This window comes from Tenrec ecaudatus, chromosome 14 (genome assembly GCF_050624435.1).
Source record: "Tenrec ecaudatus isolate mTenEca1 chromosome 14, mTenEca1.hap1, whole genome shotgun sequence".
NCBI classification, from domain to species: domain Eukaryota; kingdom Metazoa; phylum Chordata; class Mammalia; order Afrosoricida; family Tenrecidae; genus Tenrec; species Tenrec ecaudatus.
The window spans coordinates 42828678-43117035 of NC_134543.1; the positions used below are offsets into that span (position 1 = coordinate 42828678).

Here is a 288358-nt window from a genome sequence, read left to right on the forward strand (position 1 = left end):
GGGTGGGTTGGAACAGCTGGTCTTGAGGTTAGCAACCCAACACGTACTGACTACACCACCAGGGCTCCTGGTTTTCTCATTGATATCCACTTTTTATCTTCTCTCCCTCTAGTCGTCTTCTAAAAGCACACCATTTTAAAATGCATGCACTTTTTTCCTCTACATTGCGAAAGAAGTCATTAAATTCTCCATCATCTTATTACTCCACAGCGTTGATTCTATGTGAACGTTTTGTCCTTCGTTGTCTCCAATTCACTGCTACAAAGGGAGACAGAAAAGAGTTTTCTGGGACACAAAAAGACAAACACTCGGGAAAGGTTTATGTAGTTTGTAATTTCTATTTTTAATTGCTATGCAATCTTTTCTCAACGTCCCCAGCTCCAGTTTCACTGTAGCAATTGAGTTCGGACCCTCTTTGCTCTGTAACTTATTTTATTGGGTTTTGGGGTTTTTTTAATAGCTATCACTCTTTCTTACAGCTCTCTGTCACCATCTCATCTCTGCCACACCTTTATGCTTGCTATTTCCCGGTTTCTTGGATAAATCATTTGAAGAAATTGCTTTTCCACTGGGTTTTAAGGCTTATGTAACATTTCTCTTATTCTAAAATTGTTTTATATGTTGAGCAACACCCCAGCTGTGGTTGAGGTCTGTTCTTGTTTTTCAGCTTACTCCTCTGGGAATGAGGAAACATGTATGTGGCGCCAGTGTTTGCCAATAGGCAAGGATTGTAGCTGAGCTTTAGTCCCGCTCACTGCTGATAGAAACAGCATCTGACCCAGTTTCCAGGATTTAGTTGTTCCTCTACTGGGTTTCCGTAAGAGCATTAATCACCCCCACGCAGGGCATTGGGTTCTCTGATAATCTGAACCATTCGTATATTACTGCTAGTCTTTTTTTCACTGCCCCACCAGTCTTTCTGGACCGAGACTGGGAGGTCACCGGCAGAAGGCAAAGCTGTGTGCTTCATCCCCCCTACTCATTTCTTGCATCATTGTTTTCTAGATTTATTTTTAATCTAAATGATTGTCAAAGAGACGTGCGAATGAGGGAGGTGGCGTTGGCAAGGGGAGAGGAAGGGTGTTCAGAAGAAGGCCCCTAATCAGAAGGTAGGCAGGGAAAGGGGGAGGCTAATCCACAGCAAAATAGATGCCAACAATCAGCATAGTTCCTTTTTCTTAAAAAAAATAAATCTCCTAGTGGTCTTACAGCACAGAACTGCCCCTGTGGGTCTGCGAAGCTCTAAATCTTTTTTCCCCCAATCATTTTATTGGGGGCTCTTACAACTCTTGTTACAAACCATACATCAATTGTATCTGACACATTCGTACATATATTCCATCATTCTTTTCTAGACATTTACTTTCCAATGAGCCATTGGGATCAGCTCCTTTTTCCCCTTCCCTCCTCCCTGCCCCCCGCCCAACCCTCGTGGCCTCCTGATAGATTGAGGATTGTTAATTATTTTCAAATCTCACTCTTACCCCTGTCTCCCTTCCCCTCTGGTTTCTGTTATTCTTCCCCCTGGCTGGAGGTGTGTGGTTATAAGCCATTCATTGCCATCAGTGCCCCGCTCCCTCCCCACCTCCCCTCCCCTGCTGGTACCTGGCACTCTTTATGGGAGCAGAAAGCCTCATCTTTCTCCCTTAGGGCAGCTGGTGGGTTCTCGTTGCTGACCTTGGGGTTCACAACCCCGCCGGTAACTTCCCGCATCACTAGGGCTCCTTTGCATTTGTCTTTGGAAATAGAAAACATTCCCCAGAGCTTCCGAGAGATGGCCTTCTGTTTAAATCTGAAGGTATTTTGAATTTGAGGTCTTTGTGTTTGGGGTGGGGGGCCCGTGGTAAGGAGAGGAGGTCTGGGTGTGTCAATATGTAGACCATGTATTGAAAAGTAAGAGCTAAGTCAAGGAATTCTTCATAGGTGCATCTCAACCAAGAAATCTCTAACCTACATTATTTCCTCAAAGTCGATGTTCTCATTCAATAACCTAGTCCCAACCAAACCCACTACCATAGAATTCCACAGCTAATTAGTCCGTAGAGTTAGGCACTGTTCTAACAATGTTCTGACATGAAGTCCAACTGCTCTGTTGGGTTTCCAAGACTGTAACCCTTCATGGGGGTAGACTACATCATCTCTCCCATGGAAAAGTAGGGGTGAGGGTGGGGGTGGGGTGAACTGCCAATCTTTCCATTAATGGACCAATGCTTAACCATTGCACCACCAGGGTTTCTTAGCATTCCTGGGTAAATCTAAGGAAATGCTGAGATTACTCATTGTAATGCTCCAAGAGAACAGTTGCTTGATCAGCCCCAAAGAAAATACACATGCATCCAGTCCCAAGTGGTATCGAATGAAAGAGGATGAAGAGAGAATGAATTAGTATGTTAAATGCATTACTATCTTATGTTCAAGTCATTGAAATTACTCACATTTATTAGTCACGCTAATTACTGCAAGTTGAGTATTCCCTTTCCGTGCGGACTTGTAAATGGAAGCAGAAGCCCAACCGAGTCTGTCATGGATCAGGGGAATACCATGATGTTTCCTGAAGTTCACCAGATGAATTTTACATTTTCAGAAGCACGTGTTCGCCACATGGTTTCCGGGACATCTACAGAGTGAGGGTCATGGAAGATGCCGCCGAGAACGACGGAGACATTGTCCAGCAAGGACTTTGAAAGGAAACGTCCTCCAAGAGCATAGTCGAGACCATGGATTTTGACTCCAGCGTCACACCCTGGAGCCAGAAATGTGCTCTCTGAACCTCACACTTTCCATTGGATAGCCCATTCAATATCCTTATCCTCGACTGCTGCCTTCTCCTTCCTGCACCGCTGGCGCTCTGTCACTTCTAGCAAATGAATTCTTTCCCATCGATCACGTTCTTAAATGCGCTCAGTCACCCTGCGCACCTATCAGAGTCTACTTATCAAAGAGGGGACGATGTCCTGGGCTGAAAGTGATGATATTTTTACAAGACTGACTTTAACTAGAAAGTGGAACAGTTCCTCTTTGAGCTGCTTCTGTGTTGGTGGATTTCACCTAAAGCCACTAAAATCTATACTCTGGAACCTTGGCAGGATAGACACAGGGTCGCAATCCTCCCACCTACTAATATGATCCCTTGCATTGTCATATTACTAAGACAAATGAACATAGAATACATCTACCGCTTTGACTAATTTCATCTGGTCTAGTGCTTCTTGTTTGAAGATTTGCTCCGTGTTTGTCTCCCACTGGAGCCAGCTGTTTCCCAGATGCTGCCTACAGAGATTTGGAATTAGGGTCTCCTGCACAGAAAGTACCCTCTGTAGCAGCCCTACCCCGACTGCCATGCCTCCACATTAACATCCACATTCATTTGGCAGGTCTTCTGCTTGATGATCTCCTTCGTCTGTTAACTATTGGTGTGCAATACTGAGTCTCCGCTACGATCGGCATTTGTTGCCGTGTGTGCCTTTGAGTTTCTGGCCGCTCATGGCCACCCATGTGCTACAGCACCGAACTGCTCCTGGGGATTTTCTGAGCCATAATCTTTGTGGAAACACCTTGCCAGGCCTTTTCTCTCACAGAGCTACTGGTTGGGTTCAAATTACACTTTCAGTGACCAACCAAGTGTAAATTATTTGCACCATTCAGGGACCTCTATAAGCAACAACCAAAAAAATCCTTCCCTTTGCCAATAGCTCACTTTTATAATTAAGTAGGGGCCAACCTGTGTTTTACTATATGAAAAAAAATTCAAACTCATTGCCATCAAGTCAATTATGACTCATGGAAACCCTAAAGCAGTGCAACCTTCCTCATGCTGCGACCCTTTCATACAGTTCCTCATGCTGTGGTGACCCCCAACCATAAAATTATTTTCGTTGTTGCTTCTTAACTGTCATTTTGCTACTGTTGTGAATCAGGCAACCCCTGTGAAAGGGTCGTTCGACCCACAGGTTGAGAACCGCTGCCTTAAAGGATGGGGGAGAACTGGCTATGTTGGATTTCTGAGACTTTTAAGGGAAATAGAAAGTCTTATCTTTTTCCTGAGGTGCAGCAGTAGCTAGTGATCTTGAACTGCTGACCTTGAAGTTCGAAACCTAATGTATAACCCACTACAACACCAGGCTCAAAGTCCTACAAATGAAATCTAACGTAAAGATTCATATCTATTCCTTTGTTGATTCAAAGAAACAAAGAGAACATTTAGTTCTTAAGAATTTAGGGAAGAACATCGATTATCTAACCTCTCATTGTGAAAGTGACAAAAATCAGTGATGCAACAATGAATTATAGGGCTATACAACTCACTGGTGGTGTTGTGGTTACACGTTAGATGGTTAACACCCAGGTCAGCAGTTCGAAACCACCAATTGCTCCACAAGAAAAAGGTGAGGCCTTCTACTCGTGGAAAGAGTTATAGTCTAGGAAACCCACAGAAGCACATTCTACCCTGTCCTACAGGGTAACTCTAAGTCCAAATCGCCTCCCTGGCAACGAGATTTTTTGAATTTTGGAAAATGTGCTTAAAATAATTCTGAAGCTGAACCTCGAAATTTCAATTTGTTGCTAATGGTGATGTTATAAGCCTACTGAGATAACTGTGAAATAATGTATTATTATCTTACAATGTTAAAGTCTAGCAAGGAATTCAATGTCTGGTTTACAATTTGAATTTCAGCCTTAAGTCACTTCTTGGGATATGTTCTCTTTATAAAATGAGCTAAGCAAGATAGTGACCAACTTTCTGATGGCTTTTGCTGAATGCATTTGAGTGGATTCTTATCCACACAACCAGGAGTGACGGCGCAGCACTGCCTACAGTGTCCCAGGCGGTAATCTCTATGGCAGCCAATCATCAGGTCTCTCCTCCCATTAAGCTCCCAGTGAGGTCAAACTCTAGGGCCTTTGGTTAGAAGCCAAATGCTTAACCATTTCACTACCAAGACTCTCATCTGAGATTAACACACTCTTAATCCACTTTCACATACTGTATTACCCAAGTCGTGGTATTTTCAATGGCCTCGTCTGCATGTGAAAGTTGGAAGATGGAAGAAGAGCCAATGCATTTGGTGGTAAAGAAAATTGAAAGTACCACGGACGGCCAAAAGAGCAAACAAATCTTGTCGGAATCCCCCATATGAACACAGATGGCCAGACTCTGTCTCATGTGTTTTGGCCTGTTTTCAGGAGAGAGCGGCCCCTACAGAAGGACATTGTGCTTGGTAAAGTAGAGGGGCCGAGAAAAGGAGAAAGGCTCTAGACAAGATGGCCTGACACAGTGGTGCCACATGGGCTCAACCACACGAACAATGGTGACGACGGCACAGGACCGGGCAGTGTGTCGCTGTGGTGTCCGTGGGGTCACCATGGGTTGGAACTGACCCCTTGGCCCCTACCACCGACAACATGAATCCATGGTTCCAAGGCTGTTGAAGAAATTCTTTTCACAACTAGTCAAAGCTACAGCCTCTGGGTGTATTTTAAACACACAGCTTAAACGTGCTGATTCGCGGCCAGCTTACGTAACTATGCGGCTCTCCTCTCTGGATGAGCTGCCAGTGTGCAACCAAATGGCCGACTCCATCATTGGTGACCGCCCAAATTCCTGTGCCTCAGACTGAGAGCAATCTGAGTCTGGAGTGTGTTTGAAACCACTGCCACGCCTGAGCTAAGCAGCAGAGCCACGGGATGGAGTCAGATCTGAGTCCTTGGTCGGAAGGAAGTTGATGCTTGGAAAGAGTGCGGGTGGAAGTGTAGTTGTGGTCCTTGCTTAGCTAAAGGGGAAAAGGCCTGGGAAATGCACATGGGGGACACTCTGGTTCGTCTTGACTGCTCTCCAACAACAGCAGCAGCAACATTAGCTGCTCCCAGTTCGTTTATGAATGATGTACGTGAACTGCATTCCTGGGAAAGGCTATGGAAAGGACCATGGACTGACAGAAGAGCCAACCCACCTGTCGTGGAAGATGTGTGGCCAGAGTGCTCCTTGGCCACAACAATGGCAAGAGTTCGTTTTACATACTGTGGACATGTTGTCAGGAGAGCCCGGCGACTGCAGAAGGCACCATGCTTGGTGAAGTGGAGGGGCAGCGAAAGAGAGGGAGCCCCTGAAGGCTGGACACGTGGCTGCCACACAGGGGGCATGCTCAGGGACAACCGCGAGGCTGGCGCAGGGCAAGAGAGTGTTTTCTTCGGTTGTGCATACGTTGCTATGAATCGGAACTGACCGGATGACACCTAGCAATCACAACAGGCACTATGCGTGCAGGCAATCCTACTTACGAAAGGGGGCCAAAGGGAGGAAAACGATAATGAAATGAATCCGAAAGCAAAAGGGAGGTGGAGACACACTCTCCACATATCGCTCGCAAAGGAACGTGGAGGGCAGAGAAGACCACTTATCGATAGGCGAGATGAAGATAGTGATGTTCTCTACTCCGACAATGGCTGGATTGGGACGGGGCTCTGGCCCTGGCACGGGCTCCGCATGAACTGGCAGTGCATACACCTGGAAAGGGAGGTACACTGCACAGAGCCAGCCAAGAGCAGGCCTGCCATTAGTAAAACGAAACCTTCGGTCTAAATTCTCCTGGGTCTTGGATTAACTGGGGGGACTTTGGCGCTCCACTTCAAGTACCCCCTTCAGTAAATTCACGTGTTTACTTGTTCCATTCAAACCTTTTCTCTGACTGTGGACTGAATGCTGTCCCTCCCTTGACTGCTTTCTTCTGAGCGGCTCAAGAGACAAGTGAGGACACTGAGAACCTTGAGTCCCCTCCAGTGGCACTCGACAACCCCTGCTGGCCCTTCAGTGCTAGGTGAACCTGCCCTCCCTTTGAAAGGACGAACCAGCTCCTCCTCACAAAAAATTCTTCACCACGATCACCTTCATGACAGCGTGTTCGGTTTCCAATCACTGAAAGGGGGTTACCTTACACGACACCGCACGACAGGTGATTTGATCCCAACTCAGAGCCGGCCCCCTGGAACAGAGAGAAACTGCTTCTTTGGGTTTCCAAGCCGGTCCGTCTTGACCAAAGCAGATGCCTCATCTTTCTCCTACGCAGCTGCTTGTGGAAACCGCCCGCCAACCTGGTGGTTAGCAGCTCAAGGCTTAACCCACTCTGCTTCCGGGACTCCTTTATAAACCCACAGCCATCAAGCTGAATCCTACTCCTAGGGATGCTACGTGGGATTCCCGAGACTGAGCGTCTGTATGGGAGTAGACAGCTTCATCTTTCTCGGGTGCATTAGCTGGCGGGTTTAAATTGCCCCACATGCACCTAACCCACAGCTCCACCAACACACCTTCCTACACAATGGAAGGTAAACTAAGAACTGTATGCACCTGGTCGGACTTAGCTACAGGCTTTTAAAGGTGCACTTAGGAATAGACCTTTTCATAATCCAGGGATTGACTGCACATAGCTTGGGTTTTTCAGCTTCTTGGAAGAAAAATGACCTTTTATTTTGAAGTATGTCTCCCTCCCCAAAGCGAATTAAAAACCTGCACGTTTGCTTAGGGCAATAGGACTGCCGGCTTTTGGACGTCTCCAAGAAGCCTCACAAGGGCTCAATTGGAACTATTTTGTACTGGTCTGTTAGTGGCGAGTGAGGAAGAGCCAGGATCATTGAAAAACTGAAGATTACTCATTAATTTTGAATTATTCTCAGAAACGCACTAAACTGGGCTAATGTATGGGCACTCGGCTTGTGTTCCTATTGGTTTCACATAGCTAACCATTTGTGATCACGGACTTTAGACAGGACATGTTTACACACGGATTTGTGTGATTCCCCCACAATAAACCTAAGCATTAGGTGAAACAGGTTTCTTAGTTGAGAGATGAGAGAAAGACCTGGCAGAGGCCCAGAGGAGCACTCCCCCCAAGGGTCCACAGCTGGTGGCGGTGGAGCAAAGATTTGAACTGGAGTCTTTTGGACCCTGGAAACCATTTCTCCTAAGCACTAACATAACACTGCCGCTCTGAAAACGCTGCAGCCAGACCGCACCACACAGGTTCAAATGATGAGTCTTGTACTAGCTGAATGGCACTGGACAAGTGTCTTCTGTGTTCTCATTCCCACTCTGTTTCCTCTTCTATGTGTTTGGAAATAATTGATGAAGCACTGGAAGCTCTCGCCAGTCTACTCCAAGAAATTTGGAAGGCCAGGCCAGCCACAGGAAGAGATCCACAGGTGTGTCTCCTCCAAACAAAAGTGACCCAGCAGAATTCAGAAATCACTTCATTATTACTATCACATGCAAGTGAAATCTTGCTGAAGATAATTCAAAAATCGACGCCACAGTACATTGCCAGGGAGCCGCTGGAAAATTCAAGCCAGATTAAGAAGGGAGTGGAAAAAGCGAGGGATATATTTGCTATTGCTATTGTTAGATAGACCTTGGTTGAAAGCAAAGAACATCAGAAAGAGTTTTGCTTGCATTTTAGTGATGATGCAATGGAATTTGGCTCTGCGGTGCATAACTTCTTGTGGCTAACTGTGAGTTATCCACTGTGGATAACAAGCCATGGTGGCTAGCTGGGAAATCTAGAGCCCTTAATTACATTATGTGGAACCTGTACCCAGACCAAGAGGCAGCGTTTTGAACAGAACAAGGGGACACTATGTGGTTTAAAATCAAGAAAGATGTAGGACATGATTTTATCTTTTCACCATGTCTATTCAATGTGCACATTGAACAAGGATCCCAGAAACTGTAAGCCATTTCATTCTGCTGTGAAAAGCCCTTCAGAAAATGTCACTGACTTATTTTATAGCCTCATTTCATCCCTCCCTACAAATAATTTGAACTTTTGGTAAACCAAAACAAGTTTTATTTCCCCATCTTACTCCCTACGGTCTCAACCCTGTCCATTCACCACTGATGTCCTTGTGGACTATAAAAAATTCTACTTGTTCTTCAAAGTTGTTGAAACTCTCTTTTTTATTACTTCTTGCCTGTTATTCCCAGCTATATAGGATGTCTGCTCTTTCTCAGCACAACCTACTGTTTCTCATGTACAGCATGGACAAATCTATTTTGATTAGAGACACATAGATTTTTCTCTTTTCTAAATATTAGCCTTGGATGGGTTGAGAGGGTCTCATAAAAGTCTTAGTATCACAGGCAGCAACCCAACCAGTTCCAGGAATCTACAAATGAAGCTGTTTAGAGGCACACATCTCTGAGACGCATTAGTGAAGATAACAAAAGTGTGGAAAAACAAATTTTGAAATGGATTTACATTAGCCCAGAAACAAGAATTATCCAGGAAGGCAAGTAGGTCTCATGTGATAAGTTTTCCCCATAAATCTGAGCTCTGAAGTTTGAGGTGAAAGTCAACACGCCCTGCAGGCGTTCTTTCTAGACTGACATCAAACATAGGGGAAGAGTTGCTTCAGAAAGTGCTAGCTAGGAAAGAAAGGGCTGAATCCATGACTGAAGTCCATCATGTTATAATTCAGATATAAAATCACAAACATTCTCACTGTCTCGGGGAGCATTGCTGCATTGTCCCAATACTATAATTTTGCTTGGGCTGAAGATAACATTTAAATTCTCCTGAGTGTTATCTAACTTTATATCCAGAGCCATTGCTGGAACTTACCACAAGATAACAGAACACAAATTGATACAGCAGTAGAGCACTGGTATATGAAGAAGTGTACAGATTTCTTCAGATGAAATGAAGCCAATGAAAGTACATTGTGCAAGATGCAAAGGAGGGTGGCCATTATTTCAGCCTTCTGACGGAAGGCACTCTGGAGCAAATTCACAGAAGGACGGTAACAGCATTGTCTAAGTTTTAAACGAGTGCTCAGGGTCCATTCCTTCCGAAGATTAAAGTCCTATTTAAGTCATATTTGCACCTGCTGTCCACACCGCCTCCATCCAGCATGTCTGCTTTGTAACTCCAGAGACAAGGACTCTCTCCATCCATGCTGACCGCATCAGTTTGACGCCATTCAATTATGCAGGGATTCAGGAAAGTAGGTATAATACATATCACAGTGAATTACTTAACTGTTTCAGATTGTTTCCCCCAGTTCCTAATGGCCTATCACCTACATCAAAGAGCAGAGGTTTTGCAGTTGGCTCATTTTGAAAGCTAAACAAAAGCAACAGTTGTTGGCTGATTTATGCCTCCTAATTATTTCATATCAAGCAAAGATATTTCCTTGGGAAATTCTACATGAAAAGAGAGGTTAACCCAAATGTGTTCTATAGAAACAGAGCAATCAAGGTAAGCTTCCATTGTGTACGAAAGGAGACCCGTTTCCCTAGCCACAGAAACTTAGTCACCCTTGTTTCCATGGTTACACTCAGCAAAATGCTCGTGGCACTGCAGTTTCTATTGCCACTGGAGCAAACCAAGGCTAGCCTCTTCCAGGGGTCATACTCCCTCTGACATTCTAGCTGGCTCGTGGCCAGTGAAAAGGGCTACGGAGGATGTTGGAGAAGACTTTCCCAGGAGGAGCAAGGTCAGTGAGGGCAAGTGAGAATGAAATCATTTGACTTTGGTTATTAAAGGACCGCAGCCTGTTTTAGTGCATGGACTGAAGGAAGAGGCCATTGGAGAACTGTTGTTAAATTTTTGGTGTTTGGCTTTTTCATAAAGTATAGAAAGGCTAGGGTCATACTTGTGTAAAATGGCACATTCTGCATGTACCTAGGAACTAGTAATTGTTCATCTGATAGATCTTCTTTTACGTTGAAAGAGTTTCATGTAACTGATGTTTACCCAAGGAGCCCTGGTGGTGTAGTGGTTGCACATTGTGTGACTCAAAAGTAGGGCACAAAGGAGGGGGGGAAAGTATATATGTGTAATTTTTCATATATATATGAAAAACTAAGAGTCAGTATTTGTTACCCCAAATGCATACCAGGCAGTGACTAAGGAGGGACCTACACAGCATTTGTGATATCCTTACTTCTGAAAAAGACCACGTTGACTCTTTGTATGACCATCTTAGATGTGTTCATCCATAAGTGTTTACATTTCTGCTGCCTCATATATACAAGTTTCTGTCATTTATATGGATAATTTGTTCCAGGTTTGCTCAAATAATTGTACACATAAGCAAGCCCTTTTTTCTTGCTGGATCTACACAGAAAATTATGTTGTTCCCTTGGAAACACCTTACACTTGGGCACTGGTGACCCAGATTGGTTAATGGTTTATAGGAAGCTGCACAATTGAGAAACACTAGCTCCTGCTAGTGACAGAGGGGTGCTATCTCCTAGGGCATTCACCTGCCACCCTCACCTACAAAGGTCATAGAGGAGTAGGGGGCATGCCTGCTGGCTACTGTGCTGCTCTTAACTATGAGATGTAGCAGTAAGGTGTTTGGATAAGGCCTAGGGAGCCAGACTGTTGCCTCATGTTGTCATCACTCATGCTGCCCAGCACACATTTTCAGAGTCCATTTCAGTGAAGAACCATTTCTAGGACATAGGAAGCATCTTCCAAATGTATAGTGAAAACAAACTGCTGATGGGTTATAACCATATGCTCATCAAATGAGACCTCTGGAACTAAAGGTCCACTAACCCATTTTGCCAACTCACACCAAAAAAAGTGCCTATATTTCACCAGGGGTAAAAATGTATTCGGGTCATATCAAATGTGTTCTAAAATTCAAAGTCCTTTCTTCTTCCCTCCATTTAAAAATCAATCCCATAGAAACTCTAAACCACGATCCAGAGACTGTTGGGTAGAAAAAGACATATTTCACGTTACATAACAGATACACATTTCCCCCAAAGAAGTGTGGTAGAACCCCATCTGATTGATGTTTAGGCACATGGCCACAGAAGTATATGTCTCCTTTTCTTCATTCATTAATGATTGGGGCAAATTTATGACTCTATATTTCACAATATCTGCACAAACAATTTATGGTCGAAAAGGAGCCTGATAAATATCCGTTGGCAGGCTCAGGCGGGACAGTTCATGCAGCTTCTCCTTTGCAAGACGCCTCCTCCAACCTGGCTCAGACCCGGGCACACAGGGCCAGGCCGGAGAGCCAGAGCAGAGGCGGCAGCGCTCAGAAAACAGAGCTCAGGGAAGAGTTCACAACAAGGAGCTCAAGGTCTTGGTGCGCCTTTTAGCTCCAAACCAAACTCACTGCCCTGTGGTCAATTCTGACTCACAGCAAGAGCTGTGGGCAGAGAACTGCCCCTGGTTTCCAAGACTGCAACGCTTCATGACAGTAGAAAGTCTCATTTTTCTCCCACTTTTTAGCTCAGGTCATAGATCTAAATTTAATATAGAATGGCTTGAAGTAATATTCTCAGGTCTGACCAAGCAACAAATCTCCAAACTCTTGTGAACTACGAACAAAATCTCATCTTTATGTTAGGGCTTCCAAATAGAATTCCTTTATCTGGCTCTAATCAAGAGTAAACTTCAAGAAATATGTTTATTGCCTATCATCTCTTGACCAACAAGAATGGTACATGACTGTAAAATTTCTTTTCTGAACTTGGCATAGATGCAATTCACACTAGAAGTAATTATCTATGTATTTTACTATCTTTATTATTTGAGACCAATTTGGGAAGCCGGGTTCCTGGCTACATGATATTTAAGTTTCCTTTTGCCTTCATTCCCTCTGGGGGGAGGGTTGGTTTGTTAGAGAAATCCATTGTATATATTTACACAGCCCACCTCAAGAAACCATGTTTAATGACCATCTCGCAGTTTGAGGAAGAGAGTTGCAGGTGCTGTGATCAACAGAGAGCTCAGCCTTTGTACCCCCAAACCGAGCGGGCTCTGTGCTCTTTCCTCTCTTTTAAGTTTCTCGGGCAAAGGGAAAGTGCATCGCTCACCTCTGTGTTACCAGCACGGGCGTGTTCTTGGCTCGCAATAAATGGTGTTGAACTCTATTTATCTCCGAGTCTTCTAGCACTGGATTTGTAAGTCTTGAGAGTACTGCTGGAATCGGATATTGCTTTGGAATGTGCCCACGTGTACACATTCTCACCCCAGCACCTCTCTCCTTTGCTTCATCACTTTCCATTGTCCATGGCAAGTCCAGTTCAGGGATAGTTTCACATAATACTCATTTCTCTTAGTGCCAGGGCTGAGTGGGATGTAGTCTTGGTGTGCATGGGGGTTGTTCTTGGTGAATGAAAGAGAGGATGTATTGAGGAAAGGATGAATTGAAGCAGAAAAAATCCAGCAAGTTAATGAGTTGCATTAGGCAAATCTCCTTCACCTCTTTAGCATATTGAAAAGTCAGGATGTTACTTTGAGGACTAGGGTGGCATGCCTGATCCAAGCCATGGTGTTTTCCATTGCCTCTTATGCCTGTGGAAGTGGGGCAGGGAAGAAAGAAGAAGGGAGAAGTATGGATGTTTTTGAATTGTGGTGCTGGAGAAGACTGAAAGTCCCATGAACAGCTTAAAGAACAAACCGATGGGTCCCTGAAGAAGTATGACCAGCATGCTCCTTAGAGGCAAGGATGGCGAAACTGAGTCTGACATACTTTGGACATGTCGTCGTCAGGAGAGACCAGTCCTTGGAGAAGGACATGATATCTGATAGAGGGACAGTAGAAGGGGGAAGGCCCTCCAGGAGATGGATTGACACCCTGGCTGCAGCCATGAGCTAAGCACAGGATGAAGTGTGAGGATGGTGTAGGACTGGGTAGGGTTTCACTCTGTCGTGGAGAAGATGGCTATGGGTCAGAGCTGACTCAATGGTACCTAACAAACAATAATCCCCCTCATAGGAAACAACCTTCTCTTTCCATTACCAATCCTGTTCTTAATTCTCTGCCCCATTTTTCCTCCTATTGTCTTCATTTTTCCTATTCTCCTTGCCACCACCCCCCAACACACACTCCAAAATTGTTTATTCATTTCTTTCTTAAGTCTTTAAAGTAGTTGGGTACCCAGAGGTGGAGTGGTCAGCATTACCAAAGGCACTTGTATTTCCCGTTCCTCCATGCTTAGCCTACAGGTGGCTTATGCCATCTGACAGAGAATCTTCAGGTTCAAAAGCATTCCGACGGGGTCCCTGCCCTTTGTACCTCCCATAATGAAGTCTGTGAGGGGGTAGGGATGTCAGAAGAGCAGACGTGTACACAGTGACCCGATATATCACTTCTTCATGGTAAAAATGACGATAATCACATTGCCCAGGTAAGATATGTCTAATTGTTTAAAATAAATGATTGTTTTTCAAACAATTATCATAACACCAGGCAATTCCTTATCTAACAGCTGTTTATTGGGGAGGAAATTAAGTGCTAAGAAGATGGGTTTTTTTAAGGTTACTATTTCAAAATCAAGAAGCCCTGATGGAACAATAATTAAAGGGCTCAGTCACTAACTGAAAAGGCGGGGATTTGAACCCAGGAGTCACTCTGAGAGAGGGAGATAGATATGACAGTGCGCTTCCTTAGAGATCTATAACCTTTGAACGCCTGTGGGCTCTGTTCCGTGGGGTCACTGTGAGTCAGAATCACTCAAGCACACCAGGAGTTTGTTTTGAAATCACATTTTAAAAGCAAATTCACAAATACCACTGATTTCTAAGACAGTTGTTTCTCTCCAGACAAATGCATGAATAAGCGAGCTCAGTTCATGATGCCATCACACAAAGCAGACTTTGACATCTGCTGCTGGTTTATTTCCCAAGCGCTGTTGCTTTGCTTAAGATTTCTTACATACAATAAACACAATTTCAAACTGTCTTGGCAATTTCCTTTCTCGACCTCTCTTTTCTATTCAAAGGTATGCGTAGCTTTATCCTCCAGCATTTTTAATATATGGCTTTTTTGGTGAGGCCTATCTTCTAGTACTTGTGTGTTTTTCCTCATAGACACTATCACAAACCAGGCCAAATGATCCTCTCAGAAAAGAAAAACCTGAGACTCTTAAGGTGATGATTCTACTTAAGAAATTATGTTATAATTTCTCCTGTGATATTTGGAACATATGCAACTAATATCCCATTTTAAAAATCTATGTCTTTTTAAAGTGTTCTGAGAAATTAGATATTTTTTAGATGTGAAATAAACTCTTTGAAAGCAATGCCAAATTTTGCTCTTAAATTAATGTTTAAAATCTTATACTTGTATTTCAAAGCTCTCTTCCCAGTTGTACGTCAGTTAAATCACCTTAAAAATGACTATCACTTACAATGTTTCCTTTTGTTCTAACATTCTCCCTAATTTTGAGCAATTAAATATAAAGTATAATTAAACATATATCTGATACTTCTACCAATTATACATCTACAGTTTTCAACAATACATGCCAATTAGGGCACCAACATTCCTGTACCAGACATATCTACGTTAATCACAGCAGTGGTTCATTAGAGAGAGTAAGTAATGAATCAAAATTTTAAAAAGAAAAATCTCTCTCAAAAAAAGGAAAGAAATAAAGACCCTCTTAGTTACAAGTTGGCTTTAAATGAAGAGGCTATTTAATAAATCACCGTATATAAATTTGCAAAGGCATATGATTACTGAAGACCTATACATCTTCATATAAAGCAGTATCCTTGATTATCATCATTATCTATAAAGTGCCCTGAAACACATTAGTAATCAAGTCGTTCTGAAACCCTTTCATAAAGTTCTTCTCTGCTGGGCGAGCCCTCCTTTCACCTGTTATTTTCATTGCCACGGTCTCCCGCACACTCATCTTTAGGTCTTTGGTATTGGGGGGGGGGGCGGGGAAATACACCTTTGGCACCTAGTTTTCCCAATCTGTTTGTTCAGTCAACAACATTTCTTTAAATGATGTGCTCCCGTAGGACAGACCTCCAGACACTGAAATCAGACACCTCACTCAAACCTCAAAGAACATCAGGTACCACTTCCAACAATTTCACAAGTCTATCTAACTTGTCAAGTGAACATCTTTCAAATTGCACAATCCAGAGAGTTCTCTAAGCATCACCACCAAGGCCTTCGTAAGCATGTCCAACGGTGACTGGCCAGCTCTCCTCTGACAATCCGTGCAAAGCGTCCACGGGGCAATCCCGACTGCACTCGCGGCTGGAGGAGGAAGTCCTGTCGCAATCATCCATTTCTGCAGATTAGCTTTCAAAAAAAATACCGACCTATAAAACAAATTTGACTTGCCTACCCCTGTCCTGAGCTTCACAGCCTATTTTTAAAATGACATCATGAATAAAATTTAAACTCTTAACTAATGGCCGACTACAAATACTAATAAACCCCTAGAATGTAAAAGATAATTCCATCTATCCGGCTATTTTATTAAATTTCACTTTGAAAGAGAAAAGCCTACCAAGCCAAAAAGACAAAAAGAAAATAGTAAAAGGAATCGATTTAGAATAGTCCAGTTGCTTTCATTCAGCAGTTAAATAGCAATATATGTTTACCCCACGATGAATGGCTGCTAATGGTAAAAGGAGAGTGCCATTACACCCTTAGTTGGCACGATGCAGTGGGTTTCGTGGATCTGGGCTGATAAGACAAAGCATTTCAGAAAGAGCCTACCCTTCCCAGATGGTTTACAAATCATTACACTCGTTTTAACCTCAATTCTCGGGGCCATAACACGATCAATTTTGTTACTCTTTTTTACTTTCCACTCAGAGTAGCCACATTTGGAAACAGGTGTCTTGGAATATTCAAATGAGTGTAACAACTTGATATAGGTTCTTCCAACAGGCCTTATCTAAAAAAAGGAATCCCCGGGGGGGGGGGGGGGCAACAACTCTGCTTCTAAAGGACTCAGTCGCCAGCTTTGTAACATGTACGCAGACTTGGTGATACTCCGAATTGCTGAATAATTACCAAGATTCCTCTCCAATCAGATCAGCATGCATCGCTTCTTGGATGTCAGGTGCATTGGCAAGTAGCGCCTTAAATTAACATCATCATTATAAACAGTACAGGCATTTAGAAACAAAGTATCAATGGACTTAACAATTACTTTAATTCATTTTATAAATCAGCAACTGGGAATTTTGCCCCAGGTGGTGGCTAGTGTAGCCCATTCCGTAAATGGCATTCCCCGCAGCATAAGGCACGATATGATACGAATGTAGCTCTTCAAAGTAGAGAGGCTGAGGACAGCATCCCTGTACCATCAACTTCAGCCGTTTTCTTGAATCAGAATAAGAAGTCTTATAACAGGGGGCTTCTTTGAAGTATTCATAGCTCTCTCTCTCTGTCTCCAGATGTATCTTCCGCAGCAGATTGTTAATTAACACAGACCTTCTCAGGTAGGTTTCTGGGTCTTCAAGAAACCTAAGCTTCTCCAGAGAAAGCTTGAGGATGCAAGTTCGGTCCTCAGGCAGTATCAGGTGCTGGAAAGCAGAGACAGCCATTAAATCCACATGGAGGGGAAAGGGAAGCCCACCGCTTAGTGCCTGTGACCGGATTCATAAAAATGGAAAAGAAGAAGGAAGAGGGCCTTACTTTTGGAAAATACCCTTGGTAACTTTGATGTAAATCTTCCTCTTCTGCATATTTTCTCTTAAAGTACGCTACTTTCGACGTTGTTAATGTTCAGGGGAAGTACTTTTTGGGATAAGCTAGAGAAATAAGACAATTGAGAAAAAAAATCAGATGTTATTGTGGCAGCGAGTAGTTTATGTTTACGAGTTTATGAAAGTGAAGGCAAACAGTCAAGTCGCTGATAGTCTCTCTGCATTCACTCAACAACATGAGACAGAAAGGACTCTCCAGGGACTGGGAAACCCGGAAGCAAGCACATGCCACCCTGCAGACCCCAAACACATGTTCTAGTGGGAGATGTGTGCTTATTTCCTGACTCAGCCTCCGGGAAACTAAATATGCCCACACTCCAGTTCCTATCAGGCCCAATTCATGTCACAAAATTCATTATTCACACAACATAATGAAAGAAGAACAGTGTGGTTTTTTTCCCCCACCCTCCTTTTAATTTACCTGGCTGATTTACAGAGGGACCTTAGTGTGGCTTAGTCAACCAACCAGCCATCAGTTTAAAGATCAAACAGTACGTCGATGGACAGAACCCTATGACCAGGTTACAAGCTCTCCATCACACGTGGCTTAACTGAAATGAACCATAAGAAATTTTAGGGAGCCCTGGCGGTGCCGTGGTTCCACATTGGGCCGTGATCACGTGTTGGCAGTTGGAAATCACCAGGGAGAAAGGCCGGACTGTCTACTCTGTAAACTGGAACAGCCTCAGAAACCACCAGGGTCCGCTGTGAGTCAGCACTGACTTTATGGCAGTGAGTTCTAAAATAAGATGTAAGCAATGCTCCCAGGAGCGAGAGAGAGCATGCTGCGATGCCCAGGGGTCCAGAACTTTGTTTCCATAGTTAAAGCACTGTTGTTAGGGAAGGTTCAGACTTGTTTAGTAAGGACAGTGATTCTCAGATGCTTGCCGTGAAAGCAGTGTACACTAGGTGGTGCTCACGCCACAAGAGAGGAGGCAAGCCACGCCAATCCCTGTGTAGCGCATTCAAAATTCATGAACTTCACATGCAGATTGAATCCAGTTCAGTCCTCATTCAACCTCGAGGGCAAGACCAGAGGTAATGTTCAAACATCAGCTATATTTGCCCTCAATGCATACTCTCCCATAGGTTGATGTGTTGAAACTATTTGATTGGTAAAGCTATCTGTAGTTTATTAAGGCATTGATTTCGTGAATTTCTCTCGAAGCATTCAGTGATTGCCCTCTAAAATATTTTCCTCTAAAATATTAGTTGCTTGTGTTTTAAATATTAACAATCTGCTCCTTAAAATATAACTTGTTTAGTGTGCTTTGGTTTTGTTTTTTACTCCGGTATGGTGTAGAACTGCCCCCACAGCACTCACTGTGCTCTCAGGGAACAGAGTCTGCCTTGCTGATCAATTCCAGGTCAGGTGACACTGCGGGGCACTCTGAAAGCACCAGGCAGGTGTAGCAGGAGAACAGCAGCGGAAGCAAATTGAAAAGCAAAACGTTCAATCAACTGATTGCCTTCCCATCCAAATGCCAAGTAATTTGGCTTGATTGATTTGGTGGTGGTTGCTATTGTTTCCCTATCTTGGCTTGGATGCTTTCGCATCACGATCAAAGCCAGCAGACTGCACTGTAACTAAAAGCGAAGAAAGAATGAGGTCAATTTTCAACATGAATTCCATTAATTTCGGTTAAGAAGCGTCCCAGGCTAGTACTAGCACCCGAGTGGACAGGCCACTCTTTCTTTCCTTCTTCTTCAGGGCCCGGTGAATTGCTACGTGGCAGAAGAGGGTGAGGGGGGACTTGGAAATGAGCAGAGCAGCGCCCCCATAAGCAAACACCATTTCTTTCTATGTATCTTTTTAAAAATGTCCGTTCGATTTATTTTTCAAAGTAATGCAATGTCTGCAGCCTTTATGACCAATTAAAAACCTTTTAATGCATGACACAAAGGAGGGCAGGTGACAGCTTCGGGAAACAAATGTCAAATAAACTTATTCCGAGTCCCAGTGCACCTTCGGGGAAGATAGTTTGATTTAACAGATCAAGGGCATAACATTTATACCACTGTCTCCGAGATAGGCAAAGATTCTGTCTGGCTATTCAAGCAGGAAGCTTAAGCTATAGAATGTATTAGACACGGAAAACGTTAAGCGTGTGTTCTCAGGAGATGCGGAGTGGCGTCTCGGCTCCACGGGCAACATACTTAGCCACTTAGTTTATTGCTCTCCAAAAGACACCCCCGGGGTTGCTGCAAGGCTGAAAAGCTTTCGCAGCTGGTGTTGGTTTGACAATTACCTCTTTACAGGCTATTTAGCTATTTAGAATGTTTCGAGTCAAATTTTGGAGGAGGCTTTTAAACATTTTTAGGCTAAAACACATAGCAAACGTAAGCGCCTACACTTGTTTTCTTGGCTGGGTTCAGGGCTGGAAAGGATTGATTCGCTGGATCGACCCCCTCCATTTACGGATGAGGAAACTGCAGCTCAGAATGATTCCTTGGTTCAGTCTGGTGTGTGGCTGTGGGTTTGGGCTGTGAAGTCAAAAGGAAATCGGTCTGAACTCCGGCTCTACCACTTCCTCGTTCTGTGACCTTGAGCCAATTACATCAGCACTCGTAAGTCTGAGTGATCTCATTTTAAAGTGGAAAGAGAAATAAGGCTGGCTCCTGGGATTGCTGACATAATTCATGGAAAGTTGTTGGCCCAGTGCCCAGCCCCTAGTAAGGACCCAATCAAAGATTAGCTCACATTTGTAACATAGATCTATCTCCAGCGTAAAGCTCAGCCCTGCCTCTGGGCCCTGACTCGATGACGCTCCGAGCACCAGCCTCCTAGGGGTACGGGACTCTGATGATACAGTTGAAGGGCTGCACGGATGATTTCAGATGGCCAAGTTGAAAACGGCAGACAGATAGTGTAACAGCTTCAAGAAAATGTTTTGGGCAAAGGGAACAGACACTACTTTTTGAAAACCCAGATAATCTTTTGAGAATTAACATTAACCTGACATTGGAATTTGCCTGCTATAGTCCACTAAACAGGTGTAATTCCCTTTATCATTCATTCTCCGAGACGTGTATCTCAAGCCAGCCTGTCATTTAAATCAAGCTGATGAAATAGACCAAAAAAATCATTTTGTCTTCATCCTTAGTGTCCTGAGCCCTGAGAACAGCATATAAATTAATGAAAATGAATTAAAGTGAGGCTAAATTTATCTCTGAAAGTGAAATGGCTTATGCTGGCTTGAATATTCAAATTGTTTTAATACTGTCACCTTGGGGCACATTTTTAAAAGTATCTGTCCCAGGCAACAAGCATTTCATAGGAAACTTCACGAAGCATCGCAAGAAAAGCCAGAGAAGCGTGACCACCTCTGTCGTTTGGAGTTCTGGCAGCACAAATTATAGATATTTCTTTAAATAAATGTTTCAAATGCAATTACAAACGATTGCTCAACTGCTTTTCCTTATTGTTCAGCCTCCAGACAACAAAAATCCTATTATTGTACAAGTGATTTCATTTGGTCCCTGGCCCAGGGGCAGTACATTAAGGAAAGATCATCAGCAAATTAATTTACAAACACTTTGCGAGAACAGACAATGCCGAAAAAGAATAACTCCTCTCAGAGTAATCCATTCTTTGTGAAACCCCAGGTGAGGGGAAAGCCAGGAGGAGTGGAACATTTCCTGATGTCAGGAATGGTTTTCAGGTTCTCCCTGCAGTGCGCAACAAAACCTGAGTTGACACTTCCTTCTGAGCTGTGTGTCTTGATAAACACCAGCTGGAGTGAGAGGGGACTGACAGAATCAGGAGGAAAAAAGATGGGTTCTAGGTACAGAACTGACTGTGTGCCTCAGTTTCCCACTCTCTGATTAGTTGTCCTTTCGATGCTGCATGCCCGGCCTAAGTCTGTAAATAGCTCACCTGTCCCTAACCATCTAAGCCACATTTTGCTGAGGGTAACTGTTACCAGGTGTGGCTCCTTAAGAGCCATGACCACTTCCGTTTGGAAAGAGCCGTGTCATCTGCCCCGGCTCTGTTCCCCCAACCCGGAGCCTTGCATCGTAAGTACATCGGCGTGCCTTCTAGTGCTACGCCACCACACTCGCTCATGTCCCTGCTCTCCAACTGGTGTGCTTAGTGATGTGTGGGGCAGGGCATTTCTTCTCACGGACTGGGCTTGGGTTTCCCCAACTGTTAAATGATGGTAACAATATCAAGTTCATTGAGTTTTGTGCAAATTAAACGTGATACTCTGTTTTACAGCCCTTACTCAGTGCCCATCAAATGTTCCTACATCCTGCTCAATAAAAGTCAGGTATTCTGGGTCTTTTGTCCTCTCTGCAGTGGCAAGCATGGGTAACATGAAATGTTAATGAGTGTGTTCAAGGAGGTAGAGAAATGTACTGTTCACAGGTGTGATGCTGTATTGACCTGGAGCCTCTTGGTTTTGTTTGTCTGTAGCAGTATTCTGCCCGCCATCTTTCCTGTCCCGCACAACCCCTTGCCTAGATCCTTTCTGGACAGGATGCTTGACAGGAGCAGAACGCAGTGCCAGCTTGTAGCTCTGCATCGATAAACCAGTCTGTTTCTTCAGCTTTACCATTTACGCAGAGCACAAAGCAGGTTAGGCTTAGCAACAAGTTGAAGTTCATGGAAGTCATTCTTAGGGATGCACGGGGACACTGGGACGTTAGAAGGATTTCTCGTGAGGGCAACTGTGTTGCTGGTACTGGATTTCCTGTCACTTAGGACAGCTCCAAGAGTGACAGGGGACATTAACTAACACCCCACAAGTTTCACGGGCGATGGTCACCAAATCAAGACCACCACCATTAAATGAGTCAGGGTCAGTCCTGGGATCGTGAAGGACATGCGTTACCTGGGATGCTGCACCAACATCCAAGATCTGCTGGTCTTATTTTAAATACTGCCGAATGCCTTCAGTGCTGCTGAGTTTCTGAGGGGTTCTGAGGTATGTTTCGTGAGGTATTGCCCTCCCCTGCCCCCCTTCACCTGCCTTTCCCCTGGAAAAGTGCAATGAATAAGAACAAAAAATTAGTCGTGTTACCAGACTGAACCACATTGGTAAGAAATACCTTACCAATAACACCTGAGGAGATGCAGTCACTTCCCTGGACCGACTGGTGCTCAGAGAGGTGGGTTTTAAAAGCTCACACATGGACAGCAGTGGCCTTTCAGAAAAGCACGTGATCTAGGTCGCCCACGCCATCTTCCACTTGAAGATCACCAACCCCCCTTCAGGGGGGTATGTCACCAGCAATAGCTATCCAGTCTCTTTTGACATCCCAGACAGGTTGCAATAGAACACCAACTAGAAGTAACCATTCCCTTTTCTAGTAAAAAAGGTCAGCACTTTTCTGATCTTTGGCTGACTCTTTGCCCAGGCTCATCTGGTGTCTTGTGTGTGTGTCACCAGGAGTCGCTTCCTTCACAGGGCACCTTCCCTCTAAAGAAAAAAAGGTGCTTCAGGAGAGGACACTGAGCTCCAGCTCAGCCATAGGCTCCCGCGTGGGAGATGGGGAAACTGAGGCATGAAATGGTTAAAGGCACGTAAAGACAAACCTGAAGTTCCTGGCTCTTGAGTCCTCATTCCAATAGCAATATCCACACTTTTCTGGGCATTGTTAAGCCCGTGTTCCCTTCTGATAAACATTTAAGAACTAATTACCTCTCAGATACATTCCTGCAGAGGATGTTTCCCAAAGTCAAGTCTTTCCCCCTGTCCCTTTTTAAGAATCACTGAGATTTGGAAGTATTAAGTGTGAACTTCCCCCAAACACTGTTTGGTGTGCTTTACTTTCTGTAGTTTACAATACAAAATAATGATGTATGTGGGCGGGGGGGGGGGGGGAGGGGATGAAACCCTTCACTGCCATCAATTCTGCAATCCTATAAGATGGCGTACAACTGTCCCTTTGGGTTTCCGAGGCTTTAACTCTTTATGGAAGCAGAAAGCCTCATCTTTCTCTGTGGCTGTTGGTTTAAACTACTGACCTTGGGGTTAGCAGCCCCCCATGTAATTCACTGTACCCCCAGGGCCACTGAGTTGACAATAGGCATGACTTTACTTTCTACGTTTAAATTTATAGTCTAAGATTGAACATAACACTCTCAATCCTTTAGTGATCTTCATTGATCTCTCCCTGCCACTCTGCTAAGAAGTACGACAGCGCATTTGATGTCTGCTGTTACCCCTTGGTATAAATTGAAGCACAAACATATCAAAGAATGTTTACATTAAAATTACACCTAATGATCTAAAACCAAGCTAACCTACTGTGATGAAGTCAATTCCAGATGTCTCTTAGGATTTCCAAGGCTGTCACATTTGTGGAACAAGTCCTAGTGGTGCAATGATTCAGTGTTGGCCTGCTAACCTACCGGCGAGTGAGTCACCCAACACCCTCCCTCTCCATCCCCCCACCTCAGCTGCTTGATAGGAGAATCTGGTCCCATAAAGAATTCAGTCTAGGAAATCCTACGGGGCCATTGTATTCTGTCCTACAAGGTAACTGTGACTTGAAATAAATTAAATAGCACACAACAGCGACAACAATCACAACAAGCTTTACAGAAACCAACAACCACACCTTTCTCCAGCACAGCAGCGAGTGGATTCAAACTGCGAATCCTTTGGTTAGCAGTCCAGTGCTTAACCACTATGCTACCAGAGCATCTCAATCAAGATAATCAATTATTAACACATTTTCTTTTTTTAAGATAAGAAGTGACAACTGGCAAGACAACTCCTTAAAACCTGAAGGTGTGTGTCTGCCTTAGATTTAGTGATGAATGGTTATGCTAATTGCCTCCCACCTCTGAGCTTCGGGGTGGTTATTTTAGTTTAGTGTTTTTGAGGATTTTGCAGCATATTACTTTGACAGAGAGATCTGAATTGGTTATTTTATGATGATGATGATGATGATGATGATGATGATTTTATTATTATTTTGGCTCCAGAGCTGTTGTTGGGATGTGTTTTGATGGCTAAAACCAGCTGTCATGAGTCATCAGTGAAGTGTGAAGGTGTGGGGGGAAAGGACATCCACATCTTGATGCGGTTCTTCAGCATGTCTGTGAGTCTCAAAGGAGCGCCCAAGCCTCATGAAGCTAACATGGCACAACATTAAGCCTGGAGGGTTCGAACTGACCTGACAACTCCCAAAGAGAGTGCAGGAGTAAAGAAGACTGAAATCCGAACTCGGCTTCACTTTCAATGTGCTGGATGTTGGTTTTATCTAAGCTTTCTTACCCCAAGTATATTCCCTCCTTAGAACTGAGGCCATGCAGGAGCACAACTGCATGCACAACGGTGAGGGGGCCTACACCCTTAGTGTAAATTGGAGAAATTATTTTTTTCATAATTTAACATTGAATCTTCTTACATCTCTCGGATTAACTGTCTCTATCATCAGCACACCATTTGACTTATTTCTCTTTATCCAAACCTGCATGGCATTATGACGTTTTCTGTGGAAGGATTTGAAGCATCTGTTCATCAGAATTGCACATATATATGCTGCAAATTATGCATTCCTGATGGAATCCAAATTTAAATTTAAGAACCACTCTCATTTGGCCTTTTTGATTTGACAGTGGTCTCAAAGAAAGAGCAGGCTCAGTCATGTACATTAAAGGGCACTGAATGATTTTTTTTTGCTTCTATGCATATTACATAAGAGATGTGTATACATTACTAATGCACAAGACTCCGGCATATAAATGAACCAATCATCATGGTTGCTTTACTCGAACTTCCTGCAGATTGAGAGCATGAATAGAACTCTGTACACAGATCATAGCAGATGGCAGTAAATCTTATTGGTCTCCTTGGATTTCCTCCTTACCATAAAATATGATCATGATCACGACAGAAAGAATACTGGGCAGCAAGGCAGCTAAGGAAACCAGCCGGTGTCAACAGCCCATCATATTTAAAATGGCAATCTTTAGTGTTTATGATTGCTAAACTAGATACATCATTACATGACTACAAAGACAGAGATATTTTTTTAAATCTCATGATATCCATCCAAACAATCCTACGCCAATATACATTTTCCAATAGGTATCTCAACTTAAGCAATTTATATTTTTAAAATAAAGGTAGGGAAGAAAAGGGGGGGTGCAACATGATGTATGTTCATGAATTTGCAATTTCACTGTAACTGGCTGGGCTGGTTACTTACAGGAGCTGCACATGGATAATTCAGGGCATGTGAAGATCATACAAGTGGGAGGGCCCATTGCTAACGAGAAGAGAGGACAGAGTAGAACTGCCCCTAGAGGTTTCCAAAGCTGAAACCTCAGGCTGCCACAGCTTTCTCAAGTGAAGTGACAGGGCTGGTGGGTTCAAACTGCCAGACTTTGGGTTCACAGGCAAGGGCTTAGCCTCTGAGCTGTCCACACATTAAAAGCCTACAGTTAGTCTTCAAAAAAACTGGTTCTAACCTGGGTTTCTAGCATCATGGCCCTAAAGCAACATGAATTTAAAACAACATCACAATTTCTCGTCCCTGGGAGAGAGCCCCGCGTTCCTTTACTTTCTTTCCTTCAGACATGCAGCAGTGTGCTCACAGGGCACCCACCGGACAGGTGCCCGGAGCCAGCCCATCTCATTTGGCCCACTGGATTCTCTTGGGTCTTAGAGAAAAGTCTGCCAACCCACACATGTCCTTTCTATAGAAAACTTGTATACACTCCCATGCCACATGAACACTGATTTTGCGGAATACAGGTGCAAATAGCAGTATCTTTTAAAGCTAGTGGTTACCTGGCAGCGCCGAGTCAGTCTGAGGAGCGTGTCTCGCAGAGAGCTGCAGAAAACCTGATGAGAGCCGCTCTCTGCTCAGGGAGCATTTCTCAGTCTCGGGCGAAAATGAAAGCTGCAGGCATTCGTCTTGTGCATTAGTCAATGGTTACCTACAAGAATGGGACAGGGAAGATCAGGACTGGACTGCCAAGCACTGGTTATCAAGGCAGGAGAGACATGTGACATAGGAGGACACTCGCTAAGGTGTTGGGGGTGGGGCAAACCCCGATTCGATGGATGGAGAGATGGCTAGAAATAGAGACCCTCAAACACACAGTTATTTCCATCGACTCCCGGCTTCATTCTAAACACCAGAGGAATCTCAGGTACCTTGAGCAATGTGGTAAGAACTAATCTCACCAGATAATTTACTGGGAAATTATCTTTAGGGGATTACCAGTGGGTTGATTTTGTTTTTAAATCGGAGGCAGATAGCTTTAGTTTGTTTTTTAAATACCAGGTTTTGTATAATGTCCCGGAGTATTTCCCTTAAAGTACCAATTCAGCAGCTTACTCGAAGCAAAAGAAGTCAGTCTTTCTCCCGAAAACACCATTTCCGACAAGATCTGAAATTGCTAAATACCATTTCTCAATTTGATGGCAGTATCTATTTTCTCTCCCCTTCCTTTCTTTCTTTTTTTTGTCTCCCCGTGAAGGGCCATGCTTAACGGCGGCGTTTTACATCGATGGATGCTTACAGATCTCATCATCGTCTATATTTAGAGAGAATGGCTTTCCAAAGGAGGATGGGCAGCCAATAAGGAGGATCCCACCAAAAGAGAGGTGAGTTACTATGGTTACTTTTCAGGAGGCTGAGTAGCAGGGAATGCCGGTTCGGGGCCAAATGGACCCTTTCCAGAGCAGGACCCCAAAATGCAGGCTGCTCCCCAATGGGTGTTGATTCCATTCGATGAGACTATCCACACTGCCATCTCAGCCTTAGACACCTGCCGTCAGCGAGCGCGTGTGTGCTCCTGGCCCCACTCGCCGCACACAGGCAGCAAAGTCCAAGGGAAAGCAAGCCGGCGGCAAAAAGAATGACATAAAAACTTCCGAACACAAACCGAACAGCGATGGGCAAAGGAATCCTGCAGGACCCATCCCAAGGTGGTGCTGGGTCGTGTCTGTCTGGAATCAAACCAGGTGACGCAGGTGGCCCCTTCCCCGCGGTTGAAGTGGGGCTGACAGCCCGCCTGGGCTGTTCTCAATGAATGGAGTCCTGCCTGGCTTCCGAGATAGGGATAGGCACCTGACGGGTGGGTCTGGACGTACCTGGGGCGCGGGGTCCACTCACCCCGATCGGAGCGGGCACCAGTGTCGCCCAGGCGAGGGGCTCCCTGCTCGCTCCGGCTCTGGCGGCGCGGACCCTCTTCAGGCTGGAGCCCGCAGCGACGCAACTGCAGCCTGGCGGGCAGCGCCAGCTCCCGCAGCTCCGTCCTCGGCTCGGACGCGCCGCTCGCTCGGCTCGGGCTGGCAACGCCAGGCAGGCGCTCAGCTGTTCTCCGCTCGCATTGGACCAGAGGGAGCAGATGTTACTCGGTTGCTAGGAGCGTTGCTAGGAGGCGCTGACGCCCCTCCACCGCTCTGGAGCAACTTTCCCCGCAGGTCGGGGAGTCTGGCGGGGGCTGCCAGGTGGAGCGCAGGAACGCCAAGGGGTCTGAGCAAAGGAGAGCGGGAGGCCGAGAAGGGGATGGGGGTGCTGTCGCTCTCCGCAGTACGCCAGGGCTTCCCTTTCCTCCCCAGGGTCTGGGATGGCCACGGGGCCAGCACTTCCCTTCCCGAGGAGGGGTTGTTCCGGTAAGCCTTAGCTGGGAGAGCTTTATGGGAGATGGGTTTGGGGGCTGCAGGCGAGGGGCGGGAAGGGTCTCATTCTCAAAGCCTCCCAGATGTCCCTAAGGATGAGTGCTATTCCTCATCTTGTAACAGGAATCTGGCAAGGGGGTGGGGGAGACCTGAGTGAGTGTGACCAGGGGTTCAGCTGGGTGGGGTGAGCGGTGTGAGGGCCTCTGTCTTCCAAGACTGGTCCTCCCGTGTGTGTGCGCGCGCGCACGCGCACATCTGTGCCTGTGCCTTTGAACCAGTGATACGTTTCATAGAGGAGACTACGAACTAAGCCACAGAATCAGTCCCCGAGTAGAAGTCATTTTGGCGCTAGTTGTGGCTGCCTCCTGGCATGGTGCCAGACAGTTGAAGCAAGACCCCATGATCTAAAAGACTTCATTGACACTGTTTAAAAGTCTACATATTGATCGAAAGGCTAATTAAAACCTCAGGCGAATGTGCAGACGTCTTTAAAATAAGAATGTACCCCAAGCAGGGTGCTTTGTTTCAAAATGATACTGGAAAAGTCATGCATGTTTCTGTCTTTGACTCTTTAGTAGTTTCACCAAAAGGATTGCATATCTCTGAGAGTTCAGTTAACATGTGCTTTCTTTCTTTTTAACTATGGCACTTGGTTATTGTTGTTCAGTTGGGTTGGTTGCCTTTCAAGGGAGGGGATCATGGGGAGATGAGGTTAAGGCCACAAAGAGGTAGCCAGTGAACTAAACTAAACAAGGGAAGGTCACGGAGCTAGCAAAGATGGTTGGCCCTGAGCTAGAACCACACAGAGGGGCTCTCCCTGAAGGAGGCAGTACATCTTTTCCCTGCTGCCTCCCTATAGGGTCAGGCCTGGGCCTGGAAGGAAGGGAACACCACTGGGAATCAATTAAAAGGAAAAGCTGCAGTCCTTGGGGCCACAGTATGTTGACTACTGTGGCAGGCTACCCAAGTGCAAGGCGAAGGAGATGCCACAAGGTGACCCTAAAACTCTCAGGTACCCTGTTCCTTCAGACCTTGACACCTTAACAAAATGCATTGTGATGGCTTCAATTTTGACTCCTAAAATCCTTCAAGTGACAGCATAGAACTGCCTCCTGGAGTCCTCTCGGTTGCCATCTTTACAGAAGATTGCCAGGCTTTTCCCCTGGGGGTGACTGGGTGGGTTCACACCCCTAACCTCTGGCTTAGCAGCTACAGACCTCACCATTGAGCCACCAGGGCTCCTTCCCCAAGTTAATTTGTTAGCCCTCGATCTTAAATGGCTCTATGTTAACATCTAACTCTTTGGGAAGACGACATGAAAGGGCAATGTTAGTCGGACATCTGATCATGTTTAACCCTCTGAGTCTAGTGCACCTCTAGTCTAGCAGACAGCCACAGGCAGAATTACGCCCCTTTCTTACGCATCATGAAAGAAGGAACTCCATTGCTCCCTCCTTGCCCTCCAGCTCAACTCGGGAGATTGTTCACCTGACAGTTGAAAGTCGTCACTCTGGACTATTTTCAGATTCCTCAAATGGGAAATGGTTCCCACTTGCCTCACATATTTTGTCCTTGCCGCCCTCACTTCCTTAATGTGCCCCCTTACACCTGGCGGACTCCTATTCACCCTTGAGGTCTCAGTTAAAATACTACTTTCCTCACGGCAGCTTCGCCTGTGCTCTCAGTTCCTATGGACTAGATTAGCCCCGTAATTACATTTCCAAATCTTTCTGTTGCTCCTATTCCACATCACCATCCCACAGGATTTTAAGCTGTGTGTCCAGGATCTACAAGTACCTGGAACCTCAAAGGTAATCAAGAGCACTTGTGAGTGGTGGAGCCAACCTGCCTAGTCTGAGGTCCCTATTCCCCGTTAACCCTGCAGCTATCAATTAACTGACGTGAACAAAAGATGAACACAGCCACTAGTGGCTGTCCAGTTTAGTTATTCGAGAAGAAGAGGAAGCGTATTAAAGCAGAGGGGAGGAGGAGGGGGTTACTCATAAAATGGTTTGCTAGCCATTAATGAGATATTGTGTTTATATAGCAACTTTTTTTTTCCTTCTCAACGCATTTTATAAAGGTTACAGCCCCAGTATTAATGGCATTAGAAAGTAACCTAGTTGTCATTTATGTTTTTCCAAATCCTGTTCAATCCATGGCCTCCAAAATGGTGTGAGTCCTCTGAGGTGAAGCACCCGCTTCCTTAAAATACTCTTCTATAGCAGGGAACCAACAGAGAGGTCTGAGGGGCCCCAATCCCAACAATGATGACAGCCTCCCCTCCTCCCAGAAGAATTCACTTCAGAGGACAGCACCTAAGCTCAGCTCAAGGAGGTGGGCAGGTCTGATCAGAACACATCACACGGGAGCAATGAAGAGGGAGGAAGAGAGAGTGGAGCATATCCTGGCCCACCAAGACCCGAGGACAATATTCCCACTCAGAGCAGCCAATGCACAGAGAGGACCATAGGGCCAGTCCCACTATGAGACACGATGTCCCTCACTACTGGAGACAGTGCAGGAATTGCACCCCATCTGACCCCACCACACCGAGGAGAAACACTAAGGGCATACAACAGAACAGCAAGGGGAGCAGAGTGGGAAGTCCCCAGGGAATACCAAAAATAGACTTTGGGTCATCAGAAAACATTCCTAAAGGTCAACAAACAGACCTTGAACTATTTGTAGCCTTTTAAATATTTTTCCTGTTGGGTTTTTTTGTTGTTGTTTTGTTTGTTTTTTTGTTGCTTTGTTTTGCTCTATGTAGATAAGATAGGCGGGATAAACAATCTGGAGGAGAAAACAACAGGACTGATGGTTCTAGAGGACATGGGAGAGGTGAAAGGAAGTGGGTGTTAAAAAACCCAGGGACAGGGGAACAACAAGTGATCTAAAATTGATGAGGAGGAGGGAGTAGGAGGCCTGGTAGGGCTTGATCAAGGGCAATGTAACCGAGAAGAATTACTGTAACCCAAATGAAGGCTGAACAAGATAGTGGGACAAGAGGAAAGAAAAAGGAAATAGAGGAAAGAACTTGAAGGCAAAGGGCATTTATAGAGGTCTAAATATAGGCATGTACATATGTAAATATATTTATATATGACAATGAGGAAATAGATCTATGTGCATATATTTATAGGTTTAGTATTAAGGTAGCTGAAGGATATCAGGCCGCAACTCAAGTCCTCCCTCAACAGAGTAATATTGTATTCTATTAACCTGGCATTCCATGACGCTGACCTTCCCAACACAATCATTGAAGACAAAATGTGTGCATAAGCAAAAGTGGTGAAGAAAGTTGATGGTGCCTGGCTATCAAAAGATATAGTATCTGGGGTCTTAAAGGCTTGAAGAGGATAAACAAGTGGCCATCTAGCCAAGAAGCAACAAAGCCCACATGGAAAAAGCACATCATCCTGTGTGATCACGAGGTGTCAATGGGATCAGGTATTAGGCATCAAAGAACAAAAAAAAATCATATAATTGTGAATGAGACAGAGTGCAGAGTGGAGACCCAAAGCCCATCTGTAGACAACTGGACATCCCCTTACAGAAGGGTCATGGGGAGAAGAGAGGCCGCCGGTCATGGTGCAGTATAGCACCGATGAAACATAGAACTTTCCTCTAGTTCTTTAATGCTTCCTCACTGCCACTATTAAGATCCCAATTCTATCTTACAAATCTGGCAAGACCAAAGCATGTACACTGGTACAGATAAGAACTGGAAACACAGGGAACCCAGGACAGATAAACTCCTCAGGATCAATATTGAGAGTAGTCATATCAGGAGGGGAAGGGGAAGGTGGGGGAGATAGAGGGAACCAATCACAATGATCTACATATAACCCCCTCCCAGAGGGATAGACAAAAGAAGAGTGGGTGAAGGGAGACATTGGTCAGTGTAAGATATGAAATAATGATAATAATTTATAAATGATCAGGGGTTCCTGAGGGAGGGAGGGGAAAATAATGAGAAACTGATACCAAGGGCTCAAGTAGAAAGAACATGTTTTGAATTTGATGGTGGCAACAAATGTACCAATGTGCTTGCCACAATGGATGGATGGATGGATGGGTGGATGGATTGTGATAAGAGTTGTACGAGCCCCCAATAAAATTATTTTTTTAATATTCTCTTCATCACATGCACAATAGAAAGAGGGCCTTTGTTGGTGAGGAGGTGTTGGCTAACTGAAGTAATATGGACAGCATTTCTAGGATACTTTATAAAAATAATTGAGAAACCTTTATTTCTGTTGCCAATATAATGCACTAAATATTGACCAAATCCCCTGTTCATCAGGGACTACCTCAAGAGACACAGAATATGTTGAAGGGAAATCTAACCTTCAGGTACTGAAGATCACAGGGCTGCTAGAGATAGAACAAGGGTAGGAATTTGACCTTCATTGGGTTATTGTCTATAGATGCAATTGTATAGATTACTCATTTGGAGAAATAACATTTGTGAAGTAATTAGAACAAAAGATTTACTAGAAAATGTTGGATTTTAAGATTAAACATCCAAAATGACATACAATTCACATTACAATTCAATCCAATTCTAACCCTCTCACAGTTCAGTCATGGCCCTCCCGGTAAAGATCACAGGTGTGATGTTAATCCTGTCTCCTACCTCCTGCCCCTTCCTTCTCTGTTGACTGAAAAGGATGAGGTGCTTTATTATAGAACAGGATACATATTGACATTCACCAATGCTCTGACATGGTATCCACATTTCTTCTGAGAGAATCTCTGGATCTTGCTGGGGGAGCCCCCGAGGATATAAGGACTCCATGAAGCCTATAAGACATGGGATTTAATTTTGTTCATCAATAAAATACAACTGAAGGTGATGAAGTCTGCTTTTTTGTCTGCTTTAATGACCTCAAAAGATTTTAAGGGCCAGAGTCATGGATGGCTTGGCTCAATTATTTTACCATTTTAGCATAGGCGTGTGGCTGTTCAAACCATGTAAAAAGGTCGCGCTCACTGATCAGGTGTTAAACAATGCCAACGATAAACTCCAAGATTAATAAACTGAAAAATTATCTGTACAATATGTGCTTTCATTCATAGTGTTATATATACCTTTACTTTGGTGTTTTCATATATATATTTCATAGACATACACACACTGTGTGTGCATTTGCTACTGCACATAGACACATAAAAGCATTCAATCTTATCCAGGCTACTGGAACAAAGTCCTTTGCCCTGGGGTTTCAGAAATGTGAACTCAAATGGTCTGGATTCGCAGCAGTGCCCACCACCCTTAGCTGTTGAAATCCTCGAAGATGTCTGAACGTGAACAAGTAAACTCCTTCATCGGCCCATAATGCTCTAGAGCCACCATTGGTGAGGAAGAACTCAAGCAACACATGAGTTCAAAGCATCACATCCAAAATGAGTCTCCTCATCTAATCACAGCACCACAGCATTTCAAATAGGAAAGAATTTAAGAGTGCTGTTACTGTCTAGATGATTCTCACCAAGCTGTTTCATGTCTCTGCGCACCCAAATCAACTACAAGTCCGGGCTTTCTTCAGTGTAGATGAGGCCAATACCTAGTTCAGGTCAATGAAGTTTGGACAGAGGTGAAGATGGCCGCGTCAAGGCCTCAGCCCTTCAACCATCCACTTGATTTGTGTCCTTTCTTCTTCCCCTATGTGCAGTCTAATATGTCCCGCAAGAGTCCCCGCAGACTCCGAGCTGGCCAAGTCACAGAAGGAGCTTGATCAGAGATAGTGTTGTAAAGAGAAGTACTAGGCAAAAGCATTGGCCTTGAATTTAAGACCGGGGGAAATGAACCTTCCTTAGGCGAATCCATGGACATCCGGAGTTACCGCGGCAGCAGGCGAGAAGCTCTGTAGCACAGGGTGAAGCGCTGAGCGGCTCACAGGAGGGTTAGTGGTTTCAACCACCAGCTACTCTGGGACAAAGATGTGATCTGACACTGGCTCCTGTAAAGACTACAGCATTGTCTTGAAAAGCCTTCGAAGTCTTTTCTACTCTATCCTTCAGGGTCCAAATGAGCTAAAATCCAGTTAACAGCAGTGAGTTTGTTTGTTTTAATTAAACTGGGTAGCCATCATTATGTCAACTAATACAATAAGCAACAAAAATGAGACTAAATTTTCCATGAGATACTTCAAGAACTTTTCTGTTTTCTTGTTTTGGGGGTGTCATCCAGGTTTTTTTACTGTTCTAGAGTAAATCTGGTTACAGTCAATCTGTTCCTTCCACTTTGAGTTTGCTCCGTCTTGCAAGGGCTCTGAACAAGAACCTCTCTCATGAATCATTACCTCAACCTTTGTTTCTGTATCTTTTTGTTTTCTGTCTCGTCAGATGCCATTCAGTTATTTCAGCGGCTGTGTCAACATTTATGCTATCATTTTTATATTGTTGTGTGCGAGGTTCTGACTCGTGACACCCCTGTGTGTTTCAGCGTGGAGCCCACCCAGAGGGTTTTCAACGTTGGCACCGTTAGGAGACGACTCCCAGGACTTTCTCCTGCAGCACCGGAAGGAAGACTCACACTTCCATCTGGCCTTGCGGTTCATAGCGGAGCGCTTAACTGTGCACCACCCTGGAGGTGCTAAATAGCTGCTTACTTATTCACTATTTTTACTTTTTTGAATCCAATACTTTAAACTAGCGTTTAAATGGATCATTATCAGTCGCTTGTTTTCTGATAAAAGCCTATGCTAAATTCAGCCCTCTGTAAAATATACATGGCAGGGGATCGTAAACGCAGTACTTAGTTGTAATGTGTGTGTGTGTGTGTGTGTGTGTGTGTGTGTGTGTGTGGTTTTGTTGGTATGGTTTTGCAGGTAATAATTTTTATATATACTAAACTAAGCATGATCATTCAGGCCCATCACATTTGCATGTTGATGCTGCAAAACTGAATCTTTTTTCACATAAAACATTTTTTCACACGTACATATAGAAGCCATCTGCTTACATTTTATTGATAAAATCGGTAGCAGCAGTTTTACAAAATTGGAATGACTTTCGGTTTCAAACCATGTTCTGCAGCAGACTCTTTGTACAAACTGGGGCTAACGTTTCTGCTGTGTTTCTGTTGTAAACGAAAAGCAATTAGGATTTATTCTCATGCATTTAAATATCTAATACAGAAGTAGTGGTTGGGCTGCATTAAGTAGGCTTTCCAACATCACCGTGAGACCGAGTCTGCCATAAGCCTGATTTATACAAGGAGGGAAGAGGTATCATTCATCTAAGCATGAATTTATTCTTCACTGGCGTTAAACAACTGTACATTTTCTAACATCTTCAAAGGTATTTGTAACACAAAAGTATTCCCAGTAAAGATTTCACTGACTTTCCCAGTTGAAACATGAGAAATAACAGTCATGAGACCACTGTGAGGAAACATCAAACATTACAAGATGTAGAAAGGCATTCTAGTGTTGTTGTTTTTTTTTAACAGTTGGAAAAGTTTCCAAGCCTTTCCCTGTACACTAATTATTCGCTGATAGAGGACATCCAGGAATGGGGGGTCATCACCTTCTGTAGCTGTTCGTTCCAGTAACAGCTGGGGGAGGTCCATTCATGCTTCATAAACAGAGGCCACGAGAAGTCACATTGTGAGGATCCAAAGTCCACCTACATGGAATGTTCTGAAGATTTTTAGAAGTCCCAAAAAAAGACCAACCCTGGTGAGGAGAGTATACCTGCCCTCCACCTCCATCTCCTGGACCATCCAGAGAGGGTCTGCTGCGACACTCTGGAGGAGAGAGTACAACCACAGCCTGGGAACCATCGTGGACAACGCAGAGGCTGGGCGCAGCCCCGACTTACAACTCGTAATTCTGGCCCTGACAATCACATTACCGATGAATATCTTCTAGTGCCTTCAAATCAAAAGGCAGGTCAGATGGTATACTAAACCTCTTTAAAATAAACTATCCCTCCCCTGCCACCACCACCCCCAAGATAAATCCATAAACACACTGCTCGCCATTCACAACTGTCAAAAACTACGGACGGTCTAGTCTGTAGAAGGAATGCAGTTAAGGAATTGCGCAGGTCGTCCAGGTTCCTTATCTCAGCATCTAGCTGTGAGTGGAACAGCGAGAGAAAGACCATGCACTCGACGTCTGGGACTTTGTGCTCCCTGCAGGGTACGTTTCGCCTCCTGGAAATAGTGACCTGTGTTCACGATGAATGACTCATTCCCATTTCCTTCTTTTTCCCTGCAAGTTCTTCAAGGACACCCGTCAAAAGTTGAGAAATAAAGGAAAACCAATAAAATATTTTAAAACAACAGAGTTGACACCGGATGCATATGGTGAAACATAAATGTGTGAATGTGAGCAACTGCTTCAGATGCTATATGAAAAATCACAAGAAAAAAATCACAGAACCCCGAGAGTCGGATTTGTCATGCTGTGAACATAAATGAAAATATGAAATCTTGGATGGACCTTGAAATAATATACCTATATTTGTTCAAATCCCTACCTTATTTGGGAGGTGCGAAAGGGATTGAGCGGGAGCAAAAATACTTGGGAGGGGAAAGATGGGGAAGTCTGAAAGACAGTAATGTGGACTGAAAAACACGTTTTGGTAGGGGAAAGATATTTTTCTTTTTTAGGTACTGTTTTCAAGTTTATTTTTATGGGGGCTACAAAGCACTGTTCAACGGAGTGCATTCTTTGTACTCCAAGTTGGTTCTAAAGAGGAAAGGTCTGGGTTCAGCTCAAAGATTGGCAAACAACAAAAACCAGAGCATTGCTCCCTAGCCAATTCATAGTGGCTTTACTGGACAGTCTCGCACTGTGCCAGAGGGTTTCCTAGGGTACACACCTTCACAGAAGCAGATAGCTACAATTTCTCCCACAGGGCTTCTAAAAGCCTGGCAAGCTCACTGACAAGAGCAACTTGTGATTTCTTGGTGCAAACGAATGAAAACTGGACTGTTTGGGGTTTTGTGTTTTGCATCTTCTCAAAGGCAGCAAATCTGAAGACCATTCCAGCTGTATTTTCCGTCGACCAATACCCGACCTTCCATGAGGATCGTCAGTGACCGGACGAGATCTGAAAGGGTCCATTTCTTGATTACTGGCATCAAGGGTTGATCCAATTTTAATATAACAATAATAAGATACACCTATCTTTAAGAACTCATAACTGAATGTTTTCAATCTATTACAACATACCGATGGTGCTAATGCATTGTGGGGATTCAATGGATCTGTTACATTCATGAAGATTCAAATGGATGGATCCTATTCTTACAACAACCTGGTGAAAATAGGTAAAATTAGTACTAATATTTCCATCTGATAGATGTAAAATTATAGTGTTGAGAAACTTGGGATTGCCATTCATTTTTTATTTCATTATAGGAAACATGATACTTTTAAAAATAGGTCTCATTAATTTTCATCCAATATTCTTTCCAGAACCACACCTTCATCTCTGTAATAATGCCGGATCACAAATGGTTGAGGCTACAAGCAAAGGACAGTAAGTACACTGGAAATAATGTCAAAATGTTCGTCAGATACTGATTATCTAGCAATCCTCTCCAATTACACATCGTAATTATTATGGTATCTTTCCTGCATCCATCTACTTCCCTCATTCAGCCTATGCAGTGGTGCGGGTCATCCTTCTATCAGACTCCTAAGCTGCTCTCTGATCCAGATGTTTCTGTACCACTTCTAGTTAATTTGCAAAACGGTCCGTGGGGCATGATCACAAAGTTTCCTCTCTTGGCAGGAGTGGTAAATGTAGGCATATAAACTAACAGCAGAAGGTGGTTTTCTATCATGAATCAGTAATAGCATAATTAACACCTTTGATCAATGCATATGTCAATCTTTGCTCAACAAAAGAAAACAGTACAGAGCTGCTGCATTTGACGATCGGTCATATCCTGACACCTGGAAGTCCCTGGGCAGTGCTGGGTAGTAATGGAAAGTTTGGCAGCTCAAACCCACCCTAAGGCACATTAATGTTAAGACTTGATGACCTGCTTCTGAAAGGTGTCAGCCTTGAAAATATGGACCAGTGGGCCGCACCCGTGGGGCCACCATGAGTCGGAATCAGCTTGATTCCCACGGAGAATAACGAGACTGGCAGACTTCACAGCATTGGAGTTAGATTTCAGTAGAGGGAAGCAGGCTTAGATCTCAGTGGAGGGAAAAAGATTAATCAAAGAATCCCTGGTGGCACAGTGAGTGATGAGTGGGCTGCTAATTGCAAGCCCAGTAGTTCAAATCCACCAGTTGCTTCTTGGGAGAAAGGGGAGACTTTCTGCTCCCATTAAGATTTACAACCGCGGAAACCCACAAGGACAGTTCTGCTCTGCTCTATACAGTCACTGTGAGCCTGAATCACCTTGCTCGCAGTGAGTTTGGTTTCTGAGGTTTTGAAATTAATTTAAATTATAAAATAATGTGATTCTTTTCATAAAACTTCCCCCATATATAAGGTCAACCTACTACACACAGGTGAAATTGATTCCAGGTTGGAATTAGCTACATTGTGTTTGATGGAGCACAGGATTAGATCTATTTATTGTTCCTGAGAACATGCACATTGACAAAATTTATCATAGCAATTTGAACTAAAAATAAAAGTAAATAGAACACAAAGACCATCATAAGTCTTCCTGAAGACGATAGCCTCTTATTCCCAACTATATTATCACAAGTGTTGACAATTCACAATAAAGTATACAAACCCTGATTTATAATAAACAAGTAAACAAAGCAAGCATTATCTTTTGAATAATGAACTCTACAGGAAAGTTAAACCCCAGAGTTTGGAAACAAAAACTGGTCATAGTTAAACAACATACTAAATGTTAATTGCTGTCATTAAATTGTACATTTGGAGAAAATTGAAAGGCTAGCTGTCTTGTTACAACTATTTATCTATCACAATAGAAGTAAAAACCTAATTCTGGAAATATTAGGGGTTATACAATATTTATGTAGACTACAGTAGCATGGTGGCATAAGAAAATATGCTAATGTCATTTGGTGGAGCTATGAATTAATAAGATTATCATGGTCCACAGGAAAATAGAGCAAAACTAGTAAACTAAGTGCAAGGGGCCACCTAGAAAGAACTTGCCTAATCAGAGCTTTCACTGGCAGTGTGCTCATATTTTTTTTTCCTAAACAAAAACTCTTTTATTTTATCAAATAATGAATAAAATCATCTTATTTTATAAAATAAGAAAAGCACACTTTTGTATTATGGACCATCACTGGGCAGCACTACAAGAAAAAAAAAATCTGCAGTAAGTGTTTAGGCCACCAGAGATTCTGGTTTAATTTACATAGGATTGAGACATGTTTATTTCCTATTTAATATGAATTTTGAAGTGTTAATAATTACAAGCAATAAACCCACTGAGCGGAAAGTTTCCATTTTTTCCCTCATGTGAGAAAATTGAAAGCATCAAGAATTAGATTTATACTGACTTAAAAGTCTATTTTGAAACAAAAGAACAATTATGGGTCTCTCTGCTAAGGTGGGGACACTCTCGGGGTTGACCTTTACCAATTTCAGAAGAATGCCAAAATGTGTCTACTTTTTCATATCGCTGACAAGCTTTAATCAAAAAGAATCAGAGAAGTAAGGCAGGACTCTGTTCATATTGTCATACCTTTATCTAGAAACTACCGTCCTAAGTTCACTTTTCAAAAAATAAAAGGCAGAAATGCCCTTTACTATTAAAGCACTGAGCTTTTAAGATTGGTGTTACATTAGTTTTTAAAACCTTATCATTTCAGCATCTAATTTACTTCTCTATAAAGGGCTTTCAACATTCAATTACAAAGGTTTAAAAAAACCCAACAACTAAATCTCCACCCTCACTTTTATGCTCTCAGAGATTTGATGGAAGGAAATGTTACACTATTCCCTCAAATACAAAGCATATTCATTTATTCTGAAGTAGAGACTGACAAATATATTTATGTCCTAACTAAAGGTACAATAAGAACTTTGACTTTCCCTAAGTCCTTTTCCTTCATAAGGGGAAAGAGACTCTATTACAGAACTACATTGAACTGAAAATTAAAAAGATAATAAAGGATTGTATTGTTTATGTAGAACTTTTATCAGAATCAATTTTTCTAAAGGAATATGTATTTGGAAAGAAAGACAATTGCTGACGAAGACCCCAGGGAATAGCAAAAATAGACTTTGGGGCCAGGGCATGGCACCCCATCAGACTTAACCAGAAAATACTCCTAAGGGTCAACAAACAGACATTGAACTATTTACAGGTTTTTCTTGTCATTGGTTTTGTTGGTTTTTTTTTTGTTTTCTTTTGTTGCTTTGCTTTTCACTGTCTGGTTTTTTGTGTGTGTGCATATTATTATCTCTGCAGGTCTATATAGATAGGATAGGAAAGATAAACGATCCAGAGGAGAAAACAACAGAACCAACGTTTCAGGGGAGAGGTGGGGGGACATGGGAGAGGGAAGGCAGGGGAAAGGAAGTGTGTGTTAACAAACCCAGGGACAAGGGAACAACAAGTGATCTAAAATTGATGATGAGGAGAGTGTAGGAGGCCTGGTAGGGCTTGATCAAGGACAATGTAACCGAGAATTACTGTAACCCAAGTGAAGGCTGAACAAGATAGTGGGACAAGAGGAAAGTAAAAGGAAATAGAGGAAAGAACTAGGAGGCAAAGGGCATTTATAGAGGTCTAAATACAGGCATGTACATATGTAAATATATTTATATATGATGAGGAGGAAATAGATCTACATACATATATTTATAGGTTTAGTATTAAGGTAGCAAATGGATAATGGGCCTCTACTCAAGTACTCCCTCAATGCAAGAACATTTTATTCTATTAACCTGGCATTCCATGATGCTGACCTTTCCGACACAATTGTTGAAGACAAAATGGGTGCATAAGCAAATGTGGTAAAGAAAGCTGATGGTGCCCAGCTATCAAAAGATATGGTGTCTTGGGTCTTAAGAGCTTAAAGAACAAGTAGCCATCTAGCTGGGAAGTAATAAAGGCCACATGGAAGAAGCACACCAGCTGGTGTGACCACGAGGTGTCGATGGGATCAGCTAACAGGCATCAAAAAAAAAATCGTATCAATGTGAATGAGGGGGAGCACGAAGTGGACCCAAAGCCCATCTGTAGACAATTGGACATCCCCTTACAGATGGGTCATGGGGAGGAGATGAGCCAGCCAGGGTGCAGTATAGCACCAATGAAATATATACAACTTTCCTTTAGGTCTTTAATGCTTCCTCCCCACCACAATCATGACCCCAATTCTATCTTACAAATCTGGCTAGACCAGAGTATGTACATGGGTACAAATAAGAGCTGGAAACACAGGGAATCCAGGACAAAACCCTCAGGACCAACATTGGGAGTAGTCATACCAGGAGGGGATGAGGAAGGTGCGGGGGAGATCGGGGGAACTGATCACAACGATCTATATAGAACCCCTCCCAGGGGCGATGGACAACAGAAAAGTGGGTGAAGGGAGCCATCAGTCAGTGTAAGACTTGAAAAATAATAATTTATAAATTATCAAGGGTTCATGAGTGAGAGAAGGAAAAAAATGAGGAGCTGACCGAAGGGCTCAAGTACAAAGAAAATGTTTTGAAAATGATGATGGCAACAAATATACAAATGGATGGATCATGATAAGAGTTGTACAAGCCCCTAATAAAGTGATTTTTAAAAAGAAAGAAAAACAATTTCTGAACGCAAGTCCTTTTCCTCATTTGCTAATCTCAGATCCAGCCCAGAGTCCAGGGTATAGGCTCAATAAGCATGTTGTGAATGAATAGTTTGTCTAGATTGAGACGATGGAACGAAAAAAAAAGACCAACAGATAATCTAAGAGGAAATTAAAGTAAACAAAAATAATGTACAACTATGACAATGGCAATGGAGAGTCAAGGAGCCCAGGTGGCATGGTGGTTAAGCACACGGCTGCAGCCACAAGGTTAGCGGGTCAAACCCACCAGTCAATCAGTGGGAGAAAGATAGGGCAGTCTGCTTCATAAACAGGTGATTTACAATCTTGGAAACCCTGTCAGGCAGCTCTGCTCTGACCCATGGGGGGTCTCTATGACTCAGAATTACCTCAATGGAAGTGGGTTAAGGACCAGTCAGCCTTCACATCATCCCCAAAGTACATCGGTCACCCGGGAACTCCAAAGCATCAAGTAAAATCCCCATTGAGACTCCTGAAGGGAGCATTAATGAGCAGTGTCGAGCAGCCCGCCAGCTCCGCTGGTTTTATTCTCAGACTTCCCACAAGCCTCCATGACGATGAGTTTGTTTTTTAAAGCCTCAAGCTGTTCCACAGGTACCACGGCGGCGATAAATATAGCTAATGATTATCTGTGTGTCTAGGAGACTGCTTTGTGACCCAAGAGAAACAAAGGCAGTCAAAGCGCCATAGGAGAGGAAACTCATCCGGAGCCTCCAGGCATCCTCAAAGTCACCTACACAAAGTCCCCACAGCCACTCTCCAGGGAAAACCTTCTGCGATGCAGAGAGAAATCAATGAGGGGGAACAAAAGTCCAGTGGGGTGAGAACAGGCCTACAGGGTTGTTGTTCCTGATTCTGCTGCGAGGTTATATATAGAATAGCAGACTTGGAAGGAATTTCATAAAAGCTAGCCTCCTGGATGCTCCCACTCTCCTATGGATAGAGCCAACACCTCATGTAATTGTTTGTTTTGGTGGGGTTTTTGGGGGGAGTGTTTTGTTTTCTTTTTAAGAGCCTTACACAGATCATGGTTCTGTGGCCTCCTTTGGCAATTGCTTCACCAATAAGCCCCAGTCCCACTCAAGACCTGAGCTTCCTAGAAATTTTTTCAGTAACATCAGCTATACATGTCTCCCCCTCCCAATGACCCACAACAAGAAACTCTTTTTATGGAATACGATTAAGCCAATTTAACAAGCATACACACCAGTACACATTGTTTTAATTATGATGACTAATGGCTTCTATTCGGAGTCCCAGCACTCCAAAAAGATTTTAAATTCTACTCTGCCACACACAAGGAAACCCAACACATTTATATTGGATTAATGATAATCATCAGTCATATAGCCCTCCTTATATCTAAGCTAAACCTCTCCTGAACTAATTTTGGTAGATGCTCTGATTCTGTCTACATGACTGAGAAGAGAAGCTGTGTTTCATCCGCTTGCTGAGAGCGCTTTATGGTCTTGATAGAAGTCATCCTAAGCTCACTCACCAATCATTGAGCTCCCTTAAATGGCCTACCCCCCACCCCCAAATAATCAAACCCACTGTCTGACTGGATTCTAACTCATGAAATACCATAAGACAATCTTGTCTTATTTCTCCCTATTTGGGAAATCCAAAACTTGAGCCAGTGCTTTGTTAAGGATATGTTGGGAGGGGAGCTTCATGATTCTGTATCCCAGAATCATGTCAACTCCAGGACCCAAGAGTATGTCACTAACTCAGGGTGCTTAGTTACAGCGCACTTGTGGAAGCTTATTCTGATCCCCTCTCCAGACTAACTACATAGAAAGGTACTTCTCAATTCTCAGGGAGCTCTTCTCTTCACTCAAGGGTTGAAGCACTTAAGTCACCTGGCTTTTTCCTCTATCAACAAGTTATGCTAGAAAAATGTTTTGATCAGTTATTGTTAATTTTGATGGGTTCCTTTTTATTATGATCTCTTAGGGGAAACAGTGATAACCAACTGGTTCTCAGTCCATCACTCAGATAAGTTCTGATAACTTATTAAAAACCATTACCTATAAAGATATACTATTGATACATAGATCATAAGGGAATTTTCTATATAAGTGTCATGATACTGTCATATCAGTTGCTTTAATTGCCAGATAGAGATAGAAAATGTACTCATGGTGCCACCTTTGTCAGTTCTTTGATCAGGACAAGAGGTGCCCTGCCCCCATATAAATTGTAGGGCTGAGGTGGGGGCAAGAGACGCATGACAAGAAAGGCGCAGGGAAGCCTCGTGTATCATGTATCAGAAGGTGTTCATAAGCACCACGGTTTTGCACACCCTCAGAAGGAAGAATATCCCTTGCCTAAAGCAAACTGAGACAAATACCAACCTAAAAACTCAGTTGGGATTTAATAAAATCCAATTATCTCTACATAGCACCCTTATCTCTGATTAGATTTTCCTAAAAGACCTGTCTATCTTCTTTACAAATCCAGGTGACTTCACGAGCCAATCTTTTTTTTTAATGTACCTGAAAATTGTTTTGAGGTTTTTCTCTAGTGTCACTATCGTTTTCACTAAAAATATAGAAAACCTATCATAATTTTTGGAAGCAGAATTGTGAGGGGGAATGATTGGCTGTTTGCTATATGCCAGGAGCTGTGCTGGGTACCACACGTTTGTTATTTTACTAATAGTTCTCCTTTAAAATCGTATTATTTGCATTTTCCACTTGGAAATATTAGGGCACAGGTTGATGAAGTAAGTTTCTTAAAGCCACAGAGTAAGCAGAATTCTATTCAAACTCAGGCTGTGTAACTCTCAGACTCATTAATTTAGCCAGTTCCATTTCCGCTCATCTTCAAATATTTTCCAGAATTTCACAAGTTGTCAAAAAATGATAGCAAGTCAACTTGAAAATCCTTTCGTCTGTTAGTTTGCTCTTCTGCTTATATGCCAATGGACACTGAAGGTGTCCAGCACATTGGTTTATTCTTTATAAAAAATCTCACCGCCATTGAATTGATACTGACTCATAGTGAATCTACAGAACAGGGTAGAACTGTACCAGGGGGTTTCCAAGACTGTAACTTTTCATGGGAGTACAAAGCTGTATCTTTTGAATGGCTGTTGGTTTCAAACTGCTGACTTTGTGGTTAGCAGCCCAACTCGTAACCACTATGCCACCAGGGTTCCTGGTTTATTCTTTAAATCTTCCATATATATACTTTATGGGGGTTTTTTGCCTTTTTTGCTAATTATTTGTTTTGCTGAGAATTTCCTTTGGGATAAACTCAGTGATTATATTTTAAGACAATTAAAATACTTTTAAAAGGATAAACAGGTGAAATATTCTTTGAGTCATAAGACTATTGTATACGACTCTGTAATGGTGTATATGACATCATAAGTTTGTCAAATCATAGGGAAGTACATAATACAAAAGGTGAACCTTACTGTGAACTATAGGCTTTATTTCATAAGAAAAGCTCTTAAATTTAAAATTACCTCTTAAAATGCTTTTGCCATTACAAGGTCCTCTCTCATTAGCTTTATGTCTTGCATCAAATAAAAGTTTCCTCAAACAATGTTTATGAAAGTTGGATGTTGACAAGGAAGACGAAAGAAGAATTTATGTATTTGAATTATGGTACTGGCAAAGAATATTGAAAGTAGCATGGACTACCGAAAGAACAGACAAATTGGAAGAAGTACAGCCTTAGAGACAAGGATGGAGAGACTTCATCTCATGTCCATTGGATGTGTTGTCAGGAGAGATAGATCCCTGGAGAAGGACACCATGTTTGGTCAAGTAGCAGGACAGCAAAAAGGAGGAAGACCCTCTGGGAGATGGACTGATGCCGAGGCAGCCCTGATGGTTCAGACCCAAGAAGTGTGAAGAGGCACAGGACCAGGCAGTGTGTCCATAGGGTCACGCTGAGCTGGAACTGGCTCAATGGCAACTGACAACAACAAGAGATGTATTACATGTTTTCTAATGGATCTGATTCTCAAGTCCCATAATCAAGGACAGTGATTAACTAAGAGGTAACTGTGATCTGTAAAGTATTGGGAGATCTGCAGGTTGAGAAGCAGAGGTTGTGCTCACTGTCGCACCTAGAGCTTGGGAAATGTCCCTGTTAGAGGTCCAGCCCTTTGGCTGGCATTGAAAGAGGATCAGGGTTAAGGTTAAAGTAAAACGTGGGTCCCTGGGTGATGGAGAGCATCAACTAACATGCTCAGATGTCAACCAAGAGGTGGGAGGTTCCAGTCCATCCACAGGTACCTCAGAAGAAAGGCCTGGCAAGCTAATTCTGGAAAAGTATCTACTGAAAACCCAATCATGTATTAGTCCACCCTTTACACATATGGGGTTGCTATAAATCCAAACTGACTCCCCAGCAATTGGGAAAAAAAGTGAGTGAAATGAGAGTCTACATTTTTTTCTTTTAATGGTATTCATGATTCTTTCTCCAGCATCTGCGCATGTGGAAATCCCAAGGATAATCCATCCGAAGGCACTACAGAGCCTGCTTCCACTAGGGAAGGCAGAGCCTCCCCTGACGGCAGTATCAGCAAAAACAGAGTCCAAAACAACTGCGCATTACACTGGAGCCAGTGAAGGGCAGGGGCCACGCGAGCAGGTGCTTGGCTGCCTGGTGAATGGCCCATTTAAAAACCCAACAATAGTCAGAGGAAACCAAGGAGCGCAGCCACCACCGCAGTGATGAGCGAAACCAGCTATTCCCCATGCAGGGTGAACATGTGCCCTGCGAAGGCACCCTAGATAGCAAATCTCCACGGACTCGGGCATCATGCCCTCCCCAACAATAGTATTTTAAAAGCCTGCTCTTCAGAAGGAAAAGGGGGAGGGGATCACTGAGAGAACTCATGTAAGAAAAATCACTGCTTCTTCCATTTCCAATGTCATCGGCTAGACAAGCAGGCAGGACTTCTATCACTGCAGAACCATCTAATTCTCTTTTATAATTCTTTTGAGAAGCAAATGTAGATGAAAAAGCTTGAGGCAAAAATACGTTAAAGTGTATTTGTGTCTAGATTTTTCCAAGAAAATAATCAGAGAGTTTGAGTGCACAAAATCAAACGAACCTACTAAACTAGAAATTCAAATCAATGTGAACAGAAAGAGCCAGGCTCCTGTTTGAATGAGCCCTGTAAACAGTATTTTCTATTTGCACAATCCGCTCTATGGTGAATATTGTTATGTCTTTAGGCACACATGCATCTGACATGGTAAATAGCACCGGCGAGGATCTTGGTAAAATGATACAAAGTAAAAGATGTCTCCCAGGCCAACGTGCCTGTCCTCCATGGATGCACGCTCCTGTGACTGTGGCTTAGGCAGCCCATGGAAAAGCAAAGCAAACATGCAAGGATGTATCTCCTTCCCCTGGAAAGAAGAAAGGAAAGGAGGGAGGGAGGGAGGGGAGGGGAGGAAAATACTTATAAATAGGTGGGTCAAGGCAGCCAAAATGAAGGACAGGTGATTAGTGGGCAGTGTGAAATGAAGCAAAATGTAGAGCAGAAAAATATGAAGAGGGGGCGGGAATCCAGGGCTGCCTCTACAATCGATGCAGATTTTTTTCAAATGTAAATTTTACAGTGAATGCTGCTTTTATGTCCCTGCATAAAGGAAAGCATAACTAGGCTGCCTCACTTCCCCTCAAGCACAAGGGCGTAGAGACAGAAAGGATGTGAAAAGCCGATTCTCTGGGCCACCACTTCATCGATTGCACTCAGTTGCTGATGTCACACAGCCAGGCTGTGGAGCGTCTATGCAATTCATGGATAGAATGTGGGGAAAGCGACCCGAAGCCTCCTCAGAGAAAGGTGGGCCAAACCCCAAAGGAGCAGGGCTTTTGACTTCTCAGCAACTGAGCAGCGTTACAGGTAAAACCCCGGTGGCCTGCAAAGAAAATGAAAAGCCTCATTTATTTTGCTAATTCTTCCATACAAACCCACAACTCTCGCGCATCGACCGAAGCCTGAAACCACAGTAAAGTTAACCAGTGCCCTGGTCTGGACTTGTCAGGATAGCCATCATGCACTGTAAGGCATAAATATGTTCTTCGAGTGGTACAGCCTACGCTTACAAGCTGTCAAAATGTGGAGCCGAGGCGGAGTTCTATGTTTTTAACTGTATACATCCGTCACTAGCTATCACTCTTCCCACAGACAGGAGAAAGTCAACAATGAAACATACAAGCTAAAAATAACTGACTGAGCACTTGCTGGAAGAGCTGCGGGTTGGGCACGACATGAAATGCACAAGCGCTCCTTCCCATTTCTGATTTCTGTCCATTCAAAGCCATTGAGATTAAGGGCTCACCTGGAAGAATAAAGAAATGCAAACATGCACTGTATAAATACATTAGAGTCACTCATAAGGAAAGCTCCATGCTAACAACCACACAATATCAGTGCTCTGGAGGGCATGTACCCAGGATGCCAGTCAGGACTAATAGCTGTTGCTGAAAATGCCATGAGAAAAGACAGTTGTAGGCACTTCAAATGCTCAAGGACAGATTTTGTTTCATTCCACAAACTCTGCATCCATGTCTTCACTCATTGTAACATACTCATGCCTAATAGCATGTTTAGTTGATACTGATTAAGGATCCATTGTGTGCAATTTATGAAGCTCTAAGGATTGAAAATCTTACACAAAAATAATCTGGTTTACATGCAAAAATACATTCAAAGTACCCATGTGACTATGTAGAATTGAATATTGAAAAAGCATAATCCACAAAGAGGACACTGGATTCAGAAAATTTTTTTCAATAAACCCATGACTTAGTATTTTTGGTTTTCTGCTTATTCAGTAAGAATTCATTAGGTGAAAAAGATAGCATAAAAACCATGGAAGCTACATGTTTGAAATTTCATATATCCCAAAGGAGAAGAATTGTCTCATAATAGTGGTTTTTGAAGTCTCTTTTAGCTTCAAAAAGATTCATCTAAATGCCATAGGAAAACCCCACATATACATGAAATAGAAGAGGTATTTGATGCAAATCTGTTTTCATAAGTGCAAGTTCAGAATGACTAAGTACTTATGAGGTAAATAAATGAGGATTTTTCTGATAAAGAGAACAATATTAAGTAGGGACTCGGGGATGCCAGCTGCATTCTCCTAGCAACCTCAGAGCCTAATTCATGTCTATTGTTTGATCTTTGCATCATATTGAGAAATCTCATGATTTACAGAAAGGAAGTGGTTGTAAAGAGTAACATTTGGCACTTCCCCAGCAATCTGGAGTTGCTCTTCAGCAGATAAGAGTAAGAGGAGCTTTGCTTCCTAATCTGAACTAAAACTGAAACATTCAGCACAAATTAACGCATCATCACTCACCTCAACTGGGGTAGCATTTCCCATATAGCACACTTGGCTGGATAGGTAGCTTTGTTTTGGATTCAGTATTTAAATCCAAACCAAACCTTTGAGAACCCTAACATAGTTGGCCACCTAGCACTCATAGGGAACCAGAATTCCTCTTGGAAAGCCTGTCTCTTAACAGCATGCTCGGGTGTGCTGACTTGGTGTCAGGAGTCAACAATTCAGGTGACCAATGAAGACGTCTGTCACAAAACTAGGACTCCAGCAGGGTGTGCCATCTGCTGACTTGCTGCCCTTTGGTCTTCTTCATTTCCTCCCAGTGGTCTTGCTCCTCTTCTCCACTGCTGTTTTGGCCCAGAGCAATCCAGCCGATCATCTCTTTACGTTTCATAGTCCGCCTGTTATAAACGGAAATCATCAACGTAACCTCAGAGAGCTGGAAGAGGGCCACCTGGAAAACCAAGGTCTCCTTGTAGACGGGATTGGGCTGGCCACGGCGAACGGACGTCTTGCAGCGGGACATCTCTTGGCCCACAGAATTGAGAAGAAGGAGCTTTCCATATGTATCTGAAAACATTCAAAAGACAAGAGGAGAAATATTAGTGCTTTCTGTTTTGCTAATTTTGTTGTAATATTGATGCCGGCTGCAAATCTCCAATTCTCCTTTGAACACACTGATCAGGGTCCTAAGGACTGGTACTTACTGTTGGACTAAGACATCTTACATGAATTAATAAGGAGAAGGATTATTACCTTGAATGCTTAATGTTGTATGTTGCCTCCTAGCCAGCACCTTACCGACACTCATGAGAACCCCACAAGTCAAGGGTTTGTGTATATATGCCTAAGCATGTATGTAGTAGTATTCACAGACATGCAAGTTTGCTGGTCCATGTTTTGTTCATGTAACACAGAAATATATACTTTTTGTTTTATGTTTGTTTCTCTTCTCACAGTCAAAATACTGATGAATGCCTGAATTTAAAAGTCTCTTCTCTCCTCATTCTCTCTTCACACTCCAGGTCACCTTCTCAATGCCCCCGGATTCACTGACAATTACCAAAGCTGTAGCTCCAGCCTAGACATCTGTCCCCAGCTCAAGACCCAGCTGAATCCCAAGAATCATCTCTTGAACTCCTCACCCTCAGAATAACACCGCCTACTCCAAAATTTGCTGCTTCAGCATTCATCATCTCTGTAAATGGTAGCACTGTCTCTAATTATGTAAGCAAGAAAGGAAAAATTCATTTTTTCGACAAATCTAGCTTCCTCATGCCTAATCCATGCAAAGTATCAAATTCTCCTAAATAGTTCCCTACTCTGCCTAATTCTTCCCACCCCCAAGGCCACTGAATGCTCATGGACGCACACGGGAAGTTCAGGGCACTGGTACCTTAGAAGCACATCACTGCATGTTTTCTAACTGATCTCCCAGGCACTAGATTGTCCCAACACAAATGTGATCGTGTCACGCTCGCTAGTAGACCAAGACCAAGCTTTCAATGACTTCCTACTAGTCTCAGGATAAAAGCCATGTGTAGTCTGTTCCCCTCTAGATCCATTGCTCGTGACTGTTGCTCTTACATAGTGCAAGCCTCTGATTGTCAACTACCTTGTGCCTCCCCTGACCTCTGCCCTTTCACTTCTGTACATGCTACTTCTTTACCTTAATACCTAGGTCCTGATGCCCCACCTTCACATAACTTCTATACATTAGTTGTGGAATGTCATTTTATCCAAAGGCCTTTGCCCAGCACCCCAGTTCTGTAATCCTCTACTAGGCAACGTCAAAACCCCACTATAACCTACCTGAGCATTTGTCATTCAGTTGCCTGTTGACTTGTTCCTAAACTCTCCAATGGCAGGGAGAGGGGCGGCCTTCTTTGCCACTGCATCTCCAATCCTGTACCTGGTGCCATGCCTGTGATTGTTGTGATTAGTTGCCATTCAGCTGGCTCTGACCCACAGCAACCTTCTGTATAACAGAACAAAATGTTGCCCGACCTCTATGGCTGCTGCTGTCGTAGTTATATACTCATTTGTCAATTTGAGAGGATTAAGAGTGAAGGGGTATAGTCTAGCCTGTCAATCAGGTCATAGCCCATGAGGCCTCCGTGTGGGCATGGCCTTCTCCTGAGGATTCTGGGAACTCCGGGATTCCTCCTTTAGGGTGGGAGACACACTCTCTCTCTGCTCACTCTCTGGGAGACACTGCAACTGACAAGACACATGGAATTACGCTAGTGCCCTGAGCTAGAGGAGCCACATGGAGACCCCTGCAAGTGCTGAGACGCTTCACTGTCACTGGATCCACAAGAATTTTCACCCACTTGCCTGTGATCTTCCTGCATTTGGCATCAATGCTTGTGTTTCATGAATCTGAAGAGGACTTTATAGATTGGACATATGGGCTAATATCGGACTTATGGGCTTGGACTGGACTGGCTGGGAAAGCATTCTTAATGTACAATTGCTCTTGTTTGTTTTTTAATCATTTTATTGGGGGCTCATACAGCTCCTTTCACCATCCAAACATACATCCATTGTGTCAAGCACAATTGTACATTTGTTGCCATCATCATTTTCAAAACATTTGCTCTCTACTTGAACCCTTGGCATCGGCTCCTCATTTTTCCCCTCCTTCCCACACCCTCCCTTCCTCATTCATGAATCCTTGATAATGTATAAATTATTTTTTTCATGTCTTACATTGACCAATGTCTCCTCCATTCACTTTTCTCTTGTCCATCCCCCAGGGAGGGGGTTCTATGTAGATCATTGTAATAGGTTTCCCCTTTCTCCCTCTATCTTACCCTTCCCTTCCTGGTATGGCTACTCTCATTATTGGTCCAGAGAGGTTTCTCTTTCCTGGATTCCCTGTGTTTCCAGCTCTATCTGTACCAGTGTACATGTTCTGGTCTAGCCGAATTTGTAAGGTAGAATTGGGATCATGATGGTGGAGGGGAGGGGGTCAAAAAGACTTTGGAGCCAGGGCATGGCACCCCATCACACTTGACTGGAAAACATGCCTAAAGGTCAACCAAACAGACCTGGATTTATAGGCTTTTCTTTTGCTGTTGGTGGTGGTAGTAGTTTTTTCTTGTTATTGTTTGGTTTTCTGGTTTGCTTTTGTTGTTTTGTTCTGCCTTGTTTTCATGCTTATTATTATCTCTGCATGTCTATCTAGATGAGGTTGGCAGGGTAAATAATCCAAAGGAGAAAACAGGGGGACCAATGTTTCTGGGGGGACATGGTAGAGGAGAGGCAGGGAAAGGAAGTGGAGGCCTAGGGACAAGGGAAGAACAAGTGATCTAAACTCAATGGCGAGGAGGGTGTAGGATGCCTGGTAGGGCTTGATCAAGGACAATGTAACTGGGAGGAATTACTGAAACCCTAATAGAGACTGAACATGATAGTGGGACAAGAGGAAATTAAAAGGAAATAGAGGTAAGAACTAGGAGGCAAAGGACATTTACAGAGATCTAAATACAGGCATGTACACATGTAAATATAGTTATATATAACGGTAGGAAAATAGATCTGCATACATATGTTTATATGTTAAGTATCAAAGTAGCAGATGGGTGTTGGGCCTCTACTCAAGTACTCCCACAGTACAAGAACACTTTGTTCTAATAACCTGGCATTCTGTGATGTGCAACTTCCCCACATGATCACTGAAGACAAAATGGGTACATAGCAAATGTGGTGAAGAAAGCTGATGGTGCCCAGCTATCAAAAGATTTAGCATCTGGTGTCTTAAAGGCTTGAAGACAAACAAGCATCCATCTAGCTCAGAAGCAACAAAGCCCACATGGAAGGAGCACACCAGCCTGTGTGATCATGAGGTGTCGATGGGACCAGGTATCAGACATCAAAGACCCAGAACAAAAAATCATATCAATGTGAATGATGTAGAGTGCAGAGCAGAGATCCAAAGCCCACCTGTAGACAATTGGACACCCCCATACAGAAGGGTCACAAGGAAGAGACGAGTCATAGTGCAGTATAACACTGATGAAACATACAACTGCTCTTGTATATAAAGCTCTTTCTTATACACATAAGATTTTCTATGAATCTGTTTCTCTAGTCTACCCAGACTAACACAGCTGCTATGTTGGCGTCCCTGGTTTCATCCACTGCATCAATCCATCTCACCAAGGGTGCCGCTCTCCTCTTCTGTCCTTTCATTTCATCAACCACGGCATCTGTCTCTAGCCAGCGTTCTTTTCCAGTGATAGGTCCAAAGCGAGTGAGCTGGAGACCTGTAACCATCACTGCCAAGGAGCACTCCGGTTATAACACATGTGAACTACCACGTGGTAGACCTCTATGAAACATGCCATAATGGATGTTGATGACTAGTGAAAGAGCTCAACTTCGTTTCTTTTAGCCTTCTGCTTTCAAATGTGCAAAGGAAGCTACACTCCTGGTTTTATAGCCTCTGCTCTAGACTGCTATAAAATAATGACTAAGATCAGAGCTATAGTCCTTAATGTATATTTAAAAAAATCACAACGCTGCCAACATATTTGACTATACTTACTAAAACTCCTGAATGAATGTTCACAAAGACAATCATTACAAATCATATTTATTATTTTTTTAACACTGATTTTAGTCAGGTCTTGACTATTCCCTCTGCAGTTTTCCTCACTAACTGATATGAGTACTAGACAGCAAACATCTACATGGAAGGGTGTTTCCTCAGTCCAATCATTCTGTACATTTGGTTCAATGCAGTCTGCAGGCTGATTAGTGTTTACTTTCCCACCTAACAAACAAGCAAACTTTTTTCAGCATAGACCCAGATCTCTGTAATTTACTGTTCTCTCCAAGAGCATTGTAAGATCGGAAACAAATTACAACCTGCCTTTTTCTTTCTATGTTGATCTTTTTTCTATTCCGGTTTGATGTGTTATTTTATGCACTTATCTGCTGAGAAACACAAGGTGTGAAATTACACTTCAGGTGTGAAAACACTTCTCTGTCTCAGAAGCAGGGCTCTCTACTCTTCAAACTGTGCTACAGAAAAAGCTGTCACAAAGCCGACAATGGGGGAGTGGGGTTTTGTTTCCACAGCTGCACAGCTACCTGATTCCCGCAGGAAAATTCCAGTCCAGTCACCAAACTGCTCTGGCCATTCTGCTGCCAGGACAGCAGCAGGAACTGAGTTCATCTTGCAAACAAACTCTTGCTCATTTCCTATTAGAACAATTTTGAGCTTTATCCTATCACAAGATCATTTTCTAATGATGAGAAAGGCCATTTACTATAAAACCATCCTCACTGAAGATGGCTTATACATACATGATAGAGATGAGCAATAATAGTGTTATAAACAGCCCCATCTCAGGATGCTGGGCTCGCGGAAGGGAAATATGTGTATAGTAGTTATATAATTTCATGTAACTTGAAGATATATAAAAGTGTAGGGATAGAGTCTAGCCTGTCAATCAGGTCACAGTCCGATGGTACCCCCTTGTGGGTGTGGCCTTCTTATAAGGAGGGCCCTAGGAAACTCCCTCTCTCTGCCTTCACCTTGCTGCTGGCAAGCTACTTTGAGACGCGCCAGAGCCCTGGGATGGAGTCACCGCTACTGGATCCACACAACGTTGCACCCACCAGCCTGTGCTCTTCCTGCATTCTGCATCATTGCTCTCCATTTCCACTTGATTATTATGGAGCTCTGGCTCCTCGTTCTGCTGCTGCTCCTCTGATAGCACACTTATCTTCTGGATGTGCAGGGCTTTGGGGGTCCAGAGGATAACCTCTACTTCTGGCTCTTGTTGATAAGAAGATCCCCTCTTCTGCTTCTCATGTTACACCCAGAAGCATGGCATCTCAGTGCATTGGCTCACAATCACTCCCAGGTGCATCCTATCAGTATCTTCCCCCGTGCAATATCTTACCAGACCCATGCAGGAAAAAGTCATTTGGGGGAGTTAAAGAATTTGGCTAGACAAGTCACATTCAATAATTCACAGCACCGGCAATTTTTATTTCCATAAGTAGTCACTTCTTTGACTACTGTCGCAGTTATTTATGTAATCTGTGCATATTTAGGTTTACCTACATGTTTATCAATTTCTTTGTTTATTATTTCACCTTGCATCTCACTATTCCCCCACTAATTTCAAAGTCAAATTTTTTTCATCCTTAAATATATCCTTTAGAGAAGTTCTGCTCGTGATGAACCCTTTTCAACTGTATGGAAATATCTTTACCCTTCACTCAAGCCACAGGATGCTAATTTGGGAATGTTTTTCCTCTGAGGAAAACCTTGACTGTGTTATCCCAAGATCCTCTGGATTATATACTTCCCAATAAGAAAGGTGTCCTCAGTCTTAACTGCCATTACTCTGTATCTAAAATTATCTCTACATTTTTGTTAAAGCAAGTCAATACTGACTCATAGTGACCCTAAAGGTCAGGGTAGAACTGCCTCTGGGCGTTTCCAAGGCTAACTGTTTACAAGGGTAGAAAGTCTCCTGATTAAAGCTTACATGAGATAAAATTCACAAGCCATGTGGTTTCCTATGTTCAGTCTGTCTTGGAATATTCCTGTGAGAAATAAATGAGTTCAAGTAGGTAAGGGATATCACATATGTACGCAATAAATCAGTACCATGTGTAAATTTTGAAAAGGATATAGAAGTCGGTCAAGATTCTTAGTAGCTGTTGTTAGTCAAGGCACTTCCAATTCACAGTGACCCCGCGCATCACAGAACAAAAGACTTCTCGTCCTGCACCGTCCTCACAACTGTTATCACAACTGAGCCCACTCTTGTCACTCCATCGTCTTCTAAATCCCTGCTCTTCTACCAAGCATGATGTCCTTTTCCAGGGACTGGACTCTTCCTAAGAGCCTGTCCCAACGACACGAGATGAATGGACTCTTTTTATCCTCACTTCTTAAAAAAGCTTCCTGGCTGTGCTTCTTCCAAGACAGATTTGTTTGTTCTTCTGGCAGTCCAAAGCACATTCAAGAGTCTTTGCCAGCACTGTAATCTAAATGCATCGGTCTTCTGCGGTCTTCATTATTCATTGCCCAACTTTCTCATGCATGTGAGTCGATTGAAAATAGTATGATTTCAGTCAGGCTCGTGTTAGTTCTTCATGCATGTGAGTCGATTGAAAATAGTATGATTTCAGTCAGGCTCGTGTCCAAGTGACATCTTTGTTAACACTTTTAAAAAGGTTTCATAAGTAGATTTGCCCAAAGCAATACACAGTTTGATTTCTTGACTGCTGCTTTCACGAGTACTAGTTGTATATCCAAGTAAAATGAAATTCTTAACAAATTCAATTTTTTCCCATTTCTCAAAATGTTGCTTATTAGTCTAGTTGGGAGAAAGTTTACTTCCTTGATCATGAGGCATAATCCATACTGAAGACTGTGTTATTTTATCTGTATTAGTGCTTCAAGTCCTCTTTGTTTTCGGCACTTAGTGTTCAATCACCTGCAGGTAGCAGGTGATTGTGAGTAAGCCTTTTTCCAATCCCGATGCCAAGTTCTTCTCCAGTCCAATTTATCAGATTGTTTGCTCTGCATACAGATTGGATAAGTGTCGTGAGAGGATGTCCAGACACACACCTTTCCTGATTTTAAACCTCACAGGATCCCCTTGTTCCATTCAAACAACCGCCTCTTTGTATAAGTACAGGTTATACACAAGCTCAATCATATGCTCTGGAATTTCAGTTCTTCACAATGAGATCCATAGGTTAGGCCTGAGTCATCAGCAGCATTAAAGTATCACTCATGGCTGTCAAGTCAATTACAACTCATAGCACACCTCTGGGGCAGAGTAAAATTGTTCTTATGTTGAAGCCCGTTGTGTCAGCCACGGTGTCAATCCATCTCGTTGATGGATCTTTTGCTTTTTTTAATTGATCCTCTACTTTACCAAGCATGATATTCTTCCCAAGAGAGTGGTCCTTCTTGATTAAATGTCTGTGGGCCAAAGTCTAGCCATCCTTGCTTTTAAGGAACCTTCTGGGTGTACTTCTTCCAAGAAGAATTTGTTTGTTCTTTGAGCAATTCAACTTATAGTCAACATTCACCAACACCATAATTCAAATTCATCTGTTCATCTCTCCTCCTCATTATTCATTGACCAGCTCCCACATGCTTATGGGAAATTGAAAATGCCATGGCTGAGGTCTTACACACCTGAGTCCCCCTAGTGACATCTTTTTATCTTAACATTTTAAAGAAGTCTTTTGCAGCATGTTTGCCTAACGTAGCATGCCATACGATTTGACCGCTCCTTCCATGAGCGGTGTCCTACACTCCATTTGTGAAATGCCTCCTTCTAAACTTGATAAGTGCTGTTTCCCTTCCCCTCTAGTAGCAGCCACTGTGGATGTCTAACAAGGTTAATACACGAATGCTCTAAGTATTGTCATTTGGGATGTAATTATGTGGGGCTAATCATGCGCATGCTGAGAGCTGGGGGACTTGTTTTAGCAAGAGGGGACATCTTAATGATAGTTTCTGGCAAGGACGATTATGTGTAAACAATGTAGTAACACACTGTGGACGTGGTTTAGGGCAAAGATGAAGATAGAGAGAACCTGCCAATAGAATAGCTAATATGGTTTCCTTTATGTTGTTTAACATAGCACTTCAATCCTTAATGCTAGCATGTTAACCTCATTTAATATAGAAGAAAATTAAATTCAGGGAGGTGAAATGAAATGTCAATGCCGTGCAGCAAAAGATATGCTAAGTGTTGGATAAATGACCTTTCCTGTGAGTCACACTAAAAAGATCATCATGCATTTCTAATTTTTAATGGCAACTCTTTCAAAGATATCAATAAATTCACACTGAAATTTTGGATGTACCTAGAAGTGCATCCCACAAGAAGATGGTTTTCACCTGGACAGCCAGCTGTGTACAGGCCTGGCGACTGCTCTTTGCCATTAGATTTCTAGACCAGCTGAGTTCGTTCTATCAGCAATAACGACAACTATATTATTAGACACTGACCACATGTACTAAACGAATATTACTTTGAAAGTCCCTAGAAGCATCCTTGAAACATTTTTACTTGGCTTTAGCTAAGACTAGTTTTATCCTCCTTTTTCATTATCCAACTTTATCGTCCCAAAAAAGAAAGACAAGAGGAATCAGTATGTTTGTATGTTGGCATTTTCAAAGAATATGCAAGAACCCATGGACTGCCAAATGAATGGGCAAATCAGCTTTAGAAGAAATTCAGCCATAAGGTTCCTTACAGGTGAGAATAGGGAAACATTGACTCTCTTAAGGGAGACATCACATTAAGAAAGAGCAAACACTGGAGAAAGACATCCTCTGACAAAGTGGAAGAGCGGGGAGAGAGGACATCAATGTAATGTATTGACTCAATGGCAACAATGGAGTCAAACATATCAAAGAGCGTGAAGGCAAAGCTTTCTCCTGTTCCACATAGAGAACCCAACCAAACTCACTGCCCATTCACATGTTACTTAGGGAGGATGCTGTAGAGGAGGCCCTACGGCTAGATGTTTGGCATCCCGTCTATCTGGCAAAACTGGAGCCAAAGGACCAGGGTGGGATCTTGAGCTGTCATTCTAATAAAGAGATGAACCATTAGCTGCAGATGCCCCTACCGATGACCAAGACCTTTATTTTACCCACTTCATACAGCTGACCTAGACCAGACCAGACAACATTTTCTCCTGTATTTTACAACTATTTTTTCAAATGTACAGAAAATTTGAAAAAGGCATACGGTAAGCTTCCATATGCCCACCTAAATTCTTCAATTATTACATTTGCCATCTGTGCTCTACCCTTCTTCATCGTAGCCATCAATGTCCTTTACCCATAAATATCTTCATATGCACATCATTAACTAGCACTCTATATTTTATTTTTTATTTAAAGCTACAATTTACACACCAAAAACTGCATAAAGCTTAGTGACATTTGAGGAATTGTCATCCTTAGGAAGATACAGGGCATTTCTATTACCCTGGAAGTTCCCTCATGCTCCTGTCAGTTCATCCTAACGCCCACCATCCCTGAGCTCAAAACTCTGCTCTCTGTCACTGTAGATGAGCTTTGCCACTTCCAGGCTGTCCTACAAACAGAATTGTGCAGCAGATTCCAGGCCGTCCTACAAACAGAATTGTGCAGCAGGTTCCAGGCTGTCCTACAAACAGAATTGTGCAGCAGGTTCCAGGCTGTCCTACAAACAGGATTGTGAAGCAGGTTCAGAGACTTGAGGTGCTGAAGGCCTCCATTAATTCTAACTTTTATTTCTGAATAATGTTCCAGTATAGAAGCAGATCTTAGCTTGTTTATTCCTTCATTTGTTGCTGAGTCTCCTTCCCTTTTGCCCCGATGGTAAAGCTGCGGTGAATTGTCTTGTCAACCTTTTGGGGTGGGGGCATATATTATTAATTTGGGGTAAATGACTAGGAATGGAGCTGGCGCATTCTTAGTGCATGTCTAGTTGAATTAAAAATGGGTGGGGGAGCCAAGCCTGTTCCCAAAGTGCTTGCTTCTTTTGACAATGTATAGTCCCGCTGCCCCCGCAATAATGTTTGTTCCCTATTGTTACGATGCTCGGGGAAATGAGTCTTGTTCATTTTACCCCTGAGTTGGGCATGTGGTAGCGCCACCCATTGTTAAGAGTGGCTGCACCATCCCGTGTGCATCAGATAAGTGTCTGTCTCACAGTGGGCTGTCCTCTCACAGAGCTCACCGCACAGGGCGGGGTCCAGGTGGGCTCGCATCTCAGTGGCTTCTCTCTGCCAAGACCTTTACCGAGCACCCAGGGATGATGACTCAAACGTTTGACATATCACAACGATCATGTGCCAGAGCCAAGTTGGTGAATTCCAAGCTTCGAGATAACTTTAGAAGCAAAGCACTAGATCACAAATGGTGTCCGGGTTTCCAGCAGCATTCAGAACGTCCCTATTATTCGGGAGAAGAAACACTGCTAACACTCAGGTTCTGTCTCTTCTCTCCAGAAACTTTCCGTGAGCTTCACCTCTACGGCAGGATACTTTCACAAAGAAGGTCAGTGAACCGGAGCTGAGGCTCAAGTCCAGGATTTATGGCCCTGCTCCTCCTAAAATGCTCCCCACACATTTCAGAAATGCTTGACCCTCACAGGCAGCTTTCTCACAGGGACATAGGGGTGTGGGACTCCGGCAGCCACCTCCTGTCCTGCCATGACTCCACTGTGATTTCCTACTGGCTTCAGGTACCAGCCCTTCTACCCTGCTTTCCTCGGAGCCTGCTCAGTTCTCTTCTGAAATTCATGTTCCCTCATCGGCTCTCTCTTGTCTCTTCCATATGGACACTAAAAATCTATTTCAAGCTCGCCTGAAAACTGTGAACACAGTGCTAGTGATGTCATGAAGTGAGACATAATGAAGAACGAATGGCAACGGCTTCTGAAGCACTCAGAGCACCGAGGTCCCTTTCCCAGTCTCCGCAGAAGGAGTCCGTCCTGTCTCACTCCCTCCTAATCAAGCTGGCTTCTCCTCAAGCACCAACATTCTAGATAAAGAAAAGACCAAACAGAACGACTTCTTACGTTCACTGTTGAATTTTCTGTTTTAATTACTTTCATTGCAACAACGTGGTTTACTATTGCTCTGGTTGCAAGGGACCCACCAAGCCCACTGCTTGTGAAGCTGAAACGTGCCATGTACTGAATGACAAGCTGGTTTAAACTTCCGGAATAAAATAAACGCCTGCATAAAGACTCGCCCTTTTTTCCATTCAGTTTTAAATGCTTGTTGCAAGTATTTTCTTTTCTTTGGAAATCATGAAGACGCAGTAGCACCATCCTCAACATCACACTTTTCTATATTATCATCCCTGCCTAGAGCGCACTGCTTCGCACCCATTCTGCGAAATAGGATGGTATGCTGCTTGGACGTTGCACAAACACTTGTGTCTGCAGGCGGCCCAGGACTCCGGATCACACTGACCTGGGGGCTGAGGACCCAGCAGCGCCTGCTCTCGGGGCCTCAGCAACCCCTGCTGCTGAGCCCTGCTCCATGGTTGCTGCCTTCTTTCACAAGCCAACTGCTAGTAAGCCCAGCTCACCATGAGAATCTTCCCAGGGAGGGAACGGCCTGGGTCAAAGGGGGCAAGGGGCCCAGAACCAGGACTGGAGTGCTTTCCATCTGTGTCCCGTTGGACCACACGAGACAAACACAGAGACCAGAACTGCTGAATCGTAGGAGCTGAAGGGGAGCCTGGGTTAGGGGCTCAGGCCCACAGACTTGTATGTATTGGACATTACCCGAATGGACATTAAGCAAACACAAATCTATAGGTGTAATTATGACTTCCATTTTACAGATATAAGAGCCGAGACTCGGGAAAAATGAAAACTGTGGCAGCGAGGAGGTGGCAAAGCCTGGATTCAAAATGCCATCATTTTCAAGCCCCCAGACAAGGCGGTCTTAAGCATCATATTGTGGTTTAATGGTGGAATTCCCAACTTCTGTAAAGGAGATGGTGGTTGCTTCCCATCCGAGACACCATGCGGACGACTACCAGTCATCTGCCCATGGAGACCTGCCTGTTGCCATGATGATGAATGGGGTTCCGCAGAGCTTCCAGAACGAGGGAAACTGAAAGGAAAGGGTTCGCGATCTCCTTTCATAAGGCACCCAAGGAAAACACTTGTGGGTCGCAGCAGACCAATGGAGTCTCCCCAGGTCTGGGCCCAGCTCAATGGCATCTAAAAACAATAGGCTTCGCGTGTGCTCACTGGTACCACCGGCATACAAATGAGAGCTTCTCAGCCTGGGAAGCCACCATGGCTGTGCCATTCCCCCAGCCCCATTCCATCCATTCACACCTGGCTCAACGGTTCCAGTCAGCGCAGTGCAGAACTCACCAGCTCCCAGGAGAGTATGAAGGAGACTGGCCAGAGGTCTGCAGAGAAAGAGGTGACTCCAGATCTTAAGTAAATCCAGAGCTATTTTTTAAAAAAATCAAACTTTGTCTGGTAAAGAAACCCTAGGAGTGGAGTTAATAAGCATCATCTGTTAAATAATTTGAATTTGAATGAATCAATCTCTCTCTCTCTCACTCTCTTTTTCTCTCCTGGCTCTCAGCAGTGATACAGAATTTGGTGTAAACACCTGCTTTATTCTGTTACTCAGGATTCTGGGACTCTTTTTTTTTTTTTTTACTAACTAGCTTTAATGGCATTAATTCAGCTTGCCTAAAGAGCCGCCCTACTGCACAGAAACGTTGTGGACTGCGGCAACATTGAGAGCAAAATAAAGAGTGAACATCTATATTTGGTTTAGGTGCTGGCTTTTAGCTACTATCTCTGCTAGCTCTTGATATGCTGACAGGAGTCCAATGCACATTGACTCAGTCTACCCCATACACATTTACTCATTGCACCTTTATTTCAATAAGACCTTGGTACCTATGATGGACGAGCTCATTCAGCCTCCACTCCACCTCCTTCTGATTTACCCGTCTGTACTTGAGAAGCTGGAAACCCGGCACACCGGCAAGCCCTCTTTCTGCCAGAGCTCTAGATATGAATTACATTTCACCAAGTGGATGCGCTCGCATGAGCTGTGGGTACCATCTGGGCTCGGCAGATACCATCTCCTCTTGGCCTCATTTAATCTGTTTTTGCCAGACAAGTTAGCTCATAAAAAGGTAAGCTACGTGTTTAACATTATTCCAATAGTCACACTCCAACCTTTTGTGGGTTGAGAGGAACTGAGGTCATGGACAGAGGCACCAGGTATTTGATTCTGGCTTCCTGAACCCTGTGCTGTGCTATGCAGTGCTACCCAGGGGTGGTTTCAGAGGGTTAGCTCCCCTGGGGGTCCATTCCATTTAAATCCAAAAGCAACTCCGAGAGATAGTTACAAATACTCTTAGGCTCTGAAGGAGTCAACTGATATCCAGAAAAGATAAGTCAATGGCACGGCCTCAGAGAAAATGGTAGAGCATGAAGTTGAAGTCATGGTCGCCTATTCAACGCTTGGACTCGGCCTTTCTAAAGCAGATTTTACTTGCTCTTCCATATCATTTTTACTAAGAGGACCTCTTCTTTCCTCCTAAATAGATCAATTTATATAGAAGCCAACCTCTTGTCCCAACACGTGCCTCCGAGTTGAAGAAGTCTCCCATCTGACTAACTAGAAAGGGACTCAACCCTCAGGGCTACCGCTTCCTGAGAGCTGTTGTAAACCTGCCCAAGAACTTCTAAACTGAAGCATTCAGGTGCAAGCAGGGAGGCCTCCTCCTCACTGGTGGAGCAGACAAGCACTTACCAGGCGCTCGGTTCACAGCGAGGTTTCGGAAATGGCTGCCTTTGATGATTTCCACGGATAATCGCCCCGTTGTAGCATTGTAAGACAGCCCCACCAATAGCTCCGGTGCCCCTCCATAGGCCAAGGACCGCGTAGAGGAAGCACTGTCACTGTGCGCGGCTGCAGATGCGCTGAGCTGAGCCTCCCCACTCTGGAGGGAAGAACATCAAAGACTCCATTGGCCCACACTGCACTCCGCTCTCTTTGACAGCCAGTCGGTAGTATGTTTGGTGAAATTGTCACCCAATCTCAACAGCTGCCAAAGATTACTCAGGGCGCACTCGGTGTGAATTATAATGGGCCCGGGGAACACAGTCATGGATGAGATCCTCTGCATTATTGGCTGACATATTTGTTTCAAGAGCCGTTTCCCCTTCAGCATTTCCTCTCTGAAGGCAAAAACGGACAAAGACGTGATTCCCAGTGTAACTCAGACCCTCTAAGATACATGGAGAGCTAATAGTACAGTTAATAAAGATGGACACTCCCTCCTGTGCAGTGTGTGCTGGGAGGTGTCCATGGTTATTCACTCTGGGCGCGAGTTTTATTTCTGTTCTCTGTGGCGTCTCAGTGGATATGTAGCCGTACAGGAGGCAGTTTGTCTGGCTACTACAGGACACTTGCAGCGAGTTCTTTTGCTTGAGGTTGTGAGGTGTGTGCCAGATGCTAAACTTTGCTTCCTAAGGAAATGAATCAAACGGAAAATGACTCCTTGACAACTGTTTGGGAGAGAAACTGACACAGGGATCCCAATAGCTACAAGGTGGGCTCAGGGAGTGAGTCCCCAGCTTCTGGTCATGAAGACCCACCCACCGTATGCTCCAGGCACAGCAGGAAGAGAAGAGAAAAGACCACCAGGAGCTGAAGCGAAGTTGAGACCTGGAGGGAAGCAACTCTGCTGAGATTGGCCAGCCAGCCTCCCTGACCACCATCTTCTCCACCAGAAACGAGTGCACTGCCTTTTGCTTAGACCTTTCTTACCTCATATCATTTCCTAGAGCTCCTTATAAGAAACCCCGATAAGTAAAAGTGTATGGGGGTGGTGGTGGTGGTGATAAAACACCAATTAAAAAGAAAAGCAAATGTACTGTTATCGAGTCGATGCTGACTCAGTGATGCTATAGGACACGATAGAACTTCCCCTGGGAGTTTGAGACTGTCACTCTTTATGAAAATAGAAAGCACCATCTAAAGAGATGTCAAAAAAAAAAACAACCCTTACATTTGTAGGAAACTATCCCATGTACCAAACCACCGGCATCTTCGCAGAGCCCTGGGCTTTCATGGAACACTCTGTAAACCACGGGGCTAGGTGGTTTGGGCGGTCTCTAGAGCCTTGCTGTGTAAGGGGTAAGAGTCCAACGTTGAAATATTTGCTACTTTCGGGTAAGGGTCACGTCCTGAGTGTTCTTTCTCCTGGTGTAAATCACTCAGGCCTTAGTGCATAGCCCAATGCCTGGCATACCATCCAACCCAGCAAATCACTGGTGAATGGGAGAACGCTTGCATGCAAAGTTACTGGCATGTTTTCCCAAGTAAACTCTGCCCTCAGGATCCTGGGCATGGTCATACCTAATGTGTGTTTCCTCATACGGGATTCCTACTGACCTCTGTGGCTTCCGTTTACCAGGATTTCAGATCAACAATAAGCACAGTTTAGAGAAGGGAAGGCTCTGAGCAGAGGGGAGGCATGATCTGACTTATGTTAGGAAGGTTCCTTCTGGCCTCTCAATTAGGTTCTGGATATCTTTTTAAGAGAACGCCAATAGAATTTCAAGTAGAAAAGAGAGAAGTAACTTCTAAGATTTCTGACCTGCACAACTAGAAGAATCAAATTTCTCATCACCGGGGATGAGATGAGGAAGGCTGCAGGCAGATCTCTTATTGTTGTTGGACCCTAACCGGTCAATTTCAACTTATAGGGCAAAAATAGAGGGGAAATCAACTTAGAGTGCAGCGAAGTATAACCGCGCAGTGGTGCTTTGGGCTGTCATCTGTACCGACGTCTATCTTGCCGTGGAGCCACGGGATGGCTTCTAACTCATAGACTTTTTAGTTGGCAGCCAAGTGGCTAACCATTGTGCCACACCCAAAATCTGGATTTCAAAGCTGGGCCCGCTCCTTGTGGGATACCTGTGGCACTATGGGTTAAGCATTGGGTTGCTAACAGACAGTCTGGGGATTTAACTCCACCAGCTAATCTCTGGGACAAAAAGTAGTCTCCCCCATACAGATTCATGGCCTCAGAAACCCTAAGGACGAGTTCCACTGAATCCTACAGGGGAACTCTGATTCAGAATTAACCCTGTGGTGCTGGGTTTTGGTGGGATTTATTATAAATTCAAGTAAATGAATCCCCTCTGATTTAGACTCAATAAGACCCTTCCCAGCCATAATCACTTATGGGAAATATTATAACTCTGAATTTTACTTGCCTGTCACTACTGTCCCATTTTGAAGGGCACTGTCTACTAACAAACAGGAATAAGGTGAGATGAGGGGTGACTAGGACCACATTCTTTGTTTTATAGTTATCTTGATTATGGTTACGTGTGTTGGATGTAAGGAATTATATGCTATAGCTGAGAGGAGAAACAAACTTGTTTCTGGAGTGGTCTGAGCAAAAAAAAAAAAAAAAGAACCCTGGCTGATTAAGATTAATAGGTGGTCAGTGCCTACTGGAAGCATTCTGCCAGAAGCCCAGGTCATATATGTATAAATAAAATACAGTCTAGGGGCAGAGAATAGATTCTTATATTTGGGTGAAAGTTGATTGCACCATGTAATCCCCACCAAACAATCTGCCCCTGAATGAGCCTGGTTAGAAGGTAGGGGAAGATACTGATAGGATTCACCTGCGAGTAATTCACCTGCGTGTGAACAGGATTCACTGACAGGCCATCCTCATGTATAAAGGGAGCCCTCTGAGAAGTAGTGGGTGTGAGTTCATCACCAGAAAGAGCCAGGAATGGAGTGCATCCCCTGGCCCCAGCAACTGGCTTACCCCTGCCTGGCCTCTAGATTTGGGACCACATAGTACCCACAACCACTCAGGACATTTCCTGAGATGCTGTGAATTCTGGGGAACACTGCAGCAATCCCTAGAACTTAAAAATGTGAGAGACTATTCCCAATGGAAGATTGGGGAGTTGGGGGCGGGGGTTTGGGGAAGGGAATGGTGCAGACTACCATCTTGGACTTTGGAGACATCTTCAGTCTCCAAGTCCTCGGGTCTAGTTTGTTATTCATTCTTACAAAAGAAAGGATTGCACACCTTGCTCACCTCACTGCAGTCTCTGTGGCAACTGTGCCTGTCCTCAAGCGTGATGCCCTGCTTGCCAGTTCCAGATGCCCCCCACCCCCACCCCACCGCCCCCTGGACTTCCTCTTCCCTCTGTCTGTAATGCTTGTTCCCAGTGCAGGACCACGCTTGTCTCCTGACTGCCTCCTCGGTCACCTTCCCTCTTTGCCCACCTTGTTTATTGATTTGTTCCTCCTCCTCCTCCTCCTCCTCCTCCTCCTCCTCCTCCTCCCCCACTAGATCTTAAGCTCCATGAGAGCACGGCCATCCGTACCTTGTTCCTTCCTTGCCTCCATTTGCCTTAACAGTACCCAGTATACAGCAGGGGTACATTCATCCTTGTGTTTGGATGAATGAATGATTGGTCAATATAGTTACCTGACCTTTTATTCTTCTGTGCATGATTCCTTTTAAAAAGATACCCTCACACTAGATGCAATAATGCACATCAATAGTGACTTTCCCATCTCATAGACATATAAACTACAAGATCTTTCCTCCGAACCTTGGGGGAAGCAGAGAGACGCCCACTTGGGAGGAGCCCGTGTAAATGGCAGGTGGGTAGACGTGGCTATGGCTCAGGGCTGCTGTTGCAGTCTGCTCAGGTGACCTGGCACAGGCCTCTATGCGAAAGTCTCGCTTCTGAGATATAGCATAACATTGATGGGGGAGGGGGCAGAAAACATGCCCATCCTCAATCAGAAAGCCAAGCCACCTCTCCTGGTTTGCCCAAGCCCTCCACCACACTCCTGCTGTCATTTCCTAAAATGGACAGAAAATACATTCCTGGGATTATTGGGAAGACGGGCATGAAAACCTCATGGTGCCATGAAGTGCAAGTCATGGCTTCTAAGGATGAGGAGAGCCAAATGGAACATTAAATTAAGGTGTCTGAATTCACCGTCTGAGTGCACTGAATCACAGGCTGACAAGCCCAGGTCATCCCACCCCGTTTCAGTAGCAGCACCATTTAACATACTCACATTGATATTACTTCGTGGCTCTAGGACCAGGGTCACTTTCCTTTCCCCTTCGGGGTGCAAGTGGCTAAGATGGAAGAGCTTCTCGGCCATCATTCTTTCACAGGTGCCCCTGCGGGCAGCGTACAGGCGGAAGCGGACGGCGCAGGCCGCCACATCGCGGGGCTCCAGTTTGGAGAAGGTGACCTTCTCCTTGAAGACGGGGTTGGGCCCTCTCTGCGTGTTCGTCCGGCCCCTCTGCTTCTTACTGGGCAGTAGCACGATGTGAACTTGCCAGGAGTTAACCCCGCTTCGGTCCTTGTCCGGGAGGCCCTGTGCTCTCACAATGGTCACTGTGAGTTTCTGGCTGGAAGCTCTATATTCGAAGATGACGTCAAGGTCACCGCACTTTGAGATGGGATGCAGGGACACAGGTGGCCCCTGCAAGTGGGCTTCCTCCGGTTCCTGTTGCAGGCAGAGGAAAAAGATTGGGATGGTCAATGGCAATGCCCAATTCTCCTTCACTGAGATGATGCTCCACTGGGCTTGGTGGAGGCCCACGGTCTGACGGCTGGGGCCTGCCCCTGGCAAGGGAAGAGACTGTGGCATGAGCTGCCTTTCTGTTAGACTGTGAAAACTTTGAGGACACATGGACTTGTACACGGTGACTGGGACATGTCTGCTTCTAAGATGAACGAAGCTTTTATATGTTACAAATTGTTTAAGTATGCACCGTCTCTCCAAAAGCACAATTGCCCACTATCTTGAAACCCAACAGAGATTCTAAGCCTGAAATTAAGTCAATCCTGCAATTACAAAGAGCTACTGCCGATGGGGAGGAGTTCTGGTGGCACAATGGTTAAGCACTTGGCTGCCAAGCAGAGCATAATGGTTTCCGCCTAACTGGTGTGAGGGAGAGAGATGTGGCCGTCTGCTTCCATAGGCTCGATGGCCTTGGAAAGCCTATGGGGCAGTTCTAGTCTGTCCTCTAGGGCCATCATGAGATGGAATCAACAGGAAGGCAATGGGTTTGATCGATCGCCAGTGGGTGACTTTTCCTTGAGTCTCCCAGAGAAATGGCCAAGCCTGGGCCTGTGCTCTATAAGCCAGTAACTCTTGCAGGTAAGGGTCCTCATGGGAAACCTGAGTGGATGGCCCTGCAGTCTACTTTCCATCTACATGGGAGAAAGAGCTGAGGACTGGGCTTCTGAAACTGCAGTGTGCATCTGTATCGTCAGGACATGCTGACTCGGCAGGACTGAGGTGGGGCTTGAGGTTCTGCTTGGCTCAAGAGCTTCACAGGAATGCCACTTCCGCTACTCCTCAGACCACCTTCTGTGGAGAAAGGCATTAGGAGAGCGTCCCAATCAGCTGAAGATCCATGTGTGCAGCCAAGGATGGAAAGGCTGACTGCTCAGCGCTGCAGTAGCCCCAGCAATGCCATGAAGGAAGGAGCTGGTGATGTGCTTGCATAAAGCTGAAAGCCAGGAGCACTCTGTGGGGCTCACTTCTTCTCCCAGGCACACGGATTGCCGTGAGTCAGAAGCTGGTTAGCAGCAGAGAGGTTGGTTTGTCAGTCTGCCCCGGCAGCCAGTTAGCAAACAATCATGCTAAACTTGAAGCCAGTGTCTCTGACAGGTGCTGATCCTACTCAAAGAGCCCCATTTCTTTGGACTCTGACAGAAAAACAAACGCTAATGTGCCAGCGTGGTTGCTGCATTGTTGCAGAGATTTGGTAGATATGAAAACACCTGGCTTAGAGCAGGCTTCCTAAAAAGATCTATTCCCATTGCTGGATTTTTGCTACTGATTTCAAACCCAGAGTAATTCACCTACAGCCACTCAAATCTGATCACCTTCAGTGAGAAGACTGGACTTGATGCATTGATGGTAATGAACTGCTCTATCCACAAATTAATAATATTGACATAATATTCTTTCCCTCTATAACGGTATGACTCTCACCTCTAGTGACACTTTGGAGAGATTCTCACTATGTGGATGTTTTGGTTTTATTTTGGTTTTAATGTAATTAAATAAACTTATAATGTAGTCTTCTGTGTTTCACAAATTATAAGATCAAAAATAGGTATTCATTGGTGATACTTCCCCTAGAGTTCCAGGGAAAACACAATTCGCTAGAAGCAAACATCCTTGGGAATCCTAGCCTTGCCACCATGAGCCCTGTGACACCGGGCAAGTTATTTCATCCTTTCTGAATTCAGCTTTCCTCCACAGTAAAATGGGCATACCACTCAGTCATTCACCACCAAATTGAAGCTGACCTATGGTGGGATAGCCCAGGTGTTTCAAAGAAGAACTGCACTTTATCATGCTTTCAGTAGCCGTGATCTTTGGGAAAGAGATCACCAGGCCTTTCTTCCAAGGAGCCTCTGGGTGGATTATTAGCCTTTTGGTTGGTAGCCAAATTGCTTAACCATTTGTGCCACTTAGGGACTCATAAAACTAGGGGTGGATGGCTACTTTATTGATTGGCTGTGAGAATTAAAGGAATTTTCCTAGAGTGAACACCTAACGAATGCCCTTCTTTTGCAAGTCAAATAAATCTCCCAAGCAAATTTGGGCTTCTTGTGAAACAAGGGAAGTTTCTTATATGCTTCCTCTGAGCATGCATTCATGTGTGAGTGTGTCTATTCAGAGGCTTAGCTTCAAGTGATAAAAGTGGTTGCTATAGTGATGTTTTGAGTACAACTGACTAGTGTATTTAATATTAGAAGCAAATCTCCAAGGAGTTAGACTTTTCAACTCAAATATCAAGTCACAGCCTTCTGTTAAATTCTCATCTCTTTTAGACTGCTCCTAACTGTCTGTATATTGCTTGCTTGACCGTGAGTAGTAGCAGCTATCTTCTAAGAGTAACTCTTCCGTATTCCAGGTACCTTATCAGCTCCTTTACAGACTATTGAGGCCAACTCCTATGTACCTCTATACTCGAGTATAAGCCGACCCAAATATCAGCCAAGGCACCTAATTTTACCATAAAACAGCATTAAAAATGTGCTGAACATCACCGCATGTGAAGAACTGGAGGAAATCATGCTAATCAAAGTAAGCCAAGCACAAAAGGACAAGTACAACATTAGTCCGCTGAGTTAAGCTTTAAAAAACTGCAAAGGGGACATAGAGGAAACGCTACTGCATACAAACATTCCTGAGGTGAGGTCCAGGTAGTATGGCAGGGGCCAGACCGAATCTAGGAATACATAGGGTAGCCAACTAAAAAGGAAGAGTGAAGGGGGGAGGGGCGGGAAGAAATGGGTAGCAGGGGAACAGGGCACTAACCCACCCAAGGGTAGGGTATTGTTTATATCTCCACAGGGAAAGAGGGACCAGACTTCAACCCAGTGCTCCAAGATGTGAATGCAACATACCAGCATGAAGCAGAGAACCAAGGGGCTGGCCCCATCCCAACTACATGGACAGTCAGCCTTCCCCCCAGAAGAATTTACTTCAGAGGACAGCACTGAAGCTACAGTTCAGGGAGAGGGACAGGTCTGAATGGAGCACACAGGAGCAAATGAAGAGGGAGGAAGAGAGAGTGGAGCACATCAAGCCTTGACGACAATATCCCTGCTCAGAGCAGCTAATGCACAGAGAGGACTATAGGACCGCCCCACTAGAAGATACAACACCCCTCACTGACCCATAGCCCTACAGAGAACAAGACTGAAAACACCGTGTGGGAATTGCGCCCAATCTGACCCCACCACAACAAGGCAAAACACTAAGGGTGTGTAACAAAACAGCAAGGGGAGCAGAGCAAGGAAGTCCCAAGGGAATGCCAAAAATAGACTTTGGGGCCAGGGCATGGCACCCCATCAGACTCGACCGGAAAATACACCTAAGGGTCAACAAACAGACCTTGAAATATTTACAGGCTTTTCTCTTTTTTTTTTCAGTCATTGGTTTGTTGTTGTTGCTGTTGTTGTTATTGTTGTTTTGTTTTCTTTTGCTGCTTTGTTTTGTGCTGTCTTTTTTGTGCACATTATCTCTACAGGTCTATCTAGACAAGGCAGGCGGGATAAACAATCTGGAGGAGAAAACAACAGGACCAATGGTTCTGGGGGATATGGGAGAGGGGAGGCAAGGAAAAGGAAGTGGGTGTTAACAAACCCAGGGACCAGGGAGCAACAAGTGATCCAAATTGGTGGTGAGGAGGATGTAGGAGGCCTGGTAGGGCTTGATCAAGGGCAATGTAACCAAGAGGAATTACTGAAACCCAAATGAAGACTGAGCATGATAGTGGGACAAGAGGAATGTCAAAGGAAATAGAAGAAAGAACTAGGAGGCAAAGTGCATTTATAAAGGTCTAAATACAGGCATTTACATATGTATATAGATTTATATATGATGATGGGAAATAGATCTATGTGCATGCTTTTATAGGTTTAATATTAAAGTAGCAGACAGACATTGAGCATTCATTCAAGTACTCCCTCAATGCAAGAACACTTTATTTTATTAAACTGGTATTCCATGATGCTCACCTTCCCGATACAATCACTGAAGACAAAGCAGGTGCATAAGCAAATGTGGTGAAGGAAGCTGATGGTGCCTGGCTATCAAAAGAAAAAGCATCTGGGGTCCTAAAGGCTTGAAGATAAACAAGCGGCCATCTAGCTGAGAAACAAGAAAGTCCACATGGAAGAAGCACATCAGCCTGTGTGATCACAAGGTGTCGATGTCATCAGATATCAGGCATCCAAGAACAAAAAATTATATCATTGTGAATGAGGGGGAGTGCAGACTGGAGACCCAATGCCCATCTGTAGGCAACTGGACATCTCCTTACAGAAGTCGTATCGGGGAGGAGACGAGCCAGTCGGGGTGCAGTGTAGCAATGATGAAACATACACTTTCCTCTAGTTCTTTAATACTTCCTCCCCACCATCATAATCCCAATTCTACCTTACAAATCTGATTAGACCAGAGCATGTACACTGGTACAGATCAGAGCTGTAAACACAGGGAATCCAGGACAGATGAATCCCTCAGGGCCTGTGGTGAGAGTGGCGATACCAGGAGGGTGGAGAGAAGGTGGGGTAGAAAGAGGGTACTGATCACAGGATCTACATACAACTCCCTCTCTTGGGGATGGACAACGGAAAAGTGGCTGAAGGAAGACGTCAGACAATGTTAAACATGACAGAATAATAATAATTTATAAATTATCAAGGGTGAAGGAGGGCGGGAGAGTGGGGGAGGGAGGGGAAAATGAGTTGCTGATACGAAGGATTCAAGTAGAAAGCAAATGTTTTGAGAATGATGATGGCAACAAATAGACAAATATGCTTGCCACAATGGATGGATGGGTGGATTTTGATAAGAGTTGTACAAGCCCCTAACAAATCTTTTTTAATGTGCTGAAAAACTAGGCTTATACAGGAGTATATATGGTAATTTAGGTGTGTGGGGTCTCATCTCTTATTCCAACTTCCCCTACAGGCACAAGCCATTTAGATTTCCCAGTGGATTTTCTCTGAGAGACCAGGCATCTCTTGGTTTCTAACATGGGCCTCTCTGCTGATGCCATGACTTGCACATCTGCAGAGCCCCACTTGGCACCCTGTGCAGGCAGAACCCAGAGCACAGGGATGTTAACACGCTGTGGAGGAAACCTTTCTTTCCTTGGACAGATATCCTGAGATACAGTTTACAAAGTGTCTTGGAGTATGGTCCCACAGATGTGGTGGCCTCCTTAAGGACAACTCTCATGTTGCTTCCCTCTTTTTCCTTTCTCTGCCTCACTCCTTCGCCCTGGAATTGCACTGCCTAATGAAGTAGAGCAGTTGCCTTTGTCTTTCAAAAACCCAAACCAAACTCACCCCCCTCAGGTTGATTTTGACTCATCTTTCTCCCAGGGATCTCTTTCAATAAAGACATAAACCCAATAAAGTAGATAGTTGAGTTATCTTAATAGCTTTACGATCTATTTTATGGCGGAGTAAATGAGAGCTGAGCAGTCACAGACTGACTCCAGAGCCTGTGCGCTGAATCAATAGTCAATACTCCGAGTCCCAAGTCTCATGCTGGACCATCACATCACCCTTCTTTGACAACTCTGTCACCACACCTGTCATCCATATTGAGTGAGTTGGGTGAGGAGCGACTAAGGTGGGGGAAAAGGTCTGGATTCCCATGCTTCTGTGAATACCCATCCTTTTAGGCCCTTGCTCTTAATATTAGTTAATGGTTCCCAGCTTTGTCATCCCCTTCAATGTCAAGGTAAAAATAATCTGGTGACTTAGCAACTCTTATCTATCAGGTCATCTCTGCAGCTAGATGTGCACTCTGCCTGCAGGCATCTGGAGAAGTCATCCATCAGGAAGCCTGTGCAAGAACAGCTTTGAATAAGACGGGGCTCTACGCAGCATTCCAGCTCTGAAGGGGGGTCGATTCAAGCTGTGGTTCATGAAAACTGGGTTTTGTAGCCCCTTCCAGGGTTGATTGGAGACAAAGCTTTGTGAGGCTGGGTATTTTTTGCAACAATTCATTATCTCAACACACTTTACCTATCACCAGGCAACTGAAAGCGGTCCTCATGTGGGTACTGCTAATACTGCTCCTAATCCACCTGACCTTCCTGCAAGGTAGAAATCTCTCCATTTTTATCCCCATTCGGCAGATTTTAATTAACTTCCCAAGGCCAACCAGTTACTCAGTGGAAAGCAGGGATGAAAAGTGGGACACCTGCCTCCCTGTGCACTCAAAGTCACCCTCCACCCTCCTCTCATCTTCCTTGCCAAGCCTTAGGTCTGCAGGAAAAAGTCAATGGTCTTTTACCAGCAGCAAAGAACAGGGCTGGAAAATCCATCAGGCTAACAGATCGTCACTCAGCATGAGCTGAGCCGTTTCCTGATGAGGCCAATAAGCGATTCCTTTAGCTCCCACATCCTGTGTTTTCTTTAAGATGGGGAAACTTGCATCAAATTGTCAAAACCCATGTAGCTTTAAAGATTTTCTGTCAAAGTGAAAGCCTTTCGGTTTTAGTAAGATAGTGTTGATGTCATCTGAGTGGCCCAAAGTAAACAGACCCACACTATATTCCAGATGCCAGATCCACGGGGTTCTTCATACGTGCAGCTAAGAGGCAAATAAATCAATTCTTAAACGGTGGGCTGAGCCTGCCAAGCAGGCAGTTACAGGAACTGCCTCCCAGTTGCATTTGAGGTTCTACTGTCAGAGCACCAAATTACAGTTTTTGTCTCAAAATAGAGAGGAGGTTGAATGGAGCATGCAGAGATGTCTGGATATTTTAGGAGCCTGGGAACATTTAGTGCCCACAGGGCCAAGTCTTCTTTTAAAGCTCCATGAGGCAGACAAATAGGAGGTTACCTGGAGAAGTCCAATGGCACAATTATCCAGGGATAGGGCATCAGTGGGCAGGTAAACAGCTTTGTTTTGGTTTGGTTTTTTGTTGTTTTTCTTTTGTGGTGAGCCAGCTAAAAATAATATTTTCAAAGCCATTATGGGGGCTTTGGTCTGACTCTTAGCAGTGCACTAACAAGAAAGAAGAATTGTTTTACAAAATGCATCCAGTTAATGGTTGTGGTGCTTGTATATGAAGTGATCCTTGTAAAAAGCCACAGTCCGTGCACCTGAGTGATGGCCACCTTCAGTCCCCCTGATCAAATACACCAACATGCAGGCAGACATCCACACACGCGTGCTGCTGTATACAATCTCCATCATGCCCCAGCTGTGATGACCAGCTTTGAAACATGCTTCAGGGGCTCATTCTTTTATCTCCCCCTTGGTGAGTCTTCAGGGTCTGAGATAGTGAAAAACAAAAGCAGAAACCCCTCACTGCCATTATGTCAATTCCAGCTCATAGCAAACCTGGAAGGCAAACTCGAACTCCCTGTGTGGGTTTCTCAGGCTTTAACTCTTTGCAAGGACTGAAGGCCTCATTTTTCTCTCATGGAGTGGATGGTGGGATTTGAACTGCTGACCTTGCAGTTAGTAGCCTAATGCCTACCCAAAAGGATGACGAGGGAGCTACTTTGTTTATTTTCTTAGTCAAAGTGATGCCAACAAAACCCATTCATTCTTCTTCTCCTCTCAAATTATATGACTCAAAAACTTTAGATAATTAAATCTGACTTATTTCCTCAGATTGATTTAAAATTAGGTATTAAACTCCACTAATACTCACTATCATCAAGTCAACTCCATCTCATGGTGACCCCACATGAGTCAAGGTAGATCTTTACTTTACGGGATTTTCATTGGCTATCGTCTTTTGGGAGCAAACTGCCAGCCCTTTCTTCCATGGTACCACTGACTGTCTTTGAACCACCAAACTTTCCGTTAGTAGCTGAATACTTAATCATTGCTCTGCCCAAGAATCCCGCTATTAACTCCTTCAAATCCAAGGAAATCATAATAAAGAGGCTACAGCCAATGTCAAAATAACTATAAATTCTTGGAAGCTAAAGCATGTTTATAGAATCCTTTTCAAAATGTCTGGCACACAGACACTGCTCAATAAATGGCAATTACTACTTTCACATCCAATCTCTGATTATTTCTGGTTGACTAGGTATATTTACCACCGAGCTTTAATTGAAAACTAAATTTAGAAGAAGCATCTTTTACCAATGATTTACTCTACAAAGTGATCTCTGTGACCAAAGAGTGTCGTTACAGATTAATATAGTCTCCTAGGCCTTCAAGTCACTAAAAAGATGGTCAGACTAAACAGTCCTCATCCTAATACCTGTGATGTTTCATCCAGACGCCATTTTATTTGAGGTCAACTTTCATATCATCATCAGAGTCAACCATAAATGAACACTTTGAATTAAGAAAGAAATAGACTCCCTTAGATGAAACCATGAAAGAAGAAATTCATTGTTTGAAACCATGAAATAAATCATTCATATTATTTTTTATATTTTTAAATCCTGGAAAAAGCATTTATAAATATAAAAAGGAAGCCTGCCTGTCAGGAAATCTATTTTGTGCTGCCACCACCCCTTTTTTTTTTTTGGTTATGAAAGAAATTTATTTGTGATTCTTTTACTGGTATAAAAAATTGGAGTTTTGGTTATCAAATTAAAAACACTATTTGGCAGGCTTTTTAGGAATTTGTTTTTTAAGACAATAGTCTGGAAGGTTGTTGGTGGTGGTTGAGTCTGGGACGGAAAAGTCCACACAAACAATCACAGAAAGGAAAGGAAAGAACTTGCCTCTGGACCCCACACTGAGGAACTGTCAGTGGCATAGGAGTCTTCAACCCCTCGGTTATGGAATGCTCTCTCCACCTCCAAGCTGCCCTCTGTGGACTGGCGCCTGAGGCTCCGATTTGCACAGCTCTCCTGATGAGATGTCCCATGGTGCCTGACATGCCCTCTCTCACATGTGGGCTGTGAGTGGGCAGGGACGGGGTCATCTTCGTCATAAGAGAGATTCTCAGCATAAATCTGTTGGCTGGTCCCATCCAAATCTAAGTTTACAATAAGAAAATCATTTCAAATGAATTAGTTTTTTTAACATTTATTTTGGCTATAAGAATCCAACAGTAAAATAGCACAATAATTGGGGGCTTCCAGGAAGATGGTGACGGAATAACACATACTAGAGAGACTCCGCAGAATTCAGCCCAGGAGAGTTGCTTAGAGAGAAATTCAACACTGCTGGACCACAGGAGGAGCATCATAAAGATAAGTAGGCACAGACCCACAAGGTTTTGAGGGGCTGGGGGCTTTGGCTTACCACAGTCGAGGCCGGCTAAGGCTTGACCTTAGTCCCGCCACTATCTCTGCCAGAGCCAGGACCATTTGGAGCCTGTGCCGGGGCTTAATCTCAACACAGCCACAGTTTGCTGCCACCCGCCTTGGGGTAGGGACTAAACCCTTGCAGCCATCAGCCCCAATGACCTCAACAACAACAACAACTAAAAAACAAAGGAGAAACAGAAGGCAATGGCAGAAGATTTCCCAAACATAATGACATGCATAGAAGAAGCAGACATTGAGCTGCGACATAAAGAAATTTTCAGAATGCTGCTTGGGGTCATGTAGGATATGAGGGAAACAATACAGAAAAAGGATGAAATGATAGAGGAGATAAAGGCCACACAACAAAGGGAAATACAGGAGCTTAGGGAAGAGATAACAAAAACCAGTAACCGAAACACGGGCATCAAGAATCAACTGGAGGAAGCAGAGAACTGTATCAGTGACTTGAAGGACAGCCAAGCAGACTTTAACAAACACGAACAAATATATAATAAGATCATCAGAGAAGCTGAAGAAAATCTAAGAACTATGTCTGATGCTTTGAAGTGGAAAAACATTAAAATTATTGGCATACTGGAGGGAGAGACAACAAAGAAGTCATTTGCAACAAAAGTGAGAGAATTCTTGGAGAACTTCCCCAGCTTAATGAATGAAAACCAGGCAACCATTCAGGAGGCTGAAAGAACACCAACTAGACTGAATCCCAAGAAATCAAAAGGTACATAATAGCTAAACTATCCAACATTGAGGAAAAGGAGAAAATCAAGAGAGCAGCGAGGGAAAAACAAGCAATCACATATAAAGGTTCCCACATAAGAATATGATCAAACCTATCAGCAGAAACTATGAAGAGGCGAGAGTGGAGTAACATATTCCAAAAATTAAAGGAAAACAATGCAAACCCAAGAATACTCTACCTGGCCAAATTCTCGATCAAGATAGATGGAGTTTTTCCAGACAAGGAAAAACTCAAAAACTACATTAGAAGACACCCTGCCCTACAAAAGATAATTGCCAATCCAGTATGGGCAGAAGAACAACACTCACCAAGCATAAGTAAGAGACCGTCACATAGAACAACCTCACCCAGAGGGCAACAAAGAAAAAACAGACCCAAAGATAGCATTGGCTTAAGGATGGAAAGTCAAGAATGATACATATATACACACACACAACGCACTAACGAGAAAGGAAAGTAGGAAAACTCCCAGCACAAAAGGTATAAGAGAACATCACAGAGTTTGCAGATGGAGATAATAACCCTGAATATCAATGGCCTGAACTCAGGCATTAAAAGACTGAGACTAGCAGACTGGCTTAGAAAACACAGCCCATCAATCTGCTGCCTACAGGAGACACATCTTAAGGCTACAGGCAAAAATAGGCTGAGAATCAAAGGCTTGTGAAGGTCCTACCAAGAGAAACTTAAAAAAAAAAAAACATGGGTTGCAATACTAATCTCAGATAAAATTTACCTCAAAGTGCAAACCATAAAAAGAGATAAAGAGAGACACTACAATGCTCAAGGGAATGGTAGACAAAGAACCACTAACCATTCCAAACATATATTCCCTTAATGAGAGACCTACTGAATACGTCAACCAAACACTCCAAAAGATGAAAAAAGAAATCCCAGCCTCACAATTATAGTGGGTGACTTCAATACACCACTCTCTAAGAAAGATAGGTCAGAGGGAAAGAAACTCAACAAGGAGGCTAGAGATCTAAACACTACAATGAGACAATTTGACCTGATAGATATTTACAGAGCTTTTCATCCAAATATAAAAAATTCATTCTTTTCAAGTGCGCATGGCACATATTCAAAGATAGACCACACATAAGGCGAATCTACATAAATTTAAGCACCTTGATATCATGCAGACTTCTCTCTCTAACCACTGTGACATAAGGCTGGAAATCAACAAAAGGAAGATGAAGAAAACAATAGGAAACAATTGGAGGATGAATAACTCTCTACTGCAAAAGGAGTGCATACTCTCACAGATCAGAGATGAAATAACAAATTTCTAGAAACCAATGAGAATGAGCACATGACATACCAAAACTTATGGGACACAGAAAAGGCAGTTATCAGAGGAGAACTTTCATAGCAATGTATGCCCACCTGAGAAATGAAGAGAGACTCATGATTGATATGTTGGCACAAATTTTACAACAACTAGAGCAGAGTCAACAGGACAATCCTACTAATAGCAAAAGAAAAGAAATTATAAAACTCATGGCTGAGATTCAGGAGAGGGAAAATAAAAAACTATGGGGAAAAATTAATGCTGCTAAAAGTTGGTTCTTTGAAAGGATAAACAGAATCAACAGACCACTGGCAAACCTAACCAAAGTAAGGAGGGAACAAATTTCAATAGCAAGAATAAGAGATGAAAGAGAGAATATAATTGTAATAATTACAACAGACCCTAGCAAAATCAAAAGAATAATTACTATGAAGGATTGTACTCCAATGAATTCAACAATTTGGAAGACATGGACAAATTCTCGGAAAAACAATCCCATCCTAGACTATCCTCGATGGACATCAAGAATCTCAACAGATCCATAGCAATAGAAGAAACAGACAAGGTTATCAAGGGATTACCAACAAAAAAAAATCCCCTGGACAAGACGGCTTTACTGGAGAATTCTACCAAGCATTTAGGGAAGAAATAACCCCAATACTATACAAACTCTTCCAGAACAGAAAAAGCTGGCAAACTCCCGAGCTCCTTCTATGAAGCTAGTATAACTCTGAAATCAAAACTGGTCAAGGATCCCACAAGAATCAAGAACTACAGACCAATATCCCTAATGAACATTGATGCAAAAATCCTTAACAAAATATTGGCCAATAGAATACAAAAGTATATAAAACAAATAATTCACCATGACCAAGTGGGATTTATACCACGGATGCAGGGATGGTTCAACATATGAAACACCATTAGTATCATTCTCCACGTTGACATGAAAAACTATAAGAACCACAGGATAATACCGATAGATGCAGAAAAAGCATTCAACAACAACCAACATCAATTCCTGTTTAAGCCACTTGAGAAGATAGAAATGGGAGGAAAGTTCCTCAAGACAATACAAGCTATATATGAAAAACCAACAGTCAATGTGGTAGTCAATGGAGAAAAGACTAATACAATCCCATTGAAAAAGAGGACCAGACAAGGATGCCCACTCTTATTTGTGCTGGAGGTTTTAGCTAACAGCATAAGGCAAAGAAAATACATCTAATATATTCATCTGGGGAAGGAAGAGTTGAAACTGTTATTTGCAGATGATATGATTTTATATGTGGAAAATCCCAAAAGCTCCACAATGGGAGTATTGGAAGCAATAGAGGAGTTTGGCAGAGTGGCAGGATACAAGATCAACAAACAGAAGTCCATAGGACTGCGATACACATCGGATAAGACCACAGAAGAGGAGATCAAAAAGGTGGTACCCTTCACAATAGCCAAACACAAACTGAAATATCTAGGGATATACCTGACTAAAAGAACAAAAGATCTATACGGGGAAAACTATAGAATACTATTACCAGAAACCAAGAGCGACCTCAACAAATGGAAGAATATCCCATGCTCGTGGATTGGAAGACTCAATATAGTCAAGATATTAATTCTGCCTAAGACACTATATAAGTTTAATGCAATCTCGATAAAATTACCCTCATCTTTCTTCAAAGAAATGGAAAAACTGATTACCAACTTCATATGGAGAGGGAAAAAGCCCAGAATTACCAGAGAACTTCTCAAGAAGAAGGACACCGTGAGAGAGCTTGCTTTACCTGACTTTAGCTCACACTATATAGCCACAGTTGTCAAAACTGTGGTATTGGTACAGTGACAGATAATCAGGAAAATGGGGGGAAAATACTGAGAACCCAGAAATAAAATCATTAGCATACAGACAACTGATCTTTGATATGGGCCCAAAAATATTCAATGGGAAGCAGATACCCTCTTTAACTGGAAAAAATTGATATTTACCTGCAGAAAAAGTGAGACCCTTATCTTACTCTATGCACAAGAATAATCTCAAGGTGGATTACAGACCTTGAAGTTAACCCCCAAACTATTAGGGCCATCAATGAGAGAGTTGGGATCAACTTGAGAACTTTGGCACAGGGAATACACAGCCTATCAGAAATAGGGAAAGACACAAACACAGAGGAGGTACAAATTGACAAATGGGATATACTGAAGACAAAACACCTGTGTACATCGAAATAATTCACCAAGAGAGTACTAAGAAAGTCCACGGACTGGAAAAACATCTTTAGCAATGACACATCAGACAAAGGCCTTATTACAAAAATCTACAATACTCTGCTAGCTTCCAAAAAGAAGAAAACTAATTGTCCACTGAGGAGGTGGGCAAAGGACCTGAACAGAAGTTTCACAAGGGCAGAGATCCGAATGGCCAACAGACATGATAAAATGTTCCTGATCTTTAGCCATAAGAGAAATGCACATTAAACAATGAGGTACCACCTAACACCCTCAAAGGTAGCCCAATTCAAAATATCAGAAAGCAACAAGTGTTGGAGGGCTGTGGGGAGACAAGAACGCTCATCCAGTGTTGGTGGACCTGCAAGTATGTACAGCCACTATGGAAATTGATCTGGCGATATCTAAAACAGATGGAAATCGAGTTATCATACGACCCAGCAATCCCCCTACTGGGCATACACACAGAAGAGGCACAAAAGAAACCAAGGCCAGACATCTGTACTCTAATGTTCATTGTGGCACAGTTCACAATTGCAAGGAGTTGGAAACAACCCAAATGTCCATCAATGGACGAGTGGATTAAAAAGTAATGGTACATACATACAGTGGAGTACCATGCATCACTAAAAAGCAGTGATGAATGTATGAAGCACATTGTTGCATGGGAAGAACTGGAGGGAATCATGCTAAGTAAAGTAAGACAAGCACAAAAGGATAAGTACAACATGAGTCTACTGAGGGAAAGAGGGACTAGACTTCAACCCAGTGACCCAAGATGTGAGTGCAACATGCTGGAGTGGAGTACGTCTCAGGGGCCGGCCCCAATCCCAACTACCAATTGAACACCTGCCCCTCCCACCAGAAGAATTTATTTCAAAGGACGACATTGAATCTTCAGCTCCGGGAGGGGGACATATCTTATCAGAGCACACAGGAGCAGATGAAGTGGGAGGAGGAGAGAGTGGAGCACATCCTGGCCCACCAGGCCCTGAGGATGATGTTCCCAATTAGAGCATCCAGTCCAGAGAGAGGACCACATGGCCGGTCCCACTATGAGACATGACATCCCTCACTGACCCATAGCCCTACAGGGGACAACACTAGAGACACAGTGTGAGAATTGCTCCTGATCTGATCCCACCACACTGAGGCAAACCACTAAGGGGGTGCAACAGAACATCAAGGGAATGGAGCGACAAGGGAATGCTGAAGGTGGATTTGGGGGCCATGGCTTGGGTGCCCCAACAGACTGAACTGGAAAACACTCCTAAAGGCCAACAAACAGTCTTTGAACTAACTATAAGCTTTTGTTTCTTGTTGTGTTTTATTTTTTTGTCATTGGTTTGTTGTTGTTGTTTTGTTGTATATTGTTGCTTGATTTTGCTCTGTCTTGTTTATGTGCATGTTATCTCCACAGGTCTGTCTAAATAAGATAGGCTGGATGAACAATCTGGATGAGAAAACAACAGGACCGACAGTTCTGGGGGGACATGGGAGAGGGGGGTTGGGGGGAAAGGTAGCGGTGTTAACGAACCCAGGGACAAGGGAACAACAAGTGATCCAAATCAGTGGTGAGGAGGGTGTAGGAGGCCTCGTAGGGCGTGATCAAGGGTAATGTAACCAAGAGGAATTACTGAAACCCAAATGAAAACTGAACATGATAGTGGGACAAGAGGAAATTCAAAGGAATAGAGGAAAGAGATAGGAGGTAAAGGGCATTTATAGAGGTCTAAAGGCATGTACATATGCAAATATATTTATATGTGATGATGGGGAAACAGATCTATGTGCCTATATTTATAGGTTTAGTATTAAGGTAGCAAAAGGACATTAGGCCTCCACTCAAGTACTCCCTCAATTCAAGAATACTTTCTTCTAATAAACTGGCATTCCATGATGCTTACCTTCCCGACACAACTGCTGAAGACAAAGCACATGAATAAGCAAATGTAGTGAAGAAAGCTGATGGTGCCTGGCTATAAAAAGATATAGCATCTGGTGTCTTAAAAGCTTGAAAGTAAACAAGCGGCCATCTAGCTCAGAAACAACAAAGCCCACATGGAAGAAGCACACCGGCCTGTGTGATCATGAGATGCCAAAGGGATCAGTTATCAGGCATCCAAGAACAAAAAATCATATCATTGTTTGCTGACCTCCCTGATACGATCACTGCAGACAAATGGGTGCAGAAGCAAATGTGACGAAGAAAGCTGATATTGCCCAGCTATCAAAAGATACAGTGTCTGGGTTCTTAAAGGCTTGAAGGTACACAAGCGGCCATCTAGCTCAGAAGTAACAAAGCCCACATGGAAGAAGCATACCAGCCGGTGCGATCATGAGGTGTCGAAGGGTATCAGGCATCATCAGAACAAAAAATAATATCATAGTGAATGGTGGGAGAAGTGCGGAGTGGAGACCCAAAGCCCATTTGTAGGCCACTGGACATCCCCTTACAGAAGGGTCTCGGGGAGGAGATGAGCCAGTCAGGGTGCGATGTAGCAACAATGAAATATACAACTTTCCTCTAGTTCCTAAATGCTTCCTCATCCCCCACTATCATGATCCCAATTCTACTTTACAAATCTGGCTAGACCGGAGGATGTACACTGGTACAGATAGGAACTGGAAACAGGGAACCCTGGGAAAAAGACACAAACAGACACTTTACCAGAAAAACACATAGATACTAAATACATTAAAATATGCTCACAATAGTTAACTAATAGAGAGATGTACCTCAATACCATCTCATCCTGGCACTAATTATAATTATTTTTAAAGCAACAGAAAATAATAAATGTTGACAAGGATGTGGGAAAATTGGAACTTATACACTGCTAGCGGGACTATAAACTGTGAGGATAAGCCACTGGGCTCAAGAGCTAAGAACCATCATCTCGAGGGGAATCTGGATTAAATGGCGTAACATAGCTCCATGAAACCGTATTTTACATCCTAAGCTGGTAAGTGGTGCCTGGGACTTTAGAAGCTTGAGGGCAGTCATCTAAGATGCAAATATTGTTCTCTTCCCATCTGGAGAAGAGAGAAAGGAAGAACACCTTAAAGGAAGCTTGAGTGTAAATGACTAATGACCCACACGAACCCCAGAATCCTTTCACTCGGGTCCACAAGAATGAGATGGCACCCAGCTGCTGACCCCTCGGACCAAGAACCCAGTAGTAAGAGTGGGAGTAAAGCACAGAACAAACTTCAAATTCTTCTGAAAGACAGAGATTACACGCCTTTAGCAACCGTCTAATTGATAACTGGCGCTGTTTCCAGAGATGGCCTTCCAGTCAAATAGTAGAATAATCTAGAAAATAAATAGCACTCAAGAGAAATCCCTTGAACCATCGACTGTAAAAGACCAAAAGGACACCTATTCAAAAGCAAGAATGAGAAGAGGGAGCGGCAAAGAAACTGGCCAGATGGCAATGAACTCCAGGTGGGAAAAGGGAGAGTCCTAATCAGTTTCCAAGACTGTCCCCAGTGACATGGCACAGGTGCTAAACACAGGATTGAAACTGAAGTTGTTAGGTAAACTTACACCTAAAGTACAATAAAGTTCCCCAAAATTCATCTACCAAGTTTTTCATCTTTTAGCCCATGAATGCCTGAACTTTTCCTGACTCTTTCAGACTCACAGTTTGTCTCTGATCTGAAAGTTTGCTTTTGCTCTCACTCTGGCCCTGGCCCTGGCTCTGACACTCGTCCTGGCGCTCACTAGCCCCTCCCCAGCCACTCTCAGTGCTCCTCCACCACCTTCATAGTGCTCTCTCCCTAGTACTTGCTGATGGGGAGGACCTGTTGGCAGTCTTCCTAAGCAACAGCCCACCCTCTGGTTTGCCTTCCATTCCCAGAGAGCCACTAAGGGTCCCTTAGGTCTTCGTGCTCCTAGTCAGCTCCTGCAAGGCTCACCCTGGACAAAGGAAAGCCACGGCATCAGGGAGAGTAAATAACACAAGTCAAGTTGCAAGAAGGAGACAAGGGAAAGGTGATTCACGTGAATTACATGAAGCTGTTTGCCAGACTTTTAAACTTCGCTCTTAAACACACATTGGATGGCGGCGATTTGATTTCTGAGTTAGCCTTACAGACTCAACGAGAGCATACATTCATCAAAGGCGCAAAAGTCTATCCATCTGACAGCGCAAGGATGAGCATTTAGTAGAGGCTTTCTAAACTCTTCAATATCTTTGAAAGTTAGGCAGGTTAAAAAAAACATTGGAAGGATTCAGGTGTGCAGGAATAAGGAGTGGTTGTGATAAAAGTTTACCCAAGAGTATATGCCCCCTCTAGAATAAACATTCCAATTTTAAGATATGTGTTCGCTCCACGCATCCATGCAAGAGCATCTTGAGGTTGCTTTGATCTTCCAGGTACCACTTTGGCCTCCTAATTGAGGACTCTGCGGAGCCATGGCCGTGGAAAACCGGCTCTCTTCGGCCTTGATAGTCTTAAGGATTTGGTTTATGTCCCCTAGAAACATTTCAATCAGATGCCACCAACTTTATTATATTCAGGCTGTATTTATTTATTTGGTAGACACACTGAAATGCACTACAGAAAGTGACAGAACCAGGGGAAATGCCATATGTAAAAAGTCTACAATGTATAGCAGGATTTTCTGCTAAAGCTCTAATTAGCACACCCGCTCCTCCCATACATGAGCGCTAAAATGTCCTATTAAACAGTGGGTCATCCCTCAATGTGTGTAGCGCTCAGCAGGCTTTCAGTATAAAACTGAACTTGCCCAAGAAATTACCCCCATAAAATTGTCTCATGACTTTAACTCCTACCGTGATAATACCTAGATCAGTAATAAGGGAATTTTCACAAGCTACATTAAGTCCTGAAAAGCTATTCATCACTGAAAAACGTAAGAACTATATTAATGTAACAAACCATTTTCCTTGACAGACAAGCAAGGAATGAATTACAAAAGCAAATCTGGGGTACACGTGAAGCTGCAAGGAGGAGACGGGGGAAAGGTGATTCACTGTGACACAAAGGCATCATCCCAGGCATTGAAATGAAAGACTGTGTCTCTTTAAACCCATATAAAAAAAATGAATTGACTATTGTCAGAGAAATGCATCCTGGCTTCTTAGAAATTTAAGGCATAATTACATCACAACAACCATATTTACGTTGGTAGAGAAATCCCTGTGCTTGTTTAGGGTATATCTGATGATGTGAAATTCCATCCTACACTGTTCAATTCTTTTCTTTCACACTTACGAACAACCTCTCTCCCCCACACCCATATGAGAATACTTCTGCTTCCTCCTGTAAAGGGTGAAAGTCTCAGAAACTGACAGAGATGACGCTCTCCTGGCCTGGAGGCTCACTGTGATTGAGGGTGAGCTCGGGGGCAGTGGGTTTGAGTAGGAAGCCAGATTGGCTGAACTCAGCTGCTGTGGTTGCTGTGGGCCGGTGCTATCAAACTTATTCTAACACACGGCGACCGTAGGCACCACAAGAGGAAATACTGCCCTGGCCTGTCTTCTTTGCCACAAAAGCAGGAGAATCAGCTAGAGCCCAGGGACCAATATTGAGTGTTTTAAATCAAAGTTTCTATAGCAAAATCCTGAACATAAGGGAGGAGGGGCCTGAGAAATCATATGAATTCTTCTAGAATCCTGATTTGGGGGGGGGGGCAATAGAGTTTGGGTGATCTAATCAGGTCATTTTCCCTCAGGTGCCCTGTTAAACCTTGAGCCAAGAAGAAGCTGGCTTCCCAGCCACCTCTTAGTCACTAACCCTGGTAAGCAGATTAGTGGAGACCATTTTCTCCAAGGCATTTGCGCTCTCTGGAAGATTTATCTGTGCACAACTTCCTGAAAGAGGAAACTCTAAAGTCTGACAGGAAACTATATATCAGGGGGTTATTTGTCAGTGCCATCAGCTGTTGGTTCTGAGGAATAGCAACCGTAGGGACAAGAGAATGAAATCCTGCCCTGTCTTGGGTCACCCTCAACTTTACCAAGCATGATGTCCTTTCATAGGGACTGGTCTCTTCTGATAAAATGTCCAAAATATATCACACAAAGTGTTGCCATCCTCATTTTGAATGACCATTCTGGTTGTACCACTTCCCAGATAGATTTTTTTTGCTCTTCTGGAAAAGTACTTTCCATGCTCGTCACCAGGACCACAATTCAAATGCACCAATTCTTCAGTCTTCCTTATTTGTTGTCCAACTTTCCCATGCATGTAAAGCACCATGCTTAGGTCTGATGCACCTTATCCCTCAAAGTGACATCCTTTCTGTGGTGGTTACATAATCTGTTGTCAATTTGAGACTTAAGAGTGGAAGGGTGGAGTCTAGCCTGTCAATCAGGTCACAGCTTGGTGACCTCATTTGGAGGTGCCACAGACATAAATAGCTATCTCACTGGAAGCCAGATCCAGACAGACTCTCTGCTTGATATTCCTGATGATAAGACGTATGGAGCTATGCTAGAGCCCTGGAGCTGAGGGAGCCACATGGAAACCCATGCCAGTGCTGAGATACTTCCACTGCCACTGGATCCACAAGACTGTCCACCCACTGGCCTGTGATCTTCCTGCATTCAGAGTCATTGTATATGTTGCATGAGTCTGAATAGGAATTTATAGATTGGTATCGGACATCTGGGCTAATATCAGATTTGTGGACTTGATCTGGACTGGGCTGGGATGTTTTCTCAATATTCAATTGGTCTTGTATATAAAGCTTTTTCTTATACACATATGAATTTGTTTCTCTAGTCTATCTGGACTCACACGCTTTCTTTCTCACACTTTAAAGAGGTCTTGTATGGCAGATCTGTTCAATGCAATATAGCATTTGATTTCTTGAGAACTGCTTCCATGAGCACTGATCATAAATTCAAACAAAATGAAATCCTTAATGACTTCAATCTTTGCTCCCTTTATCATGATGTTGCTACAGGTCCAGTTATGAGGATTTTTGCATTCTTTACATTGAGTTGCAACCCATACGAAAGGTTACAGTCTTTCATTTTCATCATTAAGTGCTTTGGCTCCCCCTTGCTTTCAGCAAACAAGGTGTGTCATATGCAGAAGGCACTCACAAGATGACTAAGGAAGAACCTCCTCCAAGTGGAGTTGACCTTGATAACCAGATGGGGTAAAGCTTTTCAGACCTTCATTTATTGAAGGGGCATAACTCACAATGAGCTATAATCATCAATTAATAAAGGAAAAGATAGTTAGAAATATGGCATTGGGGACAGAAATTAAACTGGAGATTTCATAATAGAATTTTGCAAGACCAATGACATGTTCATTTCAAATATCTTTTTATAAATATACAATATAAATATACAATACAAAAAACAATATAAATGGCAATTGTATACATGCTTAGATTGAATACATAGGAAATCAAATTCTATCTATCGAAAGAGACAAAGGAGGAGCTCAAATGTATCAGCCCAAACAAGGTTAGGGACCAACTATGAGACATACTGTCAATTTCTTATATATGAATCCAGGTTGAAGCTAAAGGAAATTAAAACATGTCTATGATAGCCAAAATATGATCTTGAATATATTTCATCTGAATTTAGAGAACTTCTCAAGAACAGATTTGAAGCATTGAAAACTAATGGCAAAAGACCTAATGGATTTCAAGGACTGCATACATGAAGATAGTCATTAACAAAACAAGAATGAATAGACCCAAATGGATGTCAGATGAGACTCTGAAACTTGCTCTTGAACAGAGTAGCAAGAGTGGATAAGAGAATGAAGCAAAAGAACTGAACAGAACATTTGAAAGAACAGCTACGGAAAAGGAAATATAATAAAATGTGAAAAGACATGGAATTAAAAAGCAAAAAAGAAAAGAAATAACTCATTCAATATATCTCTAGCTGAAGTAAGTGAAGAATAAATTCAAGCCCTGAATTGCAATGTTGAAGAATTCTATGGGCAAAATATTAGAAGTACCATGGACTGTGAGAAAAACAAACAAATTTGGCTTGGAAGAAGTGTAGTCAACATAGTTCTTTGAAACAAGGATGATGAAAGTTCATCTCACGTCTTGTGGACGTGTTCTCCGGAGATACCAGTCTTAGCAAGGGCATCATGCTTGATGAAGTCCGTGATCAGCAAGGAAGAGAAAGTGACTCGACAGGAGGGACTGGCATGGTGGCTGTGACAAAGGGCTCAGACATAACAATTGTGAGGACAGCGCAGGACTGGGTAGTGTGTCCTTCTGTTATCCATGTGGTTGCAGTGAGGCATAATGACTAGAGAGTGCCTAACAGCACAGGCAAAGCATTGAACACAGCAGGAAGCATCAGAAGAGGGAAGGAACAGTCACTGTAACAAACAGCACTGGTCAATGTTCAACCATTTCAAGAGGTAGCATATGACCAAGAACAAATGGTATTGAATGAAGATGTCCGCGCTGTACTGAAGACATTAAAGAAAAACAAAGCTCCAGGAATTGATGGAATACCAACTGAAAAGTTTCAACAAGTTGAGGATTCACTAGAAACACTTTTCTATGCCAAGAAATTGGGAAGAGAGCTAGTTACCTGACAAACTGACCAGAAGAGATTCATATTTGCATTCATTCCAAAGGCAGGAAATGCAATGGGATGCAGAAATTATTAAACAATATCAATAATAGTCCATGCAAGTGACATTTCACAGTAGATAATTTAAAAGGAGTTACAGCAGTACATCAATAGGGCTAGAAATTCAAGCTACCTCCAGAAAAAGACATGGAGCCAGGGACGTCATTGCTGCCATCAGATAGATCTTCGTTCCCAGCAAAGAATACCAGATAGATGTTTGTTTGTTTGTTTTTTATTGATGAAGCAAAGGCATTTGGCTATGTGAATCATAATACACTGTTGATAACATTGAGAAGAATGGGAATTCCAGAGCACTTCATGGTACTCATGTGGAACTTTTTATGAGCCAAGAGGCAATCATCCAAATGGAACCAGGGAATACTGTGTGGTGTAAAATCAGGACAGGTGGACATTACTCTGTCTGTGCTAAACAATAAGGGCCTTTCAGCATCCTTATTCAGCCTGTGTGGACTGAACTGTAGGGCCAAATGACACATTCCGACACTAATCTATATGTTCCGTATACTTAATTAAAGGCCATATTCAGTTGACTTTTACTATTGAGATGATTTGAAAAGCTTTACAGACAGTATTGAGGCTTACATGAAGCAGCACAGTTTGACCTGCGGACTACCACCAGAGTCCAGTCTGATGACTTGCGCTGTGGATTTTGGACTTGCTTAGCCAGCCTCCACAATCACATAAGCCAATTCCTCACAATAAATCTCTTGATATATATCCCCCAGAGGTTATTTTTCTGGCTATACTCTGATTAACACACCACTCCAAGCAAAAATGAGCACAGAGTTTGAAAATAATTGAACTGCTTTTGATGATACCAGGAGGGTGACGTCTAGATTTTATAAAATATCCTAAAAACTAATTCTCCCAATAACAAAAAATAATGTTATTGACTAAAAATAAAATACAAAAGGTCAAAAAGGCTAAAAATTAGACTCTTCTGCAGCCCACATTGCATGCTGAAGTCCTCTGACCCAGAGCATTCAGACCCAACTCTCTTTGGCATCAGATGTGAGGTAAAAATGTATAAACAATAATGCTAGATCTGATGGGTGGGACAAGGGAGAACTTGGTTGCCTCATGAAGACAGCCTTTCCTGTGGTCTAATCATCTCGCTGCTGAATCTGGACTGAAGGGTCTTACTTAAGAAGAAACATAATATAACTTACCAGTCACTTTCTTTCTTTCTTTTTAAAAAGATAATTTAAGTGGGGCTCTTACAGCTCTTATAGCAATCCATACATCAATTATATCCAGCACATTTGTACATGTTGCCATTATTGTTTCTAAACATTCATTTTCTATTTGAGTTCTTGGTATCACCTCCTGGTTTCCTCCTTCTTTCACCTTCCAGCCCTTGTGAACCCTTGATAAATTATAATTACTTTCTGTCCTGGGTTCCATGTGTGGAGAATTCTTATCTGTACCAGTGTACATGCTGTACTCTAGCCAGATTTGTAAGGTAGAACTGGCATCATAACAGTTGGGAAGGGGGTGGGGCAAGCATTAAAGAAGTAGAGAAATGTATGTTTAGTCAGTGTTATTCTGCACCTTGGCTAGCTCTTCCTTTTCTTGTGACCCTTTTGTGAGGGGATGTCCAATTGTCTACAGATGGGCTTTGGGTCTCCACTCCGGTTCATATGGGTATCATTGTTTGGGGTCTTCTGAAGCCCGATACCTGATCCTGCTGACACCTCTCGATTTGCTTCCCAGGTAGATGGCCACTTGTTTATCTTCAAACCTTTAAGACCCCAGATGCTATATCTTTTAATAACCAGGCACCATCAGTTTTTTTTAACCACATAAGCTTATGCATCCATTTTGTCTTCAGAGATCTTGTCAGGAAGGTAAGCATCACAGAATGTCAGATTATTAGAACAAAGTGTTCTTGCATTCAGGGAGGATTTGAGTAGAGGCTCAAGGTCCATCTGCTATCTTAATACTTAACATTTAAATATATGTACATAGACCTTTGTCCCTATAGTTATCTAAAAATATATTTAAAAATGTACATGCCTGTATTTAGACCTCTATAAATGTTTTTTGCCTTCTAGTTCTTTCCTCTATTTCCTTTTACTTTCCTCTTGTCTCACCTTCTTTTCAACCTTATTTTGACTCAGTTATTCCTCTCGGCTACATTGCACTTGATCCAGCCCCACCAGGCGTTCTACACCCTCCTCACCATCAATTTTAGATCTCTTGTGGTTCTCTTGTCCTTGGGTTTGTTGCCCACTCCCTCCCTTTTCCCCACCTTCCCCTCTCCCATGTCCCCCCAGAACTGTCGGGCCTGTTGTTTTCTCCTCAGGATTGCTTATCCTGCCTATCTTACATAAAACAGACATGGAAACAAAAGAAGAAGAAATATATAAGGGAAAATGTCTATAAATAGTTCCAGGTATGTCTATTGACCCTTATGAATGTGTTCTGATCAAGTCTGATGAGGTGCCAAGCCCTGCCCCCAAAGTCTATTTTGGAGATTACTCAGGGACTTCATTGATTTTTAAAAACCATTTTATTAGGGGCTCTTACAGCTCTCAACACAATCAATACACCCCTCCATTGTGTCAAGCATATTTGTACTTATGTTGCCAGCATCATTTTCAAAACATTTTCTTTCTACTTGAGCCCTTGGTATCAGTTCAATTCCCCACCCCCCTTCCACATGATCCCTTGATAATTTATAATTTTTTTTCAAGTCTTGCACTGTCTCTCTTCATCCCCTTTTCTATTGTTAATCCTATTGGGAGAGGGGCGGTTAATATGTCGATCATTGTGATTGGTTCCCCTTTTCTGTCCCCCACCCTTTTGGTATTGTTATTCCTCTTGGTAGTCCCCTCCTGGTATCATTACTCTCATTATTGGTCCTGAGGGCTTTATCTGTCTTGGATACCCTGTGTTGCAAACTGTTATACGTACCACTGTATGTGAGCTGACCTAGCTGGATTTGTAAGATAGAATTTGGTTCATGAGAGTGAGGAGTGAGGAAGAATTAAAGAACTAGAGGAAAGTTGTGTGTTACATCAGTGCTATACTGCACCCTGGCTGGCTCATCTCTTCCTGTGACCCTTCTGTAAGAGGATGTCCAACTGTCTACAGATTGGCTTTGGGTCTTCACTCTGCCCTCCCCTTTTCACATCAATATGATTTTTTGTTTGGGGTCTTTGATGCCTGATACCTGATCTCATCAACATCTCATGATCACACATGCTGATGTGCTTCTTCCATGTGGGCTTTCTTGCTTCTCAGCTAGATGGCCACTTAGTTATCTTCAAGCCTTTAAGACTCTAGATGCTATATCTTTTGATAGGCAGGCTCCATAAGCTTTCTTCACCACATTTGCTTATGCACCCAGTTTGTCTTTAGTGACCATGTCAGGGAAGGTGAGCATCACAGAATGCCAGGTTATTCAAACAAAGTGTTCTTGCACTGAGGGAGTACTTGAGCAAAGGCCCAGTGTCTGTCTGCTGTGTTAATACTTAGAAAATATATGTACATAGATATACTTCCCTATCATTATATATAAATGTATTTACATATGTACATGCCTGTATTTAGACCTCTATGAATGTCTTTTGCCTGCTAGTTCTTTCCTCTATTTCCTTTTACTTTCCTCTTGTAAGAAATTAATTGCTTTTCTCCCTTTGCTGCTCTGTTATGCTCCCAGTATGTGTATGTGTGTGTGTGTGTGTGTGTGTGTGTGTGTGTATAGGGGGGGTGTCAGACCAGGTACACTGTGTCTCCAGTGTTGTCCCTCTAGCTCTCTAGGTTAGTGAGGGGACGCTGTGTCTCTTAGTGGGGCCAGCCCTACTGTCCTCTCTGTTCATTGGCTGCTTCAAGCAGGAATATCATCCTTGAAGCTTGGTGGGTGGGCCAAGATACTGTTCTTCTCTTTTCTCCTCTCCCTCCTCCTCCTCCTCCTCCTCCTCCTCCTCCTCCTCCTCCTCCTCCTCCTCTTTCTTCCTCCTCCTCCTCCTCCTCCTCCTCCTCCTCCTCCTCCTCCTCCTCCTCCTCCTCCTTCTTCTTCTTCTTCTTCTTCTTCTTCTTCTTCTTCTTCTTCTTCTTCTTCTTCTTCTTCTCTCTCTCTCTCTCTCTCTCTCTCTCTCTCTCTCTCTCTCTCTCTCTCTCTCTCTCTCTCTCTCTCTCTCTCCCTCTTAGTTTGCTCCCATGTAGTCTCAGCAGACCTGCCCCTGTCCCCAGGCTGTATGTTCAGTGGTGTCCTCCGTGATTCATTCTTCTGGGAAGGGACTTCCATGTAGCTGGGATTGGGGCAGACCTCTCTGTTTGTTTGCTGCTTCATGGTAATGTTTAGTCTTCAAGGCATGGCACCCGAGGTTGACCAGTCACTCTCTTATAGGTCAAATTTTACCTGGATTTCATACGTTTCATTTCACTGGTCCAACCCTTCTGAGTGCCTTTCTAAAGCAGAAAAATGCCTCTAATTGTTCTTGATCTTAAGAAACCTTTCTTAAGCTAGAGTGAAAGACAGCAGCAACAACAAATCCTCTCTAGAGTACTAGCGTCATCTCTTTGTTATTCTTTATTGACGAACATATTCACTGATCAAAATGAACAAAGAGAAATTACACAAAATAGCAATGCAATAAAATGATATAACACATCTATGGCATTTTGATAACTTAAAAAGTGACAACAAAATTATGGATATCCTGCTGCTCTTCTCCAAAGGGCAGAGTCATTTCACTCAATGTACTGGCCTTTTTTCCTCTCTTGGGTTGAAAAGAGTTTACCTTTTATTTGACATCTATAAAAAACGTAGTCTCGACAGTTAAGACAAAAGGTAGACTGCTTTAAATTCCCAGAAGGATGAAGATTAGCATGAATGTCAGAACTCTAAGAACATTGGCTGTTGGTGTAAATCAGAAACTAACCCGTTGGAGTTCTGAAAAGTAGGATCATTAGCTGGAGAATTAAACCAGCTACTCCTAGAGACTCAACTGCTTTTAACGTGCACTAGCTAACATTTGCCCTTTTGATGGAGACAGAATTCTGTGATGTAATACTAGAGAAAGATCAGAGCGGGAGGGGAGTGCAGAAATGACAGAGGGTCAATATGTACTGATAATGTGGCTTGGTTACATAGGTATTCATTTATTGGCTTAACTTGGGCTAAAAGGAGAGTAAAAAATGCATTAGTATGGTTTGTGCCCGTGTGTAAATGTGCATGATATGTAAATCTGCAGGTTATCACATTCCACTTTTACAGTTTTTTCTTCTGCTGCTTGCCCTGTTTGCATTAGAAAACTAGACAATTCCTGTTGTATCTTCTCCCACACTGTATACCTTTTCCAGTGCTAGTATTAGTACTTTTTAGGAAAAAATCTTGGGAGAGCTACACCTTTGTCCCACTAGATGACTTACCCCCTTTGATCATTTGTCCCCCAAAGAGAGAGTAGAAAACCGAGGTAGGTCACTAAGACTGGTCACCAAAGTAAGAGGAGTGGCATTTTCTCTAGCTTTTCACTAAATAAAAGCACAGAATCTTCCTGTTCCAATGCCCTGCATTTATTGAAGGTTCTGGACATGAGGGAGACAGGGAGCTGCCTGTCCGTTGCTCAAGAAAGCACAAAGAAGTTCTGTGCTGTTCTTTTTGCATCCTTTCACCCTACTGTTTTGGAGCTGGAGAGGACGGTTCTTGAGCCTTATCCACCATCACACATTAGTCCTTCCTTAATTCTGAGTATTTAACTCTGATTTTATAAAAGGCAACCCATTTTGTAAATAAGCAGAATATGATGCTACTATAGGATGAATGCTTTAATAATAAAATCATAAAACTATGGATCTTAGCTAAAGGCTGAGAATACCAGAAAAAATGTTTACCGGTGTTTTATTAATTATGCAAAGGCATTTGACTGTGTGGATCATAATAAATGATGACATTGCAATGAATGGGAATTACAGAACACTTAATTCCCCTCATGCAGAAACTGTACAAGACAGAGAGCGATTGCCCAAACAGAACAAGGAGATCCTGTGTGGTTTAAAAGCAGGAGAGATGTGCATCATGGTTCATTCCTTTCACCACACGCATTCAATCTGTATGCTAAATGAATAGTCTAAGAAACAGTGCTCTATGAAGAACACCGCTTCCTAATTTAAAGAAGACTCATTAACAACTGCAATATGAAGCTGACACAATCTTACTTGCTGAAAGCGAAGGGGGTTTTAATCATTTACTGATGAAAATGAGAAACTATGGCTCTCAATATAGATTATATCTTAGTATAAAAAACAAAACAAAAATCTATACAATTGGATCCATAAGCAATACCATGATAAACAGAGAAACAATTGAATGTGTCAAGGATTTCATTTGACTTGGCCTGCAATCAATACCCATGGAAGCCGCAGTCAAGAAATTTTAAAAAGTATTATATTGCACAAATCTTCTGAAAAAAAATCTTTAAAGTATTAAAAAAAATTAAGCTGTAACCCTGAGAACTAGGGTGCACCTAACATAAACCATGTTACTATCAATCACTTCATATGCATGAAAAATATAGACAGTGAATAAGGATGATGAAAGAAAAATTAATGGTATTAGTGGCATTGCTGAATACCCATGAATTGCCAGAAGAACTAACAAGTTTTGGAAAAGTACAGACAGAACACTCTTTAGTAGAAAAGATGGCAAGACTTTATCTCACATACTTTTAGGAGGACCGGTTCCTGGAGAAGGACCTCCTGCCTGACTGAGGGTTAGTGGAAAAGACGAGATGACTGAGCCTGCAGCCACAAAAACGGTCACAAACAGGGGACTGGTTGTGAGGCTAAGCCAGGACCAGGTAGCATTCTGCCTGCTGCGTATCAGGTCACTGAGAGTGGAACCAACTCAATGGCACCTAACAATACAACAGTGACCATCACGTGGATTTTGACTGTTGGCCCCTCATTTGTGTCAAACTAGATCTGTTCTCCATCGTGGGTCCAGTGGTTGATTTTTCCGAAGATCACATGCTCTTCTTCTGAGGGGCCCCTGGGTAGATTCTAAGCACCAACATCTTGGTTGCCCGCCTGGTGCATTAACTGTTTTCATGGCTCAGGGACTTTGTTTTAAGAATGTTACTGATGTTGCTTTAAAAATACAGGCTATTAATAAAATATATCAAACACATGTTCAGGGGTAAAATTGATATATAGAACTCTATTTGTAAATTATTGGTTGTATATAAAGAAAAAAAACAAGGACCAGTCTCAATGTCAATGGATAGGGATGAGAAATAATTAAATTTATCAGATAGGAATTTACAGAAGTTGATGTATATAGTGCTGGTCATTAGCGGTCCAAATGAAAAGGCTGTCACCTGCAAGGTGGCGTCCTGGGGTGATGCAAAGGACGATCATGCTCAGCTGCTAACCAACAGACGGGAAGTCGGGGTCTACCCCAAGGAGTCTCGGAAGGATCATGAATAGTGATCTACTTCCAGGAAGTGAGCCACTGAACCCCCTGTGGAGCACAGTAACACTAACACACATGCGGTCACCACAAGTAGGAAATGGCTCACTGGCAACCTTTTAACCTACGCGGAAGGAAGGGGTTCCACTCAGCAGGAGGCAAGGCTTACCTTACCCATACCTGGTTCACCCCTCTTCCAATTCCCTTCATCATGGCTCCTTGCCAGATGGTTTTCCCTATCCCGCTGCCAAGCACCGCCTCATCGCGCTGCCTCCCTGGACTGGACTCTCAGGTGCCGAGCGGCAGTAGTGAAGTGATACCAACATTCCTTCATATAGTCACACTTGGTCTAGATAAAAGATTCCCGGTGGCCTAGTGGGTGATGCATTGGGGTGTCACCTACAGGGTCTTCTGTTTGAATCCATCAGCTACTCCTTGGGAGAAAGCTGAGGCTGCTTGCTCTTCTCAAGATTGACAGCCACAGAACCCCCACATGAGGGGACTCTGAGTCAGTCAGCAGGATGGGCAGTGGGATTGGGTTGGGTCTAGCTAAGGAAGGGCTGGTGGTGCAAAGTATACCTTCGCATGCTGACACGTCAGTGTTATCCTCTTCCTGGTTCGAGAGGACACGGCTGAATCTGGGTTTCTGCTCCAAACCTGTCTGCTTTCTTCTCTCGGGTGGTCCTCCAGAACGAAAACTCTGCGAGCGTGACACAGAGATCTCAAACTGCTTGATCACCTCCTCGTCGCTGTCAGAAGATGTGGACAGCTCCTCATCATGCCCAAAGCTGCTCACTGCAAAGAAACAAAAGGGTATGAGTCCCGGCATGCTCAGGGTGCTCCAACGCAGAGGTGGACACTCTGGGGAAATGGGAAACAAATATGGACAACTTGCCCGGATGAAAGCAGGCCCCAAGTGGAGAGAAAGGATGTAAGCCCTCTGGAAACACAAGTGGAAGTCCAAAGGCATGAACCTAAAAAAGAACGCTCAGAGAAGTAATTACAAATGCATGGCTAGAACCCAGGAGAAACTATTGGGACATCCACAATCAGCATCCTGAGGCCACTCGGTGAGCCAAGTAGCCTTGCTCATTTGTTCTGTTGCTTCCATGTGCTCCTAACTTGGAAGAGGACAGCGAACAGCACATTTGCCTTCTGTGCATTTCTAGTCAATGATGGGGGGAAATATGTTCTTTGCCACACCTTCTTTATTAAAACACACAGAACCAAGCCCTTGGCCATTGAGGTTTTCCAAAAGTTTTCTAGTTTTGAAAACGAGAGCACCATATTATGCATGCATTTAGCATTGCTTTGGGGGCACTGAGATTTTGTTCAGGGTCGTGAACAAAATTGGAAGTGGTTAATGGCAATGATTCCACAATGTGATCAATGTAATTAAAGTTATTTAATTGTACGTGCAACAACAACAAAAAGCCAAATTGGCAAAAAAATTATGCTTATACTTAAATAGAAAATCCAACCAATCCATTGCTGTCATTTTTATTCCCACTCAAGGCAACCAAATAGGTTACGTACGGCTGTCAGTGCCTGTAAAGAGTTATAGCCTCATTACCTGATATAAGGGCCCTATGAGTTTGAATCAACATGGTGGGCAGTGGGATGGGGTTGGGTCTAACTAACAGAAGGGTGGGGGCCCATATGTGAACGAGCAGAACGGCTCCATAGGGTTTCCTGAGCTAGAAACCCTGTAGAAGCAGGTTTCCAGGCACCAGAGCGGGGCGGGGCAGGGGGGGGGGGGACTGCTAACATTTACGTTAGTTGTTGAGCACAAAATGTCTGCACTATCCAGAGACTTTATACTTACCACAATTATAATAATAAGCTAGTTTGTGCTAGAAGTATCTCAGACCGTTCTCTGTGTCCAACCCAACCCACGGTACTGTCAATATTCTTTCCAGTACCATAATTCCAACGCATTGATTCTTCTTCAGTCTTTCTTTTTCAATGTAGGAATTTCACGTGCATGTGAGGTGACTGAAAATATCATGGCTTGGGTCAGGCTAGTTCTCAAAGTAAAATCCTTGCTCTTCAACATTTTAAAGAGGTCTTGTGCAGCAAATTTACCCAAAGCCACGTACCATTTGGTCTCATGACTACTAATCCCATGAGCATTGATTGTAGATCCAAGCAAGACAAAATCCTTGACAATTTCAACCTTTTCTTTGTTTATCATGGTGTGTCTGTTACCTATTGATCCAGTTAAGAGGATTTTGGTCTTTTTTTAAAAAAAACATTTTATTAGGGGCTCGTACAACTCTTATCACAATCCATACATATTTTGACATTGAGTTGTAATTCATACTGAAGGTTACAATCCTGGATCTTCATCAACAAGTGCTTCAAGTCCTCCTCACTTTCAGCAATCAAGGTGCCATCCATGAAAGTACCATGGACTGACAAAAAAAAATCTGTCTTGGAAGAAGTTCAGCCAGAATGCTCCTTAAAGGCAAGGACGGCAAGACTTTTGTCTCACATACTGTGAACATTTTGTCAGGAGAGACCAGTCATGGAGAAGAGCATTGTGCTAGGTAAAGTAGATGATCAGCAAAAAAAAAAAGCCCTTGATGAGATGGACAGATGACATAGGGCTGCAACTATGAGCTCAAATACAAGGACAACTGTGAGGCTGGCATGGGACCAAGAAGTGTTTCACTCCATTGTACAGCACCTAACAACCACCACCCAACCCAAATGCTTTTGGAATGATTTGCACCACTTTCCCTGCACCCTCCAGACAGAAGCACACTGGCCTTCCTTCAGTTTCTCCAAGTGGCAAAATTGTCCCTGCCTTTAAGGTTGTTGCCTTCGTTGTTCCTTCTTGAAACTTGCTCCCACAAAGTTTTGCATGGCTGCTCATCCTCATTATTCAGATCCCACATGGATTTTCATTTCATCCTGAAGGATCTTCTGAGCGTCCTACCATAAGCAGTTCTCTGTGTAGCACTTAACATCTGCTTTCTGGAGTCTCCCCGTTCACTAACAGGAAAATAAAGATGGTGCCCATGTTTTTAAAGCAATGCATCTCGACTATGAAAAAGAATGCCCGGGTAACTACTTGATAAATTCTTGTTGGTTGCTGAATGTCCTGTGGTCTCCCAAAGTGGAGCACCCACCCTGACATGTTCCCTGCGCCTTGACTGTTCTCCAGTCCCCTCTAGGCCTGACTCTAACTCATCATTCAGGTTTCAGCAAAGACATCGCTTCCTCCAAAAAGCCTTTACTTGGCTCCTTAAATCAGATTAAGGGCTCCTTCCATGTATGGGGAAAAAAATCTCTCTGTTCTCTGATCATCACCTTTCTGCCTGTGGCAGCATGGCCTATCTAATGGCCACTCCTTCCCTGCACACACTGGGAGGCTACAGCCACCGGCTGAAACATGGCAGACAACTCTGTACACATTTGGGAAGTTGGAAACGATGAGGGATTTTAAAAAAGTAATGTCCTCCTTCCATCCAAAAGTCACATGATAATTTCAAGGGAGAATGTGCTTGTTGATTCACAGATGGTCTATGAAGATCATTGCTGAATCAGAAGCTTTGAAACAACTTTTAAAACTATATTTTAAGTGAGAGAAAAAATGCTTCTAAAACACCAGCTTGGCCAACACATTTATTCTGTGACTCAGTTTAAGAACTGATATTCTTATGGTTCTTTGGCAAACCAGCTATTAAAAGCAGCAAATTCTTACCGAGAGTTTGCCATGTGCCAGGCAGTGTCCTAAATGTCTCTCACCTATCATCCCATTCAGTCCACAGAAAACCCCATAGCCCTCCTTTTTCAAGTAAGAAAAGTGAGGCTGTGGGGCATACACAGCTGACTGAAGAGGATCAACTATTAGCAAGAGGTGGATTCAAGACAGCTTGTCTCGAACTGCCAACCTCACTGCCACTGGGCTGACCCTGACTCACAGGGAGGCTATAGGGCAGAGTAGAACTGCTCCCTAGGGTTTACCACGGCATAAATCTTTACAGGAACAGAAAGCCTCATCTTTCTCCTGTGCTTCAAATAGCAGTTAGGAACCCAAAGTGTAACCAACTAAGTCTCCAGGGCTACCTAGCCTGCCCCTAGAGCACATATATTCCTAACTACTTGGCTGGAGATTAGTATAAAGAAACAAAAATCCTCATAGCTTGACCAAGAGACAGCATGGTAAATGGAGAGAAGAGTGAAGTTGTATTTCGCTTGAGCCCACACTCACTGCCCATGGAAACAGCAGTCAAGAAATCATGCCTCAGTGTGATGTGCGGGTCATCACATAGGAGAGCGTCAGGCCAGAGGCTGAGTACCATTGAAGAAGCAACACATTTACGATGGGCTCAAATCCAGGAGTGACTCTCAGGAGGGTGGAGGTGTGTGGAGGGCTTCGTCTGCTGTCCACTGACTCAATGGTACCTAACGACACCAACAAGCACCCGGGAGGTGGTCAAAGGATGCATCAGGGAAGGAGTGCTCCAACAGACATCTGTTGGAGCTCTTTCCAATGCTGCTTCCCCTGGATTTGTTGGCCTAGGCCTATTTTAACACACATAAGTTGTCACGAGTAATTCATTTCAAATTGAGTGAGCTGAACCATGATATATCTCAATCTGCAAAATAATACAGGTTGCCAACCACGAGTCACTGGTCATCCACAGACCACATGTTCTTTTCATGATACAATATTTATCATGATAATTGGAGCAGTTCCCATTTGCTAAACATATAATATTCTGTCTGTTCATCTCAGCGATACCATCAAGTAAGGGACGATTTTTACCCCCATTGTATTGACAGGAAAAAGAGGCACAGAGAGGTTAAGCAACTTGCCCTAGGCAACGAAGTTAGCTGAGTAGCACTGCTGATCATTTAACCCACAATCTGTTCCATGAGCATTGTTCATATCATTCACAATATTATACCAGATAACTAGAGCCAGACTTTGCATACTTTTCAGAGTGAGGTGAGATGATGCTCTGCCACTTCTACTCTGAAGTCTCCCCAGAGGCTGCTTGCTTTGTGAGGATTCAGAGCCGAGAAGCCTGGTAAGAAAGGCAGTCCATGCCAGCAATGTGAGGGCCCCTGGGCAGGCTGTGGAGTAACTGGCCTCATCGAGTGATAAATACAGTAACTCCTGCTATTCTAGACCTTACTTCCCTAGGCCCTTGTGGCACTTTTTCTGAAATCAGATGATATTTTCTTGGGGACAGAAATAGCAAGCTCCACTCTTTTTCAAGTTAAGTACTAATAATACAAATAATACAGTGGAATTTTCTATTAAAAGTTTCGCTCTTTTACTCAATCAACTTGCTAACCTGAAGGGAAACAAAAGGTTGGTTGATACTATCGAGGTGGATAGCTTAGAGTTGACGGTTCATATCACGTAATCACAGGATGGAGACACGTTTTAGCTATCATCCAAACATCCATTATCACAGAGAAGCCAAGGTAGTCCTCACCCTTTCTGATACATAGCCACCCAGGTACCAGCAAGATGCCTCTGTGGGCTTCCTAAACTGACAGGGAGTGTGTACCTTGGACAGGAGAGAGGAGGTCTAACCATGGCCTATCAATAGACAGTCACTACAGGAGTGGAGCTGAAATATCCCCCTCTCTAATTTACGTTAGGTATTTGGTTGTTTTGTTTCCTGAGCCAAGCTAAGAGTTGCAGAGAAAATCCCATCTTCTTCCTCCACATCTACATCCTAGTGGGACAGGAACAGCCTGTTAGATGAAGCAGCCGCCAAAGCTAGAGATGTGAGTGCAGAATCCAGGGTCCAGCTGTCTGGTTTAGAGTCTCTGAGATCGTCCATTTCCTGAGACCTAGGAAAGCTCCTTTGTCACTTTGAACTTCATTGACCTGGCTTTGATGTGATTGCTGTGAGCTGCCATTGAGTCAATCTCCAACTCACAGTGACCCGACACATAACAGAATGCAAAGTTGCTTGGTCCTGCACCATCTCCTAATGGCTGTGGCCTGGACCACCTCTATCATCCATTGACTTTTTATTGTTGGCTGTTGAAAGTTGATTGCCATGTCTTTCTTGTCCGTCCTAGTCTGGAAGCCCCGCTGAGATCTATTCCAAACCATAGCAGCACACATGCCCCAGGGACAGGCGGGGAATGGCTGCACAAGAGGTGAATTGACTGAGAAATGAAGCCAGGTCTCCTGGATGGAAGACAGAATTCTACCCCTATACTACCAGCACCTCACTCGTTTGGATAGCAGTTATTTCTTAAAGTTTTCTGAGAGAACTGAGATACACCACCATACCTTAACAAGGAGGTCTCTTAAGGAAACCAAAGGCATGTAAAACAAAACAAACAAACAAACAAAAAACCACGTAGATCCAGGAATGGATTGTGGGCTCATACTAAATCTTAGCTCCAATGTAAGAGCAATTCATTCTTTCATCATGGCCCTGCTTGATGGTCGCCCTCGGAAAGGAACACAGAAGATATGGGTGTTATAGCAAAGGGAGGTGAAGAAATTTATCAGATAGAACAGCATCTGGGGTCTTAAAGGATTATTTACAAACAAGCAGTCATCGAAGTGAGATGTTAGTCTTCATGGAAGAAGCACACCCACATCCGTGACCCAAGGATTAGAAATCCTATCATCTAAAGCCAACCAAGGGAATAGCATCAGAGCCTAAATTGTGAGATTCTTGTTGGCAGAAGGCTGTGGAGGACCTTGGAAGCCCAAGTGACATTTGTGAGATCTACACAGGAAACAAGCCTCTGGTGATGTGCCTCTCTCTCTAATGGAGGGATGGGAAAAACTGGTTACCAAACAAAATACTGGATACAGATCAAAATGATACACCTGACTTGAACAGTTCAAACCTTGTCACTTGATACCCGTCAGATACATATTGGGCCTGATCTGTTTTGTTTTTAACATTTGCTGGAGTTTTGTTGTTTTCATATTGGGGTTTCTGTCTCATGTATTGTGTCATTGTGGGTAGCAGTCTTGAATTTTTGGTGTAGGTTTTTCTGGGTTTTTTTTTGGTATATGAAACCCAAAATTGATGAACCTCTAAAGACAACAAGTTGAACAAGGGATCCTGGAGGAGACAGCCACGTGGGATTGTTTACAAGTGGGGGAAAGGGGAGCTGATATCAAGCCGTTCAAGAAGGAAGAGAATGCTTTGAAACTGATTATAGTAGCAATTGTACAATACTGTTTGATGTGATTGAACTATGGAATGATGAGATATCTGTATTAGCTCCCATTAAAGTGGCTTTGAAAAGAAAACCAAAAAGGCCCTTGACACATGGCTGACATGTGAAATATTCAAAAACTATGAAACTTGTCAACAGTTTCCCTGTGCTGGCACTGCCATGTGCCCAAACACTTTTATGCCACCCGAGTGTCCATCCAGGGGAGACGCTGACTGCTCCTGCAGGGTCTGACTCCAGAACTCAGCATCATAGTGCTTTTCAGGGGAGGGTGGAAGAAATGGGGCTGGGGAGGGAGGCTTTAAGCCGATTCCACAAGCTGGAATTGCCCACGCGACCTCTTCTTTATTTTTCCTCCCGAAACTGGGGGTGGAACCCTCTGTAAGAGTTGGCAGCACCGTCTGGAAGTGGGCAGTGCCCAGCTCCTGCTCATTTTGTTGCTTCTTTTACTGCAACAAAGCTACCAACTGGTGAAGCAAAGAGAGGGATTCTTAAGTCTGTCGGCTGCGACTTTACTGATGGGGGAAGAATTTATAAGTCATCAGTGCAGCTCCAAGCTTATTAATTCCTTCCCACCCACATGGGAGCAATTAGGTGGAGGCAAGCATTACTCCCATCTTATAGACGGAAGGGGAAGACAGGTGGGGGCGGATTGTACTCAGTGGTGCAGCACCGAGGTGTTACTTAGAGCTACAATTTTAGGAAATCCCTAAATTACCAGATCTCACAAGTATTCAAAGAAAATGATGGCCCATGGTGTTTGCTATAAAAAAAATGACAAAGAAACTGGTGACAATGAGAGAAAGGGGCGGGGGGAATGCTGAGAGAGGTCAAAGGTAATAGCTAATTGCCTGTCTCAGATCCTAGGAAGAAGAGGCACATTATAGATGCAATCCAAGAGCTTGGGGGTTCAAGTGAGTTTGGAAAGGATTTTCAGAAGTCATCTGGCTTTGGTCCCCCTATCTCACCCTCTGAGGACCTTTGGTGACAGGATGAAAGTAGACGTGGGAGGAGATACACTGAGCGGGTTGAGCCCTAAGCCCTCGACAAACCAAGGCTAGTGTGTTTGATAATTTCATAAGATTTTACTGGGACTGGGGAGTTTAAAAATAATTGGTATAGCTAACTACATCAGGCTATCCACTGCTTGCCTGTCAGGTTGGCATCGATAGTGAGCTTACATGGTGCTGCAATTCTAGAAGCTATGCTGGTGGTATTTCAAATGCCACCGGGGGCACCCTTAATGACCAGCTCTCAGTGGGGCTTCAGACCAACACAGAGTAGGAAGGAGGACATGGTGATGTATTCTAGAAAAAGCTGGCGAACAAAAGCCTTATGAATCATAGCAGAACGCAGTCAGCTAGAGTGCTGGGAATGGAGCCCCTGCGCTTGGGAGACACTCTAAATACAACTGGCAAAGACATCCATCACTCACTGCCACCGAGCCAATTCCACATCAAAGTGACCTTCCAGGACAAGGGAGAACTGTCACTCTTTATAGGAATCGAAAGCTTCCTCTTTCTCCCAGGAAAGGCTGATAGTTTCCCATGTGGACCTTGCAATTAACAGCCCAACCTGCAATCACTGTGCCACCAGAGAGCCTCAAAGTACAGTCAACCTTGAACGACATCTATGGAGTAAAGCTTCCAGCACCTTCATTTGTGGATCTGGCTTAACAACCAGAAGGATCATAAATAGCTGCAGCTTCACAATGGGCACTTGAGATGTATGAAATAAAAATCTAATAAACTCAGACACTGTCAAAAAAGTTAAATGGAACATTTGTAGATCAACATCCTCGGCATTAGTGAGCAGAAGTGGACTGTCATTGGCTGGCCACTTGGAGTTAGACAATCATATGGTTTATCATGCTGAGAAAGACAAATTGAAAACACATAGCATCGCATTCACTGTCACGAAGAAGATTTCAAGATCTATCTCTAAGTATAAAGCTGTCAGTAATGAGATAATATCCATAAGCCTATAAGAAGCACACTACCATCAAGTCAGTTCTAACTCATAGTGACCCTCGAGGACTGGGTAGAGCTGCTTCTGTTCCCAAGACTGTAACACTTTACTGCTCTTTCTCCCAGAGGGGCTGGTGGTTACAAATTGCTGACTTTAACGTTATCAGCCACACACATAAGCCCTATACCACCAGAATTCCTACATGCCTACAAGGAGGACCAGCTAATAAAACTACGCAGGTATAACAAAAAAAAAAAACCCACCCTCCAAATGAACATGGAATTGCACTGGGCAGAGTGGAGCTTTCATAGTACACATTTCCCCCATAGGCAAGCATCCAGCAACTTGCTCCACGTTAGTGCACCCAGTGGCATCACCTGGGGAGGTCCTCCCTAGTCACAGTGAATTTTTTAGTAAAAGAAATTTCACTCAAACCTCATTTTTTGTGATGGCTGATTTAAGAGAAGTGTGTGGCTGTGAAATTTTGTTTCCTGCCCAGGAAGAGTGCCACAGAGATGGCTGTGATGTTGAACACAGCTTACAAGGACAGTGCTATGGGAAAAACACAAGCGTATGAGTGGTTTTCTTGTTTCATAAAAGGTGAAATGCTGATTGATAATAAACCTTGCTCTGTGCGTCTATCAATTACCTGAATGAAAGAAAATGTTGATTCGTGATGTATTTGGAATTCATTCCACCAGGTAACTCTTTTAATCAAGCTTTCTATTTAGAGGTTCTGAAAAGAATGTGTAACAGTGTGTGACACAAAGCCTGATTTGGGCAGACAGGAAACTGGTTTTGCCACCACAAAAATGCACCTGCTTAAATAAGCCATCTCAGTTCGCCAGTTTTGGACAAAAATCAGCATGCCTCTTTGCTCCATCCACCTTACTTGCCTGACCTCACTGCATGCAACTTCTTTTTGTTTCCACGAATGAAGAGGGACATGAAAGGAAACTGATTTGACAACAATGAAGAGGTGAAGGAAAAAATGAGGGAGGTGCTGTCAGCCATACAAACAGATGAATTTGAAAAATGTTTCCAAGAATGAAATCACAGATTTGGCAATGTACTAAGTGTAGTTTTGTAAAAAAATTTAAATACGTAGCTTTGAAAAAATTCCATTTTTTGGAGGGGGTACCCCCTCGTATTATTCAAATTTACATGCCAATCACTAAAGCAAAAGACGAAGCCACCAATTCATGTGTCTAAAATTGATCAAACATACAGTCAAGATGTAATAATAGATGTTGCTAACTGAAACATAAAAGTTGGAAACCAAAAAGGATTGGGAATTGGAAAATATGTCCTCAGTAAGAGACACTACAATCGCTTCTCGGCCTTTTGGCTAAGAGCAAGTGTAAAGAGACACTACACGGGAGATCACATGATAGGATTTTGTAAGACCAACAACTTATTTATTCATTACATTCCCTTTTCTCAGCAATATAAAGAGTAACTACATTTTTTACTTGAATCCACACGGAAGCAAGAGTCAAGAAATCAAACTATTTATTACTCTGGGCAATTCTGTACGAGATCTCTTTAAAGTGTTCAAGAGCAAAGATGTCCCTTTGAGGACTTAGGTATGCCTGATCGAAGCAATGATATTTGCTATCATTTCATATGCACATGAAATCCGAACATTGAATCAGGAAAACTGGAGAACAATTTATGCCTCTGAATTATGGTGTTGGTTTATGAGTTACTTAAAAGTTTATTGTGCCAACCTGACCAATAAACACGTGTGGGGTTAAATGAAGGGCGGAAAGATATATGGCTTGGTAAGCCTCGCCTTTCTAATTCTCGGATCTCTTGCTTTGTGATGTTTGGACCAGGTTGCAGCTGCCTTAGCCAGTTCCCTGCTTCATCTGCCAAGGTTTACTTCCTGCAAGACATCCCTGAGGAAAAGCCTCGTGGACCTACCCCAATGCAGCCCTGTGGTGACCCCTGAAAACGCTGAGATACTTACACATTCACTGACTCAACTTTTTTCCTGCAGTCAGCATCACAGTGTGTGTTTTGTGAGATGGAAGAGGACTTTGTGCATTGGTGTTGGACATATGGGTTAATGGATTAATGTTGGACTTGTGGGCTTTGGCAGCAATGTTTTCTTGTTGTACACTTAACCTTAAAAATAAAACTCTCTTATATATGAGTTTTTGTGGATTTGTTTCTCTAAAGTACCCAGACTAATACATTATGGTACCAGGAGTGGGGTACTGGAGAAACAAATCATAAGATGGAGAGCAGATGTTTGTTTGTTTGACCTCTCCCTCGTGGTAGTTTTTCTTCTTTGTCTAGCCAGAGGTCAGATAAAGCCACACTGTTTACTTGGTTGTTTTCTGGGGAAAATATGAAAATAGAAAGTTTATGAGCCCACTTGCTTTCAGCCATTAAAATTTGATCTTAGATGGGTTTAGGCTATGCCTGCATAGAAAGCTTTGAAAAGATATGCCCTGCCTAGGGCTTTGGAGTGCTCAGGAACCAATGGTCTTTGTCAGAAGCTGGAAATCATCTGGAACCATGAAGAAAACTCCCCTCTATGACTGAATGTTAAAGGGACCATGAGAGCAGGCGAAGATGTGCTAGGTGACCACCTGGATCAAATTGTTGAATGGAAGTGGGAAAAATGCCGCAATAAAGAGATGGGTTGAATTTGGTCACTGAAACCTGTGGACTTGGTTTATAGGAAAAAGAGAAGATGAGAGGGTGTTGACTGGTCTAAAGTTCATAACATAGCATGAGGGGGCTAGGCTTGTTGAGTATTAGTGAGAGCCTATGGTCTAAAGGCAAAGCGACCAATGCACACCCTGTGGAGGCTGAGTGAGGCAGCTCACATTGCGTTGACCAGAACCTGACCAGATGGAGATTTTTGAACCTGTGAACAGGTGCATATTGTTGCTGACTTTATGGATGGCCTGTTCAGATTTGACTTTGCTTATGGATGCAGACTTCACAAGGTTCCAACTGGAATGAAGACTCTTCATATCGGAAAATATGATTGTCCACTCAAAGCACTGGTTGATGTAAGGGGCAAGTATATAAATTGGATACCCAAAATTGGGGGGATAAAGGCATGAAGTGGTTGGTTTACAAACTTTCATAAGTAGGGGGAAATATCCATAGGATTATAGGATTAAGGTGTAGGTGTTTCTTAATTGCAATTGTGAGGCTAAAGAATTATGTACATGTGCCAAGTTGACACGGGGTGGATTGAGGTAGTTAGCTTATCATGCCAATCTGGCCAAAAAACACATGTGGGGTTCATTGAAAGGCAGAAGGATAAATGGCTCAGTGAGCATCACCTTTCTAGTTCTTGGGTCTCTTGCTTTGTGTTGGTTGGACCAGGTTGAAGCTGCCTTAGCCAGTTCCCTGCTTCAGATGGCAAGGCTCACTTCCTGCAAGACATCCCTGAGGAAACACCACATGGACCTACCCCGATGCAGCCCTGGGTGCTGGAGCAGCCATGTGGAGACCCTTGGCAGCACTGGGATGCTTACATGTTCACTGACTTGGCTTTCCTCCTGCAGTCAGCATCATTGTGTCTGTTTTGTGAGCTAGAGGAGGACTTTGTGGATTGGTGTCGAACATATGGGTTAATGTTGGGCTTGTGGGTTTGGGCAGCACTGGGTTGAGATGTTTTCTTGATTTGCACTTAACCTTTATATAAAACTCTCTTATACATGAGTTTCTGTGGATTTGCTTCTCTAAAGTACCCAGGCTAACACATTTAAAAAAGAAAGAAAGAAAGAAAGAAAGAAAGAAAGAAAGAAAGAAAGAAAGAAAGAAAGAAAGAAACCTGAATATGCCATGAACTGCCATATTGAACAAGTCACTCTTGGATAAAGTACAGACAGAATGTTCCTGAAGGAGTATTGTGAGACTTAGGGATCAGTCCCTAAAAAAAGGTTATCAAGCTTAGCAAGTCGAGGACGATCGAACGAGAGGACGATCCTTAATGAGGTGGACTCTGGCCCTGGTGTCAACAATGAATTCAAACATAGATATCATTGTTAGGATGGTGCAGGACCAAACAGTGTTTCGTTCTGTTGGATGAGTCAGAACCAACTTGGCAGGACCTAACAACAACAGTCTCACGCTACAACAATAAGAAAGCAAATTCAGGCTGAGACTGTTGAAGAAACTTAAGGAATAAAGGCCTGAAAATCAATTCCAAAAATCATCTAATGGAAACCCTATGGAACACAACCAATCATGGGGATGGTGAGGAGTTGGGCAGGGTTTCATTTCATTGTGCAAGGAATCTCCATGAATAAGGGAAAACTCGGGGGCACCTAAAAAGGACAACATGTTGGAGAATTGCTAGATAGTGGGAGAGGAAAGATTGGTGCTTGATTCTATTGTGTCTACTTCTCCTTTCACCCTAAGCCCCATAGGTAATGTTTTTTACAACTCATTTGGACAGAGACATGACATGTGCAATAGTTCAATATGAGTGAATAAAAAATAAAACCCTCAATGAATCTATTTCACAGGAGAGCAGCAAGGCATTGTGGACCTCCCTTATCTACTTAATTATTTTCATTCCTGATCCAGTTATATATCGTTGAACAGGCCCAAATCCACACACCAATGTGGTCTTGAATTTGTCTACTACTCTAAACCTAGAAAATTCTATTATAAGCCCACTGTGCCTACATGGAAAAGCTCTTCTTACTTTCCAATTTCTAATCTAAATGCCTAGTCCAGAACCCCTGCCCATTACTTAGCTCATGTAGACCCCTTTGAGCTTCTAGGTTTTGGACTCTCTTCTCTGTGAAGTGGTGTTGCTGCTGAGAAAGTGTTGAACTGCTAACTGCGAGGTTAGTGATTCATACCCACCAGCTGACACTTACAGCCTCAGAAACACTATTAGGGTCACTATAAATTGGAATCAATTCTATGGCAGTGCATTATTCTCAGTGGAAACAGTCACTACTAACTAGAGTCAAACTTGACTATCCAGCAAGGCTGACAATGCTGTCACAAGCTGCACCATCCTTCTGCCAACCAGCCCACCGCATTTATCCCCACGGACAAAAGTGCATACCTAGATCCATTTTCCTTTTATCTCTGGACCTGGATTTGGATTGCTAGCATTTATCTTGGGGGTTAGCCCTATATTCAGGGTCCCAGGTGCTGATTCTTTGAAACACACTCCCTTTCCTCCCAGACCAGACTTGCCCAGGATAAGATAAAAGAGGTTCTAGAAAAGCACAGAGGGGCTAGGGTGATTAGTTATGACTATGAGAATCACAAAAGGTCTAAATTATAGGACCTATTCAGAATGGACCAAAAACTAGACCCAGACTCACTGTTCCCTCCTTTCTCTTCAGCAGAGCTCAGGTCACCTGCACAAGAGCAAGTGATAAAGTGCCCACCTCCCTGACTCTCTGAAGTTCAGCTCTCTAATGGGTAGGTCTCTTACAAGGGAATTTCTTGATAGGACCCAAGTGTTGTGTATTGTTTTCCTAATATGGTGGCACTGAAATGAAAATGAATAGCCCACGCTGGACTCTACTTAGAAGCAAGGTGACTTGATCATTGAATCTCAGCACATGCAGGGAAAACATAAAGCCAGACTAGTTGTGCTTGCTTTAATTTTCCCAACCCCCAATACTTCTCTATCACTGCAGGGATTCCTCACGAGCAAGTGAGTCAACATTTTAATTAAAACAAAACAAAACATATTACTATGAATACTAAAATGGATACCAAGACTGAGAAAGATAATGAACAGGGCTTGTGATTCACAAGTGTTGTGAGTTTCTGAATTTCTAGTTGTTTCCATTCATTCACTCATCTTCCCAACCCAGGCTACAAAGCCCAGCCCCACCACACGGAAGAAGCACACCACCCTGTGCGATCATGTGGTGTCGAAGGGATCAGGTATCAGACATCAGCAGAACAAAAATCATATCATTGTGAATAAGGGGGGGTGCGGAGTGGGGACCCAAAGCCCATCTCTATGTAATTGAACATCCCCTTAAGGAAGGGTCGCCGGGAGGAGACGAGCCAGTCAGGGTGCAGGGTAACAACGATGAAACATACAACTTTCTTCTAGTTCCTAAATGCTTCCTCCGCCCCCACTATCATGATCCCAAGTCTACATTACAAATTTGGCTGGACCAGAGGATGTACACTGGTACAGATAGGAACTGGAAACACAGGGAATCCAGGGCGGATGAACCCCTCAGGACCAGTGGTGAGAGTGGTAATACCAGGAGGCGGGAGGGAAGGTGGGGTGGAAATGGGGAACCAATTACAAGGATCTACATATAACCTCCTCCCTGGGGGACAGACAACAGAAAAGTGGGTGAAGGAGATGTTGGACAGTGTAAGATATGACAAAATAATAATTTATAAATTATGAAGGGCTCATGAGGGAGGGGGGAACAGGGAGGGAGGGAGGAAATGATGAGCTGATGCCAAGGGCTTAAGTGGAATGCAAATGTTTTGAGAATGATGAGGGCAATGAATGAATGTACAGATGTGCTTGACACAATAGATGCATGTATGAATTGTGATAACACCTGTATGAACCCCTAATAAAAACATTTTTTAAAGCCCAGCCCCTAGGGCAATGTCTGAAGTTATTGCTGTATCTTGCAAGAGAACAGTCAGTTTAGAGGGGAACTCCTATGAAGGAGTTTCAAAGTCTCCTTAGCAGCAGATCTGCAGGAAATGTATCCAAATATATTCTAACAACGGAAAAGAAATAGACTGAAAATACTAGTCAGCTAAGTGGCAGCATTTAAAAGAAGAAAACGAAAAGTCATATGCCAAAAATATAACACACACTTCAAAACCAAAGCCAACCCCACTGCCATGGAATCAACTGAGACTCCCAGTGAACCAATAAGGGTTGAGCAGAGCTGCCCGACAGGCTTTCCAGGGTTGTAGTTCCTGGCGGAAGCACACAACCACATCTGCCTGCTGTGCTTTGCTTAGCAGCTGCCCTTTGCACACACTCAGGCCAGCCTCCGAGGATGCCCCTGAGCGAGAGAAGCAGGCCGGGAATGACGCTTCACTGTGTACAAAAATAAAAAAATAAAATGAGTGAGGAAAAATGTCTAAATTTTCCATTTGTGTCTGATGATAACATCTCTGTACTTTGGGTGCTGGTTATTCCACATCTGCCGTCAAGTGAATGAAGGCGATAAATGAATATTAACAAAGCCAACCCACTGCCATCAAGCGGATGCTTATTCATAGTAATTCTCTAAGACAGAGTCGAACTGTCCCAAAGGGCTTCCAAAGATGTCAATCCTTATGGAAAGAGATGGCCACATCACATCTTCCTCCCACAGAGACCTTTGGGTCCCAGGAGAGTATATTAAACAGGGTGCCACCCCAATTCCCTGAATATTAGCAAAGAGACTAGAAAATAACTAATTATACTTCTTTCCTCAGCTTATCTTGTCATGGACATGCATACTCATGGCTGAGGCTGGTCTATGGCTTCCAGAACATAGTCATATTTTCCACCAGTAAAATCGTTCCTGGTTTGTGATAAAAATACATGTATTCATATTTCATGGGCTCCCACAAAGAACACCTCTATTTCCAGGTATTCAGCCACCTGAATAAGCCTGGACACTACTGAATTAGAAACGTTGCCCTGTGTATAATATTGTCCCTTGTTCTACCCGTATTCCTTTAACTGGCATACTGAGTTTACCTTCTATTATCTTGTTTATGATCCACATGCATTTTCTAAAAGGGTTTCTGCAGCTATAATTCCCCTACCATCCTCAAAGACATTCCAGGATTGGTTCACCTTTCTCTAGGCTTCCCTGTAGTATGTAATATATTATTGGCACTAAAGAAAATGTTTCAATAATGGACAAATGAATTTTCAAATTACTGTAGTACAGCATAAAAACTAAATGATGCAGCGGGAAGAATATCAACAAAGAAAACAGTCTGACCTAGATTTTAATCTCAGCTCCAACACCAACTGTGCGTCTTGTAAATAAATGTCAACTATTTTAAATCTCAGTTTATTTATTTATAAAAATTAAGCCAAGTTTTGCTTTCAGATTTATGATCGTTTGAGATCATACAGAATTGTCCCTGCTACAAACTTGCAGAGACGGTGAACAAAGTATGTTTTAAATGTTCTTAAGTAAAAAGCCAAGTTGGAAAGATACCTGGTGTTGGTCTTACAGGCTAAGATCTAGGATTTTAGTTGCTCTGGGTTCCTGTAAAGTGGATTTAGAACCCTAGCATAAAGCTTAAGGCATGCTATGTGGAAAAACAGGGAACTGTCTGATCTGCTGGGGCACTGATCATTCAGTGGCATAATGTCACTTTCCATGCAAGAAACTCAGGTTCAATTCCTGGCCAATTCATCTCAATACCCATTTGTCATTGGGGGCTTGCATTTGCTATGATATAAAACAAGCTTTAGTAGAGCTTCTAGACTAAGATAGACTCAGAAGAAAACCAAAGGATTCTATTTCCAAAAAGCAGACAATGAAGAGCCTACAGATCACAGTGGGCCAGTCTGCAACCAATCCTGGAGATGACTCACGATCAGGCAGCGGTCCTTCATTGTGCATGAGGTTGCTAGGAGATGGGGACCAACGCTATAGTAACCACCACCATGATCAACAACAGTGAAATGGCATCTAACAGAATTGACCTAGATAAGGGGCAAACAGGCTTGATATCTCTTGGGGCTATAAAGGAGAATGTGATTTTCCTGTGAGAAATGAAAAACTTAAAATTTTACTTCTCACAAAGATATAGCACCAACACAGAGCAAGACATTGATGGCAAGAAATTAATAAGAATACAAATACAATCTAACTTTTATGAAATATGAGAGGCCCAATAGAAAAGAATTGCAACATTGATCTATAGAAAACTTCCACAACCCAGATCACTGTCCAGGAAGAAATCACTTCTGCTGAAGATAAGCTTACCGTCAAACATAAAAAATTATACAAAATAAGGATTAAAATAACACAAGGGAAGAATGGGAAATAATCAAATACATAGTAATGCTAAGTCAATGTGGAAGATTTATAAAAATTAGCCAAATCTCGGGTCATAAAAGAAGCCTCAAAAGTATAATTAAGACCACATTCTAATTGCAAAGCAGTTCAAAATAAATAACAGAAGTCTTGCCTTTATAAAAATTATGAAAATACTTTTGAAAACCAGAAACCACACTGCTAAATAATTGATGGGTCAAATAAGAAATCCTAATTGAAATGATAAAATATTTATAACTGAACAACAATGAGTACAATGCATATCATACACTTGTGGAATATACTTAAACTGACACCTAAAGGGAAGTTTATGAATTCATTAAATGTATACAGTAGAAAGCTAGACAAGATTGGAAGATTAATGATAAATAGTCTATTCAAAGTGTTACAGATAAAAAATTTAAACCAAATCAAAGTACAGGGAAGAAATAGTAAAGATAACAGTAGATATTAATACAAGTATTGATATTAAGAAAAAAGCTAATAAAGATAAAAGGACTGCTTCTTTTAAAGATATGTCTCCAACAAGATTAATGGAGACCAAAAATATCATGGAAAGATGGAAGTGAAAGAAAATGGAATTTTCCCATGAAATTTTGAAACACCATCATATAACTACAGAGACAATGGGCACTTGAAAATCCTTAGAAAATGAAACTACATTCAAATATTTTTTTGAAAATAGACCATTAACAATGAAAGATGTAAAATTTAGTAAAAATAAATAAATAAAATCATAAAGAGACATAACACATCCCAATGGCTTTGTATGACTTTTTCAAACCTTCAAAGAGTTTTTCTAGAAGGAAAAACTCCTCAGTCTCACTTGTGATCTGAGAAACAAATATTCTACATGAAATAAAAGTTACAGAATCCACAGATGTACTTTTAAAAACATAAAGAATGAAAATAAATTAATTTTGAATATCACAAAGACTTTTAAATCTAATTAACCTCATTAGACTAAAGATGAAAAACATAATCATCTCAGGAGTAGGAGTAGAAAATCATTCAATAAATTTCAATAAGTATCTACAATAATAACAACAAACTAGGAAAGCAGAAAACATTATCAACCTGAAGAAGGAGATTTTCCAAGCAGCATCCTTGAGATTACTATCTTGAGATGCGACACTTTAGAATTCCCTAGAGACAGTTCAAGACAGAGAACACCTTTGTTAAAAATCACTCTGGCCACCCATACCAGCTAGGGGAGAGGGGCATGTCTGATTAGAGCATACGGGAGCAAACAAAGGGGAGGGAAGAGAGAGTGGAACGCATCCTGGCCCATCAGGCCTGGAGGATGATATCCCCGCTCTGAACAGTCAATGGACAGAGTGGACAATATGGCTGATCCCACTACAAGACACGCCGTCCCTTGATGGCCCAGGGCCCTAAGGGGGACAACACTGGAGACTCAGTATTGGGACTGGCCCAGACTGACCCTGTGACACCGAGGCAAACCACTAAAAGCGTGTGGCAGAGCAACAGTGGGAGCAGAGCAGAGAGCCCCCGAGGGAGTACAAGGACAGACTCTGGGGCCAGAGCATGGACCATTGGACCTGACTGAAGGACACACCTAGTGATCAAAAATCAGACCTTGAACTATTTACAGGTTTCTTTCTTTTTAATTTTTTCCTTTTAATTAATTTATTCTTCTATGGGTAATTGGTTTCCTTTTTTGTTGTCATCGCTGTGTTCTCACCCATCACCTATCTTGCTATGGCTTGATTTTTGGGGCATATTATTATCTCTCCACATCTATCCAGATAAGATAGACTGGATGAATAGTCTGGAGGAGAAAACAATGGGACCAATGGTTCTGGGGGAACACAAGAGAGGGGGAGGAGAGGGTAAGGAGGTGGTACTGACCAACCCAGGGACAGCGGAGCAACAGTGATCCAAAATCAGTAGCAAGGAGGGTGTGAGAGGTCTGGTGGGGATTCAGCAAGGGCAAGGCAACCGAGATAAATTACTGAAACCCAAATGAAGGCTGAGCATGATAGTGGGACAAGAGGAAAGTAAAAAGAAATAGAGGAAAGAACTAGGTGACAAAGAGTATTTACAGAGGTCTAAAGACTGGAATGTACTTATGTAAATATATTTATTAAAAAGTGTGGGGAAACAGATCTATATGCATATATTTGTAGGTTTAGTATTAAGGCACCAGATGGATATTGGGCCTCCACTCAAGCACTTACTCAATGCAAGAACACGTTGTTCTATTAAATTGGTATTCCAGGATGCACACATTCCCGACACGATCACTGAAGACTAACATGTGCATAAGCAAATGTGGTGAAGAAAGCTGATGGTGCCGAGCTATCTGGGGTCTTGGAGGCTCGAAGAGAAACAAGTGGCCATCTAGTTCAGAAGCAACAAAGCCCACATGGAAGAAACACGCCAGCCTGTGTGAACACGAGCTGTCGAAGGGATCAGGTATCAAGCATAAAGGGACAAAAAAATCATATCATTGCAAATGTGGTTGAGTGCAGAGTGGAGACTTAAAACCCATCGGTAACCAACCAGACACCCCCTTATTGAAAGCTTGTGTCAAGGAGATGAACCAGTCAGGGTGCAGGGTAGCAATGATAAAACATATAACTTTCCTCTAGTTCTTAAATACTTCCTGCATCCCACTATCTTGATCTCAATTCTACCTTACAAATCCAGCTAGACCAGAGGATGTACACTGGTACAGATAGCAACTGGAAACACAGGGAATCCAGAACAGATGACTCCTTCATGACCAGTGGTGAGAGTGGTGGTGCCTGAAGGGTGGAGGGAATGTGGGGTAGAAAGGGGGAACTGATTATAAGAATCTACGTATAGCCTCTACCCTGGGGGATGGACAGCAGAGAAGAGGGCAGGGGGAGATGTCGGACAGTGCAACATGACAAAATAATAATAATTTATGAATTATGAAGGGTTCATGAGGTAGGGGGTGTAGGGAGGGAGGGGGGAAATGAGCAGTCAATATTAAGAGCTCAAGTAGAAGGCAAATGTTTTGAGAATGATGATGGCAACAAATGTACATATGCGTTTGACACAATGGATGTGTGTATGGATAGTGATAAGAATTGTACGAGCCCCCAATAAAATGATTTTTTTAAATCACTTCTGTTCAACACTTTAGTAAAGAGCCTAAGAAGGATGATAAGACATGAAAAAGAACTAAAGTATATGAGTTACAAAGCAAGAAATGAAATGGCCATCATATCCAAAAGATAGAATGTTTATGAGTATGTAAAAATCTTAACCGAAGCCACAATTAAAACCTTAAGCTATTAAGATTTCACCAAAGAGACTGCTCCTCATCACGGTACAGTAAAAAGTACCAAGTTTGCCCTCCCACAAGAAGCAACTAAAAACCTGAATATAAAAAATGGTGTTCAGTACACTGGGCATAGGTACCAAAAGCAAGGATTTCTAAGAAATAAACGAGGACAACCCTAAGATTGCCTATGGAGACTAGCTGGAAGTTTCCAGAATACAGTGGAGGGGAAGAGGACCAAGGTAGAGCACAGTGGTCTTGCTGCTTTAAAGAGATGGAGTTGAGAGTCCAGGAAGGCCAAAGCTGGTAGAGATTGCAGAGAGAGAGAACTCCAGAGATCTAGAATATTATTTAGCTGAGTACTGATAAGCACATGCCTATGGGGGATTTACCCAAGATCATAGAAAGAATCACTCAAATGGATGAACGGGAACATTACCTGGAACTCCCACAGAGCCCGGATGGTGTCTGTTCCACCCAGCGAGGGTGGAAACCCTCATAATTAACCACTGCAGTTAGGTCAATTATAACCCAGGGTAACCCCATGTGGGTCTAAATAGCACCATGCTCTACAGGGTTTTCAATAGTTGATATTTCAGAAGTAGATCACCAGGTCTTGATTCTACCCTTGGTCTGCCTAACAAAAGCAAGTTCTGAAAAGAGCAAGCTGTGTCCAAATAACCTAATCATATGCTAGGACAAAGCTCCAGAATATTTTTTAAAACAGAAATATCTGGCACACGACAAGGTAAAATTCACAATGTATGATCTCCAATGAAAGCTCTCCAGGCATGGAAGAAGGAAGGAAAAAAACCACAAGAAAATATCGACCATAATGAGGAAAAAGTCAATCAGTTGATTAGAATGAAGTCAGAAATCACACAGAGAATAGAGCTAGTTGGCAGGAATATTAAAATGATAATATAACTGCATCTCATTTATTTAAGAAGCTCAAGATGGATTTTGCATGATAAGAGATATTAAAGATCTAAAACTTAAATACATGAAAACTATAATGTCTGAGATGAAAAATATACTTATCAGGACAAAAGCCGGTGAAGCAACCCAGATGAAGACTAATAAATGTGAAAACGTAGCAATAGAAACTATCCACAAGTGTAACAAAGAGAGAAACAATCACACCGCATATAACATAGAAACCATGAAAGAGGCCTGGAGCAGAAAAGGAGAAATAACGTCCTAAATATTTCCAAAGGTGATGGAAATTATAAACTCACCACTTCAAGAAGCTCAATACAGCCCAATCACATAGTAAAAACTATATTAACATTCATCGTCGACTTGTGCAAACCCAAGTTAAAAGCAGTTAGAGATAAAAAGGTACTTTATGGACAGAGAAATATAGATAAGGATGGCAGGGGCTCCTCACTGTGAAATCTCAGTGAAACAATCTGTTGAAGGTGCTAAAAGAAAAACAGTCAACCTAGAAATCCCTGCCCAGAGAAAATACTTTTCAAAAATAAACCCAAAAGACCTTTTCAGACATGCAAATAATAGAATGAAGGCAGCACCAGTAAACCATTAAAACAAGACCAAGACAGTCCTTCAAGTAGAAGAAAAATTATTTTTTTCATATATTTTATTGTTTAAACCCCTGTCAAAAATGTCCCAAGTGATATGAACATGCTATAGTAGACAGACATTCCTTTTGATCTTCTGACATCTTCCACTCTCTTTTGGTAATGAGATCTGGATTTTCTTTTAGGAAACTAGTGTTCTCTGATTCCTAATCCATGAGGTTGGGATGAAGCTGACCCTCATTTCTTTACTCTGAGGTGGGCAAATGCCTCATGCCTGCCCATGAAAGAAAGCCTGAAGACTTTGCTGGAAATGCTGAAAAAGAGCTACCCCACCTTCACCTGAAGTTAAGCTTGTGGAAGGTAAGGTGGAGGTGGAACAAGCTACCCACTGGACTACCAACTGCCAGGGAGAAAGATGAGGCGGTCTCTTCCTGTGAAGATTTCTAATCTGGGAAAACTTCTCACTTGCTGCCTTTGAGTGGATTCAAACTCATAGTGATCTTATAGGAAAGGGTAGAACTGCCCTTGTGAGTTTCCCAGCCTGTAACCATTTACAGGAGTAGAAAGCCTGCTTTTCTCCCAAGGAGCAGCTGATGGTTTTGAACTGCTGACCTTGTAGACCCCAGCCCAACACTTAACTACTCTGCCACTAACACTTGTTTGGGAGACATTTGGGAGCATTTTTATTCTGTCTGATATGATACTAAAAGTCAGATTCAGCTCAATGGCAGTGGGTCGATCTCCCATTATTTGGAAAAATACCTCACTCAGGAAGAAGACAACACTGAACCAAGAGAGCTGAGATTTAGGGATTCCTGATAGAATATTATTTGTGCACTGAAGTATCCAAAAATCTCACTTTGTGGGCCAATGAACATGTATGTGTGTTAACCCTCTTACATTGTATTTCTGTGCTTTGCATCCAAACATATTCTGATAAGTGTAATAATGTGAAGCTTATGTTAGGTAAGAGTATAGACTTGGCCTTATACCATAGACTTGCCTCGGTCAACACATAATTATAATTACATAAACTTGACAAAGAAACTTTATTTCTTTGCCTTTTCAAATCCCTACAATAAATGCTCTCCGCATAATTCATTGAGAAAATAACTATTTCGTGCTTTGTGACATACCTCTTCTCTTGGCTTAGTATTTAAAACGTTAACGTTTTATTAACTTATATCTCATTTCCCCAGCCATAAAACATATGCTTGAATAGTCACACACAGCTGATGCCACACCTTACCCAAATACTACATATGAGCGAGCTGACCTCTTAGGGTCCTCTGGCAGCTTTTATGATTCTTTAAAGATGCTGTGACCCCAAATGTTGCGACTCTTCTACATGCCCACAGCATTTAGTTTCATACTGACCAAGCCACCACAAAACTTTTTCCTACGACACCCCGAGTTCCTTCCTTGAAGCGAAATATCCCCAGCGTGAAGCACAGTACCCTCAACGCTGTCAACATACGACAGCTACTGGTTAAATAGAATGGACGTGTACCCAAGTGTCCCTTTACATCCAGAAATATTTCCTTTCACTGAAGAATATCAGCAATGAACACCAAAGGATTCGGCGTCCACAGACTCGCGTGATAGTCCTGTGTCTGCACTTGTTCGCCATGTGTTACTTAATTCCCCTAAGCTTCTTTTGCTTCATACTGAAATGGGAAGTGTTCCCTGCCTTGCCTTAAAAAGTGATGGAAGTAACAAAGGAAATAATTTGTAGTCAAAGGACTCAAAACAACACTTACTACATACGGCAATGTGCTAGTTATCTATAAAACCCAATCTACTGAGTAGATTCAGACGGGTGGTGACCCTATAGGACAGAGAAGAATAGGCCCCATGGGGTTTCCAAGTTATAGTCTTGATGGAACCATATTGCCACAACCTTTTTCTGTGTACCAGCTGGTAGTTTAGAGTGCTTAGCCACGCTGCCACCCAAACTCCCAAACCAAACCCACTACCATTGAGTCAATTCTTTCCAAAACTGTAAATCTTTACAGGAACAGATAGCTTGTTTCATCTTTTCTCTGCTCTTATAATGATTACAGCTTAGAAAATCCTATGAGACAGTTCTATTCCATCCATGGGTCACTGTGAGTCAAACACGTACTGCCTGGCACCCAACCAAACCCTGTTTAGAGACTAGGATGGATCTATAGCCAACCGTAGAAGCAGGATGCTGTGGTTGGTGATGATTAGGGACCATGGAGTCAGTTGGGGCCATGGTGACCCTATTCACAAAAGAACAACATAGTACTTGGCCCTGGGCTATCCTCACAGCTGTTCCTATGCCTGACCCCGCTGTTGCAGCCACGGTGTCAGTCCATCTCCTCGAGGAAGGAGGATCAGGAAAGGAAAGAGAATGAGGAGAAACTGCAGGATGATTCGCATATTTATAATACCATCTGTATAACAGACAGGATTGATTCACCTACGTGCCAAGCATCTTGCCTGACATTGGACATGCAGTGGTGAGCCAAAAACAGGATCCTGGCCTCACCAGGCTATAAATTACCAACAAGCAATCACAGTACCTTCTACACTAGGAGGCTTTTGAGGGTCATAAAGCAGATATAAAGTTGGCCTCATTTAAGAAATTAGAAACAGTCCAAATGGGTTGTAACTTAGAAACTGCCAAGTCTATTGTTAGGACCCTTGAGCCTAGATGTTTTTCTGAATTCAGGTTCTTTTGGAAATTTAGAAAGGCAATATGGTTCATCTACTATATATTATTTAACATCTCAGTGTAGTCTGAGGCAACACCTCATAATAAAGCACATTAATAATTAAATGTGAATTAAATCATGAATATTTACACTGAGAGGTGAGTAAGGGCTGAAAGGTATGACAATTTTGAATTTTGAAATTCTGGATAAGGGTTTCTATACCTGCATTAAGGGTAGTGGTGAGAAAAGTGAACAAAGACAAAAGCTAATTTGATACATCTGATGTCCAGAAGAGATAGCTCAAACCACTTATCAGTACCTCATACAATTATGGAAAACTTTTCTCATAAGATTTATTTGTAAATTAATATAATAATTTTAAGATGCAGAAATATTAGACATACTGGAGATGCTTATATTAAGATATTAAAGAAGTTAAAAAAAATCAAGAAGTACATATTCTTAGGGTATAAGGAGCCCTGGTGGCATAGTGGTTACATGTTCGGCTGTTAACCACAAGATCAGTAATTAAAAACCACCAGCCCTTCCAGGGGGAAAAGATGACTTTCTAATCCCATAAAGAAGGTCAGTGCCACCCAGTCCGGTAGGGTCACTATGAATCAGCATCGACTTGATGGCAGTGATTCCTTTGGTTGTTTCATTTGGGTTCTGAGGGTTTGGTAATAGCACAGTGAAGGTCACAAAAAAGGAAAACGTGAGAAAATTAAAGAGACTTGAACACAGGTTCCTACTATGACTTAAGCAAAGGAGCAAGAAGCCAACATGCCTGCACACCATATAATGTGGGTGACAGTATGCCCAAAGCACCCACAACAATGAAGCTCAGAGGTTGTGATAGTCAAGTTGATTGTGCCAACTAGGGCTCCAAAGGAACATGTGGGTGGAGTTTAGTCAGGTTACAGCTTGATGGGAGAGTGACTGAGATAAATGTTTTCCATAGCTGGCATCCCTTATCTCTTATCCCTGGGGATTGGACAAGCATGCTGCTGCTTGAGCTAGTTCTTTGCCTCAACTATGTGCTTCACTACCTATGGGTTAAGCCATCTCTTGACTCAAGTAACTTTGCCATGCATTGGTAGAGCTTGAGGCTCCTTTGAGACCTGCTTCATCATGCTGCTGGTAGATGGTGTTACTGTGCATACATCACTAGAGCTTGAGACCCCATGGAGCCTGCTTTGCTAAGCTCTCATGCTACTGACTGTTGCTGCCCAGCCCTGCTGTCTGCTGCCTGCTGGCTAATTCTGTCTGTCTTGCCTGAGGGTACACTCCCCTGTCTGCTTCTTGGACCTTGGACCAGCAGCCCCCGAATGGAACTGAGCCTTCTGTACTGCTGTGTGAACTAAATAGCCATTATATTCCTTCTTACTATATTAACATGTGTGTGCATGTGTGTGTGTGTGTGTGTGTGTGTGTGTATCATTAGGTCTCCATGTAAACACGGACTTGTTCTTTGTTGCTATGTACATTGCATGCTTCCCCGTTTGGGTTCAGTCTCCCCTGAGCATACGTGGGTACCCATGGTTATGCTCCTTTTCTTGTCTTCCATGGCAACGCAGCTTCGTGTTTTCCCTGCTGCCTGTTCTGCTCATCTCCACAAATTCTGAAGCTAATTTATTTTATTTTTCTTAAACTAAGGGTTCTACCTGGAGCACTTTGTTCAGTCTATATACTTTCCCTGCACGTCTCACACAACCACCATCTCCACCATAAGAACCAACACAGTCACCTCTCCATCCCACCTCCGAAACTCTAGATAAAGCCTTCAGCACTTGCCTCTAACCTATTTTTCTCCATAAACCCTACCTACCCGAACCCCTGATTCCAGCTACCTTTTCCTTTCTGAAGGCACCCTGGAGGCACTGTTGGGTAAACTTTGGGCTGATAACTACAAGGTCAGCAGTTCAAACCCACCAGTCACTCTCCAAGAGAAAGATGAGGCTGTGTGCTCCTGTAAGGATTTCTAACCTCAGGGACTCTATAGAGGGCCACTATGACTGTATGGCAGTTGGTTTTTAGAGTTCCTTTCTTAGGATCATCATGTCTCTGTGTCCAGAACAACCTCTGCTATCCCCACGCTCATTCCCAACTGCAATCTCATGCTTCAAAATGTTTAAGGCACCACCTTACAACCCTTCTCCCATCTTTCCAAGCAAACAAACCCTTAGTCCACGTTCTACTCTTGTCTTCTTCATTCCGCCTGCACGTCATGCTTACCTTCTGAAAGCACATATCAAAGTGCTTTGAAACCTCCGGTTTGCTTGTACAATTCCCCCATTAGACTTGAGCGCTCCTTAAATGTTGGAGCCTGGCCCCTCTTTTTGCATCCTCAGAGTCTAGTTAGTGTAGTGTCAGGTCCACAGTAGCTGCTCAATAAATATATAGAGTCAGCCATGGAGTCCTGGTGCATAGTGAGCTACATGTCTGGCTACCAACCAAAAAGTCAGCAGTTCGAAACCATTAGCCATTCCTTGGGAGAAAGATGAGACTTCCTACCCCCTTAAAGAGTTATTGTCTCAGAAACCCATGAGAGGTCTACGGTCCCCTAGAGGGTTGCTATGTGTCAGAATTGACCCAATGGCAGTGAGTAAATTGGGCATTAATTATTAGCCCCCATCCTACCACAGTGGAAGGAGTTGAAACCCCAAGGGCACTTAGTACAGAAAAGCACCTATCACTATAACCAGACACCAAGTGGGTGCTTAATTAACCCTGCTTGAATGAAGTTTTCACTGATGTTTCTTGGTCACTTTGTCCTGTATGTCAGAAACAGTAGCATAGATTTTAGCTCCACGTTCTGCAGGAAACTTTATTCCAAGTTATAAGCAGCTTGCAGAAGGACCCTCAGAACAGCCCCCCGTAAACAGAAGCTGTGTATATATAAAATTATTAGCAATCTGGTTTTGTCTCTCTAGAGAACCCTGTCTAGCACATTCTTTCCTGTGGGTTCTTTTTCCTTTCTCTATCTTCATGTTAGATGAGGGTGGGGAATATTTTGTGGCTTTTTTTCCCTCCTCTTAATTCAGTAGCTTCAGTGTTAGTAATAGCTATTATAATATGATTACGAGATGAACAGAATATTCTGGCCAAATAATTAGAACAAGGTAAAAATGAATGCAATACACAGCACAAATAGGAACAATTAATATTTTCAAAACTGAGATGGTAAACAATTGAGATATCTGCCCTTAGAAACACTTCATGCTGTATTATAGAAATACTTCACACTGTAATGTATGCTAAAACTGATCATGATGCACATTGGGTCTAAGGAAGATACATTGTTTTGCAAGGTCTCAAATAGCCTGAATAGAGGAACCTGAATCTAATAATACCATAGAGAAAAACTACGCATAGAAAACCTAATTCTCCATAATAGAAATGTATCTACCCAAAGCATTAAAAATCAAGGGCAAGCATTAAGGTATGTACACACGCGCGCACACACACACACACACACACAATTCACTTCAAAAGATATTACATCTGCCACAGCCATCAATGTCTCCAGGCATAGTACAAAACCTGGGGACCACCCATATATTCTGAAGGTAGTAAAAACGGTGACTTTCTGGAACAGGACCATGTGGGGCAGTCTTTGTTTTATCTTGTTTCTTGGGGCGGGTGGGGTGTTGCCTTGTTGTTAACCTATATGGAAATATAACTCACATTCTGTACAATTCACCGATTTTAAGTGTACAATTCAATGGTCTGCCAAGCTATGCAGCCATCGCCATAGTCAATTTTAAAACATTTGTGTTAGCATTTCATCATCTCAAGGAGAAACATTGCATCCCTTAGCCATCACTCCCCAGTCTTTACCTCCCTCTCCGTCCTAGGCAACCATTAATCTACTTGCTGCCTCTAGGGATTTGGCTATTCTGGACATTTTATATACCTTAGATTATGAAACAGATGCCCTTCTGTACTGGGCTCTTCCACTGAACGTGGTGTTTTCAAGGTTCATCCATACGGGTATTTCAACTGAATACACATGGTGCTTACCAATTCATCAGTTGATAGACATTTGAGTGTTTCAACTCTAGCTACTATGAGCATTTAATGTGCAAGGGATTTTGTGTGTGTGAACATATATTCTTTTTTATTATTATTTATACCAAAGAGTTGAATTTCTGGGAGCCTGGTTACACGTTGGGCTGTGATCTGGATGATCAGTAGTTCAAAACCACCAACAGCTCCATGGGAGAAAACCTGGAGTTTTCCCATAAACAGTTACAGTCTCAGAAACCCACAGGGCCTCACTATGAGTCAGCATTGACTCGATGGCAATGAGTTTGGTTTGGTGGTAATTTTATGCTAAGCATTTTCGCTAAACTGTTTTCCAAAGAGGTTGTACTAGCTTAAATCTGCATGAGCAATAAGCAAATGTTCCAGTTTCTTCAGCTGCTCCTCAACTTGTATTAGCCATCTTTTTGATGAAAGTCATTCTAGCAGGCATGAAGGGGTATCTCTTGGTTTTCATTTGTACTTCCCTTATGGCTAATGTGTTGAGTATCTAATTATGTGCTTATTGGTCATCTTCACATATTCTTTAGAAAAATGTCTGTCAAGTCCTATGCTTGATTTCTATTTAAGCTATTGCAATTTTATTATTGAATTGCAAGAGTTCTTTATATATTGAAACTTTCTTATCAGATATGTTTGTCTTTTCACTCCAGTGATGGTATTATTCACAGTACAAAAGCTTCTAGTTTTTATAAAATCTAACTTATGTTTTCTTTTGTAACTAGTATTTTCAATACAACTCTTAATTATCTAGTGTTACTTTAACAGACATGCTATAAATGGATGGCTTTAGCAAATAAAATTTATGACCTCACATTTGGGGAGGCTAGATTTCCAAAGGCAGTTAGGCAATCAAACTGTACTGCAATGGGCAAATCGGTGGCAAAAGCTCTCTTGACAGTGTTAAAAAGGAAAGATGTCATTTTGACAACTACGGTGCATCTGACCCCATCCATAGTATTTTTAACCACCACATATGCATGTGAGAATTTGACAATGAATAAGGAGGCCAAAGAATAGATGCATTTGGGTTATGGGGCTAGCAAATAATGCTGAAAAGCACTAGCAGGGGAACTAACAAATCTGCTATGGAAGAATTACCTCCATATGCTCCTTAGAAGTGAGGCTGGAAAGACATCATCTCATGTACTTTGGCTAGTTATCAGGGGAGACTAACTTCAAGCTTGATGAAGAAGAAAAAGAAGAAGAAGACCCTGAAGGAGATGAGTTGAGAGACAGAAGTGATTGTGAGGATGGTACAGGACCAGTCAGTGTTTCTTTGTGCTGTTCAAAAAATCCATGTAGTTGGAACCTACTCAACACAACTTAACAACAATAACAACCACAACAAACCAACAACAGATATACAAATGGTATCCTTTTTGTATCTGACTTATTTCACTTAGCATATTTTCAAGATTCATCCATGTGGAACATGTATCAAGATTTCATTTCAGTTTATGAGAGATTAATGTTTTATTGTATGGATGAACCATCTTTTAAAATCCAACTTTCTGTTGATGTGTACAGTGGTTTTTTAGATGTTTCACAGCAAACTAAATGTTTAGCCTTCTCATATTTTTTCAGAAATATCTTCAAAAATATTGAAGGAGTCATATATTTTTCGCTTACATTTATAATGCTTCTTTAAAAAAAGAGATACCTTTAATTTTATGAAATATCTTTCAAATATTGCTGATATTACTAGCTAGGATGTAGTATTTTAGAGACAGTTAATCATTGACATATTTCTAAAACTACAGAATTAGAAATAAATCAACTAAATGTGCTTATATGAAATAATTATGGATAAAATATTCTTCTATCAATGTCATCATCATTAGGTAAAATGGCCTGAAACTAAAATAATCTGCTAACCAAAATATTTCGTTCCTAAAATAACAATCAGCCACCTCCCACTACTACCATGCTACTATCTAATTCAGGTTTTTTCCCTAACATGGTAGAACACGTGATGTATTTTTATGTATGTGTGAGAGTGAGTGTATCTGGGTGTGTACGTGCACACACACATGCACATGCTCAAAGTGCTTCATTTAGAATCTCCTCAATCTATCAATATTCTGCTTAATGATTCTACAAAACTTAAAGATGAATGTGTTGCTTGAAAGTACTCATTAGACTTAAAGCTAGAAGATTCATTATTATTCAGTATTATTCTATATTTATTTATTTTTCAAGCTCAAATAAATATATTTATAAACTCCAGTACAAATGATGTGTATATTAAGTGAACAGACCATACTGAGTTAGTGGATATGACAAAATATTAGATTTGAAATGATTGTTACTTGGAGAAAATTCTAAGTAAATGATTATTGATTCTTTCAAATGCCATAGACTATCAAACCTTTAAGAAGGCATGATATTTTAATTTCTGTGGTATGGAGTAAATCACTAATAAGCAGAAAGAGTAAATATTTTCCAGAGTGAAGATAACAAAAATAATATTAACAATATCCTACACATTTGTACAGAATTTCAAATGTTAGGATCCTCAGTTCCTACTAATAATGCCAACATTCTATTCTCTCTCTTTATTTTTAAGCTTCTGCCATGTTTCTTTTCAGGCTTGACATTACTTCCACTTTTCGTACCCACCTTTTGTCACCTTAAACTGGGTCTCAGCATTCACATTCTATTAATCTAAGTCATTGTCAAGGCGACTGACCTGTTCTTCACAATTCCTTTCCATCTTTTATGGTCTGAAAAGTGTGTGGCTGCCTTTTCAGACCTTGGATCTGCAATCTCTTGCTTTGAAAGTTCAGAAAAAGCTCGTTCATTCTGTAGAGGCCCTTCCTTATACCCCAATCATCTTTCAGTTCCAGATAAAACTGGAGCCTTCCTCCTGCGGCCAAACTCTGAAGCAGGGAGACACCACCTAGCCTCACCTTCGGTACTCGATCCGATTCCTTGGTTGAAAACATCACTCAGCTTGTCACCACTTTATCAAGATTTTCCAACTGACCTGAGGAGGGCACTTGATGTGGAGGGCATGGGTCATGCTGTGTGCCCCTTGCCCCCGCCTACGCATGTGAGAGCAAGTTCACTGTTTATTCTGGGTCTTACTTTCCTTGACTGTAACAGGAAGGTTCTTTTTGGTTCCTAAATTACTTTCAGCCCTACAGCACTGCCATTTCCCTCACTTCCAAACTCACGGTTGCCTTTCTTGTTTTCATTATTAGTAAAAGTGAAAAAAAATGCCCAAAAGTTCAACTACCTGTTCATGGAGATTAGTAACTATTTGCCTTTCAAATGAGGTTGAACTATTTTTTCCACCTTTAAAATATACTGTGAACATCATCTCCATTTCTGAACAGCTCCACACTGTTGTGTGTTTTTTTTTCTAACTATAGTGTTTGTGCTAAATGTGACTAGACCTGCAAATGAATGCAGTTTAGCTCACACAGAATCCAGACTGGCAAGTCTCTTTCTCTGAACTCAACCAAACAGGAGTCAGCTCTGAATTCCTGGTTGTGGTTGAGACAGGCCTTAATGTCTTTGGGCATCAAGACATTAAACTGAGGAGAACTCAGCAGTTTACAAAAAAATAATTTCATTGAACTAGTACCACTTATATCAATGTTATCCAAATATCTCATAGAGTCATCAAACCACCACTTTCTCCCCCATTTTATAGATTAAAACGGAGGAGTGGAGTTTTCATGCCCTCAGTCAATGAGGCTTCCAAGCCAGACAATGTGGTTCCAGAGGACAAGGTCCTCAACTTGAAATCAAATGATGTTTAGTAATCTCTGGTGGCGATTAATCATAGATGTAACAAGTAAGCCATGACCTTGATTTTATTCCCTTTGCTGTTTGGGTTTGTATTTTTTTTTAAGCACTCGAGGCTGCGACCTGAAAATCCATTTTCTTGCACGTATGCTTGGTTCCATTCAATGGTAATCCATCTGTTCTCCAATGGAGAGAAAACTTAAAGCCACTTTTGCATCACAAATAATGTCACAAAACCATTGGTCACCATGTTACAGACTGATCAAACGTACAATCTGCCTCCTGACAGGAAAGCAGGGCTGTAAGTGTGTGAACGGAAAATTGAGAAGAGTAACCCAACCTAGCAGCACCAAACTAGACTGATGTGTATGATTCTTCCCCCTTTTTCCAGCTAACCTGGGGCCAAGGCTGCCTCAACACAACCCACCACCCAAACACGTGGAATGCTTTCCACACACAAGTCATTCTGCATTTTTGACCAGCTGCCATTTCTAACATTTTCAACACTACCTTTTTTTGGCCCCTAGCAGCACTGTAGAAAGTGGGCAAAGCGGAAAATCGATTAAAATGAAACGGATCACAAGAAGGAGTTAGAGAAATGTTGGCAAGGCTGCTTTAATCGGAGTAGGACAAAAACACATTTCAATTTGGCTGTGTATTGAATCTTTTAAATCACAGGCATGTGTCCCTGCTGTGCTTATCTCCTTAGAAACCTTCAACGTCCCATCATTTACGAGACTGCCTGGTGCTGTCCAGCAATGAAAGCGGGTGGGAGGAATGGGCAGCGGAGGGTGCTCACCTACCAGCTGCTATTAAAATCTGTCAACTGGCAAACGAAACCTCCTGCTTTGTGAGCAATTTCCAAAAGACACAGACTCAGAGCTACCATCTGGGAAGTGGGAAGAAGACACCATTTGGCAAAAATGTTTCAGAAAACACAGGCAAACCCAGAAATACACACAAACACGTCATAGTGTACACACACATGCAGAAATGCGGTGCCCTCAAACTGATCAAAGCAGCAACCCCCTCCTACTACTGAACCTTACTTCCCTCCCCCTCCCCGTCCCCCCTCCCCCACTTAGACTCATCCTGAAAGGGAGTCAAGAGTTGATGGGCGACAGAACAGCTGGATTCTATTGATAGCCCCACTGCTGACTCACTCCCAGACTTCAAGCAAACCACCTGTTATGCACCGAGGGCTTAGTTTATCAATTTGCAAAAGCAGGTGTGAGCATTCTCACCTTCCACAAATCATGAAGCTCATTTAAATGAGGGTTTCAAAGAACTGTGCTATTCTGGGGCCAGAATTCCCGAAAGGAAGTGTAACATATTTTTAGAATTCCACATGATCTCCATTCTCGCATCAAGAAGCTTCACAATCAAGACAAAACCACTGGTGGGCATCCCTCGCTCTTCACACACGTGCAGCGTAAAAGGCTGGCACTGGATCCTGGTGTGAAGCCTGGTGACTGCCGGTGTAATGCTCCTTATGTCTCCTTCCCACCTCATGCTGACCCAAGACTTTGCTCCCGATTTCCTAATTGCGATGCTCAGGCTGACCCCGCGGGAACCGTCCCGATGGAGTGTTAATTGTGTAAAACATCACACACCGCTGGAAACTTGGTCTCAGGCTGAGGTTTGCTCTGAGGAATTGAGACGGTTATGTGTACTTTTAAGAACAGCTCCCAGCATTCGGCGCTGAAACGCTGCATAATTCTCTTTGATTAGACATGATGAGTCCCACTGAGTTTCTGTTGGTTCCTCACGTGATTACCCTTCAAGGAGCTTCCTGCAAACTTACTGCTTTCAAGTTCTCGTGTAGAATTTAATTTTGAAGTTCCCCTTTTCAGACAAGCTGTTATTTCCAATTCGAAATAGTGATAACGTTTACTTTTAAAAGACTATATATTTATTTCAACATGAGTTATACTACAGAGTAGCATAAGCCTTCAGACCCCTTTCATAAAATGCGATGTCTTTGTGACTTTATCCGTTCAATTAAAAAACCTATTCTCCTTATCGAGTTATTCTCGATACTTTTAAGTCATTCTTGATCCTACTTTGACAACTAAAATTAAAATGGAATTCATGTAGCAATTTCTCCAACTTAGCTAGAAGTTTAAAGATACAAAGTGATTTCGTGGGCTAATTCTTCACAAAGACATTATAGCATTGTGCTTAGAGTCAGTCTGCCTGAGTTCAAATCCTGGGCTTAAACTCTTTGTGCCTCGGCTCCCTGTTTTATAAAAAATGGATATAATAATGGTACTTAAAGGACTGTACGTAGAATTAAATGAACACACATAAAGCAATTAGAACTGTCTGACACAGCATGATCGATCAGGAAATGGCAGTTCTTATAACTACGACATCATCACCGCCACCACTCTGAAGACAGTGTCTAGAATAGCCTGATCCATGCACAGCCCAGTGTGTTTGAGGTTCTGAGAAGTTTTGGGGACAATCCATTGAAGACGAAAACCAAACATAAAGGATTATTTGGAGCATTATCAGTTAGCACAAAGCAGTGACACAAATGCTCTCTCCCAAAGCCCAGCAAGGCCAAGAATGGGAGGGTGATGATGTCTGAGTAATGAAGCCCCATGGCAGACCATCAACATGCAGGAATAACGCGGGCAGGAATAACGCTTCCGGTTTTACTACAGCAAACCCTCAAGTTTTCACTTCCTATGAAATCACGATGCACATGTGGCCCAAACCCCAGCAATGAAGAAGTCTGCAGTAAAACAGAGCACTTTCCAGAGACAGCCTGACTACAGCAAGCACACAATTTCATCTGAAACTAAAGAGGCTTTTTTCAAACCATTTGAGGGAGAAAGACCAGAAGGAGTTGCATTAAGCACAGTAGACTCGAGAGTCCTGATGGGGCTTCTAATGAGAGCAGACCATGTAAACACTGAGGAATGTAGCCTGTGAACTTGTGAGAGGCAGCTTACGTATTCCTCTTAAAAATATATACACCTTTACATGGGTATAATAGAAAAAACCATATATGAAAAAAGACATAACAGAAGAAGAAAATCTGAAAGGTCTAATATCTAGTAAATAAATTAAACCCATTACTTAAATCTACACACACACACACACACACACACACATCTAAATGACTTCAGGTGTAAAAGTCTCACACCTTGATTAGAAGTAACACCACAATGAAGCAATTAAGCACGGAATCAAAGAATAACCTTGGTATTCTAGTCTGAAGAGAACATTACAAGAAAATGAAAATTTTCCTCTTTCATCAACTTAAAGGAAGAAATCATAAGAAAATTATTTGAAAATCAAATCTTATATAAGAATAAAAATATATCAAAAATTCATGTTGGATTCAGTCCAAGAATTGAAGGTTTATTTAAATTTGGAAATCAACCATTATAGTACACCTAGTAATAAACAAAGGAAGAAAGAAGAGGTGCAACATCATTTCGGTAGATGCAGAAAAACTATGTAATAAAATGTACCTCATGTTCATCATAAAAACGTTACGTATACTATGAATAGAAAGAAATTTCCTTAATCTGTCATGACAGAAATTAAAATAGAAGAAGCTGTCTTTGGGAGTAGACATAAGGCAGCCTTCTGGGATCCTGAAAATGGTCGTTATCTTGATGTGGTTGGCACTTAGAATAGTGGGACCGCACGTAAACAGTCTTCAAACGGGACAGTTAACATTTGTGTACTTTTCTGGATGATGTGTTTCATTTTTCAACAAAGAAAAAGAAAAGCCAACAACTGTAGTCTTTAATAATAATTGCAAGACAACTAAAACTAGCAGAATAAACAAGGGCCTTTGGAAACACTCAAATGGACATAAAAACCTGATAAGCAATAAACGAAGCTTTATAAAAATCAATTAGGTATTGAGATTAGCAAAAGGGTTGAGTAGTCACCCCCAAACTCTGATCTCTCCACAGAAACGTCTATAAACCACCAGATATTGCTGGAAACAATTTTTTAAGGACTGTGGTGAAGGTGTATAGCCAACAAGAAAACACCAAGTCAAGAAAAAGATAACATAAAAAATGCCAGCCTTCTCCTTTACTTGGGAGATAAAACAACAGCCTTATTTGTAGATGTTGGTGTTAATCCATTCTAACCTGTCTGGTAAGCTCATTTACTGGTGGATTGATGGATGGTACTCCACTATCTCTCATCTAACTCGGGCCCCACTCAAGGTCAAAGAGCAACAGGTTTAAATAGGAAACACTTACAAGGAAATCGAAAACCTTAAGTTCTCTGGGGAATAGATTAGGGGTGGGATATACCACATAGAGCCAGAAAGGAAACAATGAAAAAGTTCTTAGGGCATTCAAGAGTACTTCTGTTTACATGGGAATCTAGAGAGCCATAGACATGCCCAGAAAGTAACTGTTCACCATAAATATTGCTACAAAATCATAGAACCCTTTGAAATAACCAAGGTGAATATCAAATGAAATATCAAAATTTGAAGCTATTGTTTCTCTACATATCCTCTCTCTAGATCTGTACACTTCTGAAAACAGTGGTTCTCCCTAAGCCTTACCCCAAAGAACTTGAACCTTCTATGTACATCACTTCGAGCTGTGTTGCTCTCCTTAAGGGACTTGAATATGTTACTTCTCAACGTTGTATGAGTTGGAGGAACAAAATGAAATCAGAAAAGGCAAAGATCAGGCCTATAAGGTGAATGAGGCAAGGTTTCCCAACAAAGCTATCAAAGGACAGTTCTTACTACCCTCAAAGCATATGCAGGTAGATGGTTGTGATAGAAAATAGACCTAGGTATAAGTTTCCCAGTCTTTTCCTCACCAATGTGGTCTTCCATTTTCTGCAAATTTTAGACTCAGCCCATGTGGTAGTCCTGTGTATTAAAAAAAAATTAAGATTGCACCTTGTTAGTAGCTGGTGTTAGGTACTGTCAAGCCAACCCACAGCAACTTGATGAACAACAACAAAATGCTGCTCAGCCCTCTGCCATCCTCACAATTGGTCCTGTGCTTCAGCCCACTGCTGCAGCCACAGTGTCGATCCATCCCATGGAGGGCCTCTCTCTCTTGGAACGCTCCTCTACTTTACTACGCAGAATGTCTTCTCCAGCACATGGTCTTTCCTGACAACTTGTCTAATGTATGCGAGCCGAAGTCTCGCCGTCCTTGCCGCCAAGGCGCACTGCAGCCGCACCTCCTCAAGAGTCGCAGCTGATCCTTTTTGCAGTCCATGGTATTTTCAATATTCTTTGCAAATGCCACAATTCAAATGCATCAGTTTTTCTTCATTCTTCAAATTAATCCTTGGGAAATCTCAAAAAACCAGCCACCATAGCTTCCTAAGCTGACCACTCTGTCTCGAGTTTAACTGGCTCAGCAGATCCCCTTGCAGGCACTGTTTGATTTGGACCTTTTTTGGTTGTTTATTGCGTACCCTCACGCGATTAAGGAGTCCTCGTGGTCTAGTGGTTATGTGGTGGGCTGTGATCCACGTGGATGGGTAATCAAACCACCAACAGCTCTGTGGGAGAAAGACTGGGTGCTCTCCCGTAAACAGTTATGGACTTGGAAACCCACAAAGGTCATTGTGAGTCAGCATCCACTGGATGGCAGCGAGTTTGGTTTTTGGTTAATGAGATTAAGGCAAGTGTATAGTTTTGTTTTGGTTTGGGTTTGAACTTTTCTTTTTAAAATTTTGTTAATAATTTTACTGGGCCTCTTATAACAATCCAAATATCAATTGTATCAAGCACATTTATACATCTGCTCCCATCATTTCCAAAACATTTTCTTTTGACTTGAGCCCTTGGTGTCAACTCTTTTTTCCCCTTCTTTCTCCACCCTCTCTCCCTCTTGAACCCTTTATAATTTATAAGTTATTTTCATTTTCATATCTACACCATCCACTGTCACCTTTGACCCATGGTTCTAGTCTTCATCCCCTTGGGGAGTGGGGTTATATGCTGATCATTGCAATTGGTTCCCCCTTCTCCTCCTTCTTCCCCCACCTTCCCCCTGCCCTCATGGTATTACTACTCCCATTATTGTTCCTGTGGGGTTTATCTGTCCTGTATTCCTTGTGTGTTGAGAGCTCTTATCTGTAGTAGTGTACATGCTCCAGTCTAGCCGGACTTGTAAGGCACTACTAGGGGCATGACAGGGGGGAAAGGAAGCATTAAAGAACTAGAGAATGCTGTGTGTTTCAACCGTACTATACTGCACCCTGGCTGACTCATCCCTTCCTTGTGACCCTTCTTTGAGGGGATGTCTGTGTTAGACAGGGTTCTCTAGAGAGACAAAACCAGATTGCTGATAATTACATATATAGAGATAGATAGAGATATAGATATATAAACAGATTAAATATATAAACAGATTAGATATAAAAACAGTTATATATATATATATCCAGATTGCTGATAAATATATATGTAAAGATAGATTGATAGATAACATAAGAAATGAACTGTTAAATTATATACAGATAGATAGATATATAATACAAGAAATGAACAGTTAAATTATAAAGCAGTACAAATGGCTCAATGCAACTCACTCTCGTGAGAGAGTTGTGAGATACTGCAGTCCTTCAAGTCTTGAAAGCCGCCAGGTAGTCCTCTGTAGAGAGAGCTAGGCTATCTCAGCACAGGCAGCAAACAGCAGGGTAGGTGACCAACCGTCAGCCAGGTCAACAACAGTCAGTCCCAAGCTCCATAGATGTACATTCCAATTCTCTGGCGAGGCAGGTCTTAAAGGGGCCTCAAATTACAGTGACACAGTCCATAGGTTAGGTGTCCCACAGGTAGTGTAGCTTGCAAATTGAGGCACAGAACAAGCAAGGCAGTTGCACACTGGTCCGATGATCAAAGAGCGAGAGACAAGAAAGGCGAGGCTCACCGAGCCATTTATCTCTCCGCCCTTCAATTAATCCCACATGTGTTTATCGGCCAGGCTGGCAAAATAAACTAACTATCTCAATGTCCAATTGTCTACAAATGGGCTTTGGGTTTCCATTCCATTCCCCTTGTTTGAATCAAAATGTCTATTTGTTTTGCATCTTCTGATGCCTGATCCCTGATCCCGTGGACACTTCATGATCACACAAGTTGGTGTGTTTCTTCCATGTGGGTCATTGTTTCCCTGCTTAGATGGCTGCTTATTTAATGTCAAGCTTTTAAGACCCCAAAAGGTATATCTTGTAATAGCCAGGCACCATTGACTTCCATTATCACATTAGCTTATGCACCCATTTTTAATTCAGCAATCATGTTGGGAAGGTGAGCATCAGCGAATGCCAGGTTATTAGAACAAAGTATTCTTGTGTTGAGGAAGGACTTTAGTAGAGACCCAATGCCCTTACTGCTTAACATATAGCTATATGTACATAGACCTACTATATTCCTTTCATTACACATTAGTATAGTTACATATGTGCATGCCTATGTTTATCTCTGCAAATATCTTCTGCCTCCTGGTTCTTTCCTCTATTTCCTTTTACTTTTCTCCTGTCCCACTATCATGTTCCCCCTTCACTCGGCTCTCTACTTCCTCTCAGCTACATTACACTTGATCAAACCCCACCAGGCATTGTATCCCCTCCTCACCATCAGTTTTATATCTCTTCTTATTCCCTTGTCTCTGGGCTTGTTGCCTATCCCCCTCCCTTTTCCCACCTCCTCCTCTCCCATGTGCCCCCAGAACTATCAATCCCATTGTTTTCTCCTCAGGATGGCTTATCCTGCCTCTCTTATATAGATAGACAAGCGGGGGAGAGAAAAAACAAAACAAAATAGTCTATGAATAGTTCCAGGTCTGTCTGCTGGCCCTTATGAATGTTTTCTGATCGATATGGTGCCAAGCCCTGCCACCCCCTAAACCCTGAGTCCGAAGTCTATTTTCAGAATTCCTTGGGGATTTTGTTGCTTTTGTCTGCAGCCATTCATGATTTCAGAGACCTGTGTAAACATGTATTGCTTAGAATCAACTCATAGATGTATGAACTGCAACCCTGGTAGCAATGCATTTTTGCTTACCTTTACATCTAGGGTCAGAGGAAACAAATGACAAATGGACAAATGACAAAGCGGAGACTGAGACAGAATTATAAATGACCTGGGTGATTTTAAAGAAGTATTCCAGCACAGAACCCATTCAAAAACTGGAATAAGTGTTTTATTGTTAAACTCATAGCATTCAAGGAAATTTCAGTAAAAACACTGGCTATCCACAGAAATCAAAAGCAGTAAAAACTATGGAGAGAGGGAGAATATCCAATTTCTTTAAAAAAAAAAACACAAACCACACAACAGATAGACATGCTCCATTTATAGAGAAAAATATAATAAAATAAAGACACCATTACTGAGGAAACTTAATCATGCAACTTACTAGACCAAGATTTTGAAGCCACTATTTTAAATATGCACAAATATCTAAAGGATATAATGGCCACAAAACCAAAGGAAATCAGGAAAACTATATATGAATAAAATGTGAATATAAAAAAGACATATATATTTTTAAATACACTAAATGGAAATTCTGAACCTGGAGTAGAAAAAGAAGAGGAAATAGAAATCAGAAACCAATGGACAAACTTCAATAAAACTAAAAGATGGTTTTTTTTTTTAATTGACTGAGGAAAAAAAGATTCTGGTTATTAAAAATGGAAATGAAAAGAGGACATTACAACAAAATTACAGATTAATAGAGAATATTCTGAACAACTTTCACACCAACAAATTGTATAACTTAAATGGACAAGTTTCTAGGAATATACAAACCATCAAAACTGACAAAATCTATCCAAGAACCTCAGCAAATGACAAATAGAATAGACTCCAAAAGAAAATCACCAAGACATAAGCATAATCAAACTTCCAAAACCAAAGACAGCTTGTGAAAACAAGGTATCCTCTGTAAAAGGGAATTAATTTGACTAATCTGATTTTTCAGCAGAAAGAATTCAGGAATGAAGGCTGTGGAGGATATATACAAAATCCGGGGAGAGAGAGAAAATTGCCAACCAAGAACTATATATCCAGCAAAATTGTCATTGAAATACAATGGCAAACTTAAAACAGTTCCTGGTAAACAGAAATTAATTTGCAAGAGCCCAATTTGAAAAATAAAACAGAGACCAACAAATGCTGGGCAGGGTGTGGAGAGTTTACACACTGCTGGTGGGCTTATAAACGTGTACAAAACCTGTGGGGCTACCAAAAACTAGGAAGAGATACACCATACATTCCAGCAATACATCCACTAGGATCATATCCTAAAGAAATAAGAAGCAGAATATGGAACATGTATGCTTTCTCATGGTCATTGCAGTACAGTTCACAATAGCAAGAAGCTGAAACAACTCGAACACCTATAAGTAGAAGAATGGATTAAAAAAAACAACAACAAAAAACTATGGTATTTACACAAATTAAGTACCATGCAATGCATCCGTTAAAATGGCAATGAATTCATGAAACACCTCATGACATGGATGGACCTGGAAACCATTCTGCGGAGTGAAGTTAGCCAGTCACAAAAGAGCGTATGCTGTATGAGCCCCCTACTACAAGGACAAACACTAAAGCCAAGGCAGGCTTCTGCTCTAAAGCCATGTCATCTAACCCAGGTTCCCAAGCAAGGAATTAGTGAGACTCCTAGACATGGGCACTGTCTAGTGCCCGTGAACTATGTATCACCCCCTTTATTTATACGTCTGAAAAACTACGTTGACGGAGGAGGCCCCATCTCAGCTGTGCTGCCACACGCCGTGGTTCTAAGGGATGTCTGTTTCAGAGACGGCAATTACACATCTGTTGGTGGTTAAACTGGGAGGGGCAACTACCACTGGGGAGGAATAAAAAACATTTAACAATACTTACATAGAACTAAAGGGTAGTACACATCTGGGATTAGGTTTGTAGTTGAACACTTTTGACCAGTCCTTGGTCACCCAACTGGGACTTTAGAGTCTATCCTTTTGGGGTGCACAGCATCCTTGATAGGCCACACTAGAAGCATTCAGTGTGGAAGCCCCACTAAAGCAAACTGGCTTTACCTTAAATTTACTTGTAGAAGATTGAAGGATCTGACTTAGTAGCCCTTGCACTTACGGTTGAAATGCCCTAGTGTGAGAAGCAGATGGCCTCTATCCTAAGGTTATAAAATTGTTGGTCATGGGACTTTGGTCTGGATCTCTTGCTTTGAGGGTGTCCAATGAATGGGGGCCCAGGAATACCATCTATTTGCTATTTTTGTGCTCTCTTTCCTTTTTTTATGGCATGTATTAGTCAGGCAGGCATGGTTCTGTCTTGGAGAGTAAGTGTCATTGAAGGTCTTTCCCTATCCCCAACCCTCATTTTTCACTTAAATAGTGTCTAGTACTTAAGTTTTTAATCTGTACAAGTATTATACAATAATTCATGTAGGACAGTCTGAAAAACTGGCTTCTATATGTATCATTTTTTCCCATCCAAACTAAAACCAAATTCACTGCCAGGGAGTCCATTCCAACTCGTAGCCACCCTGTAGGACAGGGGAGAACTGCCTCCGGGCAGTCTACAAATTTAGAAAGTCTCAGCGTTAGCCTGTGGAGCAGCTGGTGTTGGCCAAATGCTGACCTTGCTGCCAGCAGCCCAACAAGTAAGCACTACACAACCAGGGTGCTGCCATTTCTCGGCAGTAGTTGAACTACACCATTGGCTCTATTAATGATGCCATCAATAGAATTGTCTCCTGCTCAACAGGAATGATGTATAATGTTCTCTATTATAAAATAATGATATCACTAAAGTCAACCAGAGGTATATATAAACTATAGATAGGTTAACAAACTCGAAGATTGCATTTAACAGTAGTCTTAACCTAAGAGCAATGAGTTCTCATGACATGACCCTACTCAATAATCATCCTCAAGAAGAGATCACGGATGAGATGGGCGCTAGAGAAAAGTGTGGTGAAGAAATCAGATGGTGCCCATTTATCAGAAAGAAGAGTGTCTGAGGTCTTAAAGGTTTGTCTTAAAACAAGCAGCCATCTAAGTGAGGTGCCAACTAAGTCCACATGGAAGAAGCACACCAGCCTATATGATCCAAGGATTGTAAATAATAAAATCCAAATTCAGAGAAGGGAAATGTATCAAAAGTTTGAGGATGTCAGTAGGAGCCCCACACCTATTTTCATGATCGCCTCATAGATTAAGCCTCCAGTGAATCCTCTGACTATAAGCCAGGGGTGTGAATGCCCTTGCTACTAGATGGTTCTTGTCGTTAGGTGGCATCAAGTGGCTCTGACCTGCCCTGACCCTATGTGCAACTGAAGGACCACTATCTGGTCCTGCGCCATCCTCATGATTGTTTCCACGCTTGAGCCCATTGCCACAGCCATGCTATCAATCCATCTCGTTGACGGCCTCCTCCCTTTCTCTGCCCCTCTGCTTTATACAATGTGATCCCCTTCTCCAGGGACTTTTTCCTGACATGTCCAAAGTATGGAAGATGAAGTCTTGCCATCCTTGCCTCTGAGGAGCCCTCTGGCTCTACTTCTTCCAAGAAAGATCAGTTTGTCCTTTTCAATATTCTTCAGAAGCACCACAATTCAAATGCATCAATTCTTACTCAGTCTCCTTTGTTCAATATCCAGTTTTCACATGCACATGAAACAACTGAAAATATGCCAGGTGTACCTGAATCCTCAAAGTAACATCCTTGCTTTCTAAATAGGTATTGTGCAGCAGATCTACATAATGTAACTTTTCTTTTGCTCTCTTGACTGCTGCTTTCATGAACATTATGTTAGGGTGGGTTGACTCAGAGACACTCATATGTGTATAAGAAAGAGCTTTGTCAGGGTGCGACGTAGCACCGATGAAGAATAGAGCTTTCCTCCAGTTCCTAAATGCTTTCTCCCCACCCCCCACTACCATGATCCAAATTCTACCTTGCAAGTCTGGATAGAGCAGAGGTTGTACACTGGTGCAGATAGGAGCTGGAGGCACAGGGAATCCAGGTTGGATGATACCTTCAGGACCAAGGGTGTGAGGGGTGATACTGGGAGTGTAGAGGGTGAGTGGGTTGGAAAGGGGGAACCGATTACAAGGATCTACATGTGACCTCCTCCCTGGGGGATGGACAAGAGAAAAGGGGGTGAAGGGAGACACCGGATAGGGCAAGATATGACAAAATAATAATTTATAAATTATCAAGGGCTCATGAGGGAGGGGGGAGCGGGAAGGGAGGGGAAAAAAGAGGACTTGATGCAAAGGGCTTAAGTGGAGAGCAAATGCTTTGAAAATGATTAGGGCAAAAAATGTACAGATGTGCTTTATACAATTGATGTATGTATATGCATGGATGTGATAAGAGTTGTAGGAGTTCCTAATAAAATGTTAAAAAACAAAAAAGAGCTTTGTATAAAAGAGCAATTGTATATTGAGAAAATATCCCAGCCCAGTTCAGTTCAAGTCCATAAAACTGATATTAGCCCATATGTCTGATACAAGTCTATAAATTCCTCTTCAGACTCACATAACACATGTAATGATGCCAAATGCAAGAAGACCACGGCCAGTGGGTGGGAGATCTTGTGGATCCAGTGTTGGTGGAAGCATCTCAGCACTGGCATGGGTCTCTACGTGGCTCCTCCAGCTCCAGGGCTCTAGTTCCATCAGCGTAGTTCCATGTTGCTTGTCAACAGAAATGACTCGCAGGGAGAGAGTGTATCTGGCCGCCAGTGAGCTATTTATCTCCGTAGTGCCTCCAAATGAGGTCATCAAGATGGGACCTGATTGACAGGCTAGACTGCACCCTATCCTCAAATTGACAGATTTATGTAACTTCCGCAGACCACCCCTTGTTGACATTTTTATACAACTCTTTAGCCACATATAATAAAATCATATCTGTACTTAACAGGATAAAACTAAAATGCATACAATTCTTTTTTTTTCAAACAATTTATTAGGGGCTCATACAACTCTTATCACAGTCCATACATATACATACATCAATTATATAAAGCACATCTGTACATTCTTTGCCCTAATCATTTTCTTTTTTTTTCTCCTCTTTTCTTTTTTTTACATTTTATTAGGGACTCATACAACTCTTATCACAATCCATACATATACATACATCAATTGTATAAAGCACATCCATACATTCCCTGCCCCAATCATTCTCAAAGCATTTGCTCTCCACTTAAGCCCTTTGCATCAGGTCCTCTTTTTTTTTCCCCTCCCTCCCCGCTCCCCCCTCCTTCATGTGCCCTTGGTAATTTATACATCGTTATTTTGTCATATCTTGCCCTATCCGGAGTCTCCCTTCCCCACCTTCTCTGCCGTACCTCTCCCAGGGAGGAGGTCACATGTGGATCCTTATAATCAGTTCCCCCTTTCCAACCCACTCACCCTCCACTCTCCCAGCATTGCCCCTCACACCCTTGGTCCAAGCCTCATTTAAACATAATATTCTATAAGTGAACAACATAACAATATTCTATGCTTAACAATTGCCGTTAAGTAACACCTATACCTTAATCCTATGAATATATTCCCCCATCTATGAGAGTTTGTAAGCCAGCCACTTCATGCCTTTATCCTCCCCATTTTGAGTATCCAATTTCCATAGTGTCTATGAATTTGGTTCTCTAGTCAACCTGGACTAACACAAACATTGATTGTGGATCCAAGCAAGACAAAATTCTTGACAACTTCAACCTTTTCCTCCACTAATCATGATGTTACCTATTAGTCCTTTTGTGAAGATCTTGGTCTTCCTTACATGGAGTTGTAATCCATACGGAAGGCCGCAAGCTTGATCTTCATCAGCAAGTGCTTCAAGTCCTCGCTTTCAACAGCAAGTGCGTGTCACCTGCATATCTCAAGCTGTTAACGATCCCTCCTCTAGTCCTCATGCCACATTCTTCTTCATGTCATTCCGTTTCTCTGACGGTTTGCTCAGCATCCAGAAAGCGCTAAAGTCCATAGTGGCAGCTGTAGTTAGGTTAAAGTGCAACACCTTTTATCAGCTAGCTCCCGTGTGGTTCATTTTAGAGTTGTTTCCATTTTTAATATTGTCTGCTCTTTTCCATTGAAGTTTGCCTGTTTTGTCATTGTTGCTTTCCTTGCTTGTTTCTTTTTTTTTTTTTTTTGGTATGATTTTCTGTATATAAAATCCAGATCAGGCAAGTCTACCCAAAAAGTAACTAGGTTAACAATAGAAGTAACAGTGCCTAGGGGCATAATAGGGGACATTGGGGGGAAAAGGGGAACTTACAATAACGAGAGACAAAATGATCTGGACGTGTAGGAGGTGATGACTGTACAACTCTTCCTACTCTGTTTAAACTACTACATTGCATGACATGCAAATTACATCTCAATAAACTCTCAGCAGGAGAATCCTGTCAGCCCACAGGGGCAGTTCTACCCTGTCCTGTATGGTCATTACAAGTTGGAATGCTCTCACTGACAGTGGGTTTGGGTACTGCAGGACAGGCGCCACACGAAATGTTGAAACCACAGGCCCAAAGGACTTCAACAAAAAATCCACGTAAAAGCAGCTTTTGGAAAATATTTACAAAACCTAACACAGGTGTTAACTTTAGTAATACAAGATGATTTCTTAGGAGAAGATTAAGAAGAAAGCTCTCATGTCCCAAGGGCACCAATACAGACTGTCGGTAGGTACGTTTTTAAAATTCACCAACAGTTCACACTACAGGACAAAAAGAAAGTGTCACTTCTCCTGAGTGTGAACATTGTCAACTTTTCTTTTTCTCAAAGTAGCTACATCCTGAGATCTTAGAACTCCTGCTTCCAGCAGAGACCTGTCTCAGCCGCAGCCGTGTGAATGCCCGAGTTCAAGGGTGCCGTGTCCAGCCTCGGAATGGCAGGGTCCAGGTGTCTTCTGGGACGTTTACCCAAGTGTCGTGGCGACCCGCCATCCTTTAATGGAGAAGTGTTCCTGCTGGGCTGAGACTATGGTCGTGAGTCCTGGGTGGGCCGTTTCTGCAAAGGCTGTGGGGCTGTGGGGCTGCGGGGCTGCGTGGAGCCCCGGAGGGAAGATCAGGACCGCTGATGAGGTAAAGGAACCTTTCGCTGTCCCTTCCCGGCCCACGGGGAAGCCCACAGCCGGCGCTAATGTACAGGCAGCTCTCTTCCAAGTTCGGTAGGAGAATAGCCAGTGTGAGAAGAAAAGTCTGGGACGGCAAGGGCTCTCCTATGAGAGAAATTGAGTAACGAGGGGGTCTCCACCTTCCTCAGGCTGCGACCCTTTCAGACAGGTCCTCCTGTGGTGGGGACCCCAAATCATCACATTAGTTTCATTGCTACGTCATGACAGTAATTTTGCTACTGTTATGAATCGTCATGTAAATATCTACTAGGCAGGATGTATTTTCATCATTACAAATTGAACAAAATGAAAGCATAGTGATGAATCACAAAAAATAAGCAATTCCGTATTGTGAAATATTTATTTCTAATAGAAAATAATGAAATCTTCTCTTGAAGCATGGTGTAGCATGGGTAACAGCAGGGTACTCATATGTGGGCGTATCTGCATGTGGGTGGACCCGCTTGGTGACGGATAGAGGAGCGGTCGCTAGGTTCCTAAGAACATCAGAAATATGTGTTTTCCGATGGTCTTAGCGACCCCTGTGAAAGGGTCGTTCAACCCTCAAAGGGGTCGCGATCCCAGGTTGAGAACTGGTGGGGGAAAGGAACCTAAAGGGGGATGGGGGCAGAAGTCTATCAACAGGAGTAAACTTAAGTGGGTTATGCGTTGGGCTTCTTCCGGTGGTGTATGAATTAATTTACCTGATTGCTGGAGTGAGCAGGGGAAAGGGGACCCCCATTTAAAGAGTGACTGTGATCGTGGTTTTAAGTGTCAAGCCATCCCTAACTTCCTTTGCACCCACTAAATTAATAAACCACCATAAGGCAATCTTTAGAATGCATTGCGAGAACTCTATCAAGAGTCTCGGGCAAATTTCTTTAGTATCTAACTAATATATAATGTGATTTATGAAATGACCTAGCCCTTGCTAACCCATATGCATCTTTAACAGATTAACCCATATGGCCAATACCAATCTATAAATTCCTCCTCAGACACATGAAACACATGCAATGATACTGAATTCAGGGAGATCACAGGCCAGTGGGTGGAACGTCTTGTGGATCCAGTGGCATTGTAAGCATCTCAGTGCTAGCAGGGGTCTCCACGTGGCTCCTCCAGCTCCCAGGGCTCTGGCTACATCAGGTAGCTTCATGTGGCTTCTTGTTAGATGTGTATCGCAGGAAGTGAGCTGAGCTAGAGAGTATCTCTCACCTCCTAGGAGAAATAGCGGAGTTCCCAGAATCCTCAGGTGAGGCCATGCCCAAGCCCATGCCCATGCAGAGGCCTCACTGACTGTGACCTGATTGGCAGGCTACACTCCACCCCTTCACTCTCAATCCTGTCAAATGAACAAACTATTATATAACTACCACCGTAACCACTTACAGGAGTGGAAATCTTCATTGTTCTTCTAGAGACGCCCGAAGTGTGTGAGGATTCTAATCTCTCCAGACCCTGTCTAGCATTTCTTTTCTGGACCTTTGAACTTTGCTGTCAATGCTGGGATGAGGTGGCATCTCAAGGTTGTTTGGATTTGCATCCCTTGAACGGCTAGTGATACAGCGAATTTCTTCATGTATTTGTTAGCTACCTAGATGACTTCTTTGGTAAATTGTCCATGTTCTCTGCTCATTTTAAAATTGTATTATTCATCTTTGTTGCAGTGTTAGGTTTCTATAGATCTTATAGATTATCTCCTATTTAATATATCATTGTTAAAATTTCTTCCCCAATCTGGGGTTCCCTTCTTATTCTTTTAATGAAGGATTTTGATACACATAAGTATCTGATTTTTAGGAGGCCCTGGTAATTTATTTTTGTCTTCTGTTGTGTATATGCTTTTCAATTTGTTTAATAGTGTGTTTATGCCTTGTATTAAGACCCTTCAGTGCATGCCCAGCTTTCCTTATATTTTTAGGATTTATATTTAGGTCTTTAATCTACCTTGAGTTAATTTTTTTACAGAGAGTAAGGCACAGGTCCTTCCTGTTTCAAGTAGAAATCCAATCTGCCAGCCCATTTGCTGAAGAGACTAACTCTTCTCCACTTAATATATTTCAGTCCTTTATCAAAAAAATCCCTGGTCTGTAGGTAGATGAGTTTATTTCTCAGTTTTCTATTCTGCTCCATTGGTCTATGTATCTCTCATTGTACCAGCAACCGGCAGTTTTGACTATCAGGTCTGTGCAGCAGGTTTTGACAGCAGGGATTGAGAGGTTGTTTTTTCTTCTTGCATAGTCCTTGGCTAATCCTGGAGATCCTACTTTTCCATAAAAAGTTGGTGATCAGTTGTTTTTTCCATTTATTTAAAGAATGATGCTGAGATCTGAGTCAGAGTTGTATTATATATGTCATCTGATTTCTGGACTGCAGCTTCTATGAGGATTAACTGTGGACCCAAGTGAAACGACAACCTTGATAGCTTCAGTCTTTTCTCTGTTGGTCATGATGTTGTCTATTGGTCCAGTTGTGGGGATTTGGGTTTCCATTCACTGGGTGATAATCCATACTGAAGGCTGCCGTCTGATTTTCATCAGCAAGTGTATCAACTCCCTCCTGGATGTCAGCAGGCAGGGTTGTGTCCTCTGCAACCTTCCTCCAATCCGGAGGACCCAGTCGTCTTCATATAGTCCGGCTTCTGGGATTATTTGCTCAGAACACAGATAGAACATTGATCGTGTTTGAGGGAAGGATGAAACCCTCATGTACACTTTTGCTTATGTTACGCCATGCCGCAATCCCTTGTGGTGTAAGAAGGGCTTCCTACTGATGATCCACGTACATGGTCTGTAGAAGCATAAAGAACACCCTAGAATTCCCATTCTTTTCGGTGTTAGCCTCGCTTATGATCCACACAGCTAGAGCAAGTAAACGTCTTTCTTCTATTCCCTGCTTTCACCCCAAATCCACCTAAGTCAAGTATCGCCATCCCTTGTGCTGCTTCCGTTTCAGGGACAGCACTGCTTAATGAGGTAGATGCAAGCAGTACTGCCCTCTGTGGTGATATCATTGCTCTTGTCGGGTGCATCTCGGCTCAAAGCAGAAGTACCAAAAAGACGTTAACTTGTATTTCTTTGTGCAAAGGCACTCAACTGTGTGGAGCGTAATCAACTGTGGATAATAGAGAAGAACGGGGATTCCAGAACGCTTCACTGTGCTCCTCAATAACTTGCATATGGATCAAAAAGCAGTTGTGCAACACCTAGGGAGGTACATGAGAGCCCAGCATAAAGAAGGAGTAGTGGGGTAGAGAGAGGGAGAACCGGGAGGGGGAGAATCTGAATGGATGGTATGGGGGGGGCAGGTTACTAACCCACCCGGGGGAGAGTATCGGTTGTGTCCCCACAGATCTGGAACATGCATACGGACCCCAACACGACACACCAAACAAGGAGGGCAACACAAAGTACAGAGGTCTACACAAAGAGGCTGGACGACAAGCCGGCCCAAACCAAAATTAGGCCGACCCCCACACTCGAAGGGAATACCACAGAAAACAAAAATAGATTGTCTGGAGTGGGAAAGGAACTGACCCACCACACCACATCCAGAAGGAAGCTGAAACAAAAGAAGGAGAAAGGACGTAGTGGAGTACACCTGGGTCCACCAAGCCCAAAATCGATAGACCAGCTAGAAGGGCCCGTCATACAGAGAGGACCATTCAGATGACCACACTACGAGATACGACATCCTGCACCAACACATGGCCCTACATGGGACAGCACCTGAGACACAATGGGGGATGGGCGACTGAGCTGACCCCGCCACACTGAGGCAAACACTGGGGGCGTGCAATGGAGCAGCGGAGGAAGCAGAGCAAAGGGAGCCCGAGGGAGTATAAAGGATGGTCTCAAGGCCAATGAAAGGACCTTGAACTACTAGCAATTTTTCTTTTAATATTTGCTATCTTTTTGCTTAGTCTTTTTTAATTTGTTTTGTTTTTTACCTTGTAAATTTTGTATGTTAGTGGCTTTTCTGCTTATCAGCGTGTCGATGTTGCTTCTGTCAAAGCCATGTTCTTATGGGCCACTTGGGTGCAGTCAAAGTCATATCCATTTGTATGCACATATTACTATGTCAGCAGGTCCACCTAGACAAGATAGGCTGGACAAATAATGAGAGAAGAAAACAACAGGACCAACGGTCCTGGAGGGACATGAGAGCGTGGGAGGTAGGGGAAGGGAGGAGGTGTCGCCCAACACAGGAACAAGGGAACAGCGAATGGTTCTAAACCAGAGGAGGGAGGGGAGGGGAGGACTGGAAGGGAGTGACCAAGAGCAAGGTAACTGAGAGGAACTACTGAATCCAGAATGAAGGCCAAACATGGTAATGGGTCGGGAGGAAAGCGAAAGGAAATAGAGGAAAGGAGTAGGAGGCAAAGTTCATACAGAGAAGCCTAAATACAGACATGTACATATGTAAATATATTTATGTTTATGGGGGCAATAGATTTATATGCATATATTTATAGGTTCAGTAGTAGGGTAGCAGATGGACATTGGGCCTCCTCATGCATAATCCCCCAGTACAATAGCACCTCGCCCTGCTAAGCAGCCATTGCAGGATACCCATCTTCCCGACATGATCACTGAAGACAGCCGTGTGTGTAAGCAAATGTGGTGAAGAAAGCTGATGGTGCCCAGCTATCAAAAAAAGATATAGCGTCTGGGGTCTTAAAGGCTTGAAGGCAAATAAGCGGCCATCTAGCTCAGAAACAAAGCCCACAGAGAAGAAGCACACGGCCTAAGCGAACACAAGGTGTTGAATGGACCATGTAGCAGATACAAAGGAACTAAAACAATCATTGTGTGATCACCTTCCTCACATAATGGCTGAAGACAAAAGTGTGCATAAGCAAGTGTGGTGAAGAAGGCGGATGGTGCCCGGCTACTGAGAGATATAGCATCTGGGGACTTAAAGGCTTGAAAGCAAACAAGCGGCCATCTAGCCCAGAAGCAACCGAGCCCACACGGAAGCAGCACACCAACATAGGTGACCATGAAGGACAGAGGAGACCAGGTCTCCAACATCAAAGGTGGGGTGGTGGTGAGAATCACATCACCGTGAAAGAGGGGGAGTGCATGGTGGGGACCCAATGCCCACCTGCAGAGAGCTGAACACCCCTTCCAGAGGGGTAGTGAGGAGGAGATGGGCCACACAGGGTTCAGTGTAACAACAATGAAACTCAAAACCTTCCTCTAGTTCCTGAACGCTTCCTCCCCTCCCAATCATCATGACCCCAATCCTACCTTGCCTTGCGGACCTGGTTGTACCAGAGGATGTACAGTGGTGCAGTGGGGATCTGGAGGCACAGGGAATCTAGGACAGACGAACCCTTCAACACCAGCGGTGGGAGTGGCGACACCAGGAGGGAAGGGCATGTAGAAAGGGAGAACCGATCTCGGAGATCTATGTGTAACCTCCTCTCTGGGAGATTGTCAAGGGGGAGGCGGGTGAGGGGAGACGCCGGGGAGTGTAAGATAAGATATAATAATTATTTATAAACTATCAAGGGACCAGGGGTGGGATCGGGGAGGGAGGGGGATGGGGGGAAAAAGGGAAACCGAGCTGATTCCAGGAACCCAAGTGGAAGGTGAATTATGAGAGTGATGAGTGCAACGAATGTATAAGGGTGCTTTGCTTATGTGATGTATGTACAGATTGTGATAAGAGCCTTATGAGCCCCAACAAAAAGATAAAAAAGAAAAGAAAATGATTAGGGCAAAGGATGTATGAATGTGCTTTATACAATTGATGTATGTATATGTATATGTATGGATGGTGATAAGAGTTGTATGGGCCCCTAATAAAATGTAAAAAAAGAAAAGAATACAAATTTTAAAAAGCAGTTGTGCAAACAGAACAAGGGAATATTGCACGGTCCGAAATGAGAAAAGGTGTGCATTTAGATTGTATCCTCCCCCCATACTTGTTGAAGCTATGTGCTGTGAGAACCGTCAAGAAGCTAGGTTATGTGAGAGGAGTACAGCATCAGGAAGGCTTTCTAACAATGACGCAACTTTGGTTGCAGAAAGAAAGGAGGAACTGAAGCCCTTGCTGATGGAAATCAAAGATTGTAGCCTTCAGCGTGGATGACAATTCGATGTAAGGAAGACCAAGATCCTCACAACTGGACCAATAGGTAAGTAACATCATGATAAATGGACAAAAACTTGAAGTTGTCAAAAATGTTGTCTTACTTTGGTCCACAATCAATGCCATGGAAGCAGCAGGCAAGAGATCAAAAGACATTGAATTAGGTAAGTCTTCTCCATAAGACCTCTTTAGAATATTGAAAAGCAAGGATGTACCTGACCCTGGCCAGGGTATCCTCCATTGCATCATATGTATGTGACAGCTGGACATTGAATAAGGAAGACCGAAGAAGACTTGAAGCATCTGAATAGTGATGCCGGAGAAGAATATTGAAAGGTCCATGGATGGCAAGCAGGACAAATAAATCTGTCTTGGAAGAATTATGACCAGAGTGCTCCTCAGAGGCAAGGATGGCAACACTTGGTCTTACATACTTTGGACACATTGTCAGAAGAAACTAGTCTCCAGAGGACACCGTTTTTGGTAAAGTGGAGGGGTGGCGAAAAACAGGAAAAGGCCCTCAATGAGATGGAGTGACAAAGTGGCTGCAATGGGCTCAGGCACAGGAACAATTGCGCGGTGGTGAAGAGTCGTGCAGTGTTGCGTTCTGTTGTGCGTGGAGTCACTCTGAGATGGAGCTGACTAGATAGCACCTAACAACAACAGCAGCAACAACAACACCCCTTGTGCGATCTGCTCTTCGAAATCTGGCTTGAATTTCTGGCAGCTCTGTGGTGACGTGCTCCTGCAACAATTGTTGAATTATCTTTAGCAAAAATTCATTCGCATGTAATATTATTGGCATTGTTTGATAATTCCTCCTTTCCCTTGAGGCATTTTTTCTTTTGAATGGACCCCAGTGGAGATCTCTTCCAGTGGATTAACCAGGTAATTGTCTTCCGAATTTCCTGACAGCGATAAATGAGGGCTTCCAATGCTACATCAGCTTGTGGAAATATTTCGATTGGTGTTCAGTCAATACCCGGAGCCTTGTTTTTCATTGATCCCTTCAGTGCAGCATGGGCTTGTTCCTTCAAGAGCTTTCGTTCTGGTCACATCCTCTCTTCCCACAAATGCAGTCAATTCGATTCCTATGTCTCCCAGCTAGCAAAGCCTACATGGACAAGCGCCACTTATGCTGTTGAAAAAGGCACATGCAGTGAAGATGCCATTGATCTTGAAAATGTCCCTTGGGTAATTTCCAGCTTTATTTCTATCACCAGGGCCATATTATCTACTGCCTCTTCCTCTTGTGTCCAACTTTCACATACCATTTGCCAAAAATGATCAGAGAATCTTGAACGTGTGTTTGATAAATGTCAAACAGAAAACTTTGTATCATTTCATTTCTTCATCACTAGCTTTAGTGCTTGGTGCATAAACTTGAGGAATAGTTATATTAGCTGGTATTTCTGATAGGCATATTCATATTATCCTATTACAGACAGCACTGTACTTCAAGATCGCCTTGAAATCTTCCTTCTGACAATGAACGCCATGCCATTCCTCTTGGAGTTACCCTTCCCGGTGTAGGAAACCTTATGATTTTGTTACTTGAAACGGCCAATGCCTGTCCATTTCAGCTCACCAATGCCTACAATATCAATATCTATTTGTTACATTTAATTTTTGCCCATTTCCAACTCTCCTAGATTCATACTTGATATATGTCATGTTTTTATTGTCAATGAATGCTTCTGTGTCTTCATTTTGAGTCCTGCCCCTCTGCAAATGAAAGCCCCTGAAGCTGTAGCTCAACCATGTCGCTATAGCAACTCTCCCCCAGCCCCAGGTGGAAGGCCTCCCCCTCTGAGGGCTCATCTTCCTGCACGGTAGCTAACGTGCTTTCACTGCTATTCACACGGTGTTCAGTGGCTAATCCCTCTGAACTGGACAGCGTATTCCTTCTTCTTAGTTTGTTCTTAGTCTGGAAGCTCCACTAAAACTGTTCAGCATGTGTGATCCTGCTGGTATTTTAAGTATAGGTGACATAGGATCCAGTATCACAGCAACCTACAAGCCACCACTGTAGGTCAAATTGACCGATGCGTGGTAGGGTTTTGGTATAGATTGTTATTAGAAATGAAAAGCAAATCAAATACCATTCAGGCCCTGTTGCCATACGTGGTGGAGTGAAATGGCTCAAATGTGGCTCTTCAAGCCATGTCTCCATACCTCCCGCCAAACGATTGGAAGGAACGATACAAAGAGGGTGTGCGAAGCACTAAGAGAAGGGGTAAGTCAGTTGTGCCATTCCTCTGTGGATAGAAGAGTCCCCTCAGAACCAGGAAGAGAGAAGCCGGAGGCCATCGAGGAAAGCAGAGCCACCAGTGGAGCGCGTGCGAGACCTGTGTGTGCTGGGGCCGACACAGTGACTGACGGCCTTGCTCAAGGCCAGACACACCAGAAGAGTGAAGAACAGTGGAGCAGCCCACTGAGACCCGACTGCAGTGGGGCAGAGTGGCAGGGGGCCTCCTGGCCCAAGGAGGCTGAGGCCAAGGGACCCCATGATTGAGAGCCTGGGAACCAGAAAAGGACACAGCTGCTGACTAAGAAGAGATGCTACTGTAAAGCTAAGACTGTATCGTTCCCGCTTTATGAGACAGGCTTGTGGGATCCTGCTTCGAAACCAACACTGTGAGAATGGTCTGTGAGTTCTGCAGCGTCATTGCAACAACATTTTTAACCCAGCAGGAGAGTTAGAATGCCATGGGAGAGGTGGGTAGGGTGAGACTAAGGTAAAAGAAAGCCCCAGGGTGGAGGCAGGTCTGACTACTGCCCGCGGCCATCAACCTCAGCTGAATCTCTTCCCTCCCGAAGTCAGAGGGTGTCCGAGGGGGCCCCCATACCACTTTCTCACCATGGAAATGTTGATGAGGTGGGCTATGAGGGTCTTCGCCGGTTTTCTCATTTTTCAAAAATGTTTTAGTCTGGGCTTCAAAATGTGACCCCAATTTGTAACATATATTAAGTGAACCTCAGTTTCTTTACAGACAGAAAATGTCTGAAAATGAGCAGATTTGAAGCTAATCTCTGATTTGCCAGAGATCATTATGACAATTTTAAAAATTACAAAAGAGTAGCAATGTTTGAGGAGAAGAAAATAAATTTGTTGAATGCCTAGCTCCGTTTATGGTTTTACATGGTTCTCAACCATGACTGCGTATTGCTAGTCTCTTGTTACAGAGGAGAAACGATTTCTTCACGTGAAGTGCTTTGCCCATGTTCACACAGCAAAAGAGTGGCATGATGATTTTTTAAACCCAGGTGCTGCAAATACCATTCTTCCCACTAGAACACATGCTCATTATGATAATTCAGAAATGGGGGCTGATTCCACGTAGTAAGTTTTTATGTGTTTTCTTACAGATTTCCAGATTCCTTTTTAAAAAATCCATTCTAAAGAACTTCTTTCAAGCAGTCTAGATCAACACGCTGCCCAGACCCCCTATAACAATCCTACTGTGACCAGTGGACTGACCAACCCCCATCTTCACCTGCAGCCCCTCTTCCACTTTCCCGTCCCATCCCCACTCACAACCCCTATCCCCCACACCACACCCCGCCTTGCTCCGGATCTTTATGGATCTGTTCCTGGTGCACCCCTTCCCCCTGCATCTAGAGGGATATGGACTCCATCTCATCAGAACAACAGACAGCAGTGTCACCAAACGGTCTGTCATCGGCCACCCTTGATCAACAAGGACTCCTTACCTCCAGCTGGGCCTGAAAGAAATGCTTTCTGGGAACAGGTTCCTGACTTCAGGATCAGATCCCTGACACCAGATAACAGCGAGATCAATGGGAATCCATGTAAGATAGGCCTTCTACCTTTGCACTGCCAGCCCCGACCCGGTGCGCCTTGACCGGGCCGCGCGCCATACGCCAGCACCCAGGTTTCCCCTCTCCTGGTCCTGCCCTGGCCGCTTTCCCCTTCCCTCATTTTCTTTTCCTCTCCTTCCCTTGTTTCCTCGCCACTTATTCCCATGCCTTCCTTCTTTTCTTTCCCTCTATTTCTAGTCTCTTTCCCTGTCCCTTTTGCCCTTGTTCATTTCTTAGTTGTGTCTTTAGATGTTTTAGGCTATTTTAGTTTCTTAGTTAATTCCTTCTCATTTGTCTGTTTCCTCTCCTCCTTAGTTTTCTTTCTCTGTCTCCACTACCCTTGCCTTTACTTTTCTTCCTTCCTTCCTTCCTTTCTTTCTTTTTTTAAGTTAAATTCTTTTAGCTTGGTGTTTTTGGCCTGATTTCCCATTTTATTTTTTCAAGTGTTTTAATTTTGGGGTTATTGTTATTGTTCTTTTCTTGATTTTGCTGTTCTTATTTTGTTGTTATTTATACCTATCAATAATTACAATGACTGTAAATGGACTATGTAACAATTAAGAGGCAGAAAGTAGTATACTGGATAAGAAAACAGGACCTATCAACATGTTGTCTACAAGAGACACATTTTAAACATAAAGACAAAAATAGACTAAAATTCAAAGGTTGAAAATAAATACCAACCTACGCTATTAGGGCCACAAGCCAGGCTGGTTAAACAAGATGGCTAATAGGAAATCAGGACCTGCTGGATAAACAGTCAGAAACCCAAGGCAATGGCCTGGGTAAAGAAGAGAAAATTGAACTCGAGTGTTTTAAAATGGGTTATGTGTTTGGCTGATTCTATTATGGGCATTGGTTTCTTCTACCTATCAAAAACTCACTGCTATCAAGTCAATTCTGACTCACATTGATGATACACAACAGAGTAGAACTGTCCCTATGGGTTTGAAAGACTAACACTTTATGGGACTAGAAAACCTTGCTTTCTCCCACAGAGTGACTAATGGTTTTGAACCGCTGACCTTAAGGTTAGCAGCCCATCACATAACCACTTTGCCACTAGTCTCCTCCTCTGTTTAGTGTCGTAAAATATTTATATATGTGTGGTAGGAATGAATAATGGGAATTATGATACAGAGAGACTTGTATGTATGCCTACCTTCAGGTTTTACCTTTTTGGATTTACTAAAAGAGGAGTTACAAATTTACCCAAAAGAAATAGACTTTTTATTTTAAGCCAACATAGAGTTATGGGATCTTACATCTCATCCCCACCCAGACCCTTCAGGACATTTGCATTTTAAAAGACAATATAGGTCTGCCCAGAACCACTCAAATGAAGAGATTTACATTTGAAGGAGAGGCTTTTGACTGGGAGGGGTTGGAATGACCATTAGGCTATTGGCTTTTGATTTTTGAGCAAGAGCCTCTGAATGCACTTAGACTGGAAAGTCTGTTCCATCAGAGGATGCTCCCTTCTAAGATTAAAAGTTTAACGGAGCCAGCAGGCACACAGCCTGGGATGCTTGCATTGGTGACTGCCTGGGTCCTCTTGTTGAATGGAAATGAGGGAGACACAACAATGAAGACATGGACTGAATTTCGACGTGTTCCGTTGGTGCTCATTGACCTGATCTACAGAGGCTACAGATGAGAAAGAAGAAGGCTGGTTGGTCTGAAGTGTACAGTTGTGCAGATTCTGAGCCGATGGGCACGGCCTATCTCTTGTGGTCTAGGACTGACAAGAGTGGACGAAGGAGCCATCAGGTCTGAAGTGCAGAAAGATGTGTGTCAACTCTTAGCTGGCTGCTGGGATCCTTTTGGACTAGCTTGGATGCCTAGGGCTGGGGTGACCAGAACCAATCTGAATGCAGAGGTGACCAGCACCCAATTGGATACAAAGAGAAAGATGTTTGACCCTGTGATCTAGTATAAATTGCTGCAGTTTTGATAGATGGCCTGCTCTAAACTGGACTATGTTTATGGGTGCAGACATTCACATCAAAAAAACATGCTTGTTTCTTTGCTTTACTGCAGTGACAGGGATGGTCAATTTAAAAACTGGATATCTAAATTGGGGTGATAAAGGCATAAAGTGGCTGGCTTACAAACTTTTATGGATGGGTTTAGTCTCAAAATGAATTTCTTCATTTCCTGATGGGTCTGAGGAATTGAGGGTGGAGAAATGTTGATACAGTTATATAATTTGTGTGTGTTAATTGTGATTGTAAAACTTGTAATTGTAGAAGATATAATTGAAAGGTTTGGGTGGGGGGAGCAGGGAGTTAATTTTTCATGTATGAGAGTAACAATAGCAAGAAGAGCCAGAGGGTGGCCATTGGAAAAGTGAAATTACTTGGTATGGCTTTTGTAACCAACTGGCTTCTCTAATAAACTCCATAATCGTGAATATTGCCTGTGAGTTCTATGTAGCCATTACAATGGATGACTGAAGCCAGCAGAGGCAGCCTCTTACAGGGCCATGGGGGAAATGGAAGTATATTAGAATAGGGTGGGGGGAAAGGGGGCGCTGATACCAAGGGCTCTAACAGAAAGAAAATGTCTTGAAAATGATGATGGCAACATATGTACAAATGTGCTTGATACAATCGATGTCTGGATTGTTATAAGAGCTGTAAGAGCCCCCAATAAAATGATTTATTAAATTAAAGAGAGTATGGTAAAAAGGATGGAAGGTGCTGTCTTGTAGCAATCAGCTTAGGACTGCCTTGAAGTTGGATTTTCCTTCTCTTTTGTGTAGCCAGAAGAGGTTAAAGACGGCCCTGGGCTGTTTCCTCAATGACCAAATAGGTATACAAAAAAAAACAAAACGGGTCAACATCTCATAAATAAAACAAAGGAAAAGAACTGCATGAACAATTAACAAAGAAAGGGCATTTAACAAAATCCATCAGCTATTCCAGGTTTAAAAAAAACACTCAAAAAAGTTGTATTTACTATCACACATAATGAAAACACAAACAGCAGAAGACAAAACACACACTCACTCATTTTGTCATCAAAATAGACCATTCACTCACTCACTCACTCACTGCCATTGAATCAATTCTGACTCATGACACTACTACAGGCAGGGAGAACTGTTCCGGTGGGTTTCCAAGGATATACATCTTTACAGGAGCAAAAAGCCACCTCTCTCCCACAGAGTGGCTAGTGGTTTCAAACGGTTGACCTTGCAGTTCACAGCCATCTCCTAACTATCTATGCCACCAAGGCACTGTAGGTAAATGACTGGGACTTTCTCGAAATTAGACACATAAATCAAAAGGTTTTACAGAGAATATACAGACTGGGAATGTTGTTTTTGGCAATGACATACTGGACAGAGCATTAATTTCTCTCTTCTTTTTAAAAATAATTTTTATTGGGGGCTCGTACATCTCATCACAATCCATACATCCATCTATTGTGTCAAGCACATTTGTACATATGTTGCCATTATCATTCTCAAAACACTTCATTTCTACTTGAGCCCTTGGTATCAGCTCCGTATTTTTCCCCTCCTTCCTCACTTCCCCCGCCATAAACCCTTGATAATTTATAAATTATTATTATTTTGTCATATCTTACACCATCCAACGTCTCCCTTCACCCATTTCTCCACTGTCCATCCCCCAGGGAGGAGGTTATATGTAGATCCTTATAATCTGTTTGCCCTTTATCCCTCACCTTACCTCCACCCTCCCAGTAAGTATTGCCACGCTCACCAGTTGTCCTGAGGGGTTCATATGCCCTGGGTTCCCTGTGGTTCCAGTTCCTATCTGTACCAGTATACATTCTCCTGCGCAGCTGGATTTGTAAGGTAGAATTGGGATCATGATAGTGGGGAAGAGGAAGCATTCAAGAACTGGAGAAAAACTGTATGTTTCATCATTTAGAGCACTAATTTCTATCATTTATAGAAAATATCAATCCCTCAACAAGAACGACATACATAAGCCCATTTTAAAGTAGGAAAAGAATATGAACAGATGCTTCACCAAAGAAGACATTCAGGTAGCCAACTAGCATATGAAGAAATGCCCATGATTAGTAGTAGTAAAGATGTGTAGATCAAAACGATGAGATAACCCCTCCTCCCAGCATTAATATTATAGCTAAAGACATCAACAGATCACCCCAACTGCTGGCACAGGAGTAATGAGACTGCAGCCCTCACACACATAGGACTGCAGAACTATTCAACCACAATGGAAAGTTGGGTGGCCTTTCCTCAAAACATTGAGAACAGAAATACCATATGATCCAGCAATCCCTCTCCCTGGTATACATCCTAAAGAAATAAAAACCTGACATCTTGATGATAGTTGCAGGTCAGGGAGAGGTTGAAGATCAAATGAGAAAGACCAAGAGTGAATGGCCAATAAGTACAAGGAAACATTTCATTTCCTACATCAACAATGTAGAGAGCTATTAATAAAGCAAGTATTTGATGACTACATTCAAAAACACATTTTTTTTTAAATCACGAACAGCTGCCATTGAACTGGCTACAACTCATGGCAGCCCTGGAGGTCACAGAGTAGAACGGCACTCACTTCAGTTTCCAAGGCTCTGATCTTGTGGAAGCTGACTGCCGGGAATTTCTTCCGAGGGCCATCTGGGTAAATGCATACCACTGATCTCTCATTATGAGCACCGTGCTTAGCCATTTGATATATCACCTGGGAACTCCTTTGATGAATATTTGCTTCCCATATTTTTTTAAATCCTCACATTGCAAAATTTCATACATACAAGATTGGCAAGAAACAAACAAAAACATGCTACTGACATTTCTTTTGATAATTTTCTCAGAGACTGCTATGTTGCCTGTAAAAACAAAAACAAAAAATGTGTGCTACTTCCCTGCTGGGTTTGATAATTCACTGAAATGGATAATCAACCCCATCATTATGAGCCTTCTTAGGTAAGTTAACAGATTACAGTTGGGTATCAGAAATGTTCAGGAAAGCCTCTTTTAGTGTGCCCACAAGCACATCTCTCTGTAGTCTTTGGCCTTTTTCCAACCACATAGCCCCTTGGCCTCACTTGGACCGTGTTACAGAGCTAGTGTAGTGTCGTCAATAAATGCTCAAAGAGCAAGCTATTACCATCACAAGCCTTATCCTGAGGGCACTCAGCTCCATGGGTTAGTTGATCGAGCTCCCCAATTTAGTGCTTGGAGACATCCCACTCCTGCGCAAAAGCTTTACTTGCTCCATGAGCGAGGGAGGAAGTCTGACCGTCTGTTCTGTGTTCTGGCTCTTGGTTCTGCCGCTGGCACTCCTCTCCCACGCCTCCGCTGTTTCTCTGGTGTCACAGTCGTGCCCTTGACTGAAGAGGTTCTGTGTGCAGGGATTTCCGGGTTCAGGGAGCGTGCTCTGCTCGTGGCTCTTCTCTCTCGCCAGTAGCGAGCTCCCCCTTCCTGCTTCTGAGCTAACTCATTTTATACCCAGCAAGATGGCACTCACAGGAAACCCTGAGAACAGTCAGTCACTGACAACTGAATCATGTATCACTAGCTCCCCCGCCACCTCTGACCATTCTTTGGGTGGGAGTTAAAAGACAAGGGCTAGAAGGGTCCCAGTCAGTAAGTTACCCCACCCCTACCCAGCCACTGCATTGCCCAACTACCCAACACCTTAATTTATGAAGCACTTACTCTGAATATAGCTTATTAAAGTCAGAGTTTTAAGGTGATATGGTACATGGATGATTGATACATGATTCCTATTCAAAAGAGTTTACAGTCTAGTAAGAAAGCTCATTTATGCACATCAGAATTACAATATACTTGAATGAAAAGTAAGGGGGGAAAGACACAATGATGATACGATTCCAATGTAGAGAAAATCACAGTGGTTTTAGAAACCTGTAGGGGGATCAAATACTTTAAAATCTAACAAGACTTTCAGTGGGGGGATAAAAATAAAAAACAAGATTTCCATCACAATGGTGGCCATAAGAATCAATAAAAACTATATGGGAAATATTTGATGATCGCCAATATAAATATTTCTCTACACTAATATTGGATGATCATACTGCTCTGGTGCATAAAAGAACTATCTTATCTTAGTTAAACATCTTTTAACAAGGGGATGCTTCTTGTGAGAATGTCTTGGGGTTGTGCCACAAGAACTGAAATAGCATGACTTCATTTCCACTGGTGGATAGCCACAGAAGAGTGATTACTCTCCTGATCTTTTGTCCCTGGTGCATGCTGAGTAGACGCTGCCAGAATGTATCAATTGACTCTACGGGAAACACTGTAATGGTTTTACATTGCCAAGTTGTCTGAGACGGGCCCATTCACTGTGGCTCCGCAGAGTGACGCCACAATAGCCTCGCTTGTGCAATTGGAGCTCAGTGACTTCAATCACAGAGGCAGGACTTGTGTGCGTCCTTGCTTCCCAGAGAAACAAGTGACAACAGTCATTAAAAGTGAAGCCTTTCAGTCTCATTAACGCTGGTGGAGAAGATCGAAGCATGTCTTTAGTTAATGTCTTTTTGCTTTATGTCATCCAAAATAAATGATCAAAAGTATGAAGGACATTAGCAAGGTCATTGGCCCGATTCCTTGAACAATTTATAATTTAGCATTTTTATAAGCTAATTGTTTGGGGGCGGTGTTTTTTTTTAAGATGATGAGATGCAATGGTTGCAGCTAAGGTTAGATATCTATCTATTCATCAAGTCATTCATGTTTTCATTCAATAACAGCCAATAACAAATGTTTCTAATTTTTAAATTAAAAAGAGCACAAGTCCTTGCCAGCAAAAGGTCTAGAGATTTAAGTGAACACACACAATGTATAAGCTATATGACTTAGAAGTAGATTATATTGAAACACAGAAGCAGCAACTAACTGCCAGCAAAGGAAAGGGGGCCGAGTGAAGGGAATGTGACAGCAGGGGTAAGAAAACACAGGGAAGAGTTCCTGGAGAAACGCAGGCTGGAGATGATTCTTGAAGGGTGAGCCCAGGTAGGCAAAGAAAGGAAACAAAACATCTTATGGGTGAAATATGTTTGCTCTCAGGATGTTGGGAGAAAGCGGACCTGGAATGGGATGCTTCTTTTGGAATAAAGCAGTCTTCCTGGAAAGCTTTTGTAAGCAAGGATATTAAATTGAAGGCAGAGTTTAGAATGACCATCCAAATGGAAGTTTAGAGAATGGATGAGATGGTGAAAACACCAAAAAAGATCAGTTAGGACATTATCAAAATAAACCAAACAGAAGAAGATACTTTAACCAAATTAAGGGAGAGGGGGGTGAACAGGAGTTTGATGGATGCAAGAGAAACTGCAGAAACAGAATCAAGATGATTTGACTATTAAGCAAAATAGGAGGGAGGGTAGCTATCATTAAGGAGTTGAAAGGGACTTTGGCCTTATTAAAGAAGTGCTGGTGTGCCACTCCACCAGAGCAAAATGAGGTAGGCTGCTTCAGTAAAGATTTGCAGACTTGGAAACCCTGGTGAGGAGTTCTGCTCCGTTCTGTGTGGTTGCTGTGGGTCAGAATTCATTCTAAGGCAGGGGTAGTGGGTTCTCTCATCTTATTTTGATGACTAGGTTTCCAGAACTGATATCAGAAAGGAAGATGAGAGTTCTGTTTTTAATCTTGTTGAAATCGAGATGTGTGATGCTATCAAAGGAAGATGTTCAATATGTAGTTGGATAGATGACTTGAGATAAATATGGATTTGTAGTGGAAGCGGTGAACAAGTGTGTAGGGGGGAAACACTACTTCCAAGTCAGGCAGAAGAAGGCGAATGAAAACAAGTGGCTACGTGTGGCAACAGAAAAATCCGAAGTGGAGCCCAGAAGCCGGTGAGCAATGAGTTCCAAGGGGGCAGGAGTAGTCAACAATCTTTGGTCCCCAAACAAATAAAATGGGACCAAGAACTGGGTTATAAATCCAAACTCACTGCCATCAAGAAAATGCCAACTCATAGCGAATGCCTGGTGAGTTTCTGAGACTGTAGCGCTTTACCAGAATAGAAAGCCCTGGCTTTCTACCTCACAGAGTTGCTGGTGATTTCAAACCGCCAACCTTGCAGTTAGCAGTCCAACTTGTAACCACTATGTCGCTAGGGCTGGCACATGGGTCAGATGTGAAGGTGGAGGATTCTCCTGACTCCTGTAGCTGTGGGATCTGATGAACCAGGAGACTGGCAACCTGGCTGGTTCATGAATCCAAAGCGGACAGTCAGCTGATGGCTCCTGGGTTTGGCAGGCATTCTGGTTGTTGACAAAGCAGATGGAGCCTCCAGACTGAGCAGAATTAACAAGCTTTCCCAGAGAGTTCCTTATGTTATGTTAGATCCCATCATGGAGTTGATTACGTTATGTTAGATCACATCATGGAGTTGATTACGCTATGTTAGATCAAATCATGGGAGATTACTGCCAAACAACTGAGAAACCTAGCCAGCCAAGTTGACATACAACTTAACTGTCACACACACAAACGCATACATAATTTCTTGTGATAGCCTCTGCGGAGCGTGGATAACTTCCAGAAGTGGAGGGATGCATGCCATCAGTAACTACCAGGAGGCTGGGGCCGTATTCCTACATTCACCACAAAATGAATTCTACCAACAATTTGAGAGAGCTTGGGAGTGTTGGAAGTGGCTCATTGCTCAACAGATCTTCCAAATAAGAATGGAGATCATTGAACACTTTGTTGCGGGTGGCCTGTGAGATCCTGAAAGAGTACCCATCGATCCCCTGTTCATATCCCTAACCCATAGGAAGTTTGAGATATATGTATGTTGTGTTTTAAGCCACTAAAACGGTAGTGATTTATTTTACATACATAAATAATAAAAGGCCTAACCATTTAAGACTGTCTAAGAAGGTGAATCAGAAATATTTTCTACCATCCAAGACTTAAATCAGTCATGATAGATGACGCATGGAATCATGACTGTGGTGTGTGCGTGCCCATAAGCACTGAGAAGCAGGTGCTTATGACACCGGTAAGGACATACGGCATATGTGGTAGCACAGGAATCTAGGCTTATTCTTAGAGGAAGCGTTCATTTAATACTGTGCAAAGGCAGTGAAGAGGCTCGTGACGGGTATGACTCCTGCAATTGGTCTTTTTAATTATTATCATTTCTCCTTTTGTTGCCACCCAATTATTTCAACTTCAATTTTTTATTCTGGTAAAAATTACCATTCTTTCAACTATTTTTTCGCTTTAGGCAGCCTGGCTTTCTTCTGGTGAATGGCCATTCTTCCACCCGCAGACCACAGTTCTAGTAAGCTCTCTTTCCAGCTCTAAAAGTGACAGATAACTTGGGCCTGGCCAATTAGATCACTGCATTCCTCCATCTTCAGCAATGCTGAAGCTTGTCACATAATCCAAGTCATGACCAGAGAATCAAGCCAACTGATGCTATTCCAGGGATTTGTTTTAAGTCGCCATAAGTGGACATGCCCCCTTCACCGCCAAATCAGCACCCAAGAGGACATGAACCTGAAAGCTTTGGCAGTCAGGTCACTACACATCCAGCTGGATAATGGAACCAACTGGAAGACCAAAACTCATTTCTCTTGAGTGTATGGCACCATGGTGGCATAGTGATTACAAGTTGGGCTTCTAACTGCAAGGTCATCAATTCAAACCCATCGCTGCTCCTCAGGAGAAAGACAGGGCTTTCAATTCCCATAAAGAGTTATAGTCTTGGAAACTCATGATAGGGTCACTATGATGAACCCAGAAGAAGCAGGAAAATGTACTGAAATACACATAGAGAAACCAGATATCAAAGATTCAAACCTCTGGATTGACTCCCACATGAAACCAGATGTACCCTCTCACTCACTGCCATCAAGTCAATTCTGACTCATAGTGACCCTCTGGGACAGAGTAGAACTGCCTCCCTGTGGGTTCTGAAGACTGCAACTATTTACAGGTGTAGAAAGTATCATCTTTCTCCCCAGTGTGGCTCCTGGTTTCTAATTGCTGACCTTGGGTTTAGCAACCCACACTTACCAATTATTAGAGTGTCCCCCTTTTTCTTTGTTTATAACAAATTGAGGATTTCCCAATATTGTTGAATGTAGTACAGTTGTGGAAGTGGCATGGCTCCTGAGATATAAAAAAATGTCCTCAGTGACATCGCTAAGAGTATGTGCAACAAAGCAAGGGAAAGTGATGTGGGTAAGAAACAGTGGCTCAGGTTCACACAGATCTAACGCAGACTCAACAAGTGCATGCTTGCTATTCATCTACAGACTCAACAGTGCATGCTTGCTATGCATCTACAGATTCTGCAGAACGCTCTTCCAACTTACATTGATTTCGCAGGGACTGTCTTTTGTGGGATCAAAACAGAATAGAAACTAGATAATGCTAGAAAAAAATCTGGTGTTTTGGTTTTAAAGTATGCTCTGAGATTACAGGCTAAGGAGACAGTACTTGAAGCTTCAACTTTACAAGTTTTCCTTTGCCCAAACGAAAACTTATTTTTATAATCATGTAAAGGTTACTAAAATTTCCCATAAACATCTCCCCTGATTAACTTTGATTGCAAAACATCAGAAAATTTTAAAGAGCTGAAATTCAATAGTGGTTCCTATTTTCCAGGTGTTGATAAAGTTGAGCAAGGCCATATATTCAACTACTTCCCCATATATCGTCTCCACCTCATCCTATGACTTTTCTGCTTACTTTTCCCTTTGCTAAAATTCTCTTCCCCTGAATATTTGCATAACCCACTTCTTCACTTCACTCTGGGTTCTGCTTAGATGTTAGCATATCAGAGGTTATTCTTCTAAAAATGTAAAACTACCTATATAAAGCATACCTACTCAAGTCCTAGCCCCGTATCCTGCTTGATTGTCTTACATCACACTTGTCATCATCTGATGGTAAATATATTTGTCTGGTAAGTATCAGCATGGCTATTTTACCTATTATTTATAATCTCCAGAAATTATCCATTTATTTTCAGGTTCTAGCACTTTCAAAATTAATATGAACCATTTTTAATAATAGTTTAATTACTATGTTGGTTGATGTCTATTCAGGAAAACAGAAACAACAACAGATATTTGGAAAAGTATTTCAATAATGTTTGTATAAGATGAAGAAATATATTCCATGGCACTAAATTATACATGTAGAAGTTGTGGAACTGGAGAATGTTTTGTTGTATATCTTTTTGCTACAATTACAAAAAAATAATTACATGAATAACAATGAGTACAAGGAAGAAGAAAATGTTCCAGAACTGAATGTGGTAATAATTACACAATTCCTCTTGATATGATTGAACTGCTGAATTGTATGGCATGCTAATAAAACTGCTATTAAAAAACCCTGTAACTTGAGGATGCAGCCCCCAGAAAGAGCTAGGGACTGAAAGGAAAGAGGCTGCAGTCAGCAGGAACTAGAAGCTTAGAGGTGGGACCCTTCTGAGATGAGACAAAAATCTCGGAGAAGGAGGCACTACCTGGTTCTTCCTGAGCATCCAGAAGAAGGCTCCACCAAGGGGGAACTCTGACATCGGAGGAAGGAAAAGATCCTGCTGCTCCGTCTTTCTGGAGAAGCCTCCACACCAAGTTCATCACTTGATTCACAAAGCTGCGGAAGTCAGTGTATCGGGTCAAACAATGGGCAACCAGCTTATGTCCCAAGACCCAGAGGTGAGATGGAGGCACGTCAGATGGAGGCACACCAGATGCAGGATCCTCAGGAAGAGAGGGAACTCCGCCAAAATTTTTCGGCACTGCAACAGAAATGTGAACTATCCAAAAGTGGCAAGCAGGTCTCCTTTGTTTACCCAGGCAAGGAGCGCACTGAGACAACACCAAGATGGCTACCCAAGTCCGAGGCTTGTGGTCTTTTTAGAAAGTAACTGGCATGTGGTTGGTGCCCATCGCTGGGTGTCTCAGTATTTAGTCTTCGGGGCATGCTCCGTTGGAAAGAGTGCAGCAAAGGCGGCGTCTTGTCCACGCCCAGGAATTGGATGGAGTGTAGCTTTTGCCTTTCGATGTATAGCTAATCTCCAGGCCATACCTCCAAGGAAATTAAGGGTGGCAATTTGAGTCACATCCTCTACCTTACTCCTATCTCATTAACAGATAACTCTCTCCAAATTGGGACTCTAACCACTGCCATAGAGTCTAAGATTAAGAATACATCACGAAATGAAGACATTGAACTAAACTGTAATGTTTTTGACATAGTCCCTAAATTTTATAGTTAATAAATATAATGTGCACTAAATACCCAAATGCCAATCACCTGGACCATCCCCTCCATACCCTACTGTACATCAAAAGCCAAATGCCCTAGCCCCTTGAAGATGAACGCTAAAGGATCAGAACAAGGTAGCAGGCACACTCAGAGTCACGGCATCAAGAAGAATAGAAGAGTCATGGCATCAAGTGACTTTCAGCCATTTCAGAGCGTAGCCTATGAAAAAGAACAGCTGCTATGGAAGAAAGAGGTCCAAGCTGCACTGAATCATTGAAGGAAAACAGGCTCCAGGAATGACGAGAATTCCAGCGAAGATCTGTCAATAGACTTTTCTCTGCCAAGGAACTTGGAACACAGTTATTTGGCCTATTGATGGGAATAGATCCATATTTGTGCCCATTCTAAGGTAAGATGTCCCAACAGTATGCGGAACCTATTGAACTGCACCATAAAGATCACTCATCAGTAAAATCATGCTGAAGATAATTCAAAAGCAGCTGCAGCAGTCCATTAATAGAGAATTGCCAGAAATTCCAGTTGGATCTAGAAGACGATGTGGAGTGAGGATTGGCATTACTCACATCAGATGGATCTTGGCTGACAAAAGAGAATTCCAGAAAGGCATTTACATGTGTTTCATTGTCTATGCAAAGATAAACTATGGGTAACATTGTAAAGAATGGGAATTCCAGAACACTTATTTGTGCTCATAAGAAACCTGTGCATAGACCAAGAGAAAGTCATTCTCCAGTTTGAGCGACTAATCAAGAAGCTGGACTACATGGAGAACTATGCCCCACCAGGACTGGAGGAAGGCTCATTAGCAACCTGCAAGAAGGATGCGACACAATCTTGCTGGCTGAAAGAGAAAAGACCTTGACAATCACAGATGACAGCCTTCAGTGTGGATTGCAACCTAAACACAAAAAAAAACAAAATTCCACCCACTGGACCAATAAATGGAGAAATGATTGACGTGGTCAAGGATTTCGTCGTACTTGGATCTGTAACCCCCGCCCATGGAAGCAGCACTGAACAAATTAATGACATGGTGCATTTGGCAAATCTGAAACCAACAGCCTCTTTTTCAAAACGCCAAAAAAAGCAAAACTGTTCATTCGAGGACATTCCTGATTTAAGACATAGAACGTTTAACTGCCTCATGTGGCAGTGAAAGTGGGACAGGGAAGAAAGACGGCTGAAGAATCAGTGTCTTTGAATTATGGAGCTGGCAAAGAAAATGGGCTGTACTCTGGGCTGCAGGAAAAACGGGCACGTTTGTCTTGGAAGCGCAGTCAGAGCGCTCTGAGGATGGTGAGCCTTCAGCTCAGGAAGGATAGCACAGTGGGTAAAGTAGGAGACCAGCAGGAAAGAGGAGCACCCTCACAACAGTGGGCTCAAGCACAGCAATGGTCAGGAAGACGGTAAGAATAGCACAGGACTGGGTAGGGCTTCGGTCTGTTGTGCCTAAATGTGCTCATCACTTGACCCTATCCGACCGCAAGACCACCCCTAAGCATAGATGGCAAGAGTCGAAGAGACACTTACAGTGACATCTCGGACACATCTCATTGTACATCTCATTATAAAGTGTCATTTCAGAAAAAGAGACTGTGTTTCATCAGCAGAGGACATTTGGAAGCGAACTGGGGTGGGGGTGGGGGGGTTAACAAAGAAAGACTAGTGGGGAAAGAGGACACCATCTTCATGGTGTTCTTCCCTCGTTCTTGCACACAAGTAAGAATCTCCCATAGAAAGAAGAAAGAATCAATGAGAAAGGGGCTTGATTAAGCTTGTAGTGCCTGCCTGGATTCAGCTCTTTCTCCTTAAGCTAGATTTTGGGGGAGGGGGAAAGATATGCCTGGCTCTATTACATTTTGAGTCTCGGGACAAACAATACTCCTGAGCCTTTTTTTATTATCAAGTAATTCAATTATTAAAGAAAAAAATCTGACTCCTTGGGAATGGTTAAAATGGGATTTAAGTTTATTGGAGACTAACTTGCCTCAAATTCATTCCTAATGATGATAATAATGAGAAAATAGAAAGAAAAAAAAGGACCCTTTAGTTTCTTATTTGAATCTTATTCCTAAAAACGTTTCAGCATTTTATCATAACATCCAGAAGACAGGACAAATATTATATTCATATTTTTCCAATTATATACATCATATATCCTGATTCCTGATCATTGTAGAATTTTTTTGTTTTGTTTTGTCTTTATTTCTTTATTTCACATACACATTAGCCATTCAATGGAGAAGCCAGTAGAATTTTTTAAATGCAAGAATTTTCCTTTGAAAATGTACAAAATAATCAAAATTGACAATAATAAACTGTGTGACTTCAGTTCCAAGATTCTGAAAACTGTGTATGACAGTCCTGATATGTTTATAAATACCTAGCTTTTCTGAAACGTGCAAGAAAAATATCAAGAAAATTAGCCTCAAAATGCTTTGAGAAAACACTTTCTGAAGCTGTACCTTCATGATTACCCTGGACCATTCTGGAAAGCCAAGGAACGTGGTGGCAAATGCTCAAGACTACAAAGTGAAGACACATTTCCTAGGGACATATTTGCTCTCAAGACTGCACTGGGGCAGCGGAAAAGCAGCAGCCCCACACCGCATGAAGGGGGTGGGGGGCACAATGCGACCTTTCTCCTGCTTTGACGCACACCGCAGAGAAGGCAGCCTCGCATCGTTTCTGAACCGACTGCATTATATCATCGGATGCTTTCAGTCTCAATGACCACAAGCAATTCCAAGAATGCTGACCGAAGAATGCACCTTCCATTCATAAAGCCTTGATAACCACCAGCAACTAAAATCACGGTAAGATTTTCATTTCCATGTTGCATTAGCCTATTTGTGCAGTTGAAAAGTCAAGTTATCATAATTTTAAAAGCTGCCATTCCATTTTTTTAAAAGATCCAGAGCATCTAGCCAAAGATGTTGTTTCTAAAGTTCTATATGCCAATGTACTTGGAACACATTAATTCCATTAGCGAGCTATTTCAGGAACGAGTGAGCATATTTCTTGGAAACAAATACATGTGGTGGGGGAAAAAAGGTTTGAAAAATGTCTGAGCTGAAAAACTGAAAACAAAGATGATTTTTCACTTCAATTAAGAACTCCTTCCCATCCCATTTCCAAGGTGCCGTGACTGTTTCTCTACAGAGCGGTTGGTTGGTGGTTGGGATTGGGGCCTTTAAACCAAAAACACCGATCTTTGGATGGCACTATAAGTAGTCTCTCTGCCTCTTAATCATCAGCAACTGCTAAATGAAGTGTATCTATTTTCTCTGTTACATTACTACTGGCAACCAGTTCCTCAGTAAGTGCCCAGAAATGTTTCCATGGTTACAAAAAGCATTCAGCATCCCTCTTGTTTTGGGCCAATTTAGCTTAAAATCTTTTGTGGAGAAAAAATATGGCACATTAAGGAACATAAAATCAAGACACCACGTTATGAAAAGAACTCAAGGTTAAATGGGAAAAGGAGGCCTGACAAAGCTTTTTGAAAATGGAACATAAATCATTGAGGAAAAGGCTGCCTTTTCCTGGTGCATCCACAAATGCCTCTCTTTAATAAAGTGCAAGCAGCCCCTCTACTCTAGCTTACATCATCCCTTGGTAGAAAGAAGATGCGGGGGGGGGGGGGGGAGAGCATCTGAGTATTCTTAAGATTGTTAACCAGCAGATTAAATCCCAAAACACAGTGTCTTAACATGTATTCATCTGGGAGTCCAGTCACTTATCCTAGTTTTGTTGGGCCCTAGGGGCATTTAAATACCTCCGGAAAGGGAGGAAGACGAGCTTTTGTTCATGGGCTACAAGATAGTTGAAGTAAATTAGAGGGAGGGAGGGGGAGAGAGAGAGAGAGAGAGAGAGAGAGAAAGAGAGAGAGAGAGAGAGAGAGAGAGAGAGAGAAGTTCCCTAAGGAGAACTTAGTAAAACTCTTCCTTCCATCTTCCAACTATAAAGTCATGAGTGAATTGGACCAAAGAGACTGTCTCATGCTAGGCCCCTGCTGCAGTCCCAGCTCCCAGCTCTCACTGCCATCGAAGAGCTGGGGTAGTATGAACATTTGAACAAATTAGACAAATAATATAAGCTTTTCAATTGGTCTCAAAGAGAAGCTCCTCATTTGTACATGTGTGTGCTTGTGCAGGCCCCACGGTGTTGTGTCCGTAGTAGGTGTTTGGTACATTCTTGACGGGCTGAGAGGGGCCATAGTGCAAGACTTCTCTCTAAAGACTCTCCTCCCCGCTCGGTGTGCCTACACAGGTGTGCCATGCTGTATTCTTTTGGATTGCTGCTGGTCTTACTAGGAGAAGTAAGAAGTAAGGGACCGAGTGAGATTTCCAGTCATAATTCTGCTATATGTGCTGTGTTGTCAACCGTGCTCGCTCTCCACAAGGTGTTCTCGTGTTTCATGGACGTTGGCAGAAGACATGAGAGGCCTGCGTCAGACACAGAGAAGAGTTTATTACTCAGCGCAGCAAGCAGAATGAGCCTTGTGTTCACATTTCTTTCCTATGTCATTGCACAATTCCCAAGGCAGCAAGGCAGAGGTGGGTCCAGCAAGATGGCACACATAATGCTCTTGTGCCACCGTGAAGGAACACCAAACTTAGAAGATCTATATTCCTTGCCTAAACTTTTCTCTGGAAAGAGACACTGTCTTTATTACATAGAACAACAAACAAATCTTTGCTCTGCGCTGGTAAGAGACACTATCTATCTTTTAAGGTTCTTTGTTATACAAGCGTTCATGATAGTTTATAACCTATAATGAGGATACAAAGTGATTCTCATACTGTTAGTACTGCCAAAAAATAATACTTTGAAAAACAACTGGAATTTATGAGTTAAACAAATACCAACCATGTGGTACAGCAATCTTGCTCCCAAGTACTTCCTGAATTGAAACTTACGGTCACAGATATACATACAAATCCGTTTTGAAAATGCCTATAGAGCTTGTATTCCAGCTTGTAAATACTGGAAGCAATTCAAATAACGCTCAACTGCTCAAAGTGAGTTGCTGAAACACAGCAACATGGATGCTGTGATAAGTGAAAAGTCGGACTCAGCAGACTGAAAATTGCATGCCTCCACCTATAGGACATGATGGGAAAGTAAACACTATAAACATGGAAGCTAGGTCAGTGATTTTCAGGCGCTGGAGGTAGGGAGAGAGAACACAGAAACCTTTTTGAGGTAAAGGGATGCTCTGAAATTTTTATTGCAATGATGATTAGGTGAGTGTGTGTATCTGTCAAAACTCATAGAAATGTACCGTAATTTTACTGTATGTAAATGACACATGAAAAAGTGTGTGTGTGTAAATTCTAGAATCAGTCAGCCCCCATTAAGTCTCTTTCTAAATGTCTAGTCGCAAACTGTCTGGCATCAAGATTCTCCACTGTAAAGCAGGAATAAAAAGAGCATTTGGCTGCTTCTATGCCCCTGGCCCATTATTATCTGATGTCCTAACAGACACCTAACACTGTGTTTTATGTTAAGTCGATAACAACCCATCTAAACATGGTCCTTGCCTTCTGTGCTGGTGTTGGGTGCCACAGACTTGGCTTTGACCCCTAGTGACTCTATCATATAATAAGACTCTGATCCTGCACTGTGCTCACAAGGGATGCTCTTTCAGGGTCTTCCTGTTCTTTAGCAAGCGTCATGTGCTTCTCCAAGGACGGGTCTCTCTTGATAACACGTCCAAAGTACTTGAGAAAGTCTTACCATCTTCTCTTCTAAGAAGCATGCTGGTTGTAATCTTCCAAATTATATTGATTCATTCTCCTGGCACGCCATAATGTATTTAATATTCTTCTTTACACCATCATTCCAAAAGATCAGTTCTTCTCCAGGCTTCCTCATTACGTGTCGAGATTTTGCAGGCACCCAAAGGGATGGAAAATACTGTGGCTTAGGTCAACTTAGTGCTGAAATTGTCATCTTTGCTTTAAGGAGCACTTCTGCAGCAGATTTGCCCAATTCAACAGGTCATTTGACTTCTTGACTGATGCCTCCATGACCACTGATTGGTGATCCAAGTAAAATGAAATCCTTCACCCTATCAATACTTTCTGTTTATCCATTTATAGTGAGCCCTACGCAGTCATTATACAAAAGTATCTCGTCAAAATTCCACCATATCAGGAGGTAACCAGGAACAAGAACCAATGATGCTGAAGGAAGAAGTTTAAGCCACAACAAAAGCATTAACCAAAAGTCAGGCTCCTGAAATGGATGGAATTTCACTCACTTATCTATAACAAGGAATTGGGAAGACAGCACCATGGCCAGCTAACTAGAAGAGATCCATATTTATATCCATTCCCAAGTGAGGTGACCCAACAGAATGCTCAAACTATAGAACAGTGTCGCTGGTATCACTTGCCAGAAAATGTTGCTGAAGATCATCCAACAGTGGTTGCAGCCGTGCACCAACAGAGAGCTCCCAGAGGTTCAGGCCAGATTCAGAAGAGGACATGGAACAAGGGATATCATTGCTCATGTCAGATGGATCTTGACTGAAAGCAGAGACGACCAGGAAGATGTTTACTTGTGTTTTATTGACTATGCCAAGGCATTTGACTGTGTGGATCATTACAAAGTATGGACAACCTGGAAAAGAATGGGAATTCCAGAGCACTTCATTGTGCTTATTTGGCCCTTGTACTTGGATCAAAAGGCAGTTGTGCAAACAGAATAAGGGACCCTTGCATGGCCTAAAATCAGGAACGGTGTGTGTCAGGGTTGTATCCTCTCCCCATACTTATTCAGTCTGTATGCTGAGCAAGTCACCAGAGAAGCAGAATTCTGTGAAGAAGAATGTGTTATCAGGATTGGGGAAAGGTTTATTTTTATTAACAACCTGTGATATGTAGATGAAACCATCTTGCTTGATGAAAGTGAGAGGACTTTACCAGCACTTGCTGGTGAAGATCAAGGACTGTAGCCTTCAGGGTGGATCACAACTCGATGTAAAGAAGACCCAAATCCTCACAACTGGACCAATAAGTAACATCTGAGCAATTGAAAAAAGGTCGATATTGTCAAGGGTTTCATCTTGCTTGGATCACAATCAATCAATGCTCATAGAAGCAGCAGTCAAGAGATCAAAAGACAAATTGCATTAGATAAATCTGCTACACAAGACCTTTCGAGAATACTGAAAAGCAAGGAGAATACTGTGAGGACTGAGGCACAACTGGCTCCGTCTTGGAAGGACAAGAGGCTCCGTCTTGGAAGAAGTATGGTCAGAGTGCTCCTTGGAGGCAAGAAGGGCAATAGTTAGTCTTCCATGTCTCAGACATGTTGTTAGCAGAGACCGGTTCCTAGAGAAAGACATGCTGTTCAGTACAGTAGAGGGGCAGCTGAAAAAGATGAGGTCCCTCAAGGAGATGAGTCAATACCATGGCTGCTACAATCGTCTCAATCATAGAAGCAATCAGCAGGATGACCCAGGAGCAGTCAGTGTTCTGATCTGGGGGACCTACGGTTCAAGTGGGTCCGAACCAACTTGATGGCACCGAACTACAAACCTTCTGGGAAGCTACAATTCAATGGATAAATAGACAAAATAATGCAATTGTTTTACTGTTTTACAGAAGTCTATTGTAAACATATTTATTCTGCACTTATGGAAGCCCTACCATGTGCTTGGTCCTAATAGGATAAAGGTTGATGGCCATTTTTTAAAAAATAAACTAAATGTTCCTTTCTTATTCAAAGCTCAAAGAAAGATCAAGCTATTCTTATTTCAAAAATTTCCTATCCCCTGTCATCCCACATCACATGTCAGTACAACACTGTGAAAAGTGTTCTTAGAGTGTTATCAACTAAAAAATCTGCAACAAGTATGGCTGTTTGCAAAGGATTTCACACTGAATAATATAGTAACACCTAGAGATTCCTTCACCAGAGGTAGGGGTGGCGAGGACAGTTATTTAATAGATATTTTTTAAAGCATGACATGCATACCAGCAGCTCCTCAAACCAAATCCAGGACTTGATGCCATTGGTTCACGTGCTCAAAACTACTGTAGTAGAACATGGAGCCCACCCTAACCAACCTTCCGATGCTTTATACTCAAATCCCGAAAGCATTCCTGAAGATTGTGCCTCTCAATGAGAAGCCGCTGTGTAAAAAGCTATATAAATAAGATAACCAAATAAAATTCCTATGATAACTAAAACAAGTCAAAATACATGAATAGACATACCCTTTGGGTGGAGGGAGGGGCCAGAAAAAGTGATCGCTGGCTAGCTTACCTTGCTTTTTTCCATTAATATTTTCTAAAATACCAGCAAGTTGACTGCCAAAGCCATGTTGAAGGCCACTGCTTGGCTCTGCAAGGTGATGTTCTTCCTCAGCAATAGAAGACAGCACATGTTGCAGCTTCTGGTCATCAAGGGTCTGAATGGGCCACTGGGACACTACAGAATGTGAGTCCATCGCATGTTGGACAGTACTGAGGCTGGAACTTTGAGCGGAATCCTGCAAATCACTATTACAACGTGAGGAATGATCCACTTCAAGAAACAAGAAATTTCTGTCCTCTTGACTCCGATCATTGCCCTGTTCTTCATCTTCAACGTAAGGTTTCTGGGTCTGAATGTCATCCAAGTCCTGATCATTCGCTTTCTTAGACTCTCGCTTGCTTAAGTTAATGAAGGTAGCAGAGAATGTGTCACTTGCTTGCTGGAGAGCTTCATAAACCTGAGACATCCAGGAAGGCAGAGGCTGGAAGAAGTTCTGAGACGCCATGACCAACACCATGGTCAGCTAGCAGATGTCTACAAAGTCCACTTTTCAGTTCCTCCCATTACTCTGGACTCATGTGAACTACAGACTAAGCTTGATGAGAAATTAAATTGGTGGTTCACTCGCAAAACTTCTCCGCTGAAACAGAGGAAAGAAATGCTTACACCCCTACAAGTGATAACCTCAGACCTATCACCAAATAGATACAAACTTTAATATTAATACAGTTAAACAAAAAATGATTCGGGGAAATCCTGAAAGTAAATTAGTTCAATGCCTATACACGTCAGCAGGCACGAGCAAAACTTTCACTAGCAATAATGGGTTCTATCCATGTGGACCGAGAGAAGCCTATCCCCCACAGATCATACTTAAGAGTGTGAAAAGGATAAATAAATCTTCATTAAGAGGCAGTTGGCATGACATTTCAAACATAGAACGGTTGGATGCTCCATCTCTGAGACTGCTGATCCCAGAGAGCAGAGTAATAACATGACATGCCTCCCGACACAAAGATTTATCCTTTCAAAGGAAACGCATGCCTGGAATTAAGCTTTCAACAAATCTTTAAATAGGGCTTTATACTCTGTGCAATTTCTAGAAATTATATCTGCTTCTCAGGAACAAATATAATCACCAGAAAAGATGAGGCTGATCAGTGAAGCATCCATCTTACTGGAGACATGATACTGGTACCTCATTGCCTTTGTCTCTGGTCAGACCTCCCAAAGTGAGCACTCCACTACCTCTGAGACGCCTGAGAGCAAGCTCTTTGCATAATATTTACAACCTGAAGGAAGGCACTGGGACAGCAAGAGAACAACGGGGCACTGGGACAAGCTGGAGAAAAACGGCTAGACGTATAGATGTGCGCGTACATATAAAACATGTGCTTGCTCATGCGTGTGTGTGCCTGCTGCCTTTCTACATTTTATTTCATGGCATGCTCACAACTATCTCATGAAGCTGGTAGGTGACTAGTATCATCCATTAATAAGAAATAGGGAAACAGACGACGTTCCCAAAACCTAAACTCATATCAGTGGGGTTCAAGCCAGAATTAGAAAGACAGCCCTCCTGCCCCTTTCCACTAGTCCTTTCTCCCACTACAACACAAGGGTTACTTCCTGTGCAAGTTAAGGGCAGTTGGCATGTCAAAGGGACCCGCACAAAGTTTGGGAGAAGATGCCATTATGTTTTCATTCCATTCTTGCGAGGATTTTTTGAAGCCCCCTTGAATGTTAGACACCGCCAACAACTCTCCGTATAAACTAGCACAAGTCTCCATTCGAATCAAAGTCAGTGAACCACCACGTGTTGGTGAAGATAGAACTTAAGAGGACTTTTTAAATGCGTTATTGAAATGGCCCCTGCTCTTCTTCCCTCGCCAAACACAGAGCAAGGGGTGCAGGTTTCCAGGAGACTAAAAGCACATTAAAATACAGGATGTCCCCAGGTTATGAACGCCTGACATGGATAACTCAGACTTGCGCTGTAATGCTGGGTAGAGTTGCTCATGCTTTGAAATGATTACACCAATCCCCGATGGCAACAAATTCTTCGTCATAATCACCTGCACTTGTGCCATCTCGCAACTCTTCAACGGTTGAAAAGGCTTCCAGCCCTTCTTGCAGTAAAGTACGCCTAAAGAAGAACTGATACACTAGCATGGCTCACCTGTGAATTTGACAGGAAGACACACTTAGAGAGGGTGCTCATGGATATCCTGGGGACTGCCTGTACCTTGGGGTGAGAAGATAAAGGAGAGCAGCCATTCCTAAGACTTCAATCCCCCTTGAAGCATTGGAGGTTTCTTCGGCAGGGATCTGCTCAGACAATGCCTGAACACATGTATGAGGAGGATGTCCTTAGTCCCATAAGGCGTTGTGTGTTTGCTTGCTTTTGCTTGTTTTTAAAGGGAAAGTAGATCTCCATTTATTATTATTTCCCCTTATTGACTTTACAGAGCCCCAAACTCAGACTTGCGGTACCGGATCCAGACAAGTGAGGCAGAAGGCGTTTTCTGGGCCCAGACAGACAGCACCAGAGGCCACAGGGCTGACGTCCTCCTTGCTTCCCTGATTGCTTCTTACTTATTGCTGCGCCCCCTCCCTCTGCTGCTGGGCTTGCTGGGACGCCTTCCTCCCCAGCCTCGGGCTCCAGCAGCAACTGTGACCATGAAAATGACAAGCAGATTCCCATAAGTTTCTTTAATACAAGGTCCACTCAGCATCCAAATCCCATAGCCTACTATTATATGGAACACACTGTGCCTGCTAAGCGGTGCCCACCTGATTTAAAGATTTAGAAATCTTTCTAAACTTTCCTTTTCAGCTTCAGTGGTAGTTCACCCATGCATTTATTCATTCAATAAACAAATATCCGTTGAGTGTCGATCAAGGGTTGGGCATAATGCCATGCATCCGGGAATCCTAAGGCCTCTGTCCCTGAGCTCTCATTATGCTGAAATCATGCTCTGTCCCTGTCTCTCCTTATGCTGAAATAATCCGCGTGTCTCTCAGGCTCTTCCGTGTCTTCCCGCAAACTCCGTACTTGACTGTCCCTTGTCCTGCGGCTTTACCTCATTCTCCTTACACTGCCCAGCAAACACCGTTTTGAAACCCCAAAACATACACTGTTGTTGTTGTTGTTGTTGTTGTTGTTGTTGTTGTTGTTGTTGTTGGGTGCCATCGAGTCAGTTCCAACACAGAGCGACCTGATGCACCACAGAAGGAAACACTTCCGGGGCCAGTGCCATCCTCACAACTTGGGCCCATTGTTGCAGCCACTTCCTCTTAGCCTCTAGACTTGTGTCCCTGGTTTCTGAAGCAGTGGTTCTCTGTCAAGTTCACAGCAACACCCGGTGACCCCGCGTGCTCCAAGTAGAACTGTCCATAGTGCTTTCAAGGCTGCAGCTGTGAGGAAACTGGCCTCTAGACTGTCTCCCAAGGCACCCAGGGTGGGCTCAAGCACCAACCTTTCAGCTCGCCGTCAAGCACTTGACCCTTTACACAACCCAGGCATTTTCTCAAGACCAGTCTCAAAGGCGGGCCTTTGAAAAGCAGCTGGTAAGCTGGTACTGAACACAAAGGCCCGAGTGGGTGAAAGAACGAAGGCTTGGCCCAGTGGATCTTTGCATTTTTCCAGGTTCCTCCAGGTGTTGATAACACTCACAAAAATTTGAGAAAGACTGACCTTAAGTAATAGCTTTCCTTAGATGTGGCACTCAAATATCAACTGCAATGCATCCAGCCTATCCCATCACTGTGGCAACAGCAAGCCCTCAGCACTCAGAGCGCCATCCTAGCGCTGGCCGTTTTCGCTCTGCTCGTCACTGCCCTCTTCCACTCCAAGTTCCGCAAGTGTTTGCTCGCTCTCCATTGGGTTTTGCACTCTGACCGCATTTCCCGGAGCTAGTATTCCCTCAGAGAGCACATGTCTAGTTGAGTCCCAGCTTCAATCCCTCCTTTGTCTGTCCTTACTATACCTTGGACATTTTATCAACTTGACAGTGAGTCTTCTCCATCAGATGCAAGCTCCAGGGTGAGCAGGACGTGTCTGCTTTCGTCTCTATTTTGTCCCCACGGCCCGGGCCCTCGGAAATTCCCAGCAAACAAATGAATGAACCCTATTCTTAAAAGCCATGCACAGAACAGTCCCTAGAACTCAACATGAACAAAATTGACATTGATGAATGAAATCTGCTCAGAAGAGGTCTGAAGCAAGGTTATCGATCACATGACGCCCTTGCTGGGTAACATTAAAGAGACTTCCAGCGCGTATTCCACGCCCTTGTTCCACCCACACTTTGCCTGTGTGGGTGTGTATTTTTCCTCCACAAACACTTTGCTTAAATTAATATGCTGAAGGGCATCACCCACATAGACGCTTCGCTGAGATCACTGAGTTCGGCTTCTATGACTCTCCGCCAAAGAACCCCTAGGAGCCCCATGGCAAGCACTTGGCATTCACCAGACATTCTGTACCAGAGGCAGCAGCCTGCTTCCACACAGACCACAGCCTTCACAACCCTACCGGTGGCTCCACTGGTCCCATCGAGTCATGATGCGTCAGAATGGACTCAATGGCACAAAAGAAAATACTCTGAACAGGAGTCGGCTCAACTGTTCTCGACAACAGCGAAAACACTGTCCTTTCGGTACTTGAAACACTTTAAGACAGAAACATTTTTCTGTCATGATACGTTCCCTCAGGTTTTTATACAAAAGGAAAGAAATCCCAAAGCAAACTCACTGCCATCGAGTCAATGCTGACTCATCACAGCCCCCTGTGGGTTTCTGAGACTGCCACCGTTTACAGGAAAGCCCCGGCTTTCTCCCTCGGAACTGCTGGTGGTGTTGAACTACCAACCTTGTGGAGTGTGGTCCAATGCACAACCACTGCACCACCACACTTAATGTTCATCCTTAAGCCAAGATCTCTGAATTGAGAGAAGCATCCTCTTCGCCAATGGTCTGTTACTAAAAGATTAGTAATCATCTATATTCTTGGGCTCATGTCTCCTTGGCTTCTCTGTTCACGTCCACAATGCCAGTTTTTCTGCGAACAAGTCTCCTATGGCTTCTCTCCTTTAGACACCTGCTCTCCGGAACGTTTGAGACTGTGCAGGTCTGGGCGTACAGGACAACGGAGATGAGGTTTAGACCAGAGGTCATTTACCAGCCAGAGGGGGAGTATGTCAATGTATGAACAACCTACACAGCCCTGACATTTGGGCTTTGCATGAACTGTCACCAGTGTGCTTGCCATTCTGTACCAGTCCTCTCAATAGAGTCCCAGCAACCCGGACACTAGCTCACTGAGTATTTTTTTAATCATTGTATTGGGGGCTCGTACAATTCTTATCCAATCCATACATCCATCCATTGTATGAAGTACATGTGCACATTTGTTGCCATCATCATTTTCAAAACATTTGCTTTCTACTTGAGCTCTTAATATCAGCTCCTCATTTCCCCCTCCTTCCCTTCTCCCTCATGAGCCCTGGATAATTTATAAAGTATTATTATTTTGTCATATCTTATACTGTCCAATGTCTCCCTTCACCCACTTAGAGAGGCCATGTTCTTTCTTGACTTTTGTTTGCTCTGTCTGGGATTTCTTGTATCCCTACCCTACCTGGTAAATACTCATCCTTTACAAGGAAATTTCTCTTGTATCCTCTGTTGACTCTTTGGGTACAATTAAAGGGGTAGCCTCTGAGTGCTTTGAAGGTGCCTTTAGGATACACGTGGAGTGGTCATCTTTTGTCAGTCTTATTCATTCAATGGGCTGAGACTTACAGAACCAGACATTTATACTTTAGAGCTCCAGAACCTATATAGGGCAGAGACTCTGTAAATGTTGTTTGCATGCATGAGTGAAAGTTACTGGTGACTTTTTTTAAAGCTAAATAGACCTTCATCTCTCTTCATCCGTAAAGTGGAATTAATTCTCTGGGTGACATCTAACAGTTTGTTTCTGTTCCAAAACCTGAGAATTTACCAACAGTGGCCAGGAAGTATTTTTATATTGAGGCTGGATATGTTCAGACTTACATTTCCTTGACAGGGATTACTTCTGTACTTTTGTCAATAACTACGATCAGATAATCAAGAGGCCAGCTCTCAATCTGCATTTGAGATAGTGTCCAATCGTTATAGCCCAAGATATTCCAGAAAGAAAAAGAGAGGGCGACTGCATCGATAGCCTGGATGTGAAAAGCTACCTTGTTAGTAACAATGGAGACCTTTCATTTTCCACTAAAGCTGTCTAAGGCCAAAGAGGTTAAGTACTGGCAGGGTAACCATGGAGATATCATTACTGCTGAGGTAAATTTTAACTTGGCTGATAGACACCAGACAGATACCTAGGATCGTAGATTTTGAGAAGCCTATAGCTAATGAGAAGGCCAAGTGGCTGTCGGTTTTATAAGGGGGAGAAATGTCGGATTAAAATGTAAAATTGGAAAGACATTCCTCCCAGGTCTTGGGATTAGAAGAAATAACTGAGAAGACCTATTAAAATTAAAATAACTGAGGATACCTCATTATTATTATTATTATGAGAAACAACACAACAAAAGTGTATATGTGTACATCTTGAACACACAAATTCCTACAATAAACATGACCTGGGAAAGTTTATGTCTTCTCAAAGTGACTCAGAATAAACTAGCAAGCTAAAAAGAATTAGTAAGCAGTTGACATATAAATATGGAAGTATAATCCCAAGAAACTATTTCTTGATATCTTGTTTAGTTAGAATTATATTTTAATTATAAAATTTATTTCATTAAGATCATTTTAATCCTAGGAAATGAGCAAATAATAAACATAAAAGAGGAGCAATATAGGGGAGAAACTATAAAATTCCTGACTCATACTTTATCGTGTATATTTTTTATCATTCTTGCCAAAGAATATTTTGAGCAGGGAAGAAATGGTCATGATTTTTTAAAGGTGGCTGGTTCAGTCTCTCTGATCCCATTTTCTATCAGATACGGGAGGTTTGAGGAGAGGAACAATGGTGACCTGTGGACAATGCCAACTTTTAGAAGTTACACCTTAGGAATCCAAATTGTTTGGGGAGAAAGCTAACATGGAAGCCTGTATACCTGTGTGATTCTAAAAGAATTATTGCCCCCTGGAGAGCCAGACACATTCTGAGAGACAAAAAAAGAAGAAAAGGTTTCCAATTATATAGTTCCCAGGTAACCTGTCTCCAAATTAAAATCCTTATCAAGTTCATCTTCTGAAGCTGATTCTTAGTATTTAAAAAGGTCCCTTGTAAAATCTACTTTTATCATTTTAACCAAGATCTACAGAATGGAAATCACTACAAGGCAACAATACTGATTTTGTTTCAATGATTCCTTACAGCTGTGTAACTTCCTCATAGATTCCCCCTCCCATCAACCCCGCCACTCTCTCGATTGATAAGATGGGAATGGTTTTATTCTTGAATCACCAGAATGGTCAGGAGACTAAGCTGCTCATTTTAAAGACAATTATTAAACCATTTGCATTACCTAGCATGAGTAAGACAGGAAAATGAATAGTGCATGAAGGCAACATAAGAACTATAAAAGAGGCTGCAATCCATCGTTTTACATGATTCAACCTACAAGCCTACAGGAGGTTGTTGTAAGAGAGATTTGTTAGGTGGGTAGAAATATTGTCACTAAGATGAAATCTCTTAAAATATAAGAAGGAACTAAGGACTCCTTATGGCAGCAACGTGGTTACAATTTAGTCATAGTCATTTTGGGGCGTGGGCAACCCAATTGGACTTCAGAGGGCACATTAATGGAAAACGGGGTTCATCAGTAGATGCTGAGAAACACCAACATTGCAAGAGAAAGAAATAGCAATGGCTTCCGAGTCACAAGACGAGGCTAGTCCTCGCTATGCCTCAGTTATTCCAAAGTATAAGGCGCATCATGCACCAAACTTCCATGATCTGTATCATGGGGAACAATACTCCCTACCTTCAAACTGGCTGTGAAACAAATTACACAAAGCTTCTAGAATAGGCCTGCGTATATAAGAGGTATTCTCTTGTATTCTCCAAAATCCATGATACATTAAAAGATAAAAAAATATATTAAACTCTCCTAACCCCTTTGCTAAAGAGTAGGCTGTCATCACATCTAACACCTGTCAACCGCTGTATAGCATACAGCATTTCTCACAAATGGTCTGGATTAAACACTCTTTTTGAAAAAATATTGGCTTGCCCATTTGACAATGGGAAAAATATAAAGTTCAGAGAAAACCTGTGATTTGGCCCATGGGCCATGCCTATATGTAAGAGTGCAGTCGGGATTCCAACTCTCCTTAGTTGACTTCCAACAGTTTGCTTTAACCAGTAATCCAGATCATTACAAAATGACACTAAGAATGCCAATAGGAAGTCTAAGAGACACTAAAGCTCAAGGGGATAGAAAAATTTCTCTACCAAGTGACAAGTTTGAGGTTCAAATTCAGCTTTTTCTGACCCAAAGTTTATTCCCATTCTGTTCTCACTGCACCCCGGCTACCTATTTCACTATAACTTACCGTATATCTTTTCAGCCAAGTCACCAGGAATCTTCGAAGCCCCCTTGTATTTTTTAATGGAATACTTTGTAATTACACTGACAAAGTAAATGTTATTTTAAACATATAAACTATTACTTAAGACCAGTAAGCCCTATCGTGGTCAAACAAAAAAATGTTTAACCCCATTCAACAGATACATCTGTATCTGAATATAAAGGTCTCGAGCATATGAGGACTGACTCCGTGATTTGTTCAAGACTCATACCACTAGAGGAAGAGTGTCTTAAATAGTGTCCAGAGTTTGTACACCCCCGGCTCTTTTCGTGTATCATAAACAGTTGGCAAAGATTTAAATATGTTCCACAAAACTCAGTTGTTATATAAACACAAAGGACTTCAGCCTTTCCAGGGGAACAATTTAGCAAGGCTTTACAAGCATGATTGTTTTCAAAAGACTGTTAATGGTTCTTATAGAAACCCGCATATAACAAAGATTTATATCAAGAACTTAAGAATGAATTCTCTTTAAACAATATTTATGTATTTTGAAGATCCAACCCAAATGCAAAACGTCATTTTATATCATTTAACTAAAATTCCCAGCAAGAGGGACACACGTCCCATGGCCCCAAATACAGGACATTGTGAAATTTCAAATAGCATCCATAGTGAAAAAATAATATAATTAGGAATTATGTAATGATATTAGACAAAAACACAGGCTCGGTTCACAACAGTTACTCCCAGAGTAGAAGGTATACTTGATTGTTAATTTTCATTCCAAAACGTTTGTATTACTTGAAAATCCACTGGGCTCAAAAACAGTAGAAAAAAGTATGGAACAATGGTAATTACAGCCCTCCTGAGATAAATTACAGAAAATTCTAAATATCCTCAAGCAGGCAGTGTTTGCTAAAGTTTTTATTATTAATTATAGAAGTGATATCAGCCTCATAAAAGTTTGGGGAAAACAAGAGAGAGAGACATCATTTAAACCATTCCACCTTAACGTAATTTTGCTTACTCCCTTTAGCATATTTCCTTATCATTGGCAGAGTTACAATCAAGTTCTGTAGAAACCTAAGGGTCCTCAAAGAGGATCAGCAAAAAGGAGGGAGATTCCCTCGAGGATATGGGCTGCCACAGTGGCCTCAACGCGAAGCTTAACGTAACAGCTGTGAGGGTGGCACGAGAACAGGCAGAATTGCCTTCTGTCGTACACAGGGTTGCTAGGTGTCTGCATCAACCCAAGGACACGGAACAACAATGGTCACTGTTGACAACTCCTACTTAAAACCAGGATCTGCCTATTCTTCCACCTGAATCATTCCTACATCCATTATCTCCCAGGCAGAAAATGTCCAAATCCAAGCCATCTTTATTCCCCACCTGAACCACTCCAATGTGATTTCCCTGAATCTGCTGCTAGCCGGAGGAGCCCGGCGGTGTAGTGCTTACACGTGGAAGGCTACCCCTGGAGGCAGCTGGACAAAACCACCGGCCCTCCAAGGAAGAAAGAAGGGGTTTTCTACTTTGGTAAAATGTTACCTTCTCAGAAAGTCACACCGGCAGTTCTACCCTGCCCTGTCATAGGGTCGCTATGAGTCAGCACCGACTCAATGGCAATAAGCTTGGCTTGGAGTCCTACCCTGCAGTGTCACCGGTTACACCTGAAGCTGCTAACCAGAAGTTCAGCTATTCAAAACCATGAGCTTCTCCATGGGAGAAAGACGAGGCTTTCCATTCCCATTACAACTTACGGCCTCAGAAACCCACAAAGGACAGTTCTGCTTGGTCCTATCGGATCACTATCAATCAGAATTGACTCAATGGCAGTGAGTTTGGTTGTTTCTTTTACTCCTACTCCCGCTGGCTACAGAATGGCCTTTATATTTTTAAGACACCAATTTGATCATGTCAATCAGTTCTTGCTGTGGCTTCAAATTACTTCTTGCTTTTAACAAAAAAAAAAAACAAAATCTTCAACATGACTTCCACAGCTATGCATGGTTTGATTCCTTCCCACCTTTGGCTGCTTTGCTTTCTGTGCTTCAGCACCTCCAGCCCCACACCTCACCCTTTCAGCTCCTTCCTTCACCAAGTTCTTCCCAGGGGGCTGTGCCTTTTTCTGAAAAGTGCTTCTCCCTCCAGGCTTCCCCTCAGAGTGCTTACTCATACCCTTCCAAGCATCACTTTAAACTTCCATCTCAAGTGTTGCCTGACAACCCAGCCCTTCAACTCCCATAATCCAGTCTAAGCCATGGTGCTCAGACATGCACTCTCACAGCACCCTTTACTTCTTCAGAACCTAACCAACCAACCCACAGCCAGGGAGTCGAGCCCAACTCACAGCAACCCTATAGGGTGTCTAAGATGCTAAATTTTTGTGGATGCTTACAGTCCATTCTTCCACAGAGGAGCTGGGGGATTTGAACCACTAACCTTGTGGTTAGCAGCCCAAATGCCTAACACACAAGAGTTTGTTGATGACTCACGACATCTGTATTCCTTGCTAAACTGGAGGTTCTATGAGATTAGGCAACTTGTTCAACACTGTTTGTGCTGTGGTGTCAGTATCTAGTAGAGAGCTTACCACAGAATAAACAATCATAAGTTTTGAATATCTGAATACATATATGCCACTACTAAAAACTGTACTGTGTGTATATATATATATGGGTATGTGTATATATATATATATATATACACACTTGATTTTAAATATCTGAATACATATATACAATCCATTTTAAATATCTGAATACACATATACAAAGCATATTATATCCTGCTGATTCTTTCACTTAAACATCTTTAACTCTCAGACTCACTGCCATTGAGTCAATTCCAGCTCATAGTGATTCTAGGGGACAACAGTTGTTCAACAGTGTTGAACAAGGGAACTGCCTCTGTGGGTTTCCAAGACTTTAACTCATTAGAAAATCCTTGCCTTCCTCCTGTAAGAAATATTTTTAATATTATCCCATTCTTTTGTATTTGCCATTTTTAATGGTTCTAATAATTTTAAACTGTATTTTCTATTATGGTTTTAATACTTTTCCCCAACTCAAGTCTATAAAAATGCCTACTCTTATAATAATAAGCAATCCTTTATACCTTTAGGGGAAACAAGTCTAAAATTCTTTATCAGAGTAAGGACCCTATTAAATTATATTAATTGGCATCATAGATATGATGTGGGTTTTTAAAATCATTTTATTGGGGGCTCTTACAACTCATATCACAATCCATATATCCATCCATTGTGTATCAAGTACATTTGTTGCCCTCATCATTCTCAAAACATTTACTTTCTACTTGAGCCCTTGGTATCAGCTTTTTTTCCCCTTCCCTGCCACCCAATGAACCCTTGATAATTTATAAATTATTGTTATTTTGTCATGTCTTACACTCTCCGACATCTCCCTTCACCCACTTTTCTGTTGTCCGTCCCCCTTATAATGGAGATCCTTGTAATCCATTCCCCTTTTACCCTACATTCCCTCCACCCTCCCAGTATCGCCTCTCACACCACTGGTCCTGAAGGGATCATCCGCTCTGGATTCCCTGTGTTTCCAGTTCCTCTCTGTACCAGTGGACATCCTCTGGTCCAGTCAGATTTGTAAGGTAGGATTGGGATCATGGTAGTGAGGGGTGGGGAGGAGGAAGCATTTAGGAAGTGGAGGAAAGTTGTATGTTTCATCGCTGTTACACTGTACCCTGACTGACTCAATAGATGTCATGTTTTTAAGAGTTTAGACAGATGATTTCAAACTCAACTTACTTTAATATTGCTGGTAATTAAAAAATGAAAAATAAATAGCTGGTTAAATAATATCAGTCTTCTTTACCAACCTAATCAAAATATTTCCCAGGATGATTCCCCTCCTAATTATTCCACCCCACAACCCCACCCCATTGAAAACACTGAAGGAGCTACAGACGAAGCACCAGCAACCAGTTGCACCTCGGCAACCTGCTAATCATAGCTGGTGTTGTTAGAATCACGAACTGCCGTTGGCCAGCTGTCAATTTACCCTGCAGATAACCTGGTAAAGCAGTAGCTCAGGGAGTTCCCCTTCGACACACTCCTTTGGACTTCTCCTGCCTGGTGGTGTCCAGCGCATGCATTTTGCTTCACACTTATCAATGGGACACACTTATCATGGAATCGTGGCTCTCACAACCATGCAAACATAGAGAAGCCACTCAGGGAATACTTCTTGAAAATCAAACTGAACTTAACTCAGATAGGCCTCCATAAATTGGGTTTACTTAATCTGCAGGCTAACTTCCTAAAAAAATGTACAGTTGCTTATTGTTGTTGCTGCCATTCCTTTTATAAATTTGAAACTGCTGGCAAAATGTTGAGTGTCATTTGGCTTGGAGATACAATTCAGGTCTTCTTTTTCTGAGTCTCAAAAGGTCTCTTTGTCTACCCTGTCACAACTACTGACTGCACAGGTTGGTGAGGCCCTAATGGCTCAGGAAAATGCCCAGCAACCTACAATTACAAAGTAGGTTTAATTGGTGACAAAGTAAACATGATTTACGTTTTTTTAAAAAAAGGCATTTACAGCTTTTAAAAAAATACCATTTCCCGTAAAATTCAAATCCATTACACTTATTTTTGCTAACTCCGAAGGCGTATCCTCACATTTTTGTTTATCCCGGCCCCTCCTATCTATGAACAAACCCATCAGTCCTCTTCAGTCGGAAGTCTCAATCTAAACAAACAAGAATGACTGCTCACTCTTTTTCCTGATGGTTTGCTCATTTGTTTCCACAAGCTTCAAACTAAACAGGCAGTAAAACTGCTCATTACTAGAATGGCTATCGCAACACATTTTACCTTCTTCATTAATGGTTATCAAAATGAGGTCTCCCAGAGTCTTTGATGACGGGGCTTTTAGAATCTCAATGCTAATAACATGACAATGTCAATACTTCTATGTCTGGCAAACATTAATCAGATCTCTTTGAAAACTCATCAGACACAGCAGCCGTAATGGGATCTTGTGGCTGCAAACATAAGTGGGTTAGGTGGGTGGTGCATGATGTTGCCAGGTCTGCCCGGTCACAGTAGCCCCAATCAAAGGACGTTTGAAAAGTCGCTTTTATATTTCACTTTCCACTGGCAGGGAATTTTACACCTAAGAACGGATATGCACTCTTTTCTAAACATGATGGTACTGGTAGAGCTATAATTCCACACACATTTGTGATATATTTTGTAATATAATATAAATTTATATATATACATAGCTAAATGTGTATACATATATATACATATATGTATATGTTTATTATGTATGAAACATGTATACGCATTTATGTGCTGTTGTTGTTATTGTTAAAGTTCGATCGAGTCGGTTCTGACTCACCGTGATCCTGTGTACAAAAGTACCGAACACTACCTCGTTCTGTGCCATCCCCACAATAATTGTTCTGTTGGAGTCCATTGTTGCAGCCACTGTGTCAATCATCTCCTTCATGGTCTTCCGTTTTTTGCTGACCTCCTACTTTACCAAGCATGACGTCTTTTACTTCTCTGAATAGTTAATATGTGGTCATGTAAAGTTGTTATATAGATTGTCTCTTCAGCTAAACCAAAATGCTAGTTCTATTTCTATTTGAACTCAGTAATGTTATCTATTCCTCTTCTCTCTCTACTCCAGTCCTTCCAATTTCTCATAAGGAACAACTATCTCTTGAGCCTTTTGATAGTATAAACTCAAAACTCACTGCCATCAAGTCAATTCCAACTCACATTGAGCCTACAGGACAGAATAGAACTGCCCCTGTGGGTTTCCAAAACTGGTGATCTTTACACGAGTGGAGAGCCTCATCTTTCTCCAGAAGAGCTGCTGGTGGTTTCAAACTGCTGACCTTGTGGCTAGCAGCCAAATGTATAACCCTCTAGTTCTCTTTAACTAGTATTTGCTAGCATGAGCCACAGTTCATTGAAAGCTACTTCAGCACAGCTAACTAACATTGCACTCTAAAATGACATTTCCTATTGGTTTCCCATTCCTAAACACAGTCTCATGAAAAATACCCATCTTGGTCAGTTTTAGCTTATTTTGGGTAGAGTCTAAATAGAATAATTACCTTAAAAAATTTAAGGCTAAAGTCATAATAATATAAAGACAAAAATACAAATAATGTGTAATAAGGAAAAGACCCCCATCAACATTCAAAAAGTCAAGGCGGAAATTTCTGTCACGGACCAAGTAAGACATACTTGCCCCCAGTCTAAATTCAGGTTCTGTCTATAGAGGGGTCAACTGCGTTGAGTTCAGTCCAGCATAATCAAGATTCCAATGGTCTCTGTCGGGTGGTAAGACCGTTCAAGACTCTTGCCTGTGGCTAGAACTGATCTGCCAGTCGTTCAGTCTAACTAGATACTTTGTAGATGGGTTTGGGGCTCTGTAGTAGTTAAATAATCTGTTGTTCATTTGAGAGTATTAAGAGTGAAGGGGTGGAGTTTAGCCTGTCAATCAGGTCACAGCTTGATGACCTCATATGGAGGCGCTAAGGAGATAAATAGCTCTCTAGAGGCAGGACACCCACTCACTCGCTGCGAGACATTCCTGTTGACAAGCCAGCTGGAGCTAAATTGATGCAGCCAAAGCCCTGGAGCTGGCAGAGCCATGTAGAGACCCATACCATCTGAGATGCTTCCACCACCACTGGCGCCACAAGACTTTCCACTCACTGGCCTGTGATCTTCCTGCATTCAACGTCATTGCATGTGTTGTGTGAGTCTGAAGAGGAATTTATAGATTGGTATCGGACATATGGACTAATATTGGACTTATGGTTTTGATCTGGACTTGGCTGGGATGTTTTCTCAATACTCAATTACTCTTGTCTATAAAGTTCTTTCTTACACACATATGAGTGTCTATGCGTTTGTTCCTCTCATCTGCCCAGATTAACACAGGCTACCGCTGTCCTCCATATTCTTCTACAAAGCGAGTGTTCACAACTTTAGCTCTGATACTTTTCTCTTCGCCATATTCAAATTTTATAATTATCATCTCTGGAATACAAGTTGGTGTGCTTCTTCCTTGGGACTTAGTTGACTCCCTCACTTAGATGGCTGCTTGTTTGAATACAAGCCATTAAAATCCCAGACACTATTCTGATTGATAGCCGGGCACCATCTACTTCCTTCCCCATGTTTTGTTATAGCACCCATCACTTCAGTGTTCATTTTGTGAAGGCAAGTATTGAGCAGGGCCATGATGTAAGAATTAATTGTTCTTAAGTTAGAGTTAGGATTTAGTGTAAGCTCAAACCCATGCCTGGATCTATACCTTTTTTTTTCTTTTAATTTGCTGTGCTTCGCAAGTTGATATATATGAAGGCAAACAACCATATCATCTTTAAAGTACTCTCCATTATACTTAATACATTTTCAAACCTGCAATTCCATTCTTGGAAAGGTTTTTCAAACTCATCTGTTTGGATGGCTGACAACACCTCTCTCTCTTTTTTTGCTTCACTTCTTCTACACAGTCAAATCGTTGTCTTTGCATGTCCCTCTTCAGCCACAGAAACAAAAGGAAGTCACACGGAGCACAGTTCAGGTGAATAAGGTATGTGGAGCAAGAGAGGCACGCTGGTTTTGCGCCAAGAACGGGTGCATTGAGATGGCTACGTGAGTAGGTGCTTTATGGTGGTGGCAAAACCTGTCCACCGTCTGCCACATATCAGGCCATTTTTTGTCCCACTCTGTTATACCATCTTTGCAGAACCTGAAATTGAAAGCTTGATTAACAGTCTGACCCAGTGGAACAAACTCCAAATGCACTATCCCATTCACGTCAAAAAAAAATTAAAAGCATTGTCTTGATCTTTGATTTGATTTGACAAGCATTTTTGGGGGCGAGATTATGATGGTGTCTTCCACTGGCTTGATTGATGTTTGGTTTCAAGGACCTAAGAATCCATGTCTCCTCACCAGTAATGACCTTGGGGGGAAAGTCTGGGTCACTTCTGAGCTGTTCTTTCACAGCAAGGCATGTTTCCACTCGAGCTCTTTTTGCTGGTCAGTCAGAACCTGAGGCACAAATTTTGATGTGCCCCTTGTCTTTCTCAACACTTGCATTAAAATTTGCAGAACCAAGGCTCCAAGATAGACATCTTCTCCATCTCTTCAATGGTCCATTGTTGGTCTTCAAGCACAAGTGCATGAATTTTGTGCACATTTCCATCCACTCAGGAAGTTGATGGATGTCCAGAAGGAGGTTTGTCATATTGACATTTCACCCTTTTTGAAACAAGAAAATCACTCGTGCACTTGAGTTTTTCCCATAGTTCTGTACTTGTAAGTTGTGTTAAAACACCACAACCATTTCTGCGGCACTTTTCCTGAGCAGGAAACAAAATTTCACAGCCACATACTATTCTCTTAAATCAGTCATCATGAAAAATGAGGTTTGAACGAAACTGCTTTTATGAGAAAATTCACTGTGACCAGAGAGAACATTCCCAGGCAATGCCACTGGGTGCACTAACTCAGAGGGAGTTGCTTGATGCTCGCCTAGCAGGAAAAATACGTACTATGAAAGCTCTGCTCAGTGGAGGTTTTTCCATTTTTTGGGGGGGGTACCCCGTCATATGTCTTATAAGGTCATGATTTACAGTATGTTTTAAAGAAATTTAGCAAGAAGCCTTCAAGGGATTAATATCCTAAGAGGTAGGCTTTCTTCATCATCATCTCTTGCATCAAGTGGCCTGGATTTGCATTGAATGAAAACTAAATTAGCATTTTGTAGTCAAGGTTCACTGGGTAGTTTGGGGAGGGGAGCAGGGGAGGTAGCAATTTCATTCTCTCCAGCTGGTGTTCATTGTTCCTAATCATTAAGAACTGTTTGGGGATCCAGAGAACAAAACTATGAGAAAATAAATATCAAAAATGTTTTTGAAATTCGGAATTCACACACTTCAAGTAATACCTATCACTTTGTCATTAAACCTCAATCAGAAAGTCTGGAATAATATAGGCTTGCCATTATAAGGAGGGATTTCTGTGAATAAGGCATTTGCTCCTTAAGTGGGTTTGGAATAATGGAATTATTTTAAAGGAAATATTCCCTTGTATCTGTCAGGTTAAGAAAGGTGATAGAATGTTAAGCCTATTACGCAAACTAGTTTAAACCCTTGACTTGCTAGTTAAGCAAATAAATTCTTGGAAACTCACATTGATACAGGAACAGAAATCTGAGCCTCCAACTCTATTCTACTCAAATGATAATCTTTCTTCCTTGAACCTACTAACCGACCGCATACATTTTTTTTCTTTCAATTAGCATGACTGCTATGCTAATAAGAGAAGGACAAATCCCACTATCCCCTTAAATATAACCTCTGGAGGTCTGGTGACAGAGGTGACACACTGGGGTGTTAACTGCCAGGTCAGCCATCTGAAACCATCAACTGCTCTGCAGGAGAAATATTGGGGCTTTTTCTCCCACCAAGAGTTGTAAAAGCTTACTCTCAGAAACTGGCAAGGGCAGTTCCACATTGTCTTGCAGGGTCACCGTGAGTAGGTATTGACTCCAGAGTCATGAATTTGGGTTTGGTTTATGCTACTAACTGCATCCTGCAGATAGGACACATCTTGGAGGTTTTTCTGGATAATGTCACCAAGCGAACGATTGTTGCTAATGATACCAAACTTTCACACAAACAAATGTCCAACTTTTAAACTTAAGATCAAAGTTCTAACTTACATGTGAATACAACATGTTCATCGCTATATAGAAATCCTTCAAAGGTATTAAGAAAGTTGGTGAGAGAGGTCCACCATCTCCAGCTGAAGGAGGTTTGTTGAAGCCCTTCCTGAGCCTCCTTGAGATTGCCTGCCCCAGGAGTGAACGAGGAACTTCAATTAACCGAGCAGTCAACATTTACTGCTTCTATGTGCGCTAGCAAGTTTTACTGAGGTGTATCTGGATCCTTTAATCATACAGGAAAGCTTCAAAGTTTCTGTCAAAATGTATGATTTAGAGTCCAGAGGGCTTCAACAAGTTCATGGGAAAATTCCATTGGATTTACTTCCATTGATTCGTATGCTACAGAGTCATTTGTAAAGTGAAAATCTATAAAGGAAACCCATCCACAGATTTAGAAATTGTGCCGTGTGTTTAGGGAGTTCTCAGATTTAGGCTTTAACCTGAAACTGTCACCCGGAGATAATTGTTAAGCCTTAAACCTTGAGCCCAAATGGGCCCCTGGGGTCTCCGTTAAACCAAACATTGGTTCGCATAACCAGTAAAGAATGTCTGCCTTGATCACTGTGCCCTTCTAAGATCCATCTATATGGGACCAAATTGAGAGAGAGAGATTCTCAGGGTTAGACAGAAAACGTAGAGGGGAGTGAGTTTATGTCAACGGAGGAGGAAGAACTCGGCAGAGGAGGGTGAGAATGGCTGTATAACTCGGAGAATGTAATCGGTGGCATGGCAATATCCAGGTAGAGCCTGTCAGTGCATGTTGTGCTGCTCCTATTCTCAACGCTACAGGAATTCTTGTTATAAACAAACAAACAAACAAACAAACGCAGGTGTTAAACATTTCTGCAACAATTGTTTTCATTAATATCCTCCCATCACAGAGGAAGCTCAAGATCACAAGAAGAATCTGTTTCTAAGAGAGCTCACCATGTACCATATGTAACAAAACCAGAAATCGCATTTGCTCGTGGGCCAATCGTAAATGTGCAGAGATAAAGGTTCCATCACCCTGGGGACTTTCAAGTGACTTTTTGTTTTCTCCCAACCTTTCTGTCTCCAGCAGTCAGCTAGATGAGTAATGTGTCAGTTGTCCATGTCAAATCCTTGGCCAGGGGACCCTGGCCCATTGTGGAAGTGGCAAGAAAACAGGACTATCAGCCTCTGTCCAAGATGCAAGAAAACAAATCGTCAAGGAATGGAGATGTTTAAAGGACAAACTTCTCCCCTGGTGAGTAAGGAAGACAAGGAAATGAAGACAAGAGGGTACAATTTAGAAATGAATTGTCTTTGTTAATAATTGCTGAAGCTGGTTGATGGGTACATGGAGTTTATTATGCCATTCTCTCTAATTCCCTGTCCGATGGAAAATTTTAATAATAAAAAGCTTCTTCTTGTTGTTGTTGTTGTTGTTTTAGATAATGACGCTATCTTCCCAAGCTCCCTTCCAGAGCACACCCTGAAGGAAACAAGAGCACCCACGCCGTTGGCTGCTGCAGACCCTTGAGGTGTTCCACCCGGCAATGAGCAAGGTGTGCCCTGCCAGCTCGTCTTTATTCGGGGCCCTTAGAGCACTTGGAACAGCCTACAATTATTTTATTTGTCTGTTTTGGTTTGTTTGCTTGTGTCTGTGTTCACCAGAAGAGTGCTATTTCCAGGAGAATCAGAGCCCTGCCTCCCTGGCTGATCCCCAGCACTTAGCACAGTGTGTGGCACGAGACAGAGTCCCTACCAACAATGAATATTCTCAGTAAATTCTCAAGTGGGTTCTTTGAAATCTGTACCTACCCAACTGAGTTAAATTAGTCCTGTGGGCATATCTATATTATTATATACACATAGATCTTCCCAGGGTACTGGAATGAGATAATGCAATCAATTCTGACTTATTGTGCCTTAATCACATCACCAATTAAAGTAACTAGACACAACCCAAAGGCTTGTCTTTTGACCGAAACCATATTTTTTGCAGTGCCTCGATTCTCAAATTTTCACCTCATGTGTTAGGTTGGTTAACCAGTCAAGAATGTCTACCAATCAACCAAAACAGTAATGTCATCGAGTTCACCTCAGTAAAACACAGAGAAATGTGCATTCTCTGAAAATTAAAATGTTAGAAACTGAAAAGGAAATCCCTTACAACTGAGAATATTAAGAAAGACACCTCCCACTCCAGTTACTATCCTTAAAATTGAGTCTTGTTTTGTCTATGCCCCAAATTCCACCATTTAAAAACATGGTCAAAATTGTGGGGAGGGGAAACAGGCAGAGTTCTTCACGTTTAAAAGATTATGCAATCTATCACTATAAACCAAATGGCCGTGAAGCCATAAAGTTTCTAGTCTTTGGTCTCATGCATATTCAAAACACCTCCATGGTATTCATCTTTTTTAATCATCCTATTAGGAAAAATAAAGAACAGAAATGCTGAGCCTTTTTATTGCAAAATATCAGACTTATTTCAAATGCACCTGAGTAGTCTAAGCCCAAAAGAAAGTCACTTTTCCCACAGATCATGACACCTGGGTGAAAAAGTCACAGTGCCAACAAGAGCAACCACAGCCTCCTGAGAAACAAGAGTACGAGTTGTACTAATTTTAGATTATTCTCAGAGATCCCTTTCTCCATCTAGATTGAATCAATCAACCGCACCGGTGCCAGATGCTGGGTTCTGTGAGAGGAACGCAGGGCGAGATGGCCTTTCCATCGCATGGAGACAGAAAAATGCACATCCAAATATGCATGTGCCGCTCAGCACCTTTTATGCTTTCCATTGTGACAGAGGTCTCAGATTCTGATTCAGACCATTTGGTAAAATTTGGCATTTCTGTTTTTCATTTAGGCATACGGTTTTTAGAACATGGCATGCGTCAAAGCCACACAGACAACATTAAAGGGTGACCATTAGAAGGGATTAATTAGACTCTGCCGTCTCGGCCAAATGCATTGAAGGTTGACAAAACACTCAGAACCCTGCACCTACATTCACCTAAAGTTCGTTGCAATGTGACAGCCTTGCATCATCTTATAGACGCTTTCTCAAAGTGACTTTGAAGCAAAACAAACAAACAAAACCAGGAAGTGAACTGAACTGGTGAGGAGAGAGAAAGCAGAGACTTTCATCAGGGACACCGTAGGAGCAGGAGCACTGGGGCCTATGAGGCTTCTGTCAGTGAAACTCCATCCTGCCCCACCTTCAAATCACCTTGCATAAATTGCCACTTGGCCGTCATTGCCCATTCCACTGGATCTGTTTTAATATACTGTTAGTTGTTCATTTAATTTCTCAGGGTTGAAACTTTGTGTTTCGTCTGGGCTTACAGGAGCATAAAATATGTTGCTGTTACATCACTTTATAAAAATCATTCTCAATGCTCCCATTTGGAATAAGTGAAACCCATCTGTCACGGCTTTTTTCTGCTAAGCAGCTGGTAAACTGGATCTTCTAGCCTTTGTGATTTAATCATTGTGCCACCAGAGTTCCTTTGGAAAGGATTATGTGAGCCCAAATGGGGCACTTAAGCCTTGGCCACCAGAGTGATGTCGTCTTGACTGACTCCTGGCTCTCTGGAACGCAATTCAGCACTCTACGGTTCAGGTTCTCCATCTATGGAGTGAAGCTGATCCTAGGTTTACCCAATGGGAAAGTTATACCTTCTGAACTAAATTCAGATGTGGTGTTGACAATATCTTAAATGAGTATCCATAATGATCTGCCCACGCCTCAGGATAAAGAATAGCTGGGCCAGGGTGCAAGGCTCCTGCTGGACCTGTAGTTAGCCATGTAAGTTGCAGATGGAGGTGGTCCTAGAAAAAGATGAGTTCACTGGGCCCTTTTGCCAACTTCTAAGGAAGAACCGCCCCTCTTACTAATCTTGTAACCACAAGCTGTCTCCCTATTTCCTTGTAGTCGTCGCTTCTTATTCTACAACCTTCTTTCCATGTCCATTACTGCACGAAGAAACCAAACCTCAACTGTGATGGTTTATGTGAGGTGCCACCGAGTTGGGGCTGACCCAGAGAGACCCTCTGCACAACAGAATGAAATACTGCCTGGTTCTGCACCACTCTCACACTTGTTTCTGTGCCCGAGCTCATTCCTGCAGCCTTGTGTCCGTCCATCTCTCCGAGGGCCTTCCTCCTTATTGCAACCCATCCACTTTACCAAACATGATGTCCTTCCCCAGGGACTGGCCTCTCCTGACAATATGTCCAAAGTAGGTAAGGCAAAGTCGTATCATCCTTCCCCCTAAGGAGCACCCTGGCCGTACTTCTTCCAATATAGATGTGTTTGTCCATTTGGCAGTCCATGGTACTTTCAGTATTCTTCTCCAGCACCACAATCCAAATGCATCAATTCCTTGACAGTCTTCTGTATTCGATGTCCAACTTTTACATGCACATGATGCAATAGAGAATACTATGGCTTGGGTCAGGTGCACCTTAATCCTCAAAGTAATATCCTTGCTCTTCAAAACGCTAAAGAAGTCTTGTGCAGTAGATTTACCTAATGCTATCTGCTTTTTGCTCTCTTGACTGCTACTTCCATGAGCATTGATTGTGAATCCAAGAAAGGCAAATTCCTTGACACCTTCAATCTCTTCTCCATTTATCATTGCGTTACCTATTGATCCAATTGTAAGAATGTTGATCTTTCTGACATTGAGTTGCAATCTATTCTGAAGGCTACAATCTTTGATCTTCATCAGCAAGCACTTCGATTTCCTCCTCACATTTATTAAGCAAGGTTGAGTCATCTGCATATTTTGGGCTGTTATAAACCTCCTTCCCATCCTGAGGCCATAATCTTCTCTATATAATGCAGCTTCACTGATGATTTGCTCAGCATACAGACTGGAAAAGTACAGTGAGAGAATACAACCTTGACACACACCTTTCTTGATTTTAAACCATGCAGTATTCCCTTGTTCACACAGCTGCCTCTTGATCCATGTAGAAGTCCCACATGAGCACAGGGAAGTCGTCCAGAATGCCTATTCTTCTCAAGGTTAGCCATAGTTTTTAGCAGAATCGAATGCCTCGACATAGTGAATGAAAAATAAGTAAACATCTTCCTGGTATTCTCTGCTTTGAGCCAAGATCCATCTGACATCAGCAATGATATCCCTTGTTCTCTGTCCTCTTCTGAATCCAGACTGAACGTCTGGCAGCTCCCTGTCAATGCGATGCTGTCATTGGAGGATCTTAAGCCAAATTTACTTGTGTGTGATGTCAATGAGATCATTATATAGTTGTCACACTCTGTTAGGTCACCTTTCTGTGGTGGAGTGTTTGCAAATATGAATATCTTCCAGTCACCTGGCCAGGTATCTGTCTTTTAAATTTCCTAGCACAAACAAGTGGGCATTTCCAATGCTTCTTCAGTCTCCTGAAATATTTCAGTGGGTGTTTCATCCATTTCTGGGGCCTTGTTTGAGGCTAATGCACTCGGTGCAGTTTGGACTTCTTCCTTCAGCACCATTGGTTCCTGCTCATCTCCCACCTCCTGAAATGGTGGAGTGTCAACCAGTGCCTTCTGGGACAGTGACTTCGTTTTCTTTCCATCTTCTCTTGATGCTTCCTGCATCATTTAATACTTTCCCCAAAGAATCTTTCCAAATTGCCGGTTGAAGCTTGAATTTTTGTCTTGGTTTCTTTCCACTTCAGAAATGCTGAGCATGTTTTTTTCGTCTAGGTTTTCTAATTCTAGGTCCTTGTATATTTCATTATACTCTTTGGCTTTTTCTTCTCACGCTGCTCTCTGGGATTTTCTATTCAGCGCCTTCACCATCCTTGCTTCCGATTGCTTTAGCTACTCTACGATGAGCAGCAAGTTTCAGGGGCTCCTCTGAAATAGATTTTGATGTTTTCTTTCTTTCCTGTCTTTTTAATGACCTTCTTGCTTTCTTCACGAATGACAATCTTGATGTCCTTCCACAGCTCATCAGGTCTTGTCATTAGTGTTCAATGCATCAAATTGAATTGTTAAGCTTCTACTGGCCAACCAAAATACTCAGCCTTTTTTAATTTGGATATTGAGTTCTTCCTCCCGATCCACTTCCACCCACAATGACCTTTCTCCAGAGAGTATCAGACATAAGTAGACATGCTTATTTAACACGAAATGCTGTCTTTCCTGTGATGCCTGCAGACCTACAAGAGGTGAGCCTCGTATTTTCCATCGCAAGGAGTCCACTTCTACCCTTGCAGAATTCCCTGGGAACTGCTCAGATGTGAAATCCGGGACAGCAATCTTTCTAGGCAGGAACGGATACAATTTGCAAGGCCTATGTCACTTTCAGGACTGAGGTAGACCTGACCCAAGCCATGGTACTTTCAATCATTTCATACATATATGAAAGCTGGACAATGAATAAGGAAGGACCAGTGAACGCTTAATGCATTTGAATTAAGGTGCTGGCAATGAATATTGAAAGCACCATGGACTGCCAGAGGAACAAACAAATTCTTGGCAAAAGCACAAGAATGGTCCTTAGAAGCAAGGATGGCAAGGCTTTGTCTCACGAACGTTGGGTAGGTTATCCGGAGAGATAAGGACAGCATGCTTGGTAAAGTAGAGGAGTAGCAAAAAAAAATTTTTTTTAAAGAAACCCTTGACAAGACTTGACAAGATGGATTGACACAGCGGCTGCAACAATGGGCTCACACATAAGAACAGTTGTGGAGAGGGTGCAGGGCTGGGCGTTGTTTTGTTCTGTTGTACAGAGGGTCAGATGAGCCAGAACTGACTCACCTGCACCTAACAACAGCAGGTTCTAACATTATTAAGAATGTCAAACAGCAACAGAGAATATTAGATCAAACGCAGAATCATTCAAGGTATGGGGCCCTGTGCCGGACACAGACTGCACTCTCCGGAAATTGACCCTGATTCCAGGAGGTCTTAGGTTAGTCACGCCCCTATCTTCTTATATAAGCCCATTTCACCATAAATTGAAGCAACTCTGCCAGGCACTTTGGCTCATATTTCTGTTCTCTTTCCTCCTCCCTCAGGATCCTAAAACATCTAAAACACCTGTTCACTCTAGACCTCACCTGATGAGCTAGGGAAGCGGGTCTTTTCAAGTCCTCAGGTTTCTAGCACAGCAGTTCTCAACCTGTGGGTCACGACCCCTGTGGGGGTCAACCGACCCTTTCACAGGGCTCACCCGATTCATAACAATAGCAAAATGACAGTGATGAAGTAGCAATGAATATTATATGGTTGACTCTTAAAATGAACTTCTTTAGTCCAACCTGTAAATCTTCCACTTAATAAGGAAAGAAAACAGAGGAGAAAAATCTCTTCTATCTTTCCTCCTCCTCCTCCTTCATATCTCTCTCCGCCCCCTCCAAGACTTCTATAAAGATTATTATCTCATTATATATTTTGTGACTAATTTATTTTATTTTTATTAAAAATGATTTTATTAGGAGCTATTACAGCTCTGATACCAGTCCATACATCAATTGTAGTAAGCATAGTTTTACATATGTTGCCATTATTTTCTAAACAATACTTTCTATTGAGCCCTTGGTATCAGCTCCTCTTTTCCCTTCCCGCCCCCCTGCCACCCTTGTGAATCCTTGATAAACTAGAAATTATTATTGTTTTCATATCTCACACTGACCACTGTCTCCCTGTTTCTGTTGATCATCCCCCTGGTGTGTGGGGGGTGGGGTACGGGATGTGGTTATGTGTCAATCATTGCAATAGGTTGCCCCTTCCTCTCCTCCTCTCACCACCTTCCCCCTACCCTCTTTGTATTGCTACTCCCATTTCTGTTCCTGGATTCCATGTGTCCTGAACTTTTATCTCTTATCTGTACCTGTGTACATGCTCCAGTCTAGCCCACAGTGAAAGTCAGGACTGGGGTCATGATAGTGGGGGCTGGGGAAGCCTCAAGGAACAGAGGAATATTGTGTTTCATCATTGCTATACTGTGCCCGGGTTGATTTATCCCTTCCTTGTGGCCCTTCTGGGAGCAGATGTCCCATTGTTTACAGATGGGTTGGGGTCTCTGCTAAAACCTCCTCATTTTCAATAGTATGGTTTTGTTGTTGTTTGTTTGTTTGTTTGGGGTCTTCTGATACCTGTTACCCAATCCAGAAGATTCATCATGATCACACAGGCTGGTGTGCTCTTTCCATGTGGACTTGTTTTTTCTCTGCTACATAGCTGCTTGTTTAACTTCAAGTCTTTAAGACCTGAGATGCTATATCTTTTGATAGTCAGGCACCATCCACTTTCTTCATCACATGAGCTTATGCACCCATTTTGTCTTTAGCAATCATGCTGGGAGGGTGAGCATCACAGGATGCCAGGTTGTTAGAACAAAATATTCTTGTGTTGAGTCAGGGCTTGAGCAGAGGCCCAGAGTCTGTCCACTTGCTCAGTGTATTGCCATATAAATATATGTACATAGGCCAATACCTCTATTTTTATGAATTAATATAGTCATACCCATACACACCTGTTTATACCTCTATCCATAATTTTGCTTCCTAGATCTTTCCTGTTTCCTTTTACCTCCCTCCTGCCCCACCACCATGCTGACCCTTCTTCCACCTCTTAGTAATTCCTCTCAGCTAGATTGCTGCTTCTCTAACACCCCTATGTTCTCCTTATTGTTGATTTTAATTCCCTAGTTGTTCCCCTGTCTATGGCTCTGTTTCCTCACCGCTCCCTCCCCCTGCTTCCTCCTCCCCTGAAATCCCTCCAGAACTGTCAGTCCCATTGCTTTCTTTTTGAGCTTGCTTCCCATGTCTATCTTATATAGGTAGGCATACCAACAATAATGGAAATAAAACAAAAGATTGAATAAAAAGAAAAATAAGTAAAATCAAAAGACAATAACTAGCAAAAACAAAACAAAAAAACATATAATTCCAGGTCTGTCCACTGACCTTTCTGACTATCTCTCAATGGCCCTGGGGGAATTCCAAGGACTGCTCCTCCTAGCCTGAAGTCTATTTTGGGGATTCCTCGGGGGCTTTGTGGCTTGGCTTTGCTCCTGTTGCTGATCTGTTATGTTCCTTTCTTGGTTCACCCCACTGTGTGTGGGGGGAGGAGGGTTTCAGACCAGACTAACTCCCTGCCATGTGTCCCCAATATGACTAAATTTTTTATCCCAAAGCTAAACAATTACTTCTTTGCTCCACAGTTTCTACCCTCTTCCCAATGCAAGTATGTAACATCGATGGGTGGTGCGCGTGCCTGGCTTAAAGAAATAATGCATGTGAGATACTTTAAAAGTGTGTGGCAATAAACCCAAAATATCAAACATGCTGTCCTTGACTCAATCCTGACTTATAGCACAGACGAGAATTACTCTGTTGGGCTTTAAGGAAGCAGACTGGTGCATCCTTCTTCCTTAGAGCACCAGTTGGGTTCAAGGTGCTGACCTTTGATTGGTAGCTGAGAGCATACTCAAGCACCACCAAGGGTCCTTCTAAATGTCAATAAACCACTGATAAACAACCCCACTACCATCAACTGGATTCCAAGGCCATAGATCTTTATGGCAGTGGTTGTTGGGTTTGAACTTCCAACCTAGTGTTACTAAGTACTACATACTTTGTAAAACAACTTGGCGGTATCTATGAAAGTTAAACTTACTCTTGCTTTTTGATCTAGTAATTTCACCCTAAGAATGAATGCTGGTGACCACCCAATTCATGTAGAAGAATATTCATGGCAGCTTTAGCCACAAAAGCAAAAAACCCAACTAAAATATATAAATAATTACTTACACAATAGACGTGATACAAAGGGGTCACACATTTTCTTTCAAAACTAGAGAGCCAGCATTTTAGGCTTTGTAGGCTGTATTGTCTCTGTCCCAAGTACTCAGTCTGTCCCTGAGCACAAAAGCAGACACAAACAGTATGTAAAGTGGGCCTAGTTGTGTTCCAATAAAGTTTTATTTCTTAGCACCAAAAATAAACAGCAAAAACCAATTGCTGTTAAGACAATTCCAACTCTCGCTGATCCCAAGTGTGTTAGAGTAAATCTATGTTCCACAGGCTTTTTAAACATCAATTTTTCAGAAGTAGATTGTTGGTTCTTAACTTCAGGGATGGGGACTATCCTGCAAAGGGGCCATGTAGGACCCACGAAACTATCAATATCAGCTAACATCACATGGCTCATCAACAAGAAGCAGTTCCCGCCATCACATTCGGGTTAAGTGTTTGGCTAGTATGAGCCAAGAGCAACATTATAAATCTCCATTGGCTTTTGACAGACAAAGGTTCCCCACCCCTGCTATAGGTAGACTAGAACCTCTAACCTTTTAGTTAGCAGCCAAGTGCATCAATGGTGTGTATCACCCAGGAACTCCACAAAGAAACAATAAGTGTTGAATAAATGATAGCTGCCGATTATCATTAACTATATTGTTATTATTTCTCTTGTTATTAGGAAGAAAACAATTTCCTTCATAAATATAGACTCATGAGTGTAAATCCTTCCAAATTTGAAAAACATGTAGCCTGCAGCAAGGTCAAGGAGGTGTTCTCAAGTCAATCAGTTTGCATAATAAGGTCAGAAAATAAAGTATCTCTCTGGTCGCTCTGGCATTTTCATACAAATGAAAGGAGTGACTCTCTGCCTCAGAAATACACAGCTGCTTTCTTATCTACCAAAGCAGCAAATCCGTATGGTTCCAACTGGATTTTTGACACCTTCATTAGGCCTCTAAGAAATGTCTCAGGTTGCCCAAAGAATGAAACAGGATCACAGAGTGAGAATGGGGAGAGGTCACGTCTAGCCCACCGACTTGCCGATGACGACTAGAGCTCCAGACAGTTGCAGTGAGCATCTCAGAGAAACCTGGCCAATTAAGGGCAAAGCTAGCTTTCTTCTCACCATGCTTCTTTCTGCCCAACTGTCTATCTGTGTGCCAGGAGCCCTGACCGCATAGAGGATGCCTTATTGTTCGCAACTCCAAACCACCAGCCATCCAAACCACTCAGGGAAGAGACTGAGCTTTGAACTCCCTGTAAGAGCTACAGTCTTGGAAACACAGGGGAAGTTCTCGCCTGTCCTACAGGGTTGCTATGAGTTGGCATCAACTTGATGGTACTGAATGTGATAAGTTTGGGCCTCCCTGCCTGCCTGACTTCCTCCTTTCCCTTCTTCCTTCTTTACCTTCATCAAAATATGCTAAGAACATACCAACTTCATGGAGAAATCCATGCTTGATAATTAGGGCAAATTGCAAATATTAGGTAAAATCTGGCAATGAAAGGTATTTTTCAACGACATTGAATCAGTGATTTCTAAACTTTTGAAAGAAGAAATAGCAAAATCGTGGCGCTTGCATTTTTGCCATTAGAGGTTTTCCTGGTTACACTGTTATCAAAGCGCCTTCATGTGACTGCACTCTGCGTTTGAGACGTAGCTTTTACAGGATTTCTTGAACGAATAACAGCTTCTGACTCAAACTTTATTGTTACTGTTTAACTCCAACTTTAAGCCTCACCTTATTTGCAAGTATAATTCATAATTGTCTCTAAATTACTCAGATGACATGTCAAATAAGACCCAAAAAAGGAAATACTCTTAATAGCTCTAAACTTGATTCTTTGTACCCATTATAGTTTGCAAAGGAGAAAGCAGCACCAATTAAAGTTCCCAATTTAAGTGATGACATCATGCATGCACACGTGCGGTCGTTGTGAGTGCGGCAGAGCTGTAGCTTGAAGTTGCATGTGAACTCCCGCCGTGCCGCTATCTTTACGAAAAGAATCCGTTTCCATCAACCCTGCAAGGCTGTATTAATAATCTCAATGTGCACAGGAGGGAAATGAACTTCAGAATGGGTCCTGGTGGTTTGTTTTAATCACACAACTAGTGGCGGTTGTGTGAAAAGTCTCTTTGCTGTGAGCTCTGCCTCCATCCACCCCATCACCCAGCAGAAATGTGCTTCTCCTACTCATCTGCGCTCGCCGGGACACCAATGGCTAAACAATCCATAAGTCCCAGATTTTGCGGGATCAACGCTATTGAAGATATTCCATTCTATTTGCAGAAAACGAGTCAGAATTTCCGAGGGGAGTTTAGGAAAGATGGCACGACAACAGCAATGCCCAATCAATCACGGGGGCTGAGCTGCAGTTTGTACCACTTCCCGTGTTAGTTACCCCTGTGATGATTTTAAGATGGATTTACAAACCCTTTGATGAGCATCCCTCCCTTTTCCTTTGAGCATGGGCTGCATTTAGTGAGTTAACAGGATGTGACACAGTTGACAGTGTGTGACTTCTAAGACAAAGTCATAAAAGGAGCTGTGGCTTCCTCCTTTCTCATCGTCTGGGTCTCTTGCTCTGCGGGTAAGTCATCTGCCATGTCTTGAAGACATTCAATAGTCCGATGAAGAAGTTCATGTGGTCAGGAACGAGGACCTCCTGCCAACTTGAAAGCCAATTTACCATTCCTAGCCAAGCTTTCAGATGTCTGAAGGCCCAGCTGAGCCTCTGACTGCCTCATGGGATACGCTGAGCTAAAACACCCAACGAAGCCACAGCTGCCCACACACGCCAAAAAAAAAAAAAACAGAATTTTTTTCAAATCTTTGTATTTAATTTTTTTTACAAAACAACTTTATCATCTTTAAAGTACTCTCCATTACACTTAATACATTTGTCAAATCTGAGATTCCATTCTTGAAATAATTTTTCAAACTCATCATCTGGTTGGATGACTGACAGCACCTCCCTCATTTCTTGCTGCACCTTTTCCATAGTCAAATCCCTGTCCTTTCATGGCCTCCCACATTCGGGGAGACAAAAAGAAGTTGCACAAAGAGATGTCAGATGATTAAAGTGCGTGGGGCAAGAGAGACGTGCTGTTTCTTGCCAAAAACTGGCACACTAAAATGGCTATGTGAGCAGGTGCATCGTCATGGTAGCAAAACTAGTCCCCTGTCTGCCACAATCAGGCCTTTTTGTTGCAATCTTTTCAGAACCTCTAAATAGAAAGCTTGATCAACTGTCTGACCAGGTGGAACAAACTCCAAATGTACTATCCCCTTCACATAAAAAAAACAAATGAGCATCATCTTGATCTTTGATTTCACTTAACGAGCTTTTTTTTTTTTTTTGCTTGATTGATGTTTGTTTTTGGGCTCCTAAGAATAGCACCATGTCTAGTCACCAATAATGACGGGGGGGGGGGGGGAGTCTGGGTCACTTGGAGCTGCTCTTTCAAAGCACAGCATGTTTCCATTCGACACTCTTTTTTGCTGGTCAGTCAGGTTGTGGGCACACATTTCACAGTCGCCCTTCTCATTCCCAAATCTTTCATTAAAATTCGCTGAGCCGAGCTCCAAGATAGTCCAGATAACTTCACCATCTCTTCAATGGGTCTGTTGGTGGTCTTTGAGTACAAGTGCATGAATTTTGTCAAAAATTTCATCCATTCAGGAAGTTGGTGAATATCCAGAATGAAGTTTGTCATCAATCTACTTTTCATAATTTTTGAAAAAAGAAAACCACTCACACGCTTGAGTTTTTCCCGTAGCACTGTGCTTATAGGCTGGGTTCAACACAATTCCTGAACAGAAAACAACATTTCAAAGCCACATGCTGCTCTCTGAAATCGGCCATTAAAATAAACAAAAAACAAGGTCCTCTCACTGTGATCAGAGAGAACCTTCCCAGGTGATGTCACTGGGTGCACTAACTTAGTGTGAGCTGTTGGATGCTCACCTCGATGCATACTGTGAAAGCTCCCCCCAGAATAGCTTCTTTCTGGTTTTGTTGTGGGGTACCCCCTCACACGACTTCCTCATCTACTTTATCCTTAAAGGGTGCCCTTTTTCATAACAAAATTAAGGAGTGTAATTGTCTGTTGCCACAGGAGCTGCCATACCAATAAAGCAAATACTCTCCTTGGTCCAGTCTAACTTACAACATTCCAGAAGGTAACATGACTAGAGGGTGTTTCGTTTTGTGTTTGTTCCTCTGCAAGACGCTGGGTCTGCTCAAATTTAAATAATAATAATAAAGTTGTCCCTTGGCCACTCCTTTCATATGTCCTAGGGCCGTGGATGCAAAAAGCGAAGGGTGAGAAGCAGACTAAGAGAAAAGCTACTCCATGTTAATTTTTCTATCTTTAAAAAGGTCAGATTCTGTGTGCCGAAGGCTATACCTGCATGCTAATGTCCTGTATGGCAAACATTTGACACACACGGGCAATGGGAACTAGAGTCTGTCCTTTAAGAATAAGGAGCCAGTAATTCCTTTAAGTATATTATTGTCCCCCTCCAATTAAAGGTGGTGGGTAAATGATGTGGATTCCCATACCTTAGAGACTAAAAACCCACCCTGAGACAAGTGACAGGGTCGTAGATGAGGGGTGGGAGTGGTCCTGAGCCCAGAAGACCTCAGAAACAGCCAACTAGAGATAAATGCAACAGTGCTCCTAAATAAGAAGGCTAAAACATGCCAAGTTTCTTATCATTCAAAAAAAAAAAACCACTGTGTGTGTGTGTGTGTGTGTGTTCTCTAGACGCTTTAGTTAAGGGAAAACTCAACATAGACATCTAAAAAGCTAAGACGGGAAGTGGCAGTCAGCTTTTTTCCCATCTGCTCTTCAAACACTACAGAGAGCATTACTTCCATAAAGATAATGTATACTTTATCAGTGTCCATTCATCATGTCACCACAGAGGCTGCTAAACAGTTCATGTGTGAGTTCTTAATGGGGCTCATCCTGGAAACAGTACCGCTGTTGCCCTGACCCCGACCACAGTGTGTTATCAAGCGCAGGAGGATTTGACGAGAAACGCTTACCCAGCCCCTTGTGGACGAGAGTCTTGTCTGTAGAGCGTTTTCTCTTCCCTCGTTGTTCCAAGCATGGGAGGCTTCCTATGGCTTCAGTGTACAGCTTGTTGTTGATGAAGAGGGAGAGGACAGCCAGAAGAACAATAAAGACCCCCGCGGCGGACAAGAAGCCAATGGCTTCGGGAGTAACTAGCAAGAGAAGACAAAGGAGAGAAAAAATATGATCACAATCGAAATCACCGCCCTCTGGGGTCTACCAGCTGATGAAATGTTTACCTTTATTAATGAGAGGGACAAACAGTCGACTGGTTCTTGTTGGCATCGGCAGGACTCTTCCCAAGCAGGGAGGGAAAGGACCATGTCCTACTGACTAGCACCCCCGCAAGGCTGGTTCTTCAGAATGCATACCTTTATATATGTGAAAATATGTTATAATCTATATTTCTATTATATATATTATAAGCAAAATACAACTCTTGCTACAACCCTCAGCCTAGTATCCAATGCAAACACACAGACTATAAGAGAGACCGAACAAAATACGTATGTACTGCAGATCCATTTCATTGTACGTCTTCAAAGGGAAAATTTATGGTATATAAATTATATTTTTAAACATTTTATCTCCAAATATTCTAGTAAAGACTAAAAGGGAATATATGAAAAATCATATTCATTGTCTTAAATTTGGTTTGAAATTAATGCTCTTCGTGCTGTAAACTTTCCATAATTATTCAGCTTTTAGAATGGAGAAGGTTTAAAATACTATAGCTTATGAGAGTTGCCGGAACCACAGCTCTACCACTGATGCATAGCATTGAGCACTGCAGGCCAACAGCTGTGTAGATGTAAGCCAAAGAGGGATAGAGGCACCTTCTATGTGCATTTGGGTTGAAACAAAATCAGAGACTTTGGCAAGAAAGCTTTAAAGTTGTTTTTCATCCCCTATAGACAAATGCTATAGTGAAGAACAAGCACTCCATATATCATCTGCTATAGATGACAAGGGCACATATGTCAAGAAACTTAAGTGCCATCTGCAGAGTAACTTGTCTAATTAATGCAGTCATTACTAAATTAGAAATCAGATGGCTGTGAAGTTCGGTCACATAGTTCATGCTGAAAATTTTCTCCAAGTTAAATATATCTCTGAGAGCCCATGTACAGCCCCATCTGTTGATTTTCCAGCAATGGCTCAAGGAGAAGACAAAACACAGAATTATATAGAGAAGACGCTTTGTGTCACATCATCACTAGATAATTGTAAATTTCATCGCACCATTGTTAAGAGGTAAAAAGGGTAACCAATTGCAATTGTCTGTCTCACAATAAGAACTAGACTGAGGGGAAACTGAAAAAATCATTGAATTGAAAACTGTGGGACAGGGTGGGGAGGGGAACCAGAGTGGATAAAGCAATGACAGTGCAAATAATTTAAAAATACAGTGATCATTTCACAAAGATAAACTTTTCCAATACCACTGTGGGGAGTGAAAGGAATCTTTATTAAAAGCCTGAGGAAAGCTCAATGTAAATCTCAAACTCTACTTATACATCCTACCATCTGAGTATACAGCAAATGGCAAGTTCTATTTTTCAGGGATAATAATTTCTACTTCATTCATTGAACCACTGACTTGAGCCTTGGGCATGTCCTACAGCATCATCAAGGGATTCATCTACTTGAGAACCCAAGGAAGAACAGTGACAAAGGTCACTAAGGAGAGGTGACCTGAAGACAACACATATGTTGACCGTGAAAGTTCATCCCAGCCTAGATCCACAGGGTTCCAAAGCAAAAAAGTCTGCAATAAGAGCTAGAGCATTAAATATAAGCATCCTTTGTAAAATTCAATTTCATTAAAAGCAACCAAGGCAGCAATAAGGGTCGAGGCACTTCAATCGGCCAATGGCGAGAGCAGCTGGTTCTAATAGTGGTGGGTGTGCTTTTGAGCCTAGACAGCAATCGGGGAGCTCACCATGGGGGACTAGGTTAAGAAGTGGAAAAACAGAACAAGAAAGAGGTTGTCTACACCTTGCCAAAGAAACATCGCTTAGAAACCTCAGAACTGTTTAGTAGGCAATTAATGGGGTTGAAATTTTAATAGGCAAGATGGAAACAACACACAACAAAAACTCTTGAACTTCTGTCTACTTTAAGGCTGCTTAGAGCACCGTTCACCTTCTTCGCAGCCTATCAGCAAGAACAGAAGCTAAGAAATGAGACTTTCTTAAGATACTAATGTCAACGTGTCCAACTCTATATTCAGCACTCGGTCTGAAAATTCCAAATCTTTGTACAATTAGATTCATTTATACCATCAGTTACATTTTCATAACTAATTGAAATATTAAATAGAAAAACTAAACCCCTTGCTACTGAGTCCATTTTAACTCACGGCGACCCTACAGGGCAGAGTAAAACTGCCCCACGGGGTCTCCTCGGCTGAAAACTATGATATCACCCTGCATTGATCGGCTAGTGGGTTCAAACATGCCAGTGCTGAAATTAATAGCCAGTGCCTTAACCAATGTAACACCAGGGGATTTTAAAATACCTACTAAATATTGCTTTAAAATGTAGTATATATCATGTTACACTAAAGATTTTAACATTCCCTTTTTTATACGGTGATGCTTCTGAAAGAAAAACAAATGAGCAAAGCCCTTGATACGTGCAACATATTATTAATGTTCTAAGCTTGAGGTTAATTCATCATTATAGCCTCACTAATTCTCAGAGATTATCATTTTGCCCCAAATTTTTAGGGCTGTGAAATATGAAAACTACACTTAAAATATCAAGAATAGGTAGTTTTACACAGATGTCCGCCTCCCCCCCCACCCCACCCCCAGTAATAGCTAAGAAAAATATGTTAACTACATTTCAAACAACTTCTTTGGAAGGAAAAAATAAACTTTTCAAAAAATAGAGGAAGAAAGTGGCTTAATGAAAACCAAGTGAGATTTTAACATATCCCAAAATAAAACATAGCAACATATGGAGTCACTAGCAACCAATCATTTCTGCAAACATTTGAGAACATAGCATTTGGAAGTATACATGGGGAGCTATCTTTAATACAGTAATGCATTCACACACACACGCACATACAGACACACAGAGAAATGCTTCTAGAAGCCAAGAATTATCAGAAAGCTTGATTTTCTCCCCCTCCTACTCAGATGATGGGGTCACTTCAACTCACCTCCCTGCCGTGGCGTCAGTCTGACTCACAGTGGCTTACAGGCCGCTTACAACTGCCCCTGTGAGTTCCCAAGACTGCGATTCTCAGAGAGTAAAAAGCTTGATCTTCCCCCAAGGAGCAGCTGGTGGTTTTCAACTGCTAACCTCGCAGTTAAGAGCCCAGTGCACAGCCACCAGCCACCAGGGCTCCTAGATGGTGCCGTAGGGACTCTCATTCATTGATTAAATTGGTTGAAGTGCAAGAGCGAGTCCATAGAGAGAATCTTTGTGACTTTCCTCAGTTCTCAGAGTTTCCCTGCATACTTCAACTATTTCCCACATGCTCAGGATTCTCCATTTGCCTATATTTACCAAGATGGGAGAAAAGGTAGAAATGAATCAACCCTGAGATAATCTTTAAACCTTAAACTATGAACCAAGAATCTCCCCTGGAATCTTCTTGACACTGAACAATAGTTTAGCGTTTAAGCAGCACAGAATGTCTGCCTTTGTCCTTGTGCTCATTCAAGGCCTACCGACATCAGGAGAAACGGTCATGAGGAGCTTGGAGATTAGGCAGGAAACAGGGATGGTGAGTTTATGTGCATGGAGGAAGGACTCAGAGTAGGAAAGTAAGCATGGTTGTACAATTAGAAGAAGGCACTCAGCGCCGCCACATTGTACATGTCGAAATAGTTGCATTGGTGTATGTCAACAAAAAAATAAAATATCTCATTTTTACGAAGAGGTGCCTTTGTTGCTTTATATGGCTGTAATCAACACATTGGATTAAGTTTTTTAATAGCATGCTTAGTTTGCTTGAATGAAGTAAGCTATATGTGGGCCTTGATCAGTCTCTGTGATGTCTGCCAACGGCAAATAATCAGTATGAGTGCAATACATGGTCACTCAAACATTGGCTGGCTTTAATACACTTATATGATAAAATTAGGACCATATATTCAATAAAAGCATCTCATGTTAAAGTGCCAGAGAATATATGTTTATATGATTTCAATAGGACAGTTCTTGAATCGGTGTAACAATTTGAATTTCAAGTAAGAAGAGAATATTTTTATAAATGAGGTAAAGAGATAAATCTTCTTCTGATAGAGAAAATATCTGAAGAAGAAATATTTCTAACTTTCATCAGTCCTCCAAAACAAATGTATTTAGAGAGCATTTGAAATTAAATATAGTTTTGGCTTAATTAAATTTGGTGAAATTAAATATAGATTGGTTTATAGCTTCTTTATTCACCACTCACACAAGACTGTCAACACAGTGAAAGTGAAACTTCAACAGGATTGTCTTTCACTAATTCAAGACCCTCAGAAAGCAACTCTTGCTCTTGAAGCCTAGAATACTTTACGTTTTGTTTGAAGATTATTATAAAGATTTTTTAATTTAAAATGTTTGACCCCAACATGTACTGTGTAAGTAATTGTTTTCTTCTCAAGAACTTTCCTTAGCAACAAACGAGCTATCTGGAAAAGAGAAAAAGATTTGTTGCTGGTGGTAGTAGCTGTGAAGCCAACTCTAGCTCCTGGTGACCTCACGTTCCACAGAATGAAAGTTGTCTAATCTCGTTCCATCTTCACCATTCCTGATATCATGGCAATAGGGCAACATACTGCTCAGTGATGGTTGAGTGAGGTAGTTAGTTTACTGTGCCAACTTAGCCGATAAACACCTGTGGGTTTAATTGAAGGGTGGCGGGGATAAATGGCTCAGCGGGCCTCACCTTTCTAGTTCTCTGGTCTCTTGCTTTCTGATGGTTGGAACAGGCTGCAATTTCCTTAGCCAGTTCCCTACTTCAGCTTGCAAGGCTCACTTCCTACAAGACATCCCTGAGGAGAAGCCACAGGGACCTACCTGATGCAGCCCTGGATGCTGGAGCAGCCATGTGGAGACCCCTGCCAGCGCTGAGATGCTTACACATTCACTGACTCGGCTTTCCTCCTGCAGTCAGCATCATTGCATCCGTTTTGTGAGATGGAGGAGGACTTTGTGGATTGGTGTTGGACATCGGGTTAATGTTGGACTTGTGGGCTTGGGCAGCACTGGGTTGGGATGTTTTCTTGATGTGCACTTAACCTTTGGATAAAATCTCTCTTATACATATGAGTTTCTATGGATTTGTTTCTCTAAAGTACCCAGACTAATACATGGAGGGAGGCTTAAAGGAAGGAGCTAGAAATTGCCTTTATGTTCCAATTTTGCACATAACACAAATATAGTCTCTTGATCAAAATGTGATCCATCCACAGAAATACAAATTATCTTTCTTACTAATAATTTTGTTTGCTGGAAACATTCAGAATCCAGTGGAATTTTAGTGAAGAGAAAATAATGGATAGCTCTAATATAAAAATAGATGAGCTAGGGTTGCCTTCCTGGTCTAAATCTCAGACCACATACTGCCATTTAGGTGAAATGAACAAAATTATCATTTGATTCAAATGAAAAAGATATATGTAACCTAATCTAATTCCTCAGTAGCTACTTCCTAAGAGTAAGTTTTTCAGGAGTTAATTTCTGAATAAAACCCACTTCCAAAATAGATGGGATTCTAATAGATTCTCAAATGTCTGTACAAGAACTACTTGCTGGTTCTTTTTAATTACATGGGGGGAGGGGGGAAACACCATAAATTGTCTGTTTTACTGTCTGTGCTAATTTCCTTTCATTATATACTTGGAGTAAGCTATTATTTTCCCGCTGGTTCCCATGGCATTCTTCATTATCAGTTGCTAATTGTCTAGCATTCACACAGGCCTGTGAACCAAGTAGGCTGCTGCGTGGGCTGAAGTTCAGGAGCAGCTGAACAGCAGTCGGATTCTGCATTGTTATTATTGTGCGACATTAGAACGTTTCCACCCACTTCATGCCCGCTGCACTCACTCTGCCGCGCATCATCTGCACCCAGAGGACCTGTGCAGTGAAGCAGGGAGGCCTTCTGTACTAGGCACTACGCTAGGGGATTGCACATCAAGGGAAGATTAGCCAAGGGCACACCTTTGCAGCCGAGAAAGCCAAAGGTCCATATGGCAGGAATGCAAACTGATCTTAAAAAGTAAATGTCTAGAAAAGAATGAAGGCCGCATATGTACAAACATGCCTGATTCAATCGATGTATGGATTGTGATAAGAGCTGTATGAGTCCCCAATAAAATGATTTTATAAATAAATAAAGGTAGATTAACGGGGGGAGGGGGGGAGCACATGACAGGTCTGCCTCACAAGGTTCCCTGATCACCAACCTTAAGCACAACCACCTGATTCAGCCCAACAACTCTCTCAAACGCCCCCCACCCCACCCCATCCTTCCAGAATCAAGACCAATTTAGAAATTGAAACTTTTTTTTGGAAAGGTTCAAAGAGACCATAATCTCGAGTATATTTTAAGATGTGTGGCTCCTTATCATGATTCCCAATGAGAATTTGTAATATCTGGGGCTAAATATATTCAGCCTTGCAAAATTCAGAAACGACCGACCAAAAGCTATTAGAACAGCCCAAGCAGCAGTCAACATCTTGCCCTTTTAAGTCAAGAGGGAGGAGTGAAAGTCACTTATCTGCAAAGCAAACAAGGGCTGTGAACCATGAACGTTGAGGCATGAAGGTGGTGCTTTTACTCGTGTGTTTTACAGGTATGATGTCGCCCTACCTTGTAAAGCACAGCTCGGATGCTATGGTGCACGATGTGCAGGCCACCTTGAGCAGACTATTGTGCCTCTTGAGACATCTGTGGATCCTCAGGGCACATCTACCAAGGGTACAGAGCAACCACAGACCAGAGTCGTAAAGAGCTAAATATCTTTCATGAATTACCCAGAATCATTCCAATCTTATAAAATATGAAAGATGTAGGATTCCGGCTTCAAGCTACATCTGAGTTATTGCTCCATTCAAGGCAAATCACCAAAGTCTAAATTCTCCTCTGGGGTTTTGCAGTTTAACAATATGACATCCAAAGTTTGCCCAGAGATGATCATATATTTGTGACCTGGCTTACCCTAATTAAACCAGCAGGAGACTGAGCAGCAGAACAAATCTTAAAAAAAAAAAATCTGTTGACACCTTGAATGTGGAGTTCACGTCCTGCGTCTACCTAACCCTACAGTCCTGGGTTATGTGATATCTTGATGATAAAACTGGGCCTTGACTGGATGGCCTCTGCATGTTTTCTCAGCAATAATGGATGTGATCAATCATGTATGATCACATATATAATGACTTTTACACTAAAATTGCTATTATAGTGGAAAGTGGAACCAATCTTGGATCTAACGGTAAGTCCACATAAGATGAAAGTATGGGTCAAAAACCTTGGTAAAATTGTGTGAGAACAATGTTATATCTTCTCCAAGTCTATTTGCACCCAGATACTGCTGGGTAGATGACTCACTCGACTGTTGACTCCCGAGCTCTCTCTGCCTCAGAGTCCAGAATGGCCACTTATAATCAGAACACCCACTTCGCAGGGCAGTGCTCAGACCTACATCACAGATTTCCAGTTACTTTCCCTGTGCCTAATTCATCACCAGAATAGCCCTACATAGTCCTCTCTCCTTACCTCTCTGACCTTCCTCGGCTCACCTGTTAGAACATTAATGTTCTTCTAGCATGTATGGTGGACCCTATTCCCAGCTGACAAGCATTCCTTTCAACATTTTATGTATTTACATAACTTCAGACATCAGCTATCACCCATGCACTAAAGGTTCTCCAAACTCTCATCTAAACTCCAAACCTATATCTCTACCAGGGTGTCCTGTAGATGTTCCCAAATTACCCAACCTAAAACTGAACTATTATCCTCTTCAGAGGTCCTCTGTAACCTCCCAAATCCCCACCATCCCATTTAGTCCAAGATTTTAGACCAACCTTTACCATTCTGAGTCTAGATTGTTGAAGCCTCCTGATTATTATGGTCTCCTGTCTCCTTCCATTCGGCCCTAATAGCTCCCCGTCATTTAGCTACTAACCCCTAGCAGAGGTAACTACACATGTAAATCACATGTATAATTCATGCATAAAACTTCTGCGGACTCTGTACTGCCTAGAGATAACAGCTGAAACTATTACTAAATGTTTTAGACCTTCTCAGTCCCTCACCAAACCAACCTTCCAAATCCTTTATTCTTAGCCTCGCTGGATTGATCATTCACAGCTCTGCAAACAGTATATTTCCAAGCCGCTGTGCATTTCCTTAGAGTAGCCTCTGTCCTTGGGATAATCCTTCTCACCTGACGAAGTTCCGCTCGACTTGTAAAGACCCACTGGAAAACGAACTCCCGGGTGCAGCCTGTGCCAGTCCCTTCAGGGAGCATGAATGGCTCTGTTCTTTTCCCGGTGTTTGGATAACACCTTTAGTTTAGACCAGCTGTGATCCCTGTTTGACTAGAAATTTACTAAAGCTAGAGATTTTTTTTTAAATGTAAAGCCACTATCATCAAGTCAATTTTGACATGTAGTCACCCCATCGAGGGTTTTCAAGGCCTGTAAACGTCTTTGCAGGAGCAGAGGCTCATCTGTCCCTTGCAGAATGGCTAGTGGCTTAAACTGCCCACCTTGCAGCTCGCACGGCCAAGGTCTTGCTAACTGGGACTCCTGTATTAGTCATCTTTGTATTCCTGGTGCCTGCCTCGTTGATCTCTTATGTATATTGGTTTGATTGAATTTTAAAATATAATTCCCAAATTATAGATTAGTAGATATTGGCTTGTAGGCAATAACCCCATCAGTAAACTATCACTGAGTTATAGTATAAAATGAGACATGTCTTTCAAAGATTCCTTTAGAAACATGCAATTGCTTGAAGACTTCAGTGTCTAGGAACTCACTACTCTTCCAAGCAATCCATTCTTTTTTGTCTAAATCTCCCAGTTAGATCTTTTCTCTTGCAAAGAAAGCCAACATTACTCCCTGCAAATAGATGAAGACTGAATTTAAATCTTTCCAGAACGTTTCCCTCAACTAAAGAACTGGCTTCTTCAACCATTCTCAACCCATGGTGTGGCTCCCTGCTTTTCCTGATTCTCTCCTCTGCCCATAGAATAGGCCGCTAAAGCTAAGCAACGTGTGGCTTAGCAAAGAAGAACAGATAGGACCATTTTTTAAATGTCATTCAGTCTACTGTGAGATGCAACATTTCCATCTCCATCAGGTTTGTAAAATGTGTGAGCAATAAGCTGCATAGCCCTCAGCAGAAAACCGTACCTGCGAGTGTTTTGTTTTCTCATTAATTTATAGTCACTAGAGACTTAAGAAGGGGAAATGATTTGCATGATTCCTATTTCTAGGAGAACACACACGTGCACACACTGTAGGGCCATAATGTCCTAGAAAGCATGCAAATCAAGCTAAATGTTCTCAGAATGAATTCAATCACTTCAAGACAATCTCTCCTCCTAGTTTCCTCTTCTCAGCCCCACTTTCAAGTCTAAGTAGTCACTCACTAAAATATTCATTCAAAACTAAAATGAATCTTTGAAGGGACCAGAACCATCTAAACTCCTGCTGAGATTCTATTTCAGAATCTCACTGTGAGTAGTAAAACAGCATAAGAACTCTATCGCTTAGCATATCGAACATCTCTCTCATCAGAACTTTCATTATGTAAACCTGTCTCCCAGGAAGAGGGTGATGTTGACATGAAGCCTTGTTCCCCAACACGGAAAGCCAACCTGAGGGATTTCTTCAAGTGTCTGCTGAGCACCCATTCCAGTGAGACTTGATTCCTCGCTTTCTGATGTTTAATAAAGATTTACCAGAAATCCCCCATAAGTGGACAACTCATTCCACATGAAACAAGACTTGAAGGAGGGCCTATAAGGAACAAATGCTGTAAAATAATAAAATGTGAAAAGGAGGACTGAGTGACTCAGTACAAACCATTGCCATGATGTGATTTAAATGTAACCCAACAAATACCTATCTGCACACACTGCCTTATCTTGTCAATGGTTCTAGAATAAAGTTAAGACCAGTGTATGAAACTTATCATTTATATAGCATACCTTGCCAACTTAAAGGAGGGTAAGATATTTGGCCAATTTTCTGAATTGTCTTTAATATTGGTAAACAAATTACTTTGATTGATGACGAATATTTTTGTCCATTTGGTAAAAGAAGGTTTGCCTGAAAAAGCCAAAGAACCTCGCCTGCCCTTGGATGAGTTTCATCTGGCTCCAGATCTTTCTGAAATATTTGTTGACTTGCCTTTAGGTACTACTTTTCACATAAATCATTTCAATTGTCCACTAACTGGAAATTAAAGGCCTGCCGCCCGCCTTCACCAAAGCAGTAGCCTAAGACCATGTTGTGGGAAAAAGTGAGTGTTTACAGACACTCTACTGAAGCCTGTTCATCTGAAAGATGCAGAGGAACTAGGAGACTAACACGAATCACAGGGTTAGGAAGAAAGGGTTTTGAAAACGCAGCTGTCTAGAGAAAAAGGGCTAGGGATGAAGAGGACTTCTAGACTCAGCAAAAGCTATCTCGTTGGAGATTCTGTGCCACGGAGAACAGGAGCACGCGGGAGAAAGGGAGCAGGTCAAGACATTCTCATCAAGTCATACACTGTAAGAAGAACATCAGATGGAAGGAAGAAGCCGAAATTGAGAACACAGAGTTCAATGTTAAAAAGGATAAACCAGCATCCCTCCCCGGGGTCTGATGATTGAGGAGGCTGGAGTAGGCCTGGATTCGGCTGATTAATACAGAAGTCGGTGCCTTGCTGGTGAAGCTGTCAATCTTGGAGCCGCTGGTCAGGAGGAAAGGACCTGCGACAGTGAAGTGCCTCACAGAGGGACCCAGAGGTGGAGCACAGGGAGAGTAGTATTTGCAAAACCCATTGATCATACAGAGACCTGTTCACCGCAGGCAGGCCTCAACCTTGCTTCCACACATAAACAGGAATATGTTTGTCCTATCAATTCCAACTACAATAATAAGAGGCCTGCGCCTTCCTCATTCGGGGGGGGGGGGGGTCGCTCAAACTTTTCCTTGGATTGTGACTAGCTAGAGATTCTACAAAGTAGGCTCTTCTTTATGGAAAGAGGGCAAATGTCACCATTTTTACTGAGGCCCAAGCACCCTCTTCTTCCCTAGATCCTACAAAGATCTATGGTGGCTTTTTAGAGACTATTCCTCGCGCCCCCAGCCCCCCACCCCACCCGCCTGCCCGCATTGGTCTGAGAGGGAAGTAAAACCTTGAGTTGACCTTGTTTGCAACTGTTCTTCCAAACCAGTACTGTCCTCCACCCACCCCCAGCTCGCCCAAAACATCACCCTGGTCTTTGGACGGCTGCGTAGAAACACCCAATTGGAGGAGGTCCAGGAAAGCCTACAAGGGTTCCAGAAAAGAAAACTGTTGGGGGTGGGGGGCGGGGGATTGAGGAGTCCAAGTAAGGTCTGAGTCATCAGGGAAGCTAATTCGGAGTAGGAAAATAAAAGGCAAGTAGGAAAACCATCATTATGTTTGACGTTGACAAGCCATTGACTATGTACCAAACACACTGAAGTCGCTTAAATCTTACAACAGTTATATGAGGTGTTAGAATTATTATTATCTTTACTTAACAGATGAGGGGGAAATGGAGGGTTGGAGAGTAAGTAACTTGTCCAAATTCAGAAGTAGGATCTGACAAACACTGTCAATGAAGTCTCAGATAACAAAGAGGGGGAGCATTGGAGCCTGAAGAGAGTAGAGCAAGAATGTACAAAGGAAGACAGGAGGCTCTTGGGCCTCGGCCAGAGTCATTAGATAGAAACAGAGAAATGAGTGCTAAAGATAATGGCAACTTCAAGGTCAAGCGTAAAGAGGTGAGAGACGTGCATTCACCCTGAAACGTGGATAATAATGGAAACTGTGTAGTTATAACACAATGTGGCTATTTATTCTATATTCTGCTCAACTTCAAAGGTTCCATCCCATCATTAGCAAAATTGTCATGCACCTAGAGAGGGTACTACATTAAATATGATAGGAAGCTACCATTGCCGGAGACGTTAAAATCCAACAGAGACTTAAAAAAAGAGAGAAGACAAAAACACAGAGAGAGAAGAGCTGTTAATTCTACACCACCCCCTAGACAACAACAGCCTAAATTCCCCTTTGAGAAGAATGACAGGAAGCCGCATCAAAGAACTTTCTACTTGCAGTGGCCAATCTTGCCACAAAGGATGGGACTGAGGTGTAGAAAGTGAGGGCCTGAGACAAGGGGTTGGGGAGATGCTCAGTCCTCGTTAGTGACCTCTTCTTGAACTGCAGGCATATGAACAGAGAATAGTCGCTGTTGTGCAGAATTCACATGGATGTCCTCTGGCTCTAGAACCCACTTGCAATCTAGACTTAGAGGAGATTATGCATTTAGCAGGAGATGGGACGAAAAACCAATGAAAGGCCCATTGACTTCTACACGAAGCATACAAGCCACAGTGGTCTGGCTCCTGCTCTCTTCATGTCCCTTATGAACGACGACACAAACCCTTCAGAATCTCTCCATTTCAGACACTCTGCCTCTTTGACCTGATTTCACCTTTCTCAGCACTACACCAAAGTCATCTTCGCCAAGTACTGCTTCTAACACGTCATTCCCCTCACCTGGTGCTGGTGATTCCTCACTGCTTGCAAGAGTAGATCCAAGTCTTTTTGCATATCATTTAACAGGGTGCCACCAGGCCCCCTCTAGTTGACCAAATTAGAATTGGCACCTGAATACCCTCTACAATTGTGGTACCTGCCCCTTTCTAAGCCTTTCTTTCTATTATCTAACCTCCTCCTCAAAAATGCCTTCCTCTTCAAATACTACTCCCAGTAACCTCTTTATCAGCTCCTTCTCCAGTCACGTATGAAAGCTAAGTCTAAAGCATTTCCACACCATTTATTTGCCAAAAAGGTAAAAGCCTAGCAAGTTGGATAGCTTTTTTGTATTATGGCAAATATGAATTAAGCAGAATTCAAAGATAATGGAACACCTCCACAAACTTTTTAAGCCACCCCCACCACATGTGTCTGTGTTGTGTGTCGATGCAGGCACATCATACCCACTGTTGTACAGTTCATTCTGATGCATAGCAGCCTCCTAGGACATGCTAGAGCTGTCCCACTGTGTTTCCAATGTGGTAATCTTTATGAAAACAAACTGTCACATCTTTTCCCATATATATATATATATATATACATAAACATTTGTCATTTCAAAGTTTTTTACATGTCTAGGTAAGGAACATGAATTACATTTCCAAGTTTGATGGGTGATAGCAAAATTCATGGCACAGTCATTTCTGCTGGCCTTTGTCATCTAGAAGACAGCATTTGTTATTCTCGTACCTGCTCAGGAGGGTTGTTTGGTTTTTTTTGTCCCTCTCAATTCACCAGTGAAACCATTTATTCAGCATTAAGAAAACTTGGTGGGCAGGTACACCTTGTGATATGAGGTACAAATGCTGCTGTTTTTAGAAAACCTGAAAACAAGCTGAATTGTTACAAGGAAAGAAACACACCAGCCTCAGCAGTTCCAGGCTGTGTTGTGTGACCTCACTCTTTCTCCTCTGACTTCAGAACAACTGGGTCATTAAAAGAAGATACAAGAACAGAGAAAGGAGAGGGGGAGGGATAAGGAGTAGAGAGAAAGGCCAGAGAGTGTGAAGAAAAGGAAAGAGAAACAGAGAAAGAGAGGATGTGATAACTAAAGTTTTATGTCAACTGGGCTAGGCAAGGATTCTCAGAGGTGTGGCAGGTAACACCTACTGATATAGCATAACCTGACCTAATACAATGCAAGCATAGCCAATCAGTTGTAAGCCTCCATAGAGGGATAAGATTAGGGTTGAATGCAACACCCTTAATCAAGTTACAGCGCTGATGCAATTAATTACCTGGGGGAGGGGGAAGGAGGCAGGCAGTGGGGCCAGCTTACTTCCAATATAATTGGACACTGTGGGAAACGTGTACTTTTTGCTGGGTTTGGATCCTGCATCTAGCTCTTTAACCTCTGTTTCTCTGAACTTGAGTCAATAACCTGCCATATTGCCTCCAAATCCTCAAAGTTGTCAGCAACCTGTCATCTGACCTGCTGAACTTGGATTCATCCTCCTCTGCAACCACCAGCCTATGATCTTCTGCCAATCATCAGCCCCTTTGCTACACAAGTCAGAAGTCACCAGTCTAGCATCTGTCCTAAGGATTTTGAACCTGCCTGGACTGTCCTAAGGACTTTGAATCTGTCTAAGGACTTTGAACCTGCCTGGATTGGGGCTTACCAACTTCGCCAGCTATGGGAGTCATTTTCTTGTTATAAATGTATGTCTATATATAAACTTATTGAGAGACTATACACACGAATCTCACCAAGTAGAATATACAGGTATCAAGTTGACTATGTCTTTGAGAAGAGATGATGGAGAAGGTCAGTATAATCAGCCAGAAAGAGGCCAGGGGCTGAATGTGGAACAGACCATCAATTTGCTCATATATAAATTCAAGTTGAAACTGAGGAATATTAAAATAAGTCCATGAGAGCCAAAAATATAAGCTTGAATATATCCCACTTGAACTTTTGGAACATATTTGAGATATTAAATCCTAATAACAATAGGCCTGTCAAGCTGTTCTTGAGATGATATCAAGAACATCCTTTATGAAGAAAGCAAAGAGTCATTAAAAAGTTGGGAAATAAACAAAAAATTAAAGTAGGTGCTGGAAGGCACTGAAAATTTCTCTTAAACATAGAGTAGCTAAAGCAAATAAAAGAAATGAATGAGTAAGTGAAAGAACTGAACAGAAAATTCCAAAGGGAACCTGAGGATACAAAGTATCATAATGAAATGTGCAAAGATGTGGGGCTAGGAAGCTGATAGGAAGCACGCGTTCAGCATATCTCAGGCTGAAAGAACTGAAGAAAAATTCAAGCCTCAAGTTGAAACATTGAAGGATTCCATGTAGAACATTCTGAATGATGCAGCTAGCCATCAAAAGAGGATGGAAGGAATACATAGTCACTGTATCAAAGACAATTGGGCAACATTCAAGCAATGATGGAGGACCAATGATAGTGAAGGAAGAAGTCCAAACTGAACTAAAGACATTGGAGAAAAACAAGGCTCTAGGAAATGATACAACAAACACTGAAATATTACAGCAAGCTGCGGAAGCGCTGAAAGCACGCACTCGACTATGCTAAGAAATTTGGAAGAGAGTTATGTGGCCAACTAACTAGAAAAGATCCCTATTTGTGCCCATTCCAACAGAATTCAGAAAATATTAAATAACATCATTACTGTCACAAGAAAGTAAAATGTTGCTGAAAATCATTCAGCAACAACTGCAGCGGTATCTCGATAGGGAACTGCTTGAAATTCAAACCGGATTCAGAAGAGAATGTGGAATTATGGATATCACTGATGACGTTAGATGGGTCTTGGCTAAACGCCCAGAATACCCGAAAGATATTTACTTGTGTTTTATTGACTGTGCAAAGGTATTTATCTGTATGGATCATAACAAACTCTGGATAACATTGAGAAGAATGGGAATTCCAGGACGCCTCAATGTGTTCAGACAGAGCCTATGCGTAGAACAAAAGGCAGAAAAGAACAAAGAAATATGGCATGGTTTAAAATCAGGAAAGGTGTGTTTCAGGGTATCCTTTCACCATATTCAATCTGTATGCTTAGGGAATAATCTGAGGAGCTGGTCTATATGTAGCAGAAAGTGACATCTAGATTGGTAGCTTATTAACAAACTACAATATACAGGTGATACAACCTTGCTTAATGAAAACCAAGTGGGCTCAAAGTACCTACTGGTGAAAATCAAGGACTGCAGCTTTCAGTATAGATTACAATTCAATGTAAATAAATCAAAATCCTCACAATTGGACCAACAAACTACATCATGATAAATGGAGAAAATATTAAAGTTGCCGAGGGTCTCATGTGGCTTGGCTGCACAATCCATGCTCTGGAAGCAGCAGTCAAGAATTCAGATGACGTGTTGCACTGGGAAAACTTGCTCTACAAGAATTTCTTAAAGTGTTGAAGAGCACTTTGAAAACTAAGGAGCGCCTGACCCAAGCCATGGTATCTTCAACCACCTGATATACATGTGAAAGTTGAACAACTAATAAGGAAGATGAAGAATTAAATTCCTTCCTTACCCCCAGGAAACTCACACACAAACCCAAGTTGTGCCTGATTCATAGAACTGATGCATTTGAATTGTGGCATTGGTGAAGTACAGTGAATTCTGTACTGGGAGTACAGTTGACTGCCAGAACAAACAGATCTGTCCAGCAAGAATGTTCCTTGGAATGAAGGCAGGTCACATAAACTTCTAATCCAGTCTTCCAAACAAAAAGGTAAGAGAGCCTGCCAAGTAGCCATGAACCATGTAACACCCTCCTTACATAGACATCTTCAAAAAGCACTTTGACAGAGGAGACCTCATGTCAAATAGAGTCACTCTTTCAAGAAGAGAGGAAGGGAAGAGGCCATTGCTTTGCTGCCATACAAGCTGGTGATGAGGTCACCCCAAGTCGACAGTCACTCCTGCAGGAGTGAGAACCAACGTAATTGGAAAGTCTAGTCAAAATGCAGGTAGAACGGAAGCACATGTTTCAGAGAAGATGTTTACATTTCTGCTGCTGAGTAACCAGGGAGGAACAATCTCTCAGCAGGGAAAAACGCTTATCAGTACTTACACAGAACCCAAGGAGAAAATAAGTCCAGTACTATGGTCCTAATTACAAACTTTTAACTTAGTTTTTAGCAGCCCTTGGGGACCAAGCCTGTATGCTCTAAACTACTAGGGCTTTAGATTCTGTCCTTTCAAGGCCCAAAACATCCTATGTAGGCCACACCAGAATGACTTACTTAGAAATCCCACTAAGTGAACTGGGCTTTACCTCAAACTCACCTGTAGCACTCGGACTTAAGGCTGAAAGTCCCTCCTGTGAGAAGAAACAGATGACCACCACCCCCAGCTTATGGAAATAGCCATCATTGGATTTAGTTCGAATCCCCTTGTTTTGAGAGTACCTGATGAAAAATGGCCCCGGCCTATCAAAAGATATAGCATCTGGGTTCTTAAAAGCTTGAAGGTAAACAAGCGACCATCTAGCTCAGAAGCAACAAAGCTCAAATGGAAGAAGCACACCAGCCTGTGCGATAACAAGGTGCCAAAGGGATCAGGGATCAGGCATCAAATAACAAAAAATCATATCATTGTGAATGAGGGGGAGTGCATATTGGGGACCCAACACCCATCTGTAGACAACGGGACATAGCCTTACAGAAGGATCTTGGGGAGGAGATGAGCCAGTCAGGGTGCAGTGTAGCAATGATGAAACATACAACTTTCCTCTAGTTCCCCCCACTATCATAATCCCATTTCTCCTTTACAAACCAAGCTGGACTGGAGGATGTATACTGGTACAGATAGGAACTGGAAACACAGGAAATCCAGGGCAGATGATCCCTTCAAGACTAGTGCTGAGAGTGGCGATACCGTGAGGGTGGAGAGAGGGTGGGTGGAAAGGGGAAAACAATTATAAGGATCTACATACAACCTGCTCCCTGGAAGATGGACAACAGAAAAGTGAGTGAAGGGAGTCATCGGACAGTGTAAGATATGACAAAATAATAAATTTATAAATTATCAAGGGTTCATTAGGGAGGGAGATGTGGGGAGAAAGGGGAAAAAATGAGGAGCTGATGCCAAGGGCTCAAGCAGAAAGCAAATGTTTTGAGAATGGTGATGGCAACAAATGTACAAATGTGCTTGACACAATGGATATATGTATGGATTGTGATAAGAGTCGTATGATCATCCAATAAAATGATTATTTTTAAAAGTGGCCTAGGCCCACCAAGATAACTATTTTTTAAATCATTTTATTGGGGGCTCGTACAATTCTTATCACTATCCATACATATATCCATGTATCAAGCGTATATGTACATTTGTTGCCATCATCATTCTCAAAACATTTGCCTTCCACTTGAGCCCTTACTATCAGCTGCTCATGTTCCCCCTCCCTCCCCACTGCCCCCTACCTCATTAACCCTTCATAATTCATAAATTATTATTCTTTTGTTATATGTTACACTGTCCGATGTCTCCCCCGACCCTCCTCTCTGCTGTCCATCCCCCAGGGAGAAGGCTATACATAGATTCTTGTAATCAGTTCCCCCTTTCTTCCCCACGTTTCCTCCACCCTCCAGGCATCGCCACTATCACCACTGGTCCTGGAGGAGTCATCTGTCCTGGATTCCCTGTGTTTCCAGTTGTTCTTTGTACCAATGTGCATCCTCTGGTCTAGCCAGATTTGTAAGGTAGAATTGGGATCATGCTAGTGGAGGGAGGGACAGTACTTAAGAACTAGAGAAAAGTTATATGTGTCATCGTTGCTACCTTGGACCCTGACTGGTTCATCTCCTCCCCACAACCCTTCAGTAAGGGGTGTCCAGTTGGCTGCTGATGGGCTTTGAATCTATACTCCGCACTCACCCATTTACAATGATATGATTTTTTGTTCCTTGATGCTTGATACCTGGTCCCTTTGACAGCTTGTGATCACACAGGCTGGTGTGTTTCTTCCATGTGGACTTTGTTGCTTCTGAACTAGATGGTCACTTGTTTATCTTCAAGCCTCCAAGACCCTAGATAGCTCGGCACCATCAGCTTTCTTCACCACATTTGCTTATGCACACATTTGTCATCATTGATCGTATCAGGAAGGTGGGCACCCACTGATATGAATTTTAGTTCTTTGATGTCTGATAAATGGTTCCTTCTACACCTCGTAGTCAGACAGGCTGGTGTGCTTCTTCCATGTGGGCTTTGATGCTTTTCAGCTAGATGGCCACTTGTTTATCTTCAAGCCTTTAATGCCACAGATGCTATATCTTTTGATAGCCAGGCACCATCAGCTTTCTTCACCACATTTGCTTATGCACACATTTTTCTTCAGCAATAGTGCCGGGGAGGTGTGCATCATGGAATGCCAATTTAATAGAACAACGTGTTCTTGCCTTGAGTAAATGCTTGAGTGGAGACCCAATGTCCATCTGCTGCCTTAATACTAATCCTGTAAAGATATGCACATAGATATGTTTCCCCACTATGTTAATGCCCTCCTTGCTGTACTTTGTATACATCTGTATATTTGTTGCTATCATCGGTTTCAAAAATTCTCTTTCTACAGCCTTTGGTATCAGCTTCTCATTTTTTCCCTCCCTCATGATAAATTTGATAATTTTTTTTTCATGTCTTACACTGTCTGATGTCTCCCTTCACCCACTTTTCTGTTGTACATCCCCCAGGGAGTGGGTTAGATGTAGGTCATTGTGATCAAGTACCCCTTTCTCCCCCAACTTTTCCCCTACCCTCCTGGTACCACTACTATCATTATTGGTCCTGAGGGGTTTATCTGTTCTGGATTGCCTGTGTTTCCAGCTCTTATCTGAAACCGTGTACATCCTCTGGTCTAGCTAGATTTTTAAGGTAGAATTGGGATCATGATAGTTGGGGGAGTGGGGAGGAAGCATTAAAGAACTAGAGGAAATTTGCATGTTTCATCAGTGCTATATTCCACCCTGACTGGCTCGACTCTTCCTTGTGACCCTTCTGTAAGGTGATGTCCAACTGTCTACAGATGGGTTTGGGGTTTCTACTCCACACTCCCCCTCATTCACATTGATAGGACTTTTTGTTCTGGGTCTTTGATGCTTGAAACCTGATCCTGTTGACAGCTCCTGATCACACAGGCTGGTGTGCTTCTTCCATGTGGACTTTGTTGCTTCACAGCTAGTGGGCCACTTGTTTATCTTCAAACCTTCAAGATCCCAGAGGCTATATCTTTTGATAAGTGGCACCATCAGCCTCCTTCACCACATTTGCTTATGCACCTAGTTTATCTTTAACAGCCATATTGGGAAGGTGAGCATCATGAAATGCCAACTTAATAAAACAAAGTGTTCTTGTGTTGAGGGAATACTTGACTAGAGGCCCAATGTCCACCTGCTCCCTTAATACTAAACCTATAAATATATGTACATAGATCTATTTCCCCATCGTCATATATATTTAAATATGTACATGCCTGTATTTAGACCTCTATAAATGCCCTTTGTCTAGTTCTTTCCTCTATTTCCTTTTACTTTCCTCTTGACCCACTGTCATGTTCAGCCTTCATTTGGGTTTCAATAATTCCTGCCTGTTACATTGCCCTTGATCAAGCTCTACAAAGCCTCCTACACCCTCCTTACCATTAATTTCTGGTCACTTGCTGTTCCCTTATCCCTGGGTTTGTTAACACCCACTTCCTTTCCCCCACCTCACCCTCTCCCATGTTTCCCTGGAACCATCAGTCCCATTGTTTTCTCCTCCAGATTGTTTATCCCACATATCTTATCTAGATAGAACTGCAGAGATAATAAAATGCACAAAAAATGAACTTTTGGAATATATTACTCCACTGTATCCTCTTCGTAATGCCTGCTGATAGGTATGAGCATATATAGATTTGGTCTGAGCATATTCTTATTTGGGAACCTTTATATGTGACTACTTATTTTCTCTAGCTGTTCTCATGTTTTTCTCCTTTTCCTCAAAGTTGGAGAGTTTAACGATTATGTTCCTTCATGACTTCTTGGGATTCAGTCTACATGGTGTTCTTTCAGCCTCTTGAATGGTTGCCTGGTTTTCATTCATTAAACTGTGGAAGTTTTCCTCCAAGAATTCTCTCACTGTTTTTGTAGTTGACTTCTTTGTTGTGTCTTCCTCCAATAATCCAGTTATTCTGATGTTGTTCCTCTTCATAGCATCAAACGTAGCTCTTAGGTTTTCTTCAGTTTCTCTGGTGATCTTAGACTTTTGTTTACGTTTGTTAAATTCTGTTTGGCTGTCCGCTAGGTCACTGGTGCATTTCTCTATCTCCTTCAGTCAGTTGGCAAAGTCTGAGTCTGCTACTGGTTTCTGTTATTTCATCCCTACACCCTTGTATTTCCCTTTGGTGTAAGATCTGTATCTCCTCTATAATTTAATCCTTTTTCTGTATTGTTTCCCTCATATCCTGTTTGACTCCAAGCAGCATTCTGAAAATTTCTTCCTGTGGCGGATCAATGTCTGCTTCTTCTATGCATGCCATTAGGTTCAGAACATCTGACTTTGCCTTTTGTTTCTCCTGATTTTTTGTTGGGGTCATTGGGGCTGAATGCTGTTTGCGTGGTATTGTTTTAGAGGCACCCAGTGCCATTTTCCAGAGAGTTGAAGAGTACTGGATTTTCTCTAGGAGACTCGCAGGAATGTTTCTTCAGCCATGTGTTAAGCACTGCAGAGAGTGTACAGACAGGATTTGCCCCAGCATAAGGGGGACGGGATTTCCTTTGGAAGAAGGTGGGTGAGATATAGGCACTGCAGAGGGTAGGAAGGTGGGTGGGATTTCCCCCAGAGGAAGGTGGGCAGGATATCCCCCCAGTGGAAGGTGGGTGAGCTTTCCCCAGCCTCGTGTTATGCTGTGTTTTTAGTATTTTTCCAGTATATGAAATCCAGAATAGGTAGATCTGTAGAGACAGTACCTGGATTAATAGTTTATTATAGGTACTGGAGGGGAAGTTGGAAGGAAATGGGGAGTTAAGAGCAAAGATTACAAGAAAAAAAATTGGGGGAAAATAAAATTTTTGGTAGTGCAATTCTTTTTATATGATCTAACTATTGAAGTTCATGATAAGTGACATATATTTCAATAACTTTTAAAACAAAATATTCCTTAGAAATATGAACATATTATCAAGTGAAACTAGGGTCTAGAAAAAGGACATCATACTTCCCAAAGTAGAAAGTCAACAAAGAAGAGGAAGACCCTCAACACAATGGGTATACACAATGGCTGTGCCAATGGGTTTCGACATAACAGAAGCAGCACTGATTTTGTTTTCCTAGAGAACCCAGCCTAAGACAGAGGGATAGGGAGAAGATGAGGGGGTACAGTAACACCAGTGTTTCCTGCAATGCAATCTCTCTCAGAAATCTTGGGTCAATATTGGGAACCCCTCCCATCATGTGCCAAGACAAAATAAAAATCTGTTGGTTTGGAGTCATTTCTGATTCATGGTGACATATGTGTCAAAGCAGAACTATATTCCAGAAGGTGTTTACTGGCTGATGATTCAGAAGTGGGTCTCCCGGCCTTTCTTCTGAGGCACCTCTAAGTGGGTGTAACATTGCTAAATAATTCATAAGCAAATCGTCCTATTGAGGAGCTTTGAGGAAGTCACCATCAGCCAACCCTATTCATCCCCTATTTCCCATGCTCTAGTATCAATTTAAGAAGTGCTGGTGGAACAAGGGTTAAGCACTCTAATAAAAAGATAGGATGAACTGTTCCTATCTTTCTGTTCCAGGACTCATTAAGGCTCCGAATGTCCCTTTGGGCAGCTTTACTCTCATATGGGGTCACTGAGGTGAAATTGACTCAAAAGTATCCTATAACAACAGTATCAACTTTGTCATTTATACTAAACCATAGTTACCAATACTCTTGGATGGGACATCATGGCAGAAAGTAATGATATTTCATGCATTACTATACCAACCAATCATTCTTATACCTAAAAACTCAATGGACAGAATAAACTGCCCCTATGGCTTTCCAAGAGAGTGCTGGTGGTATCATGAGTTACTTATTTTTCTGCTAATCGCAAGGGCAGCAGTTTAACTCCCCCAGCAGCAACCAGGGGAAAAGATGAGGCGTTTTACTCCTATAAAGATTAAGAGGCTCAGAAATCCACAGGGCAGTTCTAGTCAGTTCTTTTTTTTTTTTTTAAGTGGTTTCCAAGCCTGTGAATCTTTGTGAGAGCAGAAAACGCCATCATTCTCCCTTGGAGCAGCTGGTGGGTTCAAACAACTAACCTTGTGGTTAGCAGCTCAACCCATAAACCACTATGCCAGCCATCTGGGCTCCTTTCCATTGCTATGGAAACCTCAAAATCTCCTTTGAAATCCATCACAAGAGGCAGCTAATAACCCCACTCTGGCTTTCAATCATGACTCTCTCCAAGGAAGAAAACTGAAAATTAGATGGATTCATTCTGAATTCTCTTTCCCAATCAAACAGATGGGATTTAGATAGGTTCTTAAAGCAAACTGTGATTCCTATAATAATATATAAATGTATTTCAAATCCCAGAGACCTTTTCTAAAGAAGATTCTGACACTTAAAACATTCCTATACAACTCAAATTCCATTAGAGCAATGCAGTTACATAAAAGGCTCTCTCAGTTGACATATTTCTGAGCCCTGGCCAAAGGTCCAGAATATTTGTACTCTTTGTTCAATTTATTAAAACACTGATATTTATGAAAAGTTTACTGCTAAGAACCCATTTAACAAATGGGGTTTCCCTTGACCTTGGGTAATGGTTTTTAAATGTCATACCAAAGAACTTGTATTTATTGTGTCTGCCTCCTTGCAAAGTAAGATCAAGAGTACAAGGTAACCACAGCTATTACCAGAAGCATTCTTCTGCCTCTTTTACTTTAGATGCTATCTGAAGCATCCAGATCAAAGTCCTAAACTAAAAGACAGGCATTTACCCAGAGAAATGCAAGGTTGAGAGAAGACCAAGGCTCACCAAATATTTAGCATGTGGCAGCCCTGGGTTTTCACTGTCAGTCACATTCAGCACACAACCGCCACGTCTCACCTCCCCAAACTTTCTTGATTGACTTTACCACCCTCTTTGACATAGATCTGAAAACTTCATCTCCAAGAGTTGAAACGATCTGGTTGTAGACATCTCAAAACCATGGTCAACATAAGAGCCAAGTCTAGGCCAACACTTGATGATGTACTTGGATTTTTCTGTTGCAAGCAGCAGAATCTGACTGTGGTTAATGAGTGAAATCAAATAAAATGGAGTGATATGCAAAACCCGTAGGCTAGAAAAAATGGCAGTAAATAGGATTCAGAAAGGGCCAGAGTCAGGGTAGTCTGGATAACTGGAAAACGGAAACACAGAAACTCAACTCACTGCCATCAAGTAGATTCTGACTTATAGGGGCCCTACAGAGCAGAAGAGAACTGCCTCTGTGTGCTTCTGACACTAACTCTTTACAGGAGTAAAAAAAAGCCTCATCTTTCTCCTGAGGAGTGGCTGGTGGTTTCAAACTGCTGACCTTGTGGTTAGCAGCCTATCTCATCCCCCTACTAGGCCACCAGGGTGCCTGAGTAGCGAGAAGATGTAAATTAATAAGAACCTGTATGAACAGCTGGAAGACATAAATTAATAAGAACTGCTATGAGCATGAATCAGCATCTATCCTATGAGTGTGAATCAGCAACCATCCTTGTCAGGCCTTGCTTGGTTTCTTCTTTTAAAGAGTCACGCAGACCTTTTGGCTGGAAGGGCAAGGCCATGGGAGGGACAAGGCCACCCAAACCGCCTGCAGTGATGAAGTAGTAGCTACTCTAAGTAAAATTAAGGAGGAAGAAGGCATGGCTACTGGACAAGCAACAACATTGTTTCACTAAACAATACTAAGTGCACAACAATCATCCCAGGCTTCCACAATTTGAAGTCTGGGAGAGCTCTTTATTTTCACTAATAAAACAGCTTCAAACTACTGAGTTTGGAATCTGGAGATTTCGGAGGTCAACCAGAAGAACTTTACCACTTTACAGAGAAGGAAACAGAGAATTAGCGCAAGATTCTACAAGCTAGTTGTTGGCATAACCAGAAGTAAACGTGGCTCAGTCCAAGGTCAGTAACTCTCTACCATACTGATCATATATGTTAGGGTCCCCATAATAAATTCTCAAGGCAGTAACATCGTGTAGCCCTCTGCTTGGCATTGGGTGTCATGCAATTGATGCATTTGAATGGTAGTGCTAGAGAAGACTTCTGAAAGTACCGTGGACTGCCAAAAGGACAAACTAATTTCTCTTGGAAGAAATATGACTAGAGTGTCCTTCGGGAAAGGAGAGAAAGACTGTCTTTAGTACTTCGAACATGTCAGGAAAGACCAGTCTGTGGAGAAGGACACCATACCTGGCAAAGTAGAGGGGCAATGAGAGAGAGGAAGACCCACAAGAGGTGGATTGACACAGTCACTGCAACAACAGGCTCACAAAAAGGATCAATTGTGAGGATGGCGTGGGACCGGGCAATGTTTTGTTCTGTTGTACAGAGTCCCTATGGGTGAAAACCGACTCGATGGCCCCTAAGCACAGCAACAAAGTGTGTGTGGGCAAAAACCACATCATGACTTCCTGAAGTTGCCTTTGCATAATCTACCACTCGCATGGCAACCTTAGGATGTAGACATTCATAAAGCTTTCTGATTTTGAATTCTATGAGAGTTTTCCTCAAGCTCATTCACCAATTTGTTTGTTTGTTTGTTTGTTTGTTTGTTTGTTTGTTTGGAAGAGCTTATTTGGCAAGCATTAAATGGACAGTTGCTAATTTCTCAAAGATTATACAAAGACATTTACACACATTCGCCCATGAAATATTTGCAATCATTTTGTGAAGCAGGTATTATCCCATTTTATAGGCACAGGCAAAGAAACTGTGATTCAGAGAAGTTCGGTTACTTGTTCAAGAAAGCAGTTGTAGCTACAATGCTGTGCTGCCATTTCAGTGGAGGTGATCGTTGACATAAGTGCATGAACAGGCTCTTTGCAATACTGCTTATAGAAAAGAAAATTAGAAAACAACCAGAGGAAAGATTGAATCAAGCCGTAGTAAAGTTAAATTTAGGGCTTATATAATTATTTAAATAACAAGCATGGAAAAATATCATAATATATGGTTGAATGAAGAATATAGGCAAAAATAGTATATGAATCAAATTCCATCAAAAACAAGTCAAAACCAGGGGCCGTTGGGAGGAAATGAGGAACTAGTAGCAAGGAGTCCAACAAAGAAGCAAATGTCATAGCAGCGAACTTCTGACCAACGGGGCACCATCGGGGAACCTCCAATTGATGGATGCACACGTGTGTGTGTGTGTGTGTGTGTGTGTGTGTGTGTGTGTGTGTGTGTGTGTGTGTGTGTGTAAGAAGCCCTAGTGTCAGAGTGGTTACGCTTTGAGCTGTGATCGTCAAAGTCAGCAATTCAAAACCACCAGCAGCTCCTCGGAGGAAAGACAGGGCTCTCTGTCTCCATAAACAGTTACAGTGTTGGAAACTCGCAGGGGACAGTTCTACCCTGTCCTGCAGGGTCTCTATGAGTGGGCCTTGACTCGATAGCAGCGAGCAGTGGATTGACACTGTTGGCTGTATCGATGGGCTCAAGCATGGAACGCTTGGCAGGGTGGCTCGGGGCCGGGCAGTATTCTGTTCTGTTGTGCATAAGGTCACTGTGGGTTGGAAGTGATGGGACGGCTCCTGACAACAATAGCAGAAACATCAGTAGGTTGATGCCCACACACTCACACACATGCATGCATACATGTAAAATCTTTACTTAAATGTTGATATTTGGGATGGGGACAGGGAGGTTGAATACAGTTGATTTCTATTTTCTTCTTCTTTTTTTTTTGTTAGTCACTTTCCCCACTACCCTTCCTACTGTGCGTATTACTTTCTTAAACCCAGAGAATATAAACGAATTTTTAATGTTTGAACTCCCTGTTGGTAACATACACCTCACTGTCTACCATGAGCCTGTTTACTAAGTTGTTGATCTCTGGGTGGAATCAGGGAAGGGGCCTTGGTGTGAGGGTATGTATGCCCATGAGGACCTCTGCCGTTAATGTCCTACCTGATCAAGATGCACAGGGCCCCCAGAGTCTGAGGCTACCATGATGGTCACTTGCCTTGTCCAGATGCTTGAGCGCATTGAGAGCGCCTCCTCTCCTCAGAGACAAAGGGAAGGGGGAGTACCAGTGCACCCCACCATGAAACGGCCTACTGCACTTGGCTTCTCCCAGCACCTCTATCTGTTCCAGAGCCTGTGGGAAGGCTGAAAGCACTCACCCCCTTAAATTTGAAGGAGCCCTGGTGGCTGGTGGGTTGTGCATTGGAGGGCACTATGCATTGTACATAATTGCAGGCCATCAGCTCAAATCTGCCAGCTGTTCTGCAGGGAGATGAGATGCTCCTGGAGAGATAGACAACAGCCTCAGAAAGCCCCAAGGGCAGTTCTCCTCTGTCCTATAGGGTCACCAGGAGGCGGAAGTGACCCGGTAGCAGTGAGTGTGAGGGAGCTATAGACAGATATACGGTCCCCCATCTGGGAAGGAGTGGAGTGGAAGCTGGGAAAATAGGATGGAAACTTCCTGTTTGGTGGTTCCAGTTTTCCTTCGTTTTCTTTTGTCGTTTTAGAAAGAAACGAATGAAACTGCGTGTTCCAGTTTCAAGGGCCTTCGCTGCAAAGCCAGAACTTTCTGAAACGGCACAATAGGGAAAGGAGCTTCAGGGCCGGCTCTCAGCTCCGACAGGCAGCATGTGATTTAACTGTCAAACACCAAGCACGCCTTCTCTCAAGGGCTCCACAGACCACGCTGCGCATCCACAAAGGACGACAGCAAACAAACAAGTGCCTGAACGCTTTCCTGTTGCCATGGTGACTAGCCTTGCTTTCCCAGGCTCACGGGGTGAAAAATATTCTATCAGAAAGAGATTGTTAATAAGCTTGGCGTTTTATTCATGCTTCTGTACATGCCAGGTTGGTATTTCCAAAAACCAGTCACAGTCAAGGCGTGCTATAAACCCTATCCAAACAGTCCTGGCCTCAGAAGTCTGGGCAGTAGGTACTTGCTATATTCATGTGCCGATTGAGCAGAGAGAGAGGGAGAGATGCTGGGATCGGTCCACTCAACAGGTACTCATGGGACACAATCTCCGCCACGGAAGGCAGCTTCTATGGTACGCACCACGGCAGCACTGACAAACATGGACATTAGCGGCACACGTCCTGCAGCAAAGATGGAGATATGTGCCCTCACACCGAGTCTCCTGCCCTGATTCCTCCCAGAGAGCAACAAGCAACAAAAACTCAAGGGTCAAGCGTTTATCCTCAGTTTCCGGCATCCAATGTGGTGAGAAGAGGAAGTAACCCTTGAACTCTCCTGAGTAGGGATAAGATGGCTCTGTGGGGCTGGGTGTGGCCAGAATGGGCTCCGCCCATGGTCAACTGGTTGCTATCGACGCCCACTTCCAAAGTAAAATCAGCTTCTTGCTACACGTGATACCATGAGCTCTGTATATTTTCTCCCGTATATTTAATAGATGGCATGAGCATGAAGGTCAACCTGGTGGGGGCATGGAGCGGGGTGGGGGGGGGGGGGTGCAAACTGCTACCATTTTCCTGGAGGACAACTCAACTCCCTGCCATCGAGTCAATACCCATTCATACTAACCCCATAGGACAGGGTGCAACTGGTCCTGCCAGTTTCCAAGATAGTAACTCTTCATGGGACTAGAAAGCCTCATCTTTCTGCCAATGATATACAAAAATTCCCCGCCCCCCAAAATCAAACTTACTGCCACCGAATCTATTCCAAATCATAGCAACCAGATAGGACAGACCAGAACTGCCCCTGTGGGCTTGCGAGACTGTAACTCTTTCCAGAAGTAGGCAGTCTCATCTTTCTCTCACAGAGCAGCTGGTGTTTTCAAACTGCTGGCTTTGTGGTTAGTAGGCCAATGTGTAACGCACTAGGCCACCAGGGGCTTCAAAAATTTTGTGAGAAAATTAGATTTTAATTCTGTCTTTATCTGGAACTTTTTTAGATCAAACATCCAATATTCCAGAGCTTTGACCCAGCTACTATTGACACTTAAAGAATATTTTATAAGGACTCAATCATTTACATACACAAAGATACTACAAATATATTCATTGCAGTGCTGTTCAAAATAGGAGAAACTTGGAAGCAACCTCAAAGTTCAACAATTTGGGAAGGGTATTGAATAAACTTTGATGCTGCCAGATTACACCATTCTGTGCACCCATGTTGTTTAACAACCACAACAACAGAACAACAAAACTACCTGCCATCAAGTCAATACCAACTCAGAGCAAACCTGTAGGACAGGGTAGACTGACCCAGTGGGTTTCCAAGACTGGCCTTCAGTGGTGTAGAGATCCTCGTCTTTCTCCCCTGAAGCAGCTGGTACCTTTCAGCTAGCAGCCCCCTGGTGCCCACCACACCACCGGCGCCTTCACATTGCTTAAGGAGGACGGACTTTGTGTCGAAGGGATTGAAAACTACTGAGGAAGTATGGGGATGGTTATGCAAAACTGGAGTATACTAAGACAACCGAAATGCGTACTATAAAAGGGTTAGGATGGTGAATTTGATACTATATAAAGTTTATTTATATGAGAAAATATGATTTTACAGTGCTTTCAGAAAGTATCTATACTACAGTAAGTGAAAAGTCGATTTTACAATGTTGTATAAAATATGACCTTCTGTTAAAAGTATAAACCCAAACCAAAACCGAGCTCACTGCCATTGAGTCGATGCTAATTCATAACAACCCAATAGGACAGAGTAGAACTGCTCCTGTGAGTTTCTGAGACGGGCACTCTTTACCGGAGCAGAAAGCCCTTCTCCTAGTTAAAAGCATTGTGTAGCTATACAAACAAGCTATTAGATGTCTATAATAGCGATGGCCAGTCGTCAATGAAGAGTTCCACTGTAGATTATGTTTTGGTTTCATTTTCTACATAGGTCACAATAAAATCCTATTAAATAACTTTTCATATATTTTTTCATATATGAAGAAGATATTTTTACTTAACCCTAATCCTAGAGAGGAATATAAGATAACCAATTCATGCAGCTCCTCAAAGAACCCAAACTCCAAGCTCACTGCCATCAAATCAATGCCTGGCCCTGTAAGTCTCCAAAACAGTGCATCTTTCTCCTGTGGAGCAGCTGGTGGTTTCAAACTGCTGGCCTTGTGATTAGCAGCCCAATGCATAGCCCATTATGCCACCATGTTCTTTGCTCCCCCAAGGAAGAATCACAAATTGAAGCATGGTGAAGGAAATGGGCTCTTTTGATTCATTCGCTCAACATGTATTCAGTGCCTCCTAGGTACAAAGACAACGTGCTGGGGGTGGGGGGGGGAGTGTCATAGAAAGGTTACAGACAAGGGAGTAACACTGTCAAACCTTCGGGTGGATTGGGATGGCAGCACAGCCGAGGCGGGAGGACCAGAGTCTTTGTTGTCTACCTCTGCTGTGAAAGATTATCACAAGCTTAATGGTTGAAAAGGACACAGATGTATTCTTTTGCAGTTCTGCAGTTCCGAAGTGCAAAGCGGTCTCACTAGGCTAAAGCAAGGGATCCGTCGGGCAGAGTTCCTTTTGAGAGGACCCTATGGAAGAATCCGGGCCCTGGCTTTTTCCTGCTGCCAGAGGTCACCCGCCTTCTTTGGTTCGTGACCTGCTTCTTGCATCTCTAAAGTCAGCAAGAGCTGACCAATTCCTTTCTCTCACCACATCCTGCTCAGTTTCCCCTTTTCCCTTTTTATGAGCTCTTGTAATGATCCTGGATCATAGCCCATGATTGTGAAGTCAGCTGATGACGAACTTAATTCTCCTTGCAGTGTGGAATATGCCTGACCTTGTACCATCACGGGTTTCTGGGATCCAAATGTGGACATCTTGGGGGGCGGAGGGGGGGGGGTAGGGACACTTTTCTATCAACAAGGACCAGCTAGCAGTGGTCCAGATGAGTAGGGGGATAGGGGATGGGGAAGAGAGGCAACTTCAGCAAGTCAATACTAAGGGTGAAACTTCTAGAGCTTGGGAAATGGTTGGCTATAAGAAATGAGCAAGGGTCGGTTAACTGGTAAACCTTCTTTGAATTGGTTTGCATTGTGCGTGGTTTAATAGTGTTTATTGCTAATCTTTGGTGAGTGATTTCACATGGGTTCACCACATCTTTGACATTGGAGAGAACAGGTGAAGTTATGCACTGGAGATTGGTGGGAAGGTGCAGTTGGATCCATGCATGTGTTGGTTATTGGGTAATCTGACCTGATAATTGAATAAGAGTTGGGGACTTAGATGCCAGGGTCCTATCACTTATAGAGACAGGAAATATGTAAAACGGGCAGATAGATAATGACCAGGTCAGCATTTTGAATGTGAGGTACCCACCAAATACCTAGGTAGTCGTTTTTAGTAGCAGTGGGTTATGTTAGCCAGGAGATTTGAAAAGAGGTCTGAACTGGAAAAAAGAAAGTGGGTGCTATTTGCTGTAAGCTCTGAGATGAAGCCAAGGGACAAAAGCAGGTTGAGCTGTCTGCTCCATTATGAATCATACCAAGAGAATAGAAAAGCCTGTCTTTGTAGGAACCATTATGTGTGCTCTGCTCCCACAGGTTGAAAAACCATAGATAAGATGTAAGTGCCGGATGGGGAAGAAAGAATAGTGCTTAGAGGGGATCCTAGAATCCATTTCCTTCCTTGTTCAATATAAGCCATGGGGGAAATAACCTCATGGAAAAGTTCTAAAGTACTACTCTAAATTAACAGACCCATTCTCTGTCTACTATATCATTTTCCCTGCATAATGCAGGGTAAGTCCAGCAGTCTTACTTTATTTTTTTCAGTAAAAACAAAAATTGAGCAACATTTAAACCTTCAAAGAGGTTTTAAGGCACCCTTATAACTAATTTGGGCAACTCCTTTGTTAACAAATTCATGGAGAAAAAATTGCAGTTGCCGTTGCTAGGTACCATTGATTTGATACGGCTTGGGTCCATTGTGGTAGCCACTGTGAAATTGCATCTCATAAAAAGCTTCCTCTTTTGTGCTCACTCTACACTGTACTAAGCAGGATGTCTTTCTTCAGAGACTGCCCCCCTCCTAGTAACGCATCTAAAGTACATTGGATGAAGTCTGGCCATGGTTCCTTGTAAGGAACAAGATAAACCCATGGTCGCCTCAGTCTCCTTCGTGCAGCGCTGTAATGTGAATACAGTACTTCTTGTTCAGCCTTCCCCGTTCCCTGCTCAGCTACCCCAGGCATCTGTTTTCCTGAACACCCGAAAGAAGTCTTTAGAATCTGATTTGCCCAATTCAACGAATCGCTTCAATTTTTCACTGCTGCTTCCATGAGCATTGATTGTGGATACAAGTAAAAAGAAGTTCTTGACAACTTAAATCTTTTCTCGATTTATCATGATGCTATCCATCGATCCAGTTGTGGGGGAATTTTTTCTTTACACTGAGTGGTAATTCATACTGAAGGCTATTTTTTTTTAAATCTTCATCAGTAAGTGCTTCGCTTTCTTTTAAGAAAGTAAGGTTATCTGTGTGTGTTATCTGCATGTCATGGGTTGCAATGAGCCTGCTTCCGACCCTAATACTCATTCTTCATGCAGCCCAGCTTCTCAGATCATTTGCTCAGCATAAAGATTGAATAAGTATAATGAAAGAATCCACCCTGAAACACACCATTCCTGATTTCATTCCATTCAGTGTCCCCTTGTTCTGGTTGACTATCTCTTGGTCTATGTACAAGTTCCACTTAAGTACAATCAAGTCTCCGGGAATTCCCATCCTTTACATTGCTGTCCAAAGTGTGTTAGGATCCACCTACTTGAATACCTTTGCGTAGTCAATAAAGCAGAAGTAGGCATCTTTCTGGTATTTTCTGCTTTTAGTCAAGAGCCATTTGAGGTCATAACTTATTTCTCTCATTCTACATCTTCTGAATCTGACTTAAATTTCTAGCATTTTCCTCTCGATGTACTACTGTAAGCCTTTTTTAATTGTCTCCAGAAAAAAATTTACTTGTATGTGTTAATAATGATATTGTTCAATAATTTTTGCATTGTTGTATCACGTGTATTTAGAATAGATACAAATATGGTTCTTTTCCAATCAATTGGCCAAATAACTATCTTCTGAATTTCTGGGCATTGACTAGTGACTGTTGCCGGAGTTTCAACTGGTATTTTGTACATTCTTGGAGGGTGTTTTTCCTCTTCAATTCCTTTTGTGAATCTTGAACTTTCTGCCTTAAAAACATTGGTTCTTAATCACATGCTACCTCTTGAAATGGTTGAACATTGACAACTCATTTTGGTACCAAAAAAAGATGACCTAAATCACCTAAAGTCATTTTTAAACTTCTCACAACACAAAGTCTGCAGGTGGTGCAAACAGTTAGCATGTATCTTAGGCTGGGTTTTCTAGAAAACGAAAAAACAGTTCCACTTATACATAGTTAGATAGATGATGATAGATGATAGATAGATAGATAGATAGATAGATAGATAGAAAGAAAGAAATTTAGATCAAGAAAATGGTTTACACCGCTGTAGAAGCAAGCAAGCCAAAGTCTAGCCAGGTTCTAAGTTCCTGGGTTCAGATGTTAGGATGGAAACTTCTGACTCACTAAGCAGCAGAGGCTGATGGTCGACAGGAAGACCACAGGCCAGTGCCTGTAAAGGAGGATGAATTCAAGGTCAACAAGTCAGACTTGTGACTGAAAAAGCATTGAATCCAAGGTTGGCAAATCAGATGGCAGGTTGCTAAAGCTACCAGGATTTGTAGGCAATACGGTAGGCCATTGACTCAAGTCCAAAGAACTGGAGATCAATGAGTCAGATACATAATCCAGACCCAGCAAAAAGGAAATAAATTTCACACGGCATCCAATTATATTGGAAGCAAGTTACATGTCCCGCCAAGGCAATTAATTGCAACACGGCTGTGGCCATGATGTTTTTAAATCACCTCTTATGGATACAGAAGTTGGGCAAAAAATTAAGGAGACCAAATTGATGCATTTGAACTATGGTGTTGTTGAAGATTATTGAAAGTACCATGGACTGCCAAAATAACAAACAAATCTGTCTTGGAAGAAGTACAGCCAGAATACTTCTTAGAAGCAAGGATGAGGAGACTTTGTCTCACTTATTTTCGATATGCTATCAGGAGAGACTTGTCCCTAAAAAAGAACATTATGCTTAGTAAAATAGAAGGACAGTGGAAAAATATGAAGACCTTGGACAAGATGGATTGACATAGTGGCTGAAACTATGGGTTTGAACATAACAATTTGTGAGGACGGTGCAGGGCCAGGCAGGGTTTCCTTCTGCTCTTCATAGGGTTGCTATGGAACCAGCTCTACTGCAACTAATGACACCAAGACACTGCTGATTGGCTGTGATGACATTGTGTTGAATCAGGTCATGGGGGGCGGGGCGGGTACTAAGTGTAAACTGCTAGCCCAGCCAAGTTGATACAAAACCTTAACTAGCACAATGTGCTTGGGTCACTGAAAGTTTGAAGGTTTGAGATCACCCAGAAGCACCTCAGATGAAAGAACTAGTGATTTACATATATATATATATATATATATATATATATATATATATATATATATATATATATTTATAATCAACTGTTGAAAACCTCCTGGGGCAAATTCTACTGACACTCCTGGGTTAAGTATGAATCATAAACAAAGCATCAACAGCTGATTCGTTGATTCACAAATCATATTCTCCAGAGACACAAATGTTCCAGCCATGCAGCAATGCTATAACCTAAGATATTTCAGACAGGGCTTCATTGGAAATTCAGGAGCCAAAAGCAAAAGACTAAAAGTGTTATCAATTATATTTAAAGTCATATCTTATTCACAGGGAATCCAGGTAACATAAGCCCTTCCGGACCAATACTGGGAGTAGTGATACCAGGAGGGTGAAGGGAAGATGGGGGAAGGTAGGAGGAACCCATCACAATGATCGGCATATTACCCCCTCCCTGGAAGACAGACAACAGAAAAGTGGGTGAAGGGAGACATCAGTCAGTGTAAAACATGAAAAAAATTATAAATTATCAAGGGTTCATCAGGGAGGAGGGAGAGAAATGAGCTGATTCCATGAGCTCAAGTAGAAAGAAAATGTTTTGAGAATGATGATGGCCACATATGTACAGATGTGCTGGACACAGTGGATGGATGTATGGATTGTGATAAGAGCTGTATGAACCCCCAATAAAATGAATGGGGAAAATGTAAATAAAAATGTCATATCTGGAGTTAGGGGGAAGATGGCCGACAGGGACACCCGCATACTCTGAGAGCTCCTCCAAACAAAGCGGGATTGGCGACCAGGTAGCTGAATAGTAAGAGTCTGGTGAGTGAAATATCCCCCTGGGACAGCACCCCAGTCCTACCCCACGTATTTGTCCTGAGCAGGGGTCTAGGTGAAAGAGGACCGGACTAGTGGGACATCTCTGGCCACTAAGCTGCCGTGAGCTCACTGGCGACCGGCTTAGGCTCCATCCCCAAACCGGACGCCAGCCCAGAGCCGCTTGCCTGCCCTGCCTACTCCAGCGGCCCACTCCCCACTCCCCACTCGCGGATCCCCACTGGGAGAGAAGCTTTCCTCTCCCGCAGTTCCCCTCTCCCGGCAGGGCAGCGATCTGCCCTCGGGCCCACGTCCCTCCCTCCATTCATCCAAGCTCAGGGGAGCGGACCCGCGGGTTGTCTGGCGACCCCCACGGGGGACCATCCACCCGCACCGCTGCCGCGGACCTCTCCACCTGCCCTCCGTGCGCCGGCCTCCCACCCCCACCCGCCCCCGCCAGCCCCTGGCAGCCTAGCGCCAGCTCCACTCCTGGCGGGGACCCTGCGCTGAGCACTTCCCGCCAACAGGAGCCATAGCCCAACCCGCGCCTGTCCCGGACCCTGAGCTTCCGCGGAGCGCCGCGCCCCGCGCTGCTGAGTCTGCCCACCAAGGGCCCCTCCCTGCGCAAGGCACAAGAGTAGGTGCCCTCCACAGGGTGCTGCGGGGACCCCGGCGGCCGCGACTCTGAGCCTGAGCGGAGGAAGGGCGCCATTGCCCCCTGCGGTTTCGCGCCAAGCCTCCTTTGCCGGCGCCATTACCCCCTGCGGTTTCGCGCCAAAAGGGCGGAGAGCGAACACCATTGTTCCCTGCAGTGTCCCGCAGCTGCCTGCACAGCTATCCAAGGGGCCTCCCCGCGCCCGCTCACAGCCCGGGCAGATCAAACATTCCACCTGCAGTGGAGCCTGGGTCTCGGCTTTGCAGTCCCTGAGGAGCCGTCAGTGAGCTCCAGCCAGCTCTCACCACCTGGGGCCCTGTTGGGTCCCCAGTGCCAGCCCTAAGCCTGCCGCAGCCCGCCCCAGCCACCCCAGGAGACGGCACAGTGGCCTGAGCCTCCACACAATAAGGTTACTCCTGTCTCCCAGAAGCATGGGGCCTATGAAAGGATCAAGGAAAAATCAACAGACCACATCACTCCCAACAAAAAAATCAGAGAAACGAGGCACTTTAACAGACCTAACGTCACTCATAGAAGAAACAGATATAGATCAGCCACAAAAGGAAATCTTCAGAACTCTGCTTGCAGTAATACAGGAGCTAAGAGAAGCAAACCAAAATAAGGATGCAACGATAGAAGGGATGAAATGCACAATAGAGGGGATGGAGTCCACAATAGAGAGGATGAATACTATCCACCAAAAGGAACTGCAGAAACTAACAGAGGAGGTAGCAGAGGCCACACAAAAGGTCACAGAAGCTATATCTAGGCTTGAGGAGGCTGAGAACCGTATCAGTGAACTCGAGGACGCTCAAACCAAACGAAGCAAGCGAGAAAAACAATCAGATAGGAAAATTAAAGAAACAGAAGACAGCCTGAGATCAATGACAGATGCTATGAAGAGGAATAATATTCGAATAATCGGTCTACCGGAACACAACATAACACACAAATCGACCGCCAAGATAGCAAAGGAATTCCTGGAAGAAAATTTCCCCAACCTAACAAAGGAGAATCCGACTCTCATACAGGAAGCAGAGAGGACGCCGGCTAAGCTAAACACCAAGAAGAACACGCCAAGGCATATAATTGTAAAATTATCCAACTTAGAGGAAAAAGAGAAAATTCTACGAGCATCAAGAGAAAGGAAGACAGTCACATACAAAGGAGCCCAGGTAAGATTATGCTCAGACTTATCAACAGAAACCATGAAGAGGAGGAGAGAATGGAGCAACATCTTCCAAAAACTGAAAGATAAAAATGCCTCCCCCAGAATCCTATACCCTGCCAAGTTATCCATTAAGATAGAGAGTAAGATAAGGGTCTTCCAGGACAAGGAAGAACTCAAAAAATATACTGCAAGTCACCCGACCCTGCAGAACATACTGGCTGACTCACTATGGCCAGAAGATCAAGCTCCAACTAGAACCACCAGGAGACCACCATATAGCCCATCTCCATCTAGAAGCCAACATGCCAGCAACACGTACCAGGACAACACGGTCTCAGATGGAAAAGAGGACAGGATAGAAACCCTCCATTCAAACGCAGTACACTGATATGAAGGAAGATAGGCAAAGACCCAAAACACAAAACAGAATATGGCAACCATGAAGCCAGAGATTGTAATAATCACTTTGAATACAAATGGGCTCAATTCATATGTTAAAAGAAAGAGGCTGGAGGATTGGATTAGAAAACATAACTCATCAATCTGCTGCCTGCAAGAGACACACCTTAAGCAAGCAGACAAGCATATGCTGAGAATAAAGGGCTGGCAGAAAGTTTACCAAGCAAATGGTAACTCCAAGAAGGCAGGAGTGGCTATCTTAATCTCCGACAAAATGGATCTCAAGATCCAAAACATAAAAAGAGACAAAGAGGGACATTACATAATGCTCAAAGGCTCAGTAAACCAGGAAGCAATAAGCATACTGAATATTTACGCACCTAATAATGGTGCGGCAAATTTCGTCAAACAAACTATTAAAAAAATGACAGAAGAAATCACGGAAACAACAATAATAGTGGGGGACTTCAACACTCCACTATCAGAGAAAGACAGGTCACAGGGAAAGAAGCTCAGCAAAGAGGCCAGAGAGCTAAACAATGTAATTAGGCAACAGGGCCTGATAGACATCTATAGAGCCTTTCATCCAAAAGCAAAAGGTTTCACATTCTTCTCCAATCCACACGGATCTTTCTCAAGAATAGATCACATGCTGGGGCACAAGGCCAGCCTGAGTAAATTCAAACACATAGATATTATCCAGACGTCTTTCTCAGACCACCATGCCATAAAGCTGGAGATTAATAGGAGGGCACCCAGAAAAGCAAGGGCCACCAATTGGAGAATAAACAACGATCTCCTGCGACATGAATGGGTTAAGGTCCAGATCAGAGAGGATATCAGGAAATTTCTAGAAACTAATGAGAACGAGCATACAACATATCAAAACTTATGGGACACTGCAAAGGCAGTTATCAGAGGTAGCTTGATATCACTGAATGCATACATGAAAAAAGAAGAAAGGCGTATGACAGATATGTTAACACAAAACCTCCAACAACTAGAACAGAGTCAACAGAACTACCCCTCCAATAGCAAGAGAAAAGAAATAATAAAAATCAGGGCGGAGTTAAACCAGTGGGAAGACAAAAGAACAATGCAAAGGATTAACGCAACTAGAAGCTGGTTTTATGAACGAATTAATAAAATTGACACTCCCCTGGCAAAGCTTACCAAAGATAGAAAGGAACAATCATCAATAGCCAGGATGAGGGATGAATCGGGGGCAATAACAACAGACCCCAATGAGATAAAAAGGATAATCACAAAGTACTATGAAGGTTTGTATTCTAATGAATTCAGAAATCTGGAAGACATGGATAAATATTTAGAAAAACAATCTATCCCTAGATTATCTGAGACAGAGATCAAGAACCTCAACAAACCCATAGCGAAGGAAGAAATAGAGAGTGTCATCAAAAACCTACCAAGGAAAAAGGCCCCAGGGCCAGATGGCTACACAGCAGAATTTTACCAAACATTCAGGGAAGAGCTGACACCGATCCTCCACAAAGTAGTCCAGAACATAGAAAAGAACGGCAAGCTCCCAAACTCATTTTACGAAGCCAGCATTACTTTGATACCCAAACAGGGAAAAGACCCCACAGGTGTAGAGAATTATAGACCAATATCTCTAATGAACATAGATGCAAAAATCCTTAACAAAATATTGGCCAATAGAATACAAAGGAACATCAAACATATCATTCACCACGACCAAGTAGGATTCATCCCAGCGATGCAGGGATGGTTTAACATCCGAAAATCCATCAATATCATACACCACATCGAGAAGAAAAAGGATAAAAACCATATGATAATATCCATAGATGCAGAAAAAGCATTTGACAACATCCAGCATCCATTCCTAATCAAAACACTCATGAAGATAGGATTGGAAGGTAAGTTCCTCAAGCTCATACAAGCTATCTATGAAAGACCAACAGCCAACATCATAGTCAATGGAGAAAAGACAAGAACAATACCACTGAAAAAGGGTACAAGACAAGGATGCCCCCTGTCCCCTCTTCTATTCAATATCGTTTTGGAGGTTCTGGCTAACAACATAAGACAGCGGAAGGACATCAAAGGGATCCAGTTGGGAGAGGAGGAGGTGAAACTATCGTTATTTGCAGATGACATGATCCTATACATTGAAGACCCCCAAAACTCCACAGTTGGAATACTTACAGCAATAGAGGAATACGGAAGAGTAGCAGGATACAAGATCAATAAACAGAAGTCGGTAGGGTTTCTATACACATCGGACAGGGCCATGGAAGAGGCGATTAAGAGGGAAGTACCCTTCACAGTAGCCAAGAACAAACTGAAATACCTAGGAATATACTTAACAAAAAATACTAAAGACCTTTATAAGCATAATTATAAAACCCTATTACAGGAAACCAAAAGTGACCTTCACAAATGGATGAAGCTCCCCTGCTCATGGTTAGGTAAGCTGAACATAGTAAAGATGACAGTTCTTCCTAAAGCACTCTACAAGTTCAATGCTATACCAATCCAATTACCATCAACCTTCTTCAAAGAATTGGAAAAACTGACCACCAACTTCATATGGAGAGGGAAGAAACCCAGAATTAGCAGAGAACTCCTCAAGAAGAAGGACACAATTGGAGGACTCGCCCTACCTGATTTTAATGCCTACTACACAGCTACAGTGGTCAAAACAGCATGGTACTGGCACAATGATAGACACTCAGACCAGTGGAAAAGAATAGAAAGCCCAGGAGTAAAATCATCAGCATATAGACAACTGATCTTCGACAAGGGTCCCAAAAACGTCAAGTGGGAAGCAGATGCCCTCTTTAATAAGTGGTGCTGGAAACAATGGATATCCACATGTAGAAAGTTGAAACAAGACGTCTACCTCACCCCATGCACAAGAATACACTCAAGGTGGATCACAGATCTAGAAGTCAAACCCCAAACCATCAGGACCATTAAGGAGGGAATCGGGACTAATCTCAGAGCACTGGCCCAGGGAGCACATAGGCTCACTGCAACAGGGAAGGGGACACACACAGGTGATCTGGAAATCGACAATTGGGATCTAATAAGAATAAAACACCTGTGCACCTCGAAAGACTTTGCCAAGAGGGTGACAAGGCAACCCACAGACTGGGAGAAGATTTTTAGTAATGACACGTCAGACAAAGGGCTCATTACTAAAATCTACAACACCATCATGACCTGCAAAAAGAGGAAAACAGTTAACCCCCTAAGGAAGTGGGCAAAAGAAATGAGAAGAACTTTCACTAGAGAGGAGACCAATATGGCCAATAAATATATGAGAAAGTGCTCGAAGTCCCTTGCCATAAGAGAAATGCAAATCAAAACAACCATGAGATACCACCTAACACCCCTGAGGCTAGCCCAGATCAGTAAATCAGAGAGCAACAAGTGTTGGAGGGGCTGTGGTGAAATAGGAACCCTCCTCCACTGCTGGTGGTCGTGCAGATTTGTACAGACACTGTGGAAAGCAATCTGGCGATACCTAAAGAAAATGGAAATTGATCTACCTTACGACCCAGCCATCCCTCTACTGGGCATATACCCGGTTGAAGCAGCAAATAAAACACGACCAGTCATATGCGCTCCAATGTTTATTGCGGCACAATTCACAATAGCAAAGACTTGGAAACAGCCTAAGTTTCCATCGATAGATGAGTGGATTAGCAAACTTTGGCACATACACACAATGGAGTATTATGCAGCACTAAAAAGCACCGATGAGCACATGAAACACGTTATTTCATGGGAAGGGCTGGAAGGAATTATGTTAAGCGAGGTAAGCCAGACCCAAAGGGACAGGTACAACATGAGTCCCCTGAGGTAAGTACAATCAGCATGACAGAAATGGGGCATTAATCCACCCAAGGGGAGGGTATGGTTTATATCTTCACAGGGAAAGAGGGACCAGACTTCAACCCAGTGTCGCAAGGTGTGAATGCAATATCCCAGCGTGGAGGAGGGAACCGGTGGAGAGGTCTGGGAGGCTGGCCCCAGCACCATAAATTAAGTGGATTCCTGCCCCTCCCCCGAAAAGAATTTGTTCCAAAGGACGACATTGACTCTGCAGCTATGGGAGATGGACATATTTGATCAGAGCACACGGGAGCAGATGAAGGGGCAGGAGGAGAGAGTGGAGCACAGCCTGGCCCACCAGGCCGTGATGATGAGGTTCCTGAGTAGAGCAGCCAGTCCACAGAGAGAACAACATGGCTGGCCCCACTATGAGACATGATGCCCCTCAGTGACTAAGGGCGATACAGGGGACAGCACCGGAGACACAGTGTGGGAATTGCACCTGACCTGATCCCACCACACCGAGGAAAATCACTGGGGGAGTGCAGCGGAACAGCAAGGGAATGGAGTGGCAAGGTCCCCAGGGAATGCTGAAAGTGGACTTTGGGGCCAGGGCGTGGTGCACCAACAGACTGGACTGGAAAACGCTCCTAAGGGCCAGCAAAGATCCCTGAACTAACTACAAGCTTTTCTCTTGTGAACTGTTTTGTTCTGTTCTTTTTCAGTGGTTTGTTTTGGTTGTTTTGTTGTCTGGTTGTATACTGTTGCTTTGTGTTCCTCTGTCTAGTTTTCGTGCATGTTAGTGACTCCACAGGTCTGTCTGAATAGGACAGGCTGGATGAACTATCTGGATGAAAAACAACGGGACCGACAGTGCCGGGGGGACTTGGGGTGGGGGGGTGGAGGGGGGTAAGGAAGTGGTGTTAACAAACCCAGGGACAAGGGAAAAACATGGGATCCCAAATGGTAGAGAAGGGGGAGTGGCAGGCCTGGTGGGAAATGATCAAGGGTAAGGTTGCTTAGAGAAGAGGTATACTCTAGCCCAGGTGGCGATGAAGCATGGTAGTAGGGCAGGAGGAAGGTCAAGGGAGATGGAGGAAAGAGCTAGGAGTCAAAGGACATTCATGGAGGTCTAGACAAAGACATGTACATGCAAATATATATAGGAGGTTGGGGAAATAGATCTTTGTGTCTATATTTATAGGTCAAGTATTAAGGTGGCGGAAGGACCTTGGGCTTCTACTCAAACACTCCCTCTATGCATGAATACCTTCTTTTATTAAATTGGAACTCTATGATGCTCACTCTCCCGACACAACGGCTGGAGCCAAAGTGGGTGAACAAGTAAATGTGGTGAAGAAAGCTGATGGTGTCCGGCTATCAAAAGAGATAGTGACTGGGGTCTTAAAGGCTTGAAGATAAACAAGCGGCCATCTAGCTCAGAAGCAACAAAGTCCACATGGAAGAACACACCAGCCTGTGTGATCGAGTGGTCCCAAAGGGATCAGTTACCAGGCATCAAAGAACAAAAAATCATATCATTGACTGCACACCTCCATGATAGGATCGCTGAAGACAAATGGGTGCACAAGCAAATGTGGTGAAGAAAGCTGATGGTGCCCGGCTATCAAAAGAGATAGTGTCTGGGGTCTTAAAGGCTTGAAGGTGAACAAGCGGCCATCTCGCTCAGAAGCAAATAAGCCCACATGGAAGAAGCACACCGGCCAGTGCGATCACGAGGTGCCCAAGGGACCAGATATAAGGCATCATGCAAAAAAAAAAGATATAAGTGTGTGTATGTATGTGTATATATGTGTATATGTATATATGTATGTGTATATATATATTATATTAAATGTAGGGGGGAGTGCAGAGTGGAGACCCAAGGCCCAAGTGTCGGCCAATGGAGATCCCCTCATAGAGGGGCTTAGGAGAGGAGATGGGTTAATTAGGGTGTGAGGTAGTATCGAAGAAGAACACAGCTTTCCCCCAGATCCTGGATGCTTCCTCCCCCCAACTACCATGATCCGAATTCTACCTTGCAGGGCTGGATAGGACAGAGGCTGTACACTGGTACATATGAGGGTTGGAGGTACAGGGAATCCAGGGTGGATGATACCTTCAGGACCAAGGGCGTGAGGGACGATGCTGGGAGAGTGGAGGGTGAGTGGGTTGGAAAGGGGGAACTGATTACAAGGAGCCACATGTGACCTCTTCCCTGGGAGAGGGACAGCAGAGAAGGGGGGAAGGGAGACCCCGGATAGGGCAAGATATGACAAAATAACGAGGTATAAATTACCAAGGGCATATGAGGGAGGGGGGAATGGGGAGGGAGGGGGAGAAAAAAAAAAGAGGACCTGATGCAAGGGGCTTAAGTGGAGAGCAAATGCCTTGAGAATGATTGGGGCAGGGAATGTATGGATGTGCTTTATACAATTGATGTATGTATATGTATGGATTGTGGTAAGAGTTGTTTGAGTCCCTAATAAAATGTAAAAGAAGAAAAGAGAAAAAAATGATTAGGGCAAAGACTGTACAGATGTGCTTTATACAATTGATGTATGTATATGTATGAACTGTGAAAAGAATTGTATCAGCCCCAATAAATTTTTTTTTAAAAAAGTCATATCTATTTTGTCTCTGGCCAATTACTGTGAATAAAAATCTTCTTCCCCAAAACATTTAGAGTCTAGAAAGGCCATACAAGTGATGGTTAGACTCAGTAAAGACCTAAGAAATAATTCAGTAGCTTCTCAAACATGAAGACACTGATGAGAGAATTAGTGACTTGTCTGTAGTCATTTATCAATGTCAATGACAGACACACAATGCTGGACCTGATCCCAGGTTAATTTTCCTTTTTCTACTCTTTCTGAATCTCTCTTCTCACCTACTAAGTACATATTCTTCCCTCTAATGCACACTTTATCATTTCCTGCCCACCCTCATGACATTTTACATGCCTAGAATTTTCTTTCCTCACTTTATATCCAATATTTAAACTTCTAGTGACTCCTACTATGTTTATCTACTCTGATAAAGCAGAGGGGGCAGCATGCATATTTAAATATTGAATGTCCCAGAACAGGTCCGGCTGGTTCTTTCAGAGCCCCAATGAGCACAACACAGACTGACTGCACCAGTAATAGACAGACACTTCCTTCCTAGGTGTCCCTGGGTCACTCTTCCTTCGAGCATAAATCAGGATAGGATAAAACATAACTAAGCTGGGTGGGGGTGGGGGGAACCCATAACTAATCTGAAGGCAAACAAGCAAACATACGTCCAAGAGAAGGATTTTCATAAACATTCAACAGCTGTGGAACTCGGTGATTCAAAGTGAATTTCCCTCCACACTCACATGTTGTCACTAACAACTGTCCACGGGACGTGTCGGACTTAAGATATTGAATCAACTTTCTGTCTCCTAGAAATGGTGCTTTGAAACCTGCTTTTATGCATATATATGCAATTCGCTTCATTGGCATGTTCCTGACAGAAAGCTGAATGATATGCTCTAGCCCCGGAAGCCAGCAATACTTCATTCTTAACCCAAGTTGTAAAAAAATAACCAGGTATCTCCAGTGTGCTCCGAATAGAGAGAGGAGCTGCTGATGACTACAGATTTGAGCCCATCTCACAGTAAAGAACATAACACTGCAAATGAGAACAAAATGCAACTGCTACCACCTGCTCTTGTCAATCCCCAGGAAACTAGACTGCTCACCTAGACGTCAAAGAATCAAGTATCCACAGTAGCCAGACAGTGTTGTCATGGGATTTTGAGTGACTACCGGCCACTAATCCTAGTAGACACCTGTTCTCAGCAAGGGATTCAGACACAGGAGAGCAACGCTGTGCAGAGACTCACTCTGCTCAGAGCCCTTTAAGGTCAAATGAGTTTTAAATGGACACAGCATAGGTGAGCAAAGCTTTGGTTATATCCTGTTTAATTGCCAATACAATTCACTAAACCGCTTTCAAGCACCTGCTACACCAGGAGTCGCTGCATGTCTATTGCCGTCACTCGTGGTGGGAGGAAAAGGCAACGCATTCCGAATTGCAACGCCAGACGTCCTCAGTTCCCTTCCTCCAAGCACACATAGCTCCTCCATCTCCTGTCCACCTCCGGCACACAGCCTCCTGCTATTTCCTGCCCCAGTCGGGGGAACTCAGGGGCCCAGATCAATGGGGAGTTTTACCTTTCAACAATAAAAAGATTGTAACAGGGTAAGGGGTAAATTTGTTCAGTTCTTTTATCATCTTCAGAGAAAACTGTCCCCTTCTCTCAGACGACCAAAGTTAGCCCAAGAATTGTTCAGAACAACCAACTCACCCAGCTCTCAGCAATCTTCACCACTGCAAAGTGCTGTGATTCAGGGACTGGTATTTCCTTGAGGAGGCTGATTCCATAATTGTGTCAAGATTTATCTAAGTACTTCCTCCAAAAGCACCTGCCCCTCCCCCTCTTCTCCCAATAGAGCATATGATCATTCCTAACCCTTGGTAACGGTGCCTTCTTACCTGCCTGGGTGTTAATAATATGCGCACCACCCACCCACCCCCACTCCCCCACCACCCCCCACCCCCGCTTAAAACCGCAGTGCCCACCCAGGAGGGCTAACAAGGACGCCAGTGGCTTTCTTGATGTGAAAGTCACCCAAGGGATGTTTACTAAAGAGGAGGGAGAAAAACCGGTCTGCTTCACCAAGATAGCTATTAGAACCTCTGCCTCAGTCATTTATTAATTCACTTTTTATTTGCCAAATACTTATCCACCTATTCAATGGCATTATTATTTCTCTCTCTGGGGGCAAAATTATCTTGCTGATAAATTTGTTACAAATTACTGTTCACTTGCTATCAAACTGTAAGTAATTATTCCCCTTAGGAATGGATGTAATTTGCTGCCCTGACAAAACTCAAAGGCTGGCCATAAATATTTTGTTTAATCATAAAAGTGCTTTGTTTCTCGCATTTATGCCTACAGCCCCTACAATAAACAAAAAACAGTGCAAAGGCACAGCTGGGATTCTGATGAAGACAACATGCCTAATCTCTTGCAAATATTGCGACTTGGAATAAAAATCTGTTATTTCCCAAGTATTACAAGCCATTTCTTTACTGAATGGCACTATAAAAGCTCTAGGCTACGATGCAGCCACACCTCCCAGAATTTAAATCCCGAGGGGTCAAGAATCTCCACAGCACCACTCGCCTGTTACTGGGAGACTCGTGAAGCCTGTTTCAATAGCTGAGCTAGTACCCTGGAAAACCCAAACACTGAAGGTATATGGGATGAAAGGCTATTGCTGCTGAGTTGCAACAGATTTTATTTTATATGTATTTATTATTGTCAACAGTTTTATTGGCATATAGTTCACTTACCATGCAATTCAATGGATTCAATATATTTTTTAAGTTTGCAAGCATCACCACAATCAATTTTGGAACATTTTCTTCATTGTTGTACCCATTATTATTAGTTCCATTATTATGTATTATTAGTCCATTATTATTAGTTCCCCATTAACTCCTCAACCTCACCTGCCATAACCCTAAGTAACTATTAATCTAGTTGCCGTCTCTATGGATTGCCTAACCTGGATTTCCTAAAAGGAAAAGCATACAAAACCCCCAAATTACAATAACATAGGAAAACCTCAATCCAAAAGGAAGTTCTAGATCATTGAAGCTAGAACAAATTAAAAATGGATCTAAAGGAAAACAAATGATAATATGTTAAAGTTTAAACTAATGATATCTTTTCCCCAAGGCGCTCTGTGTGAGGGAAAGACCATTCACATGCCTGGTCAATGGTCTGAGAGTGGTCAGTGGAGGCATACTCCTTCTGGGGACACTGCAAATGCAGTTGGGGCTTTCACTGTTATCTGGAGCCTTTGGCAAACGGAGTGTTTAGAATGTAATCTCTAATGCAATTCTCTCCTCTGAAATTAGATTTTATTATTCACAGTCCTTTTGTAAATTCCTCACAAGGAATGAGCTTTTATGCTCTTTCCTGTGGACTTAGCTAACACCTCTCTTAGATGGCTACTTATTAAGACCATCCTTTATAACCCCAGACACTATTCTTCCTGATAGCTGGGCACCATCTGATTTCTTCATCACAGTTTGCTATAGCATTTATATCTTCAGTGATCACGTCATGAGCGCAAATACTGAATAAGCCCACAGAGTAAGTACTAATTGTTCTTAGGCTAGGCTTATAATTTAGTGCAAGCTCAAGACTCATTTGTATATCTAAAGTATATATATATATCCCTGGTCTACTTTAGAGTTGACATTATATCAGCTTGTTGAGAAATAAAATAAGAATTGTCACAGAATATCAAATTAACCCATTTTTCCAATGTATATAAAGAAAGAAAACTGGTATTTATTTTTCTATATATATATATATACTTAAATATAGTAAATCAGAGTCGTGGAAGGCCACAAAACAAGGATTTTCATCTTTGAAGCTAAGTACTCCTTTTGCAAACTGATTACTTATCTTCTTCCTGGAGATTAAAAAATGGAGTGTGGGAACTCCCATATAAATAAATGTGAATACTCATAGAATTAATGATACCTTAAAAATAAAACAATAAAGATCTAACAAAAAGTTCCTGAGGTCCTTAAACCCCTGGTTAAGAATTTCTGCTTTCAGAGGTAATATCTAGCCCACCCCTCAATCCAGTCCATTTGGGCAACTCACATTAAGCAGAATTCCTCTTTCACATTATAGCTCATCAAAGATTTGAAAGTACTTTCCTTCAAACATACCTTGGTTAGACATAATTTCTATGCTCCTTTATCCTTCTGGTCGTACTCTACTTTTCCCAAAGCACAAAAGCAGAATGTTCTAGAAAATGAAATAGGTTGCTTCAAATGGAGCTGGATTTTTCATGACTCAGAATGACACACAAAGACTAGAGTCCACATAGGGATGTTGCAAGAAGAGGTGAGAATCCGGATTAAAGGATTTTCATTAGAATAAGTGATTTTTCAGATATCGTCCAGTCTAAAATTTCAGGATTAAGTTTAACGGCACTGCCTCCCTTTGACAATGCCCTTCCCAGACAATGACCAAAACCAAATCCCACTGTTGTCAAGTCGATTCCAATGCATGATGATTCCAAGTGGAACTGCCCCCAGATAATTTCTGAAGCTATAAATCTTAACAGAAGCAGACTGCCTCATCTTTCTCCCTTGGAGTGGCTGGTGGGCTCAGATCGTTGACTCTTTAGTTAGTAGTCCAACACTTAACACACTAGCAACAATGTTAATACCGTGCTTCCAGCGTGGTTCAGCCATCCAATGTTATCTGATTCCATGCATTAGGTTGGGAAGACTCAACAAGAACGAAAGAAGAGAAAGGATAGGATAGTGAATAAGATAGAAGCAGCATTATACCTAATAATTACCCAAAAGATGCCCATGTCTCTTTATTGAAAGCCTAACATGTGGCAGTTCAAAACCAACAGCTGCTCCAAGGAAGAGAGATGAAGCTTTCTATTCCTGTAGCGTTACAGCCTCGGACACCAACAGAGCAGTTGCACCCTGTACTACAGGGTCAAAATGAGTCAGCACTGACTCAAGAGCAGTGAGCAAATATCACAGTCCACCTCTTGTCTTCCGGTTTTTCATACGCTGGTGGTTTTCATGTTGCTGTGATGCTCGCAGATATGTCACTGATATTTCAAATGCCAGCAGGGACAGCTAAAGTGACCACGTTTCAGAAAAGCTTCCAGACTAAGAACAGACCATGAAGAACCATCCACTTCTGAGAAATTAGGCACTGAAAACCTTATGGATATCGTGGAAATATTGTCAGATACTAAAATCTTCATGAATAGATGTGTTGTTGTTGTTGTTGTTAACTTCCATTGAGTTGGCTCTGACCCAAAGCAACCCTAAGCACAACAGAACGAAACACTGAACAGTCATGCACCAGCCTCACAATTGTTCCTGTGCTTAAATACATTGTTGTAGCCACAATATCAGTTAATCTCGTCAAAGAGCTTGCTCTGTTTTGCTGCCCCTACAATTTACCAAACATGATGTCCTTCTCCAGAGACTGGTTTCCCCAACTACATGTACAAAGAATATAAGACAAAGTGTTGCCAAGCACTCTGGCCTTACTTCTTCCAATACAAATATATCTGTCCTTTTGGCGATCTATGGTGCTTTCAACATTCTTCTCCAGCACAATTCAAGTGCATCAATTTGTCTTTGGTCTTACACATTCAATGTCCAACTTTCACATGCATATGATGCAATTGAGAATGCCATGGCTTGAGTCAGGCACACCTTTGTCCTCAAAGTAGTATCCTTGCTCTTCAATACTATAAAAAGATCTTGTACAGCAAATTTACCTAATTGTTGGATCTTGACTGCTGTTTCCATGAGCGTTGATTGGGAATCCAAGCAAGATGAAATCCTTGTCAACTTCAACCTTTTCTCCAATTAGCATGTTACCCACTGGCTCCAGTTGTAAGGATCTTGGTCTTCCTTACATTGAATTGTAATTCATACTGAAGGCTACAATCCTTGATTTTCATCAAGTACTTCACTTCCTCCTCACTTTCAGCAAGCTAGGTTGTGGCATCTGCATACCACAGGTTGTTAATAAGCCTTTCTCCAATCCTGATGTAACATTCTTCATATAATCCAGCCTCTCTGATGATTTGCCACGCATACAGATTGAACAACCCTGACACACATCTTTCCTGATTTTAAACCATGCTGTATTCCCTTGTTCTGTTCACACAACTGCCTCTTGATCCATGTACAAGTTCCAAATGAGCACAAGAAACTATTCCAGAATTCCCATTCTTCCCAAAGTTATAGTCCACATGGTTGAATGCCTTTGCATAATCAATGAAACATGAGTAAACATCTTTGCAGTATTCTCTGCTTTGAGCCAAGATCCATCTGGCATCAGCACTGATATCCTTTGTTCCATGTCCTCTTCTCAATCTGGCCTGAACTTCTAGCAGTTCTTTGTCAATGTGTTGCTGCAACCGCTTGTCTATCTCCCCCAATAGTCTGTCAGCATGTCTTACTGTGGTAGCTTGTGTGTTGCTGTGATGCTGGAAGCGATGTCACTGTTATTTTCAATGCCAGCAGGGTTACCCAAAATGAACAGGTATCAGCGGAGCTTCCAGATTAAGAACAGACAGTGAAGGAGGGCCCAGCTCCCCACTTCAGAGGAAGAGGCCACAGAAAACCTTATATGTAGCTTTGAAGCATTTTCAAATACTGAAACCCCAAATGAAGAAAGATGTGTACTCATGTTTTATTGCCTATAGAAAAGCATTTGACTGTGTGTGTGGGGGGTGGGGGAGAGAATTCCATAACATTTCAGTGTGCTCCTGTGGAACCTGCACATGCATCAAGAGAAAGGCAGTTGTACAAACAGAATAAGGGTTAGTACATCATCATTTAAAAATCAGCAAATGTGTGTGTCAGGGGTGTATCCTCTCACCATACTTATCCAATCTGTATGCTGAGCAGATCATCAGAGAAGCGGGACTATACGAAGAGGAACTCAGCACCAGGATCGGAGGAAGGCATATTCACAACCTGCAAAATGCAGATGACACAACCTTGCTTGCTGAAAGTAGAGAGGAATTGAAACATCTGCTGATGAAGATCAAGGATTGAAGCCTTCATAATATATTATAATTTAATGTAACAAAAGCAACTTCTCACAACTGTACCAACAAGTAACAGCGTTATAAACAGAGAAAAAAATAAGTAATTAAGAATTTCATCTTGCTTGGTTCCACAATCAATGTTCGTGGAAGCAGCAGTCAAGAGATCAAAAGACATTTTTCATTGGGTAAATCTGCGACACAAGACCTCTTTAAAGTATTGAGAAGCAAGGATGTTACTTTGGGGACTGAGGTACGCCTGACCCAAACCATGGTATTTCCAATCACCTCCTATGCATGTGAAAGTTGGACACTGAGTATGGAGACTGAAGAAAGTCGCTGCACTTGAATTGTTGTGCCAGAGAAGAATATTTGAAGTACCATAGACTGCAAAAAGGATGAGCAGGTCAGTCCTGGAAGTAGTAAGGCTAGAGTGGTCCTTCGAGGCAAGGATAGCAAGACTTTGTCACATACTTTGGACACCTTATTATCAGGAGAGACCCGTTCCTGGAGAAAAAAAAGATATCATGTTTTGTAAATCAGGGGACAGCAAAGAAAAGGTTCCCAAGGAGATGCATTAAGACAGTAGCAAACACATGTGTCAGCACAGGAACAGTTGTGAGTATGGCACAGGGCTGAGCAGTGTTTCCTTATCTTGTACACAGGGGTCTCTATGGATTGGAACTGACTCAATAATACCTAACAACAACAGTGGTCCAGTGGGTTACACATTGGGCTGCTAAGCACAATGTCAACAGTTCAAAACCCCCAGCCACTCTACAGGAAATAAATTATGGTAGCCTTGGAAATCCACAGGGACAGTTCTGTTCTAATGAGCTCACTGATAGTGAATGATGAGGGAGGGAGGGATGGAGGGAGTTGAGTAAGTAAGGTGAGTGAGTGAGTGAGTGAGTGAGTGAGTGAGTGCATGAGTGAGTGAGTCATAGCATTTACACAATGGTCTAACACAATCTGAATCATGGCTGTCGTCCTAAAATTTTTAAGTTCTCCATTAGTGTTATATTCTTTTGAAATCTCTATCGCTCCTTGAAGATAAAACACCACCACTGATGTAAAGGCCCCAGAAAGCTTTCAAATGATTTATACTTCCTTCAAGGTAAGAACTTGTGACTCATTCACTTCAAGTGAGCACAATCACTGTATAATAGAAATTTAGAAGAAAATAAGGCAAGAATGTGAAGGATAGCCACAATAAATCCTCACCTTGAAATTACATAAGAACAAAATATTATATTTGTGTAATTATATGCTCCTAACACTCTTTGAGAAGAATCCGCTCTTTGTCAAACAGTAATTACAATGGGTCTATGCAGTGCTAAATAGTTTCTGAAGTAATTTTGGAAAGTGTTTGTTTTCCACATTTTTAAATGCTGAGAATATAATTAGCTACTTAATGCACATGCTAATACACCAGGGCTCCAAATGGAGCACTATTTGTACAATACATGATTTAATGCTCATCTAGGCCAAGATTTTCTTCCACAATCACAAACTAGCTAAAATTGACCACAGGAATTCCTTCCTTTCCGCCGGAAAGAGAGCTTTTCATACCTAGCGCTTTCATTGTAAACATGAGGACCCCTCCCAGGTGTACAGAGCTGAAAGGAAACAATAAGAGTAAGGCGGAGAACCAAACACGCAATGGAGGACTATCTTCTATCAGACACTATGAGGCCACCATGCCAGAGACTGTGAGTTGCCCCCGGTACCTAATTTCTCCTTCTTTAGTATAAAACCACCAATTTTTAGTTAGACAAACAGCTGTCCTGAATCAAGGTAACAACTCTTAGCATCTCTCACAAGCAAATGGAGCCCGTTTGACTATGACCTGGCCAATGACATGCAGCAATAAATTGTATGAGCAACCCTGAGGTATGTGAAGCAATGAAATGGAAACTGGGACCCTGATGATCAAGAAGCCAATGCAAACACCCAAGATAAATCTATCTGGGAACTGTCCCAGGTGAAAAAGAAACCTCTAACTTGTTTAAGAATTTCGGGGTTTTCTATTGGTTGTGACTGAATTGAATACAAATATAACAGGCAAGTTAAGCCACGTTGACAAGAGAAATCCAGTGACACCTATGCATGTATAAGAAAGAACTTCTTAGCAAGAAGTAATTATATATCAAAAGAACATCCCATCAAAAGTCCATACTCCAAAACCGGTCGATATGTCCCTCTTTGGACTCCGCAGACACATGCAATGATGCAGAATGCAAGAAGAGCCCAGACCAGTGTGATGCCAAGAGGGCTGGAAATATGCTATGGCGTCAGCAGTTCTCAGGGTGGCCAGCAAGCAGGAGGGAGGGCCGGGGGTAGGCCACACCCCGAAGGAGATGGCATCAGGCTGGGACCTGATTCACAAGCTTGACTCCACCCCTAGCCAGGAGTGTCTCGTTGACATAAAAACATTTAACTGCCACAAAGGAGTTTCAAAAAGTAACTGGAAAAACTCCATTATCTTATTCCATTTTTCCCATGAATTTTTGAAGTCCTCTCACACGTCTCCCTTATTTAATCCGTACAATATCCTTACTGTCGCTGTTAGCAGTTTCCATCAGATTGACTCTGACACAAGGTGACCCCTGTATTACCGAGTAAAATTGCTCCCTTTCTTCACTGGTCCGGTGGGGGAGCTCCAAATTGCTAACCTGTCTGTCAGCAGTTGCACAGAGACCATTTATGCTACCTAGGGGCCTAGGCATCACCACAAGAAGCTGAGACTTCCTTCCACTCGGTTTCAAAGCAGCAAGAGAAACGCACAGATGAACGAGGAAAACGTGGCATGAGAAGCAAGAAGCACAAATTGGTGCGAAACCTTGATAATGGCACTGACTGGATTGCCAGAGAAGCTCTTTCGCATAGAATCTGAAGGGTTAAAAAGAGAACGACATTTCATTGGGACCCTTCCTTTACTATCACAGGGAAGACACCCTCGTTCTGGATGCATAGCACCATACTCTTTGTTTACTTGCTAAGTTGCTGTGGCAGCTGCTACTAACACCTCTACTCTTATGTTAAACTGCTATGAAGTTTCCAAATTTGTTTTAACATTTCATCAAAAAGACAACTCCAAGCCTGGCATAGCATAGTTAAATATTTCATATGCCATGACACCCAAGCATCATCTACCTTGAAGCTCTCAAATATCTTCAAGGTCTGATTGTGGGGTCCTGTGGGACTGGAGTTTAATCGTCTCGATAAAGAGGCTTCACCAGATGACCTCTCCCTCGCCTCCTGCGGCGTGAGACAGTCTTCTTGGATACATCCCCATCGTCCCAGCACAGTGTGAGGTATAAGTTCATCTAAGAGTTTATCTGCATATAAGTTTATCTAGAACAACATTTGTTTGAATGCAAGAATCGCCATCTCAGCTTTTGCATGCAAACAATTGCAATATCTTCATATATTTTTTCCTTCCATTCTGGTTCAGTGTGGGTAGTAGTCTTTCACATGTAGCATTTCTTAAGTATTAACTTTGCTGGGCTTAGATTTCATTTTAAGAAAAAACTTTTCATTTCTCTAAATAAGAAAGACTGACCACAGTTCCAACAGATATGAATTATAGTCATAGAAAAAAAGTAAACTTATAACCATTTTTGTCAAGACGGTATGAAGGAAAGTCAATGCTGGTCATAAGTTGGTTTTGAATCTTTATCAAAGCGATGAGAGGATTTTCAAGAACCTTAGAAAAACTTTTATGTTCATTATCTAGTGCTGCTGCGACAGAAATACCCCAAATGAGTGACTTTAGCAAACAGAAATTGATTTTTGCACAGCTTAGGAGTCTAGAAGTTCAAATACAGGTTAGGGTCGAGGGGAAGGATTTCTCTCTGCTGGCCCTAGGAAGGCCTTTGTTTCTCCGGAGCAGCTGCTCCCAGAGAATGTTCATGTGACTTGTTAGCTCTCTTCCCGCAGCTCTGTTTCTTTCATTGCCATTTAACCACTTTTATATCTCCAAAGAGACTGACTTCAGATACACCCTAAACTAGCAATAGTCATTAACAAACAGTTCCTCAATTAGAGTGACTCTCCTTTGAAGAGGCACTAAGCTGACTGTCTTTCAAGCTGAGTGGCCCGTCTTTCAGCACGCTACCAGACCATGTTGCACTGCTCTTCCCAAGGTTTTCACTGGTTAATTCCTCAGAAATGAACCACCTATTTCTTTTCCTTCTCTGTTCTCAGTCCATAAATTCTCTGAAACCTAACCCCCACAAGTGACTCTGCTGGTATGTGAAATACGGCGGCATAACCTGTAACACCACAATGACCCACAAGCCACCACAGTGTGATAAACTGACAAGCAAATGGGGAATCACAGAAACAGAGGTTAGGGTCTACAGTACATCTTTCTGGAGGGAACCATTCAATCCATGACATTCCATGTTTTAGTCTCCCACAATTCATGTCATTGCCATACAAAATATATTTCCCCAATCATATCAACATCCCCCCAGGGTTTTAAATCCAATACAAGTCTCAAATCTCATCTTCTGAATCATCTAAATCAAATATGGTTGAAATTTTAGGCAGACTATCATGGATGGCAAAATTCCTCTTCATTCATGAATCTCTACATCTGGGACAGAATTCAGGCAAGTTATCTCTTTCCAAAGTAGAGTGGTGGAATAAGCACGGAGCGGACAATGGCATTAAAAATGGGAGAAGATGGAAGGAAAGGAGTGAGACCTGGAACCAAGCAGGTCCCAACCTTAGCAGAGACTAAAGATTTAAACTACCTCTGAGACTGGAAATTAATCCCATTTCCTGGGACAATCTAGGCAATGGCTTTAACCTTTAGATGTTAGATGTTAGCTACACCCTCTGGAATTGGAGTAAAGGCAACTCCAGCCTGCAAGCCCACTGAAATGACAACTCTTTGACCAAGATTGTGTAGTCAGGTCCTTGGTGAACATTCTAGAACACTTGTTCTTCGCTTGTACAAGATAACTTTCCAAATCTTCACAATTTTGTTTTCATTTCACTCAGTTTACTTCAAGTCTACCTTTTTCCTCTTTTGCTGTCAGCAGTAACCAAAAACCACATGGCCCCTTGAAAATCTTACATAGAAATTTCTTCAGTCAGATATTCGAGGTGATTGCTTATAAATTCTAGCTTCCACCAAACACTGGGACAGAATTCAAACAAGTCTTTTGCCACTGCATGAAAAGCTTCCTCTTCTTTCACTGTCCGATCCAATCACATGCTCAGCGTTTTCTTTTAAAGCTTCATCAGAAAGCTTCAACACAGGTAATGCCGACATTTCTAACAACCTGCTGCTGCTGCCACAGGCATTCTCTAAGATGAGAGAGACTGGCCCGCTAGCTCTCCTCACTTCCGTCTGGGTCTTCACCGGAACCGTCCTTGACACCCACACATTCTACCAAGAGCTCCTTCAAGGCAGTCTGGACTTCTACTAGCAGGCACCTCAAAACTCTGCCAGCCCCAACTCATTGCCCAACTCCAAAGTTGGCACCAAACCCTGTTTTCATATACTGTTATCAGAATATACCACAAATGGGGGGTTTTAACTAGCAGAATTTTATGTTCTCAGAGGTCAGAACTTAGCAGAAGAAATTCAGGGTGCTGACTATAGAAAAGGGCGTTTGCTGTCTAAAACTCTGGAGGAAAGCCCATGCCTTCTAGTGGCTGTTACCTCTCTTCCCCATCTCTGCCTCTGTGGCATGCTTGTTTGTTCTCTTCTATATCTCAGGACAGATGCGTGTAAGTCACACTCCACACTAGCCATAATCCACTCAGAGGGACTGGGATAAAAATCCTTTCTCATTAACATTCCCAAGAGGATAATAATCAGAAGCAAGCATAGGGGTTAGGATTTACAACATATGTTTTTAGGGGACACGATTTCATCCATGAACATTCCAAATACCAAACAATTAAGTGGGACAGCTATCAGTCAGACAGTCGAAACTTCCCTGCAAGTCTTACGAGGAGGGAGGCCTAGTAGGAAACAGTGACACAGCAAACGGATCGGCATGTTTGCCTTCCCAAAATGTCCGAAACACAAGAAGGAATTGTCATCTAGTAGTGAGATCAGGAAGTGAGAGATGTTTTTAAGAGAAGTCGTGGGTCCCTAGGACAGCTGCTTCACTGTGTGCATGAACCAGAGGAGTACAGATCATTGCACCTTACCACCACGAGCAGTGCGGTGCAAGCTACACAGCAGTAAAACAAAGTGGTTGGGGGAAGATGTTGAGCTTTATTGACATGCTTCCCATGAATCAATTTAATGCCATACTTCCCATAATGTTGGCCCAACTAATCGAAATATTTTCTTATTAGTCTAATAATTTTTGATGTATTTAAAAATTCATAAGGGCTGTTTTCTTCAAGATTGCCAGAATGAGCAGAAACAATGGTAATAATCCATCCACCTCTTCTAATATTGGCTTAATCACTACCAATAAGAATTTATAAAGCATTCATTTACACATGGCCCTAGATTGGGTCCTAAATCTGCTCTTTATTTTTATGAGATCCAATACATGGCTGCCATATAGGTGAGAAGATTTTGTTTTGATGAATAACATAAGGTAGCATATATTGATGATTAAACATGTGTCAAATACTCTCATTTAAAGAGTTATGAGAACCTAGACCTGCTTCAAAGGCAAAGCTTACAAATTTTACAGAGTCATACAACTATGTACTTAGGGTAAAGTGACCAGTCTTTTCCTGAAGCTGAGTGGAATCTAGATCAAACTGCTCCAGAATTCTCTCTCTTAACCCCAGTTCTCATATTGGTTTATCCCACGGCCAATAGGGCATGTGTTTTGAGGTTGTTATCCACACAAGTGAATGATTAGTACATGTTCACCTTTCTTGATGGCTCCTCATGTGATATCAGTCAATATAGAAAACAGTTATAACATCCCAAATGAATGCACAGATAGGCAGACACAAAATTCAAAAGTGGCATTGCATACAGAAATACAATCATAATACAAAAACTTCTTGTTAAAGTGAAGGGAGTGGAGGAAATGGTTCCCTCACTTATAATGGCTTACAAAAGGCTTCAGGAAGAAAAATTTCAAGTGCTGTCGGAATGATAGTGACTAGTGAACTTGAAGATCAAGGATTGCAGACTTCAGGCTAGATTACAACTCAAAGTTGATTCTGACTTTAAAAATCTGGTTCAGGTTAGGAAAATGTGCCCAGCAGGCTGGATTGTCAGTTGTGTTGACAACCCCAAAGCCTAGAAAAGACAAGACTCAGACCTCCCCACCCTTCTTCCCGTTCCAGAAGAATGTTGCTTTTGTGCAAACAAAACTGGGGTTGGAAGAGAAACTCTCACATTAGTCCGCAAGAGTGTAGAGGATAGGCGGCAGAAATGGAATCTATAGGCAACTGGTATCAAAGCTTACTTAATTGGTCTCCCTGGGTCACTACCCTAATTACTGGCCTTGCCAGTCAGTAACTGGACCCTTAATTGGACCATGCATTATTAATGCTTTGGTAAAATGCATCCAAAACCGTATAGGGGCAGTTAAGCTTATGGTATTAAGGATCCAATATACAGCCCTAAACTCAGAAAAAGTTGCTGATGATTCAACTATTTGATTCCCAAGTAAAAACTGTAGGGAAGGAGGCAAACTAACCACAGTAACTCCACGTTGTTGACTGTTAGGTGACCTGCCTCCCTTCCCTTCCCTCTTGGAAAGACCAGAAGGTGCTGTCCCAGAATTTACCTCCAGTACCTGGAGCCAGGTTCAGGCTCACACTGATACCATTAATCATGCTATTCTTCCCTTGAATGTAAATTCAATCGTGTGATTCTTCTTTCTGTACCACTTGCCCACTTCATTAAAAAGTTCCTATGTGGGTCTTGCCTTTCTAAACTTGCTTATCACTGCTTTTCGATACTGCACTTCAGGAGAGGACTTTAGCTCGCTGCAGTCGGCTAGCCTAATAAAGACTCCTCTAAATGTTTTTGACATTAGAGTAGTCATCATTTATTTGAACCCACAGGGTCATCTGAGAAGATTTCGGAGACTGTTTTGAAGGATAATCTTGGTGGATTTTCTCAAAGGATACAAGATGATCACTGCATTGATGAGGAAAAAGCCAGGAAAATTATACCAAAGAAATTGTTTCATCACAGCAATGTATCTACTCAATCTTTGAGGGCAGAAAATCTGTTAGTACACCTTACCCTCTCCAACCTATAGTTCTGACCTTGTGATTTTACATTTCTTTTCCCAAAACTCAAAAGTCATTGAAGAGGCACACAATTTGAGTCTTCAAGGATGCTACAATTACTATTTTAACGTAGTGTAAATTGAAGACCACACAAATCTTTGGGAAAGGGTCGGAGAACTGAAGAAACCACGGGGCTAGTTAGGTTTTGTGTCCAGTTGGCTGGGCCAGGGTTCTCAGTAGTTTGATGGTGATCCTCCAGGATAGAATTCAGCATGACACAGTCAACTCTGTGAGGCGGCAGCTATGGTAGAATGCAGGCCCTGAGTAGGTCACAGACTTTATCCAATTAGAAAAAAGACTTCAAGGGTGTGGCCTGCTCCTTTTTAAGCACACTCCATTGGAAGGCGTCACTTCTACTGGGCCTGGCTCCTGCATCCATTTCATCAATCTCCTTTCATCTGGCCTGCTGATCCCAGGAACCATCAGTGGGCTGCCGACCTCAGATTCATTCAACTGAATTCCCCAACTTGTGGTCTTCCTGCTTGCTGGTTCATTCCCACAGAACCTACACAAATCACAAGAAGCATGTAGCTTCCCATCTGCCCCACGGACTGGAACCAAACTGAAATTAGCAGCTTCTAAAACTGTGTGAGCCATTTCTTGATATAAATTCTTTCTATATGCACACTCATATGAGCTTTATTGGTTTTGCTACTTAGAGAACTTAACCTAACACGATCACCTTCAGAAGTAAAGAGACCTTGTGTTAGTCTGGGTAGACTAGAGAAACAAATCCACGGACACACATACGTGTATAAGGAAGAGGCTAATATATAAGAGCAATTGAACATTGAGAAAACATCCCAGCCCAGTCCAGATCAAATCCATAAGTCCAACATTAGTCCATATGTCTGACAGAAATCCATAAAATCATCTTCAGACTCATGAAACACATGCAATGATGCCGAATGTAGGACAATCACAGGCCAGTGGGTAGAAAGTCTTTGGATCCAGTGGCATTGTAAGCATCTCAGTGCTGGCAGGGGTCTCTACATGGCTTCTCCGGCTTCAGAGGTCTTTTCAGATGCTATGTTTCCCAGGAAGTAGCAGAGAGAGAGAAGTGTCTTCCACCTCCAAGGAGGAAGTACAGATTTCCCAAAATTCTCAGGAGAAGGCCATGCAAGTCTCATTGGCTATCTCCAGATTGACAGCCTAGACTCCACCCCTACACCCTTAATCCTTAAATTGACACCAGATTAGGTGACTACCACAGACCTAGGTAGAGGATATGTTGAGAAACAATAGCCTCACATTTCAATATTTTTGTTTTTAAAAATTCCATGATTTTTAACAGTACTTTTTTTACTTACCCTTACATAAAATAAATGAACACATAGAGACCAAAGATTATTAGTGATTATCAGTGATGTAAAGAGGAAAATGGGAGCCATTGCTGTTTCTCAAAATGGTAACCGAATAATTGGGAAAAGGATAATGGTAGTGTTTTCACAACATGATGAATATAATCAGTGTCACTGAAGGATACATGTTAAAATTGTTGAACTGGTAAACACTTTATTTTATACATTTTAGGACAATAACAAAAATATAAAAAGAATAGCTCAATCAAAAAAAATGGGCAAAGGACAGGTACTGTTCAGCAACATAACATCCAAATGGTCCATCTACAAATGAGGGCATGTCCACAATCACTAGTCATCTGGGAGATGCAAATCAAAGCAACAATGAGATATCATCTACCACTGACAATGACCGTCAATAAAAGAAACAGGAAATAACAAATGCTGGCGAGAATGTGGAGAGATTGGAATCCTAATACATTGCTGATGAGACCGCAAATGTACAATCACTGTGGAAAGCAATATGGCACTCTATCAAACAACTGGAAATAGGAGTTTCATATGATCCAACGATATTTCTGCCAGCTATATGCCCCAAAGAAGTAAGAGTAATAGCATGAACAGACACGCACACTTATGTTCATTGCAGCACTGCTCACAAAAGCAAGAAGATGGAAACAAACTAAATGTCTCTCAGTAGAACAGAAAAAGAAGCCTTAGGACAAACACCAGTAGAATAGTCTGCATCACTAGAAAACATCGATGGAGCCATGACGCACTTCAAAGCAGAGCTCAAGCTGGCGAACATTATGCTGAGTGAAAACAGTTGACGAAAAAAAATGACAAGTATTATATGAGACCAGTTATAAAGAAAAAAATCCAAGACCGAGCCTTCCATACCAAAGGGAACGAACTTGGGTGGTTACCCAGGTGAGAAAGGAACATACAAGAAGGAATATGAAGCGATTGGCTAGAGAGTTGAGAGATGTGGTCGTTACATAATCTGGTGTCAACTTGCAGAGGGGTAGAATCGAGCCTATCAATCAAGTCGCAGCTTGATGGCCTTATTCGGAGGCGCCACAGAGATAAATAGCTCACTGGAGGCCAGAGAGACTCTCTGCCTGGTATTCCTGATGCTAAGACACATGGAGTTATGCTAGAGCCTTGAAGCTGGAGGAGCCTTGTGGAGACCCACGACAGCACTGAGATGCTTCCACCACCACTGGATCCACAAGACTTCCCACCTACTGGCCTGTTATCATCCTGCAATTGGCATCATTGCATGTGTTTCATGAGTCTGAAGAGGATTTTATAGGTTGATAGAGGACATATGGGCTAATATCAGACTTATGGACTTGATCTGGATTGGGGTGGCATGTTTTCTCAATATTCAATTGCTCTTGTACATAAAGCTTTCCTTTTTTTTATTATTTTTTTTATTTTAACAATTTATTGGGGCTCATACAATTCTTTTCACAGTTCATACATATACATACATCAATTGTATAAAGCACATCTGTACAGTCTTTGCACTAATCATTGTTTTCTCTTTTCTTCTTTTACATTTTATTAGGGACTCATACAACTCTTACCACAATCCATACATATACATACATCAATTGTATAAAGCACATCCATACATTCCCTGCCCCAATCATTCTCAAGGCATTTGCTCTCCACTTAAGCCCCTTGCATCAGGTCCTCTTTCCCCCCCTCCTCCCTCCCCATTCCCCCCTCCCTCATATGCCCTTGGTAATTTATACATCGTTATTTTGTCATATCTTGCCCTATCCGGACTCTCCCTTCCCCCCTTCTCTGCTGTCCCTCTCCCAGGGAAGAGGTCACATGTGGATCCTTGTAATCAGTTCCCCCTTTCCAACCCACTCACCCTCCACTCTCCCAGCATCGTCCCTCACACCCTTGGTCCTGAAGGTATCATCCACCCTGGATTCCCTGTACCTCCAACCCTCATATGCACCAGTGTACAGCCTCTGTCCTATCCAGCCCTGCAAGGTAGAATTCGGATCATGGTAGTTGGGGGGAGGAAGCATCCAGGATCTGGGGGAAAGCTGTGTTCTTCATCGATACTACCTCACGCCCTAATTAACCCATCTCCTCTCCTAAACCCCTCTTTGAGGGGATCTCCATTGGTTGACACTTGGGCCTTGGGTCTCCACTCTGCACTTCCCCCTTCATTTAATATGATATATATATATATACATATATATATATCCAGATACACATATATACACATACATACACACACTTATATCTTTTTTTTGTTTGCATGATGCCTTATACCTGGTCCCTTGGGCACCTCGTGATCGCACTGGCCGGTGTGCTTCTTCCATGTGGGCTTATTTGCTTCTGAGCTAGATGGCCGCTTGTTCACCTTCAAGCCTTTAAGACCCCAGACACTATCTCTTTTGATAGCCGGGCCCCAGTAGCTTTCTTCACCACATTTGCTTATGCACCCATTTGTCTTCAGCGATCCTATCATGGAGGTGTGCAGTCAATGATATGATTTTTTGTTCTTTGATGCCTGGTAACTGATCCCTTTGGGACCACTCGATCACACAGGCTGGTGTGTTCTTCCATGTGGACTTTGTTGCTTCTGAGCTAGATGGCCGCTTGTTTATCTTCAAGCCTTTAAGACCCCAGTCACTATCTCTTTTGATAGCCGGACACCATCAGCTTTCTTCACCACATTTACTTGTTCACCCACTCATAAAGCTTTCTTATACCCATTTGACTGTCTATGAATTTATTTCTCTAGTCTACCCAGACTAACACAGCAGCATTAATTTGGGTGAAGGGAAAGAGAGAAATTCACAAGAGAGAAAAGATAAATGAAAGGAGGGGGGTGGGGTAAGTTAGTGGGGGGCTTGATAAGTAGTTTTTTTTTAATCATTTTATTGGGGGCTCGTACAAGCCCTATCACAATCCATACATACGTCCACTGTGTCAAGAACATATGTACATTTGTTGCCATCATCATTCTCAAAACATTTGATGAGTAGTTTTAAAGTCTTGAATACAAAACTGGTGATCTGAAATATAATCCTCACCTAATTCACATGTTTTTTAATCTGAAGATGATCTAAGTGAAAAAAAAATTAGAGGGTGTTTAGTGAAAGAACACGCCAAGAAGGAGTGGAGGAAAGAAGTTCTAAGTGACTTTACCACGATAAGAACACAGTTACATGGTGATACCTAACAAAACAAGGGCATTTCTTTGATTCAACAAAAACCTTTTTGCCCAGTGATTATGATATCGGCCTCTGTGGTACATGGTGATGGAACAAAGATGAATAAATGCATATTCTCCAGGGAAACAAAAGAGACAAACACATTTAAATGTCACCTGTTAACTTCCAAGGAGCCCAGGTGGTATAGTGGGTGACACGTGGAGCTGCTCGCCGAAAGGTTAGCGATTTGCATCTACCAGTTATTCAACAGGAGGACGGCAAGGCTGTCTGCTCAAGTTCTGCTCTGTCTTTGGAAACCCAGTTTTACTCTGTCCTTTAGGGTCACTATATTTCAGAATCTTCTCAGTGGAAGTGGATCTGTTTTTTCTGTTTTGAGTTTCCACCACAACTTCACATCTTTACAGGGGCAGACACCCTCATCTTCCTCCTACAGAACAACTGGTAGATTTGAACCACTGACTTTTGTTTACCTTCTCTTGAACTAGAAGTGGCAGCATAGTGGTTTTCTCATTGAACTGCTAACCACAAAGTCAGCAGTTTGAGCCCACCATCCACTCTGAGGGAGAATGGGGAGGCTGTCGGTTCCTGCAAAACTGTACAGTCTCAGAAAGCCACAGGGGCAGTTCTACTCTGTCCTGTAGGGTCACTAGGAGTTGGGAATCCACCCGATGGCAATGAGTCTGGGTTTTGGAAACTGGAGGTGACCACAGAAGGTGAGGGGACCACTTCAGCAACACCTCCTGGACATAAACGTGAGACTGTTTAACTATAAAATAGAGTTCAGAGCACAAACTCACACATCAGACGGTAAAGCTTCAAGTCCTAGCTCTACGGAATGAAGCAGATTCCTTAACCTTTCTTTAAACTCCAATTTCCTCATATAAAATGGAAATACAGACCAGACGGTATTTTGTAGGGACATTACAAAGATGAAAGCTTAGAAGAGGGCTTGGCTCGTACTGTGAATAATAAAACCTTCCTTTCTGTGTTGCTTAAAAGCATAATCAACTTCAACAAGTCGGTAAGTAACTTCAACAGTTTGCAGATGAAGGCAAGAATCAAGGGGAGGTGTGTTTTCAATGTGAAATACCTACAAGGTCGATGGGAACTCCAAGAAAAAGTATTTAGCAGGCAGTTGTACATGTTAAGTCTGGAAGCAAGCATGAAACCGAGAATATAAATTTGGAGAGCATTAGCAAGTCAATGGATTGGATGAGGTTGTCTAAACAAAGAATGGTGGCAGAAAGGTTAAAATCAAGCTCTAAGCAGTTCCAACATCTACAAATTAGTAAAGGAAAGAGGAGCCAGCAAAAGAAAACGAAGAAGCGGACAACAAGGTAGGGGAAAACAATCGGATTGTGCAAGCCAGATAAATAAATGGCAAAGGACTATACGGCTTCAGTCCAGGCTATAAAACTGCACTGTGTAAATGCATAGGAGCTGGGGTATGGTAGGAATGACTGGTCCCTCAGTCCTGCTTGGGCACCAAACTGAGAAGCAGGGGAAAGCTGAAGACTGAGATCAAAGAAAAGCCCAAGGGCTACAACGACCATACATCAGTGAAGGACTGGGGATAATTAAGAGGCTCAGAGGGATTTTAACCTGTTCTTCTGGCAGCTATGTGGACAATATCTTTGGTAGGCAGAATGGCCCCAAAGAGCTCTATTGACTAATCCTGAAACCTGTAACTATGTTAGGTTACATGGCAATGAGTACTCAAGGTTGTCTATGGAATTGAGTTTGCTCAACAGATGACAGTAATTAGAATAGCATGGATTCTCCAGATTGCCCAATGTCATTACAAGGATCCTAACAAGTGGAAGAGGGAATCAGAAGAGAGAGTCAAAGAGATGGTGGCATGGAAAGAACTCACCGTCCCTACTAGCCTTGTAGGTGGGGAAAAGGGAACCGAGGAAGATGGATGGCCTCTAGCAGATGGAAAGGACAGTGAAATGAATTCTCCCCGAGAGTCTCAAAAAGGCGCACAGCTCTGCGGACACCTGGATTTGAACCTGGTAGGACCCATCCAGACTTTGGATTTATCAAACTTGTGCTTTTTAAAATCACTGTTTGTGGTCATTGGTTCTGCCAGTAAGAGGAAACTAACACATGTGTTTAAGAATTAAAATGCGAGAAGCAGAACCCCTAACTAAGAGGTTGTTGCATTCGTACATAGGAAAGGGGGAAAGAGTCTCGAGAGAGAAATGGGTCTTCTCTGAGTCTACTCCGTACCAATAGTGCGCTTGCAAGCTGATCAGACTGGCAAGTGTCTTCATGAGAAGTGTGTAGGAGCAAAGTTAGGTTATCCACATCCACTGGAGAAAGTCCAACCTAATGAATCAAGTCGGAAAGTATTGCCAAAGGAAGTTAAGATCACGGGCACTAGTCAGCATGCTGAAACTACAAGACTTAAGCCTGGGACCTGGCTTTTCTTCTCTGAATCCTCCTCATAGGTGAGTTCACCTGCAAGTAGAACAAAGACTTAAAGTTTGTCTTCTCCTTACTTCTTTCTTCTACATTTCTCCAGCTTCCAGACTTCTTACCTACATGCTTACAATACAATAATTTCCTCAGGAACTACCTACCTTCTGTTTATTTTTTTTACACAATTCCTACTATTATAGAAAGATAAGGAGACATAAAAAGCTGATAAAAATTGTATGAGCCCCTAATAAAATGATTTTTTAACTCAAAAACTTCTGAGTCTAATAAGAATAAAAATTTTCATCTTAAAAAAAAACGAAAAAAAAAGGAGATAAAAAAGCAAAGGGAAAATGAAGCTAAATCTTTCAGGCTTCAGGCTGTGCCAGGGACAGAGTGAAAGGTGGTCCAGTTCAGGCAAAAAGGGTTAGCAGCAAACCTCTTGCTGCTTCGCCAAGATCTAAAGCCATGTTCACCCATCAAGTTTATCAAAAATAAGGTAGAGATTTTGATCACTGTCTATTCCTAGTGTCCATGATCCATCCCTTCGTGTTAGACTTTCTTCCTCCATTTTCAATGGCATCTTGAGAGTTTTGTATTAAAATGTGAACACATTAATGAATAAGAAAGAGCACAGGAGAAGAGATGTGCTTGAATTGTGGTGTTGGTGAAGAATACTGCCGGAACAATAGACAAATCTGTCTTGGAAGAAATATGACCCAAATATGCCTTTGAAGTGAGGGTGGCAAGACTTTGTCTCAGAGACTTTGGACATGTTATCTGGAGACACCCATCGCTGGAAAGGAGCATCATACTTGGTACAGTGGAGGGTAAGAGCAGCGGAAGGCCCTCAACAAGCTGGATTGACACAGTGGCGGCAACAGTGGGCTCAGACATAACAATTGTAAGGATGACATGGGACCAAGCCATGTTTTGTTCCCTTTGACATTCCGTAGATATGAGTTGGAACTGATTCAGTGCAACCTAGCAACAACAACAATGTATGTTCTTAATAATATTCTTCTGAAACATTCATGAGTCTTTCCATGAACATAAGAAAGCATTTAAAATACAATTCTTAATAGAAATTTCAAAAAAGGATATCTCATAATTGGTTTATTCACCCCCCTATTTGATTTGTATCTTTTGTTTGTCTCCTATCTTTTGGTCCCCCACCCCCTTCCTCCTGTTTCCTCTCAGGGCTCTTTGTCATCACAGGTCTTACTCATCTGGCCATGCCCCAGGACAGGGCTCCTACTCCTGACTTGCTATGGGAGGAATGTGTTCTGTCTCCAGGCTTCCATATCTTCCCCATCTGCCTGAGGACCTTTATCTCTGGAACCTGTCAAACCAGCATGACACTGGGTAACATGGACATTCCCATGTGTTTAAAGCAGAACAAACTTGACCAGTGATAAACAGCGATATGAAATGCCCACAGTGCCAAAGCTTAAATAATTAAAACTGAACCCCCTCCTACTTTGTTACTACTTATAGTTTATAGTTGTGATTATTTATCCTAAGGAAACCCTTGCTACCTAATAGCTCCATCCCTCAATTGCTAGTGATTAAAATTCCATCCAAGCAACTTTAAGTTTAAAAAAATATCTAAATTAAGAACAAGTGATTTCACATAACTTAAAATCAGATATGATCAGAGCCAGATGCTCAGACAACATCAGGAAGTTATCCTTTTTAACTTTTTTTTCCTGCTTTCAATTTTTTGTGCTGGCTTCATTTTCAGGTTGAGCAGGTATGATAGTTATATAATTTCATGTTAACTTGATACATAAAGCGAAGGGGTGGAGTTTAGTCTGTCAATCAGGTTATAGCCCAATGATGCCTCCTGGAGAGTGTGACTTCTTGTGAGGAGGATATTATGAGAACTTCCTCACTCTTTGATCTAAAGATTTCTCTTACACACATATGAGTGTCACTGGATCTATGAGCAGTCTCTCTCTCTCTGCTTCACTGCCCTGTTAAAGAGCCACGCTCAGAGAGTGATGGTACCACATGAATACTCATGCCAGTGCTGAGATGCTTCCCACTTGATCCACAAGACTTTGTATCCACCAGCCTGTGATCTTCCTGCATTTTGCATCATTGCATGTGCTGCATGAGTCTAAAGAGAGATTTATGGACTAGTATTGGACTTATGGGCTACTCTTGGACTTATGAACTTGATCTGTACTGGGTTGGGATGTTTTCTTATCAGATAATTATTCTTTGATTAAAGCTTTCTCTTACACACATATGAGTGTCACTGGATCTGTTTCTCTAGTCACCCTGGACTAACACAGAGGGTTTCCTCTTCAGAAACAGGCATCTCTCATAATCACAGGCTTCTCTCATTACAGTTCCAAGTCTAGTAGAAAACTGTTTCCTTCCTCAACATCTCTAAAAATATTTTGGAAGCAACTCTGACCACTAAGATCATTTGTGTGTTCCTGAACAAACCATTGTGGTTCAGAGGATAGATACACTCATTGACTTATTCAGAAGTGGATTAAACTCACTCGGCTACCCAGTCTGTTGCTCTTATGGGATTCTGAGACTGTAACTCTTTATGGCAGTAGAAAGGCTCCTCTTTCTCCCCTTTTGGTGTTTGGTGCCATCGAGGTGTTTGCGACTCATAGTGAGTGACCTTCTACACAACCTAAAGAATCGCTGCCCAGGCCTGTGCCATCCTCACAATTGGTCTTATATTTGAGCCCATAAATGTCGATCCATCTTATCAAAAGTCTGCCTCTTTTTCCCTGCCCCACTACTTTACCAAGCATGGTGTCCTTCTCCATAGACCGATCTCTCCTGAGAACATGTCCAACGTATGTGAGATGAAGTCTCACCATCCTTGCTTGCACTAGCTGTGGCCAAATCATGGGGTACACATTTTCCAAAGAAGGAGAATGAAGCAGTCCCTGCAAGGATAGAATCCTGTAGAACAGTGGCCATTGCTGGTTGAGCTAACAAACCCCTCTGAGCATCTGACAGAAACTTTCCCTGGAATAAGATGAACAAAAGCATACATTTGACAAACAACCCTACATTTGGCATCTAATACCTTTGACGACTTTAAATATATTTCCTTTCCATAGAATATAAAAAGCATGTTTACAGAGTTATGTTTCTTGCTCCCTTTTATGCAAAAAATAATGGACATGTCCTAAACCAGTGGTCCTTAACCTATGAATCGTGACCCCTTTGGGGGTCGAACAACCCTTACAGAGGGGTCACCTAAGACCATCGGAAATCACATAAATATTTCACAATGTAAAAGTACAAATAATTTTGTGATTAATCATTATGCTTTAATTATGTTTCATTATGTTTGTAGCAATGAAAATGTATTCTGCATATCAGATATTTACATTATGATTCATAACAGTAGCAAAATTACAGCTATGAAGTCGCAACAAAAATAATTTTATGGTTGGGGGTCACCACCACATGAGGCACTGTATTAAAGGGTTACGGCATAGGAAAGTTGAGAACCACTGTCCTAAACAAAGATTGAAATAAATCCAAATGTTGACCTCTGAAGGGAACTTGCTCAAGATAATTTCAACACAAAGGTTGCAGCTGTCTGACTTAGATCAGAAGTTGAAATTATGAAGCGGCTTTGGAATAGAATGTAAGTCACCTTCAGGATTTAAGTAAATTTTCTTTTTGCTATCAACTGGTCCTAAAGAAATGAGTCATAAAGGGATTCCGCAGCAGAGAATCTAAACAGATATCTTTCACCTTGGCAGACAGACAAGCCTGTATCAAGGAACCTGAGACTAGTCCAAGATTTGGGGTGAATTTATGTTGTACCATTTCCTTTGTCCTCAAATCAATGAGATCATCGTTGGCAAAGACTGTGCCACTAAGGCACTGATGTCAGCAGGGAACGGATAAAGAGTCCAGGCTTTCATTTAAAGGACTACCAAATAGGAGCAACCTTCAAGGGAGGCTTGCAGTCTTTCCAGAAGCCTGCAGATTTCTGGCCGTGGAAAAATCAATTGACAAACCATGGTCCCATCGGCTGCAGCATCGAGGAGCAGTTTGTCCAGAAATGGAGTTCTTTTATAGATTTACTTTCTCTTTGATAGCAACCTCATTAAAACCACAACAATAAGCATGTGTCACAGTGAGCATTGGGAAATAAACATGTATCTCTCAATCAAATGTTCTCATCTATACATACACACACACCTTCAAAAAGGAAATCAGAAAATAATTTGCCCCTTCCTTTCAGGTGGGTCCAAGGAGCTGCTCTGTTTTGTTTTCATTTTACCACTCCCTTATTAAATTACATCTAAATTGGAGCTTATGGTTCAACAAGTGTTTCAAAATGTGATGTCTAGAAACTAAACACATGGTTAGCTGTCAGTAATTTTATGTTGTGGTCCTCAGGTCGTGATTCTGAATCCTGGCTCTCATAACAGCTGACCACTTTCACAGGGGTGTACCTGACTGTGCTCAGGTAATTACGTTAACCAATAGATCCTGTGTCATTCACTCAAGAAATGTTTGTTTTCTGGACACTTTCTATGTGCCAAACACCCACTGCCATCGAGTCAATGTCTACTCGCAGCAACCCTATAGGCGAGGCTAGAACTCCCCTGTGAGTTTCTGAGACTGTGACTGTTTATTGAAGGAGAAAGTCCTGTCTTTCTCCCGCAAAGTCATTGGTGGTTTTGCACTGCCAACCTTATGGCTAGCATCCCAACGCATAACCACTACATCGCCAGGGCTCCTTCTATGTTCCAATAGGAATGCAAACACACACACACACTACATAAATAGCATGTGTGTGGATAGATAACTACTACATGCTATAACCAACACATATGGTGGTGCTTATGTTTTACTAGGATGAATGAATAGCCCAAAAATCAATATATAAAAGAAGTGCTCTGCGTCGGAGTTAGAGGACTCCCTTCTCGAGACTTTCCATTTTCCCTTGGAATACTAATCGACAATTCCTTAATCCCTCCTGCCTCGGTAGGTGAAGTTCCTGAAGGCAAATTGGTGTGAAAGAAGTGAGCAGACATAACTCATGCCTCCTGAGCTCTCCTGTGACCTGCACTCTCTTGGTCCACTCTCTGCCACAGAGTAAAGGAGACCTGAGGTTCCTATCTGTGCCAAGGACTGGGTGAAAAAGGCTGTCCATTTCAGACACGATGTATTAGCAGCCAGATCTGTTGGCCAAGGAGCTAAATCTGTGTTCATCCATCAGCTTTTATTAGTAATAAAGCTGATAGTTTAGTCACCACCTGGCTGTCTTCATGTTCTCTTTAGAAAATATAGAACATTACTGGAAAATTGCAGTATGGTTTATCATCCCTTCCCCCCCAAGCCCAAAACCTAGAAGAAAAAGTAAGCTAGTTAAGAAAAAGAGATTGTCAGGGATTACTCTTTAAGAGTAGACAAAGGAGCATAGGAAATAAGGAGAAGTATGAGAGGAACAGAGGTTGGAAGTGATCATGTACAACCGTATGAGCCATGGTCAAAAAATCTGATGCTAGGTAGGATGGGGAACCATTAAATAGTTTTGAGCCAGGGTGTGGCCAGGGCCAATTTATAAAGGACTCATTTTGGCTCTCGTATGGAGAGCAATAGGCTAAAGGGGGCAACATTGAGAGCAGGAAGATTAGTTAGGAGACTCCCTCTATAATCCAAGACATAAACGACGATGCCTTCAAACTGGATGTGTTGGTCCAGGTGGACCAGAGAAACAAATTCGTGGACACTCGTAGGTATATAAGAGCTGTATATGAAAGAGCAATTGTATATAGAGAAACATCCCAGCCCAGTCCAGATCAAGTTCATAAGTCCAATTTAGCCCATATGTCCAATACTAGTCCACAAATTCCTCTTTAGAATCACACAGCCATGCAATAATGCCGAATGCAGGAAGATCACAGGCCAGTGGGTGGAAAGTTCTGAAGATCTAGTGGTGGTAGAAGGATCTCAGCACTGGCTTGGGTCTCCACGTGGTTCCTCCAGCTCCAGCGCTCTGGCCCCAGCAGTGTGCCTCCATATAGCTTGTCCGCAGGAATGTCTCACAGGGAGAGTGTGTGTGTGTCCCACCTCCAGCACTATTTATCTCCTTAGTGCCTCCAAATGAGGTCATCAAGCTGCAACCTGATTGGCAGGCTAAACTCCACCCCTTCACTCTTAAGAGTCTCTAATTGACAACAGATTATGTAACTACCACACTGGGTAATAACAGTAGAATAAAAAACCAAATCCATTGTTCTGGAGTCAATGCCAACTCAAGAAGATCCTACAGGTTTCTGAGTAGAACTTCTCCGTAGGGCTTTCAATTACTGTAATCTTACTGAAGTAGTACCTTTCCCGATCTTCCTTCCACAGAACCTTCAAGAAGATTTGAGCCACCTGCTATACACTTAGTAGATGAGAACAAAACACTTGCACATTGGTGGTAGATCTATTTTTAAGGGAAAGTCAAACCAGCAGATATGGCAGGTAACCTGGATATAAGGTGTGAAGAAAACAGCAGAATCAAGAATAATCCTCAACACCTTACTTAACACAACACCTCCAACAACTAGAACAGAGTCAACAGCATAAAACTTCCGAAAGCAAAAGAAAAGAAGTCACAAAAATTATAGCAGAAATAAATGAACTGGAAAATGTAAAAACAATGTGGAGGGGATCAACAAAGCAAAAGGCTGGTTCTTTGAAAGGATCAACAAAATTGAGAAATGGCTAGCAAAGTTAAAGGACAAAAAAGAGCACATGACAATATCTAGACTTAGGGATGAACAGGTAGAGTCAGAGCAGATACAAATGAAGTAAAAAGATTAATAACTGAATATTACAAAACACTGTATTCCAAAAAATTTATAATCTGGATGACAAATACCTAGAAAAACATTCTATTCCCTAATTAATGCATATGGACTTTAAGAACTTGAACAAACCCATAGCAAAAGAAGAAATAGACAAGGTCATAAAGAAACTCCAAACTAAAAAATGCCCAGGTCCAGATGGCTTCACAGAAGGATTCTACCAAGTATGCAGAGAAGAGTTGACACCAATTCTACACAAATTCTTCCAGGAGATAGAAAGGAAAGCACACTTCCAAACTCATTCTATAAAGCCAGCATAACCCTGATACCAAAACCAGGTAAAGTCCCCACAAAGATAGAAAACTACAGACCAATACCCGTCATGAATATCGATGCAAAAATTCTCAACAAAATCTTGGACAATAGAATCCAACAACATATAAAAAAATAATATATCATAACTAAGTGGGATTCATACCAGGGAGGCAGGGATGGTTCAACATTTGAAAAATAAGGGAGCTACACAAATGGAAGCATATTATGAAAATGTCATCAATGATACCTAAAGCAACCTACAAATTCAATGTGATCCCAATTCACATTCCAGCAGCATTCTTCAAAGAAATGGAAAACCTGACTACCAACTTCATATGGAAAGAGAAGAAGGCCAGGGTAGGCAAAGAACTCCTCAAGAAGAACAAGGCAGGTAGTCTTGCACTTCCTGGCCTCAAAACCCACTATACAGCCAAGGTTGTCAAAACAGCTGGTATTGAGAAAGCAATAGAGACCCAGACCAATGGATCAGGACAGAAAACCCAGAAATAAAAACATACACATACAGAAAACTGATTTTTGACAAAGGCACAAAAAAACATTAAATAGGAAGCAGATGCCTTCTTCAATAAATGATGTTGGAAAAACTGGATATCCACATGCAGAATGAAACAAGACCCATATCTCACTCCATGCACAAAAACAAACTCAAGGTGGATCAAAGACCTATATATAAAACCCAAAGCTATCAGGATCATCAATGAGAAAACTGGGACAAAGCTAGGAACCCTAACACAGAGAATGCATGAGCTATCAGAATTAACAAAAGAACACACCTTGTGAAAGATAAACAAATGAATAGGACCTATTAATAATAAAACATTTGGGTACATTGGAAGACTTTATTAAAAAAGTAAACGGAGAGCCCACAACTGGGAAAAGATATTTAGTAACAACATGACAAAGGACTAATTACTAAGATCTACAAAATTTTACATCGCCCTCTGAGAAGGTGGCCAAAAGACCTGAACAGATGATTCACAGAGGATGACAATGGCTAATAAACACATGAGGAAATGATCCAGGTCATTAGCTATCTAGGAAATGCAAATCAAAACAACAATGAGATATCTCCTGATGCCCATTAAAGTAGCGCAATTTAAAAAAAAAACTGAGAACAACATGTGTTGGAGACGGTGTGGTGAGATAAGAACACTTATCCACTGTTGGTGGACTTATATACATACAGCCACCGTGGAAGGAGATATGGTGATGCCTAAAACAAATGGCAATTGAACTACCATATGATCCTGCAATACCATTACTGAGCATATACCCCAAAGAAATTAGAAACAGATCATGAACAGACACTTACTCCCCTATGTTCATCAGAGCACAATGCACAATAGCAAGAAGTGGGAAACGGACTAAATTCCATCAACAGAAGAGTGGATCAAAAACACTGTTACATACAGCAATGAAACCATGAAACATCTCAACTTGTGGATGGGATCTGGAAGACATTATGTGAGCCAAGTTAGCCAGCCACAAAAGGACAAATACCGTATGAGTCCCCTACAGTAGGAACAAGCAACAAATGGGCACAGGCTCAAGCTTGCAGGCCATCCAGTCTTCTGTCTGGGGACCAGACAGCCTGGTAAAGAGAAAGACCAGTGCCAAATCCACACATCATCTGCTCCAGGTAAAGATAGTGTAGGTCACTTCGCCGGAGGGCATCCCACGACAGCTGGGATCAAATGGTGGGGGAAGGGGGAGATGCTGCCTGCTAAGTGATAGTCATGTGGATCTTGGATGAGTTTCCCCCATAGAGGGGAGGCACCCCTGTCAGAGGGATGAGGCTAACTGATGGGAGGGGTAGTGCAGGAGAGGGGAGTGGGAATGGTCAAGTTTGGGTGAACAAAGGTGCCTGTCTGTTGAGAGGAGGGAGGGCTGAATGCCCGGTGGGGGAGAAGAGACTGAGGATATTCTTAGGATCATTAGGTGGGGAGGGTCTTCAGTGGTATACAGCAGAATTTACCTGGGGGGCTGTGGGTGTCCCCAGAATCCTGAATCTTCAGGGTATCATGCTCCAGAGGCTGCATCAGGAAACCCCAGATGGGAACTCCACTGGGTGAACTGGACTCTACTCCAGACACACTTGTGACCTGAGGACTTAGGCCAGAAAACAACATCTAAGGAAGCAGAAGACGGCAGTACCAAGAGCAGCGGACTGTTGGTTGGCAAAAAAAACCCAAAACAAGGTCTTGCTACATCGATGCCTTGTGTGCTATATTAAAATACATATTATTCTGGCAAGCCTGTGATGGCTATTCTGATATATTCTGCTTATGATTTATATTAGGGTATATCTCAGATGTGGGTCATGATTGGGGCTTGCCCACTTGAAGCTGTGTTGTTTCTTTCTTTTCTGGTACATGAAACCCAGGGACATTGAGGCTACAGGGAAATAAAATATAATAAGGTTTTGGGGGGAAGAGGGATACAGAGGGGTGGGAGAGTTAAGAAGGAAATTATCTCAAAAAGACAAGGAAAGAAATGTATGTTTGGAGACTGATTGTGGAAGCTATGGTACAATTATGCTTGATATGATTGAACTGTGGAATGATATGATATATTAGGGGTACCAAAAAAAGCGGAAAAAGCTTCACTGGGCAGAGCTTTCATAGTATGGATTTTTCCCAAGAGGTGAGGATCCAGCAACTCCCTCTGAGTTAGTGCACCCAGTGGCATCGCATGTGAAGGTTCTCTCTGGTCACTGTGAATCTTTTTGTAAAAGCAGTTTGGTTCAAATTTCATTTTTTGTGATGGCCAATTTAAGAGAACAGTGTGCAGCTGTGAAATTTTGTTTACTGCTCAGGAAAAAATGCTGCAGAAAGTGTTGTGATATTGGACACAGCTTACAAGGGCAGCACTATGGGAAAAACTCAAAGGTATGGTGGTTTTCTCGTTTCAAAAAAAGGTAAAAGGCCAATTGATGACAAACCTTTTCTGGACGACTGTCAACTTCCCGAACGGACAAAAATGTTGACAAAATTCACGATGGGAAAGTTATCTTGTCTATCTTGGAGCTTGGGTCACAGAACTTTAATGGAAGATTTGGAAATGAGAAGGGTCGCTGTGGAATTTGTTCCTTGGGTTCTGACTGACCAGCAAAAAAAGCAGCAGCAAGTGGAAACATGCTGTATTAGCCCAGGTTGACTAGAGAAACAAATCCAGAGACTCTCAGATGTAAAACAGACAACTTTATATCAAGAAGTAATTATGCTTCACTAAACCATCCCAGCCCAGTGCAGGTCAAGTCCATAAGTTCGATATTAGCCACTAACTCCAATATTAGCCTATGAACTCCTCTTTGCACGCACGCAGCACATGCAAAGATGCCGAACACAGGTAGATGACAGGCTGGTGGTGAAAAGTCCTGTGGGTCCAATGGCAGTGGATGCATCTCCAGGATTCTGGCTGTCATCAGCATGGTTCTATGTGGCTTGTCATCAGGAATGTGAAGCACAGAGAGTGTGAGAGCGAGATGGCCCGCCTCTTCTGATAGCAAAATCAAGAGAGAAAGAAGTTCCCAGAATCCTCATGAGAAGATCACACTCACAAGGAGGGATCAATCAGGCTGTGACCTGATTGATAGGGTAGACTCCATCCCTTCATTCTTTTATCAAGTTAACATGTAATTGTCATACATGCCTTGCTTTGAAAGAAAAGCTCCAAAGAAATCCCAGACTTTTTTTCAATTCCAGTGACAGACATTATGCTATTCTTACAACCCTGTGTGAAGCCGGGTTCACTAGAGAAACAAAACCAGGAGACTTATAATTATAATTTATATATATATACATATATAAAGTTTATATAGCAAGAAGGAATATAATAGTTAATAAATTCACACAGCAGTACAGAGGGCTCAGTTCAACTCACTTTCATGGAACAGCTAATAAACTGAAAGTCCTTGAACTCATGTGGGCTGCTGGTCCGTGGTCAAGGAAGCAGACAGTGGAGTCTGCCCTCAGGCGAGACATGCAGGGTGGGGCAACAACTGCAGGAAGATGAGAAGTTGAGGCATAGCAGAAGCCAGTAGGTCAGGAGCGTAGTGACACGGTCCCATAGGATCCTCAAGAAGCATGGCGAAGCAGGTCTCAATGGGCCCACAAGTGATGTATGCACAGCAGGGTGACATGATTCACAGGTTGGCTCAGCCCACCGTAGTGCAGCACACAAATGAAGCAAAGGACTAGCTCAGGTATGATGGTCCAATAACAAGGGAGAAAGAAATGGGGTGCCAGTAGTGCAGAGTATTTCTCTTGGTCACCCTCCAATCAAGTGCGACCTGATGATATTCTGCCCACAAGTTCCTATGTAGGCCGAGTTGGCATAATACACCTGACTATCACAGATCCCAAAGAAACAACAATCAAGCCAGTGGAAGCCACCATCATTTCCTTGCCTAAACAAGCTCATTAAGTGACATCAAAGATCAAGACAATGCTCACTTGGTTTTTGGTTGTTGTTTTTTTTGTGTGTGAAACATTTGGAGTTCATTCCACCAGATCAGACTGATAATCAATGTTTCTATTTAGAGGTTCTGAAAAGATTGCCTAACAGTGTATTAAAAAAAGGCCTGATTTCTGACAGATGGAGAACTGATTTTGTCACCACAGTAATGCACCTGTTAATGCAGCCATCTCAGTGCACCAGTTTTGGTCAAGAAACAGCATGCCTCTCTTGCCCCAAGCATCTGACTCACTTGCCCTTACTCCTTGGGTCTTCTTGTTTCATGAATGAAGAGAGACGTGAAAGGACAGCAATTTGACAACACAGAAGAGGGGAAGAAAAAAAAAACGAAGGAGGTGCTGTCAGCCATCCAAATAGATTAATTTGAAAAGTGTTTCTCCAAGAATTGAGTCACAGATTTGAGAAATGTATTAAATGTAATGGAGAGTAACTACTTTGGAGGTGATAAAGTTGTTTTGTAAAAATAAAAATTGTTTTAATCATTTTATTGGGGGCTCATACAACTGTTACCACAATCCATACATCCATCCATTGTCAGGCACATTTATACATTTGTTGCCATCATCGTTTTCAAAACATTTTCTTTCTATTTGAGCCCTTGGTATCAGCTCCTCATTTTCCCCCTCCCTCTCCATGCTTCCTCCCTCCCGAACATTTTATA

The 288358-nt window shown here is 42.5% G+C and overlaps 1 protein-coding gene across 1 annotated transcript; it reads right to left on the reverse strand.

The window, feature by feature from the left end:
• Nucleotides 1-49413: 49413 nt before the first annotated feature.
• SYT16 (synaptotagmin 16) lies at nucleotides 49414-177325 on the reverse strand. The gene is made up of 6 exons (XM_075531699.1): nucleotides 176818-177325; nucleotides 98395-98610; nucleotides 76970-77226; nucleotides 67782-68222; nucleotides 63459-63648; nucleotides 49414-49727 (listed from the first exon to the last, which is right to left on the reverse strand). The coding sequence occupies exons 1-6, from the start codon at nucleotides 177323-177325 to the stop codon at nucleotides 49414-49416; spliced, it is 1926 nt and encodes a 641-aa protein (XP_075387814.1).
• Nucleotides 177326-288358: the final 111033 nt, after the last annotated feature.

Coding starts and splice junctions, on each gene's coding strand:
- SYT16 (XM_075531699.1), bottom strand. CDS start 177,325: ATGGTGTTGGTCATGGCGTCTCAGAACTTCTTCCAGCCTCTGCCTTCC. Junction 98,611..176,817: donor TATTAATGGAAAAAAGCAAG/GTAAGCTAGCCA, acceptor GTTTCTTTGCAG/TGAGCAGCTTTGGGCATGAT. Junction 77,227..98,394: donor TGACGTGTCAGCATGCGAAG/GTATACTTTGCA, acceptor TTGTAAACTTAG/ATTTGGATGGGACCAGCCAA.